This window comes from Pinus tabuliformis, chromosome J (genome assembly GCF_031772625.1).
Source record: "Pinus tabuliformis cultivar Carrire ecotype Pingquan chromosome J, CPIR1, whole genome shotgun sequence".
NCBI lineage: Eukaryota > Viridiplantae > Streptophyta > Pinopsida > Pinales > Pinaceae > Pinus > Pinus tabuliformis.
Genome location: NC_142295.1, coordinates 203,079,447 through 203,302,617, shown reverse-complemented (window position 1 = coordinate 203,302,617; position 223,171 = coordinate 203,079,447). Strand labels below are relative to the sequence as shown.

Sequence of the window (223,171 nt, the reverse complement as noted above, 5' to 3'; positions counted from 1 at the left end):
GCACACACAAAATTGTGAATAATATTCATACAAGTTGGGATCTTTTTCTCAAACAATATCTTTTATTTGCCCCAACATGTTATCCATCTACTCATACACCTCCCCACTCATTGGTGCATCTGTATTTGCAAAATGAATCATGTTATAAATGGCTTGGTGAACATCCCTCGCACGTGCCCAAAACTGACCATCAAGAGCGGTCTCCTCCACCTCATCAAAACCTTTCCTATCAAGTGCGGTTGGAGCCCTATCCTTCAATACGTACCAATGTTGACTTGATACCATGCTAGCCAATGACTCTCTTACCTTCAAAAGACGCCTTAAGATGAGGTAATAGCTAGCAAATCTAGTCTTCGCAATCTTCAATAACTCCGAACTTGAGTGTTTGGGGAAAAGCCCATGGGTATTGCTATGATTGGTAATATATTTTATCATTCTCCTACCTCTCTTATACAAACCACCAATCCATTTGTATTGAGGGTGTTTGTTCTTAATAATATCATGCATCAATTTTCAAAAGGTTAATTGTGTGAAAAAAACACCTAGACCAAAATATGTTGGGGTATCTATCATCAATAATTGCTCTTGTTGCCTTACAATTAGAAGCAGTATCAATGATGACTTGGATGACATTGTATGGTCCAATACTCTCAATTGTTTGATGTAATGGTTCTACAATGTTGATGTCGGTCTTGAACTTTTTTGAGTGATCATATATTGAAAGGAAGATTGCACCACTGGTAGACACACCAAGAACACTTATCAATGACTTGCCTTTTAAATTTGTCTAGCCATCAGACACAATGGATACCCCATAGTCATTCCAAGAATTTGTCATTTTACCAAGCATGTGCTATTTTTAATTTTTCATGATCAAGTCCCACAGCTCTAGCCTTGTCATACCCAGGGCTCTTATATCCTTTGGGGGCATCATTAATGGTGCCAACTATTCATGCCAATAAGGTGATCGAAGAACATTCAATGGTATCCCACATGCATAGAGAAACCAGTAAATTTTTGCGTCCACATCATTCCTGCACTCTTGGTCAAGGAAATCTAATATGGTTGTATGCCTGAAAGGGATGTTTGTTCCTGTGCCTCTATATCCACTGTCGTGGGAGGATGTTGATGGAGTTCTTAGTGTATGTGATTGGCGCTAGTGGTGTCATGTTCAAAGTCACCCTCTGATCTTTTAGATTTGCATTGGGCTTCCTCCTCTTCCCTTGTGTATTTGGCTCTTTTTTGTTGTGACACAATTCCACAAGTTTTGATTCCTATTTGTTTATTTCCCATCCATGGCATTTTCCCACACAGATGCTTTTTGGCATACGGGTGTATGAACCTTTGTAAGTGTTTTTGCAAATGGAGGCAGGCATGTAAATTTAGTGGTTCCACCCCCTTCATCATCTTCATCATTCCTCCTTTTGCTCCACAACACCATCATAACCAAAAGAGGAACCAACAAGAAAATGCCAAGCCACATAACCACCATGTTTTAAGTTTTGAACATTGGAGTTATAGTTTTTTGCCTGCAATAAAATGGTGGAATGGGAATGGGAAAGATAGACAATAACATTTTCACTTAACAACGAACATATAAAAAACACAAATGCTAGATTAGAGTCTAGATCCTAACTCTTTGGCCTTCAATCCCAAGCTCCAATCTCCCTTGCAAGCTCCTCAAGCCAAGCAACCCTATCAATCTTCCTTCTCAACTCGAGCTCCAATTCCAAAATCCCTCTCTTGCTCTCTCAATATCCAAATGGTGAAGTGTGGGAGGGGAGAAGAGCCTTTTATTTCTTTTGGCTCGTCCCCACCCTCCAAAAATATGTCACACCATTTTCGCCCATGGGGAGCAATTTTTTTAAGGCGAGAGCGGTCGAGAGTGAAAACTCCCCAACCACTCCCGCCTTAAAAAATCACTACAGTAGCGGTCGCGAGTGAAAACTCCCCAACCACTCCCGCCTTAAAAAAATCACTACGACAGCGGTCAGGGAGTCAACTCTCCCCCACTGGTCCATTCTTCACTCCCGAAAAACCAGTGAGCGAATTTTTTTTAAGGGAGCACGCTCCCGATGTCACTTCGGATCCACTCCCAATGGAGCACGCTTCGGGAGTGGATTCGGGGGGGACGAGCAATCCCTCGCAACCCTGATTCAAACCCTCTAATGAAAATAATTTTAGAACCCTTGTAGTCCATCTTCATAACGAACACTGGTTCCATGATTGACTAAACCCTTAAAAACTTGCTTGTTGAAGGCTTGCAATTTCTAGAACTAGGACCTATGTCAAATGCCCTTGTTTTTGTACTCGAGACTATTGCTCTGTTCCCATGTTAGTTTTCTTGAACCCAAGTCAGATTTAATGTCCAATAAAAAAAAATCATTACAAAAATAAAAATACTTCTTCAAATATGAAATTCATGACAAGAAATACACTAGGTTCTTAACTCAGTATGCACAACAAAAATAAATAAAACAGTAAACCGCGCACATAAAAAGATCTTGACATGGTTTTACCTTGGAAATCCCAATGTGGAGAAACCAACAAACTTGGCCTTTTTATTCAGCATTCAGAAAATTGATTACAAGAATTATTTTTCAGGAAATATATAGCAAAAATTATACTAAGAACTTTTATGTGATAACCAACTCTACGCAGCCCCCCTTGATCCAGCTAATTTGTTGTATGACCCAGCTCTACACAACCCCTTTGACCCAACGAACACACTCTATGGCCCCAACACAATTTGGCCTGTATGACCCAGCTGAAATCGGCCTATATGGCCCAACCAAATTGACCCAACAAATGCGCCTGGTACAACCCAGTCAATTTGGCCCATCTCAACCACTTAAATCAACCCAATTCAACCCTGCCAATTTGGCCTGTTTTGCACTATTGAATCAACCTGTATGGCCTAGGTAATTTGGCCTCCTCCTTTCTTAATCGTTACCCCTAAAATTAGCCCATTCACTGCTCCTCACTTTGATGTCAGTGAAACCTCCTACTCCAGCTGAATGCTCAATTCTTGTGCCAATTGATATGCCTCTCCAACAACCTATTTCCTCTTATACAAATTTTTGAGCAAATCTCCAAAGAGATGGAGGGTTGATAGTGCATTATCTCAAGTTGACCCTTTTAACTATATAAAAATTGGCCAATAAAGTCAAAAAATAAATTAATGACTTTATGCCTAAGGTCCAAACTTCGGAAATAATTAAACAATTATTGTAAGATTATTTCTAGTGATTTTTTGCATGTCATGGCACTTGACCCACACAGAATCACCTTCCAAGCTACATTTTCAACACTTTTTACACACAATTTCCACTATGGTTGCCTCTTAGATATGGCATGCATTCCTCATTTCACTTTCCTTTTGAAAATGGCCTTTGTACGAATGGTCTTATTCATATCATTAGCACTTTGTTGGTTGCCTCTCCCTTTTCCCCAAGGATCCTGCCATCTTAGAAACACTTTGAGATGGTTGGCTTTGCTGATAAGTGTTAGGACTAATCTTGATGAAAGGAAGCTTAAATCCCTTCTTCCTCTAAGCTTGCTTCTCCTCTTCCTCATCTCTTCAAGACATTTGAAAATATGCTTTGCCTTTGGTCTAGTTATACAAGTATTTGGCCCTTCTAATACAGTTTTTTCAAAAGTCGAAGGTTCATTAACTTGAATTTTCTTTAGGACAACCAAACCTAGCTCATGAATCAAATATCGAGAATATTTAGAATATAAAGATATCGATTTAGGATAATAAACAACATATATATAAAATGTACGAGTAAAATGAGATATTGGATTACAAATAACGATCCTATATATACCTAAATGAAAGTGCAGTTTCAATAAGAGTCATGTCCTTTAATACATCTCTACTCATTATAGATTATTAGTTATTATTTATTTATATTTGTTACATTGCCCTCCCTTTTTGAAATACTTTGTCCTCAAAGAATATTTATGGAAAAGTATGTCTTGCTCCTTGGCTTGTAATGTCATTACATCATTCCTTATTTTTGGAGTTGTCATAGTTGATGATATGAGACGCTATGGACCTTTGACTATTGAGCAAAAATGTTGAATCGTAAAAGTATTTGACCATCCTAGTTCAATCTTTTGCAGAACATTATGCTTATAGGCCTTCCAAAACAAATTGTTATTATGCAATTAATGATATCGGTCAATATGTTTTGACATTAACTAGATCAATATTTGTTCCCTTCTCCTCAACCTAGATTTTTCTACTTAAAGACTTCAATGCTTCCTTATTGATAAGTTGTTTTAACTTGTCTTCTATCAATTTCTTCTCACTTTTAACTTCTTAATTTGTTTAATCAAGTTTTGACTATGATTCTTGACCCGAGAAATTTCTTGATTTTTATTTAGGATATCTTTGTCAAATTCCTTTTGCATCTTTAGCACTATTTTTTGTTATCTTGAAGAATCAACTTTGACTCTCGAGATATTGTTAAGGTCTTATAATGTCAGTGAATATGACCCCACTGTAACTTCTTGCAATATTGTTTTTTTCTTCTTGTCAAAAATAAGGAGAATGTCAAAAACTATTTCTTTATGTTTAAGATGAAGGTCCCTAGTGCTTCCATCAAACATGAACCAGGAATTATGTCACTGTCATCACAAAATAAGGAGTTAACATTGAACTGCGACACAAAAGTATACTCTCAAATGTTCAGTTGTAAATTTCTTATACCATATTGTTTTTCTTCCCACAAGCCTATTTTTTCAATTATGTTTGACTCAAGAATCACTAGTTGAATTAGCACATTCGATAATAATATAATTACTATCCATAGTAGGAGAAATAGAAATATTATCTAACTGTTATCACAAAATAAGGAGTTAACATTTCACCGCGACACAAGAGTATACTCTCCAATGTTCAGTTGTCAATTTCTTATGCCATATTGTTTTTCCTCTGACAAGTCTATTTTTTCAATTATGTTTGACTCAAAATCACTATTTGATTAGCACATTTGGTACTAATATAATTACTATCCATAGTAGGAGCAATAGAAATATCAATATCTTGTCCTAGAAGTACCCCTTGATTCTAACCAACAATAAAAACATTTTTTTTTAAATCTACCTTTTTCCTCATTAATAGACTCCATTTTGCTTTGACGGTAATTTACATCAAGCAATATAATGCTTATATATTCTTTGTAATGAGTATACAAAGTGTGAGAGACCCACTCGCTTTCTCCCAATGTTTTAAATATCCCTTTTTATTAGAAAATCAACATAGAAATGATTAATTTCACTTTAACGCCTTCTTCAAGGTGCACCACCTTTTTGCCTTCATAAAGATATGTTTCACCTTATAATTCTTAAATAATTTTACTATTTCTTAATATTAAGTGGGAATTTAAATATATTTTTAAATTTCCCATTTTCTCTACCTCCTATATATTTTTCATGGAATGAAAACCTTTGGGATTAGATTTAGTATTCTTTTTTACTTTAACTTTTGCATTCATCCAATGTGTCCATGATTCCAACAATTAATAATAGTCTTTTCTTGATTTGATTATACCTTAAAATAATAATTTTCCTTTTTATGATAAGACTTTGCCTTTTTAACGTAAAAGGATGAGTAATGCCAATAGTCCGATGGTTTATTAATTTGACCAATTGATGTTGTGTAGGAGAGTGACCATTGAAAATTCAACAGTGCATCCTTTAAAGCATCAAATCAATTAGAAGCCTTGTGAATTCTAGTAGTTTGCTATTGAAGCTTTCAACAATTGGTACGACGGTGGTGTAAGGCTTTTAAGTGAGGGCTCATCCTTTGACTAATTCGCTGATGAAGATTGCGTACATATCATACGTGTTCTGTCCAGACAATACAGAAAGAATTTTTTCGTTGATTTCACTGTGATGGCTAATTACCGCAATCATATGGCTAAGTACGGATGTAATTTGGTGGTTGTACGACACAAGAACCCAATGGCATTACGGATTGTCAATTTGATGCACAAAATTGTACGGCGAACAAAATTAAAATAGCTAGAATGTTTATGGATTGTTTGATGGATTTAAAAGTCTTGTTGAATTTTTCTTAAATTAATAGAATGATGGACAATAGTTGGAAGACAGTATGGATGGCATGGCATGACACATTAATTACTTTTATGGATTGTTTGATGGATTTACAAGTCTTGTTGAATTTTTCTTAAAATAATAGTATGATGGACAATAGTTGGAAGACAGTATGGATGGCATGGCATGACACATTAATTATTTTTAATTGTCACTGTACGAACAACTGAAGGGCATAATCATATATATGACAATTGAGTGGAATATCTTAGCAACATGGTAAAAAATTATTATTGTTATTGTGCCAAGAGGTGCTCTCCAGCCCAGGTGCTCTCCAGCCCAGTATGGTAGAGATGTTGTAAAGTATGGTACAGATATGCTTTGTAAACATTTTTACTCGGTCAAAATAAATAAAAATAACTTTAGGTTAAACATTTTTACACGGTAAAAATAAAATAAAAATAACCCTATGTTAAAATAAAAATAACTTTAAAATAAAATAATAAGGTGAACTTGACTTGCTCAAGTTACTACGGTTTTTGAGCTCCAGGGTTATGGGAACCCATGGTATTCATGGGGAATTAAACCAGTCTAGATCCATCTTAACTTTGGATCTACCAAGCCTCAAGAGGGATCAAATCCCTTGAGATGCAAACCTCTTTTAGATTGAAAAGAGATTCGATCCCTCTCGGCACTTGGTAAGAGTTAAGATGGATCTAGGTTGGCTATTATTATTTTTGTGTAATAGAATTGCTAAAAAATGGTCAACGGCCAATTACGAGGGTCAAAAACCTAGCTCAAGATCAGAAAACTAACTCTAATAACAAATGTGATAGCAAAACCTAACTCACAAATTAAATATCCAAAATATTTACAATGTAAAGATGTCCATTTAGAATAATAAATAATATATATAAAATCTATATGTAAAATTGATATATTAGACTACAAATGAGGGCCCTGCATATATACCTAGAAAAAGTGCCCATCCATTAAGAGTCGTCCTTTGAGACATGTCTGATCACTATTACTAATAATTATTTATTAATTCTTTCTTTGAAAAATAATTAATTATTAATTATTATTTTATTATATAATATTTATATTTATATTTTATTTGTTACATTATCTTTATAGGCAACCCACTTAAGAACCACAAGATCTTTCCCTTCTAATCTTAAATATAGCTAACATACCTCAATCACTACAAATTTCATCTTATATTCTTCCATGGTCATATCTCCCAACTTGGGTTAACGAACTCTTGCATATTCTTGTCATAGTAGTGCTCAAAGAGAGATTATTGCTAGAAATATTGCTTGAATTGCTTCCAAGAAACTATCCTCTCGTCAATGTGCTTAACTTGCTTCAACCAGTCCCACCCAATAGAATCTTATCCCTGTATGTTTCATATGTGATTATAGCCTATAGATTAGATGAATAATTATGTAGCTGAAAGTACTTCTTCTTCCCAACAACCAAACTTTAACATCTTCTCCCATGTTTTTTTCACCTTTTGTCTTCCTAAGGTCTACTTGCAAATGGTTTTGCTCATATATTCTCATATTATGCCTAAATGGAGACACCTCTAGATTGTGCTATGATTCCTCAAGTCCATATGGCATCCTACACTAATGTGTTGGTGAGTAATGATGCCTTTCAGTTGCCGTTGCACTTCTGAGCGCATGGATCTTCCGTGGTTTTCTCTTCTTAAACGGACTCCACCTCCTTCCTCATGCTTTGAACTAGATCCATTTTTCATTTGTTGTTGCAAAAGATTTTAAGCTCTATAGTAGCAAAGTGTTTAGCTAATTCTGCTTCTCTGAAGATTTCAACACCCTCTCATTATCAAGTTTATAGAATTACATCTCCATCATCAAGCTCTTTGTAGTTTCTACCATCTCTCTCTCTCTCTCTCTCTCTCTCTCTCTCTCTATTATATATATATATATATATGCCCTTTAGACTTTCTCTTCTATGTTGATATTCATGCTTCTAACCTCTTTTCTAAGGTCATTGTCCATCTTTGACATCTCCTCTCCAAAAATACTCTTCAAAGCCATTCTTCACATGTCTTTGTTGTAGCTTTGGATGCAAGAACTGTGTATACCAATAAAACTATTAGATACATCTCAATTCTATGTCTATAACATTTTCTATCATGTTGATTTTGGGTAGCATCAGATGTGCACTAGCCTTGAAAATTGGTGGAGAGGCTAAGGTACATGAGTTCTCCAAGACCCAGAAATCGTTTGGAGAAATTCGACCCAGATGAAGAGATATTAAAATACTTAGTATTTTTAACGGGTTCCTAAGTCTAAACTTACGAAAATAAAAATATTAATGTGTATTAATATAATATGGATGAGAAAGTTCTAATTGACGAGAATCAAGCCAATTCTAATCTTAGCAGTTGATTAGGGACTTAATCTCGGTCGTTGAATCGTCAACAGGAAAAATATAAGAGGAGACTTGAGGGTTAGTTGAAGACACACCAAGATAGATCAAGAATTCGATTTTCTGGGGCGAGGTTTGCTGAGGAAATCGGGTGAGTGATCAGTTGCAATGAGGGGAAGTTCAGTAAGGGATTTTGATCCAAGGATGAAGAATACATATTAGAGAGGCAACAAAGTGCCGGAGGAGGCAGTGCAGAGCCTAGGAGGGCTGGACGCAGAGGCTAAGGAGGGCAGCGCAGAGGACGCAGAGGGTCGTAGACGCTGACGCAAAAGCCGAAGAGGGCTTTAGAGGCAAATCTAGGAAAGTCTGTGGAGCAGACTGGGAGATGATCAGCTGACGCAAAGCCGAGGAAGGGCGACGTAGTTCTAGAGGAGTGCTTGGAGCAGCTTTCGCTGTCTAGCACAAGGAACAGTCAGAGTCACTGTGGGATTGTTCATCCGGTTGTTGATTTGTCGGAATATTTGTCTCTGGATAGAGGTACTACTACTGAGGATATTCTCTAAAGGGTGAGCCATTTCTGGCAACGTAGTTGTATTCAAAAATCTGCTTAATAATAAAACACTCATATATGCTGCACCGGTTTTCCCACATTGGGTTTTTCCAGGGACAATTGTCCAAAAATGACGGTCTCCCTTGTGTTATTCTTTTTGTTTACTTCAGTGCATGATCTGTATATCTTTGAAGGCTACATTTGTGTTTACTTCGATGTTTTTGTAACTAAATAACTTGTTAATGGAAAGAACAAGTAGGAGATAGTAAACCAGAAAATGCAGTAGGAGTTTCTGATGTGTTAGATTCAGAAATTTTCACATGGTATCAGAGCGATTGCATATCTAAGAGGATTGAAGACACCAGTCGAAGAAATCTGAGAATTTGCAACAGAGAAGCAGTTGTCCCGAGAGACAACATTGTTCCAGCGCTGAAGAGGCAAGAGGAGGGGTGACATAGTGCAAAGAAGGTGACGCAAAGGCTCACGCAGAGCCTACATCATCATTCTGATCCAGGAGAAGGGTCAACACAGAGGCAGAGAGGGGTAGAACAAGCTCACGCATAGCCACATCATCCTTCTCAGCCAGGAAGGATTGACGCAGTTGGCCAGGATGAGCAGATTCAGCCTACACTGTGATTGCGTAGAGCCTGAAGGGCTCAGGTTCTTCAGTTGTCGCGGCTAAGGGAGTTGTGCAGATTGTGATTTGAGGAGCTGGTGGGACGTTGGTTCTGTCAGTAGAAAACAGCGTCTAAGAAGACGAAACCAAGGTAGAGGGGAATCACTACCTCGACAGATTTCTAGCCAAGAAATCCAGATCGAGTTGCAGTAGCAAAGGGGGATTAGAGAGGAGTGATTCGACAATTGGAAAGAGGATTTCCAAGAGGGAAATCAAGACTCAAAGGGACTCTAGCAGAGAAGAGCAGAGATGCCAGTGAACAGATTGAGGGATCAAGACAGATTGGACGGGGCTTCCAATTTTTTCATCTAGGAGGCCATGATCCTAGCAATTTTGGATAAACATCGCATCAAGGACTATGTCTTGAAAACAGTTGTTGTCCCAGTTGACCCCACTGCAAATGCGAACTAGGAGGAGGCCGAGGCGAACGCGAAATGCATGATCCTAGACGGGCTCAAAGATCATTTCATACCACATATTGCTGAGCAGAACATAACAAGAGAAATGTGGGAGACCCTAACCACCTTGTACCAGGGCTCTTCTGTGCAACGGAAGAGGTTATTGGAGAATCAGCAGAGGTAATATCAGATGCAGAAAGGAGTTTCGTTCCTTGTCAGGTTGCAAGGAATTCGCGACCAGTGTACTTCCTTGGGGTCTACATCAAATCCAGAGTTTATGGTCAGGACCGCTCTTAATGCAGTCTCCGGGGACTGGGAGACGTTTGTCCAAAGCATTTGGGCAGAGCGACTCTCCCCAGTTGGGAGGAGATGTGGGCAGCTCTTCGACAGGAAGAGATCAGGAGGTTGACTAAGGCAGGGAGTAGCGGTAAGGGAGTTCAAATAAAGAAACAGGAGGAGGAGGATGCAGCTCTAGCATCTACGGGACAGCAAGGGGTTTAGAAGAGGAAAGAAGAAAGACATCTCCAAGGTCAAGTGCTTCAACTGTGGGGAACTGGGACATTATGCCTCTCAGTGCCCTAGGAAGAAATGCAAGGGAGAAGCTTCCAACTCAAAGGTTGCTCCAGCAAAGGCGGAGAAGGATGTCGAGACTGATGACAATTATGCCATGAGTGCTCATGCACCTCTAAAGAAGAGGTGGGGAGACATTGCGTTGTAGTCGACAAGACTACAAAAGAGGGGCAAGATCCTTGAGGTTCCCAAACTCTTGGATCACATACGACTGCGGGAGCCCTTAACGATAATATCATGATGACATGTGTCGGGTGGAGCAAGTTGTGATGGAGCGACAAGGCAGTGCTAGAGTGCAGAAGTCTGTAGCAGTGCAGTGGAGTTTGCAATAGTTCAAGAGGCACAGAAGAGTTTGCAGCAACGTAGTGGCAGCAGAGGGAGCACAGGGTAGCTTCAGCATCATGAAGCTTCCAGACTGACCAAGATGTCAATATTTGGGATAAGTCAGTAACTTACTTCTCGATAACTGAGTTGCAGTGCATCAATTAGCAGTGGTAGTGCTATGGGCAGCATGAGGCAACATGTTGAGAGGGAGCTGTAGTAGATGTAGCAGTGGCAATGGCAGTGTCATGGGCAGTAAAACAGGAAGCAGCAGTGCAATAGATGTAGGGCAAAAAGCCAAGCATCATCTTAGAGGACCGATGCGGAGGATCAGTGTGATGCTTCCATGTGAAACACTGTTAGAGCACATTCCTCGCTAAGAGGGAGTGTTGATTTTGGGTAGCATCGAAAGTGCTCTAGCCTTGAAAATTAGCGGAGAGGCTAAGGCACATGAGATCTCCAAGACCCAGAAATCGTTTGGAGAAATTCCTCCGAGATGAAGAGTTATTAAAATAATTAATATGTTTAATGGGAATGTGTATTAATATAATATGGGTGAGAAAGTTCTAAGTGACGAGGATCAAGCCAGTTCTAATCTTGGTTGTTGATTAGGGACTTAATCTCAATTGTCGAATCGTCAACAGGAAAAGTATAAGAGGAGACTTGGGGTCAATTGGAGACACACCAAGAGAGATCAAGAATTCGATTTTTTGGGGCAAGGTTTGCTGAGGAAATCGAGTGAGTCATCAGTTGTAGTGAGGGCGCAGTTCAGTAAGAGCTTTTGATCCAAGGCTAAAGAATACATATCAGAGAGGTAGAAAAGTGTCGGAAGAGGCAACGCAAAGCCCAGGAGGGCTGACACAGAGGCTAAGGATGCCAGCGCAAAGGATGCAAAGGGCCATAGAGGCTAACGCAGAAGTCGAAGAGGGCTTCAAAGGCAGAGCTCGGAGAGTCTGTCAAGCAGACAGGAGTTGATCAGCTGACGCAAAGCCGAGGAAGGGTGATGCAGTTCTAGAGGAGTGCTTGGAGCAGTTTTCGTTGTCCAGCACAAGGAATAGTCGGAGTCACTGTGGGATTGTTCATCCGTTTGCTAATTTGGCAGAATATCCGTCTCCGGATAGAGGTATTGCTACCGAGGATATTTTCTCAAGGGTGAGCCATTTCTGGCACCCTAGTTATATTCACCGATGAAGCACAACCATTATGAAACCCATGGGTAAGAATGGGTCACATGTTGGGACGAGTCAACCGCATAGAAACCACGGTCTAGAACCTTACCCTGCGGGTTTTGTACAAGACCTGGCTACCCGCATCAAACCTGCGAGTAGCCCATTAAACTCTCAACAGACCCCATATAAGACCCCCCGAGCATCAAAACCCACAATCTATTCAAAAATCAAATTTATTTTATTTATTTTTTTTAGAAATAATGTGGAGGAAAAGGGAAATTGGAGGGAAAAAAAAGCTTTATAAGCACCTCTCTCCCCTCCATTTCTCATTCACTTGTCATTTGAGTGTTTTGATAATTTGTGTTTGTGTTGAAACTTGAGAGTGAAGCTAAAGGAGCATGAAGGAGCTGTTGGAGGAGGCTAAAGGAGGCTTCATCGAATCAGACTAAGCTGCAGATAGGCTTCATGAACCTAGTTAGATTTTTTATTTTTATTTTGCAAATGCCTGTGGTTGAGTTTCTCGGCCACACAGGGCCATTGTGTGGCTAAGAAACTCAACCAAACAACCAAAAAAAAATTCAAATTAGAAAAAAAAAAAAAAAAAAAAAAAAAAAAAAAAAACTTCCAGATTTTGTCACTATGCCACCAAAGGGTTTCAAACAGTCTCGTGATCTGACATGGGCACATGGTCAACGAATCATTCCCAGTAATGACCATAATATCAAGTGAAATTATTGCAATGCCATAATGCATGCAGGCACAAACAAGCTGAAATACCACCTAGCCAAAATTCCTGGGCATGGAGTGGGATGTTGTGAAAGTTGCCCTGATGAAGTCACTATCGAAATGGTAGCTGCTTTGGAATCCATTAAAGAAGAAAGTTCTAAGAGGGCAAGAAGGAAGGATGAGATTGTTGGGTAGATCTTCATCTCAGAGTGAAACACAGTTTCAAAGTCCAAGTATTCATAACTCCTCTGCAACTACTATGGCAAACAAGAGTATAACCTTTTCTTTCTTCAGCCCTTGTACAACTCCAGGATCTCAACCAACCTTGGATAGTTTCAATGATAAGAAGACGAAGGAGGCAGATATGGCAGTGAGGAGGTTTTGGTACCATAACAGTCTTTCATTCAACTATGAAAAGTCTTATTTTTATCAACCCATGGTGGATGCCATTGCATGTGTTGGCCCTGGATACAAAGCCCCATCTTATAATGCACTTAGGGGGGAAGAGCTAGATGAGGAGCTTGAGTGTGTCAAGGAACAATTGGAGAGCATTAAAAGCTCATGGAAATTTACAAGTTGTACACTTATGTCTGATGGGTGGACAGATCAGGGGGTGTAGAACAATAATAAATTTTGTTGTACCTTGCCCTAAAGGAACCATGTTCATAAAATCCATTGATGCATCTGCAAATGTAAAAGATGCACATTTGATTTTTTCTTTGTTGGCTAATGTGGTGGAGGAAGTTGGGGTTGCAAATGTTGTCCAAGTAATCACGGGCGATGCAGCAAATTATGTGGCAGCTAGAAGGTTGCTTTGTGCCAAATATCCCACCATTTTTTGGACTCCATGCACTGCCCATTGCATAGACTTGATGCTAGAGGACATACGGAAGTTGGAGTGGGTGCAAGACGTTGTGCAAGAATGCAAGTATATTACCAAGTATATTTATAATCATGCTTGGGTGTTGAACCTTATGAGGGAATTCACACATGGTGAGCTTAGTCGCCCAGTTGTCACACGGTTTGCTACAAACTTTCTTTCCCTCCAAAGCCTTTTGTATGATTACCAGGCTTTGAGAAGAATGTTTTGTAGCCAACAATGGGTATTATGGAAAGATAGCACAAAACTAAAAGCAATGCCTGTAAAAACAATTGTCTTTGTTGATAGATTATGGGACAAAGTGACTGAGATTGTCAGCTTCACTGAGCCCCTTGTGAAAATCTTGAGATTGATGGATGGAGAGAAACCTGCAATGATATATATTTATGAGGGCATGGACAAGGCCAAAGAGGCCATCAAGACTTTCTATAAGGGAAATGAATCTAAATATCTCCCTATATGGCAAATTATTGATTCCAAGTGGGACAGGCAACTACATTCACCATTGCATGCAGCAGGAGCATATCTCAATCCGAGCTTATTCTATAATGAGGGGTCTAGCATTCAAAGAGATCCCGAGGTGATGAGAGGTGTCATGATATGCATTGAGACATGTTCCCGAATCAAGATATTCAGGACAAAATCAACTTACAACGAGATATGTACAAGGAAGCATCTGGCATGTTTGGATTCAGCTCAAGCCAACGTCTCAAGGACAAGAAAATGCCTTGTAAGTGCAAATTGTTAGAACTTAGCTTGTAATTTTGCTAGTTCTCTTTTATATGTTTGGCATTGCAAACTGATAATCTTTGTTGTTATTTTTTTACAACTCATTGGTGGATAGATTGTGGCACTAAGGCACCACAATTACAAGAATTCGCCATCAGAGTTCTGAGTCAACCCTACAATGCTTCTTCTTGTGAGCACAATTGGTCAGTGTTTGAGCACATCCACAGCAAAAAGAGAAAAAGGTTGGAGCATGAGAGGTTGGAGAAGTTGGTTTTCATCTACTACAACCTTTGAATGCTCACAAAAGAAGTGAAACCAAAGGATACAGATCCAATTTTATTGGATACTATTGATTTAGAGTCTGATTGGGTTGTGGAGGAGGCCCCTGATTTGAGTTGGCTTGATGAAGAAACTAAGGATCTCTCTAGTTTGCCATCTCAAATGGAGACTCCAAATACACCTGCCTCACAGTTGCTTCAGTCTTCCGATGTTACCACTAGCTCCACAAGGGCTTATTTTAGGCATGGTCGTCCATGAGTGATGAGAATCAAGATGTTATGAGACAATCATTTATCATTTATGACATATGTATTTGAAATTTGAACTTGCTGACATTTTTTATTTTAATTATGGAATCAAGAGTCCTTTTCTTATTAAGTATTTAAATGTTTTGCTCACAAAAATCGAATATGTTATGTTGTACTTTTATAGATATGAGATGATGTTATGAATTATTGCATATATTGTGGTCTTTATAACTTATAAGGATTGGAATTGTCATTAGTTTCTTTTTTGTGCTTAAAATTTACCACATTTTAAGTTTTTTTTTTGTATTTTGACGAGTCTTATACGGGTCTTATAAGGGTCGTTCCCGAGTCTTATACGAGTCGATGAGTCGATGTCGTGACAAGTCTTATACGAGTACGAGTCATGCAACATTGGTATTCAAAAATTTGCTTCGTAATAAAACCCTCATATATGTTGCACCAGTTTTCCCGCATTGGGTTTTTCCTAGGAAGATTGTCCAAAATTAACGGTGTCCCTTGTGTTATTGTTTCTGTTTACTTTAGCGCATGATCAGTATATCTGTGAAGGTTGCATTTTTGTTTACTTCGATGTTTATGTAACTAAATAACTTGTTAATGAAAAAGAACAAGTAGGAGATAGTATACCAGAAATTGCAGTAGGGGTTTCTGATGTGTTAGATTCATAATTTTCACATATCAAATGTTGGTAAATATGCACTTCTTCAATTTTATCAAATCAAGGCTACCGCCATCTTTCTTCTCAAGTTTGAAGAAATCCAAAGAAAATCTCCAAACATTGATCCATCAAAATTATTCCCCTCCAAATTGGCTCTCTAACCACTGCAACCATACCTAATTTGCACTTCTAAGTTGTACATTATGGCTCTTTGAAGATAATGCTTTTCATTTTCTCTATTTTTAAATTGGTAATCAACAAATGTGCATACCAGTAAAACAATTAGATACATCTCAATTCCATGTTTGTGGCATTTTCTTTCAAACGCTAGTAAATATTCACTTCATCACTTTTATCAAATCAAGGGTACTGTCATCTTTCTTCTCAAGTTTGAAGAATTCTAAAGAAATTCTCCCAATATGAGCCATCAAAATTATCCCCCATGAATTAGCTTTCTAATGACTAGACCCATACCCAATTTGCACTTCAAAGTTGGAAATTTTGGCTCCCTAAAGATATTGCCCTTTATTTTCTCTACTCAACGGACATGGCACCACCATGAAGAAGCTTATAGACATGGCTTCTCTAATTCGACCCCTATTAGAATTCTTTTGCACCTCTAAGGAAATTTGACACCATTACCCATCATTTTGATGCCATAACCGTCAATTTAATTCTTGTCTAAATTTAAAATTGGGTATTTTCATCAATTTTGTAGTCTTGCCCCAATTTTTACAGAGTTAAACTCTGTCTTTTACAAATTTCCTCACCAACCAATTCAATTCAACGCTCTATTACAAGGCACCATTTGAGTGGTTTAAAACCAAGGATTCTCAATTGCAACTCTATACAGTTCATCTTCCTCACAGACACTTTATTGAACAAGTATCCTACCCTGCGTTTTTACTTAATTTTCCATGGAGCTAACCTCTCAAATCCATGATTTTACAATTCTACTTCTTTAACCTATCCAAATATGATAATAGTCTTCCAATTTCAGAATTAGCGCCAATTGTAGGCTTGCATGCATTTTCCCAAATTATTCTCATAGAGACACTTTGTCAAACACTTCATTGAAAACTATAATTTTTTCTTCTACAAACTAATTTATGGCCCATATGTTCCCAATGTTATAACCTGTAGCTCTACTAGAATATTGTAGCATATCCAATATCCTTTATGCATTATCGAGGATATGGGTACTTTTCGAACCACCAATTTTTCCTCCAAATTTCTTGTTTTGATACCATATCTCTGAATTCTTACGCTGATATCGTTCCTCATTGCCGTGCTATTATTTAATTAATATATACAGGCACTATAACGTGAGCTTAGACAATGTAATTAAAACATGCAGTCACCATGGCACCATAAATTTTACATATAGACTTAAACTTGGAAATAGCCTAAACAACTATAAACTAATATAATACATGACACAAGCAACATTAATTCAAGATAATCACAAGTAACTCATTAACACTTATCTTTCTAATACTATTCACCAACTAGTTGTAGATGAATGGCGTTCCACCCAACCATAGGTGCCCTCTTGCACCAATTCTCTCTATAGCAAAGGCCACCCCTGAGTTGAGGCTATGAATCCACAAAGGCGAATTTACCTATTGTTGGCTTTAACTCCACACAACACGATTCCTAGGTTCACAACCAATTTCCTACATACAACAATCCAAATCCACAACCCATTTTCCACATCAGCTTATGCATCAAAACGAATGAGTTCCCCTTGTCTGCTCAATATCCCCTTATGTTATCCCAATTCCTTGTAGAGCTCCATCACAAGCTGGTCGGAAAGTCTCACTATTGGGATCCAAAGAATTCTCAATCGTAGTTCAATTTCTCAATGATATCAATTACCATTACATACAATCTTTGTTTCCTTCATGATTCTCAACAATAACTCGCCATAATTTCTACATCAATTCTATGGTTGCTCACACTCAAAGAGAACTCTACCAAATTTCCCTGACATAATGGTATTTTGAACTCTCCTGATTTCCCAACCAAATGGAAATTCAAACTCTCACACTAGATCATTTAAGTTCCCCCCTTAGATGGTAATTCAAATATCAAACAAAATCGCGATTCAAACCAAAACATAGTGGTCCCTAGAACCACATGGTATTTTGCACTCCAAGACAATTCAAACTCAAGGCATAGTATAAATTGCATGCCATGAAACGACAATGTATCTCTATGAAAAGCCCATGTTCCTCCAGCATAGGATAAAACAAGACATGGATTAAAGAGCACAAAATAAACAAGGTTAAGCACTACATATAAAATTAAAATAATATCATATTCAGTTATCCCCCTTCAGCCCCCTAATCCCCCTTGTCTTCTCCTTTTTGTGGAGTCATAGCCCTTCTATTTTATCCTTTCTCTTCTATGGCCTATGCTGTATTTTATTAACATTTTACAAAATTACAAGTCATAATTGTTTGACATATAACTATTCATCACGTACACATATACATTATTGGTTTGGGGAATAAAACTACTGTATTAGAGTATATGTCCCATAGGTCAAGCAATTGTAGCATGAAGTTGTAATCTTTGACTTTAAATCTCATGAAATTGTAGCATCATATGTAAATTGTGTCCCATAAGATAAGATAATTTTATTAATGTCCAATGGATGACCACAAAAGTAGGTCATTGGGACTAAATAATACATTCAGTACAAGTACAATGTGGGAGTGCAAACGCAACTCTTGGAATATGCCAAAGCTAAAACTAGGATAAAACGAAGTAGAGAAGAATACAACAATAGGACAGCCTCAAGGACATGTATATAACTGGATCAAAGGCCCCTTGTGATGCAGAAGACTGTGAATAAGTCCAAATGCTAGAGGTCAATGATGTCAAGCATTCCTGATTCTGATAGCTAACAACGATGGGGTCGATAGTGGCACTGACTCTCTATCAAAGTCCTCTGGATCCAACGAGATGTTCATTTGCACAATCCTGGAGGGCATATAGGAACGAGGGATACTCCTAGCATATGAGGCCGAAGGAAAGAAGCTCTGGATAAGTCTCGGGTTGTTCCGCTAGGGCTTGAGAGGAGTTCTTCCAGGGGGGCAGGGGCAACCTACTTGAGAACCATTTGCACTAATCCCTCTGACGCTTTGAGTGTGAGTGAATCGGTGTGTTGTTTGGCACCTCCACAATGGTCTTGAGGATATCAATTGCCCTGCCAAAGAGGGGAGCTGAGTGGAGACTCGAGGTCTCACTATTCTACTATTTGAAATACTCTAGAACTCAACTTGTCACTTGTTGCTACAATCAACTAGATAAACCTAGAAGTAAGATGTGATCATCTAAATCTTCCCCAAGTGAGGTAGGGTATGTAGGATTTGAGATTTGTGTCTAAATATCTCCTTGATGAAGAGGTCTAGATGTTTCTAGTTATGATACCGAAAGAAGGTAGAGCAGGATCCTCCTGAATCTCTATAGAGATAGTGGTAGCATTCTCTGATCTCGTAGTATAACGGGTACCTAGAGATGAGGCATTGCTCTATCTCTAGCTCCTAAAGGTGATGTTAGTTTATGGTAGCATCGGATAGGTGTTTCAGTGTCACATGATGCTAAGAGGCCAAGGAATGCTAGATATCCAAAACCTAGAAAAGGTTTGGCGAGATAAGCTTGGGAAACACCTTAATTAAATTAAGTTGCCATAATTAAAATATTTCTTAAGTCTAACTTAGGAAAAGTGGTAAATTAAAGATAATTAATTAAGGATGTTCGAGATTGCTCTAGAGACTTCTAATTGATTTTAGTCGTCGATGGAGATTAAATTGTGGTTGATGAAGACTCAACGAGAGATTATAAAGTCGCTCAATAAGTTGGAGATAGTATTAGAGTCATCAAAGTGATCATTGTGGTAGATCGAACTACCAAGGTCGTAGATTCAGCGAGGGTGCAGTTCAAGCCAGAGGGAGAACATCAGAGAGAGGGAGCAGCAAATAATTTGGTAGCAGGATTCCAAAGAGATTCCTAGTGATTTTCCACCGCTAGAGAGAAAGGAGGTTGTACAAGCCAAAAACCCTAGTGTGACTTACCAGAAGAGCGTTGATTCAGTTTTTAGAGATCAGATTAGCTTCTAGGAGGCAAAGAGAGTCACATTGAGAGCTAGAGGGAGGTAGGACAACTCAATTAGAGCTAGTTTCCAAGCAGTGCGAGTGATCCCAAAGGTTGTAGTGCATAATCTAGGCAACAGTGCGAGTAATTCCAGAGGCTACAATGTGTATTCTCAACAGTAGTGTGAGTTGCCAGTGTGGGGTCTGAGTAGGCCAGAGGAGGTCGAGTTTGTTAGCAGAGGAGATCTGGGATCTCCAGATTATTTTGCCAGTATTTTTGCAAAGGATAGCCAGTTGGGCATCTAGTTGTAATAATTCTCAAATTGCTGCATGATAAAAATAAACCCTCATCTGCTGCATCAGTTTTCCCTTCAGGGTTTTATCGGGGATGTTTAGTCCGAAAATATTGGTGTCATTTTTATTGTGTGTGCATCTATTTCTCAATTCCTATTTTATTCCACAGTGTTTTATTGTGAAGAATGCATCAGTAATTTATTCGTTATTTGTTGTAAACAAATAAACTTCTAACAAGTTACAAGAATAAATATCAGTATGTGCATTCGTGGAAATTTCACATGGTATCAGAGCATTATTAATCAAATCAAAGGCTCAAAGGCGAACTGAAGAGAGATGGTGCAGTTTCAGAGGGAGACCTGAAGCACTTTCTCCAGATCTACGTAGGCCATCTAGGCAGTGCGAATTGTTGGGGCAGGAAAATCGATTTCTAGTTTATGGAGAAGGAATAGTTCGATTTGTCCCAAAAGCAGTTGCAGCAGGCAATGGATTTACCAGAGAGGGGTTTTGGTGAGAAAATTTGTTAGTTCACAGAATAGATCTCGCACAAAAATTTGTAGCAAGGGTTTGCAATTACAGATTTGCGCAAGGCAAGAAGAGAAAAGCACACAAAAAGGGAATTTCCATAAATTCTCAGAGGCTTTCCAATTTCCCAGTGTAGAAAAGAAATCGTAATTTCTAGCATCAAAAAGATCGTAGCAAGTTTGCTAATCTAGCCAGTGTTAATTTTAGGGTTTACACTGCATGTGCCATATGTCAAATGACTTGTGGGAGGTAGAGCGAGTTACCCAGTAAGTGCAATGAGGACACCAAAGGCAAGTGTAGGAGAAAATATGCACATTTCTAGAGGGAGTGTGTGTAGCAGGAGGAAGGTCGAATTGCCAGAACAAGGAGATTTCCAGAAGATATTTCTCCAGATTATTTGGGTTTCATAGAAATGGTCGTAGCAAGACTCAGAGATCAAGACAGACCTGATGGAGCCTCTAACTTTGGAGTCTGAAAGGCTAGGATGCAATTCCTATTAAATGAGCATGGTTTAAGGGAGTTTGTGACAACAATTGTAGTTGAACCGACAGATCCTATATTGTACCATGAGTACAAGAAGGATATGGCCAAGGCCAAGAGGATGGTCCTTAATGGAGTCCAAGATCACATATCATCCCAAACATTGCAGAGAAGAATACAACAAAGGACATGTGGATGCCATCGTGAAGTTGTACTAGGATCCATCTAAGAATCGGAAAATGATTCTCAAGGAGAAGATGAGGATAGTTAAAATGCAGAAGAGTGAGAATGTTACTTCCTATCTCACCAGGATTCAGGGTGTCCGAGACGAACTTGCAAATGTAGGAGAGAAACCATCAGAGAGTGAACTGGTGTGTACAACTCTTAACAGGTTCTCCAAGGAGTCGCATACATTCGTCCAAGTTATTTTTGGGCGAGACACTTCTAGGTTGGGAGAGCATATGGAGTGATTTCACTTAGAGGAGCTAAGGCTTAACCTCACAGATGGTCCCACCAGCAACAGCAGTAAGGGACGAAAGGTGGAAAAAGAGGAGGTAAATGTAGCCCTTGCTAGCAAGGGAAAGGCGAAGAAGTGTCCCAGTTAGGGACAAGACTCAAAGGGAGAGAAGAAGGACTTGTTGAAGGTCAAGTGCTTCAAATGTGGTGAGTTTGGTCACTAAGTTACCCAATGTCCAAAGAGAAAGAAGGACAAGAAGGGGCAACAGACAATAGCTTCAGCAGAGATCAATGAATTGACCTCCAAATTGGAGGAACCCACATTGATAACAACAATACATTTAGATGGAGGAGGAGCAAGATGCTTCAAATTACCCGATCAAGTAGGATCTATAGGAGGAGAGGTCTAGATCTAGCCACGAAGGTTTGGTCAGTAGATTAGATCCAGTATTTGTGCTTTCTTCACATCGATCAATACCTTTGCTACAGGGGCCCAGAGTAGTAAAATAGCAAGTGGAATAGTTGTGATACAAGAGGTACACAAGTTTAGTGTCCGCAGGATACTCGAGAGACAGTAGCAAAACCAATTGCAGTGTGAGCAAGGTGCAATCAAGTACTCGAGAGACAGTGGTTGAGCCGGTTGCAATGAGCAAAGTGCAGTGAGTTATTCGAACGATTGTTGCAGAGCATGGCGCAGTCAAAGGCTCGAGAGACATTAACATGGCTAGTTAGGCACATTTAGATGGTTAAGAGACAATCACATATCTAGTTATGCACAAGTAGATGGTCAAGAGACAGTAGCAAAGCTAGTTAGGCGCAGTCAAATACTCTAGAGACAGTTGCAAAGCCATGCACAGTAAAATACTCTAGAGACAGTTGCAAAGCCATGCACAGTCAAAGCTCTGAGAGATTATTGCAGAGCTAGTCACAATGCAACAGACAATGTGAATTGCCCAATTGCAGGTAGCAGGCGTAGTTCCAGCAAGAGAGAAACTCCATGAGAGGTTTTCTAACCAGGAGTGAGTTCCCAATTCTTATTCAGAGGGAGAATAGGAGAGATCAATACACAGTTGCAATTGTTGCAACAGCGCAGAGGCAGTACAGATGTAGCAGTGTAAAGGTATCGACAGTGTGAGATCAAAGATTGATTCAGCGACAGTTTGTGGCAGGTGAATCAAAGTATGTGCAGTAGCATGGTGGACAATGTTTTCCAAATCGATTTCTTCATAGTGATTTCCAATGACAAGGAGTCAAATCAATTGAGATGTGAAGAAAGGAGGTACAACAAAGGTCAAACATCAGCGGTGGGGAGTATTCGAGCTACAACATGTTCCCACAAAGAAGCAAATCACAGATATACACACAAAGGCTCTAGGGAGAGCCAAGTTCATCTATTTCAGAGAACAGACGTGCATAGTGGAGAACACCTTCCTTGCTAAGAAGGAGTGTTATTTTATGGTAGCATCAGATAAGTGTTCTAGTCTCAGATGATATTAACAGGCTAAAGAACACTAGATCTCTAAAACCCAAAAAAGGTTTTGCGAGATAAACTTGGAAAACACCCTAATTAAATTAATTTGCCATAATTAAAATATTTCCAAATTCTAACTTACAAAAAGTGGTAAATTAAAGATAATTAATTAAGGATGTTTGAGATTTCACTAGAGGCTTTTATTGATTAAGTCTAATTGATCTTAATCGTCAATGGAGATTAAATCGTGGTCATTGAAGACTCAACGAGAGATTATAAAGTCGGTCGAAGGGCTTGGAGATAGCATCAAAGTCAATAGAGTGATCATTGTGGTAGATCGAACTATCCAGTTCGCAAATTCAGTGAGGGAGCAGTTCAAGCCAAAGGAAGAGCATCAGAGAGAGGGAGAAAAATATAATTTGGGAGCAGGATTCCGGAGAGTTTCCCAATGTTTTTCTAGTGTTGGAGTGACAGGAAAAGGGAGGCCGAATACATCTGCAGAGGAGGCCATACAAGCAATTCGAATAGCCAAAAATTGTGCGAGTTATCGAGGTTTGCATTTCTATCTAGTAATGATTTATATATAGAGACAATTTCCTCCTGTTAGAAGAGCGTTGATTCAGTTATTAGAGGTCAGAGCAACTTCCAAGAGGTAGAGCGAGTCACCTCCAGAGGCAGAGGGATGCAGGACTGCTCAATTAGAGCCAATTTCTAAGCATTGCGAGTGATTGTAATAATTCTCAAATTGATGCATAATAAAAATAAATCCTCATTTGTTGCACTGGTTTTCCCTTGAGGGTTTTCCAAGGATGTTTAGTCTGAAAATATTGGTGTCATTTTCATTGTGTGTTGTTGACCCTGCCGCCTACACCTACCTACAAGTCAGTGAGAAAATCCTTCAACTCCACAAGTTGTGGTTGGTGGCAGGGAACTAAGAGAAGGGGTTGTCACACTAAATCCCCTCTCTCCGTTTAAGGTATCTCCTATGTTACCTAATAGGGGTGGTCCCTAATGAAAAGTTAATTTAAAAATGATACGAGGTTCTAAGAGGAAAATTAATTTGGATTACTTGTCAAAAATAACTTATTTCCAAGAATTAAGTCAGCATATGAATAAATGTGCAAAAATCAATGATATATTCAAAGTATAGACCAATGCCTTCAAGTAAATAACAATAGCTTGCTCAAAAAATTAAATCAAGATACAATGATAGACAATTCAAATGTTAGACCAGAATAAGCATATGAACACCAATTGCAACTATAAAGGAAATAATACTTTGGAAGAGAATGCCCTAGATAACAAGATACATCAATTATTCATGAGCATAATGATCATCAAAGTAGCAAATACATGAAGTAACTTGAAATAGTGTTGCACGAATGAGAATATTCCAAGTACAAGAAAAGCTAATAGTTGCAAAAATAAAGGAATTCACAATACTTGCATCATAAATGCTTCTTGAAATGAAAATAATAATATTTGCAAATGAAACTCAAAACACATCAAGATAGCAAAATGGGAAATTGCAAGTAAAGTAAAATGATGATGTAAATGTGCTCTTGATTGATATTATTAGTTAAACTCTAAAAGCAAGATTTCAATTAAACTCCAATCCTCAGACCTCAACCTCGCCCAAAAATTAGAATCTCACAATGAGGAGTCAATAGAGGTGGGGAGTCCCTACATGTCTATACAACCAACTTAAGTTTGAGGTTAATTTTGAATGAGGCTTTAGAAGCTTGTAAAATGCAACTAATTTAATATGCCTACTATGTCATGCAAGTAAATTTGCAAAAGTCAAGTAAATGAGGGAAATTGCCTTAAACACAAGATTGCATACACATGTAGGATTTGTGAAAAATATTTGCTTTGTCATATGTTAGTTTTGTGATTTACCCAAAAGCAAATAAAACTTGAGAGATGTCTTGCATGTAGGTAAATAACAATGCTTGTGATTAAGTGAACTCAAGATTGATTAACTTTGCAAAAGAAATGGACTTAAATATGCAATATAAAATTAAAATGACTTATAGAAAATTAAGTCAATGAACATGTGAAAAGTAGATTGTTCTAAAGTGCTTGTAGGCTTGTAGCTCAAATCAACATATAAAATGGAAAATGAAAAACCTTAAGTTGAATTGTAGCAAACTTATTTGAACAAAATAAAAATGTGATGAGTGAGGTTGTGTAAATTTTAAGCATGCAATTAAAATGAAAAACGAGAAGATGCAAAAGTTAATTCACCCACATGTTTCTCTCCCTAAATGGAGAGAAGGGATGTGCCATGGGTAAAACCCAAGCTTCCACAAAAAAATTAGATTTTTTATTAGTTCTTTTACAATGAGTAGAAGACCCCTTAATGGGATGCCTAAAAGATGGAAGAGACAATTACAAAATAAGAGTCTATAAGAACCAAGATCTCTTTCCAAGAAGTGGAAACCAAAATGGCCAAGAAACAACTCTTGAAATCTGAAAATTACAAGTGCACAAAGGTCCACAGCCAAGCTAATTTGCTACTATTCAAGATTGTCCACGGCCTCCCTAAACTTGATCCTCAAGTGCTCTTGGGGTCCTACAACAAACAGTTAGAGTTTCAAACTTTAACTTCCTCAATCCTGTCAACACAAAAGGTGAGCATAGTCCATAAATAGATCTGAATTTTCTACAAAACCCCAATTCTTGCCTAATTTTCAACATGTTCTTCAATAGCGAAATAAAATCATTATTAGCACAGGAAATCAAGACAAATGATTTTAATTGAAACTGGATTTTGAAACACACACTAAAAGCCAAGGATCCTTGCAACACAAAATTGTAAGATGAGGCCTTGGGAGATGATAAATGTGCATTCTTCAATGAACTTGCTCAAGAGTGGAATGATTCGTCCAAAAAAAATTCCCTCACGCTTGAGGCTTGATCCAATAGATGTCTCTACACAATTTCGAATAAACATTAGATCCACATGGGTTAAAAGAAATACAATGATAAAGAGATCTTAGAGATTTTTTGGAAAATCAACTAAAACTTTATCTAGAGCAAACTCTCAAAAACCAAATGTCAACGTGATATAGTTGCACATTAACAAATCTCTAAAAGCATAATGGAAACTATTGAACACAAGAGCATAAGTAGAAAATGAAACACAATGATCAAGATATTACCTTGCTCAAGAAGAACAAAACCTCATATGTGAAACCCCAAAGTCTTTTATTGCAATAGAACATAAGTGTACATGAAAGCGGTGATTCCCCAAGCACAATAGCTCGTTTTCAATTGATACAAATGAGAGCTCAAGGCTCTATTATATAGAACTATCGGAGTCAATCCCAATGTAGAAGTGAATAAACAAATGGCATGAGGTTGAAATCCCAAAGAGAAATTCGAATTTGTTGAATGGAGCTCCAATGCCTAAGTGTAAAAATCGAATTCTGGCAAGTGGACATCATTTTCTTCTTCCCTTATATGCCAAGTTCGAATTTTATGATGGAACGACAAGTGTATATGGGTGGTAACCCATGTGGGGACAATTTCCCACAAAAATCTCCACCAAATATTTTCCCAAATCCTCCCAGGATAAAGGAAAAATGATTGCCCAAATAAACAATCATGAAGAGAACGCAAGAGAAGAAACGAAACGAGATTCCACCAAAGTTTCCAAAACTTGGGCTCAAGTTATTAGCAATTCTGCTAATAAGGACACAGAAACAAATATTCAGGTTGACAACATGCAAGATAGTGAAGACAAGGAAAGACAAAATAGGGCAGCAAACATAATTATTAAAGGGGTGAAAGACTATGGGAAAAATGAATGTACTCTTGACCTTGCAAGAGACTTCTTGAAAGACAAGTTGTTATGGCAAGGACAAATATGCCAAGCATGGAGGGTGGGTAAGTTTAATGGAGAGAGAGCCAGGCCCATAAAAATCATTATGCCTAGCTTGCGTGATAAATATATCATTCTAAGCAAGAAACATCTCTTGAGGGGTTCTCATTTTTTCCTAGAAGAAGATTTAACTGTAAAACAACAAGAGGAAAGAAGGGAGGAAATTTTAAAGGTTAGGGCAGCAAGAGATGAAGGCAAGAGAGCATGGATTTATAAAGGCAAAGTTGTGATAGCGCGATTTGGACCTCCTTCCAAAACAGAGCAGCAAGATGGTAATAAAGAAGAGGCAACAAACTCTTCAACAGGAAATCAGAAAGCAAGGTCAGTATGGGAAAGCAGGGACAAAGACTCAAATGTGAGTCTTGCATGTCAAAATAAATAGCAATCAAGTCATACCCAGGTTTCCTTAAGATTAGTTTGTTGGAACTGCAGAGGTTACCCATGGAGACGAGGACCTGGGTTAGGGCCTATTGCGGAAGATAGAGACATAATTTGCCTCATAGAAACACATGAGCATGAAGGGTGCAAGACACCTTTGTTTGAAGGATACTGGAAGATGGCAGTGTGGAACAAGGCAGCAGGGAATGGAAAAGGGCACGAGGTATCATGGTTTTAGTAAGGGAGAAAGAAGGTCGCCTCATTGAGTTAGAAAAAGAAGACTCAAATAAGCAATTCATTTGGTTTAAAATATCAGAAACTGGAAACCACATCAGAATTGCAACAAGTTATTTTGCGTCGCATGTTTCAAAAATCTAGAAAGATAGAGGGCTTCACCACAAAGATCCATTTTCAGCCTTAAAAGTGGATATTGCAACATATTCGCAGCTAGGTGAAGTCCTTATAGTGGGTGATTTCAAAGCTAGGACTGCAAGTGAGCAAACCAACATTCTTTGTTGGAAAGATGATTCTGACCCTATTTGGCTTACAAAAGAAAGTAATCATCAGTGGGAAAGAATTTCAGAGGACAAGGGTTGCAATCTCTTTGGTGAACAATTGCTTACTCTATGTGGGGCCTTTGATTTAGTCATTTGTAATGGCTTGACTAGATGGGCAAAGTCCGGTAATTTCACTTGCAATACTTACAATGGGGCAAGTGTGGTAGATTATGTAATTTGCTCACATGGTTTGTGTGAGAAAATGGAGGAAGTTTTGATTGAAGATCAGCTGTGGGACTTGAAATCAGATCACAAGCCAATTTATTTATGTTTCTCTTGGATTGGAAAGAAACAATTAGAGTCAAAAATTTAGCATGTCCAACAAAATCTCCCACAGGGCAGAAATCTTTTGACCCCATAAAATTGTAATACCTTCAAAATAACGCTAGAGAGGCTCTTCAAGAAGGAAAAAATTACAATTCACAGCCTTCATAGTCATGAATTAACACATTTAATTCAATGCGCACTTGCAAAGTGCAAAAGAGAAAAAATTAAGAAGTCTAAAACAAATTGCTTTCCGATTAATGCTTGGTTTGACGAGGAATGCAAAAAGGCAAGGAGAATGTGGAAAGACTCAAACAAGGATAACATAAAGCTCAAATATTACAAGTAGTGATTAAGCAAGAAAAAGGCTAATTTCATTGTTCCAAGGAGCAATGTTTTAAGACTCTGACTCCGACTCCGACTCGGCCGAGGATCGACTCCGACTCCGACTCCGAAACGGTAATGACTTGGCAGGCTCGATTTCAATGACTCAGTCGTTGTAAAAAATACATTAAATATTTATTTTTTTTATTAAAAAACATAATTTTAAATATTTTAAACATAATTTTAAAGATTTTCATTCATGTTTCCAGAATCCAAACACACAGCATTATAATATAGATGGAAGACTAGGGGGTTATTCCCCCAATCATGGAGGGATATGTTAATAAGCTAGCATAGAAAATATAACGGGACATTCCCAAACAAACCAATTCTTAGAGAGATTGGTAAGCACTACCAAAGTTTGTTGATGGAAAGTGTGGTTGTCTTGAAATAAAACTATTTTTCAACAAGAACTTGATAACCCAAGGATCACAACTGCAAAGGCATGTGGATTAATGATGAAAACCATCAAAGTGTGGGGAATTAAAGGCCATAACACCCTATTTCTAGATCAACAAGAGAAAGATTGGATAGTTGATCTCCTTATGGGGTAAACCACTTGATGAATCTCAACATTCCAACAACCCTCACAAAGACGAAAAAGCTAGCTTTGAAAGGAGGTAGACTTCAAACAATTGCAATAATCACCACACAATCATATTCTTCGTTTCATAAAGAGTTAAAGGGCAACCCAATGGTAACAATTGTTGAGACAATCATCCTTGATCCACATGAAGATCAAGAATTCAGCTTTGAAAGGACATCAAGAATAACATAACGTAACCATGTTGAAGCTTCGCATTAAAGGGCTAAAACTCCTGGACCCAAGTTGCATCAAGAATATAATTGTCATCAGGGATCCTTCTTTAGTCATCAAACTTATGAATAATGTGACTACTCTGACTGATGGCAAACTTGCTCGGCATATTTTGAGAATCCAAAAGGAATCATATTGCTATGGAAATGTAAGTATTTCCATGATCTAATGGGGCATAGTTTTTTGGTAGATAGCCTCATCAATAATGCTTCAAAATTGAATGGTGGAGTTTTAAAAACAATGAGGAATATCCTCCTTCCGATACAATAGTTTTTATAACAAAAGTCATCCTTGAATGCATGCCCTCCATGCTTTATTTTAAATGAGGCGCAGATCATATAGATGGGGGAAATTTTCAATTGACACTATCACTCCTGTACCTTTGTACACTGCTCAGTAACACTTAGCAAATTACTATAACACTTTGGAATCCATAAACTGCATTAAACATTTGAAAAAATACCAAAAAAATGAATTTTTTTTATGTTTTTACGCTGCCCAGCCGTCCCCTTGTGACTCGGCCGAGTCATATCGGACCCGGCGGGTTGACCGAGTCATGTGTGACTCGGTCAACCGGACCGGTTACTTGGCCGGGTCAGTCCTCAGGCTATTGAAACGGTTCGACTCGGCCGAGTCGGTTTCGAAACGGCCGGCTTGTAAAACAATGCCAAGGAGGGAAAAACTAATCTTCCTTGAGAAAAATAATCCCAAATTATTTTGGAAGGAGCTCCAACCGAAAAAGATACAAATTGGAAATAATATTACAGCTTCTAAACGGTTTGACTATGCAAGACAACTCTATGAGCAGGTTCCCAAAGTTGACCCTCCCCCCTTGGTCAACACTAACACTAATCTCTTCACGGTACAAGAGGTACAGATGGGTATCAAGAAGTTGGGTGTTGGAAAAGCAAAAGACTTGGACGAGCTCCAAGTAGAATATCTAAAGTGGGGCTCAAAGATTCTTGCACCTCACATTACAAAAATCTTGAACAACATCATACAACAAGGGCTCCCCACAGATTGGAAAACTACTCTGGCAATACCTCTTTTCAAGAGCGGTGACATCAATAATCACTCCAATTATAGGACCATCATGATAAACCCTTTGTTTGCAAAGCTATTTGGAAGCATGCTGGAAAACAAAATTAGCAAGTGGGCAGAAGAAAGAGATAAGCGTGCTAAAGGGCAAGCAGGTTTTCGACCTAAACATTCTACAGTTGATCATTGTATAACTTTAAGGCACATCATTGAAAAAGTTTGGGAGAAAAAGGAAGAAGTCTTTTGTTGTTTTGTTGACTTCAGAAAAGCATTTGACTCGATTCCTAGGGATAAGCTTTGGCATAGAATGGAGGAACTTGGGGTTCCTAAACATTTTAGAGCAGCTGTGCATAGGTTGTATGAAGAGGTGAAAATCAAAATTAGAACTTCAGCAGGCATTTCTGAAAGTTTTAGAAGCTATATCAGGGTCAAGCAAGGTTGCCCACTGTCTCTTACCCTTTGTCGTTTATATATCAACAAGCTTGAGGAGTGGTTAAATTCGCAAGGGGGTGATGGTATCTATTTGGGCAAGTTTGTTATAAGGCTTCTTTTGTATGCAGATGACCTTATTCTAATTGGTAAATCGGCTCTTGGTTTGCAAGAGCACTTACTATCCCTTGAGCATTTTTGTAGAAGTGTGGAGATGCAAGTCAATATCAGCAAAACGAAAGTAGTGGTCTTCTCTAAGAAAAGAAAACATAACCAGCATAAGTTCCACTTTGAAGGCAACATTCTGGAAGAAGTGGAAGATTACAAATACCTCGGAATTGACTTCAACAAAAATCTAAGTTGGAATGGTTGTAGAAAAAAAGATCTTTGGGGGGTTGGAAAGCATTTTATGCTTTTCAAAATAGGTGTAGAGAGGCAGAGTTATGGCACTGGAAAACCACTCAAACCCTTTTTGGGCTTCTAGTGATTTCGGTGATTCTCTATGGTTGTGAACTATGGACCAGCAATACATCTGACATGCAGTGGAGACATTGAGAAAATTTATAAGCATTTGATTACAAACAAATTTAAGATTAAAAGTGCAGTTCCTTATGATATGTTGTTAAGTGAAATAGGGATTGCTCCTATTGAAGCAATTGCTATGGTGCGAGTCATAAGATATTTAAAAAAAAATGAGCAAATGGAAGAGGGTAGATGGCCTAAGGTTGTCTTTAATGATAGATTGTGCAAAAGCAAAAAAACTTGCATGCAACAAAATAACAAATGGTTTGGTAAATGGGGTATTTGCTTGAGCGCGTGTCCCATAAACAGCAAAGAGATAAAAGCTTTCGTTATGGAAAAGTTCCACAAGCGTACTTGGGATAAGGAGTTAGGAAGAAAGAAAAATTATTATATTGAAGTGTTTAATCCCACTCATAGTCATCAACCAAAAGCATACATAGAGGCCAATATCTCTTGGAGAGCCAAAATTATTATTGCTCAGTTAAAGACTAATTCTCATCAACTCCGTCGTGAAACAGGGCGGTGGAAAAGGCCAAAGGAAGTGTGAGAGGAAAGAGTAAGCATTTTTTGTTCTTCCAGAAAAGTGGAAACAGAAAAACATTTCATTTTAGAATGTGAGGCCTTCAAAGACACTAGGGAAAGTTATGCAGATATGCTAGCAGCTAGCTCTTGGGATAATCTATTTAGCGAGGGGTTTGTCGAAAAGTTGGGAGCATTTATTTTGAATCTTCAGAGAAAAAAGGTCGAATACATCAAGCAGATGAAGAAGCAATCTGTCCCATAGGCTATCTTTAGCCTCGTGGACGTTAAAATAATTTCTTTCTTTCCCAAATGTGCATTAACTTAACAAATTCGAATTTCCAAGTAAGCAGCTTTCTCATTTAATGTTAGAAATTCGATTTTATTTGAGCACATGTCCTTTCCTTGATTTTAGGAGTCCACATCAACTTGGGACTTCACTTCAACTCCCCCATAATTTTCCACCTAATTTCCACAACATTTAGCATGTGTGGATATTTATTTTTCTCCATTTATTTAATTTCTGGCTTAATTAATTGCCAAATTTCCCACTAAACTTAGGAAAAGTGGGTTTTGAGGGTTCAAAACACATTTTTAACCCCTCAAAGTGTATCATAGTAGAAAGTTGAAGGTGAGAGGTGCAAATTTTATTACTCATACCCCATACAACTTCTCTAGACATCACTTACTACATTACAAATACAATTTTTATTGCAATTTCTGTATTGCGAAAAATCTAAAAATTTAAAAAATGACTGCCTAGACCTAACCAAATTCCACAAAATATTTTGTGTGATCTAGTATGGTAATATACATAGACTCTAGACACTAAGATGTGTTAGGGGCTCAACCTTCAAACCATCACCCTGACTTTGAGGTAAAAGTGAGTGAAAAACCCAAAAAATTATTCGCCGTTGAAAAAGAAGGGATAATTAGCCAGATTAAAAAAACACTCCAAGGTGTATTTGTTTTCTGATCAAGTCCCTCTAAGCTTGTTACATACTCAAAACTTATCATTACTAGTATCACTTATTACAATTCCCCGCAGGGTATGGAGTCTGAGTACAAGAAAGATGATGAAAAAATAGAAGTAGAGTTAAAAAACTTTGTTGGCTAATGATATCTGAAGGTACAAGTGTCCTCTGGATCATCCTTGGGCATGGAGTCTTCATATAATCATTAGGTGCCACTCCAGTGGTCAACATGTGCATCTATTTCTCAGTTTTTATTTTATTCGTAGCATTTTATTGTGAAGAATGCAACAGTGATTTATTCGTTATTTATCGTAACAAATAAACTTCTAACAAGTTAGAGGAATAAACTCTACTAGGTGCATTCATGGAAATTTCATAGGTGACAACCCTGGCATATCCTATCAAATCTTAGTATATGGTGGTAGTCTCTGCTCAGAATTGATGAGAACCAAGCCAAAGTTGGTCCAAAGGGATCCTGAATGAGTGCATCCAATGTTTGCACATGTATGGGGGTAGACAATAATGCCATCCTATAACTGTAGGAGATGTTCAAGGTAGAAAGACATCTTTGAGCCCACGCCAATCTAGGGGGAAGTCAAGTGACCTAAATGTACATCTGTAGATACCCTCTCTAATGCACTAATTTAGTACCTGCCTAGCCGGCATGAGATGGCTCAATGCATCAATGGAGAATCTAAAGGGGGGAATATGCTCTGGGGAAATGGTCAGTGTCTGGAGAAGTTGAGAAACATATGAGAACTAACCTCATGTTCGGCCTAAGGGGTGAGCTTCAGTGGAGGCCTCCAAGGAGAAAAGTTCAAGGTACAGGTATTTGTCTCTCCTAATAGTTGAATCTCTAAAAAATTTAACTTTGTGGAGGAAAGAAACCAAGCAAAAGATGACATCGAGGCAAAAGTGGTCGGCACCAAACTCTACCTCAATAATGGGTTGCGGGACTGTAATTCTACATCATATATGTTGAAAAATGTGTATCTAGATTTGATCTTCATTAGTATGAAATTCATTCTTGTAAATAAAATGGAAAAGAAATTATTATTATTATTGAAACATGGGTTTCATGCTCAAGTTCTTTTATTTTATAGGTCAAGCACCCATTGAGTGCTTCTAGGGATTGTCCTAAGTATAAGGGTCATTGTCATATATGGAAGGTGCTATGGGCACATTGTAAATTGTAAAGAAAAAAATATTTTCTCTTGAAAGTGTCAAAGTACCTCCAAGATCAAGTCGGCCTAATGAGCTGTCAAGTCGGCCTACATGAAGAGCCACATCACCCTTGAAGGAGCCTATATATAAGAGCTCGTCCTCCATTTGAATCACTCACTCACTCATCTCTCATGCGAAGAAGCAAGAGGAAGAGAAGTCGAAGAAAGGAGTGCGACAGAAGAGGAAGTCGAAGAAGTTGAAGTTTTGGGTCTTCTCTATTCTTCTGGAAGAACGGAATTATGGTTTCTACATTGGGATCTTCTGGGGTTCAATTTTGGAAGCGTAAGAGAAGGGAAGGCAAGCCAAGGTCTCTTAGGGCATCTTACTAGCCCTAGGACTCAAGTCAAGGCAAGCGAAGTCAAGAGGAAGGTTATTAGAGGGTGATCGAAGTCTCCTAGTGAAGCAGCAACAGTTGTTGGGGAGCAGAATTTCGAATCTACTGGGAGGTCGAAGATATTGCATCAAGAGGTCATGGAAGACTTGATCTTGGAAGGTATTTGTCTGAGTCTAGGTCATGGTATTCGTCAATTTAAAGATTTGAAAGATAAGAAGATATTTTCAGGTTTTCCCTTCAAGAGGACGGGCTTTGGCCCTGGCTTACAACCTATATACTTTGTCACTATTCTTATTGTTTTGATAGTTGTTTGATGTATTGCACATTGGAATAATAGAGATCAAAGGTAATAAGTAAAAAGGTAACACAAACAATTACCAAGTTAAGAGAATTAACATATACATTGCCCTATTGAATTCTCAACAATAGAAGACACTTGAGAAGCAAGGTTTGGACTCTCTCCATCTGGGCCCAATCCGTCTATACCAACCTCAGCCACCAGATCTTGGAGCCACACAAGATCATGGCTCTAATAATTGCATTCATAAGATAGAGCTTGGATGAGATGTCTTAAAACTAACTCTGGAAGCATTATCTCTCGATAAGGACCAAGGAAACATACCCTTTGATAAGCCAAGGTTGGTGAGCCTGTTGCATACCAAAACAAGGTATGTATGATGTGGAGATCTCAATCCCTTCCCCCGGTAAGTAGAAATGCATGTCTATAAGGTTTTTCTTCAAAATTGATCATAACCTTGGTTTTACCAAGGTTGACCGTGAACTGTCGAAGGTCACAAAAGCTGGCCAAGGTGTCAATATATTGATTTGGGGTAGCATCGGATGTGCTCTAGCCACGAAATTTGGTGGAGAGGTTGGGGCACATGAGATCTCCAATACCCAGAAAGAGTTTGGGTAGATTCTAAACAGATCAGGAAATATTAAAATAATTAATATTTTTAATGGAGTCCCTAAGTCTAAACTTAGGGAAAATAAAATATTAATGTGTATTAATATGAAATTGTGTTAGAATGGTCCAAAAGACATGGATCAAGCCAGATCTAATCTTAGACGTTGATTAGGTACTTAATCTCGCCATTGATTTGTCAACGAGAAAAGTATAAGAGGAGGCTTGAGGGTCACTTGGAGAACACACTGAGGGAGACCAGTTAGTTCAATTTCTGGAGCGAGGTTTGCTGAGAAATTGAACTAGTGGTCTAGAGAGCAATCAGGAGGCAACAAGTACGGAATAAAGAGACAGGAGATCAGCACAGAACCAGAAGAGGCAGTCGCAGGGGCCAGGGGAAGCCACGCAGAGGCTGCAGGAGTGACGCAGAAGGCCAAAGAGGCTGCGCAAAGCCTCAGTAGGCTGACGCAGAGGTCAGTAAGGCCTACGCCAGGTTCAATATAAGTGTTGGAGAATTTGTCTATATGTGGGTAAGCCAGTCTAGCACCCTGTTGTACTAGAAAATTGCTAAATAATAAAATCCTCCCTTACTGCACCGGTTTTCCCACATTGGGTTTTTCCGGGGACATTAGTCCAAAATAACTATGTCAATGTGTTGATTCTTGTGCATATGTTTGTTTCTGTTTTACGGTGTGATATCTACAGCAGTATTTATTTTAATGTTTGTTGAAGTAATTTGATGAATAACTTATGGTGAAATAAGTAGGAAAAGTAAATCAGTTGTTGCAGTGATAGAATTTTCACACGATATGTCTCTTTAGCACCTAATGTAGACGGAAACCATCCCCCTCCTAGATGTGCCTCATGGAGGAAAGATTCTAGCTCATCAATGTAAATCCCAAAGAGGGTCGGAAAAGAGGAGGTGCCCATATTTTACCCCAATGGTACTATGGATAAAGTCAAAAAAGCCATGTGCCATCCTGAGGCAACCCAAAAACCAACTCATATAGTCTCATAATAGCTACCAGAAGGGTCTTAGATATGCCAATGTCCAAAAGCATACCAAAACAAGGTCCTGTGAACTGTACTCCCAAGTAGATGTATGATGTGGTGATCTCAATCACTTCCCCCGGGAAGTAGAAATCCATGTCTATAAGATTTTTCTTTGAAATTGATCATAACCTTGGTTTTACCAAGGTTGACTGTGAACTATCGAAGGTCACAAAAGCTGGCCAAGGCATCAATCTGTCTCTTTACGCCCTCAGGAGTAGATGCCAAGAAGACCAAGTCATTTGCAAAAGGAGCAAGGAGATTAGCACCTAATGTAGAAGGAAACCATCCCCCTCCTAGATGTGCCTCATGGAGGAAAGGTTCTAGCTCATCAATGTAAATCCCAAAGAGGGTCGGCAAGAGGAGGTGCCCCTATTTTACCCCAATGGTACTATGGATAAAGTCAAAAAGACCATGTGCCATCCTGAGGCAACCCAAAAACCAACTCATATAGTCTCATAATAGCTACCAGAAGGGTCTTAGATATGCCAATGTCCAAAAGCCTATGCAATAATACCTCCCTAGGCACAATATCAAATGCTTTCCAAAATTTAACAAAGCAATAGCAAACTTTCGAAGAGAGGTGACGAGCCTCCTCAATAATGGTGTGAAGTGTGAAGATGTGGTCAATAGTCCAGTAATCTAGGCAGAAGCTTTCCTATCCTCTCGCTCTAAGATGTCATCTCTCTAGCTCCTTGAAAAGCCACTAATATAAGACCGTGGCATAAATCTTAAAAAAGGTGTGGCACACCATCATAGTCCTATATTTGTTCGGCTCACAACTGGTCCCTTAATTGTGGATTGAATGGATAACGTGTCCTGCCCAAGTAAGGGGGGACACCGAAACAAACTACATGGTTGAATAGATCAACAATATAGGACTTAAAACGGGATGCCATGCTTCAAGGATTCTTCCTGAAAACCTTCCTCATCTACTGCTTTATTGGTTCTCATACCTTTGACTGCTCTCTTGATATCCCACTTAGAGAAAAGATGACATGAGGGGGGAGTGGGAATATGTGTTGGGGTTTCTCTGAAGATGTCATAAAGGGGACGATATGGGAGAACATAGCCTAAGGGTGAATTTTAGATGGGGTATCATGGTTGTCTAGGAAAGAGGGCAAAGGCAAATAAAGTTCACATATTTGCTGAGAAAGAAATGCATTTTTTGCAGCAAAGAGGTTAACAGTAGCTGGTGCGAAGGTGAGGAGAGGATGGGGGGTCATGAATGAGAGTAAAATGGAGCAACTTGTGGAAGGATTTGCACTCATCATTGAACCAAAGGTTCATGGGGCAAGATCCCGAGGTAGGTTTATGGACATACTAACGGGTTGAATGGGGGAGGGAATCGAGAGCAACCTCTTTAAGGACTATGGAGAGGACCTTGTACTAGGTTGTGGGTGTGTCCATTGATCTGAAGTGGGAAATGGGGGGAAGAAAATCCTTAAGGCATGTGATCTAGGAGTCGGCGTAGTCTTGGTAAAAAAGGAAGGTGGCATGAGAGGTGAGTGGGGGGGGATGTAGAGAGGGAGAAGGTGAGCAGCATATGGTCTACCAAGGGGAGGCAGGATATGTTGAAGTATTAGATTTGTGGAAAGAAATCCTAGTTGGTTAGAACATAATCCACGACACTGGCCCCCCCACTAGGGGGGAAGCAAGTGAAGTCACCTGAACTTCAGAAGCAAGGGAGCCCATTTAGAATCAATAGACCGCGAGATTCCCCTACTTGCAAAAGATACCTCCCATAACCTATAAGGGGCCCATTCCTATCCTATGAGCACCTACGCAAACCCATGGACTTCGACTCTATCTCCTGGAGGCAGAGTGCATCCTCAGCTCAATCATTGAGGTATACTTGAAGGCTTTTGGTGCGGGCATTGAAGTCGCCTAGAAGGATGATCTCCCCAAGAGTAAGATAGTGGGAGATGTCTGCATAAAGATCAATAAAAGGGTCCCCCTGAAACTCTCTATGAAGCATAAAGTGTGTCAAGGCAGAGGGAAAGTAGCAAACCACAATGTAGTTGTCTCAAAGCAAGGAACTCTTTTGATGGACCTCAACACACAAATATAAAGTGTGCTCATCTAACAACATCATAGTAACTCAATGCTCAAGGGAGTCCCGTATAAGAGAAGTAACCCCCCCCCTACGCGAACCTATGACAGTATCAAATCATATCTGATGCCTACATGACCATATCCAGTGGTATCCCTGCATTAGGGGTGGTGTCTGCATGGAACTTGCAGGTGTCTCGATGAGTAAAAGAAGGCCACGCGATCCGATATAATCACAAAGTGTACTTAGTGAAGACCAAAACATACCATTGCAAGTCCAATAGCCAATGGAGATTGTGGGGAAGCTCCCCCTAAAATGCCCCCCATTTGAATTAGACTGTCATTTGGCCCAAGGTCAGGAGTATCCTAAGCTGAGAGAATCACAAATCACTGCTTTAAGATCTTGAATAATTGACTACTTTCCCTCTTTCCGCACAACTGCAACCAAATTCCTAGCTTGCTTGAATTCTCTCTGTTGGGTTCTGGTGAGGTCGGCATCTAGGAAGATCCTTTGTGTGGGTGGGAGCGAAGTCAACCTTCTCTTAGCTTGAAGGGCTCTGATTTGGTCCTCTAGTGTCTAAAAACAGAGGAAGATCTTGGAGTTGGGCCCCATCCAAGCACACTAAATAGTGAGGTCCTTTAGGTCTAGGGTGTCGTGGAGGAACGCAGTGCCAATTTGAAGGGGATCCAGTGGGGCCACTAAGGGTGGGAACCCACGTGCTCTCAGATTGAGTTCGCGAAATATACGATGGCATTCCTTGTTCAACTTTGCTTGTATCACTCCTTCGACCACACTGAGCAGGGGTGGTTGTTCCCTTTTCCAGACCACCTCAACCCAGGAATTAAGTGTTTGTTGTTTTGTTTCTGTTTCCTGTTTAATGAAGACTTGCTGCAATCTCATTTCTTCTTGCAGATTTTTAAGGTTCAAAAGTTTTGTTCTGGTGTTTAATAAAATCATCTCTCTCTCTCTCTCTCTCTCTCTCTCTCTCTCTCTCGCTCTGTGTGTGCAGGCACACACACCACACAAACATGCATCGAAGAATCAGATTTACAAAGTTAAAATGTTACACCTAAAATAACAAATTGATTTCTGAAACATGATCTCACATGGATATCAAAAGATGTTTATGCAGTTGTGCACTATAGACAAACAACAAACCAAAAATTAATTGTGACAGTTTACTTTATATCAAAAGAGAAACTTCCAAATAGTCATCGAGTCACCAAATAATCTTGCAAGGAATTTCATTTGCAGCACATAAACAATGTAGCAATTGCACAATTAAAAATAAGTTGCTACCCCACCTTGTACCATATCATCGGTTGATTCGTAGGGAGGTTTGACCCTGCAACCCACTGCACACTAGCTGTAGGCTCACCCAAATAAAATTCCAATTGTTCACCAGTCAATCCAATCTGCACTTGAAATAAAGCAAAATTCAGATATAACATGCCGTAATAAACATAAATATTAAAGAATGATAGATTCTTTTGTAAGTTGTGGTTGAAATCCACCTTTTCTGTAGTCAGAGGCAAAAATATATTTGCAATTGCAATTTCAATTACCAGTAACGCACATTATTATTTCTCCAAAATAGCTTTAAATTAAGACCATACATGAAATAACTTAAATGTGTAATTAATCAGCGAGCGTCCCAAAAACATTAAATCAGTAATAATCAGGAAAAATTTGTAATTTCCCCCACATCTTGAACAACAGCATATTTCATTCATTTTTGACAATTTTGACCAATTTTGAAAAAGGGTGGCAAAAGGGTGATCCTAGTATTTTGCATTCTGGTAAAATGGTGGCAAACAGGTCAACTTAATTTTAAAATTAAAAAGAAAAAGGGTCCCACACAAAAGGAAATTATAAAAAGGGAAAGGGGGCTCATTTTGAAGGTTACTCAAACTAATAATTTTCTTATTGCAGCTGAACAAGTGCTCAAGTGAGTTCACTGGAGGGATTCAAGGGAAATTCTCCAACCAGTTTCAGTAGAATCCAACTGCTACCCTAACTGGACCCCCAATTGCAGTGGAAGAATTTGCCACTCTAGTTGGGTTTACTTGGCAAATTAGAGCTGAACTTGTGCAGAGGTTTGGGAGCCCAATTTGATTGCAGGAAGAACATATTGCATAGGGCCAAATTTTTTGGTTGGGGGCTGTGTTAATTTCTGTGTGGGCCAAATTCACTACAGTGAAGGCTGAATTGTTGTGAAGCAAAAAGGAGGCCAAATTGTTACCAGATTGTCAGTGCTAAGCCACTCCACTCCGGCTGAGCAAAATTGACAAGTACCCATGGCCGAAATTGCGTGCAAGACCAGAGCCAAATTGTCTAATGCATGAGGAGGCCGAGTTCTTGGAATGGGCTGCCTTCTACTTGATTTCTTGGCAGAAAATTGAGGTGAATTCCTGAGACATAGAAGGGGCTAAATTGGGCATTTTTCTAGTGATGTATTTCTTTGGAGGGGACCGAAATTCTCCAAGGGCTGTGACATATTCTGCGCAGTGGCTGAGTGCATAAGAAGTCATTTTCTGGGCAGTGGCCAAGTGCATAAGAAGGGCTGAAGGAGGGCAGATCTTCTCATTTGCAAGAGAGATCAAGTCCTTCCCTTGGAGGCCGAGTGGAGCCAAGCAAACAAGGTACCAAGTTGCTCATGTCTGTGGGGACATGTTCATCTCCAGGGGCCGATTTCGGGCGTGTCACATACAGCAAGAAGTGCCCAGGTTCCTTCACTCCAATATGTAATTACAATTTCCAGTTGACTGAATAATAAAAATACTATTATGGAGTGGAATTTATGAACCTATCTTTGATGGTTACAAATGTGCCAGATTTTATGCGAAATGTTTGTGAAAATGCTTGAACATGTTCTGCTGTAGCAAATGTGTGTTTGGAGCAGAATTAGTTTGCAAAAATGTTTGTTAAAAGTTGCTACAGGAAAAATTAAGATTTTGAATAAGTTTTTGGGAAGCTTTAGTCTTGGGACTGTTGAAATATGTAACTAGGTTCAGTTTTCATAATGTCTATTGTAATCATGATTTTATGTATTTGATGAAAAGAGAAAAAGGAATTTATTATTTTCATTCTTGATGCATGGGTTTCATGCTCAAGGTAAATTTATTTGTAGGTCAAAGACCCATTGAGTGCTTCTAGGTTTGTCATAGAATTATGAAGTAAAAAAAATCATTGTCATACATGTAAGATCCCTTTGGGCATCTTGTATTATGTAAAAGAAATTTATTTGATTCATAAAAGAACCTCCAAGACCTTGTCAATGAGCTGCAACAAGTCGGCCTACATGAACTTGAAAGATCAAGTCGGCTTCATGGAGCCAATTCATACCCCTGGAAAGCCTATATATAAGAGCCTAGAGGCATTCAACCTCATTTGAAGCACACATTCAAGACATACGAAGAAGCAAGACAAGGAGTCAGATCTTAAGAAGGAAGAAGTCCTAAGGCAAGCAAAGTTCAAGAAGGAAGCTAGGGTCGAAGTTTTTGGGCCTCTCTCTGTTAAAATTGGCAACTATGGCCAAACTCCTTGTGGGTCTACTTATTCATGGCAGCTGATATTTTTCTTGGATCCCTCTCGTCGAGAGATGTAGGATTGACCAAAAGATCATCCGATTCCGACATGTATTCATGGAGATATGAATTTATTTATGTTATGGGACAATTCGTCAAGGTCGGCCAGCAACCAAATTGCCCCCACATGTGCTCAACGTTTTAGTATAAAAAGAGGTGGCTTGCTAGTCATTCGCACACACACTCTTCTTCTGATCTCTTCCTCTCCACTTGTCTTTGAGTTTTTGGTGTGCGGAAGAGATCCTAAGAGACTACGCAGCCATAAGAAGAAGATGCCCTAGCTCTACGCTGTCATGGAGAAGATATGCCCTAAATCTAGATGCAGTGAAGGGAAAGAAAGCTCTACGCTGTCCTAATATGGTAGCCTAACATGGAGGACAGATCTTATGGTGGATCTACACAAGGCTAAACGCTGTCCATAATGAAGCTGCCCTAAACGCTGTCCATAATGAAGCTGCCCTAAACACTGTTCATGATGAAGCTGCCCTAAATGCAGTTATGGTGAAGTCCTAAACGCAGTTCTAAGAGACCCTATGACGCTGATCTATGAGACCCTAAATCTGCTGTCAATGTGCCCTAGCCGCAGGCTTGTGAGAAGATTTATTAACAGAAAGAGGAGACATATATACAGCCTATCTAACGCTGAAAGCAGGTCTAATAAGAGACCTTAAGACGCTGTCAAAAGGAAGGCTATTCGCTGTCCTAGTTATCTACACCTATCCTAGTTATATACAGAAATCCTATATACTGTTCTGAAGACACCTAGCCACAGCAAGATGATCTCTCGAAGGAAAGACTTCAGACGAGGAGAGCATATGGATCTGCCTTCTTGCAATGTATACCAGTGATATATATATATATATATATATATATATATACTCTTTCATAGTTTGATGAAAGTAAAGTTTCGAAGACATTCTCTTCAGCATTGCTATGTGCTAGGCTGCAGACCATAGCACCACAGCTAGGACTACCTTGGTGCTGCTATCTTAGTTTGAAGACAGCACGATGATGAATGCTGCAACATAATAAGGTGTTGTATAATGTAAAGAGGTGCAACATGATGTGATGGATGCAGCAGCATGGTGCAGTAAGGTGCATGGACGAACATGTTTAGATACAGTATTGCAGTGCAGCATCATGATGAAGAGCAGCATGTTGGATGAGGTACAGCTCAGTGATGGTGCAGCATGGTGCAGCACAGTGATGATGGACATGGTATGAGGGTGCAGCATGGTGCAGCACAGTGATAGGTACAGCAAGGTGATGGAATCACCTGAGTTCAGATCAGCTACCTCAGGTGACATCTTCTTAGAGAAGATCTCTGCTCTTATTTTGACAAGTCAAAGTGTTGACTTCTGATGTATATGTACTATCTCTCTCTCTCTCTGCTGAACTATTGAAGAACATAAGAAGAATTGATAAAGGGTTTCCCCACATTAGGGTTTGTCCCTGGCTGGCACCACATCTTGTGTCCTCTTGTCTTGGCTTGTCTTCTGCAGTTTATGTTTATGTTCTATTTGCATTTTACTATCATGCTAAATGTGATTGCTAATCTGGAATTGATATTGAGCTAATATGAAAATTGAGGTAAATTTGCTATCATCTTAAAACATACCTAAAATTAACACTATCTCTCTCTCTTAAGTGCAACGAAATTCTGAAGTTGCTGGAAACTTGCTGGAGGACGAAGTCGCTGGAAACTTGCTAGAGGTTGAAGTTGCTAGAAAGTTGCTGGAGGACAAAATCGCTGGAAAGTTGTTGGAAGTCAAAGTTACTGGAAAAGTTGCTGGGGTTGAAGTTGCTGGAAAAGTTGCTGGGGTCGAAGTTGCTAGGGTCAAAGTTGTTGCTGGAAGGACAAAGTTTGTTGTTGTAAGCTGTGGAAGGAAAGCTCATCAAGAAGGAAGGTTGACTTGGTCTTGGAGGGATCTTTGTCAAGGGTCTTAGTTCTTGGAATTTGTCATTTGATGATTCTATAAGAAGAGAATAACTCTTGTGGGTTTTCCTCTCAAGACGAGAGGTTTGGCCCTCGCTGACAGCCTAAATTTTGTGTCTACTTCTCTCATTGATCTTCATTGTTTGGTGGTTGTTTGATAATAGAGAACACTAATAATAATCAAGTGAAAGAAGCTAATCAAGTTAAGTAAAAATGCATCACAAACAGTTATCAAAGTAAGAGAAATTACCTAATCTAGCTGCCCCTAGATTTCTCAACAGGGACTTTACAAAATTGGCCAATCTTGGCATGACGGTAGTGTTAAACGAAATAATGGAGACTATTTTGAAATAATCTTTTCATTGACTACAACAAAATTAATTCAATTAATTGGAGATTATTTCATCTATGATTAAGACCACTGTAAAGTTGTTAAACATAAGCAAAAGTTGCATGCCTTAAGTTGTAACTCAATCTACATATAAATAAAACCAATTGTGTTCTTTTAATGCACTTTAAGCTCATTGCAAATAAAAACAAATGCAAGCAACAACTAAGCTCAAAAGATTAAGTTGGAACCTGATATGTCCACTGTTGTGTGGACAAATTATGTTCCCCATCCTTGAAACCTTGCAATATAACTGGACCAGTGATTCCTGCACCCCATGTCTCAAAATATGCCCCATAGTTCTGGCCACCCAAATGAAACAGTACCCAGTCAGTATTGTCAGACAAGCACACACTGGACTATACACACTCACTCCAAAAAGCAATGGCATTTACTCAGCAGTGTATCAAATCCACTGATGCTCTAAACAGGATTCTTGGAAACCAAAAATCAAAAAGTTAAATAGGAGCAAAACTCCACTTTGCACATATATTAGTCACTAAATGAATTACAAAAACTGATATGCCTAATTCATTTGAGATATAGAATCTCACACCCTTACATAAATTTTGCAGAACTAAATGGTGAATCTATTTGCATACAACTCAACTTAGGAAAGGCAGCGGAAACATTCAAACGGTCTTTCTAGAGTAGAAAGGAATATTAGTAGGGAGTTGTTTAAATCTTCAGATAGAGAAAGTCCATTCTAAAATCTCTACTTTAAGATGCCTTCTTGTGAAGTGCATAAATTTGTAGAGATTTTAGTGGCAAATACTTATATGGGCTCAAGCATAATCCCATATTGTCAGTATAAAGCCACATGTTAATTTCATAAATCAAAGAGAATAAATAGTGAAGTCTGGAAGGATCTGTTTGAACGTGAAAGACACCAAGCATCACATTCATGGATATATGCAACCCCCACACACAACCCCCCGCCCACGCCAAAATAAATAAATAAAACCCTGAGGACTAGACATACCTAATCTAGCCTACATATTTTACCCATGGGATTTTCAATGTCAGTATTTACAATTGCAACCTTGTATTTGTAAAAATATTAGTTGGCAATGGGCATAGTTTCATTGATGGCACCTGTTACCAAGATATCTCTTACCCTTGGTGCAATGTCTTCACCACATGATAAGAGAAGTGGAACTGGGAAGAGATACCACTGTCACCTTGCCACCTTCCTCCTTCACTTTAGCATAATTTATGATCACCACTATGGGGCTTCCCTGTGATTCTTTTTTCTTATAATTTACGATCACTGGATACCAAATGACAGAAAGATCAATGATCAGCTTATTTAGTCCCATTTAAAATGGGATGATTAGGATGGGCTGTAACCTTTGAACACTTTCAAGTTATCAAGCACAAAAGGTACAGTCTACAAATCTGGTTGGCTGTCTAGCGAACAGTTTCATACTCAGATATGAAACCACTTGCTGTAGGTTGTTTATTAGGTTAATAGAGAAAAGCTTTACATTCTTCTTTAGCTCAGATTCTAGATCTACTGAACAGTGACATTCCAGGTATATTACAGAATGAATATTCAGAGTTAACAAAGAGAATGTAGATGGATCCATGACCACTGCATTCAGATTCTGTTTCCAGCAGAAGTAAAAGATACACCTGTATGTTAGGTATACCGATAAACAACTATAAGCATGCACTTTAGGTTAAGTTTATACTCATCAAACCTATCTCCTTGTGGACTTGACTGTAACTTTAATAACAGTGAGTTTCCAGTTAATATAAACCCCACTTGACCAGATTTTACATATGTAGTATCGATGGATGAAAGATAAATATCTTCAGGGGTAATTTCCAGCTTGAAATGCAGAACCAAAGGTGCATAAACTGCTCCCAAAATATTCTGTAATGAAGCATAATTTTCAGACTTATATATCAAAACTGAGTCTAGAATTTCTTGATATGTAATACAATCTACAACATGACTTTTAGGTACAGATCTGGCATGTGATTGTCCTAGGTATTTCCCTATGTTGCCAGGAAACGTGGGTGCGGGAACGGGGACGGGGACGGGGACGGCATTTTTGGAAACGGGGTGCGTGGGTTCGTCGGGTAATATAATAATATTAAATTTTAATAATTATATTTTATAAATTATAAATTTATAATTTATAATTAATAATATATATGAAATTTGAATTTGTATATTTTTTCAACTTTAAACAAGAAAACTTTAATGATAATCATTTAAACATGCACATCATTGAACATTCAACATTGACATTGAAATTTCAAAATTTATCACCAAAAAACTGTTCGTTTGAATCTTTTCCGTGTAACCATGATACTGTGACAGCTATGTGAGAGAGCTCAAGGCTACTACTAAAACTGAAAATTCAAAATACATACTAGGATAAATGCTAGACTCAGCTATTTTGGTGAAACTTGGGACAAATTTTGTCACACACAGGCTTTAAAATAGCTATGCAACTTAAGTTCATTTGCAAGGATGCCTATCAATGAATCAAGCTGTGGTCGTACAGACCCTTCCTCCTACACAGCCAAGGAGTGTTAGCATTTCTGCCTCCTGCTCTAATTTCAAGACAGCTTCTCTCCTTATTGAAATTGCTCATTCTGGCTGGAGCTTGAGCTTGTAACTTTGCTTTGAATGTTTAGTCTCTCCCATATAAAACACAATTTTTTCATAGGAGATTCTTCTCAACCTGATAGTGGTCTAGAATTTTCTTGATGTCTAATCATCCACCTGCCCCATGCATGGTGTGCTCTGTGGTAAAGCAATCCCAAAAACAGTGGCAGCCTTACCCTTCCACAAAACACGCTTATCAGTCTTTGTTTCCCAATAAAATGCACAACAGCCATCTGATAGCTTGAGGGATAGTTTGTCTTTGAGTGCGAAGCTCTGCCTGAATATTAATTATCTAAACATAAAACATCTTCGCAGTTTTTAGAGATTACTTGGTGTACAAGTCTGTAGAGACCATATATGATTTAAGCATATTTTCCTAGTTTTAATCTTAACATGATGTTATCAGAATGCTGTGAGAAATTGGCAGATTTTGATACTTAATTTAGCCATTGTCCAAAATAGCCCTTCGCCATTTAACAGCATCAGCTGATTACAGCTTATCGCTGGTCTCAATCCTACTTTCTATTTGACCGAAAATGTCTGAACCTGTATGTGTGCATTTACAGTTTATAATTTGATGGTTATTTGGCTCGGGAATGAATGTTTCATTCCAAATTGATTTACAAGAATTCTTAAAAAACAAGACTTGTAAAAAACTTAAAAAACCGAGTGCGGGTACCCGTGCAACACAGGTTTTGATGGTAAGGACCGTGGAAGAAAGTTTCATTCCAAATTGATTTACAAGAATTGATTTAGGGTTTTTTAGGTTTTGTTATAAGTTTTACCTTTGTTATAAGTTATTTTTTAAATTTCAATAAAAAAAAATTATTTGAAAATTAAATTTTTAATATAGTTTTTTTTATGAAGAACCCAAAGAACCCGAAGAACCCGAGGAACTCGAAGAACCCAAGCACCCGAAGAACCCAAGAACCCGTTAAAGGAAAAGAACCCAATTTTTTTTTTTTAAGAACCCGGTTCTTCTGGGTTCGTCTGGGAAGAACCCGTACCTGAATCCGGTACTTGGGTGCAGGAACCCGGGACGGGTTCGAGAACCCCACCCCCGGGTGCGGGTAACCGTGCAACACAGGTATTTCCAGATCTGTGTAACCAACATAGAATGAATTTAATATAGAATTTAGTATCGCTGTAAGGTGGTAGCAGCTCCTTATATATTCCTTAGACATACGGGATCTAATAAGGCTTGAGGGAGGCTGCTTTGATGAAGAAATGATGATGAATAAGGCTGCAAATTGCAAGCCTTGTTGATCTTCTCCTTGTCCTAAATGTCATGAAAATCTATCAAAGGAGCTTACTACTGCTGACAAGATCAAGTATTATGAGCTCTAGATTTATCAACAAATGATCATAGGTGTGTACAACCAAACATAGAAAGATATACATCAACAAGCTCTATGTCATCCCACCTCTTCTCTAGAAGCGCATGAGACTCATGGCACAATCGTCATCCTCACCTTCCTTGTCCGCTTTCGCTGGAGCAGCCTTTGATTCAGAAGCCTCCCCCTTGCCCTTCTTTCGAGGACATTGAGTCGCATGATGTCCCAGTTCCCCACAGTTGAAGCATCTAACCTTGGTGATGTCCTTCTTCTTCCTCTTTTGTTGCCCCTGCTATCCCGTTGATGCAAGAGTTGCATCCTCCTCCTCCTCCTTCTTGACCTAGATTCCCTTTCCGCTACTCCCTGCATTGGTCAACCACCTGAGCTCTTCTTGTCGAAGAGTTTCCCACATTTCCTCCCAACTGGGGAGAGTTGCTCTACCCAAAATAATTTGGACAAATGTCTCCCAGTCCTCGATGACTGCATTCAAGGCAGTCTTGACCATGAACTCAGGATCTGGTGTAGACCCCACGGAAGTCAACTAGTCGTGAATCCCTTGCAACCTGAGAAGGAAGGGATCTATCTCCTCTCCTTTCTACATCTGGTACTCTCTCAGCGGATTTTCTGATAGCATCTTCCGCTACACGGAAGAACCCTGGTACAAGGTGGTCAGGGTCTCCCACATCTCTCTTGTTGTTTCCTTCTTAGCAATCTGTGGTACCACATAATCTATGACCCCTTCTAGGATCATGCACTTTGTCTTAGCCTGGGCCTCTTTGTACTTCTTTACCACATCAGCGTCAATCGGAACAGCAACCACTTTCAACTTTCAAGGCATAGTCCTTGATGCGATATTTATCTAGGATTGCCAAGATCCTAGCCTTCCAAATGACAAATTTGGATGCTCCGTTCAACCTGTCCTGATCCCTCAACCCATTCATTTCCATCTCTGTTAAAAAATAGGATTGGTTCTCTTCTCCCTCTCTTGTCGTCAATCTAGTAGGACTTGGATCTGGATTCCTTGGGTGCAATAAACCCACTAAGGAACAAGCTCCTATCTAGACTCCCTCTAAGTCCTGATTTCCCTCTCGGAAATCCTCCGGCCAACTGTCGAATCGCTCCTCTCCAATCCTCCTTTGCTGCTGCAACCCGAATCTAGATTTCTTGGCTAGAAATCTGTCAAGGCAGTGATTCCCTCTACCTTGGCTCTGTCTCCACAGACATTGTTCTGTACCAACAAAAACAAATTGAAATTTGCTCTGCTCCCTTAGCCCTGGCAACTAAAAAGTCTGAGCCCCTTTGGCTCAGCACAATCACTACGTGACCTAGATTAACTCCTCCTCGCCACTACGTTAATCCCTCCTGGCTCAGAAAGATGACGTGGAACTATCAACTATGTGAGCCTAATTTGCCCCCATTTGCTTCTGCGCTGGCCTAGATAGCTGACGTAGGCACTGCGTGAGCCTCTATGTCACCTTTTCCTGCACTACGTCACTCCTCTTTCCATGTCTATGGCTCTGGAACAGTGATTTCACTCGGGACAGCTTCTTTTTTGCTGCAAATTCTCCGGATTTCTTGGCTAGTGTCTTCAATCTCCTATGATCTGCAATGCTCTGATACCATGTGAAAATTTCAGAATCTACATATCATAAACCCTTATTGCAATCACTAGTTTATCATCTTCTACTTGTTCTTTGCATTTAGCAAGTTATTTAATTACATAAACATCGATGAAAAACACTATTGTAGACTACACCTACATACAAATCATGAACTGAAATAAACTGAGACAATCACACAAGGTACACTGTTACTTTTGGACAATCGTCCCCGGAAAAACCCAATTCGGGAAAACCGATGCAACATATAGAGGGTTTGTATTATTAAGCAGATTCTTGAATACAGCTAGGGTGCCTAATGTTGCTCACCCAACAGAAAATAACCTTGGCAGAAGTACCTCTATCTAGAGACAGATATTTCGGCAAATCCAACAATTGGATGATCAAACTCCACAAATGACAAATGTTGTCCCCAGTGCTAGGTAGCGATGGCTACTCCAAGTCTCCAAGCTCTACGCTGGAACTGAGTCACCCCCTTCAGGAGCTGCGTCACCCTCTCAGTGAACCTCCCTCGCTCAGAAATTTGATATGCTAAACTGCTCTCTCTCTATCCCACAAAAAAAAACCAAGCACTGCCTCGAAGGGCCTACGTCAGATCCTCCGACTTCTGCGTCACCTATGTCAACCCCTTTGGCCTTTGCGTAACCCTCTCTAGAGTTGTGTTGTCTCTCCCGGTGTTGCTCTGCCTCTCTGCTATGTATTCTTCGGCCTTGCACTGAAGTCCCTCTGTCAAGCTACCCCTCACTGCAACTCAAATCACTAGCTCGATTTTCTCAGCAAACCTCGCCCCAAAAAAATCGAACTCTTTGATCAATTTGGTGTATCTCCAACTGACCCTCAAGCCTCCTCTTATACTTTTCCTGTTGATGAATCAACGGTCGTGATCTAATCTCTAATCAACGGCTAAGATTAAAACAGGCTTGATCCTCATCACTTAGAAACTTCTCACCCATATTTTTATTAATACACATTAATATTTTTATTTTCCCAAGTTTAGACTTAGGAACCCATTAAAAATATTAATTATTTTAATAACTCCTCATCCTGGTGGAATTTCTCCAAATGATTTCTAGGTTCTGGAGATCTCATGTGTTCTAGAACCTCCACAAAATTTCGGAGCTAGAGCACATCAGATGCTACCCAAAATCAACAATTGTAAATCAACATCAATCAATCATCCATCATTTCACTATTAAATATGAATATACATTTCCATATATGTTAGTGTATGCTCTATGTGCCTTAATCTATGAACTTGGTGAGCAAGATAGAATCATGAATCAATAAGGTTCATATCATGGGCCCTGATCCAGCCCCTGGACCTTCTCTCTCTCTGTACATGTCCCTCAAATTGTGGTTTCTCAAACTTGGAGCCAAGGGTTTTCCATGTTCTAGCATAGACCTCATGCTTTACTTCTTATTCTTTATATAGGAGAGATATGGGTACTCTTGCTTTGTATCGATAACATTGAACTCGGTAGTCCCATTCACCTACTTTTGTGGTCATTTTTCAGATATTAATACAATTATCTCATCCTATGGGCTCAAATAAAAAATGTTTTGATTGAATAATTTTGATAAGTTTATAACTCATAAAATTTAGACTCCAATTGCTAAATAATTTTTAGTTAGTATGTGTATCAAACACCCAAGAAAATAGGTTAAAGTTGGGCTTGGGGCTATAGGAAACCATTAAGTACAAGCCTATCATTGGCTATAAATGGTTGAGCATTGCTTCATCAACAAATTTCAAGCTTACTAAATATTAGAGGACTCTTTCCAAGAGTAATACATAGCTCTATCCACTCAAGGAAATTTGGAAATCACCCTTAGAACCGAGAAAGACCATGTTTACTCAATCACTCATGCATTTTGTCCTACCTACAAGTAAAAGGATTTGTTATCTCAACATTGTTCAAATGGTTTGCGCCATATATGTTGAAACTAAATCCCTTAAGCATTTGTTCAAGACCTACAAAAAGGCTTCACAAGCTTGGGACTGCATCGCCAGCCTCAACAAGTCATTCTCAACCTCGATTCTATCTTCAAAGAAGGCTTTGCTAGGGGGTAAGAGACTCTAGATAGTTTACATTGATAAGGCCTATCATACGTTTTCAATCAAAATTATTTGCCAAGACTATAAAGCTAGAAATTAGATAGTCTTTTAGAGAGAGGATTCTAATATCATATTTACATGGTTTAATAAAGTTGCAAACATGAATTTATTGTTGCAAATCCAAGCACAAATGGAGAAATTCTTATTGGACGTCAAGCATATACAATAATTAATTATGTTTCCATGAAACGTGGGTTCAGGGACAGGTGCAGGGACGGCTGCATCACTTTTTGAAACAGGGCATGCGGGTTCTGTTGACCACTACGTGTCAACTACCCATAGCAGTACACCCCCTTTTCTCGCAAAAGGGATAGCGCTTGATCGACGTGTCCGTGCCATTCGACTATCATCATCAGCCCGATCATGTTATGTTGTAAACCCAATCTGCATGTGTAAATTGTAAAAAATCTTAGCAGATTTGTGTCATGTATGTATTTGCCAAGGTAAACCTAATCTTCTAGTGATAATTTACATTCCGGAAGGTTTTTTGTCTCACTAACCCATGGTCGGCAGAGTTTTCCTTCAGCCTAACCCCAAAGCTGGAATGGATTTTGTCATTAGAATCTTAGGGGAATCCTAGTGTGCTAGGTCAAGTCTATGTAAAAGTAATTTGGAAATAATCCTAACTATTTGGTTAGGTTATTACAAATTGCTTGATCTGCTAGATTATGTTTGTGTCGCAGAACTGGGTGGTTTATGAGGGTCTATGTCAAATGGGTTTTCCCCTTGAGATGTAAAATTATAAAAATCATGATGTAAAGTGTCTTGAGGGTTAGAAAATGTTTTATCCCCTCATAAGTCCTAGGTCCTAGATGATTTTCCAAAGGCTAAGTTCGAGGGTCCCTTTAAATAAAAAAATATAAAATATAAAAAAATAAAAATAATAATAAAATAATAAAAAATAAAAAATAAAAATAAAAATAAAATAAAATAATAATAAGTCAAAGTCTTGAGGAAATAAATGCAAATTTTTAATTTTTTAATATATTAAAATGCATTTAAAATTTTGACGGATGAGATTAAAAGAGATTTTGATCCTCATCGACACTCGAGATCACTTTGACATGGATCACTCGAACTAGCCGTTGGAAAATTTTCCTTTAAATAGGGTGTCAGGGCTCATTTGAGATCATTCGATCTTAGAGTCGTGTGCTAAAGAAAGCTCTCTTGTAGTCATTTTTCATGTGCAATAAAGAAAGACTTTGGGGTTGAAATCTTGTCGGTGTTACTCTTTTGGAAGTGTTGTAAGATGTTTTATTTTTCTGCATAAATTTATTTCAGTCATTGATGATAGCTTGATGAAGAGTGATTTTAAACACAGGTATCTTGTTTAGTCACTAGGGTTTGAATGGTAGTTCAATTTCTAAATATGATGGCAGGTATCTCCATTAGATCTGGATTTTAGTATCGTTTTCTCCATCTTTGTTAATGGTTGAATTAAGCTGTGCGGGAAATCCTTTTTTTTAGATTACCGGGCGTTCAGGGAAATTCTTGGCTGAACCAGCGAACTCCCAGATTGCATTTCCTGAAGAGCCCTGCCAGTTTTGATCCCGGGCTTATCATTTAAAATTTTATGGTGAATGCATGAAGGGTTTTCTGAAGCACGTCATCTTATATTCAAAATCTTTAAAAAATATTTTTGTGGCATACTGACAAATCTGGCTATTTAGAGCTTTTAAATTGTGAATATTGTAATTATTTAGCTGGCTTTTAGGGTTTTTAGTTTCATTCCTGCATATATTTTTCTGGGTGCTTATTTTTGTCATTGCAGGTTGCAGATCTGAAGGTGAGATTCAATCTTGAAGCCAGATCTAGGCCCTGGAGGGTAAGATCTGGCCTCAGGATCAGCTCTAGCAGGAATATTTGCTTCAGAACCACTTTTTTGCAGGTGTACAGTTCTGCTGCTCGGGGTTTATTTTTGTTGCAAGAAAAAAATTTCGAAATTTTTTTAGCAGGTTGGATTGTTGCCAAACCTCCGCGCAGACATCTCCAAACACTGCTCAGCTCCTGTGGCTTTCCCAGCCTTTCACACACTGCTCAATTCCCTATCTATCAGCTCCTTCTCTCACATTTTTCTCCTCACGCTGCCATACACCTGCACTCCCCCTTCAAACACTGTCTTGCCACCACGCAGTCACCTTTTCTCTGCGTCCAACCAGCGTTTTCCTTTCTTCACATTATCCGCAGCAAGCACTCGCACCCACATTCATTTCCTTGCATCTGTCCTTGCTATCTACGCAGGCTTCTTCCCATCACTCCATTGTTAAAATGCCCTCCTCCCATTCCTCACCTATGTCCATCTACGCTGCCAAACCTGCGATTTTTTCCCCTCGACCCTCATAATCCACACATTTATACCTCTGCCTCGCTGTCAATTCATTCTTCGCCTTCTGCCAATCGGTATTCCAGCTCCACGCTGCCATACTGCGCAGCAAATCCCTCGATCCCTCAGCCCTCATGCTACCAAACCCAGTGTTTTACGACTCCGACTCGGCCGAGGATCGACTCCGACTCCGACTCCGACTCGGTAATGACTCGGCCTAGTCGATTTCAATGACTCGGTCGTTGTAAAAAATACATTAAATATTTATTTTTTTTATAAAAAAACATAATTTTAAATATTTTAAACATAATTTTAAAGATTTTCATTCATGTTTCCAAAGTCCAAACACACAGCATTATAATATAGATGGAAGACAACATATGATCAAAGTAGGCTCATGAACCAATCCATTATATCAAAATGGTACCCAATGGCAATACATAGTCAACTGTCATACATGATCAAAGACTCAAAACAAAATACAAATAACCAAGGAGGCTAGAAATGGCCTCTACAACAAAAGTAAACTGTGATGGTGACTAGACTCCAATACTAGTACTACTGCAGCACTGCTAGCAACTACACTACTACTGGCTAGTAGCTACTGCCAGAGGAGCCAAGATCATCTCGACCAATCTCTGGAGTCTGGATCATCATCATCAGAACAGTGAAAAAAATATACAGTAGCTCTAGGTGTCAAGGTAAGGATTTCAATTTGTATTCCTTTGTGTGTTCCAAATTTCCAATGGAATTTGTTTGGGTAATTCTTTGAGTATAATTTCAAAACTTTATTGTATTTTTGATCCGTTGGTGTTGTTTTACCTTGAGTCTAGGGTTATTTTAAATTTTTATCCTTAAGATCTGTTCTCTTCCTTTTTCCCTTGTGATTCGGTTGGGATTCCTTTTCAATTGCACACCCAGAATTTTATTACAGACCTGCTCCAAAGAACTCGACATCCACTAACAATGAACTACAGGACTTATGCTTGACTGTGGATAATCATTTGCACTGAAGACTCAAGTAAAGTGTTTAGGGCTCGGACATGTGTAGTAGGGCTTGAGGAAAAGTTATATTAACTGCAGATTTTAGGCCTTATAACCAGCAGCATAGTACTGTAACCTGTTTAGGTCCTTTTTGCATTAATTTGTTTTGTAACTTTGAGTCTCTTAGGTATTCTGTTGAGTGCAAGAGTAGGCCCTCATCCAGGGCATCGTTTGACATTTCAATTGTAATTTGGACGATACCTTATATATAGACTGATATATAGAATCTAGATATCAGATTTACTAGCTGTAATAAGATCTGTACATTAAACAGATATGAAGAACCTGGGCTTATTTCAAAGGGATTGACCACTGGTATCTTCAACAATGATAGTGATATCAGCCCTTTCACTCTTCAGCTCAGAAAATCAGTGCATAACCATGTCACTCCAACAATGGACACGATCTGAAATAATTGTGGAATGAGGAAACACATACAGCAAAACTCAGCTCCCTTCACACTTGAATAGTCAACAGTGATAATAGATATATGGCAGATTTCGATTCCATATTAAAACATATGTGACTTAAACTGCATTAAACAGTTTGGAATCCTTAAACTCCATTAAACATTTGAAAAATACCAAAAAAATGAATTTTTTTATGTCTTTTATGCCTGCCCAGCCGGTTTTCATTGACTCGGCCTGGTCAATACGGACTCGGCCTGGTTGACCGAGTCAACTATGACTCGGCCTGGTCATTGGATGACTAGGCCGAGTCATAGTTGACTCGGTCAACCGAGCCGGTTTGCTGGCCTGGTCGCAAATTTTTTTAATGGCTCGGTTTGACCCGGCCGTTTTCGAGTTGACTCGGCCTGGTTGTAAAACACTGACCAAACCTTCATCGCAGCGTCCATTCAAGCTTCTGACTCCTCCATGCAGCCATCATTGCCCTTCAAGCCACCTACGTATTTCATTTCCTCTCTGCACTGCCAGAAATCCACGATTTTTTTTGTCCGCTGCCACCATACCTCTGCTCTGCGTTCTCTTCCTACCATCGAATTCTCCTTACCTTTCTCCATCCCACGCAGTGACTCAAAATCTGCTCCAACTCCCTCGGCCTCCCCTGCGTGCAGTCTCCCCTCCCTCGCTGCGGTCTCCTCTCCACGCTGCCGGCGAGTTTTCTCTTCTCATCCGCGTACCTGCAAACAGCAGCAAACTCGTTTTTCAATTTTAGCTTGTGGTTTTTGGTTTACATCATTTCTCTCTTTTTATTTTTTCCAATATGATTTAAGTCAGGGTTAGCTTAATAGTTCGTATTTCTTTTGTAATGTATTTGATATGATTTGGTCTAGGTTTTATATTTTGATTAAGTTAGTTCTTCTTTTTTTTAATTAGACTTTTTTTTATAAATTTTAGTTTTAGATCTCACTTTATTTGTATATATATATTAATAGGCTAGGTTTCGATTTGATTTGAGGTTTTATTTGATTTAGGATTTAGATTTGATTTTTACCTTTGATTTCTTTAGGTTTAGGTTTCATAAAGATTTTCAATTATTTGTTTCATTTAGATTTTAGATTTATTTTCATTTAAGAAAAAAAATTAACAATATAAAATTCCTAAAAAAGCATAAAAAGTTAATCCTTAGGTTTTGTTTTTATTTGTTTCTAGAATTAAATGATTTAGAAAATCCAAAAAAAAAAAAGGAGAAAGAAGAAATCATAAAAGGTTCTTAAAAAGTTCCTTTTTATTTTTTTTAAGGTCTTAGTTTAGATTAGATTTTAATTTTATTTAAATTTTAGTTTTGTTTTATTTTGATTTTAAACTTAGAATTTTATAAAAATTTAAAAATATATTAAACAATAAATAAAATAAATAATAATAATAATAATAAAATTAAAAAATTTGAAAAAATTAACTAAAAATTGAAAATTCATTTTGGTGTCTTTTGTGGTATTTATGTTCCACTTCTTTATAGTTAAATGCGCTTAAATGTTTATTTAAAGATTAGCTATCTGAAAGTGATGAATCATTTTATGAGCTGGTTAGCATTTGAATTTCATGGTTCAGTAATGAATTTTGATCTTTTGAAGTTTAATTGCTAAGGCATTGCGCATCTATTGAATATTTTGCATCTGGTGAAATTAATCATTGCTTGGATTATATAATGCTCGTGACATGTTTGATATTTTGTAAATATTTTCAAGCAATCATTAAATTACTTCATAAGCAGCAGCAGCTAATTAATTACTTGGTTTTCATTAACTCCATAAGGCACTGGTCTTAAGCATTTAAAGATCTAATCAAATTCTAACATCGATCAAGTGCTTGTTTCCCCCTGCTGTGTCTCCCAAGACCGCTGATTCCCAGTTGGTCTTTCTTTTTCCCATAGGGTTTACCCCGCTTAGCCTGCTTCAGGGAGACGGCTTAAACAGAGGGATCGGGGATCAGGGTGACAGCCCCCGGTCTGAGCGTTCTCACGCTGCCTGGACAATCTTTGCGACAACAGGTTCATCGGGGTATATATGTGTGTGTGTGTGTGTGTGTATTATAATATATATAAATTTTGAAATCTTCCAACTTACATGTTAACAATTGTTTAAGTTAAAACCTAACAATATGCATGTTAACAATTGTTTAAGTTGAAACTTCAAACCTAACAATTTGATACTCATCTATGACACTAACTGGCAGACTAAATTCCTTTTAAAATACACATACACTTCGTTATTAAGTTGAAACACAATGCTATTAAGGTCTATAATAAATTTAATCACAAGGATGACATATTCATGCTAGAAAAGATGATTTGATTCCTATCAGTCCAAGAATACCTATAGATGAATCTGACCTCCAGGAAATTCATTATTATCAGCGCCTTAGAGAATGTTTCCAAATAACATTATGCCATCCTTCCACCAATCCTTTCATGAACAACACTTTAGCATATATATTTAGTGGACCTACTAACTACATCCCAATAAACTATGAAGGTTGAGAGTAGGGTTTGCACTGAAAATAACATAACAGCCCTTCCAGTATGATTCTACTGGATTCAAATAAAAGTACAGTACAGCGATTTGGCTGCATTAACCTGGCAATATTTAAAACCCAACTTCAACTGTAAAAATGTCATTATAGTGAACTGGTTAATTAAGGATGCATTAAACTTATTAAGTTATTTGTAAGCTACTCTTGGGCAGGAGGAGATTATCTTCCATCTGATATATCATATGGATATCTGATACCCAAATCATTTCTCTATCATTTGTTTGATACTGGAATTTTGAACTTCCATGAACTTATTCAACCCAGTGACAAGCCATTACATGGAATGTGAGAAGAAAAGGAATTTTGGACAAACGAAAAACGTCGTCAAGAACCCCTCATGCACCCATTTTCGGGGTTCACGTACCCATTTTCAGGGTTCGATGAACCCGTTTACGCAAAAGAACTCAACGCGAAGATGCTGAGTACCGGGTCCTTATGGGAGACATCGAGTTGTAGTCAGGATGACTAAAGGCGATGAGGGGCAGGATCCTTGAGGTACCCAACCTCTTGGATTATACCTTGCTACGGCAGCCCCGAAGAGGAGTAGCAGGACTGGTGGATGTGGGTAGAGACGGATGCAGATGGAGCGGCAGAGAGTGCTACAGTGCAGGATTCCCTTGGCAGTGCGAGGCTAGCAGGCTGCAACAGTGTGAGAGGCAGAGGAGTGTTGCAACAGTGCAGGATGGCACAGAGAGGTTTGCAATGGTGCAAGATGCAGGGAGTTGTTGCAGCAGCGCAAAGGTCAATAGAGGGAGCACTTGTTAGCAGTAGAGGGAGCTTCAACATTGAGAGTGTTTCTAGCCTGACAGGGATGTCAGAATTTGGGTGGATCAGTTACTTACTTCTCAGTAACTGAGTTGCAGTGCAGTAGCACGATGCAGCATGATGAGAGGGGATGCAGTGCAAATGCAGTGTCGGGAGTATGGACCAGTAGCAGCACGGATGAAGAGGGAGTTGACATACGAATGCAACAGTGGCAATGACAAAGCCATGGGAAGCAATACAGGATGCAGCAGTGCAGAGGATGCTGGGCGGGGAGGCCTAGCATCAGCACAGGTACTGGTGTCTTATAATCAGAGTAATGCTCAGTGTGGAGTATTACTAGAGCACAATCCTTGCTAAGAGGGAGTGTTGATTTGGAGTAGCATCGGATGTGCCATGAAAATTGGTGGAGAGGCCAACGCACATGAGATCTCCAAGGCCCAGAAATGGTTTGGACATATTGTACCCGATTTGGGAGATATTAAAATAATTAACATTTTTAATGGAGTTCCTAAGTCTAAACTTAGGAAAAATAAAATATTAATGGGTATTAATGTAAAACTAGGCTAGAAGATTCCAAACGTCCTAGATCAAGCCAAATCTAATCTTAGTCGTCGATTAGAGATTTAATCTCAGTTGTTGAAGGACCAATAGGAAAAGTATAAGAGGAGGCTTGAGGGCCAGTTGGAAGATACACCAAAGTGATCAGTCATTCATTTTGCTAGAGCGAGGTTGTTAAGTAGAGTTCAATCAGTGATCAATAGCAAGGGGCAGTGACTATGAGGCAGAGAGGTAGAGACAGTACTGAGAGACTAGCGCAGAAGCAGAGAGAGCGAGAGCAACAACCAGTCTAGGCTACGCAGAGCCCAGCAAAGTCAATGCAGAGGCCAGAGGGACTGTGTCATCCACGCAGAGGCTGTTGGAGTGATGCAGAGGGTCTCAGAGGCTGCGCAGTGCCTCAAAGCGCTGACGCAGAGGGTCCTGAGGCTAACGCAGGTCAGCAAGAGGCTAATGCAGAGGCCAGAACGGCCAACGCTGAGCTTTAGTTGTGCCGGAGAGGGTTTTGCGGGACAGGTTTTCTGAATACCTGTTTCCGAATATAGAGATATTGTTACCGTGTATTTTTCTTTGTCGGGTGAGCAGTTAGGCACCCTGTTGTACTCAGAAAGACTGGATAATAATATAACATTCAGAATAGCTGCATTGGTTTTCCCACATTGGGTTTTTGTAGGGAGATTTGTCCAAAAATAACGGTGTCACTTGTGTGCTTGTTTTCTTTGAGTTGATGATCTATAGATGTTAATATTGTACTTGTGTTTATTTTCAGTATTTACATGGTAAATAACTTGTTAAGTAAATTAAACAAGTAGGTGAAATAAACGAGACAGTACAGGAAGAATTTCTACGGGTTAGAATTAGAAATTCCAACAAGAACCCCACCCCTGGTTTCACAAACCTGTGCAACACTAATAATTAAATACTAGAATGAGAGGGTGAGGCCGCATGCACTATGAGTTGGGTCCCATCAAAGCAATGTAGATCCCAATCACCTTTGTCATCTTAGATGTCTAGGGAGTCGACAAGACAATATAAACCCCATCACCAAGTGTGGCATCAAATTAGTGAGAGAAGGAAGTTAGATGCATGGCCAACATGATAATCTCCCTCACTGCTCAATTGTTCAAAAGATGTTATCTATACCTTTCAGCATCTCCAAGGGGTTTCATGTTTTGGAGAAGACGGAGATGGTTTCGAACATCTAGTTTTTGAGAACCTATCGCTTACATCTGACTAGTTAAGGCCACATGATGATGATCTGAAGCATGATGCTATTGTAATGCGTACTTGAGTAGTGCTTTTGATGTGCCTTGTGGGGCCATGATGATATCATTCTATGTTGCAATCATCCAAGATAATAAGCCTTTACTTTTGTTGGTTGATCTTTTAATGCCCCACTTAATTATCGTTTCTAATCAATTGGTTTTTGGGATTATATTAGACCCTTCGGAATCATAGTGGTGATCATAGTAATTCACAACCCTGTTTTAAAAGACAAACATGTACATATTGTTAAAAAAAATGGAAGATATAACATCCAAGAACCATTTTTACACAACAAATGTCAAATACACACACACATAGAGACTGTCAACACAAAATTACATGGAACCTTGGAACTCTATTTCCAGTTCATGGTTTGCTCCTTACAGTGGTACACTGGTAGCATGAGCCTAATCTGTCCAATCTAATCAACATTTAAAAATTTGTCCACAAATGTTAATGATTAGTCCTTTTTGTATCATCAAATAGCAGTTTTCTATAAATGCAATGATATTTTATATAGAAATTTGATCAGAAACACTAACATAACATCTGGAATCTCGATAACGATAAATCATCACAAGATAAATGACTAAAAGGAATGCTGTATGCTGTATGCTCCATTTATTGTCCATTATTATGAGAACGTATTTGCAGCAACACGAAATGTGAGAAATGCAATAGCAACTGGTCAATTGCCTAGACAAGACAAAAAAAATGTTTACACTGGATGCAATTAAACTCCACCCAACGTAACCACTAGAAATAAAAAAGCAATACATAATTAAACTTACTACAAACAGCATCCTTGTGGAACAAAGTCAATGCTAATGTTAATCCTCAAAATTCCAAATTCCAATAGCTCATGGCTACAGATATAAGTTTTCACCAAGGAATAAATGGGAAACAAAAAGCAGTAATCTAAAGAGAATAAAAATTTGACTATTAAAAATGGTTTGCAGAGTTTGAACAAAACCTGTAAGCCTACTGTGACACTTAATAGATCAATAATATTTTTTCCCGACTTCAAAGTGATGACCTTTTGTAGTGTGATTTTTGAACTACTACCACTACCAGCTCCAGTACCTGCCAATATTATTCACAATCACTAACATTAGGTCAATCTGATTTAGAGATGTCAAAATGTGTTCTCTTTACACAGATACAACATAGCCAAAATGACGTAGAAGCAATCTGTCTTGATACTTCTTGATTTGTGAAAAGGAAAACTCATTAAGTTGCTACCCACCACGCAATGATGGCAGATCGAACAGATTTAGTCAATGATAAATCAATGATATCAGTGATGTAATGTTATTGTTTGCTAATCTAATACAATATGCATGAATTTCAAATGAAATGGTCAGTTTTTTCATTGGATATCATAACCTATTCAAAGTTTCTCGAGTGAAGAAAAGCATCAAGGAGGAGCAGCTATATGAAAGCAGTGAATTGTGAATTACAATTTACAACGCATAAAATGACTATAGCCTATCCTACGATAAATGACAATTTTAAGCAAGATCCAAATTACTACAAGTCATATACCAATACAAACATCACTGTATTTGAAGGTTAAGTTGGAAGTTGAAGAATACCAAGATCATTCCTATTCAAGAACTAGGAAAGGGTACTTAGGGAAGAACTGGTGATAGAAGAGAGAGAAAACCTGAAGAACCAAGCTATGAATGAAATACAAAGAGCTGCAGAACTCTACAAAGCACACATGTTTTCTCTTAACTAACAACTAGATAAAATATGGTAAGTCTGCAAAGCAAGCTGAATGTTTACATACCATCGTAAATCCATTTTAACACTGAATCTATCAGGAGCTGAGAAGGATCAAATCCCTTTAGCTGCAAACCTATTTTAAAGTGAAAAACTTGAAGAAAGGTTTGCAACTCGAGATTTGATCCCTCTCATCACTTGATAGATCCAGTGTTAAAATGGATCTATGTTGGTTCTATGCACAATATGTATCAACTCCAGGTTGAGCATAGAAGGAATTACACATCTCCTTCACTTTAAACAACACACACACACACCATGCATCAACTCCATGTTGAACATGGAAGAATATAAATATATCTAGATATATATGAAGTTGATATTGAAATATATTAATTAATACCAATAATCAAATATTTTATCTAAGGCATGTTACCCACCAAAAAGTGGGTAACCCATGGGAGAATTTTTTTTCTCCTCCCTTGGAAAGTCAGCTAGTCGACAGCCCTACATTGCTTAGTACATGATAACATGCCATGATCCTCCACCATTTGCACCAGTCAAACACCCCTCACCATCAGGCAATTCCCCTTAAAGGAAGGTGGGTCATCATTCGACATATACTTTAACCATTTTGTGATCATGTGCTTTTACTTCATGTTTTGGGCATTCTAAAGTGGATTAAGGGGTGTCCTAAATGATTAGCTGATCTTGATTATAAACACGTTCTCTCACTTTACCAATGAGGTCAATATTTTACCCTAGTCTAGTGGGACCCTCGTTTGAGGCCTTTGGGGTTATAGGAGGGGCACTACTTGGGAAACTTGGATTGAAGTAACATGTCCATGATTTTTCCATACATACCATTTTTCCATCATCCTCCAAATACCATTTCCCTTCTTCATGCTTGGGGATCATTGGTCCATTGGGATTGGCACTCTTTTATCCTCATCCTTGAGTCTAGGCCAAAAAAACTGCCATGGAGGTTGATGCAGCTAAACGAACGATAAAAGCATAACATGGTGACAATGAAATAAAAAGAAAAGTTAAAAAGCAAAAGATGGCTAGGACATTAATTAGCACGTGGCAAAAAGCCTAGCATAAGATCTTCCCCCTCATTAGCCACCACCCAATTCCTAAGCGCTTTATGTTCAATCACATAATAAAGGAACCCTTACATGTCTCAACCTTGATGAGCAAGAAACTGACTCCTCTTTCAAGGGTAAATAAATGTGAAATCATTAAAAGAAAGTCTAGGCTCCTAAGTTATGCTCCCAATCAAAGCATTTTCAAAAAGAAATAAAAGGTGCACCAAACGGGTGGAAAAAGTAGGCCAAGGTAAGAGGTAACTCATGCTTCCACAATTGCTTCCTCCTTACATCTATATACTCAAGATGATGGGCCTCCATTAGTTGGTCATGTTGACCACTAAAGTTGCACTTGAAGACTCCATGCCCAAGGATATTTCAGAGTTTTCCTACACTTACAGAATTTCAGATTTCATCAAGGCTTCTAAGCCCTTTCTTTCTTTCTTCATTGTCCTCATATTCTGCATCCCTGCGAGGATATTGTAAACATGATGACTAGCGTGATGAATAAAGTCGTGTAACAAGTCTAGGTAGCTTAGGACTTTGGTATCAAGTGAGTTCACTCTAGGGAGATTTTTTCACTTAATTAATTATTTGTATTTTTCAACGCTTAATAATTAATTGATTTTTTTCTCCCAGATATACCCCAAAGCTAGAGTGCGACTTGATGACAAGGCCTTATGTGAGCCCTAGTGTCTAGAGTCAATGTATATTAACATGATAGATCACTTGTGAAATTTCACATAATTTGACTAGTTGTTAGTAGGATTTTTTTACTAATTAAAAAATTCCCGAAAAATGGGATTTTTTAAAATAATTTCTATGTAAAGATGGAAACAACTTATCCTAGAAAATGTCTGGGGCATGTGACTACTCGAAATTCATCTTTAGAGGCCCAGTATTATACTAAGACTCACTTTGAAGGTCAAAAAACAGCTTATTGCCCCTCAAAAGCCACTTTTCTAATGTGTGGCGAGAAGTGAGAAAAAATTCAAAAAATTTATAATTGGAAAAATTTATAAATTTTTTCAAACTCAAAATTTGACAAGGAATTTAAGTGGGGAAGCCAAAGGTGATGTGGCAACCACATGGGGCCCACCAAATAGGCCACAACTCAAGTCACAAACTAAAAGAAAGTCAAATGGTCCAACGTTGAAGTTCATGAGGCACAACAAATTGTTGAAGTTGATTGAATTTAACATGGTGGAATTAAAAGTGCAAGCCATATTATAAAGTTGAAACTTTAATAAAGTGAGTGGGGAATGGACCCCACCTCACTCTCCATGGTGTATGCATAAGTTTGATAAAGCTCACACGCAGAATTAAAACTCCACGTAGCAAGGAAAAAGCAAATACACAGGTCCAGATTTGTTAGGATTTGATTTGGAGATTCGATTTCCCTTAGCTCCACTTCACAGTACACTTCGCAAGGAGTCGAGATAATACAGAAATCTCGAGGGTCTACACAGTGAGTCAGAAAGGAATGTGCCAGTTAAACGCTCAATGCTGTCAATCACCTACAAGTAATACACATAGCCAAGAGGAGCTCCACGCATTGGCAGTTGGGCACACATTTGGTAGTGGTCGATTGCAATTAGTTTGATGGCTAATTTAGTGGGATATTACTCCCGCTCATCTCCACAATGTTTCACACATGGCAGGCATGAGCAAGTAAAGTACCAGTTAGAAGTAATACACTGACCAAAGAAGGAGAAATTCACATCAGTCATAGGGACACTTGGAAAGTCAGTTCAACAGTCCTCATACACTTGTGATTTGGCTTGGCATTGACAGCTCCACCGGGTTTCCACTTGCCACTGTGTTTCTCCATTGAGATGTTCACCATTTCTCTATGAATTGAGCCATTTGGCTCCTATTGTATCATCTTAGAATGAGCAATTGTACTTGGGGAGACTACTGCAGTTTGTATTCACTTCCTTCATACTAAAATAAAAGACTTTGGGATTCAATCTTGTGTTGGTGTTCTCTTTCTATGATTGTAAGGTGATATTACTTCAAACTCTATGCTTCATTTTCTACATGGATTCTAGATTGTGTTACCTTTCACATTTGCCATTTTTTGGATTAATGTATGTAAGTTACCTTGCATAATTTTTGGATTAAAGAAATACTCTAGGAAGAGAAGCACTAGAAGATTCTCGGTTGAACCTCTAGCTTTCTCCTCCATTGTATAATTTAATCTCCTGTGGTTGCTAATACCTTCTCAAAGTGTGTAGAAATCTAATGATTGGTCGAAGGAATTTGAACGTGGCGAAACTCTTCATATAGACAAACTCACTCTCAAAGACAAGAGTAGAAAGACCCATATCAAGCTTCCCTCAAGGATCTAATCACATGAATTTGAAGAAGGGGGTTTTCTTAACTTTAGGTTGCTCAAATCACAAATTTAAATTCTAATCTCTTTTCATCTATACTATGCACTTTAGTTGATTTTATCTATCATTTGAGAGCTTTTGGAAAGGTATAGTCTTTCCTTGCTTGCGCAAGAGAGACCTTCTCTTGTTCCATGCATTTGTTCTATTATATTTTGAAGCATCGGATGTGTTATATCCATGAAATTTAGTGGAGAGGCTAGAATACATGTATTCTCCAAAACCCAGAAATCGTTTCTGAAAATTCCACCTAGAGACGACTTAATTAGAATATTAGTCGTTTTTTTAATATTTCCTTAGTCTAAACTTGGGGAATATGACTAATTAATCAGAATTAATTAAGTCATGGTGAGAATGTTCTAGAAAAGCACATGGATCGATTTTTAGTTAATCATAGCCATCGATTAAGATTTAATTTTGGCCATTGAAGCCTCAACGATGTATAATAAGAAGTCAATGGGGCTTGAAGAAGATACACCAAATCAATTGAGCATTCGATTTTGCTGGGAAATCAATTTCTAGAGAAGCAGTTATGTGTTGCCGGAAGTGATTCAGTGAGGTCGAAGCAGTGAGAGAGGGGAATATATAGTAAGACCGTAGGAAGGTTTTCCAGTTCCAGCGAGTACATTGCAGAGAGGCAGTGATTGCCACAGAGAGGCAATGCAGAGCCCTCTAGAGGAGATTTTCGTTTTGTTGGGGAGAAGTCATGATTCAATGCCAAACGCTGGATAGAGGTTCTAGAGGTTAGGAGAATCAGTCTCCCAGATAGCTACTAACGAGACAGTGAGAGGTGATGCAATTCTGAGCTAGAGGGACACAGTGACTGCGTAGGCCGACACAAAGACTGCGCAGAGGTAGCTAGGGACATCTCAGTTTCGAGCTAAGGTCAGTGTCGAATTGCCTGTGGAGTGAGCAATTTTCCTCACTAGTTATTATTACCAGTTTTCCTCTATTTGGATAGCCAGTTTGGGCATCCATAGTTTGTACTCAGATTTTCACTACTGCATAATATTAAAATCCTCAATTGTTGCACCAGTTTTCCGGAGTTGGGCTTTTCCAGGGACTTGGTCCAAAAATAACGATGTATTTTGTGTGTGTGCATCTATTTCTTCCAACATTCTATTTTTTCTGCGGTATTTGTTTTGTGAAGGTTGCAGTGTATTTGTTTCAATATTTTTCGTAGCACACAACAAATAATTTGTTTAATTAAATCACCAAATAGAAGAAATAATATCAATTGCTGCAGTAGGATTCGGGGTTAGCCAAATTTTCACATGGTCTCAGAGCGCAAATTGTAAGTCGAATAGCTCAGTAACAGAAGGGAAGAGGAATTTTGTAGCTCTATGTAAGCAACAAGTCAAAACCCTTAGAGGCAGCGCAATTTCTTGGCTAGGAGGGTCGATTTCTTGAGGAAAAATCGATTTCTCTAAGAGAGCGACAGAGAAATCAGATTTCTCCAATTCGAGAATTACCAAAGGCAGAGGAAGTAGCCAATATTTTCCTTGCAGCGCAGATCTCTAGCTGGACGCAGTATTTTGCAGCAGTTGCTAGTGCAAAATAGCGTCAGGATGAAGAAAGAGCACACAATTAGGGAAATTTTCCTCGGGGGACTTCTAGCTTCAGAAGTCTGATTTTCTCTTGCAGATCAGCATTCGTTGTGAGGAGGTGTACTCACTTCAGCAGGGAGTGCGTAGATCCTAGCAGTAGTTGAGCAGAAGAGAAGAGGTGGATTTCGACATATTTTGCAGAGATGGCCACTGTCGGACGACGAGATCAGGACATGTTGGGCAGTGCTTCCAACTATCTCATCTGGAAGGCAAGGATGTCCTTCCTTCTCAATGAATATGGCTTGAAGCCATTCATAGATGCAGTGGTAGTTATCCCCACAAATGCAGATCAGCTGAAGGAATACCGAAAGGAGATGGCGAGGGCGAAGAGGTTGATTCTTGACAGTGTTTGAGATCACATTGTATCACACATAGCGAGCCAAGGAACAACCACAGAGACGTGGGATACACTTTCCATGCTATACCAAGGCACTTCCAAGTAGTGGAAGATATACTTGGAGGAGAAGCTGAGATGTACCAAGAAGCAGAAAGGGGAACGCATAGCCATGTTGAGGAGTTGAGGCGAGACTTAGTGAAGAGCTTTGTTAGTGGTAACAGCAACAAGTCGATGCAGGTGAAGGAGGTGGAGAATGTGGCCCTCACATCAAAGGGTTTTAATTAGGGACAAGGCGAGCAGCGAAAGAATAAGAAGGACCTATCAAAGGTCAAGTGCTTCAGATGTGGTGAGCTTGGTCACTACAACACCTAGTGTCCTCTCAGGAAGAAGGACAAGGAGAAGAAGCAGGACCAGGCTGGAAGAAGACTTCGCCTTGTTTGCAGACATCCCCCCAGGAGTGAAGTGAGGTGACTTGGTTTTGTAGCCCCAGAGTGCTACAGATGGGCAAGTTCCTTGAGTAGGTCCGCCTCTTGAATCAGAACCTTGCTACGAGAGCCCACAGTATTTCAGTAGCAGGACGGATCAGTGGCAGATGGTGCAGCCAAATGCCAGAGTGACAGATGTAGTGGCTAGTAGCAGTCAGATACTGGGCAACACAGTGCAGAGTTGGCAGTAGTACAATTGGCACAAAGCAGAGTCAGCAGCAATGCAGAGGCTTCAGTGACAGCGCAAAGACTAGCAATAGTTTGAGATTCAAGAGACAGATGCATCATACTGATCACAGTTGATTCAGTATTTTGGATGCTTCTCAGTTGCAGTTGCAGCAACAGCAAATGGGGAGGGAGTTGTAGTGCAGATGCAGTGCTAACAACAATTTTGCAGCGGTTATATTAGAGTTGTGCAGTGGTTGGTAGGCATTATAGCCAGACATCAGCAGTGTGATAAGAGATGATGTAGAGACAAGGTGTTGTTTCAGTGGGTTGCAGCATTAGAATACATTCCTTGCTAAGAGGGAGTGTTAGTTTTTGTAGCATCAGATGTGTTATAGCCATGAAATTTGATGGAGAGACTAAAATATATGTATTCTCCAAAACCCAAAAATCGTTTATGGAAATTCCATCTAGAAACGACTTAATTAGATTATTAGTCATTTTAAAAGTAATTCCTAAGTCTAAACTTAGGGAATATGACTAGTTAATCATAATTAATTAATTCATGGTGAGAATGTTCTATATAAGCACATGGATCGCTTTCTAGTTAATCCTAGCCATTGATTAAGATTTAATCATGGTCGTTGAAGCCTCAACAAAGGATTATAAGAAGTCGATGGGGCTTGGAGAAGATACACAAAATCAATTGAGCATTCGATTTTGCTGGGAAATCAATTTCCAGAGTAGCAGTTGTGTGTTGCCGGAAGTGATTCAGTGAGGTTGAAGTAGTGAGAGAAGGGAAGATATAGTGAGGCCGGAGGAAGCTTTTCTAGTTCCAGCAAGTACATTGTAGAGAGGCAATGATTGCCACAGAGACTCAGCGCAGAGACCTTTAGAGGATATTTCCGTTTTGTTGGCGAGAAGTCGAGACTCAGTGCCAAAAGCTAGATAGAGCTTCCAGAGGTCGGGCAAATCAGTTTCCCAAATAGCCGCTAACAAGACAGTGAGAGGTGACACAGTTCCGAGCTAGAGGGACATAGTGACTACGTAGGCTAACATAGAAGTCAGTGTCGTATATCCTATGGATTGAGGAAATTTCCTCACTAGTTATTATTGCCAGTTTTCTTTTGTTTGGATAGCCAGTTTGAAAATCCATAGTTTGTACCCAAATTTTCACTACTGCATAATATTAAAACCCTTAGCTGCTGCATCGGTTTTCCACAGTTGGGTTTTTCCAGGGACTTGGTCCAAAAATAACGGTGAATTTTGTGTGTGTGTGTGTGCATCTATTTCTTCCAACTATTTTATTTCTTCCGCAATATTTGTTTTGTGAAGGTTCCCGTGTATTTGTTTTGATATTTTCCGTAGCACACAACAATAATTTGTTTAATTAAATTAACAAAAAGAAGAAATAACATCAGTTGTTGCAATAGGATTCGGGGTTAGCCGAATATTCACATGTTCTATATTGTATATTACTGTATGAAAATAATCATGAAACTAACTTGTTTTTTCTCTCTTGTCTTGTGTAGACTTCTAGGAAGGATTGGAGGTTTTCATTTGAGGGAGTATTGTTTGAAGATCAAAAATACATTGTTGTTGAAGCCTTCTTCTCCAATCTCCTCTTATAAACCATTTCTTTCCTCTCATCTTCCATTTGCAAGGGGTTTCCTCTTGAAGATCCATGAGTTAAGAAATTATACACAATGAAGAAAGTGAAGTATCCCATTTGGGGCTTCTCATTGTATCTTGCTAGAAGCATTTGTAACTGTTCTTCCATTTTCATTTAGTTTATTTGAGGAGTAATTGCTCTTTGAGCTCTTTGTAAACCCTCCTCAAAGATCAAATCCCTCATTCCATTAGAGGGCTTATTCATTTTAATAAAATAAAAGGGTTTTTTGAGGGAGCTTGAAAATTATACTCTTGGCATCCCACCCCTCTCCCTTTTGGAGAAGATCCTTTGCATGTGTGTGATTTAATTATTGCTTCTTCTCATTTAAGTAGATTTAATTTTCTGCATTTTTACTCTCATCTTTTGCATGCCATAGATCTACAATTTCACAATCTTAATTGGGCTACTTTGATAACTCAATTCCTCACTTTACATTGTCTTTTTTGGAGCATTTTCGATCTCAAATTGCAGCTGATATAACTTTTTTTTCTTGCTGATATACATTTTTTTCAAGTTCTTATTTCATAGCTTTTATTCAAGATCATGTTCACATACTAATGTTGCTCCATGTCTCATGTTAATTTGCTGATTTTAACAGCTAATTTGCAGCTATTTCTTGGCATCATTTAAGTTCCACTTCCATTTCTTATGCAAATATCACATTGTCTTAATTGTGAATGAAAATATTTACTCGAAGCAATTTGGAAGCATTTCACACTTGAGACATTATTTACTTGTAAGTCACATCTTTGCATCACTATTTGCCTAACATATCGGATTCGTTGCCCACGCCTCACTGTCCTGAATCAGACAAATCAAAAACGATTCGGTGGGACGCGTGTCCTCCGGATCGTGTCCCAATTATGTCCTGATTCCAGGACACGTGTCACGTGTTTTTCACCTCTACACGGCCATAAAAGGGCGATTTGGCCCATTCTAACTCCACCAAAGTCATTCTCTCTTCTTGTGGGTTTGTTGTGAGTGTGCGAGAGCGAAGAGCAAAGGATGTGGGAGCATTTTGGAGGCAATTCAAGCAACAGGTAAGTGCATTTTCTCTCTATTTTTTTTGCATTTTATTACAGCAGTTTGCATGTGCATTTGTTTTACAAATTTATTCATTTTTTCTTTTTTTTTTACAGCATTCATGGCTCAATCAAGGGTAGCAGGGAAGGGGCAAAGGAAGGGGAAGAATGTCCCCATTGGAGATGCCCCTCCTCTTTCAATTTCATCAGGGTCTGCAAGTGTTTCCTCTATTGCAAGTGGGCTTGCAACAACAGCTTCAAATGTTGAGGGAAGACAACAGCCTGAAGATAACAAATATTCCTTGTGGAAATATGTCACAAGAGAGCAACAGCCAGGCAGCAAGATAAAGGGAGGAGGCAATGTTGCTAGGAAATGCAACTATTGCAAAACTCGTATCATGAGCACATATTTCCATGTGAAAGCTCATTTGTTGGCTTTACCAAGTTGTGGAATTGCAGCATGTACATAGGTGTCTTTAGCTAGGAGGAAGGAAATGGAAAAAGAAGCCAACGCTGGTATGGAAAAGGTCGTTGCAACATCAAAAAAAACAAGAATGAATATCCCCTTCCATTCTTGTGGAAAAGCAACAACAAATTTCCATTTGAGAGTTCTACTGGAGGGCAAGCAGTAAAAAGAAACGCAATGGCACTTGGTCTAATGGACAAGATTTTTTAGAAAGAGAAACGAGAAGAGCTTGATCTCACCATTACATATTTTTTCTATCAGAACTTCATGTCTTTAATGTTGCACGTTCACCATTGCATTTTTTGAGATGTGTCGAGCTCCAACTCAAGGGGCTCCATCAGGGTATGTGCCTCCTGGGTCAGAGAAGCTTAGAACCACATTGTTGACGAAGGCAAAGAAAGAGGTGGACAAAATGCTTGAGCATATTAAATCAGCATGGCCAACATTTGGGGTTAGCATTGTTTCTGATGATGGACAGATCCAGCACGGCACCCACTCATCAACTTCATGGTGTTTTCCTTGAACGGTCCAGTTTTCTTGAAATCAGTGGATGCACTTGGACAATACAAGGATGCACAATATATGGGTGAGTTGTTTATTAAAGCTATTGAAGATGTAGGTGTTGATTCTTGTGAGCAAATCATTACAGATAATGCACCTTTTTGCAAGGTTGTTGGCATGATTGTGGAAGCTAAATATCCACAAGTATCTTGGACACCTTGCATTGCCCATTCTTTGAATTTAGCACTTAAATATATTGCTTCTGATGTGCTTTGAATTGGAAGCATTATTGAGGATGCACGGAATATCCACAACTTTGTACAAAATCATACAAATGCCCTCACTATCTAGAAGGAGTACACCAATCTATCATTGTTGAAGATTGTGGATACATGGTTTGCCTTTTCATTCATCATGTTGAAGAGGTTGAGGGAGGTCAAGACTGCTTTTGGGGCCATGGTTATTTAAGAGTTTTGGTCTTTCTAGAGAAAGACAGATCAAGCAGCCTCAAAAAGAGAAGGACACATTGTTATGATGCTTGGTGGGAGAGGGTAGATCTACTTATTAAGATCATGGACCCTATCATTTCTTTGCTTCGATTTGTCGATACAGACCAACCCATCCTAGGAGAGGTTTATGAGGGATGAGATTCCATGATTGAGTCTATGAGGAGCATTATTTTACAGAGTGAGTGCCCTGAGTATGAGACATCATCAAAGGCCTTCTTCACCACCATATAGGATATTCTTGTCAGTAGATGGGACAAGAATTGCACACCTTTACATTGTATGGCTCACTCATTGAACACAAAATACTACAGTCACGAGTGGCTGAATGGTTGACCTTCTCGCAGATTCCCTCCTCACATGGATGGGGAAATTTCACAGGGGAGGAAAGTTGCACTGAGGCGGATTTTTCAGGATAGAGCATCCCTTGATGAGGTGGATGACGCCGTTGCAGAGTTTTCCACTGGCACTGGTCGATTTGCAGGACACGATGCGATTAGAGACAGGGGGCTAAGAAGCCCTATTCTTAGTGGGCAACTCATGGGGCAACAAGCCCTCCACTACAGCAGTTAGCCATGAGGCTCCTTTCTCAGGCGACTTCTTCCTCTTGTCGCGAGAGGAATCGGAGCACATATAGGAATTTGTATAGTGTCAAGAAGAGAAAGCTTGAGCAGTCCAGGCAAAGACAATTGTGTATGTGCACACCAACCTTCGTCTTATATACAAACAGAGGGATGAGTGGTTGAAGGGAAAGACAAAGATGTGGGATGTCTTTCCTGATGATATGGGTTTGGACAGCAGTGTTGAGTTGGCATTGGCCAACATGGATCTTAATGAGCCAGTGTTAGAGCTTGTCACTTTTGATGATGGTGATATTGTAAAGGAGTCATCCTCCACACTGACAAATGCAAAGATGACATTGGATATAGAGGAGAAGGATGCAACAGAGGAGAGCAGTGGTGACCATGATGATGAGTATAGTGATGTTGATTTTGATTATGATGATTGATGACTCATGAACTACCTACTACCTTCAAACTTGTAGTTGTTTTGTATTTTCTATTTCTATTTTGCATTGGCATTGCTACTACCTATGTAACACTATACACATTTTGATTTTGATGACTTAATGAGAAAACTATAGTATCTTGTCTTTCTCCTATTGGATCATTGATGAATATGTATTATGATTTATCATTTATGTCACAATTGTATTTGTATGCATAATGTTACTTTGTAAAACTTACATCTAGATAATCTATGTTTGAATCAATGAATTTGTGTCATGAATGAGAATTTGTGTAAGAAATATCTAATTTGTAATATAAATATATATAGATATATAATGTGTCATGTTTCGAGGGGTCAACATGTCTGTGTCCGACAATCAAATCCCCGTGTCCTTTGTGTCATGTGTCCCCGTGTCAAGTTACTTAGCTATTTGCACTTCTAAAATTAATCTCCAAGCATAAACTTGGTTGATAGAACTTTAGGACAATGTTCCCTAACTTTCATTCAACTTCCTTGATTTCAGTTTGGATGAAGGATTAAAATGTATGACCTCGTAGTTCTCTTGTGTGGCTTAGTCCCCTTGTAGGAACGAAGGCATGCGGATTGCATGAAGAACTAGGTGGGTATCATTAACGATGGACTAGTACCTCCTCGTCCTAGCTTTCTTGCAACTCACCTCTAGTACTTACCAAGTTAAATGAGTTGAGGGGAAGAGATCATCTTAGATTAGGCATTAACTAAAATCAACCAAAAACACATTAGGCACACAAGCACCACAACACATTTTGGACGTCTCTTATTTGCATGCATTTGAATGTTATGTTATTGAATCATTAGAAATTTTTCTCAAGTACATGCAATACATTTAGAAAGCATCTACATCCTTGCAAGCACTTTAGACCCACTCTTGTACTTTGCTCATGCTCATTTGATCAAGTTTAAAGCTTTACATCATTGTTGTATTTGAGCAATATTTCATTGTTAAGTACAAGTAAATTTTATTGGCAAGTTTCTCAATTTTGTTCAAGTGCTTTCCTTTCAAAATTGTGTCATCATTTTTGGTTTGATTTACTACCGTTTGCTTTGCAGTTTCCATTCCATTTAATCTTTTTGTAGTTTGAAGATATCTTCCATTATTGCAAGTACTTCATTTATTTGGGCATATATTTCATTCCTTGCAAGAGTTTATTTGATATTGGTCTACTCACATTCCCTTGCAGGATATCCATATTGTTGAATTATATTTTCCAACTAACATTTCGATGTTAATGCTCATGTTTAATTGTACTAGCTAAATCCTTCATTCATTTGCTTCCAGTTACATCTCAATTTGTTGAACGTTTGATGCTTTAACTCATCTACTAATTATCTTCTAGGTCTTCTTAGTTTAACAAGCTTTTCTTTAGAAACCTTCCTTAGGGTCCACCCCCTTGACTTTAGCTAGGAGAGAGCCTACACGGAGAGAGTTAGGGCTAGGTGACCACCCCTTCTCTCAGCTTTGCCAAGAAGGCCACACGTAGTGCGGTTGAGTATTTTTCTGATATTAACTTAGGTGTGTAAGCGCGGCAGCAATAGGTCCCATGGCCATGACAACTTTCCATGAAGTCCTTCCCCTCCATTGCCACCATTATCACAAGTACCTATATATTTAAGAGTTGACCTAAGAAATGTCAACTCTCCTTGGGGTTGGAAACACTTAATAGGGTTGAATATTGGTGAGCACCAGTATTGCAGCAATAATGCTGCAACTCCTGGGCTGCCTACTTTACTCTTATCAACCCGGTAGTTCGTAACAAACTTGGAAGCAACAGTGTTGTATGCACAAGTACTAGTTCTTACTGTAGGTTGTCACTTGGTCAGTCGGCGCAAGATCACTAGGAGCTCAAGCCAACTTCTATGGATTCCAGAAGAAGCTCTATATGTGATGAAAGAAGAGATTACTCTACAGAGGCTACTCTAATTGTAGAAAGGAGAAAGACTGAAATGCAAAGCAAACCTAGTAAACCCTAATTAACCAACTAATCCTACTTTTGCAGAAAGCACTATGAAAACCATGAAATGAATGCCATTACCTACTCAAGGAAGTAAACAACATCTACTCAAGCTATTTCTGGAAGTAAATGAGAAAAAAACATCTTTTTGGATTTCTATGTATTTTTATGTGAATTTTACATGCATGTATTTTATTGTGTGTGAAGGTGGAAGCGAATAAGTGGGGTTGAAGGGCGACTTTGGGACATGAGAGGATGTAGGATGGTGTGGATGGGTCCTAGGAGGTCTCAGGTGGCCTTCTGGAGGCTTTTCCCACACTCGACCTTCAAAAGAAAGCCTACAGGAAAATCTACAGGGGACGCAGGGAATCTACAGGAGGTCTACAGGAGGAGGCTGAGAGCAGTTTTCATGGTTTTGAGGGGATGAGAGTGGGTGGAAAAGGTGGATGAAGGTTGGAATGAGGTGTTAAGGTGCCTAGGGTCTATCAAGAATCACCAGGAGAGAGAAAGATGATTGGTTTTGCTCAAGGAGAGAGGAAGAAGTTCTATCGAAAAATGCATAAAACTAAGGCAGATTTGAGGTGAGCTTTGGGCAACCTGTAGGGCATGGATCAGAGAGAAGATGTGATGGCTGATAGGCTATCCTGTTGTTAGAAGAGATCTGCTACAAAAGAACTGACAGTCAACCAATAAGATCAAACAAGCAATGAAATGAGTGCATCTAGAAAAACCAAAATTTTGCATCAAGCTAGTCTAAACTACGATCTATGAAAGCAAATGTTGAGAAATGCTACAAGAAAGAAAGCATGGAAGAAGACTTATTGGAAATAAAGAAGTGAGCCTGGTGGAGAAGATCTAAAGCAAAGCATTAACCTTTTACAAACTACAAACACTAGAAGTCCTATGAATGAAGGAAATCTGTGTTTTTGGGGCAGCAAGAGGGTCTTTGCCTCAATTCACGGTCCCAAAGGGAAGAAGATAGGCCAAGGCACTGTTGTTAACCTTTTGAATCTTCTTTTTATCACTGCTTAACCTGGTATAGAAAGCACAAATGGAAGCAAACTACTAAATCATCAAAAGCAACCTATTCTTAACCATGAAAGAGATACATCAAACAACAACTAATCTACAAACTGAAACAAAGCATATAGATACAAGTAAAGAAGAGCTTGGTTGCTTGGATTGGGTCCTAACCCAAGAGCTTCAGCCCTCTGAGGTAACTCAGTGCTAGCCCAAAAAGTATTCCATCTTTATTATCAAAACAATAACAAGATTACATGAAACTGTCACAAAAATAAGCTCAAAGTTGAGCAGAGTTTACATAAGCAAAACTACAGCAAAAATCCAACAAAAATCCAACCCTAGTGAGGCTTGGCAAAACTACAACTGAAGCTACCTACAGCTTCCTTAAAATCAGGGAGGCTTGGCTCCCAAAACTCGAGATAATCATCAGTTATCCTCCACTTGCTCAACTGCCTCCTAGTGCATTGATTTGGCTGTTTGTACTCCGAGCTGAATGAAGGGGAATTCGAAGTGGGGAGTAATAAATGAGGGGGATTCCCTCCTATAAGTCCTCCTTTGTCCACTTTGAGTTATTGTTGTCGTTTGTCCACTGAATCTTTGACTTTGTCTTCAAAATTCAACAATAAGTTGCATTAAACACACATTAGACCACATGGCATCATAACTAACTCAACTCACTCCATAAGCATAAATATAATCAAAAAAACATACAATAAGCTAAGAGAATGGTTGATTTGACTATGTTAGGAGGTAAAATGAGCCCATATAATTACCCATTTATGGGGCTCATCAAATATCTAGCCATCACTAACATAGGTAGGGAACACTTTTACAAGACTTGGTCTAGTTAGATATATGAAGATGATCTCAGTTTGAAATGCTATTATGCCTTACAATTAAGTATGTTCCACTATGATCAATCTATGGTCATTGTCCCTAATGATTGGTAGCTTTCACTTAATCTTATGATGACTCTGCCAGGTGGTTCATCACACATCAACGGACGCCTTGGAGGGCACATTATATCTCACCACTAGCATGCCCAAGTCGTTTTACACTTTCTAAAGAGCAGTGATGACCTTGCAAATGCAGTGTTGCCCCTCCAGAGCATAGCATCGGGCACTTTGATTATTCTAGGCAATTATTGACATCTCAAAACACCTCTAGATGTTAATACGCTAATCTCCTCCTGCTTGGTGTTGGAACTTGGATTTCTTGCTATTTTACCTAGCGGACCCAACACACCCCCATGCTGGCCTTAACATTATTTGATGGGCATTGCTTGATAGTCATCACCCAGATGACAAGGTAGGGCTTGTACTTGCACTTGGAGCCCCAACATTGGAGAGAGATGATACCGCATCACCCATTTAGCCATTGAGAGGGCGATGTAGGGTGCCAAGAGTATGGTTTTGACACATGGAAGCTATTCGAGGCATTTTTGGAGTTCTTCCCTCAAGATTTGGTGTTGATTATGATGATGGGAATTTGGACATCCTTGTAGCCCATCCCATCCACTTCCGTAGCATTTATGCCTCGAAAAGGGCATGACATCATGCTTTTTGAAGACATCGACCCACACATGTGGGATTTTATGGCATTATTTTATTGTTTTGAGATATGGGGTTGGCTAGTAACCACTTGTCTTGCCAAACACTCAAATCAAACTTGGTTTAGAGCTTGTAGGCTAATATTATTTTGTCAAACACTCAATCAAACACACATGCATGTACCATGCATGACAAAACTAACAAGGAAATCATAATGCAACTCGATACCTGCAAGTAATCTTGTTGTGGTCGTTTGATCCCACTCTTCTTTGCTTGATCTTTGTTTCCCTTTTCTTTCTTGTCCTCCCTTTGCCTTTCTTCCTCCAATGCTAGAGTCCTCCAGGAATACTCTTAAGTGTCCAAGAGTATGAGAGAGAGACAATAGAGAGAGAGCTCCAAAACTGAACTAACAAAAGGTTAAACTGACTAAAGGTTGTGAACTGATCCTCAAAAGCCTTTTTATTAATGAGGCCTCTATTTTCTTCAATTTCCATCATTTTCCTTCATTTTCCTCCTCATATGCACCCTGTGACCTTTCACCTTCCTTTTCTCCTAATTTCCTTTATGCTCATAAATAAAATGCCAATTAATGCCACTGTCTTTTCAATGCCTTTGTCAATTTCCTTAGCCATAACAAACCAAAGAACACCTACACTAGAATGTTTTGCCCAACATTCAACTTGGAATAAGTGTCCCATGACCTTGGTCTTATTTTGCCTTTATTAACTTTATTACATGGATTTTTAACCTAGGGCTATTACACCGGCTACACATTCCACCCGACCCTTAATAGTTGATCCAAGGCCCAAAGGAGGTTGTGTCTTTCCTAAGGAGACATGGGAGGGCATATGTCATCTTCTAGCCCTCATTGATGGAGCATCAACTTGATGTTGAGCCACTTGGAGACCTAAGTCACCTGACACGGGGATTCGGGACACGTAGGATTCGGGATTCGTGGTGTCGGATTCGAGACACGCTGACCCCCCGGAACAGGACACGTTAGGACACGTTATATATTATTTTATTAAAAAATATATATATATAATATATATTTAAAAATATATATATATATTAAAAATTAGATATTATCATATTTCTTACACAAATTTTAATTAATGATACAAATTTATTGATTTCAAACATAGATCTTCATCTATAGCTATTAGCATGCATAGTACATACAAAATTCAAATAAATGTCAGTGGTACTGGTCACATAAATGATAAATCTATTAAAAATTTAAATCATGATTCATAATTCATAACTGAAAGACAACTTACAACTACAAGATAGTAAGATAAACACACTGACAACTGTAGTTTTCTCATTAAGTCATCAAATCAAAATGTGTTACATAGATAGTGTTGGTGCAATGCCAATGGCAAATAGAAATAGAAAATATAAAACAACTACAGGTATACAAGCCTCAAGGCATCAATCAGCATCAGAATCAGCATCACTGTCCCCATCATCATGGTCCCCACTGCTCTCCTCTACATCCTCCTCCTCCCCTGTATCCATAGTCGCCTTTGCATCTGCTGGTATGGAGGCTGACCCCTCTAAGTCATCAAATCTAACAGGCTCTAGCACTGGATCATTGAGATCCATGTTGGCCAATGCCAACTCAACAATGGTGTCCAGACCCATATCATCAGGAACAGTGTTACTTGGGAGCGGGAGCGAAAGCGGGGAGCGGGAGCAAAAACGGGAGCGGGAGCGACATATTCAGAAGCTCTTGGTTTGGTGCTCTTGATTAAATACGAGTTCCATACCCTAATACATGACAAAATTCAATGGAAACGTTGCAATCCCCCAATCCTAAAATCCTGAAAAACTGATAAGTCTGCTGGATTTTGAATGAAATCTAAAATTCTACTTTCTCCATATGAAATCCAATGAGGCCGGAACCACTCTCAAACATCCTGAGTCATTTCATGGTAATGTTAAAAATTTAAGTAAAAGGATGAAAATGAAGATTAAGGAGAATGTCACTTTTACTTTAAGAATTTAACATTACCATGAATAGCATATCAATACTAGGGCCTAGACTTGATTATGAAGCTGCCAAAATGCTCTACTCCTTGCTGCAACAACACAAATCACTTACCAAATGAAAATATTAATGAGCAAACACGCCCTTTTCATACCTGAGCTGAGCTTAGCGAGTCCTGGAAACCGGACACGTGTCCTAAAATCGCGACACGCCCCTGAAATTCGCGACACGCCCTCGGACACGACGTGTCCTGTGATTTGGACACGAATCCGGACCAAATCGTGTCGGATTCGCCAGATTCGAGATTCGCAGGGGGTTTAGGACGAATCCGGTTTCCTAGTTGGAGACCCATGACACCCATTTGGAGCCCACAAAGCCCAAATAGGGGTTTGGAGATGTTTTGCAGCATAATGAGGGTACCACCCTCTTCATCGTGATTTTTGAGGCCCTCTCACATTTTTAGCACATGAGGCCTCAATGCTGCCCCTTTAGGCCTTCACGCATTCATTACATCAGCCTTGCGTGGGCCTAGGAGGGAAATTCAATTTGATTTTTGAGCTATCATGGTTGGCTTGTAACCATGGGTGGGTTGCTTAGCATATTAGGAATGTAAAGGGGGGCTTTGTCTTTTAAAATTTGAACTCATTGCTATTGTATAAATAGGAGAGACCTTGTCTCATCCTAGCATCACACTTGGGATTTTCGATTCCTCATTAGAGATTTTCAAACCTGCAATTTGTGGATGGTCTTTGGGGATTTTGGATGAATTTTCCTGTTTAGATAATTTTGCTATCTTTCTTGGAGCTTCTAATTGGCATTGTTACGGATGGATATGTTTTTCACCATCTTGTAAGTGCTCTTTATGGAAGAATTTCTGATTTTGTTAATGTCTAATCCATGGAATATTGTCTCATGGTTACTGATGTTTGCTAATTGATGAAATATTGTCTAAAAATTGTAACAGTTGGGAAATTTTGCATGTATTACTCATAGATAGTGAATGAATGGATATTCCTAAGGGATTTGTTGCATGTGCATCTTGAAACTCCATAAACAAGTGTCATTCAAGTATAAATATCTAGAGGTGTTGTGTAGTTGCTTCCATTAAGCCCCAAGGGTTAGCTCAATCGGTCAAGTCGGGGCCTCGCCAATGGGAGGTCACAGGGTCGAAACCCGAAAGCTCTTGGGGTTAGGTCTGTGGTGACCGAGGGGTGGACCCCCTTCGGGTGGGGTCCACCCAGATTTATCGAACCTGGAGTAGCGGATCAACTGACCAGGGTCCGTGAACCAGCTGGTAAAAAAAAAAAAAAAGTTGCTTCCATTAAGGGTAGCGAAGTTGCTTCCTTTAGGTCTCCCTAAAAGAGTAAGTTGCCAAAATTCAAATCATCCTTGATTCCAAAGCCACCAAATGGTTAGGCATTAATCATAAATCCTTGGTGATCACCTTTAACTTGAAAATCATCTCTCTTTTCACCTTTGTTCCTCGTCCCTTTAAGGATAAGGAGGCCTCTCTGGGGCTTGGTGCAAAATATTTTGGAGGGAGGCAATTTTAATTCCGTTTGTATAAGGTTCTTTCTTAGTGTCTCCTCTAGCGATCCTAAAGTTCGGAAGGAATTCCCATGGTGAAATCTCCATAAATTTGATGCCCTAACCATCACATCAAGAGGGAACCCTACAAGATAATCCTTCAACTTGGGGATTCTTTGAAGGCATTTGCTTTAGTACTTGTTGAAGTAAATCATTCATCGTCTTTTCTCTTCTCTACCTTAACCTTCGATGAACTCATATCTAGCTATATATCTCAACCCTACATCTTGTTTAGCCATCTGTCAAAGGGGTTTTTCATGGAAGGCCTCACTAGCTTCTACCAGTGCTTATACCTTAGTTGAACCCTTCCATTGAATGAGCCACCTTCCCTCACTTCAAACCTATCATAGATATACATCTATCACAAGTGAGTAATACTAGGACTCTTGTCGTCAGTGAAAATCCTAGAAGAGTAGGGGACTTAGGTTGTGGTGACAGTGGGCATTTGTCCCAAATGTTGTTGTGCCCTCTAGCTTTTTGTCGCTTTACAAGGCCTGCTAGTTTGTGCAGCAACAAGGACCACCCCCCTCTCCAAAGACCTTAGACATATTGCCAAACTAGATCTTGTTAATTTTGATTAACATGTTCTTTTCTTAGGACAGTCACTTCAATGATCTACGTCAACCCATGTATTAATCCATTTTATTTCCATTAGCAATCAAATACATCATCTCATTGACAGTAACTGAAGAAAGAACATAAACAATAAATGAGGAAGACAAGCCAAGACAATAAAACACAAGGATATGGCTCAAGCCAGGGAAAAACCCCAAGATGGGGAAAACCCTTGATCAAATCTTCTTACATTAATATCAAATGATCAGCAGAGAGAGAATACAAGACTTCAAAGTCAAACTTAACTTGCCCAATAGTACTACCCTTAGATAAGTAGATGGCTCAAAATGCAACGCTGATGACATACTGTTGTAGCAGCTTGATCTAGTTAGGGTTACATTCAGTCCACCACTATCCCACATAACAAGTCCAAAACTCCTTTCAACTACTTCAATCTTCGTGTTTCCTTGTCTAAACACCTGTTGTTGATTTGGGGTAGCATCGGATGTGCTCCAGCCACGAAATTTGGTGGAGAGGTTGGGGCACATGAGATCTCCAATACCCAGAAAGGGTTTGGGCAGATTCTAAACAGATCAGGAGATATTAAAAAAATAATACTTTTAATGGAGTCCCTAAGTCTAAACTTAGGGAAAATAAAAAATTAATGTGTATTAATATGAATTTGTGTTAGAATGGTCCACAAGACATGGATCAAGCCAGATCCAATCTTAGCCATTGATTAGGGACTTAATCTCAACCGTTGATATGTCAACAAGAAAAGTATAAGAGGAGGCTTGAGGGTCACTTGGAGAATACACCAGAGTGATCAGTCATTCTATTCTCCAAAGCAGGGTTTGCTAAGAGAGATAGAATCAGTGATCGGAGAGCAACTGAGGGGCATTGAATACAGAGAGATAGAGAGGCAGAGATAGTGTCGGGAGAGTAGCGGAGCAGCCAGAGAGTGACGTAGAAGCAGCCAATGCTCACGCAGGGCCACGCAGAGGGAACTAAGTACAGCGCAGAGCACCAAAGAGGCCACTGTAGCTGACACACTGGCTCAGAGAGCTGACGCATGGCCAGCGTTGGGCTAGGAGATGCTGACGAAGTCTAGATTGGGCAGACGCTGGGGTTTCTGGGGTAGTTGGTGCTGAGTAGCTGCCGGAAGGATTATCCGGGGTTTCAGCTAGTAGATTTGTCAGAAATGGAGAGGTCTTACTGCTAAGGAAATTCTCTATTGGGTAGGCTAGTTTCGACACCTAGATTGTACTCTAATATTTCTTAAGAAGAAAACCCTCAGATAGCTGCATCGGTTTTCCTGCATTGGGTTTTTCCAGGGACATTGGTCCAAAGATAATGGTGTCATGTGGTGTGTTTGTTCTTGTTTCTTTTAGTTGTTGATCTGTCATATGTTGAGCATGCACTGGTGTTTATTTTCAGTATTTACTTTGTAAATAACTTGTTAAAGAAAAAATAACAAGTAGGTAGGAATAAATCATAAATAAGTGCATAAGGATTTCTAAACTAAGTAAACTTAGAAACTTCAACACCTATCACCCTTTGTTTCCCTTCAAACCCTTTCTCAACCCTAATATAGGCCTTGATATACTTCACAACGACCCTACAACAACGATGATTGACCTTCTGACCAAGGGAAAACACCCCTGATCACTGTGCTGCTCCTTGGAGTGACTGCGGCTAGGGTAGGGGAGCTTACCTAGCTTTCTCGGCTCACTCAAACAGTCCCTCCACCTGATTGTTACCTATAATAAGCACTGCGGCCTCCCTTTAGTGACAGCGTCTCAAAGAGAAGGCCCTAAACGAGGCCTTTCATCCATCAAACAATATGCCTCCTGCTTTAGGTTCAGCTCCTACCTGCGGCATTAGAACAAAGGCAAAAACCCACAAAAATATGCATAGAAAATACATGTAACATGCCTCTAGATTGCCCAGCTGGTGCGGCCTCACCTTCATAGTAAACTTGGATGAATTGCTCCTAACATGATGACCTATCTCAAACTCAGATCCACAATAATATACCAGTCCTTCTGTGGCCTTCAATCCTATGGAAGATAAGCCACATCTCATCTCAAAACAGCCCAGAACTATACCAATAACCTCAGCCTGTGCATCTGATCATTTCGGCCGCCAAACAGTGTTGAAGTGGTGCTCCAACGGCCCTCTTCTGCCTTCGTTGGGTCTGCCTCTAATCTGCAGTCAAAACAGAGATTATCCCCTCCAAATGTGAGCTCCAAATATGCTCAAGAATTATGTCCAATGAGGTTGGAATCCACCTCTATTTATATAAATCGTGGTGGGTCAAGAGACACGATGCTTGGGCTTCATGAGCCTACATGAGGGTGAGGCCGACCTTGAGAATTTGTCCACAATATAAATAAATTCATATCTTCATTTGTACATGTCAGAATCAGATGATCTTTAGATCAATTTGACACCTCTCCGAGAGAGGAATCTAATAAAAATATCAGTGGTCATAAATAAGATGACCCATGTTGAGTTTGGCCCTAGTTACCAAATTTAACAGATCCCTTACCAGCTGGCAAACAACATCACCTAGACATCAACAAGAAGTTCGTTCCTCAACCATTAGTGCAACAAAGGGTCCATATCTATCCTCCCCCAGCTCTTCCTCAGGGCATCATTCCATATTGAGATTTCTTCACCAGGCCTCGGATGTTAGTAGAAAAATATCTAGTGCACCATGACCTAGTCCCTAGACCCTTTCCCTCTACACATCTCCCTCCCATTGTGGCTGCCCTAACTTGGGAGTCAAGGGTTTTTCCATGTTTTAGCATATAGACCTCATGTTTTACTTTCTTGTACTTTATATAGGAGGCATTTTTGTGCTCCTGCTTTGTACTGACATCATTGTACTCAGCAGTCCCATTGACCCACTTTTGTGGTCATTTATTGGACATTAATATAATTATTTTATCTTATAGGGCCAAGATATCATGGATAAATATAGATAAGAAACAAACTATATTTTAAATGCAAGGTGTTACCCAATTCCTATACACTGTCTAAGGCTAACAAGACTCATTAAATGGTATGAATTCTTGAAAACATTTTTGTGCTTCTCACAGAAAAGGTTTAGTCAGAAATAAAGATCATATTTTTAAACATATAACTATTTTAGTTGAATCAATGCTCCATAGGAATCCTGTAAAACTCAGCCAACTTATAATTATAAATCACAGCTCTATGCCTGCTAAGATTTGAATCTGGATCAATAAAGTTTCAACGACTAGACCACAGCCCAATGGAATTAACCTCTATCATATCAGAAATTCAATATCTAATTCAACTGTTGACGTTGTAGAAGCAAATTTTTTATTAGATGGTTTAGAGATATAAAAGCAGAGGTCTATTTTCAAGCAAATAACCACTGGAATGACACGAGCAACATATGAGTACGGAGGACTTGTTCAGCACAAACTGACCTAAGAGAATACACTTTGAAATGAATTCCATGAACTGCACCAAAATAGCCTTTTCTGAGTACATACTCTTAGGTAGCTCAGCCCAAACAGCAAGAGATGGCAAGTTAAATTTAGACAATTTATTTAAGAGAAGAACCGATTTTCCCCAAAAAACAGAATGTGGAAATTGAACCTACTGAAGTTGCCTCCATCCATATACACAAAAGGCCTTGAATGTCTTTATCCCTTAATTCAATATTCCTGGGTACTGCCATGTTGAAAATATTCAATATTCATGGGTACTGGAGATTTAAATGCAACAAGGAAAACAGGAACAAAGCCAAAGCAAACAATTGTCAATATAGACCATAAAATGGTGTTGGACACCTAATCCTCTAAGGGTTGGTGTGGAAGCTGAACAGCCAAAAGGAGTCCAAGAGACCACTTGGAATATGAATCCAAGGGTCACACCATGTACTATGAATGTATATCATTTGTTAATAATCAGCGCAATCTCATGTTTATCTTTCCTATGTTGTTGCTACCATGTGTGTGTTTAACTAGTATCAGAGTTGGATGGTCATTCCTGGCTCTCTGCCACTTAGATTTTCTATTCTTAAACCCTTGTCAGCTATATTTGAGTTGGGTTCTCTCCTTACACCTGCCATCTCTACCCATTATTTCGAAATAACAAAAACAATGGGCGTTTTCCCTCATATTTGAATATGTCACCTGTCTTTCTGTTCGATTCTTTAATCCATGTCTTATACGTTTGAATGGTGCTTCTGAGCTCTGCATTAAGCAGTTGCACATTATTTTTGAAAGGGTCATTGAATGAATTGTTGGTTGAGCTATTTGCCATGAATTGAATGTTGTGTTGATGTACCTGACACGTTTAAATACCTGAACGTTGGTGATTCCCTGTGCATGAATATAACGCTCCTTCCCTCGGGAATATCAACACCATTCTCGCTGCCATTCTGATGAGCATAGTAACGCATCAACTCCCATATCATCCATTGCTTTGACTACCATACGCTCTGCTTTGTTGAGAACGATGTTGGACGCAGAATTCTCCATATACATGTGGTGCTGGTAGTGTGGAAGCTGAGACCTCGTGCAGTGTTATCCATGTTAGGAAACTGTCTACCATTACCAAATCTGAAGAAATCGTGGGGAGGTAACGTTGGATGTAGAGGCATGCTTGCAAGTTGAACACCGTGTACGTTGAATTGTGGTGGATGTCTAATTCCGAGTTCAGGAAAACGTTGCATATAAAGCCCCTGTCCCTCTCTGCATGCTTGTGGTGTTTGCATTGTCAAGGGAGGTCCAATTTCCAAATCCAACCTACATTTGATCTCGCCTACATCTAATAGAGGTTGTTTGAGCCATATGTTCAACGACCTCTTCCCCATACCAGCAATACATGTCCTATTCATCAATCCAAACACGCTGAAATTCTTGTCTACATCTGTCTTACTTTCAAGAACATTTAAAGTTCGTAGTGTTGCAACGTCCAACTGCATGTAGCTCTCCAAGCTATACCGTTGTATGTTAAAATCTCCCATAATTGTTACCATTTGCAAGAAAATTTGTATAAGAGAGGTATTGAGCCTGAGAACATAGAAGAATTGTACAAGTCAGTGCATGCTGCAATTCGAGCAGACCCAACAATCAATATGTTGGGAATGAGGAGGCCACTGGAGAGGACTACAGTGTTGAGCCAAATGATTCAAGGAATCCATTCAGAGCTTTGTTGGATGTAGGTCTTGTGAGGACCACCACTGGCAACAAAGTTTTCGGAGCACTGAAGGATGCCTTGGATGGAGGATTAGATATTCCTCACAGCGACAAGCGTTTTGCTGGTTATAACAAGGAAAGCAAGAGCTTGGATGTTGACGTCCATCGAAAGTATATTTTTGGAGGTCACGTCGCTTCATACATGAAGACATTGAGAGAAGATGAGCCAGATAAGTATCAATCACAGTTTTCTGAATATGTTAAGAGAGGAGAGCCCCTAAAGATTCGACTCCTAATACTTGTGTCATTGTTTTACTTATGTTATTGATTGGGGCATATCGAAATTTCATGTTTGTGCCTAAGCTTACGGTAGACCTGAACTCTTATATGAACTTTGTAAAGGAGGTGAGGTATACCAAATCTCAACTCTTTGTCATGCGAGTGCAAGGTATGAATGTTGGTTTTGCAAAATCCAGTGGTTGTTGATTGTTTCCCCTGGAATCCTTAATTGAAGGGGCATTTCTTGATGAACAAGTTGTTAATAGAATATAAGAAGTCGATTGCATAGATTGTGATTGGCAGAGACAAAATAGTGCTTTCTGTCCCCAAGACTTCCTCCGTAACATGAAAATGCCACTGGCGGTGACAACGATGGTAATTGTTTGAACCTGTACTTCAGAAAAGTCGTTCATCGCGTTCCTGACTCAGTTGGTAATGCAAAGAACCTGTTTCCTCATCCAACTTTGTAATGGTAATTTCCCACGAGTGCTGTAAGGATCAAAAGTGAGTTCTCTTCCTATTAATCTCCCTCCATCCAATAGCAATATATGGTGCATTATTTTGCATTCAGGCTACTACAAAGAGGAAGTGATACATTATTTGGAGCATGATGTCAGCTTGAATGGTATGTATACTTGTTGCAACTGATCTGTGGTGTGTGAAAGCCATGATATATGTATGTGGAAGATTGTGCATGGTTCATTGGTATCTTTCTATGAAGACTGTAATTTGGTATGGGTATGTTGGCTCACATATATGATGCATGGTTGGTGTGTGGTTGCTATTTAAATCATTGAAACATATAAAGTCAAATTACAATGTTATTTTGGAGATAATTGCAAAAATATATCAGTTTTTTTTACTATTTTGGGCCCAGCTCCACCTCTATCTCTTAGGATTTATTTTATCAATTGAAGCCATAATAAAAGAAGCTTAAAGAACAATGGTGCATTTCTAGTTGAAATCCTTTGAGGTCTTCATTTTTGTTGAGACAATGGCCAAAATCAATGATTTTTTAGAGCTATTGAGCACATTAATGTTGTCTACTGTTGAAGACACGATGAAGGTCAACAAAGACACTCTCTTTGACATCCAAACATGTCGGTCAACAAAGAAACCCTTTGACATTCAAACCTGTCTGCAAAATGCACCGGAAAACATTGATTTTTTGCAACTTGAATCTCAGCTACAGCGAGCAGAATTACAACAATGGAGTCATCATTTTGAACCTGTTTCTGTTCAGAACAATGAAACAGACTCCCATAAATAGCAAGTCAATAATATTACAAATTCGTATCCAGTGCCCAATGAAGCAACAAGGTTACATGCAGATACAGAAATTTAGTCTGCATTTCCCAAGCCCATCATCAGACCTTGGGAAGAACTTGTCCACAACAAGCACAGAACAGGTCTTGGATATGACAAGGAGGTTTCCTTTCATATTCCAGATTACTCAAAGCCCATCCAGTTTCAAAATGTTGGATTCCTTCATGACAGTTCACCTTCAGCTGTTCCAGATTCTGCACCTCTTCCACAGCAACAACAACAGATTGTGAAACGCCAACACTGTGACCGAGTTGGCCGTCTGAAAGATCACAGTTTTCATCTTCATCCATGTAAGCACTATCATAAAACCAGTGATTCTTCAAACAGGGGCTTTAGAAACAAACCTCTTACAAGAACAAAGACTTATCTTGGATGGATCGCTTCTTGGCAATGGGCTTCAACAGCAAAGAAGATATTTCACTCATACAACAGGATTTGTTCTCGAATATTGGAAAGTCTTACAGTTGATTTTTCTCCATCATCTCACCTTGTATCTAACAGGGGGGGAATGATGGTCATCTACAAGCTTCAAAGCCACATCAAGTGAGCCTGAGCCACAACCTACCACACGAGATTCAAAGTTGTAGCCAGAGACAAATATGCCCCTGAGCATGCCTTCAGTTTGTGATACCTCTTCAAAGAATTGGGGACACTTCATCTAGCAGAAGACTTCAGCTTCTTGCCAGTTTTGGAAGAGTTCCAGGAATTGCATTAAGCATTCCAGAGTTGTTGGTCATTCTTAAACCATCATAGGTTGAGACCTCCCTTTTCAAGATGAGGTTCTCCCTTTTATGCGGGGTGAGACCTCCCTTTCATGGTTGAAGGTTTCCCTCTTCAAAACATCAGGAACACTTCCTCTAGCAGAAGACCTGAGCTTCATGCCAGACTTTGAAGAGTTCTAGGAACTGCACTAACCGTCCCAGTGTTGGTGATCATCCTTAAACCACCACCCTTATACCAACATTTCAGAGAGCACATTCAGCCTAGTGTTGCCATGCATTTTTTGCACGTTTTGTATTACAGCTCTCTTCTTGGACTCATACATAACCCTTCGGATTAAGGGGGGAATGTTGGACACCTAATCCTCTAAGGATTGGTGTGGAAGTTGAACAGCCAAAAGGAGTCCAAGAGACCACTTGGAATATCAATCCAAGGGTCACACCATGTACTATAAATGTATATCATTTGTTAATAATAAGCACAATCTCATGTTTATCTTTCCTATGTTGTTGCTGCCATGTGTGTGTTTAACAAATGGATATTTATATATAATATGATAGCATGAAACAAAGCACATTGTATATGCTTCACACTTGTGCTACTTCTACTTTCATACTTTACTTCTACTTTCATACTTTCATATTTGTATTTCAAAGTAGTTTAAAAGAAAATGACCAAATCTTATACGCACTGTGATCATATTTGAATGCTCTCCAAGGATCTCATATATCCAGCACAATATTTAAACATTCATATGCTTCAGTTCATTGTCTATATTCTGCCAATTGAATTTTATGATGCCATGTTATACTTCTCTGATTAGTACTTACCTGCAAATTCTCCATTGATAAAAACATGTAAAGCATGTCCCAAGGAGTGCACGTGGAGAACTGGTTGAGTTCCACCATGAAGAAATGGTTCATCATCATCGACTTGAATGCTGTCCATCAAAATCAAAATTTGTGATATTTTGGCATAACTTCTGGAAGATATTTACAACACAAGTAACTACCCACATGCATCACGATTCAGTAGACTATAAGAATTATCAATAATGCTTTCAGCATTTAATTGCATTATTACCATTGCTAATGTTAATTATAGTCTATAGGCAAAAGGCAGTAACCTTCTGCACTCCCCTTTTCCATAAAAATGTGCAAGCATCCAATAGTTCCATTGAGCTCTTTGGATCGTTAATGGACATCATATAATTACTTGTTTCTTTCTTCAAACATATATCTATGCATCTAAATAGAACAAAATTGAATTTTTATACTACAAATGCTTCCTTACCTTGTTGTGTACCATAAATAGTCACTAGCATCCACAGTTGTACTTATTTGTTCCAGTAAACCTGGTTTTGAGAATGTATTGCTTCCCGAAATTCCTATCTGCTCATGCAGCCAACTCCAAGGTGTTGCATTCCCAGAATCTGTGCCTTTTATGGAATTGGATCCTGCCAATATCAAATTGGCTGGATTCATTTGTACAGAAGTGGTCTGGGAACTAATCTGCAATGAATTAAAAATAAATAATAAATAATAAATATCAAGCATGTCTTAACAATAGAACTCTGAATAGTGCTACGCTCTAGCCACCTTCATGGTGCAAAAACATAGCAAGTTTTTACATTCATTGCTTCATTTATTCAGTGCAGACCAAGGGGGCTCGGTGAGCCGCTTTTTAGAAGGGGCTAACTTCTGTATAATATTAGTGAGGATATTAGGAGTGTCTTTCAACAAACCTTTTTTCAGTGCACCAGTTTAGCCTCATTTTGAACTCACATGTCTTTTAGGTCAGATATATGGAGAATCCATTCTGAAGTCCTTGTTCAGGTGAATTGAAACCCTTCCTTTTGCTTCCTCCGTAAATGCTAAGATCATGAACCAATGGTACTAAGAACACATAAATGATGGCACACTCAGCAGTGTCAAACTCTTAATAGAAAGCTTCATTCGTTCTCATTTCAGTTCCTTAAAAAACAGCAATTATTAGGTTATCAATCATAGGAGCATCCTTAACTAGAGTAAAATTAGTTGTCAAAGTGGTATCTAACAAAAGCTCTTCTGGAACTAGAAAGAAGCTAAAGGCACAATTACCATTGGGACCTCTAAGTTGTTCCAAAAAAGTGGTAAGATAGTCTCAATTTTTTTAGCAGATAACTCTCAGTCTAAATAATGTCTAGGGGCTATTCCTTATGTTGATTTATGTGCATCATTGGGAGGTATTCCCGCATGCCAAGAGGCCTCCTAAGTCAGCCTAGAATATTTATGAAAATAAAAATAAAAATTCATTTTTATATTGGCCTTCATGTAGGCTCAAAATGGATAAGTCAGTCCTGGGGGGGGGGGCAGCTCAATTGGTGATTGAAGTAATGTGAAATCTGTGAAAACGGAGTGATCCAAGGTCCAAACCCCCCTGTTTGTGACCCATTTTATGGAGAGGAGGACAGGTCATAGACCCCTAGAGGTTTACTAGTAGTTACGTTTCAGGCAGGCTGCAGGGTTCCTCTGGGATACAAAAAAAATGGATAATTTGGCCCAGCTCATGAAGGGATGTGTGTCTTGGGGTAAATTCACCCATTCGACTTGTATATATACACATGATGTGACACTTCATTTGATCACTCACTGGTCATCATCATATCTCTTCTATAGCAGCCAAGTGTGGGAGCAGATAAAGGACAAATTGACTGAAGTTTGGAATTAGATTTTGGCACAGATTTCTAGATTAGAATTCTGAACATTGCTAAAGAATAATTTCTCTTAAAAGAAAAGTTGCTGGGTTTTCTCCCAAGTCTGAGATTCCTAGGGAAAATTTGTTGTCTCTCTTGTGCATGGCTGTCCTTTATGATCTTTATTGTTTTTGTTGCATTCACTGTTGAAATTGTCTGTGTATAATTTCTCAATGATATGGCATTAGATAAATTGTTAAACATCATTAGGTAGTAATTATCAGATCAGAAGATTGGTTTCTACTGTGCATATTGTAGAAAATTCGACATGGTATCAGAGCTTTGTTAAGAGAGCAGCCAATAAAGACAAGTGTGAAGGACCACACCTTGTGGAGAATATCTGCTCTAAGGGAGCCGCAATCTGAGCTAGAGAGACCAAGTAAGGGAAATCTGGAGCAAGTTCTAGACTGTTTGGAAGGCTCACAGGGGCCGCAGGCCACAGCATGGCAGAGATTAGCCGCAGGTCTACCGGGAGGATTTGTGACCTGCTTAGGTCTGTCGGAGAGAGGATTTTTATTACAGGGAATGTTCAATAAGGAAGCAAAATGAAAGAAATTACTTCAGTGTCTTTGCATCTGTTTGTTAACACAACTGAGGTTGGGCAGTATTTGAATCTTGCATCAATTCCAGCCGTTGTCAAATATTTTTACGGGAATTTGTAAGGCCAGGTCTTGCTTGTATTACATTGTTCAAGTGCAAATTTTTGGGGACATTGGATTATAGGGTTCTATGTATAGATTAAAGAATGTCATTGAACTCTAAAAAGAGGCAGCGTGTTGGCAACAGCAGTTGACTATCAACATTTTGTGACCAAAAGCTTGACACAATGATAAATGATGAGAGTGATTTCAATTTTTTGCAAGCAAAGTACTGTAGAGCTAATAAGACTGGAGGATTCAATAATGTGGCTACTGCTAATGTTGTTCTGTTTCTACACCACCTTTCTATGTCTTTTGACAAGGATACGGAGGAAAGCGTGGAGATGATCGGCCTTTTGCAATTCACTTGCATTCCAATGTTCTTAAAGAATATAGGTAATTTGTTGCTTTTCTATTTGATAGATGGCAGGCATCCATGGATAAGAAATAGGAGAAGCCATTGCCTATAAGTTTGAATATGCCTATCTTGGGAGTGACAGAATCATATTTTGCAAATTTTCAGTTATTCTATTCCAATGATTTTGCAGGAATTATCAGCAATGTTTCCGATGCATTATCTCTTCTCCCTATTACTTCAGAACTCTTGTATGATGAATATATCAGCTATTGTGTTCATTTCTTAGAGGTTGTGCAATGGACAAAAGAGGACAAGAGATAAATCAAATTGATCCCTTATCTTAAGCAATGATGATAATATCAGCGAGATATCACCAATAATCGAAAATATCACGATATTTTCGGCGAGCCAAAATATCGCCGAGAAAATATCGTGATATTTTGGCTCCCAAAAATATCGCGATATTTCCGAAATATCGCCAATATCTCAGCAAAATATCACACGACAATAAAAAATATCGCTGGGCAGGCTAAGCCACAGCTAGAAAAAGGGAAACTTGTCTTTTTTGTCTTGATTTTCGTTACTGAGTGTTGGAGAAGGAAGGGGAAGAGTTTTGTGGTGGTTGTCAAGGAGGGATTGAGGATCAAACCAGTGTTTTTAAGACCGGCCTAACTAACCAGTTACCGGTCTAACCGGTCGGACAGCAAGGCCACCGGTTGGAACCGGCTGAAAAACTCGGTCAAGAAGGCAATGTAGCGAAGTTCTGGCCCTAACCGCTCCTAACCAGCCAGTTCAGTCCTAGACCGGCCGGTTACCTGCCATGCCATCTCCACCATTTGTATTGCTGGTTTGTTTGTCGGGATCCTATTTCTGACATGATTGGAAGCTTGGAAATGAATTGTATGAGCATGACCAGCATTCTCTCTCATCACTTGAACCATATATGCATGAGATTTCAGATCCAAGGAAGAAAAGTGTGATGAAGGCCTTGTTGTAGAACCCCATGTTTCTATTAAATAGTATGCATGTTATCATGTCTCAAATGAAGCACATTGTGATGATGAGATACACTTGCATGAATGCAAGGGTTTGGTAAGTCATATTCCCTTCCAAGTCTCTGAATTTAGTAATGATTCTTTTGATGATTTGGAGAGGGTATATTTTGTAGAAGAACCTTGAAGATGAAAACCTTTTAGGTGTTATCGTTCCCTCATGTAATGAAGAGCATGGCAGCCAAGAGGATGAAGATTTTGACACATTTTTTATTGTAAGGCATAGATGGCATTTGTATTACTGATTTGTTTGTGGAGATCCTATCTCTGACATGGATATTGAGAGCTTAATAGAGAAATGTCTAATTGGCATACTCAATTACTCCAATTCCAATTAGCGTCAAAGACCATCTCATGAAGCACGGAGAAAGCATTGTAGGGTCTATCTTTGATGATCTCAGAGAGCCAAACATGGTGGAGGCAGGTGAACCATTTTTCATTATTAATGAACAACCATATCTTTTCATCATGGTGGTTCAATGCAAGACAAAGGGTTTTTTTATGGCAATAAAATTGCAAACCAAACAAATTGTTTATTTGAGTCATTGCTTATGTATTTTACTATTTTGTCGATGATATGTATTGCAGTCGGTGCCATTTTGATATATTCACCTTCACATGGTATATAAATGAGCAAACTTTGCATATTTTGTCTCTATTGGCTTGGAATCATGGTCTTAAATCTTAAAAATAGTTTTGTTTCAATAAAAATTAATTATTTAATGTATTTTTCTAAAATCGGTTCATTTAGACCTAACCAGTCTCGGTTCGACCGCTTCCAGTCGGTAAACCGGTTGATTGAGTGGACCGGTCCGGTCACCGGTTCCGGTTTTAAAAACATTGGATCAAACAGCGATTATCACTGCCAACTAAGATTTTTTTGTGGATCAAAGATTGAAGAACAGTGAGACAAACTTCATTTCTTCCATTAACAGGTATGTTCTTAAAAACCCCTATGTTAATGATTTTTTCATAGATTTAGGTTATGCTTGCTTGCCTCTTTGCCTACCAACATTTTGTTTCTTTGTTTTTTTTCCATTTGCTATGATTTTCATGCCCATGAGCCAATGCAAAGGTTTCTCCATATTTGGACAAGCAAGCTTCATTTTTTTTTCAACTTTCTTATGCACCCTCTTATTTCCATTTTTCATTCACATTGCAAAATGCAAATAATGTAGTAATTTTTTTAAATGAGGTGGTTATTACTTATTATTTTTTGTGTTGGGGGGTTTAATGCCAATTTTTTGTTTTTTTTTTTTGTGCCCTAGGTTTGAATTAGTTCACAACAAATGTCAAATATGCCAAAAGCCTTGGACCAATTTTGGGAGTATGGGGAGCCTGTTGGTGGGGCAAATCGGGCAAATATATCATGCAAATTGTGTGGAACCAAGATGTCAGGAGGGGTTACGCGATTGAAATACCATCTGGCTAGACTCATTGCACATGATGCAAATGTAATGCTTTGTATGGTTTCTAGTGCGGAGGTTATACAAAAAGCTCTTGAAGCAATTGTTGAACAAGACAGAAAGAGTTGCTAGCAAGAGGGCACTGGTCTCAGATAGATAGCCGCTAGTTTTATTTTTTTGCTACATATAAGTTTAAAACTCATCATGGTGAGATAGTTTTATATATGTGATGTTATTTTGTTTGAGTCCTTGATTGGACAATTATTAGGGATCAGCAGGATTTGGTATCACCTTTGAAGTTTGATGTATCATTTCTATTTGACATCATATATATCAGTGCTTTCTTCATATTTATGTGCCAATGTGTTTAGTTCATGTTGTTATTGCTTTATATGTTTAAAAATCTAAAGAAAAAAATGAATATATTATGCATTTTTTATGCATTTTTTATTTGCCAATATTTTGCCGATATTTTCACCGATATTGCCAATAAAATGTTTGTTGGACCCTCGCCAATATTTTGCTGATACTTATATTATCAACACTGGTTGCAGCTGCAGAACTACTTACAAGAGTCTCTCCTATAAAGGACAATGTATTGGAGGATATGATACACGGTTTGATATTTACTGCAACTCACTGTCATTCAAATGGTGCAACTGTTAAGGCATTTGTGGCTAAGCTATTGCGGGATTATTCATCTCGAGATGTTGTTCACCTAGTTTTGGACAATGCTTTTACTACAAGTTTGAGAACAGTGAAAGATTCAATAAAGGAGTACTCAAATCCCAATCTGACAGGTGACCATGACGAAATTGAAGCTATGCAATGGATGAGCCTGCATACAACATGTGTAAATGCAAGGAATTTTCTATGGCTTATAGAAAGAATGATTGAATTGAGAGTTGCAGATAGTATAGTGAAAGAATGGAGTGATCAAGCTACATTTACTGCAAATCTACCGAGAACCTTTAGAGGTGACGCATGGTGTAACATAGTCCTAGGTCTTCCTGGACTTGTCCTTCGTTGCACCTATCACCTTGCAAATTCAATTGTTACTAGGTATATCCTTGTTGCACTATAGGAGGCAAGCATCAAGGAATTGACAATTCCTTACAAACCTCAACAGCTTTCTTCTAAATCAAAGATAATTAATTCATATTTTTCTCCCTTGATTACTATTATTATTCCTTGGTCAACCTCTTGTCTTTGTATGTTTTGATTGGTTATAATTGCTTCTTCCATGGCCTCTTGAATGAGGCTTGCAAGTACATCATGAAGGTTACCTAGGCAATGATTTTGACAGCAAACAGCAGCATCAGGAAGAACAAAGCAAAATGTGTGGCAAGAGAGTTCTCCCAATAAGAGGGAGTGGACTGCAAGGATATTTTGCTCCAGTCTCTGATTGTTAGGTTCTTGTATGACCTAAGGGCTCAAGCACAAACTCAACAGAGTGATTGTTGCTCAAGCACAAATTCAACAAAGTGATTGGTGTTCGAAAGGAAGAAATTGTACAGATTGTTAGGACATCTAGGACCATGACAAATGACAGGAAGAGCTTTCAATTCGAAGGAAGCAGACTGTAATCAGTGACTTTCAAAAAGGATGTCATGGGTTGATATTGTTAAAGACAAAAGGTCTCTAGGAGCAGTATGCCTTATTTAAGGAGACCATGTCAAATCACAGGACTTGCTTATATGATAGATGGAGCAGCAATAGCAGAAGGACTTGCTTACATCACAGTGGGAGTAGCAATAGAAGAAGGACTTGCTTACATGAAAGAGGGAGTAGCAACAACAGGAGGACTTTCTTACATGACAAAGGGAGCAATAGGGAGCAACCAAGACTACCACAAGGAGACTTGCTTCAGTTTCAGAGGGAGTTGGCCTCGAAGATTGAAATGAAGGATTCTAGCCATATACACTACTTCTTAGGAATGGAGGTGTAGCTGAAATTAGATGAGATCATCATTGTCCATATTTTGAGGAGATTCATTTGATGGAGTGCAATTCCATGACTACACCTATGGTTTCCAATCTGAAGAAGCAAGTGATTTTGCTTCAGATTCAGACTTGGTGGATCCCACAATATGCAGGCAGTTGATTGGATCCTTGATGTACATGGTTAACACCAAGCTTGATCTTTCCTTTGTAGCGAGCACCTTGAGCCAGTTTATGTTTAAACCAACGCATGTACATTGGGTTGCAACGAAGCATGGTGGAGGTATCTACATGGTACAGTAGGTATGGTTTGAGATATGTCTTAGGTGGTGAACTGAGCCTGTAGGGTATACAGATTTATATTGGGTAAGGAGTGCAGAGGACAAAAAGAGCATATTAGGGTGTTGCTTTAGCTTGGGATCAACTATGATATCTTGGTTTAGAAAGAAGCAAACTTATGTCGCACTTAGTACTGCAGGATCAGAGTATATCGCAGCCTATGTCACAAGTCGTGAAGAAGTGTGACTTCGAAAGCTTCTTGCAAGACTGCTTAATCAAGTCACTTCATTTGAGACATGGTACAAAGAGGAGTAGTGCAGCTCCAATATATATACTCATATGAGCAGATTGCAAACATTCTCACCAAGCCTCTGTCTAGAATGAAGTTTGTATACTTCATAGACAAGCTTGGCGTGATGTAGAATGTCTCCCCCATTGAGAGGGAGGGTTGATATCCTTGCAGGATTAGGGCAGACCATCTTCAGAGGCCATAAAGAACTTTGATTGGGTCATGAAGGACCCGGACCAAGGGAGATCGATACATTCACCTGAGAATTCAGAAGGACTTGGTTGGGTCATAAAGGACTTTGACCAAAGGTGAATGGCCCAGGGCAATTAAAGGATTTTTTGCTAAATGTGAACGGTACAAGGGAAAATTCTCAACTGAGAAGCCATAAGAACTTGGCTAGGTCATAAAAGACTTTGACCAGAGAAGATTGATACATTTACTTGAGAATCCATTAAGGACTTTGGCCAGAGGTAAAAGGCCCTAGATACTCACATCGGCCACTCCAAGTTGGAGTGATGTATAGACATGCATCAACATAGCAAGCTCATGAACTTTTCTTATGAAGGAGAAATTTCAACTAAGGGGAAATATGTTGCAACCAAGGAGAATACCTCCCTCACTAAGAGGGAGTGTTGATTTTTGTGTAGCATCGGGAGGTATTCCCGCATGCCAAGAGGCCTCCTAAGTCAGCATAGAAGATTTATGAAAATAAAAATAAAAAACCATTTTTTTATTGGGCTTCATGTAGGCTCAAAATGGACAAGTCGGCCCAACTCATGAAGGGGCGTATCCCTTAGGGTAAATTCACCCATTTGACTTGTATATACTATATAGATACATGATGTGACATTTCATTTGATCAATTACTAATCATCATCATATCTCTTCTATAGCATCCACACGGAAGCAGATAAAGAACAAATTGACTTAAGTTTGGGCTTGAATTTTGGCACAAATTTCTAGACAGTTTAGAACTGTAAACCTTGCTGAAGAATAATTTCTCCTAGAAAAAAAGTTGTTGGGTTTTCTCCCAAGTTTGGGTTTCTCACGTAAAATTTGTTGTCTCTATTCTACATGGTTGTCTATTTATGATCTTTATTGTTTTTGTTTCATTTATTGTTGAAATTTTTTGTGTATAATTGCTCAATGATATTAGTGGCATCATATAAATTGTTAAACATCATTAAGTAGTAGTTATCAGATCAGAAGATTGGTTTCTGCTATGCATATTGTAGGCAATTCAACACCCTAAAGGTCTAAGATCCCCAAATGTTTATGTCCAATCAAAACAGAAAAGGGCTAAAAGAAGATCTTGATATATTGCACTGGCATTCCAGTTTCTACCTTAAATGCAAAGATGCAACCCATGCCAAAACTCCACCAAAAAGATGGGTAAGCATTTTCAATTCCAAATTTAACAAAATTTGTTGAATTAGAGTGCCTTGGCCAATCAAACCAAGTCATAAAATGACTCGACCAAGTCAAATCCTAAATCACTGGCTTGGCAAAGTCTCTTTTAGGTAGCAAAGTCAGAATATTGGCAAGGACCAGGTAAAAGAAATCCCTGAAAAAAATTCAAAAGCAGCAAAAAAAACTAACCTGCCTTCCCAAAATCCCCCAACCACCCCTTACCTTTGTTACATCATTTCACTTCTCAAAACATGCGTTCTGCATTATGCCTTATAATATATGAGGTTCCACTTTGTGATCTTAATCACATTGATGGAGGTTTGTTGCTGGTTTCTCAGAGGTCTTTAGTTTGAAGGAGTCTCACATTTCATTTGGATGATTGTGCTCGCTGCTTGGTGATGCACTCACATAGGCTTACCTTGTTCATCACTATTAATTTTAGGTATGTTCTATGCTAGAGCAATTTATTTCAATTTCTTTTCCACATTAGCAATCACATCAGCATAAAGTAAACTGCAGATAGAACATAAATATAAATCGCAGAAGACAAGCCAAGACAAGAGGACACAAGATGTGGCACTAGCCAGGGGCAAACCCCACAATGTGGGGAAACCCTTGATCAATTCTTCTTTTATGTTGTTCAAAGTTCAGCAGAGAAAGTGAGAGAGATAGTACATTTACAATAAAAGTCAACACTTTGACTTTTGATATCTACAAAGATTAGTTGAAGACATATTGCTTCAACCGATTCTCTAAGGTGACTTCTTCACCTATCATAGTGTTGTATCTCGTCCATTTGCTGCACCTTCCCGTGTAGCACGATCATGCTGCATCATGCGTCATCATGCTGCTCATGATCACTATGCTGCCCATACATCATGTTGTCCATGATCTCATACATCATGTTGCCCATGATCTCAACTATCATGCTGCCCATGATCTCATACATCATGCTGCCCATGATCTCATACATCATGTTGCCCATGATCTTATCTATCATGCTGCCCATTCATCATGTTGTCCATGACCTCATACATCGAGTTGTAGGATTTCATAGATCTTCTTTGCCACAGGATGTAGTCAGTGTGATCTATATACCAAGATCTTCTTTTCAACGTTTCATAGCACATCAAGATTGTTCTTAGATGTACCCAGATTACATATCATGTACAGCGTATATAGTCTTCATGATCTACATATAAAGTCCTTTATGATCTGTGTATGTGTCATCATGTACATCATACATAAGTCTTCATGATCTGCTTATAAATGTCATCAATGATCTGCGTATGTGTCACTATGACCTGCGTAGAATCTCCATGATCTGCGTATAAGTATCATTATGTACAGCATATATGAGTCTCCCTGATCTGCGTATTAGTGTCATTATGACCTGCAGCTAGGGCTGAGTGTCACATTGACTGCGTATGATTACAACATTTAGGGCCACATGGTTGTAGTGTAATGGTGACACCTTCACACTGCGTTTGGCAGCTACAGGTCTCCTTTTAACTGCGGCTTCTTCTCTTCCATATGACAACGGAGCAAATTAGGGGATCACACTGACTGTGAATGAATGTCTTCATGAACTGCGTGTAAGGTTGCTAGGACAGCGGATAAGTTAATAGCTATTTGGACAACCGATTGACTGTGGCTCCTTCATGCATGCCTACAGTTATCTCACCTGACTGTGGCCTTCTCTTTATTACTGCGCCAACCATCTATGCCTGCAGGATTATGACTGCGGCTCTTTCTACTACAGCTACTCTTGACTGTGTTTAGAACATCTGTAGCTAGGGCATCCAACGTATTCTTTTGTGTCTTCTCCTTCTCCAAAAACCCAAGACGTGGAGAGGAGGAGATCACATGAAGAATGTGTGTGTAAATGACTTCAAGTCCACACTTATTTATACTAAAAACGTAGATGATGAATAGACACGTCTATTGGGCTTCTGAGCCTATGTAAGATGTTGGCCGACTTAACAATTTGTCCATAACATAAATAAATTCATAACTTCATAAATACTTATCGGAATCGAATGATCTTTAGATCAATCCTACACTTCTCGATGAGAGGGATCCAATAAAAATATCAGCTACCATAAATAAGATGTCCCACATGGAGTTTGGCCCTAGTTGCCAATTTTAACACTCCCTCTCAACTAGGGAGAACTCCATCCGCTGATCCATATGTCCGACTGTACTATCTCTGCCATCAGTGCCCTGCCTACTCTGCCCAACTTTGCTCAACTCTGCTAGCTCTACTGGCTCAGCTCTGCTCTGTTGGCTCTGCTCTACTCTGCTAGCTCTGCTCAGCTCTGCTGGCTCTGCTCTACTTTGCTCAGCTCTGTTGGCTCTGCTCTGCTCAACTTAGCTCTGTTGAACTATGAAGAAGAAGAATTGATCGATAATGTCTTATACCATTGTCCATGAGTCCGGCTATATTATCTCTGCCATCAGTGCCCTGCACTACTATGCCCAACTCTGCTCAGCTCTGTTGGCTCTACTCAGCTTTGTTGGCTCTGCTCTGCTCTGTTGGCTCTGCTCTGCTCTGCTCAGCTCTGTTGGCTCTGTTGGCTCTGCTCTATTTTGCTCAACTCTATTGGCTCTTCTCTGCTCAACTTTGCTCAGCTCTGCTCTGCTAAACTTAGCTCTGTTGAACTATGAAGATGAAGAATTGATCGAGAATGTCTTATACCATTCTCCATTGACCCGAAGTGAGTCTTAAAGTGCGTACCACTAGTCCCAGACCAGTGTCAACTGACCCAAAGTCAGCGTCATAGTGGGTACCACTCCTACCACTGGTCCCAGACCAGTCCTCCACTGACCCGAAGTCAGTCTCAAAGTATGTACCACTGGTCCCAGACCAGTCTCAACCGACCCGAAGTCAGCGTCATAGTAGGTACAACTGGTCCCAGACCAATATCATTGATCCCAGATCAATGAAGGTCATCCTAGCATAAGGAGTACAGTAGATACAGCAATGCGCCCATCGATACTACTATGGTCCCTATCCTCATTTCCCTGCTCATTGATCAGATGAGAGGTACTTCCCATGAGTCCTAGACTGCATGGGTAGGATGCCTCGACATGAGAACTTAATCAATCCTGTCCTCACAGGAGAACTAATCATCCTACTACACAATCGCCATGGAGAACACATCATCCAAGCCTCACAAGGGAGCTAATCATCCTGCTACACAATCGTCATGGAGAACACATCATCCAGACCTCACAGGAGAACTAATCATCCTGCTACACAAGAGAGTGAATCATCCTGTCCCACAACAGAGCGAATCATCTTGTCCCACAAGAGAGCGAATCATCTTGTTCATAGGAGAGCGAATCATCCTGTCCACAGGAGAGCGAATCATCATGTCCTAGTGTGCACTACCAAGGGAGGGTGAGTCACCCTGTGGTCATATGTTGCTCCAGTAAGAACCGCAAGCCCCCAGAGCTCAATGTATGCAACATGCAAGACCCTTGTACAAGGGTCTCTTGATGACTCCAAGTCGTTTTGGAAGATCACAGATTTGATCTTCCCCCGAGGCTTAGACAAAGTGTAGCGACTTGTACATCGTCTCATAGATGGAGCTTCCTTGCTCATAGACTTACCATATCCCAGATAAGGTAGTATCTGATGTCTATCTGCTGGAGCAATCGACGAATACGGGATTCCTCAATAATCGAATCCCACCTCTGGTTGTTACAGAGAATCACAGTGGTATTCATCTTGTGTACAAACATCTCACTGAAGAGCTTCCCCAACCAAGCAGCTTCATACGAGATCATACTCATAGTTATGTATCCGGTCTCGGTGGTGCTTATAACAACCGACTTCTGCTTCCTGCTCATCCATGATATCGAAGCAGAATCCAAAGAGAACTAGCACTGAGAAGTGCTCTAGTGTTCCTCCACACTGCCTGCTCAGTCAACATTCGAATAATCATGCAGTTTCATATTTCCGGCAGTGTATCTCAATTCATGAGAGATTGTGCCCCAAAGATATCTCAGAAGATTCTTGGCACCAATCTAGTGAGGCTCAACCAAATATGAGCTCACCATGCTAACTGCAAAACATATGTCCGGACGGAAGTTCACCAAGAACATCAACGCGAATGAGTTTATGAGACTCAGAGGCATTTCCCAAATCTAGTCTGACATCACTACCATCTAACTTCTGAAAGTTGAGATCCTCAAGGTAGTCACAGGTTTGCAGTTTATCATTCCACATCCGGAATCCAACTCCCTCTTACTTCTGCAAGTGAGAGGGTCTGCACCTATTTGAAATAGGTTGTCCTCACAGGGTGCTTGGTATGAGAGGTCTATCATCCACAACCTTCGGATGGTTTGGATCGGCTTCACTCCTAGTGAATCTCAGCTTCATCAGAAAGCTATCGATCCTCTCATACTACACCTGGGGTGTTTTGCTTCAAGCCATAGAGGGCTTTCTCCCACCTGCATATGTGAGATTCCTGATTTTCAATCTCAAACCCCTCGGGTTGTTCCACACTTGTGGACCTGCTACATGAGGGGAATGGTCCCCTCGAAATATTTTCCTTCGGTACATCTCAGACATGTACTTTCATGCTCTTTTTGAATTCAGGCATCTCTGTCGCCATCTGACTCACAGACCTCCAGTGCTGTGTCAATGGACATGGTTCCCAGTGGATTTCCTGCAACTTGATACATCCCTGAACTCAAAAACATCTTTGAAAAACTGTTTTCGAACATGTACCTTTCCATCACTGAGTGCCACCCTAAAACCTTTGACTTCCATTTCCGAGATGGACACCAGGTTCTTCTTGCGATCAGGTACATAAAAGAGATTCTGGGGTTCCTTGCTTTCTTTGAAGAGTCGACCATTTCCTTGATGACCTGCATTACCAGTCATTCCTTTGATCATTGAAGATGTCCCTGGAATGATTGTTATCTTCATCAAGAGATGTGTCTCTATCATTTGGACACTCCTTCGTATGATGGCTAAATTTATTGCAACTAAGGCATCTGCCCTTTCTTCCACCCTTAGATCCGTACTTCCCAATCAAGTGATCTTTACGAAGGCCATCAAAAGCTTCTGTTGTGCCATTCTGATAATATTCTCTGCTTCCACTTTACCCTCGGTGAATTTGAAGAGGGATGAGGAACCTATTGATCCTTTTGTCCTTGTCCCAACTGTCTTTGGTGATTGCTCTTTCACTCTTGCTTGGGCATTATCTTCACCTCAGCTCTGATACCATGTTAATTTTAGGTATGTTCTATGCTAGAGCAATTTATTTCAATTTCTTTTCCACATTAGCAATCACATCAGCATAAAGTAAACTGCAGATAGAACATAAATATAAATCGCAGAAGACAAGCCAAGACAAGAGGACACAAGATGTGGCGCTAGCCAAGGACAAACCCCACAATGTGGGGAAACCCTTGATCAATTCTTCTTTTATGTTCTTCAAAGTTCAGCAGAGAAAGTGAGAGAGACAGTACATTTACAATAGAAGTCAACACTTTGACTTTTGATATCTACAGAGATCAGTTGAAGACATATTGCTTCAACTGATTCTCTAAGGTGACATAGTGCTGCATCTCGTCCATTTGCTACAGCTTACCATGTAGCACCATCATGCATCATCATGCTGCTCATGATCATGATCACTATGTTGCCCATACATCATGTTATCCATGATCTCATACATCATGCTGCCCATGATCTCATACATCATGCTGCCCATGCATCATGTTGCCCATGATCTTATCTATCATGCTGCCCATTCATCATGTTGCCCATGATCTCATACATCATGCTGCCCATGATCTTATCTATCATGCTGCCCATGATCTCCTACATCATGTTGTAGGATTTCATATATCTTCTTTGCCACAGGATGTAGTCACTGTAATATATATACCGAGATCTTCTTTTCAATGTTTCATAGCACATCAAGACTGTTCTTAGATGGACCCAGATTACATATCATGTACAGCGTATATAGTCTTCATGATTTGCATATAAAGTCCTTTATGATCTACGTATGCGTCATCATGTATAGCATACATAAGTCTTCATGATCTTCTTATAAATGTCATCAATGATCTGCGTATGTGTCATTATGACCTGCGTAGAATCTCCATGACCTGCGTATAAGTATCATTATGTACAACGTATATGAGTCTCCCTGATCTGCGTATTAGTGTCATTATGACCTACGCTAGGGCTGAGTGTCACCATTGACTGCGTATGATTACAGCGTTTAGGGCCACATGGTTGTAGCGTAATGGTGACACCTTCACACTGCGTTTGGCAGCTACAAGTCTCCTTTTAACTGCGGCTTCTTCTCTTCCATATGACAATGGAGCAAATTAGGGGATCATGCTGACTGTGAATGAATGTCTTCATGAACTGCGTGTAAGGTTGCTAGGACAGCGGATAAGTTAATGGCTGTTTGGACAACCGATTGACTGTGGCTCCTTCATGCATGCCTACAGTTATCTCACCTGACTGCGGCCTTCTCTTTATTACTGCGGCCACCATCTATGCCTGCGGGATTATGACTGCGGCTCTTTCTACTACAGCTACTCTTGACTGTGTTTAGAACATCTGCAGCTAGGGCATCCAACGTATTCTTTTGTGTCTTCTCCTTCTCCAAAAACCCAAGACGTGGAGAGGAGGAGAACACATGAAGAATGTGTGTGTAAATGGCTTTCACACTTCTCTAGGGCACACTCTCAAGTGTTGGACATCCTTAGACATTGATGAGCTCTACCTACCTTGGCATGTTCTCCTAGGGCACACTTAATCGAAGAGTACTTTATTATTGTGGGTGGTTATGGTAGTTAATTAGGCTAAAAGCCCCTAAAAACATAAAATCCATGATACAAGGTGGATAGGCCATCAAGTCGACCCCCAAAATAACCTCCCCAATGCTAAAACAACAAAGATATCCTCAAATTAACCCACATATGAGTTGAAGTGACTCCAAGGGTGACATCATCTCAAAATAGCGCTAAAAGTAACCCAAAAGTAATGTCCCATCATGAAAAGGTGCAACTCCTCATCAAAAGGCCATGTCCTAGCCCAAAGGCCAACTCTACTCATCCAAAAGTGTTCTCTTAAGCACAAAGTCATCCTTCTCAAGCTCGTGTCATCATCTAGGGTACGACATTACCATCTAGAAGCAACGTCCTACCTTTAGTGGGCAATGTCCAAGGTGCTAAAAGTGAGAGTATCCATGGTGCATGCTAAGTCATCATCAAGCTCAACATCCATCAACAGGGGTGCAACATCTAAGATGTATAGGAAGGTCCTCCACATGGGTGTATCAATATCCAAGAGGTACGAGTGAAGCATCATCAACATCCTTCAAAGGACTATGAACATGCCCAAACCATGATCAAGAACGAACCGAAAGAGTCAAGTAAGATGAAGTAGCATGGTCACAAGAATCATTGACGCATACCAAATGGACCATATTTGATGTTGAAAATCATGTATGTCACAAAACTATCTTCTTTGAACTTCACATTAGCTTAAGAAATCATACAAGTTGCCAAACTTATGTCTGGGGATCATCAAATGCCCCTATTAGGTGCTTCCAGACCCAAAGGAAGGGAGAATTCCTAGGTTAGCCCTTTAATCAATATGTGTAGATGATAAGTGACATGGTTTAGGGTGTACTTTATGAGAGATGTCAAAGTCTTATACTAGGTTATGCTTGGCCTTCATCCATGAGTGCCTTTGTAGAGGGAGTGCTTCATTTCCTCAACACTACTTTTCCACCTTTTACTTGGCATTTTTCTTTGATTTGATTTGGTTTACTTAACAAGCTTTCATTTATTTCATTTAAGGCCCCTTTTAGGATGTGTTGGTTTATTGTTCTTCGACATTGGGATGTTTCGTAAGTCCCTTTTTATTTTGATAGACGTGATAAAAATGGAACAAGGGTGATGGCCTCACATGAGGGGGTAGAGTTCAAATTAATAATCATTAGCTTGCAATTGACTTTTAATAATCATCCATTGCCACTCTTTTGCATTTTAACATTTTGGCACATGGTTTTATCCTTCTTTCTTTTTGCAGCTACACCAAGCTCTGGGCAACTTCCAAGCCCCTCCTCATTAGATGAGGCGAGCAAGGAATGAGTATGAGCATGTAAAAAACAGTAAAGGGTTTTTTTTTTTATATCATGAGCCTGTGATAAATTTAACTAACATATTTGATGAGAGTACCTACCTGTATTCCAGTGGTTGATGATGCCTCAAGCTACTCTGCTTCAGTTACCAAAAGATCGAAACCACCCAGCCAAACTGAGCAAAACCTCGCTCCTCAGTCTAGTAAGCTTCTCAGTTGAAGCAGATTGTTCCCCGTGCCCAGAAACCTCAGAACAACCAACTCTCATTCTGTTGGTAACTCAAGTCTGCAAAGATCTGTCCTTCTTCAGTATCCCCTTCCTTCGTTCTCCCTTCCTCCCTTCAAAACTGTTCTTTCTGGTTTATATCCTGTTTCTTGACAGTCGTCGCCCTTTCACCAACAACCCACTGTTTCATCTCCTCGTGACACCCTCCCATGTCACGTCATTTCTTTTAATATAAAGGTATTATGAATTTAAGTTTAATATTCTCTTTTTTTAATTTCTTTTAATATAAAGGTCCTAGGATTATACTAGGAACCTTACCCTTAGTTTATTTATTATTTATATTTTTCTCTAATCATTTTATTAACTTATTAATATAATTTATTAATAATCTAAAATGTATAATCATATAATCATTTTTTAGGATTTAGCTTAATTTTAACATTTATCTTTTCTAATTATTTTTACATTATACATTTTAAATTTAGTATTTACGCATTAATCATGACGTATTTAAGCAATATGGGTATTGATGGGTGAATATAACTTCTATTTGAAGAAGCGTCATGATATATAATACTTATAGTTAATTTAGTACATAAATACTAGTGTGGTGCATGTGACACATGCATATGTAGCTATCATATGCATGCATCGTATGCCTGCTATTATTCTTGTGTTCTCTGTATTATAGATAGGTCGTTACAGAGCAACCAACAACAACCAAACAAAATAATGGATAATGAATCAAAGTAGATTACACTCTTCACTCCCTCTAGTGAGCATAACAAATATACTAGTCAAGAAGATGATTTCAAGAACAAACTCTAAAATATCCAGCTAGAGATATCAGCTCATGAGATAAATGACATTGTAGATACTCCAAGGAAAGCACAACACTAGTCATACATAATAAATGTGTTGAATATTGATATGTGTTATGAATGCTTTCAATGAAGAGTTAGTTTGGTTGGATCAAGTTGTCTAGAGGAAAATTAAATAAACTCTTATGTATAGTCTTTACACTTCTTCTAAAATGGCCAAGTGGCCAATACAATGCAGAAACCTTATTCAACAAACAAGGTATTTCCACATAGGACAAATACCTTAAGCAACCGCTCACATAAATAGATCAAAGATCAATATACCAGTGTATTAAATGGTTAGAACCATCAAAAAGAGGGAAACAATCTATGGTCCCAACCAACATAGCCACTTGAGGCTATATACTAATGCAAAAGGAAAAAAAAATTATACATGAATCTATATAATCAATCATCAAAAAATGACCCTCCATGTTCTGTAAATAGAGATCATGGACCAATCAAGTGTTCAGCCACAAAACTTGGGATTGGATTGAAAGATTTACAAACGTGACGCAATAGGAGAAGGAAAGAGGCATTAGAGTCTATTCCACCCTTAATGACAACTTTTTTAACTCCTGGCGCATTAAATTTTGCAAAAGATTCCTTATGTAAGAAACTCTATGAAAATGTCTACATCTTGATCATTTGTAGGCCAAAAGAGCACTTCGAGAATCCAATATTGAACAATCTTTTTAATGAAGTGCATGTGGAGCCCAATGTGACCATTGCATTGATGTTGAATTGGATATTTAACGAGCTTGATGGCACTCTATTTGTCACACCAAAGTGTTGAAGTTTCTAAGTTTACTTAGTTTAGAAACCCTTCATGCACTTTTTCTGATTTATTCCTTCCTACTTGTTATTTTTCCTTAACAAGTTATTTACAAAGTAAATACTAAAAATAAACCCCAGTGCATGCTCAACATATTACAGATTAGCAACTAAAAGAAACAAGAACAAACACACCACATGACACCATTATTTTTGGACCAATGTCCCTGGAAAAACCTAATGCGGGAAAATCGGTGCAGCTATCTGAGGGTTTTCTTATTAAGCAATATCAAAATACAATCTAGGTGTCGAAACTGACCTACCCAACAGAGAATTTCCTTAACAGCTTTACCTCACAGTTTGAGAGAAATCTCCTGGCTAAAACCCCAGAAAAACCTTCCAGCAGCTCCTCAGCACAAAACTGCTCTGCAACCCCAGCATCTGCCCAATCTGGACTGCGTCAGCCCCTCTCTGTCTCATGCTAACCCTGCGTCAACCCCAAGAGGCCCTACATCAGCTTTTTGTGCCTCTGCGTCAGACACATTGGCCTCTGGTGCTCTATGCAGCACTTGGTTGCCTCTGTGTGGCCTTGTGTGAGCCCTTGCTTGCTCTGCGTCACTCTCCTTGGCTGCTGCGCTACTCTCTCGGCACAATCTCTGCCTTCTCTGTTTCTCTGTACTCAATGCCCCTCAATTGCTCTCCCGATCACTGATTCTATCTCTCTTAGCAAACCCTGCTCTAGAGAATAGAATGAGTGGTCACTCTAGTGTGCTCTCCAAGTGACCCTCAAGCCTCCTCTTATACTTTTCTTGTTGACATATCAATGGCCGAGATTAAGTCCCTAATCAACGGCCAAGATTAGATCTGGCTTGATCTATGTCTTTTGGACCATTCTAACACAGATTCATATTAATACACATTAATATTTTATTTTCCCTAAGTTTAGACTTAGGGACTCCATTAAAAATATTAATTATTTTAATATCTCCTAATCTGTTTAGAATCTGCCTAAACCCTTTCTGGGTATTGGAAATCTCATGTGCCCCAACCTCTCCACCAAATGTCGTGGCTGGAGCACATCCGATGCTACCCCAAATCAACACTCCCTCTTAGCGAGCACTGTGCTCTAGCAATACTCCTTAATGAGTATTACTCTAATCATCCGGCATCGGTACTTGTGCTGATGCTAGGCCTTCCTACCCAACATCCTCTACACTGCTGCCTCCTATATTGTTGCCCATGGTTCTACCACTGCCACTGCTACATCTGTACGACAGCTCCCTCTACATCTGTGCTGTTGCTGGTCCTTTCTCTCAGCACTGCATCCGCACTGCACCTCCTCTCATCATGCTGCATCGTGCTGCCCACTACTGCACTGCAACTCAGTTACTGAGAAGTAAGCAACTGATCTCCCAACTAACCTCTGTGTTGGGTTAAAAACACCCTCTGACGCTGACGCTCCCTCTATCACTGACAAGTGCTCCCTCTCTAGCCTCTACGATGCTGCAACAACTCCCTGAATCTCACACCGTTGCACACCTCTCTATGCCTTCCTGCAATGGTGCAACACTCCTATGCCTCTCACACTGCTGCACCCTGCTAGCTTTGCGCTGTCTCGGGACTCCTGCACTGTAGCTCTCTCTACCGCTCAATCAGCATCTGTCTCTACCCATTCAGCCAATCCTGCTACTCCTCGTCGGGGCTCCCATAGCAAGGTCTAGTCCAAGAGGCTAGGTACCTCAAGGACCATGCCCCTCATCGCCTGTAGTCTGCTTGACTACAACTCGATTTCTCCCCACTTCTGCTCAAGTGGTGCATGTGCACTCATGGCACAGTCATCGTCTGTCAAAACTTCCTTCTCTGCTCGTGTTGGCACTGCCTTAGTCACGGAAGACTCTCCCTTACTCTTCTTCCTTGGGCACTGGGTCGGATAATGACCCATCTCCCCACAGTGGAAGCACTTGATCTTGGAGAGATCTCTCTTCTTCCGCTTCTCCTACTTTCTCTCAGATGCTAGGGCCACATCCTCCTCTCCCTGCTTGACCTTGATCCCTTTGTTGTTGCTACCTGTCTTTGATTGTCGTTTATCTCTTCCTAGCGAAAAGCTGCCCACATCTCGTCCGAAGGTGAGAGAGTACCTCTACCCAAGATACTCTGGAAGAACACTTCCCAATCTTCTGAGACAGCATTCAAGTTTGTCCTCACCATAAGCTCCTGATCCGATGTCGCTCCTATAGCAGTCAACTGGTCTCAGATCTCATTCAGTCCTCCGAGGAAGGTGTTAATTGATTGACCCTTCTTCATCTGATACGACCTCATCTGGTTCTCGAGCAGCATTCTTCTCAGCACGGAAGTATGCTGGTACAGGTTCTTGAGAACCTCCCACATCTCAACTGCGTCAGCAGCACTGGACTCTTTGAGGCTCTACGCAGCTCCTGGCTTCTTCTGCGTAGCTCTGGCTAGCTGATGTCTTTTAATCCTCCTGTGATCTACAATCACGCTCTGATACCATGTTGAAGTTTTTAAGTTTACTTAGTTTAGAAACCCTTCATGCACTTTTTCTTATTTATTCCTACCTACTTGTTATTTTTCTTTAACAATTTATTTACAAAGTAAAATACTGAAAATAAACACCAATGCATGCTCAACATATTACAGATCAGCAATTAAAAGAAATAAGAACAAACACACCACATCACACCATTATTTTTGGACCAATGTGCCCAGGAAAAACCCAATGCAGGAAAACCGGTGCAGCTATCTGAGGGTTTTCTTATTAAGAAATATCATAGTACAATCTGGGTGCCGAAACTAGCCTACCCAACAAAGAATTTCCTTAGAAGCTATACCTCACAGTTTGAGAGAAATCTCCTAGCTAAAACCCCAGAAAAACCTTTCAGCAACTCCTTAGCACAAAACTGCTCTGCAACCCCAGTGTCGGCCCCTCTCTGTCTTACGTTGGCCCTGCGTCAGCCCCAGGATGCCCTGCATCAACTTTCTGGGCCTCTGCGTCAAACATGTTGGCCTCTCAGGTGCTCTACGCAACACTTCGCTGCCTTTGCGTGACCCTGCGTGAACCCTTGTTGGCTCTACATCACTCTCCTTGGCTGCTGTGCTACTCTCCCGGCACAAACTCTGCCTTCTCTGTTTCTCTGTACTCAATGCCCCTCAGTTGCTCTCCCGATCACTAATTCTATCTCTCTTAGCAAACCCCGCTCTAGAGAATAGAATGACGGATCACTCTGGTGCAGTGTTGCAAGAAACGTCCCCCCCCACGGATCAAAAGCCTGATCCGCTATCCGTGGGCGATCCACCCTCTGAAACGCGGACCGCGCTGAAAAATATGGTTCCTGCAATTTTGGAACCTTACGGCCCAATCCGCGTTTCGATTTTTTTGATCCGTGTTTCGGTTTTTGGAAACACGTTTCAGTTTTTTCCGAAACGCATTCCATACGGAGATAATTGAGCAATTATATGCTTAGCACTGGTCCATTTGGGAGGATGCATGCAATTAGCGAATCTAGGATGATGATGATCGAGTTGAGATGCCACACCCATCTGGTCCCTTGGTTCCTAGGTTCCATGGTTCAACACCAACAGCAGGGGTTAGTCTTCATTAGTTTCAGTGCCACAACTTCCACAGGCACCATCTTCTTCATTGCCACCACATGGAGGCCCGCCGCCACGTTCTCTTCGTGGTGGAAGGAGGAGAGATTAGTAGATATATTCACAATTTACTAGTTTTGTCATAGATTAATCATTAGACACTTAGGCTTGTGAATTTGAACCCTTTTGTCTTGGCGGTGACCAAGTGACCTATTTTGTAAACATTATTATTTGAATTTTGCACATGATCAATGTTGACAAATCATAATATGCTGTATGTTTTATGTTTTATAATATGCTTAAATGTTTTATGTTTTATAATATGCTTAAAAATTTGATGTGTGCTTGTAATTGCTAGAATATAGATGGTTGATGCTCGAATAATTAATCATTGATGTACATACTAGTAACTACAATGGAATCATGGATGCCATATCTATCTCAATTTATGCAAAAATATGCATGTTTTCATGTCTTCTACAACTAATTTGGTATTTGGGATGTTTATTTTGAATATAAATGAAAAAAAAAATATATATATATATATATATAGCAGACGCTTCGCTTCCTAGATTTTTGGAAAATGATGCTTCCGTGTCCCCGCTTCCAAAAAACGTCCCTGTTTCGTCCCCGATTCGTGCAACATTGCTCTGGGGTGCTCTCCAAGTGACCCTCAAGCCTCCTCTTATACTTTTCCTGTTGACATCTCAACGGCCGAGATTAAGTCCCTAATCAATGGCTAAGATTAGATCTAGATTGATCCATGTCTTTTGGACCATTCTAACACAAATTCGTATTAATACACATTAATATTTTATTTTCCCTAAGTTTAGACTTAAGGACTCCATTAAAAATATTAATTATTTTAATATCTCCTGATCTGTTTAGAATCTGCCCAAACCCTTTTTGAGTATTGGAGATCTCATGTGCCCCAACCTCTCCACCAAATTTCGTGGTTGGCGCACATCCATGCTACCCCAAATCAACACAAAGTGGGGTCAATGTTGAACTTATGCTTACGTTGAGAGTAGGCTGGGGGGCAAGGGGAATGAATCAGTAGAAGATCCCTTTTTAATTTTAAAATGAGAATTCATCAATCATTCGTTAACTTCAAATCATTAATTACATGCCAACTCAAATTACAATACACATTTTAACATGGACACCCCTGCGAGAGAAAACCACAAAAACTTATCTTTATAAATGTTGGTAGGCACCAATATATTGGAGACACAGATGCAGATTGGGCAGTGAGCTCCACAAATAGGAAGAGCACATTGAGATGCACGTACAATGTTGGATTAGCAGCTCTTTCTTGGTTCAGCCGAAAGTGGAGATCAGTTGCATTGAGCTCAACGTTGAAAATAGTAGAGAGAAAGGTCCTTCTTTGACTTGTGCCTTAGTCAAAGAGACCAAGAAGCAATTGTTCCTTAGCATGCACGAGTTCCTAAAAGTTAGGACAAGTTCCTAAAATTTAGGATGAATTCCTAAAAATTACGGCGAGTTCCTATAAGTTAGGGCAGTTCATGACAAAGTTTGACTCATATGTCGAAGTGGAAAGCCGAGTTTGTTGTCTTCTAATGCAAGTTCCATTGGGAAAAGGACAGTTGTTTGTATCTCAAGTTCTAGAATTGACATCAGACGAATTGCATGAGTTAGTTAACTCAGTTATCTCAATCAATCATAAAAGAACTTTCCTAAAATTAGAACTTGCTAAGTTTAGCCATTTGAATTGCTTTAAAAGGAGGATGAAGCCACGGATTTGATCATTGTTTTGTGAGCACAAGTTGGTGAGACAAATCTAGAGAGCACAGGTTTGTGTGTGAAAGCCTTGCTGGTAGAGCGTATTTTGGAGGGTCCAATTTGCAGTGATAGAAAGACCTTTTCGCAACCAAATTTGCGCTAGGAAATAGGAGATCTCCTACGTAAGGAAAGAGGGCCAGGCAAGCCACAAGCAAGGAGGAGCTAGGTCAAAGTTGTAGCAAGGTGTTTCTAGCTAGTGTAGCAATGAGAACAAGTAAGTTATCATTGTGATAAATTGTGTTGTAAGAGATCTAATTGCTCATATTCTATCAATAAATTCTACAACGAAGGATAGGGTTTTCCCAGTAAGGTTTCCCTAGAAAAAATAACTGTGTATTTGTGTGATTGTGTCTTTATCTTTGTGATTATTCCACAACTTATCTATTGTTAAGAAAATTTTGTGTCTTGGTGAAAGAACATTTAGTTTCAGATTGTTCGTTATAGCAAGTGCAGGATTTTCAAGGAAAATTAACATGGTATCAAAGTTGATGTGTGGGCAGTTTTGGAGGCCCTGAGGAGAGTGACAATAGGGTTGATGTTTCATAGTCACAAGGCAGATTTGTGTACCCTAGGAGCAGCATTCTAGAGCAGCCAAAATCTTAACAAGAGGGCAGTCCTTGAAACCCTCATGTACAGTGATCAATGAAGGATTAAAGAGCTATTAGAAGGCAGGGTTGTGGAGCCCTAGTTCATAGGGTTGCAAATGGCCAAACCACTAATAAGAGGGTAGATCCAAAAGACCCAATGAGCAGACTTCTTAGTGGAGCTAGAGGCATGCTAGTGGGGAAAATCAGTAACCCAAAGTTCAGTGACACAAAAGGAATTGTGATCATTGATACTAGCAAATTGTGGGGTTGGAGATGCACGCTTTTTGAGGGAGCAAAAGTTGCAGCAATCATCCGAAGAGGAGGCAAAGTACCTGCCAAATGTGTTTAAGGAATATCCTTCCACATGACTAGGAACAAGAAGAGTTTCAACCACCTGAAGGAGAAGGACATGCAATTTCATATTGACCTAGGAAATGATGGTCAGTATGCAGCGAGAGGAGTTGGTATTGTCGATTTTTAGAGGCATTCAAGTAATCCTACTCATGTCAGAGATGTTCTCTATGTTCTAGGATTGTGGCAAAATCTTGTTTGGGTAGTTACCCTTGAGGGCAAGGGATATGATATCATCTTCGGCAAAGGTAAGGCATAACTCCAGCACTTAGCTTCTAGACCTAAGAAGCAAATAGGTGTGAGAGTTAAGAATCTCTACAAGTTGTAAGTAGAGACAGGTGCAGCCTTGAGCAGCAAGGCAGGGAGAGCTCAGAGTAGAGAAGTGATAGTTGAGCAAGAGCACGATAGAACTCTCAAGATGGAGCCTCAACTAGTATCTCAGTTTGAGTTTAAGCTAATTGGCAGTTGGGTTAACCAGGATGATGAGGAGCAGAGCCCAGGGTAAGTGAAGGTAGCCACTCAGTGAGAGACTCCCAATATAGGGAGAGTTCGGGCCAAGTGGGCAGAGGATTTGGTTAAGGGAGATCATAAGAGGGTTGAATATTCCAGTATCACTTCCAGCTAGAAACACCAGCGACAAAGGTACATAGGATACATGGTACTTATGACTGAAGTGATAGACTTGGAGAGCATGGTGGGAAAGAACAGGTCTTCATATCAGGTTCCGCAAAAGAAAGCAGGTAAGTCTTCTAGTTCAAAGGGAGCAGTTGCAGTAGCAGAGAACGCGGTAGTATTGGAGACAAATCTAGGTTAACGAGGCAAGGTTAATTGGGTGCGAACTGGGAATCGGGAGCGAATTTTTATATAATATATATTTTTTTATATTTTGATGCATAAATGTCAACAAAAGCATGTAGAATGATGAATTCGATTTAAAAAACATAAGAACATAGATTGAACCATATAACACCAATCATCTAGAAGTTATAATCCTCATCAACCACATCCACAAGCTAGTAACATACAACATATCGATTCTCATGATTCATCAATCTTAAAGTTTCAAGCTTTTAAAATTCGATATACAACATTTATCATCATTGATCACTGAAGTTGTAACTTGTACTTGTAACCATTACCATTACCACGTAACCAAACGATAACAAAGAACATCTAACATGAAATTAAATGTTTCAACTTTCGACCTTCACGAAGCAACATATTCATATTCATTACCAATGAGTTATAATTGCCAACTTCAAACTTCAAACTTAAACTATCATATATTGTTTCCAAAAAATATCATAATAAATATGAAAGAGTCAACAGTTATAAAAACTACTAGAAACTAGAAAAGACAAGTAAATCTATTATCTATTGCTAATGATTGGGCCTCTTGCCACCGCGAGAAATGTCTAATTTCTGAGAAATCATGTAGAATGATGAATTAGTTATAAAAAGCATAAAAACATATATTAAACCATATAACATCAATCATCTAGTGTCTACAATCTTCATCAACCACAGTTCCACAAGTTACAAGTTTTTATTTATATAGCATGTAAGGGTGCACATAACCAAAATAGCATAGAGTGCAATCCATCTCTGAACCGAAAATACATGAACAAACAAGCTCTAGATGGCCTCTACATATCATCAAAATCATTGCATATCTTGGGATCTTTGTCATTAATATCACCCTCTAAGCATTAACATAAGATTGAAAAACATAGCATATCAAGTCAAGATTTTGTTTAAGTGATGGGTACATCTTTAGTAGAGTCACCGCCGCGAGAAATGTCTAATTTCTAAGAAATCGTGTAGAATGATGAATTAGTTATAAAAAGCATAAAAACATGCATTAAACCATATAACATCAATCATCTAGTGACTACAATCTTCGTCAACCACAAGTCCACAAGATACAAATTTTTATTTATATAGCATGTAAGGGTGCACATAACCAAAATAGCATAGAGTGCAATCCATCTCTGAACCGAAAATACATGAACAAACAAGCTCTAGATGGCCTCTATCATCCAAAAAAATTATGCTACTAAAAATACCTACATATCATCAAAACCATTGCATATCTTGGGATCTTTGTCATTAATATCACCCTCTAAGCATTAACATAAGATTGAAAAAACATAGCGTATCAAGTCAAGATTTTGTTTAAGTGATGGGTACATCTTTAGTAGAGTCATGATAGAGGATTTCGACAACCAATGTCACTAACATCAATGTACATAGAGGGATTGGTGCTCTTGACAAGTTCCGTATTGTTAGTTTTTGGTAGCATCAGATGTGCTCTAGCCATGAAAATTGGTGGAGAGACTAAGGCACATGAGTTGTAAAGAACCCAAAAATTGTTTGGTGAAATTCCACCCAGATTGTATTTTATTAAAATAATTAATATTTTTAATGGGGTTCCTAAGTCTAAACTTAGGAAAATTAAAGTATTAATGGGTATTAATCAAAATATGGGTGAGAATGTTCTAGAAAGAGGATCAAGTCAAGTTTTTAATCTTAGTCATTGATTAGAGACTTAATCTCGGTCATCGAAGTCTATACGAGAAAAGTATAAGAAGGAGGCTTGGGGTTCATTCCAATGTGGAAAAAGTCGAAGCCGGGATTAAATCGGCAAGGGTCCAGAAGTTGAAAAAGTCGTTAAAGTCGGGAGTTTTTTTAAAAAGTCAGCAAAATTTAATAAAAAACAAAAAAAACAAAAATACAAAAATATTCATTTTTTAAAAAATCCCGACTTTTTCAATAAAATCCTGATTTTTTCAAAAAAAATTAAAAAATCGTTAAAGAAACAACCTCATTCACGATTTTTTGGAAAAAGACCCGATTTAATCCCGACTTTTTCAACTAGGAAAAAATCGGCCGATTAAACCAAAAAAATCGCATTTCGGGGATTTTTTCCTGACTTTTTGCACACTGGTTCATTCAGAAACACACAGAGAGAACGAATTGATCTAGAGTTCAAAATTTCTGGGGCTAGGAAACTGAGAAATTCGAACTAAGTGATCATTCTGCAACAGAGGGGCAGGGATAGTTCATGAATACTGGTCAGAGAGGCGGAGAGCCACTCGTGGAGGCAGTGCAAGACCTAGAGGGACTGATGTTGGGCCAGTCTAGGCCCATGCAGGCCTGACACTAAACCAAGGAGAGCCAGAAATCTGGAATTGCCAAGGAGCTGCCAGAACAGCGAGGAGAGGTTGACGTGGAAGCTCCAGGAGGCAGAAGAGACAGCACAGGGCTGACGCAGGGCCTACGCAGGGCAAGCATAGAGATAGTCGAGGTTAGCCAGTTCTCCTGTAGGATCAGCCAGAAACTGTCGAGTGAAGTGATGTAACCTCATTCAGTTTTCCACCATTATATTTTTCTCTATAACTGGATTATCGGGAGGGCATCTAGCATTGTATTCAAAACTACTGCTTAATAATACAAAACCCTCAAAGTTGCTGCACCGATTTTCCTGCATTGAGTTTTCCCAGGGACTGTTTTGTCCAAAAATAACAGTGTCCTATGTATCTTATTCTTTGCTCAATTTCTTGTTTCATGTAATCAAATTAAATTGGTGTAGGCTACAAAAGTAATTTACTTCAGTTTTTTCAGAAAATAACTTGATAATGTATATTAAAATCAAGTAGGAGAAGTAAATTCAGTTTTGTTGCAATAGGGGTTCCTTGAGGATAGAAATTTTCACATGGTATCAGAGCATTGATTTTGAAACAAAAAGAGCAGATACAGCGCTGAGCAGAGAGGCCAATAGTTTCATTTGGCAGCAATTTGAATCCTCTTGAAGGGATTGCGCATTCCTTGCCGGGAAAGCATAAATTCCGAGGAAATCTCTCTCTGAGAGAGTCGACGGAGAGGTATGATATCCGGTTCATGAGCTTACAGAGGCAGAGGGAGTGACGCAGAGCCTCAGCGCAGTGCTTGAAGGGAACAGTTTATGTCGGGGCAGAAATTTGTCAGAAAAGAGAGAAGACACATAGAAGGGGAATTTTCTCCTCAGTGGACTTTTCTCGCCAAAAGTTCGAATTTTTCACTTGTCGAGCAGCAAACCAGTGCTGCGCAGTGACTAGAGGAGTCAGTGCGACAGTTTGGGACAGATGGCATCACATGGGTTCAGAGATCAGGACATGTTGGAAGGAGATTCCAACTATGTCATAGGGAAGACTAGAATCTTAGTTGTTTTGGAGGAGTACAATCTCAAAGCTTACGTCAAGAGTGTTGTGATTGTTCCTATGGATAATGATCAGAAGAAGAAGTACCAGGTCGAGCAGAGAAAGGCAAAGAGGTTCATACTCGATGGAGTTCGAGATCATGTGGTCTCACACTTGTAGGGCAAAGATACATCCCGATAAATGTGGGAAGCTTTGTCTTCACTGTATGAACGTTCTTCCAAACAACGAAAGATGTACTTAGAACAAAAGTTGCAATGGACATTGATGCATAAGGGATAAGGGGTTAACTCCTATCTTGAACGTCTTAATGACACTAGAGACCAGCTTGTTGCAGTGGGGTCTACTTCTCAGTCTACGACAATGGTAAGGATGGCCCTAAATGGAGTCTCGGATGAATGGCAAGTCTTCGTCCAAAGTATATTGTGCAGGGAAAGACTACCTTCATGGGAGGAGATGTGGGCAGCCCTTCAACAGGAAGAATTAAGGAGGGATCTATTTAAGGTCAACCTCAATGGCAGCAGTGGGAGTGGCACGAAGACCAAGGAAGAGGAGGAGAACGCAGCTCTAGTATCAAAGGGACAGCAAAAGCAAAAGTGGAAGGACATTTCGAAGGTGAAATGTTTCAAATGTGGTGAGATGGGCCACTTTGCATCCCAGTGTCCTTTGAAGCAAAAGGATAAGGATGAGAAACATGATCCTAAGGCTGCTCCAGCAAAAATTGACGAAGATGAGTTTGCCATGAGTGCCCACGCATCTCCAGGAGGGAAATGGGGCGATATAGAACTATAGTCGAGAGGACTACATGTGGGCAGGATCCTTGAGGAACCCACCTCTTGGATCAATTCCTTGCTACGGGAGCTCGAGATTCAACAGTAGCGAGATGGACTTAGTGTCAGATGATGCAGTGGGTTGGTTTTGGAGACAAATACAGTAGCCGAAGACTAGAGACTGATCAACTCATAGAAAGGTTGGCAACGGTGCACATGGCACAAGTGCAGAAGTCAGGAGCAGCACAAAAGATTTAGAGGGTCAGAGACTAGTAGCAGTCAGATTCCAACATTCACATGGTATTATGTTGAACACAATTAGTTCAAAAATTTGGGATGCTTTTCCGTTACTGAGCAACAGCAATTGGACAATGACGCAGTGCAGAGCTAGCAAAGGCAATGTTAGTAGCAGATGTAGAGGGAGGTGTAGTACAGAAGCAGCAGCGGCAGTTTCATGGGCAGCAGTATAGTAACAACAACAGCACAGTGTTGGTGGCAACAGCAGTGCGAAAAGGAGATGTTTCAGAGACAGAGCAGCATGCAGTTGCACATTATTGCTAGAGAACATTCCTCGCTAAGAGGAAGTGTTAGTTTTTGGTAGCATCGGATGTGCTCTAGCCATGAACATTGGTGGAGAAGCTAAGGCACATGAGTTCTAAAGAACCCAGAAACCGTTCGGTGAAATTCCACCCGGATTGTATTTTATTAAAATAATTAATATTTTTAATGGGGTTCCTAAATCTAAACTTAGGAAAATTAAAGTATTAATGGGTATTAATCAAAATATGGGTGAGAATGTTCTAGAAAGCGGATCAAGTCAAGCTTTTAATCTTAGTCGTTGGTTAGAGACTTAATCTCGGCCGTTGAAGTCTCAACGAGAAAAGTATAAGAAGGATGCTTGAGGTTCATTCAGAAACACACGAAGAGAACGGATTGATCTAGACTTCGAAATTTTTGGGGCTAGGAAGCTGAGAAATTTGAACTAAGTGATCATTCTACAGCAGAAAGGCAGGGATAGTTCGGGAATACTGGGCAGAGAGGCGAAGAGCCACAAGTGGAGGCAGTGCAACACCTAGAGGGACTGACGTTGGGCCAGTCTGGGCCCATGCGAGCTTGATGCTAAACCAGAGAGAGCCAACTTAGAGGAGAAGTTGCCCTCACGCAAAAATCTGGAACTGTAGGGGAGTTGCCGAAACAACTGGGAGAGGCTGATGCAGAAGCTCCAGCAGGCAAAAGAGACAGCGCAAGGTTGACGCAGAGCCTGCCAGGCTCACGCAGAGATAGTCGAGGTTAGCCAATTTTGTTGTCGGATCAGCCGAAACTGCTGGGTGAAGTGAGCTAATCTCACTCAGTTTTCCGCCATTATTTTTTCTTTGTAACTGGATTGTCAAGAGGGCATCCAGCATTGTATTCAAAACTACTACTTAATAATATAAAACCCTCAGAGTTGTTGCACCGATTTTCGCGCATTGGGTTTTTCCAGAGACTATTTTGTCCAAAAATTATGGTGTCCTATGTATCTTGTTCTTTGCTCAGTTTCTTGTTTCATGTAATCAAATTAAATTGGTGTATGCTGCAGAAGTAATTTACTTCAGTATTTTTCAGAAAATAACTTGATAATGTATATTAAAATCAAGTAGAAGTAAACTCAGTTTTGCTGCAATATGGGTTCCTTGAGGATGGGAATTTTCACACATATCCTAGTACATGAAAAAATCCAATGGAAACATTGTAATCCTCCCAATCCTGAAAGACTGATAAGTTTGTTAGATTTTGAGTGAGATGTAAAATTCTACTTTCTCCATACGAAATCGAATGAGGTCAGAACCACTCTCAAACACCCTGTGTCATTTCATGGTAATGTTAAAATTTTAAGTAAAAGGATGAAAATGAAAGATAAAGGAGAATGTCACTTTTACTTTAAGAATTTAACATTACCATGAATTGCATATCAATACTAGGGCCTTAGGCTTGATCACTAGGTTGCCCTACTCAAAAGTTCTTGTTTCATTGAAAAAAAAAATGTGTTTGGAAAGTTTTTGCATAAAAAAAATGCAAAAAAAGGTAGGGAGCGAAAAAAAATTAGGGAGCGAATTTCGGGAGCACGCTACCGCTTCACTCACAAAGGGAGCGCGCTTCGAGAGCAGGTCCGAGAGGGAGGGGCTCCCCCGCAACCATGGGACGAGGTTCTTCCAGAAGCACCTTCCTCACTAAGAGGGAGTGTTGAAAATAGTAGTGAGAAAGGTCCTTCGACTTGTGCTTTAGTCAAAGAGACCAAGAATTAGATTTTCCTTAGCATGCACGAGTTCCTATAATTTAAGATCAATTCCTAAAAATTAGGGCAAGTTCCTATAAGTTAGGACAGTTCATGAAGCAGTTTGAATGACATGCAGAAGTGGAAGGCTCATTTTGTTGTCTTCCAGTGCGAGTTATTTTTGGGAAAAGACAAACGAGTGAGCCTCAAGTTCTAAATTGAGGTAGGACGAGTTGCATGAGCTAGTTAACTCATCAATCACTAGTTTGAGTTACAAAAATAGAACTTGCCAGAATTAGTTAATTCGAATTGCTTTTAAGGAGATCGAAAGGCACAATTGTGATCATTGTTTTGTGAGCACAAGTTGGTGAGACAAAGCAACAGAGAGCACAGGTTTGTGTGTGAGAGCCTTGCTAGGCAAGCCGCAAGCAAGGAGGAGCTAGGTCAAAGATGTAGTGGGGTGTTTCTAGCTAGTGTAGTAGTGAGAACGAGTAAGTTATCAGTGTGATAAATTGCCCTGTAAGAGATCCAATTGCTCATATTCTATCAATAAATTCTACGGCAAAGGAGAGGGTTTTCCTAGTTGGGTTTCTCTAGAAAAATAACTGTGTATTTGTGTGACTGTGTCTTTATCTTTGTGATTATTCCGATGCTTATCTAATGTTCAGAAAATTTTGTGTCTTAGTGAAAGAATATTTAGTTTCAGATTGTTCATCATGGCAAGGGAAGGATTTTCAAGAAAATTTAACACTCAGCGAAGGCCAACCACATGGCTTCCAATTTGGCAAGGTGCGAAGCTATTGGTTAGACAAGGTTCACGTGGGCTTGTTCAGGAAAGAGTTGGGGCCCATTGTGATCCACTGTGACAATAAGACTTGCATCAAGCTCTCTAAGAATCCAATATCGCTCAAAGCACATAGACATATGTTATCATCACATCAAGGATTTTGTCCAGAGAGGTATCATTACACTCTAGTACGTACCAACAGAAGAGCAGACAACTGACATTCTCACCAAGGCTTTGCTAAGGAGCAGATTTGTCTACCTCAAAGAGAAGTTGGGTGTCGGGCAAAACACCTTCCTCTCTAAGAGGGAGTGTTGATTGGAGTCGAGAAGTAAGGGTTATGCTTGCCTAGGTGCTAAGGCTAGGAAAGGGACCCACAAGGCAGTGACTTTAGCAAAATATTAATTTATTTAACTACTTCCTAAAGTTAGACTTTGGAAAAATGTAAAAATCCTAAGTTAACTTGTGATTTAATCTTAGCCCTTCATCACGATTTAATTTCAGCCATTGAGAGAGATGTTAGGGTTCAAGTCAAAATTATAAGAGGAGCGAGAGCGAGTAAGTGGCAAGTTAGTTGAGCACAAGCAGTGTGTTAGATCAATGAGAGGAAAAGACTAGGGTTCAACCGATCGTAGTGTTTCAGCGTGCAGGAGGAAGAGATCGAGTGAGGGTCGAATTGCCTCAGCTCAGACAACATTTGCAGAGTCTCTAGTTCACATGTGTGCACAGGGAGTAGATATTTGTGCTCACATGTGTGCGCAAATAGGTAGATATGTGTGGTCTCTCAACAAATCAAGTGCACAGAAGGAAGATCAAGTTATCTTAGAGGTTGATCAGTTGTTTTCCTGTGCTGAAAGGGAAGTTATCCCTATTGTAATTTTCTGACAAAAACCCTTTTGCGGAATATAATAAGAAGACACACAAGGTTGCAAGTTTTCCCCAAAGTTGGGGTTTCCTAAGCATATCTTGTGTTCTATGTGTTGAATGTATTCTTCATATTTATCATTTATTTTTTATTGTGCATGCTAAGCTGAAAACTCAATGTATTTGCAATTTAAGTTTCCAGTGCAGTAGTTGTTTGTACTTATGGTTTTGACACTTAGAAAATTGTGAATCAGTTACTAGGCTTTAAGGAAATCTAATAATTTAAGGAAACCTTCCATGGAGATGCTAACATTTTGGCATGTGGAAGAACCACCAAATTTAAATCTAGCCTAGGAGTTTAGATCATAGTTATGTTTGATATATTTAGCAAGGATGTAGAGACCATGAAGATTGGAGTTAAAGTTCATCTTTTGGATCTTATGTAGAGTGTTACGGCCATTGCAGTTAGCCCACAGCGCCCCAATGCTATATTAAATCATGATGTAAATATTATATTTTCTAACACAAAATAAGATGTAGCTCCTAGAAAACGAACATTGCATTGCTCAATAAATGCCTATTGCCCTTAATAAAGGACCCAAAAATCAATAATAATTGCAGTTTTCTATATAATAATGAGAGTCACTAACTTGGTCATGCATATTTCAGCTATGATTGGCAGATTTAGGAAAGATATAGACACTCTTGAGATTGATGTCAAAGCAAATATGCTACCTCTCCATACTTATGTAGGGAGGACAAAATTTTGTGTCTATCGTTACCCTATGATATATTATGCTACATGTACCTTTTAATGTTCGAGAAATGAATATAAGATCCCCCCAAAAAAGTGGAAGTTACTCTATCTATCATCTCAAAATTTTACCATACATGCACATTAGAAACCTATAAATGCCATTTAAAGGTATAATGCAATAATAAGAGAGGAGTTTGCTTTCCTTGTTACAACTAAGTAAATTTCGGGCAATAAATTTTCACAGTGATGGCATGAAGCAAATGAAGGCTATATAACACTTCATGAGGCCTGGACAACCTATATCCTTGCATAACCATAAATGATAAATTATAAAACCCATGAAGCCATGGCAATGTTGAACCATCATAACCCCATTATAACCAACAACCACAAAAAGTGCCAAAAAAACATGCGAGCCTACACACCTAAACAAAAGGACTCTACATCACAACAAAAAACACTAAATTTGACTCTCACAAGTAGATTCTAGAACTAACCCCATATTGACCTCTTCTTAATTCACTTGTGGACATTGATAAAATTATATTTTTCTTATATTATCTATTAACTATTGGTTCCTTTGTGTCTCTTCTCAAAAGCCACATTTGTATAGCTGTGTTGACGGTGCTGGAAATTCGTCAACCAAGGGGATCTCCCCGATATGAAGTCCCAACTAGACTTCACACTGTTTGGTGTAGAAGTCCCATCTGGTATAAAGGCTCGATTGCCATATACATAGAGATATGCCTTGGCTCTAGCTGTCAACACATGAGAGTGTTACGCTGGTATCTTCAAATAGCAAGGTAAGTGTGCCTAGTGAGTGCGTAACGTAATTGTGTCAAGGTTCTCTTACTGCAAAGGGGGAGAGTAAAGTGAGCCTCTAAGTGAGAGGTAATAGTACCACCCAGGAAGAGACACACGCAAACCAGAAAGGGTCTCTCCAGCGTTCAGCAGAATAGTCCATAGCGGATGCAGCAATCGTTAAAACCGAAGTACAAGGGAAGACTCGTCCACCATCCAGCAGAGTAATCCACAACAGATATGACGGTCGTTATAACCATTAAACAAGAAAGGTTTGTCTAGTATCCTGTGGAGTAGTCCACAAGGATGAGACAACAGTGATAACCAATACAACACATTCCCAACAAGGTAAGTATTAAAACAAACAAAATAGTTCAACTATCTTAGTACATGTGAAACAAACATGAATTACAAATGTCAAAGGAATAGTCTTACAAACATCCATAAGACGTGCATGAAAACGTGTTGGCCTTAGTAGGCTTCTATATTAAGAAAAATTTCTGAGATACATATATACATCATACATCAGTAGCACCAGTAATGGGACATTAGAGCCACTCCTCGCTCCTCAAAGAACTGACAGAAAACTCTTTATTCTTCATGGGAGGAGCCAATGTAAAATGTCCTTGCTCATACAATGGGAGGGGTATATATAGCCAAGGGTGATGCTTGACCCTTGTGACTCTTGGACTACCTTCATGACCGTTCAACTTCCTATGACTTTTCAACTGACATGACTCTTCATCTTCATGTGTACATCCATTGGACTTTCACTTTACATTACATTCGGTTACAACAAGTATGGCCCATAGTAGTGATGTGGCCTTGACAACTCATGACACAACTTGACATGACATTGCTGACATGGGTTGGCTGGCTGTGGTGGAAATGTCAAGTTGTTGTTGCTGTGGAGTGATGGATGTGATCTTGGATGTGCTTTGTCTTCACTTCCGCGTGGCTTGATGTTGCGGGTCTTCGTCTTGTAAGATGGTTACGTTTATGTGTTCCTTTCATTTGAGCTTCTTTCGTCCATCCAACTACAAATAAGTCTTCTAGCATGTTTGCTCCTTCATTCCTTTCGTCGTCTCGCCGTGATCTATCAGTGTACCTGTTCCTGCAATTCACTCATGATGGGACAACAGTAAATTCAAAACCTCCTAGTCTAAGATGATGCATTGTTTTTCATGGACCAGGGTCAGGATAGATAACAGACTGGGATGAGGGCCCAATAACTGCGCACTACGCAGTTCCAGGTGACAAGGAGGGAGACTACACAAAGCGCAGCTCAGGCTTGGATATGGAACTCCGGGACACAATGTTCACTGTCAGGGAAAACTGCACAGAGGCCACTGCGAGGCAAGATTGCGCAGTTGAGGACACCAATGGCCGCTGTAAGGTGGGACCCTGAGGGGCACCTCTGCGTAGTTCCCCGAGGGAAGACAGGGCAGTGCAACAAAGGAACCTGAGGACAACTTTGTGCAATTTCTGAGAGTAGTGAGTCTTGGCTGAGGGAGGTCACTCGGAGGACACCTCTGCGCAGTTCCTCGAAGCAGTGCAGGCTCACGTCTCTACGCATTGCGGGGTTCCAGTAGGCAGGAAGGAGGCTTGATGAATGATCTTGCAAAGTGCACAGTTCAGGTCCTGCTTTGAGGCAACTGACCCTCTCAGATTGCGCAATGCAACTAACCCGGATGACAACCTCAAGCACTGCGCAGTTCCAAGCAACAAAGCAACACCACTGAGGGTTGAGACTGCATAGTGCAGCTCAATCGAGGTCCGATAAAGTGGAGTTTTTCAGTCAAAGAGATTTTCAGGAAAATGGCTAAGTGTGAGAAGCAAGTGGACTTGTAAGGACTCGACATTGTAATCACACACTTAGCATACTTCGACAACATGACAACACTGACCACCGGGACAACATAACAAAGCATGACCCTCTATGGGATTGTCTAGAACTGAAAGCGACAAGTGCGACACTTGGGATAGACCTTTGGACGATTGTGACAACACTTGTGCAACAGTGCTTACAACTTTGTGTATGAGTGTGATAGGTGTTTACATGGCTAGGACAACTTGTATACACAAAGACCAACCTTCATGGTCACTAGAACGGTTCGCAAACATGACATAACAACCAAACATGTAAAAAGATGACAATTGATCCAACAAGCAAAAGGGAGCAAGATATGTAAAGGAAACACATGGAATGACTTTCAGTGCTTGAAACCATGCATGTCATTGAAGACAAAATGATATGAAAATGATAAGTAGTCCTTCAAGCTACACTAAGAGGTGTATTTCAAAAGATGTGCTTTGTTTTCCATACCTACCCTCCAAAGGGTTATGCATAAGATGGAGTCTTCATGCGGTCTCGATCTGCTATCATACTTCCTTGGTTTGCTTATCTTTCTCCTCAGCCCCTTGAGAGTCATCTAGCATGTCATCCTTCTTCGTGGCCCCTAAGAGAAACAATTGTGCAGTTTCAGTGGACAGTGATTGTTGCAGGATGAGGCCCTAGGAGGACACATCTGCGTAGTTTCAGGATGCAAGGCAGACTGGGCAGCTGAGGGAAAAAACTGTGCAGTTTTAGGATGCAAGACACTGCTGCAAGATGAGGCCCTAGGAGGACACATCTGCGCAGTTTCAGGATGCAAGGCAGACTGGGCAGCTGAGGGAAAAAACTGTGCAGTTTCTGGAAGCAGTGGCGTTCGGCTGAGGGAAGGACATTGGAGGAGACCATGGCGTAGTTTTGATTGCCAAGGGAGGTTGGGCTTTCTACGCATTGTGCAGTTCCAGCAAGCAAGGAAAAAGCTTGAGGGCTGCAAATGTGAAGTGCGTAGTTCAGGAAAGCTGGATGAGGCTAGGTTGTTGGGGAAACTCCGGAATTTGGCTAAGTGTGGGATCAGTGGAACTGATGTGAACAATGATAGAACTTTACTATGATCACACACTTGAAAACTTAGTGATACAACATAAACCATCCAGAACATATAGCACATACTTCGCTTAATGCAATAACCTTTGTGGCAGCTTACGACAAGTGTGGCTCTGATGATAGACTTTGGGAGGATAAAAGCAACACTTGTGCAAGAATGCGTGAAATGAGTGTGAACCATGTCTATGTGGTGAGGACAACCCATTCTCACAAAGATTTCCCCTTGAAGCAAAACAAACTTCCCTTTGCATGACAAGCGATAATCCCCATGCTCAAATATGACACATGTTGTATAAGATAAAGCATGAACTACTCGTAAGATCGAAGAGGGGAGCTTGAGATCATCAGCTTACCTATAAGAGACTAAGGAATGATCGATCACAGGATCCACAGTAGGCTCCAAAATTTGAGTGCAGGCCAAAATTTTGGAGGGTGTTGCAACTTGCAGCTGCTACAACAAACTGGAGATGTAATTAGGAAGAGAATACAACCTTCGCACTCCTATATCTGGCATTACGCTTGAAAAACATAGCTTTGGGATTATTAAGAATGCCTATTCTCTAAAATTTTGAGGCTTCCCCATAGGATGTAGGCATAATTAAAACTTATGTTGGACATGTTCAGATTCAAATTAGAGATAATCAATGCATGTGGCATTGATATTTATTGAAACCCTAATTTTACTAAGGTGGGTCAATTTTCTACTGTATAATAACTTTTGTTTGCAAAGGCATCTTATGATTCTTAAGGTGAATTTATCTTTCTAAGAATAAAAAATACTCACTCAAAAGGGGAAACAAACCAATGTAGGATGGATAAAAGAGGAACAAAAATGCAAACCTAGAATGAACTTAGCATCTAAATGGACAAATTTTTAAAATACATAATTAAATTAAGATGAAAACAAAAGTAATGTCATGATAATTATTAAATTGGCACCATGATGTTTATAGTGTGTAGCCTCTCTAGTTTTCAGTACAACTTGTTACCACTCGATTTGTTATCGTATAGGTGTAACGTCTTCACAGATGATAAATTGATGTAACTCAAGATATCCACCATTGTCACCTAGGCTTCACTCTCCACTCTTTTAGGTGAATCTAAATCACCACTAAGGGGGCTTAACTATAAAGGATTTATGATGGGTAACTTTTGGATGCCCAATACAAGATTGGTTACAAACACTAATTATCACACAAAATATTGGTCGCTTCCATCCTTCTCCTTATTAGATTCACAAGCAATTTCCTAAGCCATATGGCTTCACACGAAGCTGTGCTAGCTGCCATATATTCAGCTTCAGCTGAGCTCAAAGCTACAGATTTGTGTTTCCTAATACACCAGGAGGTCATTCCCAATCCAATGTTGAAACAGCACCCAGTGGTACTTTTCCGACCTACTAAACTTCTAGCCCAATCTGTGTCAATGAACACACTTAGCATGATGTCATTTCCTTGGGTGTACATTAGTCCATACTCTATTTTTCCTCGTATTTATCTGAGAACATGCTTGGTTGCTACCCAATGCGCCCTCTTTGGTTCCACCATTAACTGACTGAGGGTGTTGATAGCGTAACAAATGTTGGGCCTGGTATTGACCAGATACATCAAGGGCCCTATGAGCTACCAGTACAAGGTGGGATCGACTTCTTTACCTTCAGATGCATCAATCTTCTTCCAGTTGGTAATCATTGGAGTAGCCATAGGTCTACAATCCTGCATTTTGAACCTTTTCAAAATCTCTGTGGCGTATCTCCCTTGTCCAAGGAAAATCCCACGCTTTTGTTGCCAAACTTCCAACCCTAGGAAATAATGCATTCGTCCCAAATCCTTCATGTCGAATTCTGTAGCTAAGTTTTCCTTGCAATCTTTGATGAGCCTGTCTAAAAAAGATCATCCACATATAACACCAGGATTGGAGGCCCATTCTCTACAACCAGATGGCAGAGGTTAGGATCTACGTCACTCTTGACGAATCCCATCTTCTGCAAGTAACCATCAATTCAACCGCACCATGCTTTAGGTGCCTGTTTAAGGCCATAAAAGGCTTTCTTCAACCTGCATACCCCTTCCTTCTGAGCATACCCCTTAGCCACAAACCTGGCTTCGTATTTTTCCACACTGCCATCTACAACGTGTTTGACTTTGTAGATCCTTCTCGAACCTACAACTGACCCGTCCTAAGGCCTAGGTACCACTTCCCAGACATCATTGACCATTATGGAACTGTATTCCTCCAACATAGCATCTACTCATACTTGATGTTGAACGGCATCCTTAAAACTAGAGGGTTCTCCAACCTGAGCCACCAAGGCTTCGTATCTGTTTGGCTGTCTATGCTCCCTTTTCTCGTTCCTGGGCACTCCGACGAAATCCGCTGCATCTCGTAAAATATGTCGATGTTCCCGACTCATCCTTCCAATGGTAGTGGGTATATCTATCTGCTCCTCTTCCTGAGACTCCACCTGTTGTGATATCTCTGGAATTTTGCCTTTAGGAGAAATATCGGTGCTAGTTTCTGCTGGTCAAAGTGGCTAGACCAATGGATCATCCTTTGACTGCTCTTCGGAAGACATTTCTCGAGATTTATTGAAAGCTCTGTCCTCCATGAACTTTACATCTCGTCGAATTACGATCTTCCTATTCCCCAGGAGATAGACTCTATATGCCTTAGCATTCTCACTATATCCCACAAGATATTCTTTCTCCGCAGTCTAATCCAATTTCTTCCTCTTTTCTTCGGGTATATGGTAGTATGCCAACTCCCAAATATCCTGAAATGGCTCACCTAGGGCTTCTTACCGGTGAAGACACTCTTCAGAGTAATCTTACCTAATGCCCTGTGAGGAATCCTGTTCTAAACATAAACAGTCGCGTTGCATGCTTCTGCCCATAGAAACTTGGGCATATCCTAATCATACAACATTGCCCTGGCTACTTCAGCAATAGTCTTGTTCTTCCTTTATGCTACTCCATTCTGCTCCATATTATAGGGAGTTGTCCACTCTCTTCTGATGCCTTCCCTTGTGCAAAAATCAGTTAAGTCCTTGTCGATGTATTCTCCACCATTGTCTGAGCGCAATATCTTTATCCCCTTTCCTGTCAGATTCTCAACTAGAGCCTTGAACTCTTTGAATTGGACCAAAAACCTCATCCTTGGGTTTTAGAAAGTAGATCCAAGTCTTTTTGAAATGGTCATCATATTCGGCACCAGTAAGAGCTTTTGTAGACATGGGTCCATAGATATCTGAGTGTATCAATCCTAGAACACTCTTAGCCCTATTATTACTTCTGGAAAATGTCGCTTTGGCGTACTTGCCTAGTGCGCACCCTCTACATACATCATCTCGTTTGGTACTCCACTTTGGAACTCACGTTACTGTTCTTCCGAGAGTTCTTAGAGCCCCATGGTGTAAGCGTCCCGTCCTCCTGTGCCATAGTTCATTCAAATCCTTTTCCCCACGGTTGCCTATCAGTGCCATCATCTCGTTTGGTACTCAACTTTGGAACTCATATTACTATTCTTCCGAGAATTATTAGAGCCGCATGGTGTAAGTGTCCCATCCTCCTGTGCCATAGTTCATTCAAATCTTTTTCCCCACTGCTGCCTATCAGTGCCATTGGAGATTCTAGTTGTAATTTATACAGCTTGTTACTTCTTACTCCAATCTAGGCCTTCTTTTCCAACTCGAGTGTTTGACATATTCTTTCTCCTTAATGAAGGAAACATCATAGCCCTTGTTTTGAAGTCGAGATACAGAGAGTAAGTTCATCTCCAATCCTGGCACATGTAGCACATTGGTTGCTCAAAGTCGATCCCCTGCTTCTGTTTTAAGGACTACAGTACCTCTTCCTACGGGGGTACATTTTGACTTATTTCCCATGGTGATCTGGAAGTTCATCCTTTCTTCCTGATAATTAGAAAAACACTCTTGTATTCCTGTCATGTACTAGGAAGCTCCACTATCTATATACCAAACCTCAAAGAAGGTAGAACTCGCTAAGCAAGCGACTTCTTCTTCCAGTCTAGACGCTAACATAGAATAATCATGATCCATGTTCTGCGTGCTCTCTTCTTTCTCTAGAGATCTGCGCGAGTCCTTTTGACTTGATGCCCCAGCATCCTGACTCATAGCAGATTATTTAATCTTGTTGCCTGATCTCTGCTCTGATACCATGTGAAAATTTCTAACACGAAATTCTACTGCAGTAACTGATTTATTTCTCCTAATTATTTTCCACAATAAGTTATTTACAAAACCCTTCAGTAAACATTAAAATAAATTGTACTGCAATTATCACATAAAAGCATAGAGAAAAATAACAGTGATATACAAGCACAAGAATCAATCACATCAACACAGTTATTTTTGGACAATTGTCCCCAGAAAAACCCAATGCGGGAAAACCGGTGCAGCAGTTGACGGTTCATTTATTAATCTTCAGAAACAATCTCTTTACAAAGAAACATTCTACAAAATACTGAGACACTTCTGAGAGACACCTGAGACAATTTTTCTCCTCCTCCTAGAGAAGTTCTGACACCATGGAGACCCTCTACCCTCCTCTGTGTCACTTCTGCATCACTTATGCGTGAGATCTGCGTCTCCAGCTGCGCTGTCTCACTGATCTTCGCTCCGCACTGTCTCACTGATCTTCGCTCTGTGCTCTCTCAAATGCTCAACGTCACCTCTTCCTCAGTCTTTGACTGATGTTGATACGCTCCTCTTCCTTCACCTTGCTACTCTCCCTCTAAAATCGAACTCCTTCTCCTTGAGAATCCATTTCCCTCAGGTTATTGAGTATTTTCCCGGTGTGTCTCCAAATGACTCTCAAGCCTTCTCTTATACTTTTCCTGTTGATGAATCAACAGCCGAGATTAAGTCCCTAATCAACGGCTAAGATTAAAACAGACTTGATCCTCGTCTCTTAGAAGCTTCTCACCCATATCTTTATTAATACCCATTAATATTTTTATTTTCCTAAGTTTAGACTTAGGAACCCCATTAAAAATATTAATTATTTTAATAACTCATCGTCAAGGTCGAATTTCTCCAAACGATTTCTGGGTCGTGGAGATCTCATGACTTTTAGCCCCTCCACAAAATTTCGAAGCTAGATCACATCCAATGCTACCCAAAATCAAGATAGAAGTCAATTCTCAGCATCCCATCCTGTAGACCTTCTCATTCTAGTTCCAACAAGCTAATATACTGAGGTATTCCATCAAATATTTCTCCCAGAATGCCACCTCAAGCGAAAATGATTAAGTCAGACTCAATAATAACCTTTTTTCCGAAAGCTGTTGGAGTGAAACGGAACAAACGGCAAGTTGTGCAGATGATAGAATATACCAAGAGAATGCCATCGTATCCCATAAAAACTCCCCAAAACGCCCCGAGACCCCTGATGATATAATCCTGCTCCTGCGGCCTAGCCATCATATACCTTGGAAACCCATCCTGGCTGTAATATAGAGGAAAATAAAAATGGGGACATGAGAACGAGTAGGTTTATGTATACAAATCATATATGGGTTTTACCATTGTATTTCCTGATCTGGATATGGGGAAAAGGGGCACCAGCTTCATAGATAAGGTGCAAGCTGAGCTAATGGGACAACAGATCTTTCAGGATGGACCGCTAGGGTGAAACTTGGATCCGTTGTCCCCAGAAAAGAGGGTACCAGTGTCTTGTCTATTGGGCGAACGGGGTCAGGCAGATTTGTGAAGAGGGAGGTCACCTTGTTGAGGAAAATGGGGCGCACCGACTAAAGCATTCAAGCTGGAAGTGAACCTACTCCTAATTTGAAACAAAACCAGGAAATCTCCATCACAATACATAGCTAAAGCAGAAAGGGATAAGATTATGCAGAATAGGATTTATCATGAGACAACCCTATGTGTTTTTCACTATGCATTGAGAGAAATGCGTCAGAGAAAGTATTTCAGATGACAAATTTCTCATGAGATGGAACAATGTTGCTCAGAAAATGCACACTCACAACAAACGATGAAGAAGTTCCAGCAAAGATGAACCCAGCCTCTAGGGCGCACCACAAGACCAGCCAAGGGCTTATTTCAAAATATAACATGCAGAACTCAAGCACTAATTCTTCCAACAACCTTCACATGAGAGAGGGGGATTGTATATACAGAAATGAATAGCCCAAAATGCCACCAGCTAGTTTCTAACAACTAGTCCTAACAGCCAGTTCAATGAGGTGGGTGCATGGTGTCTAGAGAGGGCTTGGTCTCTCTTCTAGAAGCTAAGCCCACAACATAAGGTTTTTACAATTTAACTCGTGAAAATACTCAAGATGAAAGAAAGAGGGGTGTGGGATGAGAAAAAGGTCACATGATATCATATTACAATCATACATGACACATGTGAACTCCAAGGTGACGTGTCCCACTCAGTTCACCAAGTTATAGCCTAAATGACTTAGGAACCTACAGTAAAGTGAGATTAATTATTTTTAAATAATTAACCCTGGAAACCTTGGTCTAAACTTAGTAAAAACTGTCAATTAATCCCACTTGATCAAATGCATGCTATCTTCACCAAGGAGTATACAAATACATGCAATGTCTCTCCAATATGAATAAATTACATGATGAAGCTGCTGGAGCTCAAAATATGACCAATATACTAAGAGGGGCTGAAAATGGGTGATGCTGTACACTCTCCTAACCAAATACACCACCAAGGTAACCGTCCATGTGCTGGAAAATAATAAGGAATGCCATGGAAAAAAGTCACCAGGGGTTGCATCAATACCTTTAGAGGAAAGTAATACACACCCGCAGCAGTTGTCACTTACTAGGAAGCCTTGGGATATCTCAATGAACCATAAGGGACATGTCCAGAAGGGTATATGCATCCATGAAATCTGCAATCCAATCACCAGCGATGACGGAGGTATGATAAAGGATGTCTGTTCTCTGGGACAATCTCATATAAACTGCTCTAAAACTACTGCAAGACCATGGGATCATGCTACATAGACCCCCATGCAATGTACGTGGTGACACAACTTAAATGTTATAATACCTCTTACATCAACTCAGTACCATTTCCTTAAAACCTGGAGAATAATCAGTGACTTGGTCCTATTATCATTCAAATTTCAAGGTAAGCAGCATTCTCCTTAAACCAGTTATCCACCCAATTATATAGCCTTTGATAATCCAGGAGTTACTACAGGTGTCCATCAATATCTAAATGGTTCTACTTCTAGACCATTATAGGTGCTATATTTAAAGTGGGAACTCTTTTTGTTATCATAATAACTGCATTAAGAATATATGTCCAGGCAGAATCTGTAACTGTCAAATAAAATCTTCTATATTTATCACCTCAAGACTGTTAAAAGTCGTCACTTTCAGTGTCATTGCTACATGCTATCTTCTAGTGCTATTTCATCCTCACAAAGGAATCAAAATATAGAGTAATGTCCAAAATATTCTAGTAGTCATCCTCACTGAAATATAAACAGGGTTCCAATTCCTCAGAGATACATAAGATAATGCAAGTGCAGTCATCATGTATGGCTCCCTCAGAGTAGTATCAGGTCACACATAATTATTTTTCTTTGCTAGCATTTCTCTACTTGGCTATGAAAGACAGACATTTTTATTAAACTGTCCACAAGACCATAGACGTATGGGACAAAAAAGTGGTTACAACTTTCATGACATACATATTTAACACTATAACACATCAAATGAAAAAAACGGTTACATCAAATAACAGAAAACAGTATATATTTCATAACCTTGCAGATATTGCATGGAGGCTCAAGATAGAACATTCCTAAATTCAATTTCGACACTCATTTAGATCCAATCCTCACACATGTTTGGAATGAGACTTTTTATTGGTAGGGTAACTCATGAAATACAGTTCACAATTTACCCTTCAATGTTTTGAACCAGCAACCCTAAACCATAACAAAACCATGATTTCAATTGTAAGTGTCTTGTACTATCTAGTGAAAAATATGAGTTGTATCTATTGTGCATGCTTGAATTGTACCTTTGCAGTATTGAACGCCACATTTTTGCAATCAGGGAGGATGCTGACAGACCATGCAGGCAAATGATAAGAGTTCCCATTGAACTTCACAGTTGCATCGGACTGTGTATTAATATTGGCAAGAAATGCTGCACATGTTCCAGATCCCAAAGAGTAAACATGTGCCTGCAAGCCAGATGTTTGAAACCAGATTATGCTATGTATTTCACTTTGTTTCTATAACTCAATAGTATAATCCAATCAAATTCACCGGATTTTCCAGTAATAGCATGGACCCGCCAGATGACAGTGTCATTTATAATAAATATGACAACAGGTATGCCTTCAAAATTAGATTGCAACTAAAGTAAGTTACAGGATGGTATTTTATAGCGGCATAGCCACAGATATAATCTGTTAAGAATTTAAATTTGGTGTCTGTAATGCTTCAATCATTTTTTCTGGTTATGTGAATCTACTGAAACAAATGAAAAATATAACTGCAGACGGACTACACATTATCTCATCAAGATACAGCCAACCAATGGTCACCTGCTTTCATCATTGGCAAAATGTTCCAAATGTACTATTAACAAGCAGAGAAAAAACTCTACTGATTGACTTGGTTGTCAATAGTTATTTGGCCCTTCAGTGTACTCACCAGAAAAAATTACTTATTGCTCAAGGCTACTGTCCCCTTAAGACCCCCAATCTTTGCATCCATTCTCAGGTACCGTTTAAGATCAATGACTGAATAAGTGCTTGTTAAGTTCATGATTCAATAGGTAGCAGGTAAACAGCCTCAACTTTTGTACTGACCAGTTTAGCAGGGTTACAGGCTCAAATGATGGCTTATTTATACAAAATTTCAGTCCCACCGGTAGTTTAGGTATTTGGACATTACGCTATTGCTACATGGGGTTAATTTGCAACCACAGAACCTAGTTATTTTGATCTCAGTTTATCATTTTGCATTTGCAGAGTAGCGTATTTTACACATCAAGTAGATGTACATTGTAAATTTATGAAAACTGAGTATTAGGACATTGTTACATGGCCACACAGAAGTAGAACCATATTATTTATGGTGGGAAACAATATCTGCTCCTTAACACCAAACAACTACCTGAAGTACGTGAAATTCTCAAGATACTAATACATACATATGATTGAAGTTATACATATAAAGGTTAATTTCCACTGTCGGCCTTTGTTTCTACTGAATTAAAGGTGAGGTTACATCAGTGGTCAAAACAAAGAATATTTTTATGTTGTTATTAGAAGGTTTATCGTTTCTCCCTTAAACAGAGTAATTTTTCATTAAAAGATTAAAGAGATTGCTGCAGGGTATGGCATCAGGGACCCATCCAAATAAAAGAAAATACATGCACAAGAAAATACAGCTATATCTATATGTGTGTGTGTGTGCGCCTGTATGTGTAATGTTTAGTAACACTGAACACAATTATAAGTGTAGGAAGTTCATACCAGAACAACTGAAAGGTAGAAATAAAACTAACCTCTAGCCCAGAACCAAAAGATGTGTACTTTGCCTCTGCATTGACCAAAGCTGTTTCACAAAGTTTAATGGCCTTGTGTAGCTCCTTAAGATGTCCCCATTTAGGCTGCCTCACAATTCCTGGACCAAAATTATATTGCCTCATTTCATTTTCAAAAATCATGGGAAAAGCAAAGTCTTTTGAATCTTTTCACATTAATGCATTCTCTTTCAAAAGAATTATGAACAAAGTTAGTATAACCACAAATATATCTGAGGTTGTTTATGCTTGTCCAAGGTCTACGGATGGGGGCAGGGGAAGAGGGGGGTTGCAAGTTTGGGTACAAATGGACATACCCCACAAATTTCAAAAGGACAATGGATGGAAAACCCTCCCCGCCCCACCACCCAACTTCCTCTCCCCCCCCCCCCCCCCCAACAAAACAAATGATATAGAAAGTCAGAAAAAAAACACACATATGTATAACAATTAGTTAGTACTGTAAATCAAAAAGCATGAGTTATGCCCCATTAGACAATATGAAATATTTGAATCATTATATTTCTCATTATAAGAAAAATGAAAATGCAACATAAAACACGTGTGAAGGAGAAGAGACAGAAACATACAGTACCTAAGGTGAAAATTGGTGGAAATTCTTATTCAGTCACTACGTCTTCATTTGTTTCTTTTGTGCAGACCTCTATAATTAAAAGAATCGAAAATTTTGCAGTCCTCAATAGGGCGAACATGAAGTATGGCCATGAATGTCAACTTTATGTCTTGGTGTGATGTACCTAGCAAGGATATTCACTATACTGAGAGAGAATGATTAATGTAATGTGGCCATCAGGCCCACTAAGTAGTTGGTGTCAACTGATTAATTAATGCAATGTGGCCATACCCATTGAATAAAGCTAACCACGTGGTGGGTAATAAAAGCAATAACAAAGGGTGGCTAGCATAGACCCTTACTACAAGAGCTCTATAGGGAAAGAGTTTTATACTTCGATTGCCCTCTCAAGTGGAGCAAGGTGCCCTTCTTTGACCTTGTAGTAGCTCTTTCCTCCAACACACGTATAAAATTCCAACAAACTTTGCAATATCCTTAAACAACACTTAGAACAAAAATAAAAGAAGTACAATAGAATTAGTAGGCAAATATTCCAATATTCTCCAACAAATGAAAAGAGGAGGCTCCCTCATTATATAGATAAAGAACCTTCTCAAGACAAGTTCATGGATGTCTTTAGCAAAAGAAGATAATTATCTCTATAAAGCCCAACACCAAGAATAATTTTATCAATTTTGACTCCACTAAAAGATTGCATAAACAACTTGATGTCTGTGAACTCTTCGAAACCTTAGGCAGGGCACCCAGTAGAAAAGAAATGTTGCCATCAAGCTTATGTCTTGAGGAAGAGGGGAAGTTTTCATATTTCAATAAGCCTTTAGAAGATATTTTTTGGTTTCAGGGAGCAGCCCGATTTTGAGAATCTTGTTGCAAATTCACCACTTCAAGAGGACAGTTCCAACAATGTTCTGACATCTAAATGGAATTCTCATGATAAATCGCCAATCTAGACAGATGGTTGGCCATGTTCAAATTTAAACTCAGAAGGAAGGGATAAAATGACTTAAAAGAGGTGATTAGGATAGAAACAGCAGCATATTTATTTCATCCTTTTGCAACAAATGGCAAGATGCTTGAATCAACCACATAATAGGTTTGTTTGATGCCTTCTACGTGAGCCAAGTTGGAAGTATTATCTCACGTAGGGTGAAAAAAGATGATTGAAGTACAAGGATCTTATTCTACAATTGTTGCATTTAGGGCATGTTACCCATGTATACACAGGGTAACGATAGGAGAAAAAATTTCTCCCATGATTCAGATTTCCAGCCTGCAGCTTCACATGATCCTCAGATAGCAGCTTCTCAAATGCCTCTGACCCACTCATTGATCAGTTCATCCACTTGAATGCTCTTCTGATGAAGGTAGGTCAACACAAGGGCTTCACTGAGGAGCAATACCATACCACGTGCATTCATATTGGGGATATATATCGAGAGAAAAAATGACGGAATATATTGGCGGATATATAGGGGGTAAAGGGTTTTACATTGATATGTATAAAAAATGGAGCTCAAAGTTAATGAAAAAATATAAAGGGGTATAAAAAATATTAATGAAAAGATGGATACCTACAATATCTAGTGAAAGTAGGGGTTTTTAAAATTGGGAAGGTGTATTTGGTTCGTATTGATAAGGGGTTAAATAATGTGATCTTTAGAGGGTTTTTCCAATATGTAGTCAAATTAACGGTATTGTTTAGTATGCCATGAACTCACATGATATGTCAGAGATTCAGTGAGTGAAGCCATATGTAGGTCAACAACCATTAAGTACATAAGCCATTGTTTTGTACAAAGTGCTTACATTTAATGTTTTAGGCATCTAAGTAAGGATCATGAGTTGAAATCAGAGAATGGATCATGAAGCCTAGAAGATATACTTGTCTTATTTCATCTTGGTAGTCATCTCTTCCTTCTAGTAAAGTGCAAGCACCTTGGAACTTTCCCTTTACTGTCTAAGAGGGGCATGATTAAGAAGCCTTGATAGAGTAGCCTGACCACATACCTCCATGCTTAACACTTGGCATTTGTCCCTAACCCGTTGTCCTTTATTTTGTTTGATTATTTCCAATCACTCATATTGATTCCCTGTTTGCCTCATCCTCTGAGAAGAAGGGCTTGAAAATGCCCAAAAAGTTTATGCAACGGTAAAAAGAAAGAAATGAAAAACATGTGCCAACTGTTAAGATGTAAAATGATGGCAAGGATGAATGACATGAATAAAAGCCAAGAATAACTTCAGCTCTACCCCCTCATGTGAGGCCATCACGCTAGTCTTGTGCATATCACACATATCAAAGTAAAATGGACTTAAAGAAAACATCTAACCCCTGTAAGCAATGAACTGCCCATCTTTAAAGAGGATTTAATTGAATTCAATGAAAACTTGCTAAGCAAACCAATCAAAGCAAAGAAAAAGTCTAAAGGTAGAAAAAGCAGTGTCAAGGAAATAGTAACTCAAGTAATGCAAACCACACTCCCTCCACAAAGGCATTCATGGATGAGGGCCTTCATAACCCATGTATAAGACTATGACACCTCTCACGAAGTACACTCCAAGACCATATCACCTATCACTAATGCCTATTGATTCAAGGGTTTGCCTAGGAATTGTTCCTCCCACTAGGGCTACGAGCACCCAATAGAGGCATTTGATGATCCTTTGACACCTAAATTAGACAACTTGTATAAGGTCTTAAGCTGGTGTGAAATTTGGGGTAGATATTTTGTGTGATATACTTACATGGCTTTAATATTGAATATGATCCGTTTTCATGCCTTAATGACTCTTATGTCCATGCTAGTCGATCATACTTGACTCCTTGAGCATGTACTTGATGATCATCTAAACATGGTCATAGTCCTTTGGAGGATGTTGATGGTACTTCTACACTTCCAAGATGACGATTGCACACCTTTTGGAGGCCCTTCCACTTCATAATGGACATTGGTATTTGATCAAAGATGACTTGGCACACCTCTAGAAACCCTCCTCCACCACTAGCACCATGGACATTGTCTGTTTAGAGCTAGGATGTTGCCCCACATGATGACATGGTACCCCATTACATGACATGGGGCTTGAGGAGGACGACATTATGCTTGAAAGAGCACTTTTTGGCGATAAGACATGACTTTGATGAGGAGACATGCTCCTTGGACTATTCATTAAGCCTTTTGATGGAAACTCATGTCTTTTTAAGGATGACATCACCATTTTGAGACCTCTACAATCACATGTAACCTTTTTAAGGGGATTTTTCATGTTTTATCATTGTATTTTCACATTTGAGGTTGTTTTGGGGGTTCGCTTGATGACCTATCCACCTTGTATAGTGGATTTGTTATTTTCAGGGGCTTTTAGTCTGATTTGAACTAAAGCGATTGGTTTCCCTATAATCTAAAGGGTAGCACTAGGGTCATTTAAATCATTGCACAACTTGAGAGACATTCATCTCTTCGATTACTATTTTTTTCTCTAGTTCACTATAAAGCACTACTTGAGTGACTTTGTAGGGGATTTCATTGGTGTGGATTTTGATCTCTTTTCATGGATGGTTGTGGTGAATCTTGGATGCATGTTGATCCGAACATAAACAAGAACGCAACAAATTACAGATTTAACCATAAATACAGAGATGTAGCAGAATAACACTTCATTTCATTAATATCAGAATACTGAAATATGCTTACAAATAGAATGGAAATAAACTAGCTTGGGCGATGGTAGCTTATCTCTGAGAAGAGATGTGGCAGCTACATGCCTCTGAATTGTGTTACAATGAGGCTCTAGGGCCTATTAATTATTGAATAACAAGGGAAAACCCTAAGCAACCTAAACCCTAACCTAAGAGATGGAACGGCAAGAGTTTGTAGGCCTCGTTGGGCAGCCAACTTCCCGAGGTCATAACTTCGTCATATTATCTTTGTTTGGCGCGTACAATACCTTGTTGGAAAGGTCTCTCTGACTACTACAGGATTTGATGCAGGCCCCTTCTTATGGCTACGAGCCTATTGCGGACCTCAAAAAACGTCGTTTAGGGGGTCGAAACTGCTCCAGAAGTTCAGGACCCGAAGAGCTGCTAAAAATAGTAAATGTTGAAATAAACAAGGAAACAAATGAAACTGACTAGAGGTCTAGGTGGAATAAGCGGGTGGCCACTATTATCCACCTGGATCAATCCTCCCTCCTTAGGAAGCAATGTTACCCATTGCGTGTAGAGCCTCTATGAGGTGAGGAAATTTCTGTTGAACCCGGTCCCTGGTGACCCACTTGCCCTGGTGAAGGAGTTGGCTTGCTTTGACAACTCGATATAGTTGGATCCTCTATTGGCAAGGGTTCTTGATCTACGTGTGCATGAGTTGATCAGTTGTGGCCTGTTCCATGCAGTTCGGGTTTAGCTCTGTTGGTGTGAGTTGTTTTACAATGTCGGATGTGTCCAACAATGGTGGAAAGTATGGCCGAAGGCGGTCTACATTGAACACTGGTGTAGACCAAAGAACAGTGGGATGTTGAGCTCGAAGGCATTGTCCCCTACAGCCTTGGTGATGGAGTATGGCCCATATCAAAGCGGGAAAAGCTTGCGATGGAGTCCAGTAAGGAGCTCTTTCTACAAATGTAGCCAAACTTTGTCACCCACTGGAACTTTTGCGGCACTCGATGTTGATTATGGCGTTGTTTGTACTCAGCATTGTCTTTGTCCGATATATCATGGACCTGTTGGCCAATGTGTTGAATGCGCTCAATGAAGTTGTTAGCCCTTTCGTCTTCGGACTGGACGTGAGTCGAATATGCCTGAGTAGTTGCAAATGGTATAGCCACATCAATGGAACATAATGGCTGAAATCCCAACCTTACCTGAAAGGAGCTATGGCCCATTGAGCTATGGAGAGCTTTGTTGGACATAGGGGAGGTTTTCATCCCATGTGCATGGATTGCTTCGAGTTGTACATGCGCAGAATGTGTACGATCATCCTATTGACGACCTATATTTGGCCATCAGTTTGAGGGTGGAACGTTGTGGACTTAGTGAGTTTGGTATCTAGCATCGACCAAAGACTTGACCAAAATGCACTTAGGAATCTGTTGTCCCGATCTGAGATAATGGACTGTGGGATCCCAAAGTGTACTCACACTCGCTCAAAGAAGAGTTTAGCAATGGCTTCTGCTGTGATACTCTTTTTACAAGCCGCCATGATGGCCATCTTAGAGAATCTGTTGATGACCATGAAAACGAAGTCATTGTCATGCTTAGTAGAAGGAAGGTCGAACGTGTAATCCATGGAGATGGATTCCCAAGGTCGAATAGGAGTAGGTAGAGGAGTATATAGGCCTTGCTTCTTGATGGTTGGTTTGGCAATGGCGCAAGCGGTGCAGGATCTAATGTACTTCCCCACATCCTGGTGAAGTTTTAGCCAATAAAAATACTTTTGCAGTACTGCCACTTTTTCTTTACTCCGAACTATCCAACAACCCAACTGTAGTGCGCCTCCCAAATCATCTTGGCACGCTCGCTTGAAGGAAAACAGATGTGTCCCAAGTGGCATACCAATGCATCCTAGAGGTGAAAATTTGGAACTTGCTTCCCCTCTAGGAGTGTTTGGTATGTGCTGCCGAATTCTAGATAGCTCTTGTAAAGATGCAGTCAACCCGAAGTCTTGTGCCCACAGGGGTCTAGCATAGTGATCAATGCCATGATTGGTGGTCGGCTGAGGCAGTCTGCAACATTATTGGTCATGTCCTTCTTGTACTTAATGTTCAAATGGAACTGTTGCATGTATGTGGACCATTTCTGATGGTGATCGTTCTGCAACTTCCACTTGTGTCTGTATAATCTGCAGGGTCGGTGGTCTGTGTGGATGACCATTTCCTTCCCCATAATGTAATTCTTACATTGAAGGCAAGCCTGCACAATGGAATACATTTCTTTGTCGTAAGTGGGATACTTTTGAACTGTCTGAAAGTGACTCACTGTGGTAAGCCATTGGATGCCCCTGTTGAGTAAGAACTGCACCAATAACATAGTTGGAGGCGTCTGTCTCAATCTCAAATGGTTACTGCAAGTATGGTAATGTGAGCACTGGTGCAAAGCAGAGGCGATGCTTCAACTCGGCAAACACCTTCTGTTGGGTTTCAAACCAAAAAAAAACTTTGCTTTCGCTCTGCCCTTGGTGACTTGACTTAAAGGCCAAGTGATATGAGAGAACCCCAACATGAACCTGCAATAGAAATTGGTAAGACCCAAAAAGTTGCAGAGCTCTGTTAGAGTGGTTGGGGCTAGCCAATCTCGAATGACTTGTATCTTGGTTGGGTCCACATGCACACCCTGCTCATCAATGATGTACCCCAGATATTGAACCTGGGTCATGCCAAAAGTGCATTTCTCCAAATTGGCACACAACTTGTGTTGTCGCAAGGTTTGAAGGACCTGTCGAATATGGTGGAGGTGCTCTTCCCAACTCTGGCTGAAGATCAAGATGTCATCTAAATACACCACCACGAATGCATTGGTGAAGGGTCGCAAGATGTCGTCCATCAATCTCATGAAGGTTGCAGGGGCATTCGTCAACCCGAAAGGCATGACCAACCATTTGAAAAGGCCCTCCTTGGATTTGAAGGTAGTCTTCCACACATCGGAGGGTTTGATAGGCACCTGGTTATAGTCTAACGTCGAGTCAATCTTGCTGAAATATTTGGCCCCCTTGAGCTGGTCCAAAAGGACATCAATGCATGGGATTGGGTACCTATTCCGAACAATGATCTTGTTCAACGCTCGATAGTCAATACAGAGTCTCCAAGTCTCGTATTTCTTATGCACCAATACAAACGAGCTCCGACAAGGTGATGAGCTCGACTTGATGTGCCCTTTCTACAACAACTCCTGAATCTGCCTCTTGATCTCATCGTTCTCCAGAACAGAGCATCGATAGATCAATCCATTGGGTAGCGGCGCGCCCGAGGTCAGATCGATGGAGTGCTTGACCTGATAGTGTAGAGGTACCCCTATAGGTGAGGTGAAAATGTCCCTGTACTCCTCCACGACCTTGACCATCTATTGTTGTTGTGCGGAGGAGCCTTGTCTGGAAGTCGTGTTCGCAACCTTCTTCTTGCCCTAAAGGCGAATCATAAGGAAAACAAATTTCCTGGTCTGGGAAATGATCTTACTGCATTGCCTTGCAGTGATCAAAGAGATGGCAGTAGGCGGGTCTATCTTCAGTATCCTGTACAACTTATTTCCCAAAGTAATAATCACAGAGCAACATCTAGACTCATATACAACATGTCGCTTCCACAAGCATGGTTGTCCTAATAATACATCACAAACTTCAAGAGAAGCAACATCACATAGTACCTCATCCGTGAAGGGCTTGATGTTGTAGGGAAGGCAGCACTGCAGAGATCTCGTCCTTAGTGAAGCCACCCAATGGTGTACAGTTGCAGATGTGTTGTTGTCGGTAGGCCCAACTGCTCACGACCTCTACCGAAATGACGTTCTTTTGGCTTCCGCTACTGACAATGAACTGCAGCGAAGAACCCTTCACCTACATCTGTCAGTGGAAGAGGTGTTCCCCCTCCTCCGGATCTCCAAGCTCATTCTTCTAGATCTTAGTAGTGGCCACAGTGGCACTGGGCTCCGCGTCAATGACCTGCTTCCCTTTGTCACTCCCCTTGTCGAGTTCTGACTTAGTCGAAACATGTGTCAGATTCGAAAGCCTTCAATTCGGCCACTAGTGACTGCTTGGCCCGACACTCACTTGTGTTGCGAGTGGAGCTCTTATAGAACTCACACCATTTTCTTGTGTCCTTTGTCTTCGTGATGTTTTTCTTTGCTTGCAGCTTCAACAGGTTGTCCTGGGTCGCCTTGCCTTCGATTTGGCCTTTGCTATGTGGTTTGGGGGCGAATTTTCCTTGCTTCAAATTAGCATATCCAAAGTCTCGCTTCTTCTGTTTAAACTTCTGCTCGATCTTGACAGCGTATCAGTATGTTGTGTCAAGCAAGGAGATGTGCAAGAACTCCATCTCGTCTTGGATGTACTTGTGTAGACAGTCGCGGTACATGAATACCAAACGCCGCTCAGAATCCTTGATACCCAACTTCGTGCGGAGGGTATGGAAAGCATTTGTGAACTCTGACACATCTTGGTCCCTTCCCTGCGTAACGTGGTCCACTTTATGTATTTATCTTCATAGCTCCCGACAAGGTAATATTGTTCCTTAATGGCGTCTCGAAAAGAATCCCAAGTGGTTGCTGCTAAAAACAATGAGGATTTCCTCTCGTCCTTTTGTTCGCAGTAGGTTTCCCACCAGTCCTTAACGTGTGGGGCAGCTTTGAGAAGTGCAAAAGTAATCTTTTCTCGATTAGAGAAGTTATGAACTGAAAAATATCCTTACAACTGATTCAATCATTTATCTACGGCGTCAGCATCTATCTAGCCCTCAAATATGGGAATATCAAAGTTAACTTGTACCTTAAAAGGAGTGACGCCTCCATAGTGGCTACTGGATGAAGATGCGTCGTCTGTGTGTAGTCATCGAAGGATCTGGACAAAGTTATCCATTATCGCATTCCTCTGTCACTCGAGGACTTCCTCGAGCAATATTTTGAAAGGATCTCCTGCCCCCTCGTCTTTCTTTTCTTCCGCCATGGTAGGTCGTCGGGGTTTGCAAGGCTGGTCTTGCAAAGGTTCAACCAGATCGAGCCCTAATTCCTTATACCTTGACCTTGTTGGGACATGCAAAGAAAAATAGAGAAAGAGCATACCGCTCTGATACCACTGATCCGAACTTAAACAGGAACGCAACAAATTACAAATATAACGATAAATACAGAGATGCAGCAGAAATAACACTTCATTTCATTAATATCAGAATACTGAAATATGCTTACAAACTGAATGGAAATAAACTAGCTTGGGCAATGGTCACTTATTCCTGAGAGGAGATGTGGCGGGTACATGCCTCTGAACTATGTTACAATGAGGCTCAAGGTACTATTTATTATTGAATAACAAGGGAAAACCCTAAACAACCAAAACCCTAACCCTAGGAAATAGAACGCCAAGAATTTGTGGGCCCCATTGGGGTTAGTTGGGCAGCCAAGTTCCCGTGGTCGTAACTTGGTCATATTATATTCATTTGGCGCGTACGATACCTGGTTGGAAAGGTCTCTCCGAATACTACAAGATTTGTGGTAGGCCTTTGCTTATGGATTTGGGCCTATTGCGGACCTCAAAAAAATGTCGTTTAGGGGGTCGAAACTGCTCCGAAAGTTCAGGACCCAAAAAACTACTAAAAATAGTAAATGTTGAAATAAACAAGGAAACAAATGAAACCGACTAGAGGTCTAGGTGGAATAGGCGAGTGACCACCAATATCCACCTGGATCAAATGCATGGTAAACCTAGCAAAATTAACTTATTTTATTTTTCGTTAGTGTTTTAATGGATGAATGTAATCAATTACTATGTTACTACAACATTTGTTTCATTATCCTTCTCAAACAAACCCTTCAACCAAGTCTTTGAAGAAGTAGCATGTAATCTTGGAATTGGGGAAGTTTTCTGCCATAATAAAAGATTTGATGTGGCACATGTTAATCACTCTTTGATCCCATGATATCGAAAGGTGGGACTCATTGCTTGAGCTATCAATTCTTTTGAAGGTTGTCTTTCTTGGTTCTCTTTCCTTATCATCTCACGTTATGGCTCTTCTCTCACTATTTGAGTTGCATGTGATGGTACATCTAATATTAGGGCTCTCCTGCACTCTCATATAATTGGAAGCCCACTAGAACTAGTCATGGCACATCAATGTAGGGTTTGACTATGCCTTTTCTAGATCACTTCAAGCCTTCCTCCATAAACCTTCAATCGACAGTAGTCTTAACAACCCACCATCCACTTAAATCTATAGCATATCTTACACCTTTGTTTTACTAAATCTAATTCTCCATCTACACTTGAACCTCCATTTGCATATGTTGAAGAATGTAACAAGCGTCGGTCTTCAAAATTGTATTTGAGTCATAATGAAATATATTTGTCAAAAGAAAGAAAAACAAATTTTATTATAAAAGAAATTGACTTATTAAAGCATGGGTTTCATGCTTGGGTCAATTGTTTTTAGGTCAAAGCCTCCATTGAATGCTTCTAGAGTTTATGTCAAGTGTCCTTGTCCATGTCATAATGTAAAGAACCCTTCTTGGCATTTATTTTTCAAAGAAAGAAATTTATTTTCATGTAAATAAGGTCTTTTAGGCCTCCTTCACCAAGTCGGCCTCAAATTGGACAAGTCGACCTACACTGAGGGGCAAAAACACCTATATAAAGGTAGCAACTCGACCTCATTTGATACACTCACCCATCAACTTCGATTTGCAATTGTTGGGGCAGTAAAAAGTGTGAAATACAAGGAAGAAGATGAAAAGGGCTAGTGAAGGAGAAGGAGGTGTATCTCAAGCATAAGAAGTCGAAATTCTCTCTCTCTCTCTCACGTGTGAAGTTGCTAAGCTGCTAGAAGGGTCAAAACTTCTATTTTGTTGTTGGGCTGAAATTCTGTTGTTGGCGGGTTGAAGTTCTGAAGTTGGGAAGTCGAATTTATGGATTGTTGCTAGGTTGAAATTATTGGACGAGAAGAAACTATTGAAGGTTGTTGAATCATCTTAGAAGGTTGACTTGCTGGAGGAGGAAGTTCTATTGATCTAAGGTCTTGGTCCATCACATTTCGAATTACTAAAGGAAGAGTTCTTTGACTGGGTTTTCCCCCATATAAGGGTTCTATTCCTAGCTAAGTGCTTACATCTGGTGCACTTGATGTTTGTGTTTTGGTCTTGATAATTGTTTGATGAAACTATGATAAAAGAAGAACATAAGAAAGATAGTAAGAACTCAAAGAAATCATAAGTAATTATTATCATCATAAGAAAATCTTTTTGCCTTTCCGATTTTCTAACATGGTATCAGAGTTAAGGTGAAGAAGGAGGAAAAATGCAGGTTGAAGATCTATTGAAGAAAAGGAGATTGAAGGAAGGTCATTAAGGAAAAGGGATCATATAAGGAGATAAGACTACTATCTACAAGAACTAGGTCAAACTCAATGAAGGGAGAAAACAAACTAGAAAGAGCCTCCAACTACAAGGCCTAGAAAAAGAGGATAGATCTCATCCTCGAAAAGAAAAACGTTTTAGATCTTATTCAAGGAAAAATCAAAAAGCCTACACATGAATAAAGTGAAGCAGAGAAGACAAAGTTCAAAGAAACAGAAATATTGGTTATGAACCTAATAGTGGATGGAGTTAAAGACAACCTAATTCCATACATTTCCAACATAGATTCTGCTCAGGAAATGTATGAGGCTCTCTCCAAATTATTCACAATCAAGAACATTGGTCAAATAGCAAGCATCAAGGAACAATTAAAGATTGTTCAGATGACAAAAGACGATACTATGTCATTCTACTTTATAAGGATATCTAGAATCAAAGATGAACTCCAAGCAATAGATGAAGTTGTCCCAAAAAAGGAGCTCGTAATTACTGCTCTTTTAGGACTACCAAATCTTGGAGTGCCTTTGCATCAAAACTTTAACAGTTAGAAGGATACACCAACATTTGAGCAAATGTGGAATGCATGCAGTCAAGAAGAAGCTCGAGTATCGTTAGTAAAAAAAAAGGAGGGTGAAGAAGAAAACATCTCTAATGCCTATTTTGCTCATCACAAAAAATGGGAACCTTCAAGAAGTTCAAAGGACCAAAGAAGAAAGTTGACCTATCCAAGATCGAATGTTACAATTGTCACAAGATGGGTCACTACATAAGTCAATGTCTAGAGAATCCAAGGAATAAGAAGAGAGATATGAATCAAGCAAATGTTACTGATGAAGCTCCACCTGAGAAGAACAAGATCAAAGAATCAAAAGTCAAGGACTTATACTACTAAGTCCTTTCTCTCTCACATATCCCTCTTTGTCTTCTATTTTTAGTTTTGAATTGTTTTCCTTTATGTTTTGATTTCTAGAATTTATAGGTCTAACATGTCTTGTTAGAACATTTTTTGAATTTTTGATAAGGTTGTAGGTATCCCTCAAAACAGATTGGGTTAAGAGGGAGCCTTCACAATTTTACCAAAAGATAAGTACCATATTTTTTGTTTCAATTTTTCATGTTTGGTTTCCTCCTCACATCAAGACTTGTTTGTATTGTATGCTAATAACCTCTCTTTATATTTTCCTTGGTTAGGAAATTTCGCTGATTGCTCAAGGGTTATGGAGGAGACTTCAAAGGGTAGACTTGAAGCCTGAAAAAGTTTTTCCCTTTAAGAATTGATGTCCTACAAGGTTTGTTAAGGAACAACTCAAGGTATGTCTTACACTATAAGCTTTGTTATAAAGTTATCTTCATGTAAAAGGTACGATCATTCTTCTTTTGAAATTTGCTTTATTGTTTACACTACTGACATCTTTGTGTCTAGGGTTTTGAATCACAAAGATTCTTGTTAGAGTGATGTTGACGGTTCTGGATCCGCCAACATTTAGGGGATCTCCTCGATATGAGGTCCAAATTAGACCTCACACAATTTGGTGTAGCAGTCCCATCTAGTATGATGGCCCTGTTGCCATTTACTTAGAGATTTTCCTCGGCTCTCACTGTTCAGCACATGAGAGTGTTACACTGGTAACTTCGAAAAGCGAGGTGAGTGTGCCTGGTGAGTGCGTAACGTAATTGTGTCCAAGTTCTCTTACTGCAAAAAGGGGAAGGAAAGTAAGTCTCTAAGTGAGAGGTAATAGTACCACATAGGAAGAGACGCATGTGAACCAGGAAGGTCTGTCCAACATCAAGCAGAATAGTCCACAGGGGATGCGGCAGTCGTTAAAACCAAAGTACAGGGGAAGATCCGTCCACCATCTAGTGGAATAGTCCACAATAGATGTGATGGTCATTAGAACCAATAAGCGAGGAAGGTCTGTCTAGTATCCCACGGAGTAGCCCACAAGGATGAGACAGCAGTGATAACCAATACGACACATTCTCAACAAGGTAAGCACTAAAACAACCAAAATAGTTCAACTATATTAGTACATATGAAACAAACATGAATTACAAATGTTAAAGAAGAGTCTTACAAACATACACAAGGCATGCATGGAAACACGTTGGCATAAACAAGCTTTTGAATTAAGCAAAATTTCCATGACACATATTTACATCATACATCACTAGCCCCAGTAGTGGGACATTGGAGCCACTCATCGCTCCTCAAATAACTAACTGAAACTCTATATGCTTTGTGGGAGGCGCCAAGGTGAAAAGTCCTTGCTCATACAATGAGGGGGGTATATATAACCAAGGGTGATGCTTGACGCTTGTGACTCTTAGACTACGCTCATGACTATTCATATTCATGTGTGTCTATTAGACTTTCACATCACATTACATTCGATTTACAATGGATATGGCTCAAAATAGCGATGTGGCCTTTGGCAACTCATGACACGACTTGACATGACACTGCTGACATAGACTGGCTTGTTGCGGTGGCAATGTCAAGCTGTTGTTGCTGTTGAGTGATAGATGTGTTCTTAGATGTGCTTTCTCTTCTCCTCTGCATGGCTTGATGATGCGTGGTCTCCAATGATCTTTGGTCTTGAAAGTTGGTTGCACGCATGTGTGCTCTTTGCTTGTTCTTCATAAGCTTCTTTTGTCCATCCAGTTGTAAGTGAGTCTTCTAGCATGTTCGCTCCTTCATCTCCTTCATAATCTCACCATGATCTAACAATGCACCTGTTCTTGCAATTCACTCATGACGAGACAACATCAAATCCAAAAAACCCCTAGTCTAAGATGATGCATTGTTATCCATGGACTATGTCGGGGATAGGGGACAAGCTAGGAAAGAGGGCCCAGTAATTGTGCATTGTGCAATTCCAGGTGACAAGGAGGGAGACTGGTCACTGAGACTACGCAAAGCGCAGCTCAGGTTTGGCTGAGAAACACCTGAGCATAGTCTTCTCTGCCGGGAAAAACTTCGCAGAGGCCACTGGGAGACAAGATTGCGCAGCTGAGACCATCAGTAGTTGCTGCAAGGTGGGACCCTAGCAGGCAGGTTTGTGCAGTTTTTAGAGACAGGGCAGGACTGGGTAGCAAAGGGACCAGGGAGGACAGATCTGCGCAGTTCTTGGAATCAATGAGTCCCGGTTGAGGGAGGACACTAGGGAGACACTTTTGCCCAGTTCTGGGAGACAAGGCAGGCTTGGTTCTCTGCACACTGCGAGGTTCCAACAGGCAAGGAGGAAGCTTGATGATTGATCTTATGAAATGCGCAATTCAGGTTAGGCTTGAGGAAGCTACTGTGCAATTCTAGGGAGGAAGGCAATCTGCTCAGCTCTCGAATTGTGCAGTGCAATTGCCTTGGGGGACAATGACTACGCACTTTGCAGCTCCAAACAGCAAGGTTGCATCATTGAGGGCTGAGACTATGCAGTGCACAGTTTAGTTGGGGTTTGGTGAACGAGAGTTGTTCAGTTGGAAGGATTTTCGAGAAAATGGCTAAGTGTGAAAGGTAGGTGAACTTGTGAGGGACTTGAAATTGTGATCACACACTTAGCGTACTTTGATGACACTACAACATAGACCACAGGAACAACAAGACAAAGCACTAGCCTTTGTGAAATTGTCTAGAACAAAAAGCGACAGTGTCACTTGAGATAGACATTAGTACGACCGTGATGACACTTGTGCGACAATGTTTAAAACTTAATGGCTAAGTGTGAAAGGTAGGTGAACTTGTGAGGGACTTGAAATTGTGATCACACACTTAGCGTACTTTGATGACACTACAACATAGACCACAGGAACAACAAGACAAAGCACTAGCCTTTGTGAAATTGTCTAGAACAAAAAGCGACAGTGTCACTTGAGATAGACATTAGTACGACCGTGATGACACTTGTGCGACAATGTTTAAAACTTCATGTATACGTGTGATCAATGTTTACATAGCTAGAGCAACTCGAACACACAAAGACAAACCTTCAAAATCACCAGAAAAGGACCACAAGCACGATAAAGCAATCAAACATGCCAAAAGAGGACAATTGATCAAACAAGAAAGAGGGGTGAAAAGACTTGTAGGAAGCTCATGGAATGAACTTGAGTGTTTGCAACAATAAGGGAAATACCAAGGAAGGATTCGAAATTTGAGTAAAAGCAAAAATTTTGGAGGGTGTTGCAGTCGCTACAACACTTGGCGACACACTGGTTGAATACCAACTTCTCTGTCTTGGTTCATTTTTTAGTGCAAGGCCTTGGTCCTTCGAGAGTATTGATTCATCGTGCAGATTACTTTGGTTACCTCACTCACCCCATGGGCAAACATGGTTCCCTATGTTCCTTCTCAGTTGAACACAATATAAGATTCAGCCAGATCACAATGTTTCGAATTGGGAAGGGTAGTTTAGCTCGCGAGCTTAAGATTTTCAAAGTATAGTTTTTCATCTCTAGTGTTGCTCCGCTACCAGCAGGCCTGGACAGTACCCCGGCAGAGTCACGCAAGAACACAAGCATTGCTCCACTGCCAACGAGTCTAGACAGTACCCCGATGGAGTTGCCTGCTTCACCTCTCTGTACAGGAAGCCTTTCTCTTCTTTTGCCTTTGTTGTTTTTAATGAGAACTACGCATAGGCACTTATTTATTTTTGGGGCGGAAGAGGGATCCCGACTTATTGAGAGTAGGAGAGGTTGTTCCTTTATAGAAGCATATAAAGACCTATGATTTAGGTTTGCTCATTTAGATTTCCCCTTCTCCATTTGTACTAGTTGGATAAGTTTGAACACACCAAAGCAGGAAACTGAGCATAGGCGTGACGTTCCAAGACTAGACCCAGGTTCATGGTTTGACCTAAACTCTCCTTACAAACGGATCATATTTTCCATCGAGACTTCATCGACCAAAAGTTACAACCAAATACAAAGAAGACAGACACAGGACTGGCCAAGGGCTATAGTGTCACAAGACTCTTTGAAATTCAACCATATACACATTTAGAAGCCACAACACAGTAAGGCACAACACTTATTTACATAAGCAAAAACAACAAAAAACCAAAGAAAACATAACAACAAACAATCAAAAGACTATGTACATAGTGCAGGGAGAGGCCCCAGATCTCATTGAAAATAGAATTTTAAATCTTGGTCGTTGATAGGGAGAGAATCAATCTTCCCATCAAGTGATTGGAGACGATACGTGTATTGGCCGAGCTTCTCGTGGACAGTGTAAGAACCAATTGATGAGCCCCAAAAATGGATAATTATATGGGTTCATTCAACCTCCTAATTTGACTTAATCCACCATTCTCATTAGTTTATTGCATGTTTTTTATTATATTTATGCTAATAGAGTGAATTGGGTTAGCCATTATGCCAACAAGTCTAATGTGTGCTTTGTGTGGTCTTTTTGGTCAATTTGGAGACAAAATCAAAGGTTTTAATGAGCACTTGGCAGCCAAATTCGTGGGAGAACAAGGGAGAGGATTTGTAGGAAGGTGTCCCCTTCATTTATGGGCCCTTACCTCGAATTCTCCACCATCAGCTCGGAGTTCAAGGGCCACCAAATCAATTATCACAAGGGCAGCCGAGCAAGTGCTAGTAAAAGTGTTGTTAACTACAAGTTTTGGCAGCCGAGTTCCTAAAGTTTAGGAGGGCTGTTGGGGTCCTCAATTTGTATAAATAAGAAGGCTTAGGGCCTCATTTTGGTTAGCCAGTAGTTAGTCACTTTGTAGGCAAAAGTTAGCTAGTTTGTAGTTCGATTTTAGTCAGTAGATTAGCTTTGCATTTCAGCACATTTTCAAGCTTTCCCTTGTGGACAGTTTTTGATGTAACTCTTCTTTTCTTGCTCAATAAAGATGAATCCAGCTTTGCACCAGCTCTAAATCTCTCTTAGGAGGTTGTAGCTCTTGGGGTTGGGCCCATCTCAAGCGCCCAGTACCTCCTTTGTTTATCTTTATGTGTTTTTGATGTATTCTTAGAATAAAATCTGTTATTTAGATTTAAATCTTGCTTTGTTATTTAGATTGCTTTTGATGGTTAAAGTAACTTCTTATGTTTACAATAGATTGGTAGGATAATAACAAGAAAAAGGCTCCAAAAAAGGGTCAACAAACACTTTTGGTTTCACCTCTTCCTTATTGGATCAGGGGCTGGAATAGAAGTAACCGTGTTGTCCCAAACAAAAACACTAGTTTGCTTTACCATGCAATCCTTAGTGTACTGTTTTCATTTGCAGAAGTTGGTTATGTGTTCAGATCTCTGAAATGTTTCATTGCATCGTTGATATACATGGTTCTCTTCCAAATAAAGCTGCACACTTTATTGTTAGTTAGATTAGATTAGCTAGGACTTTGATTACTTGCAAGACTTTGTTGATTCAGTTGAATGTATACAGTGCAGGGCATCTCTACCACTCTTTCATCCACCTAAGCTTCATCAGAGCCATCTGCTCCATCTCCTAGCTAGGTTCCTCGTCTCACATCTGTCCTCTTGCCCACGTAACCCTACCTTTTTGTGCAATCATTGTTTCAGCCTTCTTTGAGCCAATTTAGCCATCTACACCTTCTCACCACTCCATCCACCAGTCCCTGGGCCACTTCAGACCCCTATCCTACCTCCATATCCATTCATGCATCTTCCCTCACTCACCCATCCTCCAAAATCCAATTTTTAAACATCCTGTAGAAATTTCTGAACATCTTGTAGAAATTCCTGAACATCCTGTAGAACCCCTGCAGACTTCCTGTAGAAGCTCACAAATGAGGTTTCTTGATAGCCAAACTTTGTGAAACTCTCTGGAAGGGTGTTAGGGACTCCTTAGACCCTCTCTGAACCTTCCCGACCTCTTCCAAGCATTTCTCCTCCTTGATCCACCCCTGCACAGTCAAAGAACAGTGAAAGCATATGCATGATGAAACTGACGACTTAATCAAAAATACAAAAAGATGTTTTCTTCAGATAGAGGTAGTCTAGACACATGTATTTTACCTTCATAGAAGTAATGGCATCTCTTTCAGTAGTTTGCATTCTCTCCTTTGCATCAGTAGGACTAACTGGTAGAATTAGGGTTTGCTAGGGTTTGCGTTTTCCTTCAGTTTCAATCTCTTTTCGCAAATAGATTAGCTTTCTTCGAGTTAGCTTTCATCCATCAATTAAAAAGCTTCTTCTAAGAGCTCATAGAAGTTGGCTTAAGCTCCTAGCGGACTTGTGCCAGCTGATCAAGTGACAGCTGCGGCAAGAGATAGTACTTGTGCATACAGCACCGTCGCTTCCAAGTTTGTTACGAACTACCGGGTTGATAAAATTAAAGAAGGGAGTCTCAGGAGTTGTAGCATTATTGCTGCAATACTGGAGCCCACCACCAACCCACAAGGATTCATACTTAGTGTGATTGCCTTTGTCCTCGTGGGCTTTGTCCCACTTTAAGACTAAGTCACCCACACTGAAGCTAGTCTTCCCTACAAACTTTCTGTCAAACCATCTCTTGATACGGTTCTGATGGAGTGAAAATTTTTCTTTTTCTTTCAGCTTTTCTTCCTACAACTTGTGTAAAGTGTCCATCCTACACTGAACTAAAAGACACGGCTTGCCCTGGGATTCTTGGGACAACTAGAGAGCAAGCAAGTATATGTTCGGTGGGAGGATGGCTTCCTTTCCATACACCAAGAAGTAAGGGGAAGTATTCAGAGAAGGCTTAGGTGTGACTCAGTCAGCCCATAAAGCATTCACCAGAGCGGAGTGCCAGTTTTGTTGCTCAAAGAATATGGTCTTTTTGATGATGCGAATGAGGTTCTTATTTGTGGATTCAATAAGACCATTGCCCTATGGATAGTAGTTAACAGAATGTTTGAAAACAATACAATTTTCCAATGCAAAGTCATAAAGTTTTAACCAAGGAGAGTATGTTGCATTGTCAAAAACAAGTGACGTAGGAATGTCGAACCTGGAAATGATATTTTGTTGTAGGAAGTCGATGACTTCATGATCGTTCACTTGTTTCAGCGAAACTACCTCTGTCCACCGCGTAAAATAATCTGTAGCAGTCAAAATATAGCGGTGTTGCTTTGAAGAATGTGAGAAACCTCATTGGGATCCTCACATTGTCTTGCATTAAAATTTCTTTCTTTGGTCCCTTTCTCCCTCCAAAATAGGTTAAGCATATCACTGGTTGCTAAACCCTACCCCCTTGACCTAACCCTGGGTCCACTTGGTCTCATACACTATTAAGGATAATCCTTCAAGGATCACTTGGAATCCAAGCTTTCACAAGAATTTTAAGGCCTAGGAACCTCCATTATAAGATACATACCCTAAACTTAAACCTTGAAATTCCCCTTAAGCCCTTCCTTAAGAACCTTCAACCTTGCCTTCCAAAGAAAACAAGCCACATATTTGAGCCTCTCTTGTGAATAGGCTTCCAGGATCACCCCGCACCCTATCATTGGTATATCCATTTTATGATCCCCGTCATAACAGGTCTCCTCCCATCAGTGAGAGTCCATAAAGAGCAGGGAGCCTTAGCCAAGGTGACAATGGGCTATTGCTCCATTGTTTCCCTTAGCATAGTAGTAGCCTTACAAGGATCCCCTTTTAGGACCCCTACTAGTTTAAGCAGTAACAGTGCTCTTTGCCTTCCAATCCAACTTCGCCCAGTCTTCTGTTGACATTGTCATTGGTTTAGTACCCGAATCTACCAGGATCCACTTATCTTTATCCACCAACAAATCCTCCATCCTAAGCTTCCACAACTCAAAACTTTGTCCATTGAATTTCTCGATCTCTATCTTTCCACTATTCACCATCTTCTTTCACCGCAAGAATCAATCCCACAGATCTCTCACTGAAGAGGGTCTACCACAAGCTCGAGCAAAACCCCTCAAACAGCTAAGGCATCCCCTTGAAGCCGAAACATCTTTGATACCAAATATAGGTTTTAACCTTGTACAGAAATTACCAGCGAACGAATTCTTAAAACGAAAAAATATACAATGGCGAGAACATAAAACAAATATACATAGATTCCCTTGGATCCCAAAACCGGGACTACAAGATTGATTTTTCATTATGTTCCTTTCAATGTTACAATATATATATATATATATATATACATATATGTGTGTGTGTGTGTGTGTCGAAGCATTCATAAACCGCAATCCATTAACCCTGGATTAAAACGTAACCGTAGTTCCCTTGACCGGATCTACAAAATACAGTGGGAAAAAAACCATCATGCCCAAAACCATGTGCAAAACCCATGCACAAAACCATGGGTAGGTTCACCCACCATCTTTGGGTCTGCCCCCCCATCTTGGGGTCCACCCAACTATTATTGGGTTTGAATAAAAAAAAATCTTGGGGCGCTTCCCCAGATGCCATGTAGGGGGGCTACCGACCCCCTCGCGCAATGTACAACACGTGGGCCTAGTCGTGGAAATACATAAACTTCAATCCATGGAAGGAGAAAAGCACCATGACTTTAATGGCAAATGATATGTGGGAAATTGCAAGCCAAGAGATTCAAGTTCCTCAGAATGCTACCCAAGCAATTGAACATAAGATAAAAGATATAAAAGCCAAGGGCATCATTTTGGATGGTGTGAAGGATCACATAATCCCTCACATAACAAAGAATGATTCAGCCTATAAAATGTGGATGGCCTTGAAAAAGCTATACCAAAGTGACAACCAGAACAAAAAGATGGTGCTAAGGGAGAAGCTAAATAGCATTAAGATGAACAAATTTGAGACTGTGGCCTCATAATTCACAAGGATTCAACAGGTTCATGATGAACTTTCAATTATTGGGGAAGAGGTGGATGAGATGGAGCTTGTAAAAGTAGCACTGAAAGGGTGTACCAAGCAGTGGGCTACATTTGTGACAGGTATCCTAGCCAAAGATAAGCTTCTTGATTGGGCTAGATTGTGGGACGATTTCACCCAAAAGGAGATTTGGGAGGAATCCACAACTAGTGGATAACACAAAGGTGGAGATTACGAGAACATTGTTCTTGTTGGGCAAGCAAAGAAAGGCAAGGGTAAAGCCAAGTCGAAACAAAGTGGAGGAGCACCATTAGAAGGGAAGAAAGACATGAGAAAAATCAAGTGCTTTGCATGTCATACGTTTCATCATTATGTCGAACAGGGTCCAAACAAGAAGAAAGGCAAGGGGAAGACAGCAACAACTGCATCTACACAAATGGATGAATTGCGAAAAAAATTGAGAAGAAATTTGCTCTAGTATTTTGCCTTTCTAGCACCATTACAAGAGGGGTGTTGTCTATTGGGTAGTGGAGCATCTTGTCACGTGACAAGATCTCATGATACCTTCACTAGTATGGTCAAGGAGCACAGAGATCTACATGTGGAGCTTCATGACAACAACAGGTATGCAAGTGAAGGAGCACAGAGATCTACATGTGGAGCTTCATGACAACAACAGGTATGCAAGTGAAGGGCACTAGCAACATACAATTCTAGCTCAACTCAGGGAATCTTATGGAAGTGAAAGAGGTTATGTATGTACCTAGGTTGGAAAAGAATTTACTCTCAGTTTCAACCATGGAGGATAGAGGACATGAGGTCAATTTCACAGGAGGTGACGTAGCAATCAGGGTGAAAGGGGTTGATCCTAGCATGATGCGACTTCTAGGCAACAAAGAGAGAAACCTATATTTGTTAAGAGGATAGACAGTGAAAGCCCTTGTACATAGCAGTGATAACTAGAGTGAGATTTGACACAAGAGGATCATACATCTACACTATAGGGCTCTATGACTATTACAACAGATGGTCATTGATTTTTCGGAGTTCAATATAGAACATGATATTGTAAGGGATGTGCACTTTGCAAGTGAGCCAAGGCAGCATTTCCTAGCAGTGATACCAAGTCCAAGGGTGTGTTGGATTTGGTGCATTTTGACATCTCTGGTCCTATGTCAGTTGAGTCTATCTCTAAATGCAGTTATTTTGTGACATTCATAGATGACTATTCTAGGAGGAGATGGATTTACTTCTTAAATAAGGTTGTCAATCAATTTGAAGAGTTCAAAGCTCTTGTGGAGAACCAAACAGGGAAGAACATCACAATCCTAAGATCAAACAAACATACCTTCAACGAATTTAAGGATTTTTGTAGCAAGGCAAGTACCAAGAAAGTGTTGACAATGCCCTACAATCCGCAGCGAAATGGAGTGGCAGATAGGAAGAACAAGAGTATAGTCACAGCAAACAAGACCATTGTCCATGATCAAAATCTACCTATGTTCTTGTGGGTAGGGGTGTGTAATACAGTTATATACTTGCAAAACAAGAGTCGTCACAAGGTAGTGAAGGACATGACTCCTAAGGAGGCTTTTTTACAGAAGGGAAACCAAAGCTAACTCATTTGTGCATCTTCAATAGTCCAATATATGTCCACATTCATCCAGAGGAGGACTAAACTAGAGCCCTCACCATAGGGGCAATTTTTGTTAGATACAGTGAGACTTCAAAGGCCTACAAGATCTACATTCTAGGACAAAGCAAGATAGTGGTCAGGAGGGATGTCAAATTTGAGGGGGTAGGAGAGCTTTAGGAGGTCACATGGGATAGATACAACAATGGCAGAGGATCGGGAGTGAGAGGCTCCAAAGGTCGAGCAAGGTCCAATAGCACTAGTAGCAAGGGCACAACCTTCAGATGAGGAGGAGGAGTGAGATGTTCCTTCGAACTTTGTTAGGACGACGCCAAGACGGGCTAAGCAAACATTGAGAGATGTTGAGGAGCATGTGCAAAACTTTTGGGGGGAAGTAGACCACTAGCCACATTTTCCAGTTATATGGCCTTGGTGAGCAGGATCAATGAGTATAAGAATTCTACCTTTTAGGAGGCAGTAGACCAACAGGTTTGGAGGGATGCCATCGTGGAAGAGTATAGTTCCATCATGAGGAACGTGTGTGTGAGATAGTACCGAGACCTGAGGAGAAGTCAGTGATCATTTCTCAATGGATCTTCAAGATCAAGCATGCAGTAGATGGCAGTGTCAAGAAGTACAAAGCATTGTTCATTCCATTGCATGCAAAAGTCATTGATAGTTATCGTGCACTTGGTCCGCTTTGGGATTAATAGGTTGCACTTTTTTGCACTTGCATCTTGTTAATTGTTTAAGCATCGTCTTGACTTCTATTGCATAGTGCATTTCTTGCATTTGCTTCTTCTTAGTTGCTTTAGGGAAAGTTGCATTATGTAGAGTTTTGAATCATATAATGAAGTAGTTGATTTCAAAAGTTTGACGAAAGTTGTCATTCTTTTGCATGGAAAGGAAAATGAAAAAGAAAAGTTTGCATTTTAGTTTATAGAAGTTACATTATTGACGAGAAAATCAATCATTTCATTTGAAGAAAGAAGCATTTGCATGCATATATTTAAAATTTTCTTATTTTGATTTTCTTCAGTCAGGGCTAAACATCAAAAGTTGCACTTTCATTACCCTACATAAATAACAACCAAGTAAAACGAACACTTAATATAAAATATACTAGACTTTTTCTTTTGTTATAGCATACCAACTAGTGTAGGTCAATTTAGGGCCTTGGAATAGGTGTAGAGAGTTAACTCTCCAAGGTTGCTCCAAAACAAATGTAGAAGTTTAACAAAGAGTGTAAAGTATCATATAAGTTGTTGGGGAAGCTCCTCTAACACAGAAGTCAACCACTAGGTCATGTGATGATAAGGGAAGAGAGATGCCCCCTCTCCAACTTGTCTAAACACTTGCTCGCGACTATCCCCCTTGGTTTCTAATTATGAGCTCGTAGCTTGGTTGCCTTTCCTAGGTACTACCTAGGTCACTGTAAGGGGGGAACGTTGAAAATGTAACTATGGTCAGTCTTCATAATTGTTATTGTACTTTGTCATTATGTATTTTAAAATTGAAAAGAAAATTATTTTCAGGCATGCGTTTCATTCTCATTTTATTTATTTTTAGGTCAAAGCCTCCATTGTAGGATTCTAGGGTTTCTTTTGAGTCTTAAGAGTCTTTGTCACATTTATTAGACCCTTGAAGAAGTTGGCCCAGATAGGGGCAATTCGACCTTGTGGAAGCAGTATAAATAGAAGAGGAGCTCCACCTATTTGGCACCAATTCATCCACAAGTTCGATCTGGAGTTCAAGAGCAAGAAAAGAAAAGTGAAGTCAAGGAGAAGAAAGAACAAACCAAAGGAAGACCAAATCGAAGTTTTTGGAGCATCTCTCTCAAACACGTGCGAGTTTTCTAGGGTTTATGGGCAAGTTGCAAGGGCCAAAATTTCTGCAGTAACTGCATGTCCGAAATTATGAGTTGCAGGGGGCCGAAATGCCAGATTGATGTAGTTTTGAAGGAGTTGACCATTGTTGACTAGAGCAAGATTTTTCTACTTGGGAAAAGGGTTGACTTGGTGATTGGAGGAAGTCTTTGTATTGGTCAAAAGGTCCTAGATTGTCTAAATTTGACTTGATTCTTTTATTGAAGAAGACTTGACTGGGTTTTCCCCTTAAAGAGGGGTTCTGCCCTAGGTGAGTGCCTACATCTTGTGTCCTTTGTTCTTGTGATCTTCATGCATTTTTGAATTGGTAATTGCTTGATGAAAGATAACATAATAAAGAAGTAAAAAAAAACCCAACACACATCACAAGTAATTATTAAGAAAAGAGGAATCAAACCCTAATAACCACATCCATTGATTTCTCAACATGGTTTCAGAGCTAAGGTGAAGGAAGGACTATTTGAAGATCACTTTGTTGGCTATCATTTGAAGGAAAGGAAAGCACTCTTGAAAGAAAGATCTTCCTCATCAATTGCAAGCTATTTGAAGATGGGACTCAAATCCCTTAAAGGTCTCTTGAAAGTTGCAAGAAGCTTTGGAGTCAAGATCATCTACAATCTATCTAGAAGAGTCAATATTGAAATATACATAGCAGCCCTTACAGGTACACTTAATGATGACAATGCATGGATCATTGATAATGGAGCCTCAAGGCATATGACAAGAGAAAGTGGACAACTACCAACCTTATCAAAGAGATCATCTCATGCAGTGGAGCTTGGAGACAACAAAAGCTATGATGTCAAGGGTCTTGGATCTACCTCGCTAAAATTAGAAAATGGTGGAAAGCTTCATCTCAACGACGTGCACTATGTTCCAAGTTTGAAAAAGAATTTACTTTATATTCCTTGTCTAGAAGATAAAGGAGATAGGATTGCTTTTGTAGATAGAAAAGTTCTTGTTTGGGGATGTTAATTTTTCTTAGGGATACATTTTTCTTTGCTTTAGATAATTTCATTTCATTATTTACACATTGAATTCACCCCACAACATCATAAAACTATTGAGCAACATATGCAATTATATAGAAAGAACAATATTGGCATCAATGAAGCAGAACATAAAGGAACAATATAAGAAAAGCATTCACACATAGAGACACCAAGATTGGTCGGAGACCAAGACAAAACCCTACAAGGGGAAAACCCTTTCAAAGTCTTCTTATTAGATTGTCATTGAATGTTTCAGTGAAGAGAGAGTGCAATAATCCAATTCTTTATCCACAAGCTTATCTAGCAAAATTGACCAAACAATATCCAAGATATGAGTTCAACAACAATACTGATCAAAGATAACATTCCAGACTACGGTTAATTGTAAAAATAAAACCCTAGTTTCCAGCCGCACGGAGAGAGTGTACATGTGTGCAGTTGAAACCCTCCAACTGCACGTATAAGCCTGCGGCAACCCTACGATTGCAAATTAAAACCCTAGATCAATGTGCGAGCTTCTAACCCTGTAATTTCGGACCTGTATGAACCAATCTTTGCAAACCACTTTACACCTATGTGAGCCAAATCAAAGAAGAGAAAAGAAAAAGATGCCTTTTTGACAATCTCCAAATGAGGGTCACTTGACTTGTATTTATAGGTTTCCAAGGGTGTCCAGATTCTTCTTTTGGGCCGACCTATCCTTCTGTGCACATCAGGGTTTTCATATTAAAATATATTTTTCCTTAACGAAATTAAACTCTTCCAAGGGCTAGGAGTGGTCTTTCTTGATGAGGACGATTGTCCAAAGGAGGGAATTTGTCCCTAAGCTGCAAACAATTAACACTACCTCTCAACAAGGGAGAAATTACCAACTACAACATATGTCCCGTCACAAATACCTCGTCATCATCAAATGTCATCTTTGCTCATCTCTGTTGATTTGGGGTAGCATCAGATGTGCTCTAGGCCTCAAATTTTGCATGGAGGCTTGGGCACATGTATTCCAAAGAACCCATAAAGTGTTTTGGGAAATTCCACCCAAAAACGATTTTATTAAAATAATTAATATTTTTTAATGGGACCCTAAGTCTAAACTTAGGAAATTAAAAATATTAATGGGTATTAATCTAATTGTGGGTGTAACTTCTAGAAAAAGACAGAGATCAAGTCAAAACGATCTGAGCCTTTGATTAGGAGTTAATCTAGGTTGTTGGTTGTCCAACATGAAGATATAAGAAGGGGCTTGAGAGTCATTTGGAAAACACACCAAGAGATCAAGAGATCGAATGTATGAAGTGAGAAGTTCTCAGGAGGAAGTTTTGATCGAGGAGATTTCTTGCAGTTGAGGGGCAGGGATAACATTCAGAGAGAGAAAGAGATATTTTCTCTGCCGAAGAATCATCAATAGAGAGAGGCAGAGAGTGATCCAATAGCCCAAAAGCAGAGGTTGGCGCAGGGCCACGAAGGGCCATGCAAAGGCAGCGCAGAGGGTGAGAGAGAATCCGAGGTTTTCATGAGGAGAGTTAGTTTCAGAAGTCGAGAGTCGAGGTGTGAGACCGGGAGGTTGAGAGCAGAGACTCCGGGCAGCAGATCGATCAACAAACTGAGTGACGCAAAGCCCATAAAGGTTGACGCAGAGCCTGCATGAGGACTGCGCAAAGCAGCATAGGGCCTGCCAAAGGCCATTCATTCAGTGTCTGAATCAGCAGGGATTTTCTCAGTGATTGTGTGACATAATCTCACAAATATTTCTGCCATCATTTCTCTTTGTAACTGAATAACCCTGTGAGGTATTTAGAGATATATTCAGAATTTGCTACTGCTTAATAATAATAAACCCTCGAAACTGCTACATCGGTTTTCCCGCATTGGATTTTTCCGGGGACTTTTGTCCAAAAATAACGATGTCTATTATGTTGTATTTTCTTTCTTGCTTAGTGTCTTGTTTTTGCTTATAATTTAATTAAGTGAAGGTTGTAGTGGTATTTACTTCAATATTTGTCGTAGCACACAATAAATAATTTGTATGGATTAACAAGTAGGAGAAGTAACATCAATTTGCTGCAGTAGGGATTCCTCTTGTGGAATTTTCACAATCTCTGCTCATCCTTGCTCATCTCTACTCATCCCTGCTCATATCTGCTGTGCTCATCTCTGCTCATATATGTTGAACACTCTCAAATCTAAAAGAAGAATTTGACATCGGAGGGGAGACCAATCTACCACCCTTTATCCATCGGCGAGCCACTGCTAAGACCCAGAATCACTGCCAATGGGAAGCCAATGTTGCTACCCGGGAATCTCTGCCAGCAGAGTTGGTGCTACCACCCAGGAAACTTTGCCAACAAGGATCCAACGCCACCACCTGGGAAGCTTTACCAACGAGGAGCCAATGCTACCACCTGTGAAACCACAGACAATAGGAGGGATGCCACTTACCTTATGAGGTAAGGATCACGCCTATCCCACTGCCTAGAGATAATAGGAGGGATACCACTTACCATAAATGGTAAGGATCGCACCTATCCTATTATTTGTTGATATTCCCAACTTGACCCTCAAGAGTTAGTGGTAGAACACCTGCATCTCTAGCTTGAGTGGGATGCCACTTACCATAAGTGGTAAGGATCGCACCTAACTCAAGCAGCCCACACCATTGGCTAGATGGGTGGGAAAGACAGATGCCAACTGGGGTATACTCTGCATAGACCAAGATAAGGGAGCAACATCTTCTACCCTATGGGTGACAGATAGGGGTGATACCCTATTGTCCAAAGATCCCTCAACCCCAGGAGCCCTACATTTCAATTCCTCACCCTGGGAGCTCAAATAGGGGGGAAGAATTGGCTCAATGTCCTCAATCAATCCTGCTCTCTGTAGATCATAAACATATCAACATGCTCATATTCAATACTTGCTTAAACAACTCACTGAAGAGCTCAATCATATTGCATCATACATTACCAAGAGCAGTACTCCTCTGTTTTCCTGTTCATGTTGGACATCAAATCAAATATTATGTTATAACAAATATATGTCACAAAAGGATACCTTATTCATCCTCCCTCTCACAGAGGCCGCAACCACAAGACTAAGCTTGTCTCATATAACAGCATCGTTTCAATCTATGAAGAGATCTTAGTCCCATCTATATACAGGTTTCTCTCCCAATCAGATCCCACTCTTGTTGTCGCAATATATCATTGTCGTATCCAGAACCTACTTAAACAACTCTCCAAAGAGCTTCCTTAAGCAAACTGCCCACAATTAGCCATGCTAGCAACAACGTACTCAACCTCGATCATGCTTAAGGCTACGAACTTCTATTTCTTGCTCATCCATGATATTATTGTATATCCCAAGCTAAAGCAGCACCCAGATGTGCTCTTTCTGTTTCCAGCCCAATCATAAATTTATCCATGTAAACTCATATCTCTGGAAGTATATCTCAAGATCTTTCATCTCGAGCTCAAAGGAGAGCTCCCTCTTACGCTCGATCATCAAAGGCTCATTACCTGTCAAGAATAGATTGTTGGCATATAAAATCAAAATCAAAGGCATACCTTGGACCAACTTAGAGGTTCGGAACGACACTGCTTTCAGCCTTCAATAACTGTCCATGCGGACATACCAAGCTCGAGGAGCTTGTTACAAACCATACAATTCTGCAATCATAGCACTAGCCAAACCAAGATACTTGGCTTCAAACAAATCAATATTATGCAATCAAATCAACCAAACCTTATGTATTGTCATGTCAACAACTGTCATTTACCAAGCAATATCAAACTTCATCAAGCCATCCACATGATCATAATATGAATTATTTTTGTTACTAAATGTAAATGCATACACCATGGATATGTCATATGAGTTTCTGCCATCCATTCATTCAGAATAAAAATCATTGCATAATACAAACCCCTGCAAACACAAGATAAGTCAAGACATTCACATTCTCTATAATAAGTCGAACATTGCGTAGATCTCATTGTTCCTCAAACTTCCTTGCTCATAGAACTCTATATCATTTGCTTATGTTTGTAGGTTTATCATACTTTTGGTGCGCTCCTGGTTTCATGCATAAGATTTTAGATTTTGTATCCTCCAAGCTTAGTGGAACACATATGCCTTCTTTTGTGCAGTTGGGAGGCCTATTACCGCACCCTTAAGCCTTTCTTCTAGCGGTTGGGGCTTAGACTAGGAGAAACCTTCTCTACTCAAATCAAAACATGTCAAAACTTCTTCAACAACATCAGATGGTTATTCATGACCAGAATTCTTCCCTCAACTGTCAAGTGTCTTCTTTTCAAGTAATAGTAGGTGTTAAAATCTCATGAAGAGTTTCTCCCTCTGAATGGGAAGTTACTTCAATCATCATCATTCAAAACATCAACATGTCTATCATAATAGTATCATATATCAACAACACTATCAGGTCACGGAGCCAAACTATATCAAGTTCTAAAACATATATTCATCAAAGTTATAACAAAAATCATCAAAGATTAGTTTCATAGAATTAGGAAAGTTGACAAGTGTATCTTCAGTCATTATTAAGTCAAGTCATCCATTTTTGTCATGGTATCAAATTTACTAAGCTTATCAAAACCTAACCAAGGTCAACAAGAAGATCCTGAGTATCAATCTTATTGTTACACTTTTATCATCAAGGTTACCATGCTTATCACAAGCATTAAAAATAGTATCAAGTCATAATATATGAAAATCAATGCATCTAAGAAATTCATCATGTCTAAAATGTAAGATACTTGCCAAATATCAAGTGCACCAATATATCACATGTACTAGAGATCAAACTTACTTTCATATGCATGCATGAGACATTTATGAATGTGATATTCTCGCCATACCTCAGGGCTTACCTTGCCATTCAATTATGCACCTAATAATGTACTATACACACCTTCTAATATTTGGATACCTTAGCAACTTGTAGCACATATTTGTTATTTGCAACTCTTTCCTTTGCTACTACCAGCTCTTCTCGTCCTGCACTAGCTTTCTTTTCCTGCAACTTAGATGATCCTCAAGAAGGATCTACTTATCAAATCTCATCTATAGGTTTGAAGTATTCACATACTCAAATATGCAGGAAGCAATAATCAAATCAATAAATCTAAACAAGAAATAAAATAAATCTAAAAGGTACTTATCTTTCAACGAGAAGTGACCATCTCCCTCTAGAACCAATCTTTAGGAGATAGTAGCCCAATTTAATCTATCCCAAGTGCTAGAACAACATCTCACTGATTATGCTAGGGTATCAATACTACATAACTCAAGTCTTTATCATACGTCAAAATTTCATCCAAACCCTAACCTCATGCAATCCATCAAATCCTAATAACTAGATTGCCTAAGGTTTCCTTCAAACCCTAGAATTATTTTAGGTCTCCTCCATCTTCTCTTGCTTCCATCAAATGTGTCTTTACAGGGGTGATCTCAATGACTTTTCTTCGGCCCAACTTTGATACCATGTTAATTTTTCTTAGGGCTACATTGTTCTTTGCTTCAGCTAATTGCATTTCATTATTTACACATTGACTTCACCCCACAACATCATAACACTAATTAGCAACATATGCAATTATATAAAAAGAACAATATCATCATCAATGCAGCAGAACATAAAGGAACAATAGAAGAAAATCATTCAAACATAGGGACACCAGGATTGGTCGGAGACCAAGGCAAAACCCCACAAGGGTGAAAACCCTTTCAAATTCTTCTTCTTATAAGATTGTCATTGAATGTTTCAGCAAAGGGAGTACAATAATCCAATTCTTTATCCACAAGACTATCTAGCAAAATCAACCAAACAATATCCAAGATATGATTCCAGCAACAGTCCTGATCAAAGATAACATTCCAGTCTATGGTCAACTGCGGTCAACTGTAAAAATAAAACCCTAGTTTCCAGCGAAGCGGAGAGATTGTACGTACGTGCAGTTGAAACCCTCCAACTGCGCGGATAAGCCTGCGTGCCTGCGGTTGCAACCAAAAATTCCCTATGGCAACCATGCAGCTACAAATCAAACCCTAGATCACATGTGCGAGATTCGGACCCTGCAATTTTGGACCTGTACGAACCAATATACGCGAACCACTTCAGACCTGTGCGAGCCAAATCAAAGGAGAGGGAAGAAGAAGATGCCTTTTTGATAATCTCCAAATGAGGGTAACTTGACTCGCATTTATAGGCTTCCAAGTGTGTCCAAATTCTTCTTTTGGGCCAACCTATCCTTTTGTGCACATGAGGGTTTTCATATTAAAATATATTTTTACTTAACCAAATTAAATTCTTACAGGGCTAGGAGGTGTCTTTCTTGATGAGGAAGACTGTCCAAAGGAGGGAATTTGTCATTGAGCTACCAAAAATTAACAGGGGAAGGGACTCTAGCATTGATAAGGCAAGGGTTAATGGGATTCGTGAAGGAAGATTGTATAAACTTTTAACAAATTCTCCCCAAGCTCTTGTTCACATGGATATTAGTCATTTTGAACTTTGGCATAGAAGATATGTGCACCTTCATTATAAAATATTGCCCTCTTTAAGTAAAATGGTAAAAGGTATCCCCAACTTGAAGGAGGATCATGAAGGAGTATGTAAGGGATGTGCTTTGGGGAAGAACACAAGAAAACCATTTTTCAAGCAGTGAATCAATATCTAAAGAAGTGTTACACCCCATTCATTCTAATGTATGTGGACAAATGGCAAATAAATCTCTTCAAGGCCATCTATACTATGTGACCTTCATTGATGATCATTCTAGGAAGACTTGGATTTATCTTCTCAAAACTAAGGATGAACTCTTTGAAAATTTCAAGGATTTCAAATTAGAAGTGGAGAACTTGACAGAAAGGAAGATAAAGACTCTCAGATCTGACAATGGTGGTGAATATACATCTAAGGAACTCATAGCCTTTTGCAAGCGGGTATTAGGAAGGAACTCATAGTTCCCTATAATCTCGAACAAAATGGAGTAGCAAAAAGAAAGAATAGGACCATTGAAGAATTAGGACCATAATATTTGATCAAAAGACATTCCAAAATTCTTATGGGGAGAAGCAGCAATGATCGCAGTATACATACAAAATAGAGGTACTCATAGAATTCTTGAGAATATGACACCAGAGGAAGTAATCTCAAGAAATAAGCCGTATGTAGATCATCTTTGTATCTTTGGATGCCCCGCCTACATTCACATTCCAAAGGATAAAAGAAAGAAGTTGGACTCTACTAGTCTAAAGGGAATCTTTGTTGGATATAGTCTTTCATCAAAGGCTTATAGAATCTACATAAAAGAAGATCGTAGAATTGAAGTGAGCAAAGATGTTATATTTGATGAAAACTTTGCATACAAGAAGTCCAAAGATATTCCTATTGAATTAGATGAAGAGGATATCCCACTTTTTGAAGAAGAAAAACAACTTGATAGTGCACCTACAAATCAAGAAGAAGAAGAAGGACCAAGTGAACGTATTCAACTTGCAATCATTCCCGAAACAAAGAAGAGGCCAAATTGGTTATAAGCTACACTTGAAGATGTCGAAGGACATGGAGTAACAAAGGGTACTTTCAGAGAAAGCAAAAGACCGAATAGGTACTCTAGATAAGCAACAGATATAACAAAACTAATTGAAGCAAAACCAGCAACTTTGAACAAGTTGCTCATCATGATGAATGGAAGAAAGCCATGCAAGAAGAATATCAATCAATCATGAAAAATGGGGTTTGGGAAATTGTTCCTAGACCTAGTGACAAATCTGTTGTCACCTCCAAATGGATCTAAAATATCGACATGTTGTTGATGTAAGTATTGATAAATACAGAGCAAGATTTGGTGCAAGGGGATTCTCTCAAAAGGATGGAGTGAACTACGAAGAAACATTTGCTCCTACAGCCAGGTACACTACCATTAGATCCTTGATTTCTTTAGCAGCTTCTTTGGGATGGAACATCCACCATATGGATGTCAAAATAGCTTTCTTGAATGGAACTATAGATGAAGAAGTGTACATTGAACAACCAGAAGGTTTTTAGCTACATAGCAAGGAATCCCATGTCTACAAGTTGAAGAAAGCTCTATATGCCTTGAAACAAGCACCTAGAGCTTGGTATGCTAGAATGGATGCAAGGATTGGATTCGTTAAAAGTTCTGAAAACCCAAATCTCTACATCAAAGTAGTAAAGAATGAACCAATCACTATTCTATTATATGTGGATGATTTAGTCATTACAGTTGTGGAGCATAGAATTCAAGAATGTAAGAAGATGTTGGCAGCAGAATTTGAAATGAAAGATCTCAGACTCATGCATTACTATTTGGGCTTGGAAGTTTGGCAGAAACCTGGAAAATCTATCTTGGTCAAGGAAAGTATATCATCAAGGTTCTACAAAAGTTTGGTATGATCAATTCCATGCCTATGACAACCCCAATGATCATCAATTTAAAGATATTGAGAACTTCAGATTCTAGCCTTGTTAATCCTACATGTTATCATCAGTTGGTTGGCTCATTGATGTATTTGGCAAATACTAGACCCAATATATGTTATGCAATGAATGTTCTACGTCAATTTCAGTTAGAGCCACATCATGATCATTGGATAGTTGCCCAGCATATCTTAAGGTATTTATGTGGGACTATTCATCACTGCCTAAAGTATAATGGAAAGGAGATCAAGTTAACAGGTTTTACCAATTCAGATTGGGGTGGCAGTGAGAAGGATGGAAGAAGCACTACTGGTGGTTGTCTTAGTCTGGGATCTATTATGATTTCTTGGATGAGTCGTAAACAAGATTCGGTTGCTTTGAGTAGTATAGAGGCTAAATATGTTGTTGCTTGTGAAGTTGGAAAATAAGCGGTTCGGTTAAGGAAACTTCCAGCAGATTTATTTGGAGGGCCCTTGGATCCCATGATTATAAATTGTAATAATCAAAGCAGCATCAGAATGACTAAGGACCCCGTATTCCATGCTAGAACTAAGCATATTAACAATAAGTATCACTATATTAGAAGTTTAGTACAATATGGGGTCGTGAAGCTATAGTACGTGCCAACAAATGAACAAGTAGTTGATGTATTGACGAAATCTCTTCCCAACAAGAAGTTAGTTTATTTTAGGAGCATACTCGAGTTGGTGGATATCTCTGATTTGGTTGAGAGGGAGAGATGAGTACCATAAAAATACTTGTATAATGATGGTACTTGGGAGGACATCATGGCCTGGTTAATATTGAGATCTCAAATGACGTCTAGATCCCAAAGGGAGGGTATCGTGTGGAGCTCTGGTTTAGTCTTAATACATGGATCCCTGTAAGGGTTGGTGTGAAGGCATGGAGGTCTAAATGGTATCCTATTGGATGGATACCAAGGTTGTAGCTTGATGGTACCTGTAGTGGCAAATGCCTAGATGACACCTTAGTCCCTATTGGAAGGATACCTTGGTAGTTAGGGTATCACCAGCATTGCATATGTTGTAACTCTTTTGTGAACAATGTCAATTTGAGTACATCCTTGTACCTATTTGTACTATTATGAATACCTTCCTAGTTAAGAGGGAGTGTTGAAAATGTAACTATGGCCAATCTTCAAAATTATTATTGTACTTTGTCGTTATGTATTTTAAAATTGTAAAAGAAAATTATTTTCAAGCATGGGTTTCATGCTCGCTTTATTTATGTATTACATCAACACCTTCATTGTAGGCTTCTAGGGTTTCTCTTGAGTATTAAGAGTCTTTGTCACATTTATTAGACCCTTTTTGGGCTTTTGTATCATGTAAAGAAAATTTTGTTTGAGTCAAAACCACTATTTGTCACCTCCTCACCAAGTCGGCCTTGCCTTGAATAAGTCAACCCAAATTGGGGCAATTTGACCTTGTCGAAGCAGCATCAAATTATAAATAGAAGAGGATCTCGGCCTATTTGGCACCAATCCATCCACAAGTTTGATCTGCAGTTCAAGAGCAAGAAAAGATGAGTTAAGTCAAGGAGAAGAAAGAACAAACCAAAGGAAGACCAAATCAAAGTTTTTGGGGCATCTCTCTCTCACACATGTGAGTTTTCTAGGGTTTTTGGGCAAGTTGCAGGGGTCAAAATTTCTGCAGAAATTGCAGGTCCAAAATTCTGAGTTGCAAAACGCTGAAATGCCAAATTGATGCAATTTTGCAGGAGCTGACCATTGTTCACTGGAGCAGGATTTGTCTACTTGGAAAAAAGGTTGAGTTGGTGATCGGAGGAAGTCTTTGTCTTGGTCAAAAGGTCGTGGATTCTCTCACTTTGACTAGCTTATATTATTGAAGAAGAGTTGACTGGGTTTTCCCATTGAAGAGGGGTTTTGCCCTGGCTGAGTACTACATCTTTTGTCCTTTGTTTTTGTGATCTTCATGCATTTTTGAATTGGTAATTGCTTGATGAAAGATAACATAATAAAGAAGTAAAAAAAAAAAAAAAACCAACACATATCACAAGTAATTATCAAGAAACAAGGAATCAAACCCTAATAACTACATGCATTGATTTCTCATCAGGAAATACCTAAGGCAAATGTTGCATTGTTGCTATAGTGCTTGCATTGATTTCTCATCAGGAAATACCTAAGGCAAATGTTGCATTGTTGCTATAGTGCTCCTGGTTGGATTCCCTTACTTCAAGGTGGAGAAGAAAGGAGTGTGCAAGGGATGTCCACTCAGCAAGCATGCTAAGGTTGCTTTCCTAAGCATTAAGCACAAATCAAGAAGGATTCTTGATCTTACCCATTCAAATGCTTGACGACCCATTTCATCAATATCATTGACAAGTAATATTTATTATGTTATTTTTATTGTTGATTCTTCTAAAAAGACCTAGATCTATTCTATGTGGACCAAGGATGAGGTTCTTAACAAGTTCCGAGAGCTTAAAGCTCTTGTTGAGAACCAAACAAGTAGAAAGATCAATCTATTGAGAGATTGGACAATGGAAGGGAGTATAATTCCGATGCCTCTAATTCCTTTTGCAAAAAAGGAAGGATCAAGAAGTTCATAGCGCCTTACAACTTGTAATGAGATGATGTTGCTAAGAGAAAGAGCAAGTTCACAGTAGAGACCAATAAGTCTATGATTGTATTACCAAAAAGCATGATGCTGTATTACAATCTACATACCAAGCAAATGTTCTCATTAGGTGTTGAAGTACAAGACTCCAAAGGAAGCCTTCGCAAGGGCGAAATCAGATGTTTCTCATTTCAAGGTGTCTAAGAGAGGTTACATTCATGTTGAAGGGGAGAAGAAGACGAAATTTAACCCTCCATCTTAAAGGGTATTCTAGTTGGCTAGAGTGAGTTCTTTAAAGCTTACAAGATCTATGTTACATATCAAAGGAAGATAGTAGCAAGATTGGATGTGAAGGTGGATGAGGATACATTGTATTTCAAGTCTCAAGAGCTCCCAATAAGTGATTCAGGAGACAATAATTGTTGCTTCAAGTGTTGATACACAAGTTTCAAAGAGTTCATGTTCAAGTCAAACAAGTTTCGATACAATTATAGAGACACCTTTACCAAAATATGCAACCTCGACATTGAGGTGGCTTACACAAACAATGGAAGAAGTAGAGGAGCAAGTTGATGCTCCAAAGACTTCCTTTTGAATAAGTCATCCTCCCAAGAAATTTCCCTTATTGCACCTTCCACTTATGAGGGAAACAAGTGTGTAGGTATATAGAGGGATGTCATGGTGGAGGAATACAACTTCATCACGAATAATGATGTGGGAGAGATTGTGTTGAGACCAAAGGGAAAATTAGTGGTTGATTCCAGGTGGTTGTATAATGTGAAGCACGCAGTTGATGGAAGCAGAGAGAAGCACAAGACTTGATTCATTGCTAGAGGATTTTCCTAAAGAGGGAATCAACTATGAGGAGACTTTTGCTTTGGTTGCTAGGTAGACTTCTATCAGGACCATTATGTCTTTAGCATCTACTTTTGGTTAGCAGTTATATTAGATGGATGCTACGACAACCTTCCTTAATGGCCCAACTAAGGAAGAAGCATACATTAATCACTTTAAACGATTTTTTGCTCCACTTGCTAGGTATGCTTCTATCAAGACCATTACGTCTTTAGCATCTACTTTTGGTTAGCAGTTATATCATATGGATGTCAAGAAAACCTTCCCTAATGGCCCAACTCAGGAAGAAGCATACATTAATCACCTAAAAGGGTTCAAGGAACATGGGAAAAATTCCTCTAAGTGCAGATTGAAAAAATCCATTTACAGGTTGAAGCAAGCACCATGTGCTTGATACTCCAAAAATGATGAGTACCTATTAGGTTTGGGCTTCACCAAAATTGGTGTTGATCCCAATTTGTATCATTTATTTGATAGATATGATAGGCTTCTATTGGTCCTATATGTAGATGACCTAATGCTTACAAGAATCTCATTGCAGTGTGCAAGGCTAAGATGGCACAAGAATTTGACATGAAGAACATTGGACTAACGCACTATATCTTAGGTCTAGAGATTTGGCAGAGTATAAGTGAGTGTTTCCTTGGTAGGGAAAATACACAATCAAGATCCTAAAAAGGTTCCAAATGATGGATGGCATCCCATGACCACTCTTCTGATGTTGAATCTGAAGTTGCATGGTGACTTAGCTTTAGATTTGGTAGATCATTTTGATCTATAGAAAATTGATTGGATCCTTGATGCATATAGTTAACACAAGACCTTTTATATGTTTTGCAGTGAACATCTTCAGTCAGTTCATGGTTGAGTCCAGATAGGTTCACAAAATAGCTTAAAAGCATGTGCTTTGATGTTTGAAGGGCACAATACATTATGGGCTAAGATATGCAAGAGATGGTGAGTTGTTGCTACATGGATTCATTGATTTTGATTGTGCAGGAGATGTAGGTGACAAGAAGATTACTTCAAGGTGTTGTTATAATTTGGGTTTAGCAATGATTTCTTGGTTTAACAAGAAGCACGCCTAAGTGGCATTGAATTTAGCGAAGTACATGGAAAGTAATGAGAATCACAAACTATTTGCAAAACTAACAACTTAAATATTGGAGCCTACTTTGATCTACTATGACAATTACAGTTGTACAAACTCAATGAGAATCTAGTTTTCCATAATCCTTCCAAACACATCATCAAGTGCCATTTTCTTAGGGACGTGGTTCAAAACAAAGCAAATACACTAGAGTATATTCATACAGATCAGTAGGCTGCAAATATCTTAACTCTGCCTCTAGCCAAGGGTGAGTTTGAGATGTTCAAGGACAGACTTGGATTGGTGAACACTTTAATTGGAAAAGAGTGTTAGATTAGTGTACCTTGGACAGTGTTCTACAAGGCTAGGCAAAAGTGTCGCAGATCTAGGCACCTTAGTTAAGACACATTACACACTAAGCAGATTCTAAAATTTGTGTAGCATGATGGATTGTAGATGAGGGCACAACAAGAGGGTGCACCACTAATTTCTTAGGATTCTAATTGAGGTCACATGCATGGATGCATGTGTTTGCCATGGATGGGAAGGGATAATGTTATCCTTATATTCAATTATAAGAGATAAAGCACTAGTGACTTAACCATTTTTGAAGGTGTAGTTGACTTGAGGATACAATCGCATGCATTCATGCATGTTGAGCACTCTAATTCAAGACACCTTAGGTTAGGGTTTGCTCATTTAGTTAAGAAAAAAAGCAATCCAATTAAAGACATCAATCTCTATCAAGATGCATGCCTTCATGCCTCAGATCATCTCCATAGGGGACATTGTTGTGCATGTGTCCAAATGCATTGTACCTACTCTTCTTTCTAGTCTATACGAAGCTATGTTGCCAAGAAACGTGGGTTCGGGGACAGGTACGTCATTTTTTGAAACAGGGTGTGTGGGTTCGTCAGGGGTATATTATAATTTATATATATATATATATAATATATAAATATTATATTTTATAAATTATAATATATGAATTTGTATATTTTTCAACTTTAAACAAGAAAACTAAAATATTTATGATTTAACAGTATTGATTTCAGAGGTTAAAGGTTGATCAAATATCCTCTTTCAAGAGATAATAGAGCCCAATTTATGTATCCTTACTCACTGTCCAAATTTCAAGATTTTTGCCAAATCCTGTAGCAACTTGTCTACTTAAGAAATCAAGTTAATTGCAGAAGCTCTGACAATCATCAAGTTTAAGTTCTTATCAGATGGAGCATGTTCCAGGTGTGTCCTTCGCAATGGCATTGTAAAATTTGGGAAATTTGCTCTTAAACAATATCAGACTTTACCTTGTTAAACAACGATTTTTCAGAGAACAAGCTATGTTTATTGTTGATCCATCTCTGTTGTAGAAGACTGATTTTAATGGTTGAAGATCTATTATTTAAAGGTTGATATTCCATGTATATACTGTTGTAATGCTACCAAGTTCCACTGTTTTGACCTTCACTACATCTATTAGTGTCTAGTTAGTTGCATGGTTGTTTATGCTCAAAAAATTTCATCATTTTAAGTTGTAACAGCAGTGAAAGTCTAATTTTGAGTTTATAAATAAGTTGTCTAGTTATTTGAAGCATTTTCCCATTGCTGCAATGACCCTGTCCATGTCACTTGAGAGAAAATATAAAACCAACATCTACAGCAGTTGTCCTTCAACTATTTGATAAAATACCTCAATTAAGACTCATTGAAACTCAATTAAAAACTCGGAAAATAAGAGAAAATTGAGTATATTTGAGTTGGGAATATTACATCTACATCGACACTTTGCAATCCTTTCCGATGTATCAAAAGAACCCGGTTTATGATTTCGAAGTCTCAAGTTCTTTCAAGAAGAACCAAGTTCTTCAGGGTTCTTCTCAAAGGTACCCGTTCCAGCACCCGGAACATGGGGACAGGAACCCGGGACGAGTTCGAGAACCCCACCCCTGGGTTCGGGAACCCATGCAACATAGATACGAAGACAAGCCAAGTATATATATTTAATTCATTTAGCTCAAAAAAGAGCAATGAATTAGTTTGTTGTTTTTTTTCTATGGCATATTTTAAATCCAAATTAATATGAAAATAGTAATATTTTTTCACAATCCATCTACTAAGTTTATTTTTTTGCTTTTAATTGTGATTTAGCAAGTATGCTATATTTCTATTTTATTTTGTCTTGATAACAATGATGTGATTTATAATAGACCTATGAGTTTCCATTATAATTATTCTATTATATGTCATTGTAGACTTTAGCATTATTATAACAACAATTTTGAATGGCATCCAGGTTTCATCTATCTAGTAGTTTAAGAGTTCCATTTAATGCAAAGCCTACATACCATGGTTTAGAATATCTAACAAGTCAGAGCCAAAATTCAATTCTCATGCTTTTAGTGTAACAAACAATGACTATTTAGAGCGATATTCATTAGTTTTGTGCTAAAGGCTTTTGTGGAGATAAAACCTCTTTCCAATATTCTTATTTGACTTCAATTACCCTTCTTTGCTTGCATCTTGGACTAGTTGTCCTAAGGTTGGCTATCCTTGCTCTATCCTTTGTTTCGCGAGTTAGGTCTACCTTCACCATTCTTATGTTGTGGCAGATTTGCAAACTCAAACTTCCTCTTACTCTTTGCTTAAACTTTTGCTCAATCTTAATCACATAATCATAAGCAACTACTAGTGAGGAGATATCCAGGAACACCACCTTTAATTCGATGTACCAATGTAAACGACTATGGTATTTTAGAACCAAGTGCAACTTGAAGTTCCTAATAGCCAGCTTCGAGTGTAAGGTATGGAAGATGACACTAGTGTAATTCGGCACTAGCTAGTCTTTCTCCTAGCACAAAGTTGTCCAACTCATGTACTAACCATCATAGTTTTCTTTTTCTTTTGTTAATTATGGTGAATCAGTGACTCGTTGGAATAATCTAGACAAGGCGCAAGATCAAACCTTCTAGCTGCCACTAGTCATCGTAGTTTCCAAGAAGGTAGATTTCCTCCTTAAGGGCATGAACAAAAGCGACCTAAATGGGTTCTATCCTAAATGTCTCAAACTCATCTTCAACATGTTGCATCTAATAAGTGTCCCACCAATCATTGACATGGAGAAAGCACTTGAGGAGGGAAAAGTTGATCTTTTCACAGTCAAAAGAATTTTGAACAGAGTAATAACCCTCTAGCAAACTTAACCATTTCTTGAAAGCATTTGTGTCTATCTAACCTTTGAATAAAGAATGTAAAAGTTAACTTCTACCTTGAAAGGTGTTGTACCTCCAAAATGACTATTTGTCATAAGCGCCTCCATTGCCATTGGTTGTCATCAAAGGATCTAGACAAAAGTATTGACCGTCTCATTTCTCTCAAATACAAAGGCTTATTCAAGCAACAACTTGATAGGATCTTTTGTTTCATCATCTTTTCTTTTGCCACCATGGGAGGTTGCTTGGAGTAGCAAGGGTGGCCTTCACCAAATCCAATGAGTTTGAAGCCCAACTCCCTTTATCATAACTTTGTCAAGGGCATGCATGTAAAAACAATAAAGAGTAGATTTCTCTAATACCATTGGTCTAAATTATGTGAAAAATGAAATGAAGATAGAAATATAAGCGAAATCACACATTGCCATTACAAAGAACACGGTGATATAGTGAAAACAAAATTCTATTAATGAATAAAACAAAAACAAACTCTACAATAGGCAAAGCAATACAAATTGGCTTGAATGACGGTAGCATATCTCTAATGAAAGATGTGTCGACTACAGCAAGAAGCCCATTATGAGAAGCCAACACAGAGTATCAACATAAAGTATTAAACCCTATGAGGTAAAAACTCTAGAGCAAAACCCTAACCCTAATAGACAAGGTGGCAAAATGAATGTACGCCCCGAGGAGCCCAGTAGATACAACAACCTTTTGTAGTTGCAACTTTCACATAAAAACTCAATTTGGGCCATTTCATGGAGTGTTACAAAGCTTATTCCATGCTCTATTTGTTTAGCAAACCAACCATATAAAGTACAAAAAAACACATGGGAAATGCCAAAAGAATGCGTAGGAAGTTTAGGAACTGCAAAATTGCAGTAAAACTACGAAGATCTAGAACCATTATGAGTCAGTGGAAGAGGTGGGGTGGCTATATGTATCCACCTATTTTATTTCTATATTCATAAAGAAGTATCCCTCCATAGGTATCCACCTATTTTATTTCTTAATCCAAAAAATTTGCTAGAGAGGAGAAAATGACAAGCAATAACAAAAGGTGTTTGTGGTTCTAGATCATAATAGGTCATCAAATAAAATTATCCAATGTCATGCTTAAAGGATATAAAGCTTGATCAGTGGCATGCCAACAGTTATAGACAACCTTTGATCGGATAAGCATGTGCATGTTAGCAGTTCAACATCAGACTTACAAGCATATCCACCATATCTAAGGCTTCTACCTCACTATTCTACAACAATTTCGGATGCAAGCCATTGAATATCCACCATTCTAGCAAATCAATTCAATATGGATTCTAGATGGAGTCATATTCCTGACTCTGCTTCAATCTTTTGAGAGCATTTACTTTATTTTCAGCATTTACAATTTGAAATCCTAGGTTTGTTTGGTCATCACTTTATTAACATTTACAGTTGCATATTTTGGGAGTAACATAATGAGCCAATACAACTTGAGTGGGCCTAATGGTTAAGAGCATGTGTTTCTTCCTACGAGGTCACAGGTTCAAAACCAGAGGGGGGGTAGAGTATGTATGCCTTCGTAGACTTAGCAGTCAAATCACTGCACGGAGGTGGGTCCCTTGCCCCACAAACAAGGGGGTCTCATACACCAATTTGGTGTCTGGCTTGGCCGTGAACTTAAAAATAGATAATTATTATTATTATTATTATTTTAAAACCCGGTTTATGTTTGCATGATATTTCTCACCATAGTTAGTGTTCCATATGTTGATTGTGATAAGATCTTAAAACCCTAGGTGACTCCACATTCATTTAAATTGCATAGTTTCTACTCACATCTTACTACTCTTGATATCTTCCTAGGCAGGACCAATGTGAGTTTAACGGTTGCTTCAGGGTTATTTCTACTCTGTTTATATTACACAAATTATATAGTCGTGCATTCTTCTTATCCATACTAGAAGGCTTCAAACTAGTGACATTCATAAGCAACCAAAAAAGGTCTTAGCTCAAAGAATAATAAATTATATACTAAACCTGGGTTGTAACAGCAGCATACACAGAATCTCAACTCTATCTATGTATTCAATGAAAATGTAAACTCTAAACCAATACATATAATATAACGTAAATGTATGCTGCAAGGGTTAGCTCAATTGGTCGAGTCCTCGTCATTAAAGCACCTCTGCAATTGAGAGGTCACAAGATCAATTTTCTCAACACTCTTGGGATCAGTCTCCATGGTTGAGCTGGCAGGAAGTGATCCTTTCGGGTAGATCTGCCTGGTACAAATATTCCGTGGATGTAGCAGTCGACGATCTCTAGGGACCGTGAACCAAATAGAAATAAATTAATTACTTAAATTAAAATATATATATATATATAATGTATATGTAACTTGGATTTCATCCATATTACATAATTGAGCTATGAAGACTCTGGCAAACCCTGCTTTACGTATTTAAATTAAAGGTTGCCATGGCTTCCCTTTACGGAAGAGTTTTTAATCACAAGAATTATGTTTCTGAATTCTATTCCTATTCGATTTCTGTTCATATGGTATTATTTGATGTTCACTATAATTCTTACAGGAACCAATTGGGATCATGAACATCAGAACCATAATAGATATGTTCAAATATTTAATCAATCAAATCAAATGCAGCTTAGAGGAAAAATAATTATCTTTTTGCAGGGGCTGAATGACTTAGGTGAAGGCGAAGTGATTTACCATATTCATCAATGGGAGCATCATAGTCATAGCTGGTAGCAATAAAAGGGCCACCTGTTGTACGACCAAAGTTTGTTCCTCCATGATACTGGAAACCCAAAAACACAGTATATATTATTTACCTCTTCAATAATACCTTCTCTCAGTCAATGTTCTGGTGGACCTTTCATAATCTTCATGTATTAAAGCTGAAATGTTAAAGATGTAACTTGTCACACAAAACAAACTTACCATATAATAGTTTTGAAATGTACCCCCTCTTTGGAAGAAGCGTGCAACAGAAAAAGCAAGGTCCTCTGTAGGCCTAAAAGGCACTCTCCCTCCAAATGATAGAAACCTGGAAACCAGCAAATAAATGAAAGTTATTTCCTTTTTTTGTGAAATGTACTTCTTGTTTTTTGTAAAACAAAAAGCAAATAAATAAATGTTGGTATCACATAACTATGCCTGACAAGTTTGAATGCCAACAGAAAAACATTCCAAGGAATAAGTACCCTGATAACTAACTTAAATGCAATAGCAAAATGCACCCTAAGTAACTATTAGTTGCATTGGGGTAAAATTTTGAAATATTCCAAATGTTTCATGTTTATTTCTTGACATGTGCAAAAAGTACATGGCTAAATTAATTTCCACGGTAATACCAGCCACTCCAGTTTTCTGTCCACATTTTGGGCTTGTTTGGAGAATTTGGTGTAAACGCGTCACAGTAGAATCCATTACAAGTATTAATCTGCAATTTTAAAAAATCACCTGAGAATTTGATTTACATGCAATTCTTACGGAAAAATATAGAACAGAACAACTTTCATGGTAAATATTTTGCCTTTTGAATATTGACAAAACCAAGAAACAAATTTTGAGAATATACTAGATAAAAATAAATTGTGCTAAGGCAAATTGTTGAAACAAAATCTTTGTATGATGATCATAACATATGAGCAAGATGCTTATAAAAGTAATCTAGGATAGACAGAAGTAAATTTCAAACAGGTTGAATCGTTACTTACAATTGGATCAGGAGCATCCTCTTGCTGACACATTACCCAAGGAACTCCTGTATTGAGCCCAACAGCCATAGATGCTGCCCATTTTATGTATGACTTCCCCGCTGCTCCATAAGGCCCATCAATGTTGCCATACTCATTCTCGATCTACTAAATTATATAAATGACATTAGGATGACTATTGAAAAAGACATGAGCGAGACACTTTCAATTATTGTTGTATATGATATTACTACCACTCTGTTGACCGCCCTTTTCAAGAGTTAAAAATTATACTAATGATGCATCAAGGATACGTGATAAGTCTTGACATTTTAACCTTTTGTGCAAAGTAAAACCTCTTTATATTTGTGTTTTCACTTTTTCTAAAATTTTACTACAAACTATAAAGCATGTACCATATTATGAGAGTGCAGTGCATTCCTTTTTTTCTCAGAGCACATTCAATAATAGAAATGGGACGGAAATTGAATACGTAAACCCTTAGAAGTACTTGCAAAATGCCATCCAAATAGATAGAAAGATGACCTGAGCTAAGATAATTGGACCCCCCTGAGAGGCAAAGAGTTTCTCCTGCTTCATCATGTCCACGATCTTTGCAGTGAAACGCTGCATTTCATTCTACAAAGGAAACCAAGCAACCATAAAAAAACAAAATAATAAAATATCCAATTCAATATTTTAAAATCAAGCTCATGATACTTTAACTAGCATCTTTTAGATGAGATCAAGAATACAACAGCCAACCTTGAAGGGCTCATTGTCAGTTCGGAATTGGATCCCAGGAATTAAGTGTAACCAGACTGGAAATCCACTGCATCAAAAAACAATAATAATCTTGATAACCATTTCTTTTAATTTGCTTATATGAATAAGATCTTAAAAAGCTGGAAGAAGTGGTTTTGGTCCGATAATTTTAAGGATCTGTAGACAATATGTTGACACACAATAAAAACTCTAGTGCTCACAGTTGAAATTTGATTCGAGTCAAAGTGACTCGAGAAACAAATGCCTATCCCCACATTTTAGTTGTAGGGAGTTAAACACCAGCAACAAAGCCCCAAATGTGAAATCACACAACATCCATATGCATAGGGTTTTGCCCTCTCTTCAGGGCAGGCAGAGGTAATCTTATGGGCTTCTATCATTTACCCATCCACTCTTTCAAGTGCCTCAAACAGATCGTTTGGTGAGGGTGATTAAAATCAAGAATGCAATACCCAACCTTGAAGTGCTCATTGTTAGTAAAACTGGATCCCATGAATGAAATACAACTACAATGGAAAACCATTATCAAACATAATGGTAATCTTAACAAATCATTGCTTTTCATTTGCTTCAATGCATAAAATCTTCAAGGATAAAATAAGCGGGCTTAGTTTAATAGTTCAAATGATCTATGAAATGTTCAAAGGAGGAGACATTATGTGGACAAGGAATATAGACTTGACAGTGTAAATCGTATTGAGTGGATGAAACTAAAGGTACTAGACTGGATTTAAATTTTGGAGAATGGCTCAGCATGGCCAAAGACTCAGAGTTGACTTGGACTCAGAAAGAATAGAGAGTTTACTACGAAATTATGATAATAAATACAAATATTAAATTCTAAAAAATAATAGTTTTCATTAAAAAGTTTGCAATGTTCACAAGAAGCGAGATTTCAAAGATTTCAATAAAAGCTCATTTCAAACTACATATCTGATACTACATATAACAAAATGCCATGGATTACAGACATTGATGGCTCTACTGGTTGCCTGCAAAATGAGCATTTGGTCTATGTCTTTTATAAAAAAATAAACTGGTGACAAAATTGTGAGAATAAGGCAACTTAGACCAACAAAGTTAATCTAACTCACATTTGACTTGAGAGTAGAATTGCAAGCATGACTCAGGGGAGAGTGAGAATCGGAAACATTGACAGGACTCAGTTTCCTCAAAGACTAGGAAGTCGACTCAGACTCAAGACAGTCTAGTAACAATGGGTCAGACTTGCGACTCAATAGCATATCCCCACATGTTAGATGTAGGCATCCTAGAATGGCTAGGGAGATACACGCCAACAACGGAACCTCATAAGTGGAATTCTGCCAATGTCCGTACAGTTAGGACCTGCCCTTTCTTGGGGGAATGCAAGAAAGATTAATGGATCTTAATCATTTACTCCTACCCTGTTTCCAGTGACTCTCTTGGATCCCTTTGGGGAGGGTGATTTTGAATGTGTCTGGCAAATGCCCTAAACATGTCCCAATTCTAGGACACATTTCCTCTCAAAAAGCAACCCGTGAACACCCCCAAAAGCATTTTGTCCCTCATTTATTCTCCTTTTCTTCGATAGGTTGGAGCTGTTAGATTCTAAAAAGAATAAGCCCATAGGTGCCTAATAAGCATGGAGCACAAAATCCACTCTTGCCAATCACATGACCTGGGGAATCCTGCAATCACCTCCAAACATTCTATGGAGCTAGGAGGATGCACCCCTAAAGTATCCAACTATTTAGGGGTGTAGTTTAGGACCTCAAGCACTTAGGGAGTTCAGCTTAGGACTGGCTATATTTTGTTTTCTAATAAAGATGGTCGAACAGCTCTAGAAAACCCTGAGGGTCAGTCTAGAGCCTTTCCTTTCGTTGAAAATCTCAAACCAATAACCCAATTTCAGCATAAAGGAAACAAACATTTACCCATAATTCCATTCTGCACATGCATATGGACCAATGCGAAGATGCACAAGCAGTCCAGCCTGCTGCACTGTTTTCACGAACTTCACCAAATCAAACCTATCTTCAAAGTAGTACTGCAAACACCAATATGCGCTTCAGAAAAATGCAAAACTTCATGTATCCATGCAATCAGTTGGCAATGAGACAATGCATAGCAGAATCACCTCGTTCTGTTTGGGCTCATGCATATTCCAGAACACATAACTCTCAATAACGTCCAGGCCTCCATCCTTAGCCTTCTGAATAATATCAGGCCACATCTGCACAAGAGTAACATCCAGCTTCCACGTGATGCAAAGCCAAAAACAGCAAGACAGGCAAAGTCTGGAAAACATTAAAAACCAACGATTGGGTTCAGGCGTGATCCAAACTAAAATGGCTATACATACCTCTGGTGTGCTTCGAGGATAATGTATGGAACCAGATATGAGTACTCTTCGTTGGCCATCAAGTAGAAGACTTCTATTATCATATGTAACATTGGCACCAGATACATGTTTCAAATAGTAAAATCCATTGAACAAAAATGCATATGACACAACCAAAAGAAGGCTCCTCAAGAGATCCATAACCTGCAAAGCTCCTCAGAAACCAATTTTCGTAACTGAGTATCTGTAATGCCCACTTAGTGTGAACACATTGAACGTTTAAACACTAAGTTTATTGAACACTACTGAAGGTATAAGAACCAAATGAAGGTACATACCCTGCAAATCAAGTCAGAAACCAATACCAGCAAACACCCAGTTGAGTGCCTGTAATGTTCACTTAGTTTAAACACATGGAACATTTAAATACCAAGTGTGCTGGATTGACCCTGTACTAAATGCCTATGAGATAAAAGGAGTGGATTAAGTGGTAATGGACCGACCCATGATAAGACTCTTTCGAATTTAAGCCACTGAAACACGATTAAGGGTGGCATACCAATGACAGATATAGTACAGTTACGTCAGTTTTTACTGGATTCGAAGAAAAGTTGTTCAACTGTTACACGGAATGGTGGACCATGTCAAATGCTTTATGCTTTTTAGCTGGAATCTCATTTTGAGAACTACTTCTAAATTTATTTATTTATTTTGTGGGTGGAGAGGTCGAGGTTGCCTAAAACACTGTTACAATATGATCTTCTAAATTTATTTATTTATTTATTTTGTGGGGGGAGAAGTAGAGGTTGCCTAAGACACTGTTACAATATGATTGGCATTGTTGTTTCGGCTGCCAACAGTTTTTGCGATTGATGTACAGTCGATGTTTCAGAAAATTTGTAAATTTGTTATAATTATTTAGACATTTTCCAATTCTAGATTTTGTTGCAGGTTATTTTTATTCTTTATTTAACTTAGTTTATTTAAGTAGTATATATTATTTATATTTATATAAATATATGAAACTGTTATAAATTTATTATAATTCTAGACTTATTAAGTGTTGGAGATGGATTAAATTTGTAGAGATATAAATCTTTTTCCAAATTGTGTAATTAAAAATTTTTGAAGATTTCAACATTTAAGAACTTGATAGATGTAGAATTGAGACTGGTTTTAATTACCATGTTATTATGGTTATAGTTTTATTGAAAATGGTATAATTATTTATGTTTTGGAAGTTTTTTTTTTAATTGGATAAAATTATTTTTTTTTTAAATAGTAATTTTTGGTTGTTTAAAATAATTTTAAATGCATAAATAAATTTAGTACTCCAAAAAAACTATGATTGATTTACAACTGATGTCTCAGAAAAATTGTAAATTTGTTATAATTATTAGACATTTTCCAATTCTAGATTTTGTTGTATGTTGTTTTTTTTTTTTAAATGTAATCTATTTAAATAGTATATATTATTTATATATATGAAACTAGTATAAATTTATTTTAATTTTAGATTTATTAAGTGTTGGAGATGGATTAAATCTGTAGAGATGTAAATCTTTTCTCAAATTATGCATTTAAAAAATAGGTTTGTATCTTAGAAGATTTCATCATTTAAGAACTTGATAGATCTAGAGTTGAAATTGGTTTTAATTACAATGTTATTATGGTTATAGTTTTGTTGGAAATGGTATAATTATTTATGTTTTGGAAGTTTATTTTTTTTTAGAAATGGGATGAAACAATTTTTTTTTTTTAAATAGTAATTTTTGGTTGTTTAAAATACAGTTTTAAATGAATAAATAAATTTAGTACTCTAAAAAATATCTAAAACCCTAAAAAAATTCATATCCTAAATTTAAGATTTCAACATATTCCTATAAAATTTTGGACAAATTTAACTTAATATATATATACCCAAAATTTCGATAAAACATTTAAGAATTCACATGTTGGGTTGTTGAGCCTAGAGCCCAGTAAGATGTGTAACACTATTTGTTTGTCATTGAGCCTAGAGGCTCATTCTACAACCAAGTATGGTGTGTAACATTGTCGTCCCTCATCAAAATTGAAATTTTACTCATGTCGGCCCAAATAAAAAAATTTAAAAAATAAATAAATTAATAAACTATACAAAATATTTAAATAATGTCTATTCATAAATAATAAAAAATGCATGTGAAGAAATTGGATCGGGTGGGTCATCAAAGTTGAAATTTTACTCATGTCGCCCAAATAAAAAATTTTAAAAAAATAAATTAATTAATAAACTATACAAAATATTTAAATAATGTATGTTCATAAAAAAATAGCATGTGAAGAAATTGGATCCCTCTCGGCTCATGTTAGATCTGTATTTAAGATGGATCTATGTTAGTTATAAAACATCCATTGTTAGCACATGTATTGGTGCATATGGTTGGGTGTAAGATAAATTCTTTGTACACATGTGTCATCGCTTTGTTTTATTTATCATAAACTTCATATTAAGTAAAATAAAGTTAAATTTGTCCACAGGGTTTTGGATAGAAGGTGCTCGGGTGTTCAGTTAAGACACTCCTTGACGTGAAGTTACTGATTCAATTCCCCACCCCGATTGGGGTGATATTTTAGACATGATGGAAGATGTCATCATGCCAGTTCTAAAATAACTCCATTATAAAATACTATAGAAGAAAGAAAAAAAGAAATTATTTTAACATCCACGAGGCTAAAGATAGCATATGGGACAGATTGCTTCTTCATCTGCTTGATGTATTCGGCCCTTTTTCTGTGAAGCTTCAAATAAATGCTCCCAACTTCTCAACAAACCCCTCGCTAAATAGATTATCCCAAGAGCTAGTTGTCAGCATATCTGCATAACTTTCTCTGTTGTCTTTGAAGGCCTCACATTCTAAAATGAAATGTTTTTCCGTTTCCACTTTTTCGGAAGAACAAAAAATGCATACTCTTTCCTCCCACACTTCCTTTGGCCTTTTCCAATGCCCTGTTTCACAACAGAGTTGATGAGAATTAGTCCTTAACTGAGCAATAAGAATTTTGGCTCTCCAAGAGATATTGGTCTCTATGTACGCTTTTGGTTGATGACTATGAGTGGGATTAAACACTTCAATATAGTAATTTTTCTTTCTTCCTAGCTCCTTATCCAAAGTACGTTTGTGAAACTTTTCCATAACAAAAGCTTTTATCTCTTTGTTGTTTATGGGACACGCGTTCAAGCAAATACCCCATTTACTAAACCATTTGTTATTTTGTTGCATGTTTTTGCTCTTGCACAATCTATCATTAAAGACAACCTTAGGCCATCTACCCTCTTCCATTTGCTCAAATTTTTTTAAATACCTTATGACTCGCACCATAGCAATTGCTTCAATAGGAGCAGTCATTGTTTCACTTAACAAGATATCATAAGGAACTGCACTTTTAATCTTAAATTTGTTTGTAATCAAGCGCTTCTGAATTTTCTCAATTTGTCTCCACTGCATGTCGAATGTACTGTTGACCCATAGTTCACAGCCATAGAGTATCACCAAAATCACTAAAAGCCCAAAAAGAGTTTGAGTGGTTTTCCAGTCCCATAACTCTGCCTCTCTACACCTATTTTGAAAAGCATAAAATTCTTTCCAACCCCCCAAAGTTCTTTTCTTTCTACAACCATTCCAGCTTAGATTTTTGTTGAAGTCAATTCTGAGGTATTTGTAATCCGCAACTTCTTCCAGAATGTTTCCTTCAAAGTAGAACTTATGTTGGTTATGTTTCTTTTCTTAGAGAAGACCACTACTTTCGTTTTGCTGATATTGACTTGCATCCCCACACTTCTACAAAAATGCTCAAGGGATAGTAAGTGCTCTTGCAAACCAAGAGTCGATTTAGCAATCAGAATAAGGTCATTTGCATACAAAAGAAGCCTTATAATAAACTTGCCCAAATAGATACCATCACCCCCTTGTGAATTTAACCACTCCTCAAGCTTGTCGATATATAAACCAAAAAGGGTAGGAGACAATGGGCAACCTTGCTTGACCCCGATATCACTTCTAAAACTTTCAGAAATGCCTACTGAAGTTCTAATTTTAACTTTCACCTTTTCATACAGCCTATGCACAGCTACTCTCAAATGTTTAGGAACCCCAAGTTACTAGGATGTACTTTAGGAGTTCTAAAATAACTTTAAATTTAATATTATATATTTTTGCATAACATTGTAGATTAAATGTACATAGCTTGAAATATATATTTTAATATGCAAATTATTTATTATTCTATTTGCAATATTTAATTTTAACATATTATAGTAAATAAATATAATTTAATAATGTGATGTAAATTTTATTATTCACAAATAAATAAACAATATAATAATATATTTATATGTCGAGGAGAGTGAACACTTTAGTTGGGTATCCTTGTGTTATGAAATAGTGTGTTAGTCGTAAAGGCTAAGAGTTCAAATCTTCATAGATTAAGCTAAATATTAATTATTATTATTATTATCCAATTTTAAGTGTGTTAGTCATAAAGGTTAAGAGTTCAAATATTCATAGATTAAGCTAATGAATATTAATTATTATTATTATTATCCAATTTTAAAGTCACAACCAAGCCAAACTCCATTATCTAATTTTAATGTGTTAGTCATAAAGGTTAAGAGTTCAAATCTTCATAGATTAAGCTAGCGAATATTAATTATTATTATTATCATGGCCAAGCCAAACACCATTATCCAATCTTAATGTGTTAGTCATAAAGGTTAAGAGTTCAAATCTTCATAGATTAAGCTAACAAATATTAATTATTATTATTATTATTATCCAATTTTAACGTCACGGCCAAGCCATGCTAAGTCTACGAAGGCATACATACTCTACCCCCTTTGGTTTTGAACCTATGATCTTTTAGGAAGAAACACATACCCTTAACCATTAGGCCCACTCAAATTGTATATATATCTATATATATGAATGATAATAATATTATAAATATAATAATTATTATTATTATATTTATATAAATAACAATTTATATTATAATATTGTCCACATGGGGTAGCTCAAGCGGCAAGGGCCGTGGAAATGAAGTCTCACCGAACCGGAAGTCTTGGTTCAAATCTTGGGCTACCCTTCCCCCGTAGAGGGGAACATAATGGACATGTAAATAGGAGAGTCCCACCCCAGCTTACAAAAAAAAAACAATTTATATTATAATATTGAGAGATAAAGTATAGTAAATTGATCTCTCATCTTATTAACAAGGGATTTTATACACTAATTCAATGTTTAATTTAAATTTGGCCTTAAAATTAAATTATTATTAATTTCATTAAAAAAATATTATTAAACACATTATTATTAAATATTTATTGTTATTTGTGTCACACAATATTTAATTAACAAGTATTTTTAATTAAAAATATTTCAATAAATACTTAATTGATTTATCCATTTTAGTGACTTTGTAATAATAAATTATTTATGGAATTACCTCTAATTCTAGCTAAAACCCCCACCCCCACCTCAAGCTTGGATATGACAAGGATGTCCAATCTTGGCTCAACCCTTGGGGGATAATGGAGGAGATCATCTTGGAGAATAAGGATAGTATTAAAAATATTATTACCTCCAAATTTAAGGATAAATTATGGGATGATAAGGAGCTAGAGGGAAAAAGGAAGCTAAGATATTATAAGGAGGTGATCAACCCCACCCTTGCTAACCAAAATTATCTCTTTGTCTTGACCAGTATTAAGAAGAAAATGAACATTGCAAAGATAAGAACTAACTCTCATGAGCTTCGAGACAGGGTGTTGGTCTATTCCCAAAACACCCTATGAAAAAAAAAACTGCCACCTTCTCTTAGATTCCCCGACTCTTACTCACATTCGTTCTCAGGTCTAAAACACTTATCACACTTCCAACCTTCTTGACTTGTTAAGTCAACAAAACTATAGTGATTTTGGAGCACTCCTCTCCATTCCTTTTTATCATAAAAAAGAAAATATTAAAGAGTCCCAATTAATCTCATACTTTCTTAAAGTCCAATAGACCACATTTCTCTTAGTAGCCATTAAAAGCCATCATCATCATAATTAATTAAAAACATAATGAAAAACTTAATAAAAAGAAAATATATAGGAATCAACCAGAATAGACCCATATTAAGTACGGATCTAACATGAGTCGAGAGGGATCAAATTTCTTCACGTGCAAACTTTTTTAGAGTGCAAAATACAATGTGTTAGTTTTCATTGTTTAAATTGTCTTTTTGAATGCTAAATAGAGTATAGGACCAAATAAATTTTTAACCATAAGAACTTTAATTTTTTTTTTCTATGTATAGATATATATGAAGTTGAAATAAATTAAATTAGCTAACATAGATCTCTTGTTGAAATGTTTTTGAAAAGTATAAGATTTTTTTTTACTTCTAATTACTTTAGGACATATTCATTTATTTTTTAATTATAGCTGATATTATTTTTCTATTTAGAACATATTTTTTTATTTTTATTTTCATTGTAAAGGGGCATGGACGAATCAACAAACTTAGACATGCCTCTCGACTCAATAAAAAATTAGTTTTAAAATAGTTATTACTATAGTTGTAGAATTAACGCTTTTGGCACTATATAGAATACAACTTGGTCAAATTACCAAAGGCTCATTTACAATTATAATGAACCATTACTTGGTCAAATTATTTTATCTTAATTTAATTTATTATTCAAATTATTATTTAATTTATCTTTCATTGCATTTTTCTCAGTTATTTTAAATTAATCTTATTAAACTATAAATAAAATTTATTATTTATTAACATTCACTCCTCTTTAATGGTCATATTCTTTATCTTTTGTTTCTTAACGGTCATATATTTTATCTTTATATTCTTGATCTAGCATTCTTTATAACATTAATCTAAGTCTTTTGTCTTTGAAGATGGTTGAAGTGTTCGCCCAAAACATTGGACACCCCAACCATTATACATAGTTTTCGAGAAGAATATCATAACATAATGGTGTCTAAGTCAAATAATTGTTATAACAATGATATTTTCTTAGCATGTTTGCTTAAATATAACTCCATCTCACTCAAAATTATCTAAACCAAATGCTTACAATAACACATTAACCTAGCTATTCCCATTAAAATGAATGGCATTCTCTAAACATTACACTTTTTGGAGTCTTGGTCAGACGACAACGCTTTTTTTTCTTTTTTTAAATTGGTTTTGACTACATATATGGATTCAACACTCTTAAAAAAAACTTTTTTTTAATCTTTGTTGTTTAAAATTGGTTTTTGACTGCATATATGGATATAACACCCTTAAAAACTCTTGGGCACTCAAATTGTGGAGAGTTCACAACTTAAACTATTGATTCCAATAAATCTGTGTCATATTCTAGGCAAATTAAACCAAAAAACCCTCCAAAACATATAACAAATAGACTACTGCAAAATGAATAATTACCTAAGACCACTTCATCCAAACCTAATGCCAACATTACAATCCATCCACCTTGCATAATTTGTCTAACACATGATTCATATATTTTTCCAACTAACCATGAATGATTTCCAATCGACCTTCCAAACTATTTCTATACCACACTTGGTTATCCAAGTGTTTTCTCCAATAATTGTAGCAAATTAAATTTGTCTATAACTACTTAGGTGGTCCTAATGTAATACTTAGGTTGTTCTGATTTAATTTTAAATCAAATCTATATACCAAGATCAACTCTTAACTTATCCCAAATAACACAACAAAGTGTAGCTAATTCCATAAAATCTACTCAAATAATTATATAACTATTTATTTATTTATTACTTTTGTAGTGTTCATTTTGTATTCCTTCCTCGTATGTAATTAAACCCTAACGTCGATCGAACGACTATATGAAAGAAATATTATTATGAGGAAGGTTCTTCACAGTTTTTCTTACTTAAATGATTGCTAGAATCTGCACTATGTTTCTACTGTAATTTCTACTGAGTAAGGCAATTACTAGCCGATGTAATTTCTACTATAATTGTTGATGTGGAACCTTCGAGTTGGAACTACTTTTTTTTTCTTTATATGTTTTCATGCCTACTCTATAAGTACCCGACAGTAACGAGTCTAGAATTCTCCTCGACCTGTCTCCGCCCATGGGGTCTTTACTTTCCGTGTAACCAGTTATGGACTAGTCTGAGATAAACTCAGACTTCAACAGGAACCCATTACTACTCATTAGAGTTAGTTCATGTTACCCACTCCAGAGGTTTATTGCACTATACAAAAATGGTTTCTTGCTAAAACACGAAAGTTACTTTCCTTGGTTTTTTACTACCAACTAGTTCCTTCTCACTATGGTTCCTACAGTAACTCAATAACCTTAAATGGGTTAAGTCTAACCATATTATACTTCTGATATTCAGTCCTGTGTACAACAGATTTCTAATAAAAGATTTAACAATAATTTCTTTTCCATTCCATCAGGAAAAAAATAAAATAATAATTCTTTCCAAAACAAGATTCACTATAGAGGAACAAAATCACAGATGAACATAAAGTCTGAGAACATTAGTCACACTTATGTGATTTAGCTTAGGCGTGTCCCATAAACTCAACTTGGAAAGGTCACACCACCCTTCCAATGAGATCGACAATCACGTCTGATTCTCCCCCCGAGCTCCTTGCTTCTAGAAAGGTCAGATGAATAATGACTCTCTGATTAACTCTCAAGCTCTAGGGCCCTGTCCCACCTAGAATTTTACAGACTTAAGTCATTTCAGGAGATTTCCACTAGCTCTAGTCTAGCTCAAGAAATACTCCCTCCTGCCTAGCTTTAGATAAGCTGCTAAATTCTCTTTTCTTCTCTCTTTTAGGGTGTTTTGCTCTTGCTAACCAACCTCTTCTTTTTCCCACTAAGGTTCTTTTAACCTTAAAGAAAGAAAGAATATCATATACAAGTTCAAGAATTCATTTTGGACCTCTCCATGAGTTTCCAAAATTCACCCAAAATCCTTCATTTATTTAATAATAAAAATAATTACTTAAATATCAAATTTCATTTTGGCTTTTCAATTAATTCTTTACTTATTTAAGTTTTCTATAATAAAAATAAAAAAAATAAAAAAATATAAATATTCACAATAACCAAGAATGTTAAAAAAAACCTTATAAAAATGTAATTAAAATATGAAATATGTCATTTTTGTCAATCGAGAAAACATAATTAAAGTATGCAAGAGACTTTTCCTTTTGCTAAAGAGTGGATTTTCAAGGATAATAATTGCAATCAAGGTTGAATGGATTTCCAAAGATCATAATCACTATCGAACTTTAAAAAATTAAATGTTAATTTGAATTTTTTTAAATAAAAACTACTTAATTTTGAGAAAAATTTCAACTGAAAAGTTTGAAATAATATTTTCAAGGTGTACAAATATTATATAACACAATTTTATTATGTTAAATTTAAAATTGAAAAAACCTTTACGAGAATGTAATTATATAACACTCAATTTTATTATGTCAAATTTATAATTGGAAAAAACATTTACTAGTAATTAAAGTATGGAATCATATTTTCAAATTTTATAATTGAAAAAACCTTATAAGACGTAACTAAAGTACGCAAACATACATTTTTATTATGTCATTTTTTTCAATCGAAAAAACATAAGAGACTTTTCCTTTGCTAAAGAGTGGATTTTCAATTATCATAATTACAATCAAAATTGAATGGATTTTCAAAGATCATAATCACTATCAAAGTTGAATAAAAGTTTAAAAAGTTAGATGTTAATTTGAAATTTTTTAATGAAAATTATTTTATTTTTTTGGAAAATTTTCATTTTTATTAATTTTAAATTGAAGTTTGAATCATATTTACTGACATGTGTAAGATTAATATAATTTTTGTAAAGTTAGTAGTTTTGAAAAGTAGTTAATATTATTAAAAAATGGAGTAAGAATAATAAAAGACAAAAAAATTGGAGGGAAAGGTTTTAAGTCATATTCCACATTTGTATTTAGTTGGTTCTAACAATTATAGTATTTGACTATTTCTAGATTTAGATTTCACTACTCATAAATAGATAATGACAACACCTTATTTTAGATAAGGATGACAACTTATAAGATAATGATCTTAGATTTTAGATAAGGATGACAACTTATAAGATAATGATCTTAGACTTTGTGATTGTTTAGTGACTCACACTTTAATAATACTATTGAAAATTTGATATTTTTGTTGTTGACGGAAGCTAGGCCATTGTATATGGAGTAAGTTAATTAGTGGATAAATTTAACCATTTTTTAAAAGTTTTTATTAAAATCTAGTAGGAATTTTTCCAAAAGTTATAGTTATGCTTGATTAATGAGATCTTTGACTGTGGAACTTTTCCACAAGGGATTTTGACTCGTTTTAAGATACCCATATTATGAAACTGGCTTAGTCTGAATTATAGACGAAATGACCTTTTTTCAAAGCATTTTTCTGGTTAATTTTAATAAAAAAAATTGTAAAGATTTTTAAAAACTTAAGTTTAAGTTGTTTAATCTGTAGAATTTGAGTGCCCCAAGGGATTTTCAGGGTGTTGAATCCATTTATGCGTTCAAAAATATATTTTAAACAACAAAAAATCATAATCTTGTTTGAGATTGTATGGCGATGAAAATGTCATTTCGTCTAAAAGTTATACTACTCTTTTGAAAATTAACTGAAGGTGAAACTTTGACTTGAATATAGTTAATTCACAAGAAAAGTTGAATTTGTCGAATTAATGGCTCACTCCATTAAATATAGTGATAGTGATGCAATTTTTTTTTCTCTTTGCTATTTTTTAATAGAAAATTGTATGAAGTTGATATTAACAACTTGCAAGTCAATATTAATTGGAACTTGTGACTTGGCAAGGGTTGAGACATTTCAGAGACACATCCCATCAATTATCATTTGAGGCTCCCACTCATGAGAGACACTTACCCCTCGAGCCTCACAACAACAGACCAACATATGAGGTAAATGATCATTAAGAACACGAATGGCCATCCCTCTTGTTGAAGGTCCTACATCACCTCAATGAATTTTAAGAGGCATTGAATCACACAATGTCCCTTTTGCACCAAACCTTCCTTAAACACTAACATCATAATGAAAAAATTGAGAAATACTAATCAACAAATTGCCTTAAAGGGAGCGAGATCAAAGATAATCACTTATTTTCATTAGTTGTGCATGTGCTAGTGATTAAGTCAAAGTATCAACAATGTTGATACAAAGAAAAGTGATTTCTGAGAACATAAAAATTCACATAGAAATAAATAAATAAATAACAATGTTAAATGGAATGTTTTGTGTATGGCTAAATAGGTTTACTTGCAAATTTCTATAATTGCAAGACAATTGTGTTCTCACCGTGATTTAGGAAGAGCTTTCCATCTGTCATATGCATGATGGTGGTAACTCCAAGCACTTTCCAAATAGTTCATATTTATACAACCTCTAAATAAAAGAAACTGATGGTCAATGGCTCAATTCGTTTTAGAGAGATTTTTGTTGATATTTATATTTGATACACCTAATACATCATTTAAAAATATTGTATCATTACATATAAGGGATACATGGAAGATGATAGATATAATTTTGTTTTGTTTTGACTTCTTCTTTTTTTAAACTAGTTTGAGTTTAGGGCAGTGCCAACCTATCTATTGGATGGAAGAATAATTTACCCACAATGGGATGTTATCAATAGGATTTTGCAAAGTTCGGTCAAGCTTGGACACCCCTTGGGATAATTTAATTATGCCAGAAGTGGATTTCGTCCTCAAACCCTCCCCATGAGGTTTGAATCTCGGACCTAGTGGGGACTAAACTCCACTCAAACCAACTGGTCTACACCTCATGGGTGAGGATAAATATAGTTAGGTGCGAGTATCAGTTCAATTCAATGTATGAAGAGATTATTTGGCATAATGGGATGTTATCCCATCCACCTTGTTTCAAATCCCATGGGGGGACATCATTGGCCAGTTGTGATAAGGCTCAAAGAGTAGGCATCCCACCATGTGAAGTTTTGGCTCTTGTTAAGTCCTAAATTCCTAGTATATCTAGCTTATGAGCTCTTAGATATACTATCATTATTATAGTAGTTCCTATTAGGTTTGATCTTGGGCCTCACCCAAATTACTCCAACGAGTTATCAATTCACCATGGTGTTATAAATATATAGACTAGGATAATTTTTTATCTATATCAATATTGTCCCATATTTAAGAACAATGTTATCTCCCATTATCCATGATACAAATGGTTTTTATCCCCTTTATGAAAAAGATCAATTTAACATGGTACAAATAGTGGCTATCCCTTTATGAAAAGGATCAATTTAACAAAAAAATATTTGTTCTTTATTATTTATAGAATTTAAATTCATTTTTACTTATTAAGAAAATCATAATAGCCAAGTATGTTCACTTACAAATATTTTTACATATAAAATAAAAACATTTAAAAATGAATTTATAAAATATTTATGAGTAATTCAACTTAATATTAGTATATACTTAATTAAGCATACTCAATTTATTTACATATAAAATTAAAACGTTTAAAAATGAGCTTATAAAATATTTATGAGCAGTAATTCAACTTAATATTAGTATATACTTAATTAGGCATACTCAATTTATTTACTTGTGGGAAAACATATTTTGTTAATCAAATATGCAAATAATACAATAATAAATATAAAAACATATTTTTATTAGAAAAATGTTTTACAATTCCATTTTCACTTAATTTTTATACAATAATATTAATCATTTAATAAATTAATCGATTATAAACATGACCAAGGATAAAGGTCCTTTTGTCTCACTCTTTTAGTTTTTAATTTATTTGGGTTGAAATCTATCAATATAATTTTCACGGATATTGTTATTTTTTTTTCTTTTTATTTAAAGTGTGTTTTTGAGTGTATAAATAAATTCAAGATCCTATAAAATTTATGGGGTACTTTGATTATATATACCACATAGTTCAAATTTGTGATTCTCACAAATTTATACCAAATTTAAGGTAAAAGACCAAAAAGTATACCCCAAAAACGCCAAAACTTCAAAAAGTTAAAATAAGACTTTTGAAATTATAAAACCAAATTTCAATTTTCTAATTCACAAATATTTTTAAAATCTAAAAAAAAAAATCATTATTACTTTAACATTGTCCAATAATGGATTTTTGCACTAACTTTTAAATTAGAAGACAATAAAGTTGAGCTCTTCGCAATGGGAATCTTAATGCCTTCAGTCACTACCATGTTCTTAAGAGATTCTTTGCTTTAGGACTATGACATTTGTTGGAAACCTGCTACCATGTTCTTGAGAGGTTCTTCGCTTTATGACTATGTCATTTGTTGGAATCCTTATCATTTTGCTGTTCTTGCTTCAAATCTGGTAAATAAAGGGAATTTTTTTTTCTCGCAAGGTTCTTCTTACACCCAACATGATATCATTCCTCCGGATCTCTTGTAATTTTTGGTCTTTTTCAAGTCATTCTTTGGTGGAACTTTCTGCATTCATGTGAAAGTAGTAAATCTTGTATCTACACTCGCTACCAAAATTCAAGATCGGATTTTAATCCCTTTCATCTTTATGCGGCTCCTTCATTGAGGTAGGCAACTCCAGGAGGGACATTCACTTGGTGATTACAACATTACCAAAGATGCTTCAATCTCTCTTGTTTCAAGTTTAAACGATGGTGACATAGGCGGGGGTGCACCTTCTACTTCTAAGTCTAAGCCCTTTAAGGTGCCCTTAAGCCAGGGCCCATTCATCTGACACATAAAGAGATCTCAGGGCCTGCCTTCATTATGGATCAGGTGGATGATATCCCAACTATCAAAGTGGATCACCCTCACTCTTTCGAATCTAACATGGATTTTTTGTAGTATATAGTTATTTGTCATTTTAATGGGTTTTGTCCATCGACATGAGTGCTTCAGGAATGGGTGTATTAGACATGGACCTCGAATGTAGATCTTTTTTGTTCAAAGGGTTTCTTTACGTTGAAATTTAGGAATTTGCGGGATTATAATAATGTTTTTTAACAAGGACTTTGATTTTGGGGTCGAGATGGGATTTGGATGAAGCCATAACCTAATGGTTTTAACCCTCTTTCTATGCCATCTCTGGCCATGCCAGTTTGGTTAGCTCTCAAATATGCTCCTTAATATGCTACATCTTAATATATTAGTTGAAGTGGGTAACTCACTCGGCCTTTTCATTAAGGTAAACACAAACAAGCTCGAGAAGGGTATTACTACATTTGCCCACATATGTGTTGAAATAAATCTCATTAGAGTGTTTCTGAATAAAATCGTCCTCCATTGGAAGGGCATGATTTTTTCGCAACCGATGGACTATGAAAATATAACTTTCACTTCATGATTTGTCAACAACGTAGTCATCTTTAGAATGCCTTCCCCTCTTCTCAAGGATGCTCTCCTCCTTTAGATGTCAAGAATAAGACTCAAGGATGGAAAGACCCAAAAGTTTCAATGGAATCTAAGAAATCTACAACAAACTAACCATATAACTCTCAGGACCAAAAAACCTCTTCAAATAATTCAAGTCTTTCAGCCTCAACTCAGCCACATGCAATGCCATCTCCTTTAGAGGTTGGGGTCCACCCCTCGAATGGAGCCACAAGAGACACGAGTATAGTCTTAGCTTCATTAATGAATGGACAAAAATGTTTCCATGAATTAGATCACTCAGATAGTGATAAGAAAGCAACTACAATTGCAAACCCCCCATAATTAGAATTGACTCAAGGAAACACAGTCATTGTATCCTCTTCATCTATTCCTGACAACTCCTCGACGTGGATAGATGTCCGTGAGAAAAAAAAAGGAAAAATGGATTTTCAAAAAGATCCATAATTATTTATGGGTTCATTCCCTAGGATAGAAGTAAATGTATAAGTTATGTCAATTTCTAGGGTTCTAGTCTCTGGGGTTTGTTTTTGGTTGGTTTTGTTAGGGACAGATCAATCCAAATCCATTAGTTTTCATATAATCTCAAGTTAGGTTGTTTCTTGATTATGGATTTGGTGAGTATCCTCATGGAACTAACCAAACCAATTTCTTAGTCTACATGTACATAATTAATCATAGGTAATACAATTTTCAATTAAAAAAAACAGTATCCAATAATGACACGTTTAAGGAATTTTATACACACACACACATAGCCCTGAGGGTTATCTCAATTGGTTAAGTTTTCGTTGCTAAGTACTTTATCGATTGGGAGGTCATAGGGTCAATTCTCCTCGACACCCTTGGGGTTAGGCTCTGCTAGTTTGGTTAGAAAAATGTGATCCTTTCGGGTTGATCTACTTGGATTTTACACGGAACACACACACACACACATCTATAATTATAATATTATAAAAAGTTAGTGAAATAAATTGACTACTTCAAAATATCATATGCTTGGAAAGTGAAAAGTATGAATAAGTTACTTTTTAAAGAAAATTTTATCTATATTTTATTGTGGGTCATTTTTTAAAGAAAATTTTATCTATATTATATTGTAAACATAGACATTTTGATCATGGAATGCAAGAATACCAATTTAGATCCATCTAAACTCCATACTTGATCCCTCTCGGCGATTGGTAGGTCTGGATTTAAGATGGATCTAGGCTGGTTATATATATTTTCATTACTCATTTATATTAAATTTTAATATATAATATGATTCATACATATTTGTATTTAATAATAAGTAGTGTAAATTCATTTTAAACTTGAATTAAATATTGAGACGACATAAAAAAAAAAATATGAAATTTTTTTCATCATTAAATTGCATATATATATAGCCTCGAGGGTTAGCTCAAGTGGTCGAGTCCCCATTAGTAAAGCACCTTTGATGTTGAGAGGTTGTGGGTTCAATTCTCTCGATACTCTTGGTGTTAGGCTTTGTGGTTAAGCCGACGTGAAGTGAACCCTTAGGGTTGATCTACGTGGTACAATACACACACACACACACACATAAGAATTGAGGATGACATGCTTGGTAGATCTAGAGTTAAGATGGACCTAGGTTGGTTTAATTTTCCCATTTAAATAGGCTATATTCCACATGAATACCATGGATCAATTTTATTTTTGTTATTATTTTATTTTTATAGGGTTATTTTTATTTTATTTTATTTTAACAAAGTTAAAATGTTTACATTGCATTACATTACATTAATCAGGTTTTTATTTATTTTTATTTTTATCTATCTTGATTTAGTCAAAATTTTAAACATTACATTACAACATATCTACCATACTGGATTGGAGAGCGCCTTTGGCGTAAAGACATTGAACTAAAGCTCAATTTAGGTACATAATTTACATAAGCAAGTTAAACCTAGTGGACATGGTCAGAATGGAGCATGTATTAATGACCATCTACAAAATTTTGGTCTTGAAGATTTTAACCAGAATGCTATAATATCTATAGTATTCCACTTGTACATTCGCTAATACTGACCTAACAAAAACCAAAATTTACAAAGCATCAAAATGTCATATTAAACCAAGAGGAATTATTCTTTCACTTAGATTTCTACGTCTCCTAATTAACCATCAAGGAAGGGGACATACCCCTTTTGCCTCTGTGAGCAAAGTTCTCCTTGATTTAGCCTTGACTCCAAACTATACATGTGATCAACCTTGGAGTTGTTTGATATGAGAACATGGAAACACTTCTTCTTGGGGATAGATTAATGTTTGTATAAATATGCACTGGATTATAAAGCATATAATGGTGCAATATTCTAGCATAGTCTAACAAGGCCACAATTTTACCCAGAAAATAATGGAAATTCCAACATTGTTTTGGCAAAAATCTGACAGAAATTTTGGGAAATCTAAGTTATAGTTGTCAAGCTTAAGGATTTTGGATGCCTCGGGGGTTATTGATGATGCTGAATTCATTTCCACCAAAAAAAAAAAACTATTCAAACACTCCTATTGTCAGATCTTTTGAAATAAAAAGATCAAATTCTAGCCAAAAAAAAAAATTCTTTCCAAGCAAAAATATAACCTCAATAAACAATGTCCAATATTTTTTATTATCATCAATTAAATAACAAAAAAAAACTTTATTAATAAATATATATTACCATTAACACAATGTTTTCTATATATTAAACTGTAAAATACATTCTAATATAATCAATATTTAAATATTTAATATTATATTATAAATTTAAAAAAAAATTACAAACACATGCGTAAAAAAATTAAAAAACGCATTACATTCCAAATTCTTCTCTAACCCTTTTAGATGATATGTATTCATGGATTCCGAGACTCCCATGAGAAAAGCCAACATACTCTCGTGACCGTTCACCAATTAAAACTCTACTTTTGTATGTCGGTGATGCCACCAAAGTATCACATCAAACCATTGAAAACTTGTGAAAGTGATTAAAGTTTTGCAATTAATTTTCAATTTTTTTATTTGTAACCGTGTTTTTCAAATATCCTTTCCAGTTGTCTTGTTCAGTGTTTAGTAAAAGTGCAATATATTCTTTGTTTTAAAGTTGTGTTTGTTTGTTACTTAAGTCTATTAAATATATGTAATTAAAATATTTTATATAAGTTTACGTATAGATGAGTTGATTTATGGTTGGGTTATGTAATTAAAATATTTTAAATAAGTTTACGTACAGATGAGTTGATTTATGGTTGGGTTATTTTGGGCGGCTGATTTAATTAAAGTTTTGTTATTAATTTTGGAATCTTCTATATTTTTAAATATGTTTTTCAAATTGTTTTCTCCCGTATAAATGAAATATATTCTTTGTAATTATTGATTAAATGCATTTAAAAAGATTTGTTTTTTACTAAGTTTCAGAGCTATACTGTACAAATATTAGATAAAATTTTATATTTTATTATGTCATTTTTGTTCTATGTTAGTGATGTTGTTTTTCATTAATTTTAAGATTTTATATGATCAGTTCATATATTCTAAATGGTCTTAACCTCTGTAGTAGGAAACTAGGTCTGTTGACCATCTGGTTGCATCATATTCAGTTTAAAACTTGTAGGTTTGTAATAGTTTCAAAGATATAAAAAAAATTGTTACAACATCAAAACTACCATCATTGTTTCTACTGTAAATTAAAGCTCTCAACATGAGATAAAATGGACTATTCATCTGACGAATCCACTAGGTTCGGGTCTCTTGCACTGGAACTTGGTTGAGTTGAAGGAGCAATGCATGGAATATGCGTTTCAATTCGTGCCATTTGGTTGTTCAACTGGACCATGAAGAATTTCATTTGTTGTTGTTCCCTTCTTATACCAACCACCATATCAGGGGCACTGGGTTGTGTTTGTTGCATAGTTGTAATTGCTTAAGCCAACAAAGTTTTGAGGTGCCAATAGAGTAAGAGAGTCTAGGTATATAACGTTCTTTGACCTGTGGTAATCCATGAGTACATGACTAGATCACCCAATTCGCTGATAAGGTCTGCTTCAATGTGACCTCTTTCGTTACCTGTTATATCTTCCCATCCCTGGATTATTGGTCTAGCCTCTGCAGACGTGGAATCGTGGTAGTGGTGAGTCGCTTCACGACCCTAGGTGGCAATTCTGCCTCAACCACGACCCTTGGGTCCATAGCTAGAACTAGCGTCACAACCTCTCTGTGAGGTGAGACGAGCCATGGTCCAATACTGGGTGCTTTTAGACTAAGATAAGTTGACTGAAAGGTTCAAGCAAGAACGACTGTAACGAACTGTAGCCCAGGTTGAGTTGATACTAATGGGGTTGAAATATCCTGATAAAAATCCAACGCCAAGAACAAAACTATGACTTGGATGCACTGTAATGCAAAAACCAATAATACAATTTTTAGAATGGAATCTCTTAATTGTCAATTGAACTGTTGGATGGCGTCTGACGAGTGTTTCTTTCCATCTTGCTCAGAAATGAAACAGGGATTGAAATGTATAGTGTTAGGAGTTGGTTTGGTGCAACACATCATACCCAAAAGGATGACCCCTTAAATCTTCCCAGATATGACGAACCACTATTGAATTAAACTCAAGAAATTGACAATTAAAATGGAGAATACCCCTCCCTTCCTAGTTATTTAAGACTACAAGCATTGCAGGGGTTTCACTAACAGAGATCATATAACTCGCTTACAAGAAGAATAAACTAAGACTAGGGATCATAAGCCTCTGAGTAATGGTTCTGATACTAACATGCAATGCAAGACAAAGATATGATCCTTCTGGTCTACAACTAGAGTCTTGACAAATAAACTTCTTTCCACAGACTTGACTTGAATGACCATAATCTAAACTTCTAGAACATATTTCTGTTCGGATTAAACTAGAGGCATAGAGGGGAGAGACTCACACCCTATCTCGGGTGGTTTTAGGCAAAACAAATGGGAAAAGTGCATGCAAACCGGTTTTAAGTATCGTAAATTCCCATGCAATAAGTCAAATAAAGAGACCAGTGCTTTCAACCAAAAGCATATTAAGAATGGCAAACAAGAAACTACAAACAGAAAGCAGAGAACATACATCCAGGAAAGCAGATTGAATAAATTCTACATACTCACAAATAAAGGACCAGACACCACACCTCATCTCTAGAGACTCCTCTATGCTATAGAACCGTTGCGTGCTGTGTACTAACCTCTTTGTTGCCATTTTACCAAATAGGTGAGCCAATCTCAAAACTGCATTTTAGATAGAATTGGTAGTTTTATTGATCCATATAGTATAATGAACCAACATACCCAAATTATCATTAACATAAATTCCTTATCCCTGACCTTTTGTTCTCACATGTTACTGCATGTATGGAGGTGACCATGCCATCCTTAATTCATTGTTTCCGATCATCGAGATCTATGACATGGCCCGGGGCCCATCAAAATTCGCGAACCATTACTCATCCATCAAGTATATTTTATTATGCCTTTTATTAATAATTTTTTTTGTATAAAAATAAATTTTGATGTGCTTTTTTTTTCTTTATTTTATAATATTTAAATTTAAATTTTATTTTTTTTATTTGGTTTATTATTTAGTTTTATTAATACTTTGATTTTTAATTTATATTTTTTAAACTTACAAGTAAAGGCACCAAATAAATTTTATGGTTAAAATATATGAGACACAACAACATGGTTTTGTTTATTGGCTTCAAGCTTTTACAATTATGTTGTTACTCAAATAATAAATTCAAGAGAACACTCTATGGGTTAGATGTATACTATGTGACAACGTTCTAACTTGGTTACACTGTATGAATGCATACCCTGCTATTCACATGTGCATGGACAAAGCTTTTACAACCATTCATTTTCTTATTTACTTTAATATAAGCAAGCAAGACATCAATTAAGACTTTGCTCTATTATTAATACTTTGATTTTTAATTTATATTTTTTAATTTTACAAGTAAAGCCACCAATTAAACTTTATGGTTAAAATATACAAGACACAACAACATAGTTTTGTTTATTGGCTTCAAGCTTTTACAATTATGTTGTTACTCATATAATAAATTCAAGAGAACACTCTTATGGGTTAGATGTATACTATGTCACAACATTCTAACTTGGTTACGCTATATGAATGCATACCCTACTACTCATGTGCATGGACAAAGCTTTTATGACCATTCATTTTCTTATTTACTTTAATATAAGCCAAACAAGACATCAATTAAGACTCTGCTCCATTATAAAGTAGAAGTTAGTACTCCCTTAATGAATCAACAATCTAGACATAGCATTGTAGTGGATTAATTCGTTAATCTAATGCTCAAGCAATTCAAAATAAAATTGTAGGTAAATTTCACATCAATAACAATGAGGAATGGTTGTAGGTTAATAGTGTCACATAAAAGCAAAGAGACCACCCGAGTGATCCAATAAATTATTAGTTAAATCACTCAATCAAATGACATGGATATGGAAGTCAAAACACATTGGTTTCGTGATCATTGTATTTGCTTGCCTTCCCATTGAATCCATTATGTGGGAACTATATGTGAAGGTTGTGCATTGTTGTAAGGAGACAACACAATTCTATATGTGAAATTGTACATTAATGGAGTGAATTAATAAAGTGAATGAATTGTATCTTACTCAAATGATTAAATAAATTGGTGTTCAAATTTAATTAACAACATCACAATGAACATATTGAAGATGTCTTAATCTTATGCATTCATACAAACCCACAAAAATAATAAACACACATGGAATATAGATGTTATCTTGGAACCCAAACATAAAAACTTAAGTACATTTTAGGAAATAGTTAAAAGGGGTGAGTTTTTTTTTTTTCAGAGAGAAAAAACGTTATGTATTATATTAAGAAGATATAAATATCAGATACATAGATTTCGGTAACATAACCATATGGATCCAGCAGCCTTGATAGATTGCCCCCAGATTGGTTCAATACATGATGTGAGAAATGAAAACATATAGAGTTATACATAGGTTTGGTGTATTATTGCTCGCTAGCAATATTGCAAATTGCTTTGGTTCAAAGATAACTTTCAAACTTTTAGCGAGTTTCTTCTCCAAAGTCTTCCATGCTTTCGCAACAACCTTTCTTTTTCAATTTCGCTCCATCTCATTTGGTTGTTATAACTTTCTTTACATCAAGTAAGCATTCTCTTTAGAGTTGCTATAGAAATAGTAACTATCACACTGATTTATTTCACTATCACACTGATTTATTTCACCTTATTGAGGCATTTCACAATTTGTCTTCATGCTAATGGCTCATTATAAACATTTAATTCCAAAGTTTAGATGAGAGGTTAATATTGTGCATCTATTTCGAATAAAATATATGAGAATTATTTATTACGAAGATAGATATATTTTACATGCTTTTGCTTACAACATACTTAAATAGTACCTCACATTGGTTATCACGGAAATGAGAAAATTACACTCTTGAGGAGGGTGGGGCATGTAATATCCCCTTTTATGAAGGTTCACATGTCACGCAAGTGAAAAAGGGTGCACGTATAATTGAATGCGGGAAATTAAATTAAAAAGAGGATTATGAAAAAAAAAAAAAAACTTTAATAAAGTCACTTTATATTATTAAAAAGAAATAAAAGAAACATGTGTTATTGACCATGATATTCTAGTGATGAATGGTATTTAGAGGGGAAAATTTATAAAAATGAAAGATGAGAGTTTGCTCAGGATATGATTGAGTATTGGTATTTGATAATTGTTTCAGGAGCTCAAGTAGTTACGGTGTAAGGGAGAAACCTTCTATATTTCCCAATTCAGTGTCGATATATACACTCTAGCTGGCGTTGGTTGGTTTCAATGGTTGTAAAGCCACCCTTGCTAATCATTTGCTTTGCATAAGAGGTTAAATTGATTATTTAAGTAGGCTAAATTTCTGGACTCAAGAGAAGGCCAAATTAACCAATATGGGAGGTCAAATTTCCAGCTTGCAAAGGGGCCAAATTGCAGGAGCCAGAGAATTCAGGGATCAAGCATATCTTTTAGGTTTATTCTCAAAATATTAATGTAATTTTTCTTCAACAATTCTTAATAATATTATTAGGGTTTCTGCAGTAAAATTTGTCTGCAATTTCTGTGGTCATATGTTGCATTTATTAATATTTCTAGCAAAAATTTAAGTTGTAATATTTTTTAGGCCCAAAAAATATACCCAAATGCGAAAACTAGCATTGCATGAGATAAAGATTAAAAAATAATTACAAAGGGGTAAGCTATATGCAAGTTTGGTGTAGTATTACTCATTGGAAATATTATAGATTGCGTCATCTTAGGGACAACCTTTGAACATTGAGAAGTTTTCTTTTCCCAAGTCCTCCATGCCTCTGTGACTAGCCTTCTTCTTCATTTCCTTTCCATCTCTTTGATTGTGATTGATTTCTTTCAATCGAGTAAGCATCCTCTTTTATTGAGTTTCCCCAAAATGATAACAATCATGGTAATTTGGTTCCCCTCCATGAGGCCTTTATCCTTTTGTCTTTAGGCTAATTGTTGATTGCAAACCCTCAGAGAATTTGATTCCAAAGTTTAGATGAGAGGTTAATATTACAAATTTGTTTATATATATATATATATATATAAAATTATAATATGCTCTTGTTTACAACATGCTTAAATGATACTTTGTATTGGGTACCATGGAAGGAGAAAATTCCCTGAGGAGGGGGGTGCATATTCCCTCTACATTTAATTTGTATGTGTCTCTACATGCAAACAATTATAAGTGGGGAGGGATGAGAGTATGGAGAATATTGGAGCCATAATGACTCAACACATATCTCTTGAATGCAAGTTTGATCATTATGCAATCATTGCTCCACTCATGTAGAGCACTATGGAAGGATCTTTCAAAGATAAATGTGGAGGGTCACACCATTGAACCATCTATTTCTCTGGGAAGGTAAGTCAACTCAATTAGGAGTTGGTTTTATCTTGGTTTGTGGTGGTTCCTCTTAGTCTAATTTGACCTGGTTATTGGCCTTGGCTTGGGTAGACTTTTGCTAGTGATGTTTCTCTTGGTCTCACTAGGGAAACATCACTCGGAATATCATTCTTAGGTGAGTTTTAAGTTATTTGGGGTTGAAAAAACACAGAGCTAAAGAGTATTTAATGCTATGAATATTGAGGTGTACATCAGTGAATCTAAAGTTATTGTACATCCATTGATTTACAACCCGGCATTTAGAGTATTAAGTGCTTTGTAACCTGGTGCTTGTTTTTTTTGGAAATTTAATTCTATTATTTCCATAAATACAAATTACATCAGATAATCAGATTACATCGGAGAACATATACTACATCCCTAAAATCAAATACCAGGGAGAATCATGGGTTTTTCCCTTTTCCCATTTCTCTTACGGACATTAGTCCATCCTGCACAACTATCTGTCACAGCTAAGGCTAAAGTTGTTTGCTCATTTTCTTGAGAGATTGCCATGGCCACCGGACTAGCCAGATTTTACGTGCCTTTCTCTCCATCATACTGATCTAATTCATGATGTCATTTTTGCCCACAAAATGCAAGTAGTATTGGAGTTGAATATCTCTCCTTCTCCTTGGGCAAAATAATTTCTTGCACCGAGGGTTGTGTCAATATTACTAGGGGCTGGCCTGGAGCTTGAGATGCCACATAGTTCATTGGTGTCTTCTATTGCTAATATGTATTCTACATTTTATCTATCGAATTTGTGGCATCTGTTGTTGGTTTTGAATCTTTCTAGCCCAAAAGTTTGGAATACTCCTTCTCCCCACTTGAGGACAATTTTTTTTTTTTTTTGGCAAACCTTTACTAACATCCACTTCCACACATATGCGGGTGAAACTCATGAAGCCCTTTGATAATATTTCACTGTCTACCTTGATAAAAGCACTTAAGGAGACTCCAATGTCCTCTAAGATCTCTAGCAAGATCCATTGAAGGGGCAAGTTTGGGAGCCTAACCCAAACCAGAACAAGAAAGGACTTCATGGTAAACAGATTAAACTCCGAAAACCATGGCTATATCAAAAGACCTGCTCTGCCCCAAAACTAGGGACCCTCATTTAGAACCCTCTTCTAGTCTTCAATAACTTTAAATATAACTACAAAAAACCTTTAAAATATAACAATAATTCTATATAATGGGACCAGTTCTGATGAACCCAGTCCCACAAAGCAGATGTCGAGGTCCAGAATCCATTGAAACGACATATAATCACCTAACTTGTAAAATGTTCCATCCTTTCCTTGTTGACGATCTCATTCAATTCTAGCGTGGGTGTGTTTGAAGAGCGATCTACCATAAAGGCATGACCCAAGAGTTCCTTATGTGAATTAAGATTGAAATTCGGCTTTAGGGCATCCTTAAAATATATGGGTTTTGAAGCAAAGGAAGCCTTGCCACCTCATTTTAGACCTGAAACAAGCAAGATGGAGGAGTCCTTCTTTATTCCAAAGTCTCTAAGGTTGTTTGCCATCACCAATTGTCTCCCTTTGTGAAGGAGTCTCTTTTCTCTCACGAGAGTCCCTGATAACTAATGAATGTTGTCTAAAAGCAATTCTACAACATCCATTTCACTGACCAAAATGCAAAGGGATTTTCTTCGCAAGGACTTGAAAAAAATTGGGAATTGTTGACGATTCAATTCCCCACTATCTTTCTTAACCAGATCCCAATCAGTAGCTAGGCTCCATGGAGTATATATATCGATCCTTTTAAACCCCACCTGTTGGGGAATTTCGTCAAACATTTTGAATATTGATGCAGGAGCGTCTAGACTTGGGCCAACAATGTGATGGGGTGGTCACATGTTGTGGCTAAATGCAAGACTTGAGGAAGACTTAATTGTTAAATTGTGTTAATTTCAATAAGGGTAGGTAATTAAAAGTGGTCTAGTTTAGTTAAATGTTGAGTTATAACTGAATAACTAATTCTTTCTTGTGTGGAAAGAAGTAGTTAGGTGTGACTGATGTATAACTCCCTTTTGGTAGAATAGAACGGGGAAAGAGGTAGGAGACAGGGGTTTTCCTGTAAATCTATGAACAACTGAAAGGGCCATGGATTTTTGAATATCTGGCCATGAACAAGAGGCTCTTTGTAATTGTTGTTTTTATCTCTGAAGAGTTTGACTTTTGAGCCATATGCACATTGTTGAATCTGATTCTGTATGAATATGTTTGGTTTTAATAACCTTTGTGATGAGATTCTGCACATGGAGTTAGTTCTGGAATGTACGCAGGAGTAACCTCTGAGTAAATCGGTTCTTAACGGTATATGTCTCATCTGTAAACTAATCGTTTTGGCAAAAAGAAATCGATGCGCATGTGATAGCCATCGATTGTTTGTTGCGTCGATTGATATGGGGTTTGGTTCTTTGCTGTGATAAATGAATATGTATAGCCATCGATCGTTTGTTGGATTGGTCGTTAAGGAGTTTTGGTAGTTTGCTGTTATAACCGGTAGTATTTAATACAGATTTATGTGTAGAGCACAGGTCTACAAACAAAGGACGGTGTGGTTTTAAAAACCCAATTTGATTGTCAAATCGAAGGCGTTGAACAGTGAAGGTCTCAGCTACTGAGCGATTCTGTGGTGAGTTTGCAGAACTTTGTTTCGGTGCAGAGCCAGAGAGCGTCCAATGGAGATGATGAGAAGCCAAAGGTTGATGTGTGGGGTATGAATTTGCCAGGTTGAGCTTTTAAAGCATGGGCACATTCTTTTTTTATTGAACTTTGATTTTAGAATCCAGCCATATGTGAATGTTGATCGGATTGAGGGTTTAACACATGATTTTGCTGTGCAATGGGTTTATAACCATAATGAGGGATTTAAAAAGAAGCTTCCACATATAACAATGATGAGGTTGCCAGACTTCGAGTCATAGGCGGGATGTTGAATTTGGGAATGCGTTTTTATATGCATGAGAAGAGTAAAGATTCTGGGTTTGCAGGGTAGACCTGCATCAAGTGGTATCAGAGCTGGAATAGCTCTGTGTGGAGATTTAAGTTTTCAGTTAGATTAATTGCATGTGTTAAGATCAGATTTTGGAACTGATGAAGATTGCAGCGCAGATATGCAAGTGCAGTTGAGGAAGTGAAGCAAGATCAACAGGATCTTGAAGGTGAGTTGTCAGATGATATTTGACTCTGGTTTGAAAGTTGTTTGCAGAGTTCAGGTTGCAAGTAGATTGAAGAAAGTCTCAGCGGGAGGAAGCAGATCACAGCTGAAGTGCAGTGATGAAGGAGTCCAGCAAGGGATTCTAGGTGAATGTGGCAGAACCTAAAGATTCAACAGAGGTTGAATGAAAAGGACAAGTGTGTTCTTGAAAGTTGCAAATGAGTGAAGCCTGAAGGAGCAGTGGAGAAATGCTCAAAAGGTTCCAGTAGAGGACCGGGTGATTACCAAAAGACCAGATCCGGAGGGAAGGATTGGTGAGGTAAGTGGCAGCAGGAGAGTTTGCTGTTGTAGAGGCTTGGTGCAACTCATGGGTGAGAAACTCATGGCAAGGAAGATGACTACTGAAAGTCATAAAGGAGAGAGCAGAGGTTCAGAAAGAGGCCACAACAGAAAGAGGGAGAAGGAAGATGCCAAGGCAAATGGCATATTGAAGCAGTTGACTGATGAAGAGTATGAGAAAGAGAAAGCTGAGATAGCAGTGCAACTTGGGTTATTGATGGAGTTGTTACAGGAGAATATGAAAGACCAGAGACATGGTTGGACCATGAGGAAGAGAGTGAAGTGGCAGAGGCTACAACAAAAAAGAGATCAACAGATAAACATGCAGTTAAGAGAAGAGCTGAGGAAGCTCGAGCAGATGATGAGTATACAATTGAGACATGAAAAACTCAGAGCAGCTGAGTTGAAGGTGGAGGTTTCCATTGGTGAAACAGAAGAGGAGATCATTGATGATTTCTTGAACTATTGGGTAAATCCAGAACGACTGGATAATGTAAAACCTTGTATTTTTGTAGCTGACAATTGTGATGTGACTACAGGATTTACTGAGGAGGATGCGCAATCTTGTGAAGCTGTCACAAGTATGGGGAAGAATCTTTCAGGAGATAAGTACTCGGAAGAAGAAAGCAGCAATGCGTTTGTACTTGAAGCTGTTGCAGCAGAGAGAGGAGCTCAAAAAGAAGAGGCGGAGAGAATAAAAGAGCAGAAGGCAAAAGCTCTTGCAAAATTGGAAGAGTTGAACAAAAGGGCTGCAACATTTCAGGAGGGGGGAAATCCTAGAGGTGAAACCATATCTAGTGGGCCAGTAGCATCTGAAGCTATGCAGCAAGAGCAGGTCATTGTCAGTCAAAATAAAAATTCAGAATTATTACATATTGCTCCTGGCAAGATAGAAAATATTCTTGGCGGTAGCTTTGCCGATGGTAACTGTATTACCAATGAATATGAAAGAAGTCGACCAAATCTCAGGGAGAAAAATGGTCTTCTTAAAGAGCGGGACACCCATTCCGATAGTGATGCCATTCAAGTTTCAGATGTGGCTGCAGCTGAAAGGAACTTTGGAAAGAATGATGTTTGTGATATCCCTATCAATGTTGCGAAATATGAACAGGGAAAACAGGAAAGTTTTCTAAGGACGAACAATGTGAGCAAGGAAGACCTAAATCATCATATGAAGGCGAATGAATAGAAGGGCCATGTGAAAGGGAGAGGAATTTCTGACACTACTGCTCTGAATGAAGCTCCTGTGATTATAATGCAAGATATGAAAGTTTCACCCAGTACTTTGACTCGGAGAACCGAAACTTTTCTAACAGCTGTACCTGTGCCAGAGTCAGATTTCTCTAGGAATGTGGATCAACACCATCAGTCCGTATTTCCAAAGCAAACTTGCATTCGTCCAAAGACAAAGCAGCAATATGTTGCAGATGAAAAATCTTTGAGCTTTCAGCCATCAACACTAGAGAAGACTGGGCAGCCTATAGCGCCAAGCAGTGGAAATTCTGTGGAATTGGTTACTGAAAAAGATGGGCTCCACATGTCAAGTAGTTCTATGTTTGAAACAAGTATGCCATTAAGCATTCCAATTGCTGTCAGTGGTAATGATAGTGCTTCTGTAGTTCGCAAGAAGGAAAATAACAGAAATGTAAAAAGCAAACATAAGACTGATAAGCACGGCATAAATGTCAGTTCTGTAGGGTCATCAGAACATGATATCAGTATGTCTACACAGACAAATAGCATTGGTGAAGATTCAAAACATGGAGTAGAAAATGTAATTAGTAATTCCATCAAAGAAGTAAATAATGATGTTGATATGCAGAATGGAAAATCTGAATTTACTTCTGTAGGAGCTGGTGGGAATGATGTCAATATAGTCCATGATACTTCGGGAGGCCAAGGAAGCATTATTAGAATAGATGATGCAGAGGGAAAACTTGGAAACTCTTTGGAGTTAAATCAACACACTGAAGTGTTGATGAAAGAAAAAAGTCCAGAACAGCAAGTTGAAACTCTGTTGAAAGGAGACACACAGTGTAGATGTGTGAGACAAAGGAAGAAGCAGTTGGACAGCAGCAACCAGCTAGAGCAGGAAGGGAGAATTAATGAAGACGACCAGCAAGAAGATCGACTGGAAACAGAGACTGAGAACATAAAGAAATTGAGGTTGCAGCAGATCAGGAGGCAAAGGCTGGCAGCATCAGGAGAGGTGAACAATCAAATATTAAAAGATTTTCAGCAAGTTAAAAGAATTTGTCCAAATGGTCCTGATGCCACCCAAAAGTTTGAAGAGACCGAAACAACGGTCAAAAAAATTAGATTTATTGAGGCCATCTTAGTGAATGATCTGGTGAATCATTCAGTTGTTGAACCCATTGATTTTCATTCAATAAAGGTGGAGCTACAACATGGAATAGAAGGAGGAAATAAAACATTGGAATTTATAAAGAAGGTGATGGAAGACTTCAAGAATCTGGAAAACATACGCAGAAGGTGTGCATTTCAAATGGTATTGCAAGCAAAGGATTTACTGGAGGTGATTTCTCCGAATGGAAAGCAATTCACTGTTTGTGATGACATCCATGGTCAGTATTATGACCTTTTTAACATCTTTGAGGAGGTTATAGAAACTGCAGATACTCTCATTAAAGAGGCAGAAAACACTGCTGCCAACGAAATGGAAAAGTGGCAACTAGAGAAAGAAGCTTTGGAGCTGAAGAAATTGGAAACTGATATTGAATTGAAGATAATTGAAGATGCAGATGCAAAACTCAGAGAATCAATTAATGATTCTGTTAGGGAGGACATGGAAGAGGAAAAAATCCTTTTTAATACTCGAGAAACATTGATGCAAGAGCTGCAACATCTGCTCGCCTTGGTTAAAGCTAAGGAAGAAGAGATATCAGAAAGTGATATGCAAATTCAAAGTGTTGAAAAAAGGATTTCTGATAGAGTGTCCAAGTTTGAAGAAAATCTTATAGGAACAAAAGAAAAGTCTGAAGAACTACAGTGTGTACTAGACCAACTGCAGACTAACTCTGAAATTCTTTCCATGAAGAAAATGGAAGTCGATCAGTTGCTTACCTCAGTGGACCAAAAGAGGGTAAACCTCGTTCGGTTGGCTGACAATGCTGGGGATGAGGCAAGGGTACTTCAGGAGTTGGTGGATTTGAGGAAATTGATAGTTTCATCCTTTTTGCAATCCAGAGAAAATAAGGTGAAACTGGCCGAGAAGGAGGAACAAATTTCACAAGAAGTCCAAGGGTTGAGACAGCAGGTTGCAGCTGCAAGGTCATCTCTTCAGGAGCTTTCATCTGCCAAAGCTAACCTCAATCAAGAGATCACTTCCATGAAACAAAAACTGTTGTTCATTGATAAAAGGGGTCCAGAACTAGAAGCCGAAAAGAAAGTGGCAGCTGCAGCAAGAAATTTCAAGAAAGCTGGCCGGGTTGCTGCTGAGGCAAAGGCATTGAGCTTGGAGAAGGATGATGTCAGCCATAAAATGGAGAGGGCTTTGTCAGATTTGCAGAAGCTGGAGGAAGAAATAAAAGGCAAAGTTACTGCGTTGCAGGAGGCTGAAAATCTCATTATTTCAAAGGAAAGAGATGCAGCAATGGCAAGATGTGAGAGACTTAGATTAGTTGCTGCCTCTGCCAGGGAGGAATGGTCTGCAACACTTGAGGTTGAAGATATCGAGGAAGCAGGAAATTTGCTTGCAGAGGCAGAAGCTGCAGATTCTAAAGCTGACAAGCTTCAAGAGGTTTGCAACTTTGATGGTGACCAGAGAAGGAAGATGAAGCAGGAAGCAGCTGACATGCCGCCTAAACGGAGGAGCAGAGCATATGGACAACTCCAGGACAAAGTCTGGGATCCAGGAGGAATTTTTCTTCATTCCTTCTTGAAAGCACATGATCAGGAGATCATGAATGTTTTCAAGCGTGAGAGTCTGATGCAGGAGCATCTAGACTTGGGCCAGCAATGTGACGGGGTGGTCACATGTTGTGGCTAAATGCAAGACTTGAGGAAGACTTAGTTGTTAAATTGTGTTAATTTCAATAAGGGTAGGTAATTAAAAGTGGTCTAGTTTAGTTAAATGTTGAGTTATAACTGAATAACTAATTCTTTCTTGTGTGGAAAGAAGTAGTTAGGTGTGACTGATGTATAACTCCCTTTTGGTAGAATAGAATGGGGAAGGAGGTAGGAGACAAGGGTTTTCCTGTAAATCTATGAACAACTGAAAGGGCCATGGATTTTGAATATCTGGCCATGAACAAGAGGCTCTTTGTAATTGTTGTTTTTATCTCTGAAGAGTTTGACTTTTGAGCCATATGCACATTGTTGAATCCGATTTTGTATGAATATGTTTGGTTTTAATAACCTTTGTGATGAGATTCTGCACATGGAGTTAGTTCTAGAATGTACGCAGGAGTAACCTCTGAGTAAATCGATTCTTAACAGTATATGTCTTATCTGTAAACTAATCGTTTTGGCAAAAAGAAATCGATGCGCATGTGATAGCCATCGATTGTTTGTTGCATCGATTGATATGGGGTTTGGTTCTTTGCTGTGATAAATGAATATGTATAGCCATCGATCGTTTTTTGGATTGGTCGTTAAGGAGTTTTGGTAGTTTTCTGTTATAATCGGTAGTATTTAATATAGATTTATGCATAGAGCACAGGTCTACAAACAAAGGACAGTGTGGTTTTAAAAACCCAATTTGATTGTCAAATCGAAGGCGTTGAACAGTGAAGGTCTCAGCTACTGAGCGATTCTATGGTGAGTTTGCAAAACTCTATTTCGGTGCAGAGCCAGAGAGCGTCCAATGGAGATGACGAGAAGCCAAAGGTCGATGTGTGGGGTATGAATTTGCCAGGTTGAGCTTTTAAAGCATGGGCACATTCTTTTTTTATTGAACTTTGATTTTAGAATCCAACCATATGTGAATGTTGATCGGATTGAGGGTTTGACACATGATTTTGCTGTGCAATGGGTTTATAACCATAATGAGGGATTTAAAAAGAAGCTTCCACATATAACAATGATGAGGTTGCCAGACTTCGAGTCATAGGCGGGATGTTGAATTTGGGAATGCGTTTTTATATGCATGAGAAGAGTAAAGATTCTGGGTTTGCAGGGTAGACCTGCATCAAATATTTTGAAAAAACCCTGATAAATCTCTCTCTTAGAAATTATAACAAACACTTTTTGTGCATCCTTTGCTTAGACACAATAGCTAAACACTTTTTCTCCCACACACTCTATCGCTGGCATGACACACAAGCTCTCAATTAGCCGATACAACTCCCTTGAGCCGAGGAGATCACAAGGCTCAAACAAACCCTGTGGATCTTCTTCCAAAAATCAGAAAAACATTTCCAATACGAGGCATGAATAGTATGACTCATCTCCACTGCTACAATTATCACTGGAAAACCAGGCGAGGTAGAGACAACAAGGATTTTGGCGGTAAGACTGTGCTTTGGGAGCTTAAAATTGGTAGGATAATTTCGCTAGTTTTTCACCATCTTTTGGTTTTTAAGCATAAAATATGTGTCTAACATAATCTGGTGCTTATTAGACACCATTTTGTTTAAGATATTTAACATTTAATTTTAACTTTCTTTAATCTAGAGTTTATAAAAACAAATAAATAAATACACATTAGTGAATCATTTATTGATTTTATATAAAAGTGATTATATATATATATATATATATATATATATATCAGAGGCGTAGTCTAACTTGTAGACGAAATGATTTTTTTCATGACCATTTTTCTAGTTAATTCTAATTGAAATCTCAGAGAGATTTTTAAAAACTTGAGTTTAAATTGTTCAATCTGCATAATTCTAGTGCTCAAGAGGTTTTCAAGGGTGGTGAATCCATTTATGCATTCACAAATGTATTTTAAATAACAAAAAATCTTGAAATTGTATTTCCAAATTTTGATGAATTCCGGTGAAAAAAATTATTTCGTCTATAAATTAGACTATGCCTATATCAAATACAACAAATAAATTAATGAACAACTACTTTTTAATATAAATTATTTCATTAATATAAACGAATATAATCATTAAATACATTACTACTAATTATTTATTACAAATTAATCTATATATTTCAAATACTATACATTATTAATAATCAACGAGGACTTCAATAAACACTTAACCCATTTATCCATTTCATTGACTTCAAATTAACAAATAGTTTATCCAATCCATATAATTACATGAAATAAAAATCAACCAAAGTGAATTGAAACAATCGTTTAGAGTGAAAAACTAAAAAAAAAAAAACTTGGTGTTAAGAAGAAAATCTATTTGAATTAATAAATAATTAGTTTAACGATGGTTGGGGAATTAAGGCATTAGGCACCATGGAGAGTTCGGCCTTGGGGTTGGTGAATGGTTATGTTAAGATTGGGTGAATTTCAGTGACTTTACAATAATAAATAATTTACCATTATGAAAAAAAAAGTTAATAACAATTCATTTTAAATAATTAGTTTAACGATGGTTGGGGAATTAAGGCATTAGGCACCGTGGAGAGTTCGGCCTTGCGCTTGGTGAATGGTTATGTTAGGATGGGGTGAATTTCAGTGACTTCACAATAATAAATAATTTACCATTATGAAAAAAAAGTTAATAACAATTAATTTTATAATGAAAAATTTGGGGTTGGGAACAAAATTTATTTGAGTTAATAAACGGTTATTATTATTAGTTAGAGAATTAAGGCACAGAGGGCCATTGAGAATTAAACCTAATTTGGTGTTGAGAACAAAATTTATTTGAGTTAATATGATATATATGATATTTTAAAGTCTATGAGACTAAAAATAGTCTATGAGACCATTAGTTCCTTGTTTTTCGTTTTTTTGCAATTTAATCTTTTTTCGATTCAAATTGATGATGAGTTGGCCTAACCTTCCAACAATCCCCTCGCTAAAAAGACAATGCCAAGAAACCGATGCTAACATGTTCTTATAACTTTCTCTGATGTCTTTGAATGCATCACATTCCAAAATGAAATGTTTTTTCCGATTCCACAGCCCCAGACATACAAACTGTACACGCCCATTCTTCCCAAGCTTCTTTAGGCCTTTTCCGCCGTGTTGTTTCACACCGAAGTTGATGTGAGTTGGTCCTTAATTGAGCAATAAGAACCTTTGCCCTCCACGAAATGCTAGCTCCAATGAACTCTTTTTGTTGTAGATCACACGTAGGGTTGAATTCCTCAATGTAATATTTCTTCTTTCTACCCAACTCTTTTCCCCATACCTTTTTACGAAACTTCTCCATAACAAAATCCTTTAGCTCCTTGCTATTTGTGGGACAGGCATTGAGGTAGATATTCCATTTTTGCATCCATGTGTAGTTTTGTTTCATCCATGTTTTCTTTCTTTCACTCATGCCTTCATTGAAGATAATATTAGGCCATCTACCTACTCTCATTTGCTCAATTATTTTTAGATATCTTATGAGCCGCACCATAGCAATTGCTTCAATGGGAGTTGCTCCTGTTTCACTCAAAATTATCTCATAAGTAACTGAACTTTTTATTTTGAACTTGCTCATGATCAAGCATTTTTGGATTTTTATTTTGAATGGTTAATATTATTATTAGTTGGAGAACTAAGGGATCAAGCGCCATTCAGAGTTACACCTTGGGCTTGGGTGAATGGTTGTAGGTTGAAGCCCACTCACACCAGCAAAGAGACCAACTTAGGGATCCAATAAACTAATAAACTATCA

The 223,171-nt window shown here is 38.4% G+C and overlaps 1 protein-coding gene and 1 pseudogene across 1 annotated transcript; one reads left to right on the top strand and one right to left on the bottom strand.

Moving 5' to 3' along the window:
* Positions 1-39,604: 39,604 nt before the first annotated feature.
* On the bottom strand, positions 39,605-188,905 carry LOC149226376 (beta-galactosidase 6-like). The gene is made up of 17 exons (XM_089377472.1): positions 188,716-188,905; positions 188,399-188,581; positions 188,174-188,269; positions 187,971-188,083; positions 186,034-186,100; positions 185,815-185,907; positions 185,290-185,433; positions 184,924-185,012; positions 184,511-184,616; positions 184,280-184,367; positions 139,410-139,528; positions 137,911-138,075; positions 91,369-91,586; positions 90,906-91,015; positions 61,867-61,976; positions 44,447-44,557; positions 39,605-39,759 (listed from the first exon to the last, which is right to left on the bottom strand). Exons 1-17 carry the CDS (start codon positions 188,797-188,799, stop codon positions 39,640-39,642), a joined length of 2,016 nt encoding a protein of 671 aa, XP_089233598.1. The 5' UTR covers positions 188,800-188,905; the 3' UTR covers positions 39,605-39,639.
* LOC149226377 (uncharacterized) lies at positions 93,555-94,156 on the top strand (annotated as a pseudogene).
* Positions 188,906-223,171: the final 34,266 nt, after the last annotated feature.

Bases quoted from the DNA above. Each gene is read 5' to 3' on its own strand.
- LOC149226376 (XM_089377472.1), bottom strand. From the start codon at position 188,799: ATGTTCCATGTGTTTAAACTAAGTGAACATTACAGGCACTCAACTGGG. The intron at 184,617-184,923 runs GTATTACCGTGG...GCTGGTTTCCAG, and splicing joins ACAGAAAACTGGAGTGGCTG to GTTTCTATCATTTGGAGGGA. The intron at 91,016-91,368 runs GTAAGGAAGCAT...TTTGATGGACAG, and splicing joins TATTTATGGTACACAACAAG to CATTCAAGTCGATGATGATG.